Source organism: Eleginops maclovinus, chromosome 15 (genome assembly GCF_036324505.1).
Source record: "Eleginops maclovinus isolate JMC-PN-2008 ecotype Puerto Natales chromosome 15, JC_Emac_rtc_rv5, whole genome shotgun sequence".
NCBI lineage: Eukaryota > Metazoa > Chordata > Actinopteri > Perciformes > Eleginopidae > Eleginops > Eleginops maclovinus.
Window position 1 is genome coordinate 21,156,744 of NC_086363.1, and position 288,358 is coordinate 21,445,101.

The window sequence follows — 288,358 nt, forward strand, 5'->3', positions numbered from 1 at the left end:
GCTGACAATGCAAATGCTCTTGGTGTCCGTGTTTGAAGGACAGGAGTAGCAGGTTCTTTAGTCCATGTATGTATGAACAATGTAAAGGGTTCGGGTTGGGTGCTTAATAGATATTCAAGCATCCATTGAATGCTACAGAAGGGAAGGCGAGGGACCAAACAGCAAACTTGTAGCACTCAGACACTGGTACAGAAACCCAGTGCTACCCACACCGGGACAGAATGCTAACAGATCCTATAGCAGACAGCAAATCCTGACGAGGTCTACAGCAGAGCGTATCATACAACACTCTGCACTGTGGCTGCACAAATGCTTCAAACAGCCCAGGTTGAAATATCTGTGTACACTTGTTGAATACTTTCACTGACAACATGACAGAAGAACTTCGGAACTTCCTCAATTCTAAGGGTTTGTTTACGCCGTGGTTTTGCTGGCTCCCATTTCTTTCAAATCTGGGTCAAGTGTAAGAAAGAGGATGTGATCATATTGATGCTAGCTTACTGTTCAAAACGTAAAAATAGTGCACGTTATCCTGTGATATGCTGAGGATTCTCTTCACAGTGATCTGCATCTAGACCAGACCCCATCACCATGCATACTTCTGGTATACACAAACACATTAGATAATAAAAATGTTGTTAACCTAGTCCTTTTCGATCATTTTCCATTCCTGAAACCACATCTGCATTGTTATCATTCTGAAAGTTTGAGTTTCCGAGGTGTTTCTCTGTGCCCAGTACATTTGGACTGGTATCTGCCTCCTCTCTTTGTTTCTACGGTGACACAATAGATGAAAAGCGAAGATGAACTCACATGGCCTAACCTTTCCCATCGATCCCATGTGCCAATTTTTAATTATAACCTGCTTCATTTAAATCAGCTCATAAGAAATGAAATTTTTTTCAAAAATTGTGTTGTGTATAATCTTCTTCAAATCTTTGGTAGCAGCAGAGTTATCAGTTTCACTGTTATACCGTTACTGTCAGAGCAATCACTGTTGGTGTGAAAATGCCAGGTGAAGAAGGGCAGAGCTGACGCCTGGAGCAGGAACCGATGCCTGCAGTTAGCTGTGATGTCTGGTGTTTATGCTGCCGCCTCCCCCCCATCCACCTCCATCATCATATCCAGCGCTAGGAGAGCTAGTCCAAAGACCACATCTCCTCATCAATCCAGATCTTCAGCATCCCCTTCCTCCCATGTGCTCATCAAATCCAGATCTTCCACATCACCACCAGTGTTTTGACCCCGGGGGGTTTCTGAAATACTCACGGCTGCACTTCCCCCTTAAGATATACGATATCGTGAGGACTTCTGGTATGAGGTGTGCTGAGTAGACGCATAGGCAGCTGGCTCCCACAGCTTTTAGTTTGCCTTTTAAGCCTCTCCTTTTAAGGATATTTAGTTCGCAAAAGACTAGTATAACTGTACTGACTATTTCTTATGTCTCGACTATGTCTAAAACAAAGGGCAAGCAAGATTTAAGATGCCTCTTCTTTGCCTGCTAGCGTCACGCTAGCGGAACTTAGCTCTCTGTTAGAAGAGCACAGGAAAACCTTATCTGCAGACTTTAAGTCATCTTTCGAGGCGTTTAAGACCACACTGGCTGGCACTCGACTGTTACATATCATGGGCAGCGGATCAGTTCTTTGGAAGACAACTCAAATGAGGTGGACGGTCGTCTCCAAAAACTGGAGGACGCATGTGCTACCCTCCAACAAGACAACGTGTCGCTCAGAACGAAGCTAGCCGACCTGGAGGGATGCACTAGGCGCCAAAAGGGTTATTGGCCTGCCTGAGTCGCTTGAGGGGTCACGACCAACCGCGTTCTTTTCCCAACTACTTGTGGATGTCTTTGGCACGGAGGTCCTCTCTTCACCCACTGAGCATGATCGTGCCCACCAGAGCCTCGCACCCAAGCCTGCTGCAGGAGATAAGCCGCGGCCTGTCATCATACGCCTTCATCGCTTCCAACTTAAGGACCTGCTCGTCTATGAGGCTCGCAGGCGGGCTGACCTGTTCTACACGGAGCACAAGATCCGATTCTACAAAGGCTTCAGCCTGGACTACAGCAACGAACGGAATACAAAAACTCCGTGGCAGAACTTTACAAGCCCGGGTACAAACCAGCCCTCCTGTATCCAGCCAAGCTCCGTATCACCCTCCCCAGCGGCGAGAAGAAATGGATTAGGTTAGGGCGCTGTCCCCTAAATTGGCAGTCGATGATGTTTATAGTAAAACATTGTGATGGGCGATGATATTGTCGTCGGGGGGGAGGGGGGGGCACTTTTTATTGTCTCTTTACATAAATATTTTTTCTACTTAAAAACTATAATTTTGTTATTTTACTAACATAACTAATTAGCCTACACCTTCTCATCCAGGCTTGCACGTAAGGGGGGGGGGGGAAAGAAAACAGTAGCTTCCACAAGAAGAGTTGATACAATGGCGTTGGTTGCTAAAAAGGGTACTACTTCGCCTATATGGCAATTTTTTGGATTTAGGCCTGTTGAGAGTGGACAGCCAAGGGACACGACTGAAGTTGTGTGCAGGATCTGCTCATGCGTGATCCGTGCAAAAGATGGGCAGACGACCAGTCTTCATGACCACTTGCGTGTGCGCCATCCAGCAGAATATGTCACCTTGCCTGCATGTGTTGGGCCTAGTAAAAAAGCTACCCAGGGTCAGCAGACGATAACTGGGGCTTTTGCAACAAAGCACTAAATATAAAACCGAAAGTGACAGATGGAGGCAGTTGACAGATGCGGTAACTCGCTACCTGGCCAAAGAAATGGTGTCGTTCAATACATTGGAGAAGCCCGCGTTCAAGGCCATGTTGCAAACTTTTGATAAACAATACGAGCTGCTAGGTCGGAAATATTTCTCCAAGACGGCTATCCCAAATATTTTCAACGAGGTCAGAAGGAACATCTCGACAGAGCTGGGTGAGGTAGATTATTTGACCCTGACAACGGACATGTGGTCTAGCTGTAATATGATGCCCTACATGTCAGCGACAGTGCATTATGTGAATAAAGAGTGGAAACTGCAGTCCAAATGCTTACAAACTAGCTTCATGCCCGAAAGACATACAGCAGATAATTTAGAAGAAGCACTGCGCGGGACAATTAATGACTGGAAACTACAGGAGAAACAAATTGCCTGTATAACTACCGACAATGGGGCGAATATTGTTGCAGCAATCCGGCAGTTGAAATGATCATGGTTAAGTTGCTTTGGGCACAATTTTAACCTAGCCATAAACAATTTGCCTGCGCGACAGAGTGCCAGCACAGACCGAGCTTTCGGGGTTTGCCGGCCAATCATCACAGCGTTTTCGCAAAGCTGGCTAAGGCGACTTGAGCTGCGGAAAGCGCAAGTGGAAATGAAACTCCCTGAGCACTCATTGATCACGGTAATTTTTTTAACTTATTGTTTAATTGTTATTATTATTATGTATTTTATTATTTATTGTCATCTGCATCTTCGCAAACGAACATTTAACACACTAGGCCTACAGAGAAAGTTTGCGAGACACACAACATGAATAATTTGACTGAAAAACTACAACTGTATAGGTGATTAAATGTATCCTATGGAGCCTATGTTTGTATATTTATGTAAAGCCTACATTTGCAGTTTAGGCTATGGGGCTCATTATCTAGGCAACAACTTAAAGACAGTAATTAATGAATGAATGTGTCTTTAATGACAGGACTGTGCAACATGATGGGGCTCAAAACAACAAATGGTGGAGAGAATGCTGGAGCAGGCGCAAGCCATCAAGCGTGTGTTTGCCCAAGACAAAAGCCGCCGCCCACTTCCCCAGCTGACATGGCAGGACATAAGTGTTCTGGAATCTGTGAAAAACGCGTTGAAGCCAGTAGTGGACTTAGCAGACATTCTCTCTAGAGAAAACTACGTAACGGTGTCCTCACTGCTGCCCATGTTGGCCCATTTAGAAAGTGTGCTGGAGGAGTCAGATGATGATTCCAAACTGACAGCCGACCTGAAGCGTGTCACCCTGGAGCAGATGGAGGGCAGATATGGTGGTGACACCATCCAGAGGCTGATGCGTAAAGCAACACTGCTTGACCCCAGGTACCTTGGGGACCACAGGAAACCTCCCGAACTTCATTCTACAAAATCTGAAGTCATGGAAGAGATTGTGACAGAGATTGCGTCGCTGCCAAGTCCAACACCAGGTCCTGGAGAAGAAGAAGAGGAACGAGATGCCGGCACCACCACCGTGCCTAAGAAAAAAAGTGGTCTTTGGGCAGCCTTCTTGGGAAGAGAGCAGCCTCAGCAGCCACGCTCACTGATGAACAAAAGGTTGACTCAGAATTGAGCATGTGGAAATGGCCATTGATGGGGAAGAGGACCCACTGACTTGGTGGAAAACGAACGAAAAAAGGTTTCCGTTCATGGCAAGATAAGCACGGAAATATCTGTGCATATGTGCTACCAGTACTCCATCAGAGCGGGTCTTCAGCACCGCGGGTAGTGTAGTTACTCCAATCCGCAGTTTATTAAAACCAGAGACAGGTGGGTATGTTGGTATTTCTGGCAAGAAACATCGACATTTAAACACAGTCTTTATGCACTTTTCACAATCATTTACGAAGCTATTCAATTTCGATTTTGCCTATAGCCTAGGCCTATTGTTTTTTAAACGTTCATTCGTGTAGCATATGACCACTTGAAAATATTCCAATGACATCAATTATTTTGTAGCCCATGCACAGTAAAGACTTAATGCCTTAAGTCATTCAATTCTGCTGCTAATTATAAGTGAAATGGAAATCCCAGGTTTCAGTCTCTGGCTGTTCCCATTCTGTTGTTCTTGATTTGTTGTTCTTCTGTGCTTTTGTAAATGTGTGTTAACAAAATCCTTGAGATTATGGCCAAGGCAATTCGGAGCTTTAAGGTTTTTTTTTTTTCATTTCGGTCCATTTGGGCTATACTCTCAAGCTGCGCTCGATGCGCGATTCCCTCCAGCTGATGGGGACGCTGTCAGGTCAGCAACTTCCATCTTCAAATCCCCAAAAGAAATGGGGATTCATGACAGGTGGGTTAGAGGGTTTTTAAGAGGGTGGTGAGCTCACGAAATTCTCTAAAACAGTAGTTTGGATGTGAAGCTGCTGGAGATCAATGCGTGTGCGATTTTTATGAAACGTCGGGTGCACATTAAATTAACGTGAGAAGTTGCGGATCTGACTGAGGTTAAATTACCCTATTAAATCAAGTTATATGACTAATTTAGAAATGCATTTGACATCATGCCATGAATTGACACAATAATTCGTTTTATAGGCTAGCTTTAGGAAGGTGAGCTAATTTGTAAAGATCTCAGCAAAGTTTTTAGGTTAACTATAGAAGAGACTAGGATTAGTTTGTGTCTGATGGGGGGGCGTGGCATCACGATGGTGGCTCTCCATCGTGATGTCGGTCAGCCAATCAAGATGGACGATGACATCGTCCATCGGCACAACCCTAATGGATCCAGTCTGTTTCGGAGGCTGGCAAGTTTGTCCAGAACTCGGACCAAAATGTGTAAGCTAGTGAACACATATACAAATGCAAAATAAACGGTATCGTTAATGCCTTAAATATGTGCGAAGGCAAGGTGTGCTCTTCCCAGTTTAATCCTGTTATCTGACATCAATGTTAGCTATGCGCTTGCCCTTGGTGCAGCTAAACGTGATGCTATAGCCATTTGAAGTTGTTTGCAGGGTAGTCGTTATCGTTACGGAAACGTTATCTGTAGCCTATTGTAAGACATTCATGTTCCACTGTTTAGTCGTATTTTCAATAGGTTTTCAATAGCAGACATGTGTTCCAATAATATCTAATGCCTAATGCACTAGTTGATGTTTTACTTGAGGTTTTTAAGATCCAATGTTTTCCTTGAAGTTAACTACGTCGTGGGATCAGCGCGATAGCTTTGAGGAAGTATCAATAGATGCTGATCAGTGAATCAGTGAGTTTCATGCTGCTGCTGGTTCCTGTAGCAGCAACTGGAGTCAGGGGTTGTTGCGTGGGGGGAGAGTGGTATGTTTTTGTCACTGTTTTGTAAGCTTTCTTTTATTGTACGTTTATTTGTATTTTTCTATTGTATCTGTGCTACTGCTACTATAATCCGCAATGTTAGACCCAGACAAGTGCTTTATTCCCCCTCTTTGGCATTGAGCTGAGAGCGGCGATGGGAGGGGACACTCATAGAGGCAACATTTCCACTCACACAGTCAATCCCATCATATGATGACTAGTGCAGTCTCCTTCTCTGCACCAAGTGGTGCTGTTCGATTTACTAGTTTGAATGTTAGAGGCCTGAACTCTCCTGCTAAGCACAACAGAGTGATTAACCATCAACTGCTGTCTCGACCCCTCGCTTGATCGTTCATCTAGCAGGCCTTGTGTTCCATCTAAATCATCTCAAGTTATCCAGCTATTCATGGAACAGTATGCCGTCTCAGACGCTTGGCGCTTCTTTAACCCTAGCACCAAGCAGTTCTCATTTTTCTCACCTGTTCATGGAACGTTCTCACGAATAGATTTCTTTCTCATTGATAATAAGCTCCTCTCCTCTGTCACATCGTATTCCTACTATCCCATGGTAATTTCAGATCATGCAACCGTGGTCATGGATGTCTCCTTCCCAGGCAGATCTCTTTCCCGCTCTCCCTGGCGTTTTAATTCGCTGTTACCTTCTGACACCAACTTTATTAGCACAATTAACAGTCATATTGATCTTTTCATATCTACTAATGTCAATCCAGATGTATCTGCAGCAGCTATATGGGAGTCATGTAAAGCTTACTTAAAAGGTGAAATAATATCTTACTCCGCCTATAAAACAAAGATTGCTGGGAAAAGAAGATCTCTCTCTCCAAGGGCATAGCAGAGCTGCAGTCAAAGTGTATAGACACACCTGATGCTGATGTTTTCAAAGAACTCACAAAGAAAGCAGAATATGACATTCTGGCCTCCAATGAAACGTCAGAGTCCCTTTTAAAAACACGTCATACTCACTATGAGTTTGGAGATAGACCAAGTAAATTGCTTGCTCACCAAATACGGCAGTCCTCCTCATCAATGCACATCAACCAGATTGAGACAGATATTGGAATAACTATTAACCCTCAATCCATAATAATCAGTTCAGAAATTGTTATGCTTCATTATATTCCTCTGAGTGTCTAAATAGCGAAACGCAATACAAACACTTTTTTAGTTCCTTAGATATCCCTTCCATCAACTTTGAAGTGGCATCTAGTCTGGACGCACCGTTCACAATAACCAACCTTAGGAGTGCTTTAATGCTTATGCAGAATGGGAAATGCCCTGGCCCTGACGGTTTCCCTAACGATTTTTAAAAAAACATTTGCAGATACACTGTCCCCACTGCTACTCAACATGTTTAATGAATCTCTGCAAAGACGCACACTCCCTCTCACGCTACATCAGGCTACTATGTCTCTTATCTTGAAAAAGGATAAAGACCCTCTATCCTGTAGTAATTATCGCCCTATCTCTCTTCTTTGTACAGATGTCAAAATACTGGCTAAAATGCTGGCTAGACGTCTAGAGTGTGTCCTTCCAAATATCATCGCCTCAGACAAACAGGGTTTGTAAAGAACAGATATTTCACAATATCAGGCGACTGTTTGATATTGTGTATTCACCCACAACCTCTGACAACCCTGAGCTGGTCATTTCAATGGATGCTGAAAAGGCATTTGACCGTGTGGTGTGGCCCTACTTGTTTTGCACCTTGAAACGTTTTGGCTTTGGCAATACATTTATATCATGGATTAAGCTTTTGTATACATCCCCTCTTGCTTGTGTCCGCACAAATAATTACTATTCTGATTATTTCTCCCTCAAACGTGGTACCCAACAGGGCTGCCCACTCTCTCCATTACTGTTTGCCATTGCCATTGAACCTCTAGCAGTGGCCCTCAGGTCCAGTCAGATGCAGGGCATCTCAAGAGGTGGCATAGAACATAAGGTATCCCTGTACACCGATGACCTCTTGGTCTTTATTTCTTGTCCAGACAAATCTATCCCCCTCGTACTTACTGTGTTGAAAGACTTTGGGCATATCTCAGGCTATAAATTAAATCTGCATAAAAGCAAATTTATGCCAGTTAATGCGGCTGCCACAGCTTATCCCCTCTCAAAGTTACCATTCAGAACGTCTCTGGAGCACTTTAAATATTTGGGTGTCTGTGTAACAAAAAACTATTCAGAACTATTTAAGTGGTCACTCTTGCCTCTGTCTCTTGCTGGTCGGATAAATTGTATGAAATGAATGTACTCCCCAAGTTCTTGTATCTTTTCCAGTGCATACCTATTTTCCTCCCTAAACCCTGTTTCCACTCTCTTGATAGCTTAACCTCACAGTGTATTTGGAACAAAAGCACCCCTAGAATCAAAAAAATAATTCTACAAAAACCTAAACAGTTCGGCGGCCTAGCTCTACCCAACTTCCTGCTTTATTATGGGCTGCAAACATTAGAAATATATTGCACTGGCGCCAAACCAACAACCAATCTTCATCATGGCTGCAGATTGAGGAAGCCTCATGTAGTACCTCCTCTCTGATGTCCCTGTTGTGCCTCCCCCTGACTTTGTCACCATCTGCACACTCCAGTAGTGTTGTAGTGAAAAACTGCCTTAGAATCTGGAATCAGTTCAGGTGGCACTTTAGGCTACAGGTAATACCTGTCTTGGCCCCAGTACATTCTAACCCTCTGTTCACTCCGTCAGTTAGTGTCAATAAAACAGCTTTACATTAGTGGCATATTTGCTTCCTTCGACCAACTCACTCAGGTTTTCAATTTGCAGCCCACTCATTTCTTTAGATACTTGCAAGTCAGAGATTTTGTTCACAAACATTTTCCTTGCCTCCCTGCCCTCCCTTTCCCTACTCTCACTGATGCCATACTTGATGTTAACCCGAGTCTCAAAGGTTTGATTTCAATACTGTACAATACACTTCTCAAAAGTCAGACAACAACCCCTGACGCTTTGCGCATTGCTTGGTCTGCAGAGCTTGGTGAGGATAAAGGTCCTGCTGCCTGGAAGCATGCCCTGAGTTGGGTCCACTTGTCGTCCGTCTTTGCTCGCCATGGAGTTTTACAGTGCAAAGTGATTCATAGAGTTCACTGGTCTAAAAGCAAGCTTGCTCGTATCTACCCCGACATTGATCCAAACTGTGACAAATGTCACCAAGGACCTGCCAATCTCAGTCACATGTTTGGTTCTGCCATACCCTTGTTCCCTTCTGGACATGTGTTTTTGACTCCCTCTCAGCCATCACATCTCCCAACAAACAACCTTCACCATTGCTTGCCCTGTTTGGTGTCCTACCCATTGACCTCTCACTGCCATCCTATTTTACTGAGCTTGTTGCCTTTCTCACACTGCTAGCAAGAAGTGCGATTCTCTTGTGGTGGAAAAGCCCTTGCCCCCCCTCTTACTCTGGGGCTAAACTGTCTCTTTGATTGTACTTTGTTTCACAGAATGAATCTTTGTATTAATGCCGCATCATGCATGAGGTGTAATATGTATCTGTTATGCTCAAAATCCCACAAATAAATCATTACAAAATAATTTTAAAAAAGATATACGATATCAGGTATTGGGCGCAAAATCTCAATATCGCCTAGGGCAGCCAATGGGCTAGAACCGGCCCTGGTATAACCATCATGGCCACTGGTAGACCCCACACATATAACAACACTGACTATAGCACCCCCTTCTTGTGTTAATAACTGTGCAATACATACCGGGCTGCCATAATCAGAACCGTTTCTGAGGTCTATTTTTGTGTATTTTGTAAATTGTGTGCTTCTTGTATACATTTTTGTATCTTGGGTGTAATATTAAGCTGTCTTTGGCTCTTTCTACTCCACAAATGAAAATGTCTCCTCTGTGGGACGAATAAAGGTATTCTGATTCTACATCCATGGGACCCATAGAGCAGTGGTCCTCAAAGTGGGGTCCATGGCACTCTGCCAAGGGGTCCGTGAAGTTTTCAGATTCATTCATTTAAATTATCATGATATCATTTTTTATTTTAAAAAAGGCTTCATAGTTCAACAAATAATATATATATTTTAAATCTAAAATAGTTCATAGATTACGTTCTAATCTAACAAATCTATACATTTAAAAATCAAGCGCGTCACCCGTTACCGTGGAAACAACAATAACTGGCATGTCAGAGAGCTCCGCTGCTAGCATCATAGAGATATAACACGGCTAGCATAGATTTCTAAAACGACCGGTTACGGCTACAAATGAAGTAAATGAAAAACAAAAAACAAAACTAAGGAAATACAATGAGGAGTAGCCTACACTACAATATGGATTTATTGAAGTGGAAGGGAAACCGAAATGTCTGATATGCCTGCAGTGTCTTGCCAATGAGGCGATGAAGCCTGCCAAACTGAAGAGGCACCTCGAGACCAAGCATCCAGATTATGTAAAAAAAAGACCGGGCTATTTTTGAGAGGAAGGGCGAGGACTACCGCCAGCAACAACAACGGATGGTTAATGTTACGTATGTTTCTGCTAAAGCACAGCGGGCCTCCTACCTGGTAGCACAGAGGATTGCTAAGGCGCGAAAGCCCCACACAATAGCGGAGGAACTGCTGCTTCCTGCTGCGGTGGATCTGTGTGAGGTGATGGTGGGGAAAGATGCAGCTGCCAAATGGAGAACCTCTGTCAAATGACACCATCAGACAACGAATTGAGGACATGTCTGCTGATATCAAATCACAACTGCTGGAAAGACTGAGAGGGTCTAAATTTGCGGTTCAATTGGATGAGTCCACTGATGTGTCCGGCTCTGCGCAGTTCATCGCACTGGTTCGCTACCCGTGGGAAGGAAGGATTCAGGCAGATTTGTTTTATTTTGTCAAGAATTGACGGGGCGAGCAACAGGTGAGGAGATTTTCAATGTTATAGATATGTTCATGAAGACTGGCAATGTGAGTTGGGAGAATTGCATTGCAATTTGCACGGATGGGGCAGCTGCCATGACCGGACGCACGAGTCGCCAAGGAGCGCAATCCAATGACGATAGCTACCCACTACATGCTGCAAAGGCAGGCTCTGGCGTCAAAATCATTGAGTCCTGAGCTACACTCTCAGCACGGTGGTATCTGTGGTCAACCACATCAAGTTTAAGCCACTGCAGTCCCGTTTATTCGGCCAGTTCTGCAGGGAGATGGGCGCAGGACAGGACACCCTGCTGTTCCATTCAGAGGTGCGTTGGCTCTCCCGTGGAAAAGTGCTACAGTGGGTGTAGGAACTGCGCTCAGAGCTGTGTGAGTTCATCCAGAATGACAAGCCAACCACTGCAGCGCTCTTCTCTGACCCCGAATGGATCGCACAGCTCGCCTACCTCGCAGATGTATTCGACTTATTGAATATCAGTTTGTCCTTTCAAGGCCTCTATCCTTTAGGTAAGCGACAAAATCAAGGCATTCCGTGCCAAAGCAGCGATCTGGAGAAGGCAGGTGCAACATGGCATTACAGACATGTTCCCCCAACTCACAGAGTTTTTGGACACAAACCAAATACCAGCTGAGATTGTGAAAAATACAATCGGTTCGCATCTTGCCTCCCTTGGTGACTATTTCAATGACTATTTCACTGACGTTGACACCGATGCCTGGGACTGGGTGCGCGACCCCTTCGTTGCCCATACATCAGCGCGGGTCTCAGTGGAAAAGCAGAGGAGGAGCTGCTGGACCTGGCATGCGACGGGACACTGAGAATCCGGTTCGGCCAAGGGAGGCATGTGGACTTTTGGCCTTCGGTTGAACAGGAGTATGCAAATCGCTGTTGCTGCCATGCGGGTGTTGCTCCCCTTTCCAACCACATACCTGTGCGAGTCATCATTCTCAGCGCTGACCTCCATGAAGACCAAGTATCTACAGGGCTCGGATGGAAGTGCAGAACGACCCACGTGTATGCTGGTGCGCATGGTGCGAGAGGAGAGGGAGAGACGCAGAAGTGAGACTGACTGAGATTACTTTGAGCAACGTGCAATAGTGTCCTCTTTTCGCGCCATGACATTATCAGTTATGAATTTGTTTTTCACTGCTTGACAAAATGGGCTTGTGGCTGAGAGCGTGTGGAAAATGTCAATTGTGTGAGAGTTGGCAGCCCTGTGAACTCGCTTGACATTATTATGTATGAAACTGCCTATCAGATTCATTTACTTACTAAAGGTGTCGGAACGCTGTTCTGGATCGTTCCAGCCCACTTTAACCCCTGTGTGTGTGTGTGTGTGTGTGTGTGTGTGTGTGTGTGTGTGTGTGTGTGTGTGTGTGTGTGTGTGTGTGTGTGTGTGTGTGTGTGTGTGTGTGTAGGTTCTGAAATGATCACTTTTCCCTTGATTTTCCTTTGATATTTTGTTTAGGTACAGTGTTACTTGCAGCTAAATGATTGATTGTTTTATGGGTATTCTGTGTTGAGATGGTGCAACTATTTTTAATATATATCTAATATCTTTCTAATACATTTCTCTTGTGTTGTTCTTTCACATTACTAAGGCTATAGAAGTGTAAATAATAGGCTACTTCAGATTATTCCAAGGGGCATACATGTCATGTCAAGTCAAGTCTATTTTTATTTATATAGCCCAACATCACAAATCAGAATGGGGGTTCCTTGGTGTATTCTCTATCTTGTAAGGGGTCCTTGGCCGTAAAACAATTGAGAACATCTGCCATAGAGCAAGACGTGTTTGTGTAGCTCTTCAGGAAACTACGGCTAAACTATTACTTTCAGAGGTAACCTCTTTAAACAGCACTTTAAACAAAGTAGTTTTTGCTTTGTGCAACTGTTAAACACGCACGATGTCGAACGAACCTGGCAAATCACGACAAACAATTCTATCTGCGTAAAAGCCTTCTTCAACGAGTCACATCACATGCGAAAAACAGACGGCGGATGAAGGCACTTCAGCTATGCCTCTCGATTTTGAAGGATTTAAACGTGAACTACGTGATGACCTAGTTGGTGCAACGAAAAAGGAGGTTTGATCTGTACCTGAAAGCGAACTGGGATTTTTCAAATCGGAAGTTTTGGCTCTAAAATCAGGTTTGGAGGAACAACACAACTAAATCAGAAATAGCTTTGCTACGCAGCACGCTAGCTAGCGCAGAGCACAGTCTGTCCACATGTAGTGACGATGTGACTATATTGCTAGTCGGAGTTCCTGAATCCCCTGGCAGTTGTTCCACTTCAGCGATTTCAGCTTTGCTCAAAGATGCGTTCAACTTGGATAAAGCGCCCCTGGTCGACAGATCGCACCGACCACCACAGCCAGCCCCACAAGGAGGAGGACCAGCCAATGCGGTCATAGCGCTACAAGGACTGCAACGATATCATGCGCCTAGCAAGAACCAAACAGAGGATCCAAGTTGACGACATGACCATCTCTGTCTACCCGGATTTCACTGTGAGAGTGTCCAAAGCGCAAGCGGCGTTTAACGACGTCAGACGGATGTTAAAGGACGTTCCAGGAGTTAAGTTTGGAATTCTTTTCCCAGCCCGGCTCCGCATTACATTCAACGGGACCGGGTCGTTTCTTACTGACCCGGAAGCTGCCCGTGCATACGTCTCCCAGAACATTGTTCGCCATCAATAGGGCTGACTGTTGTAGCAGAGAACTTTTAATATTGACGAGAACGTTCACTCTCAAAACCGTTCCGGTATGGTACTGCACCTGGGGGGCGCTGGTGGGCCAGTGCAGAATGAATGTGGTCCTATGGAGCCCCACCCATAGATTCCTACATTTCTTTGGATATAATTTTTTTTTAAATCACTGCTATAGTTTTTTAAACATGGAATGGATAATCCTCACAAACGACACATAGCTAGTATTTTATATTCGCTTGATTTTGACTAAAATTAGGTTTTTGTAAATCGGATGACGTCATGCGTGATAAATTGCTTTACGGCACCTTGTGTCTCTCCTTCCCTTTCCTTTCCCTCGCAGCAACAGCTGCATACGATCGCAGCTGATTTGGCTCCGTGGGACTGATTTGAACTCGGCTCTACATGTTTTGAAAAGGTGTGACATTATTTGATACTCATAATTTACAAATCTTAACAAACAATTAAGTGTTAATGAAGACTTTCTGATGTGAATATGTCGTTTTTGAAAAAATACGTTATTTGGTTGCTTCAGTTGGCTATATTAGCACTGTGAGTACTATTACCAGAGGGAACTTTGCTAACGTTAGATATGGTCAGCAGAAAAAAAAAGCTTTGACAATAAAAGTGTGTGGTTAACTGGTGAAAGTATGATGCTGACGAGTTAATACAAGCGTGTATGAAAACAGTTTGTCGATTATATAATGTTAACATATTGTTTTAGTCATCCATCCAAAGTTGTAAGTGAGATCAGAAATGGGAGCTAGGCTAAAGCTAAACGATATTTGACGAGATGCATAGATCTTCGTGCTCCCGGCGCCATGTGACCTTATCATTTTATCTCTGTCACATTCACATATCATTCATGTACATGCTCATAGTTCTGTGTAACTTACACCAGTCATAGACATGACGAGCTACTGTTATCAAAGCAGTTAAAACAAAAAAACCTTCAAGAGAAAAGACACAGAAAGGTTGATATGGTTTGTTGCAGACTAGTCAAAAACAAGCCTGCATTCATTTATTTATACTGTATTAATTAACTTGTAAATGTAGATACTTTTTTTTCTGCCACCTTTTTCTCGTTGATGGCAGAGAGGCCCCTGTTTCTTATCCGGATCTCTGCCCCCAGCCTACACATTGTACATTTTTTAATCGAGATTTCCTCGATTAAAAGGGCATGTTCCGGGTGGTCTCTGTGGAACTCTTTGAAGGCCTCTGTTCCCTCCAGTGTCTTCTCAAGGTTCTGTCGTACCCCACTCTTTGGCCAGAAGGTATTGATGTTTCTTCCAAATGCCTCCTCCAGATCCCTCACCGCATTAAAGAACCTGGTTGAAGGCCTCATCAAATTCGCGTTGGGAGTGAAGCGTTTGGCTTCCAGAAATGGGTGCTCCTGTGGAGACGCGTAACTGTGATCATGCAGTGTGGAGCCCAGCAGCAGCACTTCACAGTGATGACAGACCTGGATGGCTTGATCCTTCTGCAGCATCCTGACCAACCAGCCGGCAACATAAAATAGCCCCTCTTCGAGGATACAGTCACCAATGGTCTATGGAGGTAAGCGGAAAAAATCTTAGTTTACATGTAAGAGCATATATAGGATGTATTGCATATTGTAGCTTGTCAATTTGCATTTATATTTTAATAATATATCAGTGTATTGATAATGTAGTTAGTTAGGATTTTATGCAAGTGAAATGCAGTGACTGTGTGTTGGTTGTATAATCAGATGACCTGGTCCTCCACAATATCCTGCGCCACCATTTCCTCAGTGGTCCCCTCTGTAGGCAGTGTTTTGGGCTGGAGAGTGAGGGTGGCTGGATTGTGGTCCCCGGGGGATGGAGTGGTGGGCTGAGGTAACATTTCACTCTATGGAGGTAAGTGGAAGTAATGTTAATTCACACGCAAGACATGCAAGGGCATATTTAGGTTGTATTGCACATTGTAGCCTGTGCATTTATATTTTAGTTATATATCAGTGTAGTTTGTATCATTATATTTGTATTTTACTTTGTATTATTCCTGACCCATAGTTATTGTTATCATAATAACAATGTTGTCTACAATGACCTGCACCTCCATATCCTCATTGGTCCTGGAAGGTGGAGCGGCGAGTTGAAGGTTGGCCAGAAGAGGAAATCCGGCATCTTCCTCACAGTTGGAGGTGTTCGACAGTGATGTCATGATATGCGACACACTCAGCCCCCTTAATGCTGCCGTGAATTCCATGGCGCTTGGATTGTATTTGTGCCCTCCTTTGCCACGGATCAGAGAGAAAAGGTTCTACTCACAACAGAAGGAGAAGGTTGTTAGTGATTGAATGGCTCCCCTGATGGTGTCTGCAATCTCCTCCGACAGCATGGAGCTGGAGGAAAAGAAGTATCCAATTGGCTGGAAGACATTGGGAAAGTGCTTGTTAGGTATGTTTCTCACATAATGAATGATTCCATTCTCAGTAATGGAATAGAATATAAATTGTTGTAGCTTACCTGCTTCCACTTCCCCAGGATTCCCCTGGTCATCAGGACCATTGCCTGCTTGGCGGCATTTCCGTTAGCGGACACCCCATAAATAGTGTCCGTTTTTCTGTTGTAATCGAACTGCCTTTTTATGGCCATTTCGTCAAAAATTAGTGTACATAGCCTCTCGGCAGATGTCATAGAAGAGACCTTCAGTTTCATCTGGGCGAGAATCCCATGGAGGTAACCTGGCTGTTGGGGATGTAATCAGAGTTGGAGATCAATGTGTAAGTTCTTCATTTACTTTGAAAAAAGCCAAAATCTAAATTGGATACCGATCAGAGGAGAGGAAGATGAATTGAACTGAAAATCTATCCATCCATCTCCCACAGAACATCACTAGTTTCTCACACTGTTCTGATTTGATATAGGTCTATAATAAGGTGTATTATTGTTGTAGCCTAGAAATCTAGATGCATCCTTGCAATATTTATATAATATATAGATTATCTACAGTACAGGGTTTAGATCTAGTCAGTGTGCAAGTGCGCCATATCAGACAAAACCTTGTATTCTTGAAATCTTCATTGGGATTGTCTGTTTTATACATTTTTCTAAATTTGGTCTCTACAATGATAATGTCTCACATGACTTATTGCAAAATGTTTATTGAAATAACATCTTTCTTACAGAGAAGTATCCGACTCGTGCCGTAACGAATCTGTGAAGAGTTGTAGGTGAGGGCAGTGCAAAAATACTGCGCAAATATCTGTAATTCTTAGGGCTGCTGTGTAGAATTTGCAGCCCCATTTCCTTCAGAGTCCTTCCAAATCTCCTCCCTCTACCCTTTTTCCCTGCCTCTGACAGCTGGGCCCGGATGAAATCACGGCACTTTTCTGAGCAGTTGGGCAGGATCTCTTTAAGGCTACATGGGGAGAAAATGTTAAGTCCAAAAAACAAGTGTGTACAGCTACATTATACTATTTCCAAAAGTCAAAACCTTTATGCTGTTGTAGACCTTTGGTAATACATTTTGTGTATATGACATATACAGGAAAAAGTAATAGAAATTCAGATCAGGAAAAGGAATGGAAAAGTTAGGGCATTTTTAAGTTTGACTTCAAGTGGGTACTCTGTAATTGTACACCTTATTCTGTGACTGTGTTTTACTTACACTAATGAAACCTCATCTTATTAACTTAGGGCAGAATTTTCCGATGTGCTTACCTGCACACCTTTTAGGTCAAGTTAGTCTGTGACTAAAATGTCATAAGGCCAGTTGTGTATTCTTGCAACAGACTTAGGACTTTTGCAAAATGCGTGCAGGCTGAAAAGCACACAGCTATGCACTTTTGAACTTTTGCAAATGGAAGAATTCTGCCCTTATTGTTTTGTTGGCCTTACTTTGACTGTTTAGCCTTTCGTCCCTTCGACTTTTTACGCTTTGCCTTTGCCTTTTGACCTGCACCCTTTCTTTTAAGCAGCGCCACCTCAGCCTCCAGTTCTTTAATTCTCTATAAAAGACACAAAGGCATAACTTCATAACTGAATAGTGAAATGCTACGTCATTGAACAATTCAACCTCATTGTTCTTGTTTTTCTTCCAGAATCTGCTCACTGAGATGGTTACCTGTCTTAACTGCTCCTCCTCTGGTCCTTTCTCTCTCTTTTCATCTGTCCCTTTTTGTGTATTTGCCCTTTCCTCTGTTCTTTCTCCTTCAGTGCCTTCTTCTGTCCCTTGTACTTCAAGAGCTCCTTCAAGAGCTACAATTTCCCTTTCCTGCACCTTATTCTTTTCATCTTTTGAAAGTTTATAAATGTTAATATTAGTCAGTCTGTCATGATAATTTATGAACTCTGTTAACTCATCGTTTATTGTCATCTTACCTCTGTTGATTCTCTGCCTTTTCAGAGGAGAGGCAAGCAGTGGTGGGTTTCCACAGTTCACCAATGTGGGGATGGCTTCTTGTGTGAGTGCTTTTCTTCCATTAGACTAGTACAGAACATGAAGGACATCGTCAAGGACAGTAATGTCACTGTTGACTAAAAATGTTTCACTAATGTTACACACCAGCACAACTCACTTTTCGAAGAAAGCGCTCCTCAAAATGTAGCTCACACACCACATATCCTCCCTGCATCATTTCTGCATGGGACAGACTAAGTCTGAGGTCAGCCCTTCTGATATTAATGAGCCATCTTTTCCTCCTGAAAGTGAAATCTGATTAAATGTAGTCTTTTTGGACCTGTGTTCTGTTGTAGGTGTCTTGGTTTTCATTCCGTTTCTGTTCAGCCACAACTTTGTTTGCTGTATTGTTTTGTTTACTTGTGTGTGTGTGTGTGTGTGTGTGTGTGTGTGTGTGTGTGTGTGTGTGTGTGTGTGTGTGTGTGTGTGTGTGTGTGTGTGTGTGTGTGTGTGCTCTCTTCTCTGTGTTCTCTTGTTAAATTGCTCTCTCCTATTTTAGACCGCTCACATCATCCCCTTCATTTAAGTTTTTAGCTGTATAGGTGTTTTTGCACGTTTCAATTGGGTACAATGAATTGGGTATTACTTTCTTCTGTTCTGTTCTTGTAATCTCTCATTCACGAAGGCTTTGAAGTCTGCAGTTGTATGTATTTATCTATGTATCTATCTATATATATATATGTATTTATGTTATCTATGTATGGAGTAATGACATCCATGAAGACCATGTGTTGAGCTCCTAAATGCTGACATTTTTTTTTCTCTGCCACCTTTTTCATGGAGAGGCCCCCGTCCCTGTTCCATATTCTGATCTCGGCCCTTAGCCTGCACATTGTAAATTATGTAATTGAGATCGCCTCATTTAGCTGGCATGCAAAGTACAATCAGTGATGTCTCTAGTCACATTTGTCAACTTCCTTCAGGCATTGACAATTGCGCAGATTTTCCCTCCAAATGTTTTAAATACCGGCTTTCTTGCGAAGCCGAGCGCAGATAGGCTGCATATAGTACAGATATAACTGAATATAGAAGGAAAACATGTTACCTTTCATCATCCTTGGGGAAGCTGAAATAGGACAGTCCTTTTTGAGAATTTTTGCAATTAATTGCAGCACACTGACGCGGCATCTTTATCTAAATCAACTTTTTTTTACGGAATGTTTAATGTTTAATGTTCTAGAAAGCGGGATTTATCCTTAAGGTAGCAATAGCAATATCGAACATACGCTCAAGGTAAGAAAACAAACACATGCTCGTAATCAGTTAACTTTCAAATTTATTTTTACAATACAATGTATGTGTGTGGTAGGATCAGTACATCCAAAGTTGACCATAATCAAATAAAAAAGTTCGATTGTAATGTCCTTTCAGAGTCCTCCTTAAGAGCTTTCTTCTTCTTCTCTTTTAACGGCGGTTGGCACCTTAAGAGCGTTGTTGATGTTCTGTGGACAGGTACCACAAAGCGTATTCTTCGGTCGTAACCAGTCGTGAGTTCTTCATTGACCAATCGGCTTTCATTAGCCAGATGCTAGCAGAACCTGGGTCGCAACTGCCCAACCTGTAAGAAAACAAAAGGCTATGACCCCCAGATTATTCCACTTTTGACGAAAAATCCCTGTCGACCTCTCGGAAACCACAGTAGTATTTTGGATTTTGTAGACGATATGCTAGGAGAATGATGTAGCTAGCCGCCTAGCTCCAGTGGTGTAGTGGGGATTTTTTAAGTGAGGGTACGCTATTTGTGACGTCACCCCCCAAACACACACACACACACACACACACTCCCACCCAAAAAGCCATACATATATTCAGCTTAACATGCAGAAATACACACAGGTGTCATATAGCCCAGTTTCCCGTCCTTTGCGTCGATCCAGGGATAGGCCTCCTTTTTTCTCTTCCACATCTCCTCAGTCCAGATAGCGAACGGTGAGCTGTCGGAGCTCCCCATAGAAATATGGGAGCTCCCCACCACCTCCGCGCTAGCATTAGCAGAAGATGTGGGAACTTCGGTGGTGGTGCTGGCTTGTGGCTCAGTCAACGTCTCTGGCTCCTGAATTTCATTGCTGACATCTTTCCGAAAATAAAAATCAATACTTTTCTGTCGATTTGACATTTTAATAACTACACTAACCACACTGAAATCAAAATAGGCTACACATCACATCCACGTTCTCGTTGTTTTTTTTGTCTTGTTTTAAGTCTCAGGTTGATGACAATTATCGAATGTTCATGTTATGTTCATGTCGTAGCCAATATAGGTCACGGACAGATACTGGGGATGTCTTATGTAGCCTATGTAGGTTGTTCTCACCATTGCCAATATCTCCGGATTGACATTTGAGTTGTAAGCTATTTTTTTTAATTTTTTTTTTAGTTGTAGCCTAAGCTATTTTATATTTATTATTTTTTTATATATCACGTCGGGAGAAGTGGGTGGACGGCGTACCCCCGCGTCCAACGCCCACTACACCCCTGCCTAGCTCCATAGGGGTCCATGTATTCTGCACTCGCCCGCGATCGCCCCCTAGGTGAACTGCAGCCAAATTCGGTACAATGGGGGTGAATAGAGAGTGAAGGGGCTTTCCGTAGACGGGCTTTGGTTGTAGTCACAACTGTCATTCATGGGAACTTTTTCAAGCTGATATTTGTTCTTCTTCCTCCCCGTGTTGCAGTATGTTTGATCTTAATATAAGGTAATTAGTTAATAATGACTGCCAAAGCCACAACATGTTTGTGTGGATTGTCAAGGTGACATTATTTCTCTTTATTCACTGTTCTACAGAAGGCTATGTCTGATCTCAATATAAGCTAACTATAAGGACTGTCAAAGCCACAATAGTCATTTGTGAGGATTGTGAAGGCGATAGGCCTACTTTTTATTTTCTTATTATTATTCTCCTCACTGGTTTGCATTATGTTTGGTTTTGCCAGTATAAACTTGGTTATTTTAGGATGGCTATATGATAAATGGTTGGTCTAATATGGCAGCTTGCCATTCTTGTTAAGTTTTCTCAACTTCATGTGTTATCAATGTTTGGATTATGGAACCTACCTCTGTTTATCTTTTCTAATTCCCTGCAGACTGCATGCTAGTTTAGTAGTTAGGCTACCTGTAAAGCGTTGTGCTATTACTTCTGTTTAGGGGTTGTTTATGCCATCTCCAGTTTAGGGGGATGTCGGCATAGGGGTATAGGGTACATATTTACCTGTTTGTTTGTTTTTTTCTTTTCTACACTGCACACTTTGTACATTTTTGAATGTATGTTTTTTGTCTGCTCACCACTGGGACCTTTTAATACTAAATCACCCAACTGTTCTCTTAAAATACTGTATGACTTCACAAAGTAGCGGTGCACCCGGCGCCATACGTTTCATCAGCTGGAATGTAAAGGGGATGAACCACCCAATTAAACGTAACCGTGTGTTTTTGCCCTTAAAATCCTCAGTACTGGACTGGAGGGGCGCTGGGTGCAGTACAATTGCATTACTTGATCAGTCATTCACTAACAAAACTTAGCCTACAGGGTACGTAGGAAAGACACTTCTTTTTTTTTTGTACTATGTATACCATTGGTGGGTGGGATCAGTGTTGTTTGTATAATTGTACTGTGAAATCTTTGAAAAATAAAGTTATTTAAAAAATAAAAAAAGAACCTGATCAAGCGTCGCTGTTTGAAGCGCAGGGAGTGAGACTGTAGTGGGTTCTCAAGGCAAAAATGTGGACACTTCAGTAAGAGGATATAAAACATGAAACCATAATTTCATTACTTATCATTTTTATGCTGGTCCCTTGGTTTAGGGCGCAACAGAGATGGGTAGAAGTGGAAGTACTCAGGTCTTGTACTTGAGTAAAAGTAGAAGTACTCAGATCTTGTACTTGAGTAAAGTAGAAGTACTCAGATCTTGTACTTGAGTAAAAGTAGAAGTACCAGAGTGTAGGAATACTCTGTCACAGTAAAAGTATTCAAAATGTTCCTCCAGTGAAAGTAGAAAGTACTCTCATCTAAATGTACTTAAAGTAGCGACAGTAAAAGTAGTCATTGTTTGATTGGTCCATTTCAGAATAATATATCTGATATGTTTTATAATTATTGATCATTAAAGTATTCTCAGAGCTGGTAAAGGTGCAGCTAGTTTTAATGGCTTTGTATACTGCAGAGTAGCATAAAATGGAAATACTCAAGTAAAGAACAACTTAAGTACAGTACTTGAGTAAATGTACTTAGTTCCTGAGGTGCTTTGAAAACAGATGATGCCTTTTGTTCTGATTGCTTATTCCTAACAAAGACGAGCACACAATGACTGTGCTGCTCTCCTGTTCCCAGTCGTGGTGGAGATATCCTTGAGGTCATCTTCATCATCTCTGTGCGGTCTCTGTCATCAAGGGAGATACTCTTTCCAATTATCATAAAGGCAGTGTTTGGAGTGTGGACCATTGCTCATTCCAGCTGTGCTTCCACTGTGAATCAGAATCACAATTTCTTTATTAGTCCCACAGCGGGTCCATTTACAGTGTTACAGCAAAAAGTGGCATAGCAGGTAAAAATAATAAAAATAAGCTAACTAATTTAATATAGAATATGGCAAACATTCTCTTTTCAAACCTCGGACATGCAGTAAATACTCATGGATAAAATATACTGAACCCTTAAATCAGACTTTAGTTCACCTGGAGTAAATCCAGCAGCTACCCTGCAGTATACAAAGCCATTCAAACTAGCTGCACCTTTACCAGCTCTGAGAACACTTTAATGATCAATAATTATAAAACATATCAGAGATATTATTCTGAAATGGACCAATCAAACAATGACTACTTTTACTGTCGCTACTTTAAGTACATTTAGATGAGAATACTTTCTACTTTCACTGGAGGAACATTTAGAATACTTTTACTGTAACAGAGTATTCCTACACTCTGGTACTTCTACTTTTACTGTAACAGAGTATTCCTACACTCTGGTACTTCTACTTTTACTCAAGTACAAGACCTGAGTACTTCTACTTTTACTCAAGTACAAGACCTGAGTACTTCTACTTTTACTCAAGTACAAGATCTGAGTACTTCTACTTTTACTCAAGTAAAAGATCTGAGTACTTCTACTTTACTCAAGTACAAGACCTGAGTACTTCTACTTTACTCAAGTACAAGATCTGAGTACTTCTACTTTTACTCAAGTACGAAATCTGAGTACTTCTACTTTAATCAACACCTGAGTACTTCTACTTTTACTCAAGTACAAGATCTGAGTACTTCTACTTTACTCAAGTACAAGATCTGAGTACTTCTACTTTTACTCAAGTACGAAATCTGAGTACTTCTACTTTAATCAACACCTGAGTACTTCTACTTTTACTCAAGTAAAAGATCTGAGTACTTCTACTTTACTCAAGTACAAGATCTGAGTACTTCTACTTTACTCAAGTACAAGATCTGAGTACTTCTACTTTTACTCAAGTACGAAATCTGAGTACTTCTACTTTAATCAACACCTGAGTACTTCTACTTTTACTCAAGTACAAGATCTGAGTACTTCTACTTTTACTCAAGTACAAGATATGAGTACGTCTACTTTACTCAAGATCTGAGTACTTCTACTTTTACTCAAGTACAAGATCTGAGTACTTCTACTTTTACTCAAGTACAAGATCTGAGTACTTCTACTTTACTCAAGTACAAGACCTGAGTACTTCTACTTTTACTCAAGTACAAGATCTGAGTACTTCTACTTTACTCAAGTACAAGATCTGAGTACTTCTACTTTTACTCAAGTACAAAATCTGAGTACTTCTACTTTACTCAACACCTGAGTGCTTCTACTTTTACTCAAGTACAAGATCTGAGTACTTCCACTTTTACTCAAGTACAAGATATGAGTACTTCTACTTTACTCAAGATCTGAGTATTTCCACTTTACTCAAGTACAAGATTTGAGTACTTCTACTTTTACTCAAGTACAAGATCTGAGTACTTCTACTTTACTCAAGATCTGAGTACTTCTACTTTTACTCAAGTACAAGATCTGAGTACTTCTACTTTACTCAAGATCTGAGTACTTCTACTTTTACTCAAGTACAAGATCTGAGTACTTCTACTTTTACTCAAGATCTGAGTATTTCTACTTTACTCAAGTACAAGATCTGAGTACTTCTACTTTTACTCAAGTACAAGATCTGAGTACTTCTACTTTACTCAAGATCTGAGTACTTCTACTTTTACTCAAGTACAAGACCTGAGTACTTCTACTTTTACTCAAGTACAAGATCTGAGTACTTCCCACCCTCTGGAAGTGGTTTGGGCATCTAATCACTATTTACAGCTGAGATGAGACCTAGGGGAATACCCAATAGGTACTGGAGGGAAAACAAGTTGTTGAACTCCCCAGAAGGAGCTGAAGGATGTTTAGAGAGAATGGCTAGCAACCAACATGACCAGAACCAGGTGAGCAGCTCTGAATGAATGGAGGGATGTTGGTTCAAACTGGAAACAGCTACATGTAAACCTGGAAACAGTTTAGTTCCTTCATGTCTTAAAGCTGCTGAGTCATATATTGACCTCAAACAACAAATAAATCCAGAGTTACGGCTTCTTTACTTCCTCTGCAGAAAAAAGGAGGGTAAAAGAAACAATCTAGTTCAGAAATTTCAGTTTCAGTGTCAGTCTGCTGCCTGCCACTCGTCCACCGGCATACCCACCGGACATCCATTCCATATTTGTTTGAATTAAACCCTTAATAGATGGCAATCGTCGATCTCCAATAACATTGTTTAATTGTTTGCCTGTCCGACCGTCATAGTTGGGTTCCTTGTACTGTAGATAAAAAAGGCGTGGTATTAAAGATCTTTTGATGTGATTGCAAAAAACTTCAGAATCTGTAATTACTGCAAGACAAATGACAGTGAGTGTTTTCACCCAAAAAGGGGCGTGGCCTTGAGTACCCAAATGTGTTACTCTCCTCTACTGATGATCCCACAGGGAGTTCAAATACAACCCAACGTTTTTAATAAATGCTGCATTATTGTTATATGATTTCTCTACATGCCAATGAGGTGCAAATAATGAACTGAGAGCAGGCCCTTAAAGCCCACAGCTGACGCTCGGATGCCGCAGGAATGTTGAGATGGCCGAGGCTTCGGGGGCTTCACAGTTCAGATCCTGGTCCAGTTCCTGTTGCTCGTAAATTCTTGCTTTAACACTGCTGATCTGAGGCAGCACACACAGCGGCACTCCTGTTTACTGAAGCCAGGGGTCAGGGATTCTGGCCATGTGCTTGTCATTAATTGGGAGCACCTGGCCGAAAGACGATCAAAGGAGCTCTCAGCAGAGGAGCAAGGTGAGGACCATCACATACTACAGGACTCATATGCACTCAACGATTTAAGAAGAGTTCGTAGAGTCCTTTGGTTGTGTCATCTGTAGTTCCTACATGTTAATGAAGTGATTCTGTAGCTCAGTGGAATGTCAACAGCATCCATTGTATGTAAGTCACTTTGTATGAAAGTGTCAGCTTAATCATATTTATTATTATTATTATTACTAATAATAATAATAAATAAGTTGGTTATCGTAGTTTACAATAAAACATCAATGAAAAACCACTTCCTAGTTTTGCAGCTGCACCTCGAAAGATGGAATCCACACATACCCCTTTCCCGACAAACTGGTTCCTGTTCTAGCTCATTCCTGTTGACGGCGCCAACAAACTCCCCCCACACCAGAAAACATCCAGGGAGCAGTCATTGACTGGACTGATCACTCTGCTGCCCCCCTTCAAGAAGGAAACACAGTAGAATGTTTCTGCTGGGGAGACTGAGGTCTTTCGGGGTGCAGGGGGCCCTCCTGCAGACCTTCTATGACTATGGTATGGCCTGCTGGGGCTGCAGCATCTCGGCTGCTGACAGGAAGAGACTGAACAGACTGGTAATAAGGCTAACTCTGTCCTGGGGAGTCCTCTGGACACTGTGGAGGTGGTGGGTGGTGTCCACCCCCCAGGACACCCTGTCTGCACTGTTCAGCTCCTTCAGGGACAGGCTGTTGCACCCGCGGTGTCTCACAGAGAGATACCACAGGTCCTTCTTCCTGCAGTGGTCAGGCTGTACATCAATCATAATTCCTATAATCTCTCAACACCTTACATCACATATGTCCCTGAGTTCTGAAGTTGCTGCTCTTCATTTTTTAGCCATGGATGTGTATTAACTTATCTACTTTGTTCTAGTAATGTGTGCTTTTCTTTTATATACTAATATGTTAACTTACTCTGTGTTATTGCATGCCTTTTTCTACCTGCTGTGCCACGTTTGCTGTAACAAATGTAAATGTCCCCGCTCTGGTACTAATAAAGGATTTCTGATTCTGATTCATTCCATTACCGGTTGGTTAATGCCGCTGCAGTGATACACTGCTCATTCACCGGCGTTTGGCCTACGGTTACTAACAGCAGCATCCACTGTAAAGCAATACCTCACTGTCTGACTGTCACACAACGTCCACTAAGAAATATCCCCCTTCCCCACAAGTGGTCGCGCTACTGCTTGTAACACCTTTTTTCTCTTCCTCATACTCACCATGACCTGTTATTGCTCAGGGTAATCTGACCCGGCCTCTGATGTAAGCCTGATGTATTTGGTTCTGGTTGTTGATGAGCCATTTTTTTTCTTTTTTCGATGCGTGATAAGAACCGGTTTTCAGGGGCAAGAGCCGGCCACACTGCGGTGGTAACAGGAAGAACTAGTGCTCATTCGGGCACTAGCTCCGAACTGGCCCTGGAATCTCTCTGGTAGGAAAGGGGCATCAGTTGTGCAGGATTTTGGTCCTTTTTATTGTGAGGAATACTGAGCTAGCCCCGTGACATGAGTTATCTCTATCCAGGCCATATAAAGTGGTGGAAAACACCTGAAAAATACAGTTAATGGAACTTGCTACAGCTGCTGGCGTGGCCTTCAGAGTTTAGAAAATTACCTGTGATTCATGTGACTGTTGGATAAAGAAGATAACTATTCCTTCAAATGATAATGTCTGTTGCATTATTTGCTTTAAACAATCAACAGAATAAAATAACAACAAGATAAAATAAAATCACCCGCCAGCAGACTTTATTTTGCAGTGTGTGAGCTCAGCATGTGGCAGACTAAACATCCACTCTGCGGGACACACTCCGATCCCTGTGGCCTGTGCTGAGGCAGCAATCTGCACAGACAAAAGTCTTATCAACAGGCCCAACAATAGTCTGACCCCCATCCCACCCCCCTGAAAACAAAATTCAGAACACACACACACTCACACACACGCACACACACACACACACACACACACACACACACACACACACACACACACACACACACACACACACACACACACACACACACACACACACACTCACACACACACATACACACACAAACACTTTCATACAAAATCCTCAGTGACAGCACAGTCTTGGTAAATTATAAATAAATATATGTATCAATAATGTGTCTTTTCACTGAAGTAACGTATAACTAAAGTCTATAAGCTCCTCAGAAGCAAAACTAAAATCAACACAACGTTCAGAGAACAATGATTTGGGATCCCTCGTGTATTATTTAGCCCACCCCAAAAACATAATCACTTCCTCATTTAACAGCTTCAGTTTAGGTTTTTAATTAGACCCCAACTACAGCTGTATCTCAGCTGACTACAGGTGGGAAGTAGTGGAGTACAAATACTTTGTTACTGTACTTACAGTGTCTCAAACATTTTTGTAAATATGTTATTGTATCTTTTCATGGGACAACACTGAAGATATGACACTTTGACACAATGTAAAGTAGTCAGTGTACAGCTTGTATAACAGTGTACATTTGCTGTGCCCTAAAAATAACTCAACACACAGCCATTAATGTCTCAACCGCTGGTGAAAATGGCAAAATTGTGCCCAAAATGTCAATATTTTGTGTGGCCACCGTTATTTTCCAGAACTGCCTTAACTCTCTTGGGCATAGAGTTCACTAGAGCTCCACAGGTTGTCACTGGAACCCTCTTCCACTCCTCCATGACGACATCACGGAGCTGGTGGATGTTAGAGACCTTGCGCTCCTCCACCTTCCGTTTGAGGATGCCCCACAGATGCTCAATAGGGTTTAGGTCTGGAGTTTCATGGAATGAAATGGATTCATGGAATGGCTAATTGGGCACAATTTGGCCATTTTCATTTAGGGGTGTACTCAATTTGTTGCCAGCGGTTGAGACATTAATGGCTGTGTGTTGAGTTATTTTGAGGGCACAGCAAATGTACACTGTTATACAAGCTGTACACTGACTACTTTACATTGTATCAAAGTGTCATATCTTCAGTGTTGTCCCATGAAAAGATACAATAAAATATTTACAAAAATGTGAGGGGTGTACTCACTTTTGTGAGATACTGTAAGAACATTTTTCTGGTATCAGTACTTTACTCCACTACTTATTTTTCCAATTGCTTTTACTTCTTACATTTTTAACACAAATACCTGTACTTTCTACTTACATTTTCTAAACAGGCTCATTCCTTTAGCTTGAATCTGCGTTTTGTGGCCTGATGATTATTATTTAGATTCTTTAGTGTATAGAGTGAGGTCCATTTATTAGTTACTCTATAAAACTGTTGGTAGTTATTGGTACGTTTACGTTTTACTTGAGTAAAGAAGTTTAGTCAGTACTTCTACTTTTACCAGAGTATCTGTACTTTTACTTGAGTGAAGGATGTGTGTGCTTCTCTAAAGCTGACACCGGGAAACATTACATTACTTTTACACAGAGCGCTGGCCACAGAGGGTCTTTATTCAGCAGACACATTAGTGAAACGTAAACATCGGAAAGTGCAATGTTTGGCTAACTTGAGGTGTAAGCGCTAACGTTAGCAGCCCCTTTGTTAAAACAGTCAAACATGCTGCTCTGCTTCAAAGTATGTTGGATGTGTGAGTTTTCAGGTTGCTGATGTAGCTCCGGTGGCTGTGACTGTGGGGGTCACAGAATGACACAGAGCACTGAGAGATGAGGCTCAGTATTTGAAACAGTTCAAACACCTTAATCACTCAAGCTGCACGTTTCTCACCAACCGGAACGTAACATAACACAAATACCAAGAGCCGCACATTTGTCCCGCAGCTTATCGGTATCCCAGTACTGTTAACAATTTAGCACCGTTTCTCGATACCCATCCTTCCCAAGATTTTTTTGGGGTGAAACAGTTCTCACTGCGAGAAATAAACATTGAGAGTGGACTGACTTTTTCAGTCTACAGATGTGATTGCTTTCAGGGACAGATATGGGGAGAACTGGTTGGTTGGGCACAGTTTTCAGAGGCTGCTTGCTAACTGCTTATTCATCAGGGAACAAACTCAGCAGAGAGCAGGAAGAGAAACCCTCCTTTGCTTATCAGATTCCCCCACTGGCAAACGGCCCCTGTTTTGTTCAAACATGTAGTATATGCAAACAAAAGCCTGTTGGTAGAGGATGAAGTCACTGGCAGTGAAGTCACTACTAGCGATAAGCCCGGCGTGGTGTTTGACATGCAGCGTGCATAAATGGCCATCTGTGTGGGTACACAGGCACACCCAAAACAGAAGGAGATATTCCCTGAACGCTTCCAGCCAGGGCGGGGGACCTGTGCCCAGGAAGAAACAAAGCAACAGGAGCAGGAACCGGGGCCAGGTCCACAGTGGGGAGTGGAGACCTGCAATTATACAAGCCAGCGGAAGCACCTACTTCTCCATCTCACACAAAACGCAGCCCTAAAACAGACGATCACGTTTCTGCAGCCTTTGTGTGGGCCTGAGTGTTCAGTTCCTTTACCTTTTGTATAGGAAGTACGTAGACAAATCTCCAGTTTTAGCTCCCAGGTTGAGTCAGGCTATTCCCACAAGGCACAATAGGCCTAGCTAATAGCATTCCTGTAATGGCAGCAGAAAAGCTGTGGATAAACATTTACGGTTGGCCAGATTGAGATTTAAAGAGTCTCTTTTCTGCTCCTGTCCTTCTTCCATTCAGACAGGTCAGTGGGCTCCTCCCTGGTGTTTTGTGCGCTGCCATTCACAGCCCCTTCATCACTCAATGCCTCCACCTCTTCCCCCTGTCAGAAAACACTGACCCTAGCCAAAGGAACCACGGCATTCCTCAGCAAGCAAAAGTGTTTCATACCATGCTTTAAAAACAAATGGAGGAAACACTCTAAGGCAAAAATGAAAAATGTAATTTACAACTAAATTAACATCTTCTTCCAACCTTCATTTAGCATTAAATATATGTGCTGACCATTCCCCTGATTCTGTTTTTATGCAGAATGTTAAGGGATCATTTGTATCAATATGCAAGGCAACATGTTTCTGTTAAATATATGTCTAAATGTTCCCAGGTTTTGGCTAACTAATTGGAAAGATGCATTGCTTTAAGAAAGAAATGTGACAACAAAAAATACAAACTCTTGCCATTGGTTACAGAGCTTTGTAATAGCTCAGGAAGAGCACTGAAGTTCCATTCATGTAAGTCCTGTTCGGTGTCATTGTTCTACTATGTTGACTACCGGCTAAGTCGTAAAAACAAATAAAATGCACAAATAAATGAGGGGAACATCGGGATGTCACATGAAGCGGTCAATGAGAAAATTCTGAAAACATGACCAAACTTTTTTTCTACAGTACTCTAGTTGATGTAGGTAACATTGGGGGCGTTGGGACTAATGGCATCTAATCAACGTAAGAAATTGTACATTGAAAATAACTGTATGGATGAAAAAATCTGACTTTTCTGTGTGAATCAAAGGAACAAAATACTGGACAAAAAATGCACTTCCTCACAGATCATGCTATAGCTCATCACACTGCCTAACCATTCTTGTTTCTGAAATTTGGTGGAATGTATATCATCAGAGGAAGACAGTTATCTAACCTATGGTATATTCTCCTCTCAGCACGGTTTGCCATTTCCCCTCACAGAGCGTGGTGAGCAGCTCACTAGCAGAGAATATCCTCTCCATCTGAAACTTAATATCCTGTATTTAGCACAACAATAAATCATTACCCATGTATTCCCTTTCAAAACTGCACCACCCTCACATGTGTAGCAAGACTCACTTTTAAGAGCTCTGAAACTCAGACTCAGCACAGTGTTGTGTTTGACTTGTGAAGAGAACTGAGAGCCAAAAAAGTCCACAAACACACACCCTGGGGCCCTGCCCTCCAGGGCCGTTTGTACCAGCTGGGGGTTGAAGCCCTGTCTGTTATAATGTGTTCCTCCAACAATGGCAACATGGAAGAAAAAGCAGACAGACATAAAATAGCCATTTATAAAGAACACTAAATCATTTGACGTATCACCACATAGCTATTTATAGAGAAAGAGTAAAAATACCGCTCCCAAAGTTCCCAGGGCCCACAGTGATGGCTGTTTTAAGACAGTGAAAAGACACATCATTGATAATTATATTTATGTATAATTTGCCAAGACTGTGCTGTCACTAAGGATTTTATATGAAAGTACATCCTTGACATGTACTGCCTTCTTCAGTGTTTCAAACATGTTGTGAGAGAGTGCGTAAACTGGTGTTTCACATATTTGCTCTGAATCATCGTGGAGGCATGGAGGAATTTGCGTAATAAATACACAAATAATCATTTTCTAGGTTAAGGATTCTTTAAATCCAATTATAGTGTCCTGTCGACGTACACCGGCCATTTACGGACACTGGATCAAGTTTGGTTCTCTGATCCAGGTGAGAATGGCTCAGGGCGGCTGCTTTGCATTGCACCAGATTTACATCAAAGAGCAGCAGACTGAAACTACTCCGGGAAGCCCCCAACCCCCACACCCCAGGGTCTGCTCTGTGCAGGGGAGCAGAGGACTGTACACTCTGCCAGTGGGATGGATTTACATTGTAAATGAGGCTGGGAGACCTCTTGGTATACTCACCACCCACACACACATACACACTCACTCACTCACTCACTCACTCACTCACTCACTCACTCACTCACTCACTCACTCACTCACTCACTCACTCACTCACTCACTCACTCACTCACTCACTCACTCACAAGCTCACAAGCTCACACACACACACACACACACACACACACACACACACACACACACTTTTCCACAGTTTGTATCAGTTATGAGTGTGCTTCTGTTGGCTTCGTAAAGTTTTCTTCATCAGATGTTAATATAAGTGATGAAAAGTGCAGAGGCCCTGCAACACCGAGCGTGGACCCCCCTTTGGCCCACCTGCCAAAGAAAACTCTATGAAGATAGCATTTGTGAGAGTGCAATGTGTTTTGTTTTAAAATTGTGTTGTTATGGGTTATTTGGGCTATTTGACTTTGTACTGTATCATTATTTCGTCCCACAATTCTGATTCTGAATAAATCCCCCCCAGTAAAATTGGTATAGAGCCGCCACTGAGTACAGCCATTCATGTTGATGTATGGTTTATGAAGCCAAACATTTGATTCTACAATATTCAGTGCAGACTCACTTATAAAATGGTTAAATAAAAAAGTTCCCACTTGGAATGTCAGTGACTAATGACTTCAGACAGTCTTGCATACTGCTGATTTCTGATTTAAGAGCGGAAAAATTGATGATCTCATCACTAGGACATTTGTGTCCCATAGCATTCATGGATCATGAACAAAAGGTTGACATATTATCACTGTTAAACATAAACTGCTATGTGGTCTGGAGATCTTTCTAAGAAGCATCAATCAGGCTCAGCTCTGATCATGTGATGCATCACGGTTCTGATGGGGTTCATTGCATTTTGGATCTGTTTTAATTATGTTCAAATCTGTTCTGACAGTCCTTGGGCAACGATTGCTTCTCTCCTTTCTTCTGAATTTAAGTGAATTAAGTAAATGAAAATATTACAAAAAGTAAGGAACTCTGACAAAGCTATACACAACTATATATATATATATATATATATATATATATATATATTTTGGCCCCAGCAAAAGTTGTAAAGGTTGATTCAAGTGCACAAGACCCACGTGTGAAATATAACTCTAGAACGCTAGTCAGTAGACTATGAGAGAACATTGATATTATAACTTATTAGTGCAAAAAGATGAAATAGAAAACACCTGTAAGTTTAGTTTTCAAAGCTTTCATACTTGCTCATCCTGGCTGGGTATTTGACATTTACATTCAAGACAATGGGTCAGGTAGTTTGGAAACATATCGTTGCATTAATGAAGTTTATGTTTCCGATTATTTAGAGATTCATGATCCCAACGTACCCTGAACGCAGCGCTACAATCCATTGTTCGCTCCCCTTCCCAAACCCCGCCCCCGCTGTGAGCGGCGGCTGTGATTGGCTGAATCTGAGAGCAGTGCCGTCATCGCTCGGAGCGCCCATTCATCTCTTCACTTGGGCGTTGGACTCCGCATCTTATTAGCAACAAGGGAAATTTCTCCATTTTGCAGCCTGTCTACAGCGACACGGCCACCGATCCTGGATTTTATCACCGCTGCTACCTGTCAGCTTTCTCCTCATTTAAAAAAACCCTCATCGCTCTGACTGGACTTGGCCTTACATTTTCTCTTTGAACTTTTTCTTTTTGCAGAAAGGGAAACAGCATCGAAGAGCTTAACGTTTCAACAAAGAGGCTTGTGGGTCTTTGTTCGTTTTTTTTGGATCAGTTGAGTTTCTTTGTTGGAGCCAAAAAAGCATGGGAGCGCAATTGACCAAGACAGCTGTAAAGGCTGAAACCGCGTCTGAAAAGCCCGGAGAGGTTGCTGCTTCACCCACCAAGGCCAATGGACAGGTAAATGATATTTTATCAGCCGCCTCTTCTCATCCATGAGGGAGAATCTGGCCCTTCTGTAGGGATGCACTCTGAGGGTGCAATCCGTGCGTAATTGTGGATAAAATGAATGGAGACCTGTGGTGGGAGTTTGAACTAAATGGAAATACTTGTTCATAATTCCGAATAGTTTGGAGTTAATGAGCAGCAGACATCATTGAAAGCGTTTTAGAGAGCGGTTATTCAAAGGAAATTTGAAACAAGTGGTTCATGCTGAGCAGGAAGACTAGTTGGTTTGATCTTTTGTGAATAAAATCACTTTGATTTTCAATTGTGATAAAACCATGTGTTGAATGATTGCCTGGTAAATGCAGTCAAACTAATATTTCAGGATTAAAATCTACAGCGTCGCTTTAAATCAGTCTCCTCGGTCGAAATGTAAAAACTGCTGAATAAGACAAGATGCACGAGCGCAACAAAGGCTGTGCGCCAAGAGCACCGAGCTTTTGTTACAGATGCTCGACTGGACAGTCGAGATGGCAGCCTGCTATCACACAGGGGGGGTTAGGGTTGGGAGCCAGCGGTGCACCCCAGAGAGGGAGGGAGAGGGAGAGAGAGAGGGGGAGAGAGAGAGAGGTGTCTAATCTCTTCTTTCTTTTTTAGCGATTTTTATATTTGAGAAAACGTACAACTCAGAACCCCGTTTAGGTTTAATACATGTTTAGGAAATATGTCTGAAGTGTGCTCTGCACTAATGAGCAGCTGCTGTTTTAATGAGCAGCTGCTTTGCTTGGCGCACGCTGCTGGAGCTTGCAGGCACTGACTCCTGGCGATCCATCCGGGCACTGCGCTCTCTGCTCAGGGTGATATAAGTCCAGGCCCAGAAGATGAGAGAAACATGTTGCATTCTTTAATCAAGTGCGTTACTGTGAACTAGGGTTAGATTTTTTTCCAACTGTCAAGAGCCAAGTCTCCAGAAGCTCCAGAGTAGAAAGTGGGCATATAGAGAGACTGCTTCTGTCCCTGCTCTGTGCTGGTGTCTGTTGCCCATGCTGTTCGGCAGTGGCACTGTCCGGCTCCAGTCTTGACCATGCCGGCTCCTAACATGGCACTAACAGCCCCTGTTTCTCTCTGTAGGAAAACGGCCATGTGAAAGTGAACGGAGACGCCTCTCCTACAGTGGCTGAGAACGGCAAAGAGGAGGCTGTCCAGGCCAACGGCAGCGCCGCGGCCGAGGAGAGCCCCAAGGAGGACAAGGCAGAGGCTGCCCCTGCTGAGAAGGAGACTGCAGATGGGGAGAAAGTAGAGGCAGCGTCTCCTGCTCCAGCTGAAGGAGAAGCAGAAGCAAAGACAGAGGACGGCGCCACACCTTCCACCAGCAACGAAACCCCCAAGAAGAAAAAGAACAAGCGCTTCTCCTTCAAAAAGTCCTTCAAGCTCAGTGGCTTCTCTTTCAAGAAGACCAAAAAGGAGACAGAAGAGGAAGCAGAGGCCGAGGAGGCAACCGCAGAGGAGGCCAAGGCCGAGGGAACAGAGGAAGCAGCAGCAACCAGTGAGGAGGCCAAGCCTGCTGAGGGGGGGGCCACTCCTGATGCTGAGCCTGCCAAGGAGGAGGCATCGGCCGCGGCGCCAGAGGTAGCAGCAGAGAAACCAGCTGAGGAGACCGCGCCCGCCGAGGAGCCCAAAGCTGAGGAGCCCACGGCCGAGGACAAACCAGCCGAGGAAGCACCCAAATCAGAAGAGGCTGCCCCCCCCACACAGGAAGCAGCGTCAGAGGAGGCTCCGGCTGCCGCTGCAGAACCGGCTGAATAAATTCCAAGAGAGGGAGAAATTAGAACAAAGAAGATAATCAAAGAACATTTCCCTGTTTGTATGTTGGAGGGACGCCAGCCTGGCTTTAAAGAACATTTCTACAGCAGGGATACTTTAAGGCTTTTCTTTATTTTTATTTTCGGTTTACATTCCCCATTTCACAAAACCCATTTGGGCCCTTTGTTACTTCCACTCCAGCGGGCCAGGGAGGGTGGCTTCAGTACAACACATTAAAACAACCACTCTGCCATATATTTTATCATCAGTATTACAGTTTCTTTCTTTTTGAATTTTTATACAAAATGTTAACAAAATGGTATGGAGCAGACCGGGTGGGGATGTAAGTGAAGGGGGGGGGGCTAGATCTGCCACAGACTATCATTGAAAGAATAGTCTAAAAAGTGAGACCAACATCCACAGACTCCATACGGTTAACAACACTATCATTTTTACAACAGGAATCCCCAGGGTTATGTTTTAGGAAGAATAGGAGCTTTCACTTCTCATTAGCTGTCAGTGATTCAGTAGGAATACAAGTTGTATAGGCTTTATTGTTTATTGTTGGTTTTATGACCTTAATACAAATGTAAGTATGTATAGGCGGGGTGTTTTTAACTGTGATTATTGTACAAAATTAAATCTTGATCTCAAGAGGAAGCACATGAAGTTTTCAGCTCTTTTTCCACCCGCTCATTTTTGTAAGATAACACAAAGACCTGGAAGACCTTCTGAAGCAATTTTGAACTCGAAATCAAGCTGTGATGAATGGGATGGTTAACTGTTTATACTGTGCTATGTTTTTGATGACAGCCAGCAATGCTTTTTCAGTGGTCTCTGACAAAATGTAAGGAATCTATCAGATGCAAATGTTTGTGAAGCATCTTGTCTCTCTATTTCTCTTTGTTTCCTTTTGTAAATACTGGAGAATCTTTGACCAGTTTGACTTAGAGACGGAATGTAACTTTGCTTACAAAAAAATTGCTATTAAACTCCTCTGCTTAAGGTGTTCTAATTTTCTGTGAGCACACTAAAAGCAAACATAAATGTGAATAAAATTTGAGCTGCATCTGTCGTTATTTGGGTAAGACACTGTACTGCACTTATTGGATGAATGTACTGCAGCTGCTCTGAGCCAGATCCTTCCAGATAAACAATCAGGAGTATAAAGGTGCTTTAATGAGTGTAACCACATAGCCAAAAGTTAGTGCACACCCACGATTACACCAACACTGCTGAACACGCTATCCCACCATACTGGGCAAGAGCTCCCGTCAGGACAGGCTTTGTGTCATGGACATGCTAAACAGGAGGAGAGACAGAGTTACAGGAAGAACCTGTTGGAATGTTACAGTATGAAGATTTCCCCTTCCCTCATTTAAGCAGAGGTGGGAGAAGTACTCAGATCTTGTACTTGAGTAAAAGTAGAAGTACTCAGATTTTGTACTTAAGTAAAAGTAGAAGTACTCAGATCTTGTAATTGAGTAGAAGTAGAAGTACTCAGATCTTGTACTTGAGTAGAAATAGAAGTACTCCGATCCTGTGCTTGAGTAAAGTAGAAGTACTCAGATCTTGTGCTTGAGTAAAGTAGAAGTACTCAGATCTTTTAATTGAGTAAAGCAGAAGTACTAGGATCTTGTAATTGAGTAGAAGTACTCAGATCTTGTACTTGAGTAGAAATAGAAGTACTCAGATCTTGTGCTTGAGTAAAGTAGAAGTACTCAGATCTTGTAATTGAGTAAAAGTAGAAGTACTCAGATCTTGTAATTGAGTAAAAGTAGAAATACTCAGATCTTGTACTTGAGTAAAAGTAGAAGTACTCCGATCTTGTGCTTGAGTAAAGTAGAAGTACTCAGATTTTGTACTTGAGTAAAAGTAGAAGTACTCCAATCTTGTGCTTGAGTAAAGTAGAAGTACTCAGATCTTGTAATTGAGTAAAAGTAGAAGTACTCAGATCTTGTAATTGAGTAAAAGTAGAAATACTCAGATCTTGTACTTGAGTAAAAGTAGAAGTACTCCGATCTTGTGCTTGAGTAAAGTAGAAGTACTCAGATTTTGTACTTGAGTAAAAGTAGAAGTACTCCGATCTTGTGCTTGAGTAAAGTAGAAGTACTCAGATGTTGTAATTGAGTAAAAGTAGAAGTACTCAGATGTTGAGTAAAGTAGAAGTACTCAGATTTTGTACTTGAGTAAAAGTACAAGTACTCAGATGTTGAGTAAAGTAGAAGTACTCAGATTTCGTAATTGAGTAGAAGTACTCAGATCTTGAGTAAAGTAGAAGTACTCAGATCTTGTAATTGAGTAGAAATAGAAGTACTCAGATCTTGTGCTTGAGTAAAGTAGAAGTACTCAGATCTTGTAATTGAGTAAAAGTAGAAGTACTCAGATCTTGTAATTGAGTAAAAGTAGAAGTACTCAGATCTTGTAATTGAGTAAAAGTAGAAATACTCAGATCTTGTACTTGAGTAAAAGTAGAAGTACTCCGATCTTGTGCTTGAGTAAAGTAGAAGTACTCAGATCTTGTAATTGAGTAAAAGTAGAAGTACTCAGATCTTGTAATTGAGTAAAAGTAGAAATACTCAGATCTTGTACTTGAGTAAAAGTAGAAGTACTCCGATCTTGTGCTTGAGTAAAGTAGAAGTACTCAGATTTTGTACTTGAGTAAAAGTAGAAGTACTCCGATCTTGTGCTTGAGTAAAGTAGAAGTACTCAGATGTTGTAATTGAGTAAAAGTAGAAGTACTCAGATGTTGAGTAAAGTAGAAGTACTCAGATTTTGTACTTGAGTAAAAGTAAAAGTACTCAGATGTTGAGTAAAGTAGAAGTACTCAGATTTTGTAATTGAGTAGAAGTACTCAGATCTTGTAATTGAGTAAAAGTAGAAGTACTCCGATCCTGTGCTTGAGTAAAGTAGAAGTACTCAGATCTTGTGTTTGAGTAAAGTAGAAGTACTCAGATCTTTTAATTGAGTAAAGTAGAAGTACTAGGATCTTGTAATTGAGTAGAAGTACTCAGATCTTGTACTTGAGTAGAAATAGAAGTACTCAGATCTTGTGCTTGAGTAAAGTAGAAGTACTCAGATCTTGTAATTGAGTAAAAGTAGAAGTACTCAGATCTTGTAATTGAGTAAAAGTAGAAATACTCAGATCTTGTACTTGAGTAAAAGTAGAAGTACTCCGATCTTGTGCTTGAGTAAAGTAGAAGTACTCAGATTTTGTACTTGAGTAAAAGTAGAAGTACTCCGATCTTGTGCTTGAGTAAAGTAGAAGTACTCAGATCTTGTAATTGAGTAAAAGTAGAAGTACTCAGATCTTGTAATTGAGTAAAAGTAGAAATACTCAGATCTTGTACTTGAGTAAAAGTAGAAGTACTCCGATCTTGTGCTTGAGTAAAGTAGAAGTACTCAGATTTTGTACTTGAGTAAAAGTAGAAGTACTCCGATCTTGTGCTTGAGTAAAGTAGAAGTACTCAGATTTTGTACTTGAGTAAAAGTACAAGTACTCAGATGTTGAGTAAAGTAGAAGTACTCAGATTTTGTAATTGAGTAGAAGTACTCAGATCTTGAGTAAAGTAGAAGTACTCAGATCTTGTAATTGAGTAAAAGTAGAAGTACTCCGATCCTGTGCTTGAGTAAAGTAGAAGTACTCAGATCTTGTGCTTGAGTAAAGTAGAAGTACTCAGATCTTTTAATTGAGTAAAGTGGAAGTACTCAGATCTTGTAATTGAGTAAAAGTAGAAATACTCAGATCTTGTACTTGAGTAAAAGTAGAACTACTCCAATCTTGTGCTTGAGTAAAGTAGAAGTACTCAGATTTTGTACTTGAGTAAAAGTAGAAGTACTCCGATCTTGTGCTTGAGTAAAGTAGAAGTACTCAGATCTTGTACTTGAGTAAAAGTAGAAGTACTCCGATCTTGTGCTTGAGTAAAGTAGAAATACTCAGATCTTGTACTTGAGTAAAAGTAGAAGTACTCCGATCTTGTGCTTGAGTAAAGTAGAAGTACTCAGATTTTGTACTTGAGTAAAAGTAGAAGTACTCCGATCTTGTGCTTGAGTAAAGTAGAAGTACTCAGATTTTGTACTTGAGTAAAAGTACAAGTACTCAGATGTTGAGTAAAGTAGAAGTACTCAGATTTTGTAATTGAGTAGAAGTACTCAGATCTTGAGTAAAGTAGAAGTACTCAGATCTTGTAATTGAGTAAAAGTAGAAGTACTCCGATCCTGTGCTTGAGTAAAGTAGAAGTACTCAGATCTTGTGCTTGAGTAAAGTAGAAGTACTCAGATCTTTTAATTGAGTAAAGTAGAAGTACTCAGATGTTGTAATTGAGTAAAAGTAGAAGTACCCTCTCCCACCTCTGCTGGCTGATTACCTCCCACATTATGCTGTAGCTCTTGCTTCCTCCAGTCAACCTGTGCCTCACTTGTTATGCTATCTTCTGGTTTAGCCTGCTCCCTTGTGGCTGTACATCATCATTACACACATGGCAAAAGTGAAATACCGTCATTCCTTTAATACAGAGGCTCTCCAACCAAAAGTAAAGGCTTCCTACTATGTGCACCTTCAGCCATTGTGAAGACAACTAAAGTTTGGATTACTAATTAAGATATATACTTTTTAAAATCTCACAGGATAAGATTCAGTGTTCCCTCTCTGCTATACAGTCTCGTCATGCATTAGAAAACTCTGCCCTTCAAACAACAAAAACTGACAGGACAGCAGTCAAGAGGCAGGGAGAGGAAATCTTAGCATTTAAAAAAAATCTATTAGCCTACAAATAAAGAAAAATGTATCTCTTGTGCAATACAATGGAAATAATCTGCTCAAAATGAATCCAAATAACTGGCTTAACACAAACTGTACAGTTGATATCTATGAAAAGTCACTTAGGGTCATCATTTTACTAAGGTACAGAAAAAGCCTCCCTAAAGGATAAGGGAGGAACCAGACCGAGATGATCAGAGATTCTATTGGTCCAAAGCTTCTGTGGGTGGGAGCAATGGGAATAGTATTCTAGTTTTATATTGACATGCCGTTTACAGCAAATTTGAGTTAAAGGGTATTTTGGAAATATATTTTAGAAACAAATACAAAACAAAAAGATGTAAACATTAATTCATGTAGTTTCCGGCTCAAACACAGTTTCCTTAAACAGTTAGGTCAGCGTTCCCTTCAGAAGATAAAGCACAGTGAAATAAACCATTCAAAGAATACTTAAAAGACTGTGCTGCAATACATGTTGCACATTTAAGTGAGGTATTCAAGAAATACACTGAGAGACACAAACTGTTGGTAGAAACAGACACAATTTAAATTGGCCAATTTAAACATTTGAAATGCAAATGCTTCTTCTAATACTTTTATTTTCATCCACTTTAGAGACGTAACCATCTGTCTTATTTCATCTGTCATAACACACATTTCAGAATGTCTCAGAGCTGTGGTCCCACAACATGTCTGTCTTTATTACAAACTCATCAAGAGCTGAGCATTGCACTAAACTCCATTTAATACGATAAAACATTATTGTTAAGTTTGAAATGTTACTTGCATCACAGCAGCTCCATTTTGCAACATCAGCAAAGACAGATTAAGACATGAGACAAAGAAACTGCTATTTAACAAAACATTACAATCACTGAAAAAGGAGTTCTATCCTCTATCCTACATTTGATGGGATTAGCTTTGTATTTAATCTTACGGTTGACTGGTGCACAAAGGACTGCTTCAGTCTAACTTTATTAACTGACTGGATCCTGTAAGATGTAGAAATTAACTGTCAGTATCTTAGATAATAAAAACCTGAAAGTTAGTGCCCACATACTTCTGGCCTTGCAGTGTTGCACACTTGGAGATAAAAGGGACTTCCAGCAGCATAGTTTAAAACTAAATCCTTTACTTCGGTCGTTCAACCTGGAACATACCTGGAACATACAACACACTGGTCATCCCTGCAGGATGCTGCATACACCCGGCTCTGTCTAATGAGGGATGTCTGTAAATGTTCATGTTTCTCCTGAAGTACCCCTGAGCTGCCCTCTCTGCCTTTCTGAGCTTTACTCCTATTGAATGTAACTTGACCTACTAATTATTAAATTTGCAGTGCACATGAATACATCAGAGAATTACAGATTAATAAAAAAAAACAAACACAAAAACCAATAAATAAATTGCATTTACAATACAACCAGACCCAATATTATAAAATCAAGAAAATGTCAAGATAACCCATATCTGTCTCTAAGTCATGATAAGAAAAAACCTTTAATCTGTAGTTTGACCACCAGAAAACTAAAGTATAATATAGGCCATGTCGGAGCGCAAAAAGCAACAAAAAAGCAACTTCAACATTATAGTCACAAGGTTTAGAATCCACTGCAGCTACAACAACAAATAATTATGATTAAAAAGGACTGCACATAATTGACCTGCTCCATGTTCTCGTGTGTTCTGGAGTGTTCTGCTGCAGCCTGAAGTCAGAATGCCTGAATAAGGAGAATCCTTAACGCCTGAGCTCTGTTCAGTGCCTCCATAACCTAAAGCATCATCTGCTCCATTTTACATTTTATTTATCTTAATATTTATCACTACATTAAAGAGTATTTTATTTTTATTTCACTGTACAATATTACATTTTATATTCTATCCTGTCTGTTCCTGTCCTATTGACATGTTTATAGACTCCTGCATTTACATGTACTTGGACACACTGAACAAACTGAACTTTAATTATGTCAACAGATTTCACATAACTGTATTTGGTTAGTTTAAAGGTCCCCAAATATGCATTATATACTTTTTGATGTCTTTTATACATAAATATGTGTCCCCGGTGTGTAAGTAGACTCACAAAGTGTCAGAAAATACAACCCTCTCTCTTTTCCTGCTTACCCACATCTCTAAAAACGGGGGTACAAACGAGCTGATCCGGATTTGCTGTCCTTATGAAGTCATATCGGAACTGTCGGCTGGCTTTACATTGAACTCCTGGCAACGTCCCACCTATCGTCCTCCATATACAGTCGGCAAGCTGAACCCCCTCCTCAGCTGTGTCTGTGTATTCAGCAGGCATAAGCGGCGCCAGGGTAGGCAACCAAGAATTGTGTTAGCCCTACTGTTAGCCCTACCATAAAACCAACTAATATTCAATGAGTCATGCCCACTTGAAGGAAATTAAACAACACGAAGGGAGACCAAATTGATATAGATTTCAAATAAATAATTAATTAATTAAAATATAAGTCAGTAGATGTTTGCCTGCTGCGAACACGACTGGTCTTGCTTGGGGTGAAGTCGTCCCGCCATACTCTTACCATCCATAGTTAAGCTCAGGTCAAACTTTATCATGGATACATTTGTTTTTAAACGTCGTCGGACGGAACAACAGATGGCGGGCGTGTTGGATAAGGACACACCTTTGATACCACCAGGGTGCGATTTGACAAAAAAACAGAGGGGGGGATGTTTTTATTTATTTATTCATAGACAAGAACATTGGACTTTTAACTTGCATAACTAGGGAGAAAAAAACGCTAAAAGTAGACAGGCCCTTTTTTCGGGTCCGTGGATTAGTCCCCATCACAACATGGCAAAACTTTTAATAACCCATACATGGATATCTATTCAACGTCACAAAAACATGCGTACGCACTAACAGGCAGAAAGCACCATAGAACAGCATCAATGCTCTCCATGAAAAGACCCTCCAATTAACTTAAATCAAACACTCAAAATAATTCACTAAATAGCACAACGTGCTGTCAACACTCAGGGACAGGTCTGGAAAACTAGACAAAGTAAACAGTCGGCTCTGGTGACAAATTTGTGGTGGCTTTTTCGTTTTTCCTATCGGGGCATTGTCTGCAGCATTTCGGCCCTCTTCTATCCACAATTCTGCAAATGGGTCCTGTAAAGTAAGATGATATGCTGCTCTGAACGCGTTTCATGTTTGGTTCAGCGCTGTTTTTCCTGCGAAGTTCCCGCACAAAAATGTTACAATGTTTTTGTGTTCGATGACGTTCAGAAATATGCACCGTCTGCCAGAAGGCTGCTGAATAGCCTACTCTGATGTAAAGACACTGAAGATCGTTAGATTTCAAGAGTTTAAGTAGGCTAGCAGTTAAGTTGCATTCATCGCTATCAAGGGGGGGAAATCCTTGTCCCCACCGGAGATAAAAATAATTTAGCAGAGGTAGGGATAGGAAAACCAGAGGGGGGGAAATCCTCACCATCCCCCCCTACAAATCGCACCCTGGATACCACTACGGAACAGCAGCAGTGATACCCGAAACAGCAAGTTGGCGCTGTTGTCCATCATTAAACAAAGCACAAAGACTTTGGATGTTCAGCGCATCATCGACATCTTTGCCTCGAATCACAAAAACCGGTGGATTGTACTCATTTGAAAATCTCATCCTGGTGAGTTTTAATATCGTTTTTATTGTTTTTGAAAACGTTGCTGACTTTGTTATTGCATTTTGCGTGTTGCCTGTTTCAGGCTCTTCCTTGCTGCGGAATTGTTGCCTAATTAGCATACTTAATTTGTTGGAGATGTGTTTTGACTCGTGGCTGTTGGTGGATTATATGGCTTAAGGACAATTTAACTATTAACTATACCGTCTCTCTCTGTCTGTCTGTCCGTCCGTGTGTGTGTGTGTGTGTGTGTGTGTGTGTGTGTGTGTGTGTGTGTGTGTGTGTGTGTGCGTGTGCGTGTGCGTGTGCTTGTTTCTAGCTGTGGGAGGGTGTTGTTTTATTGAATATATATTCACATGGAAATTATGGCATTGATTTGAGCTCCACCGCTGTATGGGTTAGCCCCACCGTAGTTGAACCAGAAAAAATACATAGAGTAAAGTTGTTATTTATATAATACATATTGTCACTGTTCTAGTGGTAAACACTGGAGAAAGAACAAGCTATGTGCTGTATCAGAAACAGTGCACCACTTGTTCTGGAAGTATTATGGTCTGTGTTTACATTAGCGAGCAGTGCTAACACTCAGAGCTAACACTGCGCTGGAGAGACTATGTGTAAAGGTCCTGTCCTTATGGTAAACCGAGAGAGAGAAACGTTTGAGCTCCAAACTGTTTCAGAAATAATGCTGGATATGGTTTGAAACAAGCCTTTCCGAGAACCAGCACCTTATCGTGGTGGAGAGGCTTGTGTGCCCTGATGAACCTGGGGGCTGTGTTGTCTGGAGCCTTGTATTCCTGGTAGGGTCTCCCATGGCAAATTGGTCTCAGGTAAGGGGCCAGACTAAGATTGGTTCAAAAGACCTCATGAAAAACAGACTTGAAAGCGACGATACCCGGCCCGGAGGAAGCCCGGGGTCCCCTTCTGGAGCCAGGCCCAGAAGGAGGACTCGTCAGCGAGCGTCTAGTGGCCGGGCTTGCCACGGAGCCCGGCCGGGCACAGCCCGTAAAAGCAACGTGGGCAACACCTCCGCTTCCCCGTCCCGCGGGCCCACCACCTACGGGAAACAGCGATGGGGTCGGGTGCGCTGCCAGAAGGGTGGCGGTGAAAGCAAAGGGTCTCGACGGACCAGACTCAGGCGACAGAAGCTGGGTTTGTGGACGTGGAATGTCACCTCTCTGGGGGGGAAGGAGTTGGAGCTTGTGCGGGAGGTGGAACGTTACCAGTTGGATCTGGTGGGGCTCACCTCTACGCACAGCGTTGGCTCTGGAACCTTACTTCTGGATAGGGGTTGGACTCTATTCTTCTCCGGAGTTGCCTAAGGTGTGAGGCGTCGAGCGGGTGTGGGGATACTCACAACCCTCCCGGTCGAGTGCCGCTTTGTTGGAGTTTACCCCAGTGGACGAGAGGGTGGCCTCCCTACGCCTGCGGGTCATGGGGGGGGAAAACTCTGACTGTTGTGTGTGCTTATGCACCAAACAGCAGTTCAGAGTATTCTGCCTTCTTGGAGACCCTGAAAGAAGTCCTGTATGGGGCTCCTGAAGGGGACTCCTTAGTGATTGGGAGGAACGGCTCCCCTGATCTGAACCAGAGTGGTGGTTTGTTACTGGACTTCTGTGCTAGTCATGGATTGGCCATAATAAACACCTTGTTCGAACATAAGGATGCTCATACGTGTACGTGGTACCAGAGCACCCTAGGCAGAAGGTCCATGATCGATTTCGTTATCGTATAATTGGACCTGAGGCCGCATGTTTTGGACACTCGGGTGAAGAGAGGGGCGGAGTTGTCAACTGATCACCAGTTCACCTCATAGGCCCTGCTGTGGTGCCTTTGAGCAAGGCACCGGACACCTCCAATCCCCCCTCCCCATTGCTCCCCGAGCGCTGCACAATAGCTGCCAACTGCTCCTAGTACTAGGATGGGTTAAATGCAGAGGACCAATTTCACTGTGTGTGCTCTGCTGTGTGCATGTATGTGACAAATAAAGAGGGCTTCTTTCTCCGATTCTATCTATCTATCTATCTATCTATCTGGTGGTGAGTTGGGCCGAGTGGCAGGGGAAGCCTCTGGACAGACCTCGTAAGCCCAAACGTGTAGTGCGTGTGAACTGGGAACGTCTGGAGGAGTCCCAAGTCCAGGAGGCCTTCAACTCACACCTCCGGCGGAGCTTTTCAGGCATCCCTGTGGAGGCTGGGGACATTGAACCAGAGTGGGTGGTGTTCAAAGCCTCCATTGCCGAAGCTGCGGCGGGGAGCTGTGGTCGTAAGGTCTTAGGTGCCTCAAGGGGCGGTAACCCTTGAACCTCCTGGTGGACACCGGTGGTCAGGGAAGCCGTCCGACTGAAGAAGGAGGCCTTTCGGGATATGTTATCCCTGGGTACTCCTGACGCAGTTGCAAGGTATCGACAGGCCCGAAGGGCAGCTGCCTCAGCCGTGACCGAGGCAAAGCAGCGGGACGCTGTTGACCTCAACTGATAGTGTGTTAGGGCGGTGGAAGGAACACTTTGAGGAACTCCTGAATCCGACAACTCCGCCCTCTATGTTAGAGGCGGAGCTGGGGTATGAAGTGGGATCAACTCCAATCTCAAGGGGGGAAGTCACTGAGGTAGTTAAACAGTTAGTTAATACTGTGGGACGTGCTGCGGGAGTATGGGGTGAGGGGGTCTCAACTCAGGGCCATCCAATCGCTGTACTCTCAAAGCGAGAGCTTTGTCCGGGTCCTCGGCAGCACATCGGACCGATTTCCGGTGAGGTTTGGCCTCCGCCAGGACTGCGCTTTGTCACCAATCCTGCGCTTTGTCACCAATCCTGTTTGTGATATTCATGGACAGGATTTCGAGGCGTAGTCGTGGGGGAGGGGGTCTACAGTTCGGTGGGCTAAGGATTGCACCACTGCTTTTTGCAGATGATGTGGTCCTAATGGCTTCATCGGTCTGTGACCTTCAGCACTCACTGGATCGGTTCGCGGCCGAGTGTGAAGCGGCTGGGATGAGAATCAGCACCTCCAAATCTGAGGCCATGGTTCTCAGCAGGAAACCGATGGACTGTCCACTCAGGTAGGGAATGAAGCCTTACCTCAATTGAAGGAGTTCAAGTATCTCAGGGTCTTGTTCTCGAGTGAGGGAACAATGGACCATGAGATGGGCCGGAGATTCGGAGCAGCGGGAGCGGTACTGCAGTCGCTGTACCGCACCGTTGTGACGAAAGGAGAGCTGAGCCAGAAGGCAAAGCTCTCTGTCTACCGGGCCATTTTCGTTCCTACCCTCACCTATGGTCATGAAGGATAGGTCATGACCGAAAGAACGAGATCGCGGATACTAGTGGCCGAAATGGGATTTCTGGATGGATTTCTGGATGGATGGATTTCTGGATGGATTTCTGGATGGATGGAAGATTGAATGAAACATAATATGGTGTTTAATTACGGCAGCGTTTAGTTGAGTTTCTCCCGGTAGAAAACTCTCTTCAGAGGAGAGATCATGACGCTCCAAAGGGGCGTGGCCAGCAGCAGCTAGTTCATTTAAAGGTGCCACAGAATGTCAATCTATCTGGTATTTTAAATTGTTCTCTGATATTTACAAAGAAGGTATATAACTTTGGTTGATCCAAAAAATTTACAGATGCGGTTTTACAGGCCCATTTACAACTCTATGATTTGGTCCTAGAATGAAACAAGCTGAATTGCCTTATTTGGGGGCTCATTTAAATAATTATGATGAGCTCTGCTCTGATTGGCTGGTTTACAAGGAGCAATCCATGGCTGCCTCAGAGCCCACAGAAGTAAGTGAAGTTCCGCAAAACTGTGAGAGATGAACCACGGAGGCTATTGGCATCCAACATGTTGGAGCCTTTGAGATTGGTGAGCAACGTTACAGAGTGGGAAGTGTTAGCGTTAGTGTTTCCAGCAGCTGTGTATGCAAATGTTGGGGCTGGACTACCGTGTGTGACGTCACACACAGGGATTGTTGTAATTCTCCCGTTTTACCGCTGTGATATGCATATTCATGATTTGCACGTGAAGGAGGAAACAATGGTGTTTGAGGTTCACGGTATGTCAGTTCAGTGTACCGAACTCTCCTTATTCAACTATGCCAAGGTAAATACAGTTTTCCATTCTATGACACCTTTGAAGCTACAGTCACAGAATCAGCACTTCAGAAACAGGGCTGAAATAGAGAGGGGTGAGGCCTGCTACAATGGAGGATCTGTTTGGTATTTTGAGTAAAACGCTTCACAGACATGATTAGTATAGATATGGCCCAACAATATACAGACAATTTGGTTAAACGTAATATTATGCTTTCAACTAACCTACTAGTTATGTGAAATTTGTTGAGATCATACATTTAATTAAAGTCAACGTTTCAGATTCTTCAGTGCTCTTACAACATTCTCTGCATTATTTAGCTTATTGTGTTAATGTATTCTTCTGACATGTAGTTTAATTCATCTGCATTACTTGCATTTGTTTTCAGCATAATCTGCACTATTTAATTGTAATCTATTCTACAACTTTGTTTTATGTCCTAAATACATTATGTTGCATTGTTGGAGGAGCTTGGGACTTAAGATTTACATTGCCATATACAGTATACACTGTAGCGTGTGTATATGACAATAAACCCTTGAGCCTCTGAACTTGAATGGTGGTACATAATTGAAACATCAATGGTAAGCATACAGAGTCATGATGAACAGCAGGAAAACACTTAGACATTGCAGATAAAAAAGAACTGTCAAACTATGATTTCCTCAGTGGTTTGGAATAAAGATTCAGGGATGACACACCTGCTCACCTGATCCACCGAGGCGGTATAACCTGGTACACTGATCCTCAGAGGGGGGAAGATGGACTGAAGTATTACTTCCTCTCTGAGCTCGTTGTGATGACTCCCTTTGTAAATGAAACCTAATTTAATTTCCCAAAAGAGTCAATTATATCAGATCCACACATGCCCTGTGCTTTTCTTAGCTTGTGGTTGATTGAATATTGAGCAATAATAACTCTTTCAAGTTATTTTTTTGTGATTTCAATACAGTTTTATCATTCCGCGAACACCAAAAGCTATGAAACATGGAGCGGGCAGCAGGGCTGGAGTTACAGGGGGCTCTTCTCCCATCAGTGAGGACCATCATAATACAACATTTCTTACTTCATATTGATATTGAAAAGGATATTTTATCATTTTAATTTGTAATTCTATCCTCTTTCAAAACTCCACTGCATGATTTTTCAGCAAGTTTACGTCACAAATATTACTGTGTAGCATATTGTCGTGCAAAAACACATTTTACTTATCATAGACACGCTGCTTGAATATAACTTAAACAAAATAAATGACTATTCATTTGTGTACCTTTTTTTTTCTCTCCATGACGCCTGCCAGACAAGAGAGACTAAAAAAAAAGAAAGTCAGTGTCTGAACAGCAGAGGTCATGTTAGTCAAGCTCCAAACGTGCTCAATCCTACACTTCCCATAATGCAATGTCTTAGGGTCTTCCATTAGATCCATTCTGTCTTCAAATGGCCATAGCATTGTCCTACTTTGTGCTGGATTGGACAGCATTTTAATCATTTGTCCCGTGTCCCACAAATTGAGACAATGTCCCTCATTTGATTGACAGTCTCTCAGAAAGTTGAAACTTGGCTTTTATCCATTGGCTGTTCCGAAAGCAAAATAAGACTTTTAACATTAGCTAAGTCAGATGTCAATCAATAAAGGAATCTAGGAACGTTATGGATGCAATTCCCAGAGAGTTTTTGCGAAACTTGAGATTTTTTTAGCAAGCTCCATATGTAGCCGCTCTGGCCTGACCCTGCTACCGAACTCTGCGTTATGTTTGAATGGTTGAAGGAGACGTGGACAACTGCTCACTTTGCCAGTCCTGGGAATTTATTCTCTGTGTGAAACATCAAATATCAGTACAGCAAGCAACTTCACAAGCCAGGTTGATCCCATGCACATCTCTCCTCTGGGAGAGCAACGCTGACTGCATGTCATTACAATTCTGTTTCTAAAACAACATAAAATACCACAAAATATAAAATACAAATGAAATCATCTTTAAATGTCAAGGTTTCAAGGTGTTATTGGTCATATGCACAACATATACAACGTATATCTTATCTTATATCCCATGCTCCTCCAACAACTCAACATACAGTGGGGCAAAAAAGTATTTAGTCAGCCACCAATTGTGCAAGTTCTCCCATTTAAAAAGATGAGAGAGGCCTGTAATTTTCATCATAGGTACACTTCAACTATGAGAGACAAAATGAGAAAAAAAATAATCCAGGAAATCACATTGTAGGATTTTTAATGAATTAATTGGTAAATTCCTCGGTAAAATAAGTATTTGGTCACCTACAAACAAGCAAGATTTCTGGCTCTCACAGACCTGTAACTTCTTCTTTAAGAGGCTCCTCTGTCCTCCACTCGTTACCTGTATTAATGGCACCTTTTTGAACTCGTTATCAGTATAAAAGACACCTGTCCACAACCTCAAACAGTCATACTCCAAACTCCACTATGGCCAAGACCAAAGAGCTGTCAAAGGAGACCAGAGACAAAATTGTAGACCTGCACCAGGCTGGGAAAACTGAATGTGCAATAGGTAAGCAGCTTGGTGTGAAGAAATCAACTGTGGGAGCAATTATTAGAAAATGGAAGACATACAAGACCACTGCTAATCTCCCTCGATCTGGGGCTATATATATATATATATATCTATATATATATATATATAGATATATATATATATATATATATATCTATATATATATATATATATATATAGATATCTATATATATATATATATATATATATATATATAGATATCTATATATATATATATATCTATATATATATATATATATATATATATAGAGATATATATTTTCTCTCAACTTCTGGAAAATCACTTGGAGCCTGCTAAGGGCTTCCTCTTCAGTGGGAGCGAAGACAAGGAGGTCGTCTAAGTAGCAGAGCAGACTGGTGAAGTTGAAATCGCCAAAGATGTTCAACATCATCCGCATAAAAGAAACTGGACTGTTGAAGAGTCCTTGGGGCATTCGATTGTACTCGTAGAGACCAGCGGGTGTCGTGAAGGCAGAGTACCTCTTGTCTTCCTCGCACATGGGGACGTTGTAAAACCCAGAGGTTAGGTCTACCATGCTGAAGAAGGCATTGCCTCTGAGTGCTGCAAGACAGTCTGCTTGGTGAGGGAGCGGATGGGCATCCTTCAGTGTCCGAGCATTCAGCCATCTGAAGTCCCTACAAATCCTCAGTCCACCGTCCTTCTTCCAAACTAAGACGAGAGGTGACGCATAATCGCTGATGGATTTGCGGATGATCCCCATCTTCCTCCATCTCTGTGAGTACTTGCCGGAGCTGTTGGTAGTGGGCAGGGGGCACTCACCTGTACGGCATGCGGATGCGATGTGCGAACCCTTCCGCTTTGCCACAGTCAAGCGAGTGTCTGGGTAACATGTCTTCATACTCTTCAATAAGATCAGCAAGCTCTTTCTTAGAGCTGAATCTGGCAGACTGAGCTGCTGAGACCCGGGTTGGAGAGCCTGTCTTTGATGTCTGCATCCGTGGCGACTGGCCTACTGACCTCTACTGGCTTCCTGTCCTCCATCCTACAGGAACCATGCTGAATGTTGAAATCTTCCACTGCAAGACAAGGGGATAGATCCACAACCTTAGAATTGCGCTTCAGAGTGATTGGTTTTGAAGAGAGATTAGTCCTCTTCATGGGCACCCACCGATCTCCCCACATTGGTGTGATGACCCGTCCAAGAAGGACATCTCTCGGTCTGGACTTGGAGGTGGTAGGCTACACGATGACTGTACTGCCTGAAGACACCGGCACAGTGCGGGGCAGCCTGCCCCACACTAGGTGTTCACGCTGAGGGAGCAGTGTAACAGCACAAGGCAGCCTCACAGTGCAAATCCGGTTGGGGACCTCGTCTCCCCTCCATCTGGTGGTGCATGACATCATATCCAAAAAAAGGCTCATAATCAAGAAGTGAATGCTTGCTCCCTGCAGATATGAGCCTCCAATAATCATCACTGCCTTTCATGACACGCATCAAGTGTTTGAGGACATTTGAGCCAATGATGAGCTCATCGCGCTGACCTGATACTACTAAAACAGGAACAATGCATTTCTCTTTATAGACAGTCAGTGTCAAGTCATACATACATTTGGGGTTTGTCTGTTTTCCTCCACAGCCAAGAAGTATGATTCGTTCCGCTGATTGGGCTTTCCCCACAAGAGCTCCAGCTTCTCTCAGTTTACATTCCACCTCTTCATTTAGAGTGCAAGCCATGGATCCTGAATCTATCATGTCCTTCAGTTCCACCCTGTCATTCACTGTAACCGGGGTGTAGAACAACTCACTAAAGGCGAGCACCTTTGCTGATCCTTGAACCACGACTTGGTATCCTGGCATGGCCGAACAGGTGTTAACATAGAGAAGCTCAAGATTTGACTTGTCTTCACTGAGGGTTTTTTGTTCACCTCCCACACTGCCCCTCTTCAAATGTACATAAACAAACGTAATGGAGTAGCTCACATACCTGTGTGAAACATCAAATATCATTACAGCAAGCAACTTCCCAAGCCAGGTTGATCCCATGCACATCTTTTAAGGGGAAAAGCAGACAACAGCAGACTGCATGAGAAACCTTACCATGCTCTTAGCATAGCTTGAGAATGGGAGCCTAGCCTGGTGCACAAAAGTGCTGTACTCGATAAATAATGACATACACACTCTAATATATATCATGAAAGTAAAGGACATCATTTGTGAACTGTTACAACAAAAAACTGCGACTGTCTAGCATTTCATCCCATTTTAACAAATTATTGACAAGCCACTATAACCCTACCCCTCCTCTGGGAGTGCAACGCTGACTGACAGGAATGCCGCGAACTCCCTAGGAAGTGAGGTCACGTAATTTCAAAATAAAAGGCCCTTCAAGAGAAATGAATACAAAACAGGTGAAAACAACAAAACATGAACAGAAAAGGATTATTGGTGAAATATATACCTGATACATTAGTACACCAGTTACACATACTTATATATATTTATATAATATATATCGTGGATATGTTTTGTTGGGGGAAAAAATCCATTCAAACCCAATATATGCAAGTCTTTTACATCCAAAGGTTGTTCAAACAAATTATCCTACAGTAAAGCATTGTAACTAATACTCATAATATTATAGTTTCTACTCATAAGCTTATAGTATGAATAGAAATGTTTATTCTTCAGATTAAATGGACATTATGGAAATCTAAACTACGTCTTAGCATCGCAGTAACATGGCCCGCATTGTACCGCACACACGCACTCTTTGCCCCACATGAAACTTATTTACCGTTAACACTAACTTCCAGGGATGCCTCTGTCCAAAGGGACAGCAGTCTCTTATGTCCAGCGGTGAGAGAGTGATCCTCCGCAGCCCAGCATGAGCAGTGGGGGGTTGAAGGACTCCATGTACTCCACACACTTGGCATGGCCAAGTAAAAATGGGAAGCCAAATATAACTCTTCCAGCAGGGTTTGTGACTCCCATTCATCATACACTTGGCATTATGTACTGAGGATCTGCACCACGAATAGTGAGGTCAAAGCAGCCGAGGCGCTCTCCTGAGAGAGAGTCATGAACCAAAGCACTGTGCCGGAAAATTCTCCATCACCTTCACCTGCAGGGCCACAGGAACATCACACTCAGTGTGGAAAGACAGTGTGCTTACCCTCCGTTTACACACTAACATCGCACTATCCTGACCTGGCCCGCTGTGCCATGGAGAGAGGTATATTCAGAGTTATATTCAAGTTTGCAGTGTTGAGTCTGATCATAGTCATTCAGGTGGAAAAATGTTCCTGCTGTAGAAATAAAATACTTTTTCAGAGTATGGCAAAATTGAGTTTTCCGATGAAGGGCAGTCAAAAAAAGATTTCCAAGGAGTGTAAAAGGAAGCGCAGTATAATAATATCACAGTTTTGCAGATTTGCTGGTATGACTCATCATTAATGCCAAGACACAGGGGGAAGATGACGGCCTAATATTTGCCTTTTACTGCTCCAACATCCTATGTTAGGATAAACTACAACAGAGTAGAATATGGAGACAGGTAAGCATCATTATATTATCTGGATTAAAGGTTTCGGTGTGTCTACAGCCAAAGATCAAAACTATTATGTTTTTTAAAACACAATTACATTATTGTAAATAAAAAAATCATTTTTGAATTCCCAAAAAATCAACTTCAAAATCAAGTTAAAGAATAATAAGTGTTTCCACTTGTAATAAGTACACAAATAAATAAATATCTGCCAATAGAAAAATGGAACATTTGATTGGAAAGATTTCTTGAAATAAGATGGTGTATTTTGTCATAATCTTAGTTTTGTATTTATAGTTTCCTGTTTTATTTTGACCACACCCTACCCACTCCTACTCCGTGATGCTGAAAGAGGATCCCTTCTTTCCGGTGGAGGTGTGTGAATACAGCGGCAAGCTTTGGGACAAACTCCCCTCTATCCGGCAGAAACAGGAATTACCATAACCTTTCAAAACAACGGTTTCTAATCAGCATCTCTCGGTCCAAAAATAAAATAATAACTAAAATAAAGATCCAAAATCTTTAATGTAATTTCTTCAGAGGCAGAGCATGGGCGGAGAGATGATGGGCTTGGATTCTTTCCTCAACTTGTCTAAGATATAAGGTCGTACTTCATCAAGTTAAAGGAACAGTTGAACATTTGGAGAAACATACATATTTGCTTTCTCTCTGAGGTTGAGATGAGGGGAATGATGCTCGTCAGTCCATTCCCCATGTTGGGTTTGGATCTCTGAGGTCCAGGAGGTTAGGCCTCTGCGCTCCTCTCCTGCCTGTCTCTATTGTGTTCTTGTTTATTCTCCTATGTGTGTGAAGCTTCAGTTCTGCTTCCTGTGTGATTGTGTAGCCTGTGGTCCTCCATGGCGAAGAGGAGGTCATGTGATTCTTAGTGTTGGAGGTGCTTGACCTCCTCCTGGATCTGTATTCTCCACAAATGCTAACATTCTGTCCTCCTGATTATCCACACTGTATTTTATACTGCATGACATCCATTTCCTGTCCATCCATCCAGGACTTTACTCAAGGACAGGCCGTGACAAATTCTGTACAGACTGTAAAGGAATTTTGCATTTTTTAAAATTCATATTGGGCTGTATAAATAAAATTGTGTTGATTTGAAATGACCTACTCTTAGGGCTGTGTGTCCCCCCTGCTTCCAGTCTTTATTATAAGCTAGGCTAATAAACTCAAATCATTTTATCTATCTTTAAAACCCCAGCTACAGTTAACACACACATCTGATGAGATACAAAAGTGAACAATAAAGGTTTACACTTTTTTTATTTAACCTTTTTTAACAACACACTTATGATACAGAATGAATATTTGTAGAGAATCAGACACAATTTGCTAATCGTTATAGAATTAACAGTTGGTTCGACAACAATCATCAGGACAACCATGTTTTTTCTCACTATGGCTTTTTTTACGCCAGCTGTTTTGCAAACCAAGGAAAAGGCTCTATGGAAAAGGAACCAACATGTTAAAACACAAGATTGATTCTAAATGCTTTGAGGGTCGTGGTTTGAGTCTATTCTGATGGGCCTGTTCTGATCTTCACCATGTTTATAATGAGAATAAAAAGTCCATCTTGCCTGGATTAACCACAGCATAAATTCAACAGAATATGTGGTTAGAACAAGCAAATCAGACAACAGAAGACAACTTTTATAAAAGTCATAAATGTTAAAATGGCATTGTGATTGCACATGCAGTTGTGATTAAAAAACAACAACCAAAAAGTGAAGAATTATGTTGTTTATCAAACGTCGTTTAGTTATCTTTAAGGTGTTTTAACATGAGGAACTCAACAGACTTAAAGCTTATGTTAACATTTATGCCTATGTTTGATAGCCTCTTCATGGGGATCGATGACAGACAGGTGAGGATATTTGCATCATCATGGAACTATTTTTCTTTTTCACACAGGGAAAAAAACCTCACATCAAGTCCCTTTGATATTTGGTCACACTGTCATTATTGTATTGAACTCAATCAAAGTGCTATTATTAGTTTTAGCGATCTGATAACTTTGAAAAACCCCCAAAGAATCTCACTGGACGAGGCCAGAGTTGTCATGGCCAGTTGAAAGTCCGCCCAGTGATCTGGTAAAACTTCTGATTGAAGGGGTGAAAGAAGTTCTGCAGTTTAGTCACCACTGAGGGGTCCACCTCTGGGTGGGTGCGGCCCTTGCTGCCTGCCAGGCACTTGTTGAAGACGATGTTGAATCGCAGACAGTAAAACCCCCTGGTGGCATTGAAGTACAAGTTGTACTGGCTGATCCTTGAGGGCAGGTTGAGGAAGCGCTCGACGAGCTGCAGCTCAGGCAGCGGGTCCGTGATGAGGCGGTCCCCATCCACGATGTGGAACTGCTCTACAGGAAAGTATTTGAGCCAGCGCTCCAGGTGCTTGGTGTAGATGCTAGTCCGCACGGCTTTGTACTTGGTGTTCACCTCGCAGGTGTTGGAGTCCACGGCCAGCTTCTCAAACTTGTGGTACGTCTTGTTTTTGCGCTCCTTGCCCTCCAGAACCTGCGTGTAGTCGGACACAGCCCTGGTGGTGGGCTCGCGGACGATGATCAGCAGCTTGATGGAGGAGTTCATCTTGAAGATGCGTTCAGGGACCTCCTCCGTGATGAAGTAGGCAGGGCTCTTCTCAATGGTAATCTGATGAGGGAAGGAGAAGGGCATTTTCTCTCGGTACCAGTCAATGCCCCGTGCGTAATTCTGGTCGTTGTCAAAGAAGTGGATCTCCTGCGAGGCCTTGACCACTGCCGGGTGCAGGTTGAGCATCTCCAGCAGGGCGCGGGTGCCCCCCTTGCGCACCCCAATGATGATGGCCCGAGGCAGCTGCTGGATCAGGTGGTGCAGTCGGATCTGCTCTTTGGTGGCATTGCCCTTGCGTAGTTCATGGAGCAGGCCACGCTTAAACTGCAGGGTGCGGAGAGGGATCTGCTCTGGCTCACGGGGGGGCAGTCTGCTTTCAATAGGGCAAATGGGCTGTAGCCTGAATAAGAAACAAGAAAATACATCCTCAGTCAACATTATCATAAATTACTCATTACTCGTGTCCTCATTGTCTGATAAAAAATGTCCATATTTTTTTTGTAGAATTTGATTCAAATTAATTTTTTAGGTTTTGAGAAACTTTGAAGCCATATTAAAGTATGACATCTAGCTCTCTTTATAATCTAACTGCTGATGCTGCTGATCCCCTGGGTGAGTTCTGACCCTGAGCCAGTTCTCTCAGTAAGCGTTTTCTCATTCACTAAAACATTTTAAACTGGCAGCATCAAGAACAGCCAAGGGGAGACAACTGTCCTGACTTCTTTAACAGAGTATAGGTATTTTTGTCTTAAGAAGTTCAAACTTGCGTGAATTAGCACATTCAAACTACTTCAGGAAGTGGATCAGGGGCTGCACTGAATAATATCAGTCAGTGATATAGAGTGTAAACCTTCTTACTTTTATTTAAATAACTGTGTATAAAAGTAATGTATTGTCACAGTGATGACCTACCTATCCAAGGTCCCGACCCTGGCCACCAGATAGAGGACACTTCCGATCGCGAGGCTGCCCAGGACGAAGAGCTTCTGTCTCAGCAGCGCCTGCTGTTTGAATAGCATGGCCCTCCATCAATCTTCAGGACTGCAATTCCAGCCTGCAGAGAGCCGAATACATAAACCACTAATCACCAGGGAGCAGAGACAGCCTAATGTTTAATAACACACACTAAATCAAGTCTTACAAGTGATTAGGCCACACTCACACAGCTGGAAAGTGCTGCAGTGCCATTAGAGGAAATGCTCCGGCACTTTGTTACACTTATTTATTTATTCCTGCCAACTGGAAACTCACAATATATCTAATGAGCAGGTGAGATGTGAGGGCCCCGCTCTGAGAGATGAATGTGCAGTATGAAGTTTGGCTGTAAATAAAGAAAAGATGAACAAAAAATTAAATAAAAAAAAAAATTAAAACAATGAAAACGTATTATTATTATTATTATTATTATTATTATTATTATTATTATTATTATTATTTATTTATGTATTAATAACAACAACTTTTTTTATGTACAGTCATCAAAAGCAATGGTTTACAGAAGGCTCACCCCCATCTGTCATTTGGTTTAGGACCCTTGGAGCATTCTTTATATTTTTTGTGATTTTAATTAAATGTTAGACTTCAATATATTTATCTTGAAACATTTCCAGACGGTCGACACGGACAGGGCTTTAAGTCTATGAATGATCATATTATATTGATGTTTATGCCTATTTTTGACCTTCAAAAAGAGAATGATCTGTTTATCCAAGAGAGGGCCCTGCACGCTTTCATACAGAGGAGCACAGAAGTGTTTGCCTAGCTGTATTTAAAGGAAAGAGTTTTTTCCATTTTTTGCTGATCAATAACTGAGCCCTTTCTGCATCTGCAAGTGTACCACTGTGACTAAATGACATTATGGAATAACAGATCTATACAGAAGTCGTAGCACTATAACAAAAGGGTCAGCCAGCTTCTGATCCAGCTTTTAAACAGCCTGCCATTACAGAGAACATTCTGCAGAGCGTCTCATAAACCAGAGGAGTGGGTCCTGACCCCCCAGTGACTGAAAGCATTTCACTCATATTGCCTTTTGGAGACTTCTGAAAGGAGACCAGCAGAGCAAGTGCAATTTCATCAGTAAGCCAAGGGGGAGGGGGGCTTTGGGTGTTTTGGAGTCTAAATAATGTTTGTCATTACAGCCTATATCTCTGAAAGAGGTTGGAGCTCTAAATTAAAAATGTTTCCGATTGAAATAAATGTTGTTCAGTTTTTGTAATAAACTACACTCTGATAAGAAGGTAAGACATTTGCTCCGAGTGAATCTTCCAAACAGCAACTGTGACCCTGGAAAACACACAATTATATCACACAGCATGTTTACCTCTTTAACCACTTTTTCTCAAATAAAAAAAAAGTCAGAAGACTTTTTTCTCCAAAATAAAATATTATTTTTAGTTATAAGAAAAAAGTCAGAATTCTGAGATTAAGGTCAGAATTCTGACTTGTTCTCAGAACAAAAAAAAAGCATATTTATTTCACATCCCCAAATTGTTGTTTTCATGTGGCCCTAATCCTCTTCTGTACATAACTAATGTGTTTAATTCTAAAAATAATAATTAGTTACATGTAACTAATTACGTAATTAAATTACAAAATAAATGTAATCTGTTACAGTTCCTAAGAAAACAAGTGTAATTTCAATACACTTAGTTATCAAAATATTGGTGATTGCAAAGGGATTACATACAGGGGTGTAGTGCTATTTAAGTACCGGAGCGCACCCAAGTGTCGCTCATCCATGCTCTTGACCAAACCGTTTGAGAGCCACTGAGATAACTTAGAATAAAGTGAACTATCTAAACCAGCGGTCCCCAACCACCAGGTTGCGACCCGGTACCTAATGGCCTAATTGATTATCAGTCTAAATATGTTTTATTTTGAAAAGTGACTTCTGGCGGAATGGCGCATGCGTCTGTGCCTCTTGACAGATCTCCTGGCGATGCGTCATTAACGATTATCCAGCAAATGTAGGCCGGAGAAAATGAAGGCCGGTCCGTGAAACTATTGTCTTAGATGAAACCGGTCCGTGGCGCAAAAAAGGTTGGGGACCGCTGATCTAAACCATCAGAGAGTCCTGTACACAGGGGCGTTGCAATGGGGTAGGCAAACTAAACAATTGACCAAGGGCCCCGAGCTGGAAGGGGGCCCCCAAAGAAGGTTGATTACATTGGTCCACAGCAACGAAAACATTGAAATGGCTATGTAAAACTCAAAGAACTGGCGGCCTGAAGATGAGGAGAAATTACCCTTCAGGGCACAACAAAAGAAAACAGATGCAAGAGGAAGAGGAAAAGAAGAAACGTGACCGTGGTAAGTGAGAATATGTTACACTGAATACATTTGTTATGCCAATGTTTTAATTTATCCCATTAAGCATCAGAACAGTTGGTTCTCATTACATTGTTAACAGCAGCTAGCTAACCAGTAAACTAGTTTACTGTGTCTAAAAGCATGCTGTATCTCTCAGAATGTGTTGGTACAGGTTTATAAAAGTTAAACAAAAGCTATATTGTTGCAGCCAGTGGCGGCAAAGAATAAGTCAGTTAATGTAAAGTGTTTCCTTTCACCGATTAGCAGAATAATCAATTGCTAACAATACAACAACAACAACAACAACAACAACAACAACAACAACAACAACAACAACAGTTAGGCTACTCCGTCAGTAGACTAGCTTGTTCGGTCCAACCTGTTACTAAAACAGTTGAAAGATATTATATATCTCCTTGAATTTGCTTGTGAAAGTGTTACAGTATACACAATCTTAACATAAGCAGGAGTGATGTCAACGGCTGTGAATGATTTCATATAGATCTTAACTATTGGGTGTTTGTATGGCCCCAAGAGTGTCTTGAAACGCCCCTGCATGTACCTCACCTGCGCTGAGGTTATCAGAGCCTCTCAGTCTGAAAGGAGAGTACTCTCCCGCCACCTTGTTGTGGAAACAGCTCCTTATATCCATTAGCGCAGCTAGCACCAGATGCTAACAACAAAAATCTCCGGTACCGGTGGGCTCGCTCTCGCTTGGCACTCACAATGCGCTAGAGCCAAACACACACACACACACACACACACACACACACACACACACACACACACACACACACACACACACACACACACACACACACACACAAGCTTGAATGACACAGAGAGACCCAGAAGTATTCGTACTGTAGTGTATCATATTATTTTCGATAGCTTTATTGTATGATCAGTATGACAGATGAACAGATCGCCACTGAGCTTTCAACTTAAGACACAGCCACCCAGAAAATGTGTGTACGGCTCCTGATGCACACTGACCACTACACCTCTGAATAGTATTCACTGCTGAAAGTCATTTTCTGACCGTCATTTTTTCTTTGTTAAAATAAATATATTTCTTAACAAGCTGTGCAAAGATTTTTGTTATTTTAAAGGTCCCCTATTATGCAAAATGCACTTTTTGCTGTCTTCTATACATACATATGTGTCCCCAGTGTGTAGGCTAAGTAGACTCACAAATTGTCAGAAAATACAACCCTCTCTCTTTTCCTCCTTACCCACATCTCTAAAAACGGGGGTGAAAGTGAGCTGTTCCAGATTTGCTTCAATTATGATGTCATAACCGAAATGTGGGCTGGCTTTACATTGAACTCCTGGTAACGTCCCGCCCACGTGACACGTCCCAACCTATCCTCCCCCATATACAGTCGCGAGCTGAATCCCCTCCGCAGCGCCTCTTTATCTCTGTGTGTTCAGCAGGATGTCTGCAGGAGGGACTTAAGAGTTGTTGTATATATAATACATATAATGTCTCTGTTCTAGTGGTAAACCCTGAGAAGTGTTTCAGAGAAATCATCATATCATATTTTCCGAGGAAGCTAAGATCCTTCAACATGTGCAGCAAGATGTTGGAGATCTTTTACCAGTCTGTTGTGGCCAGTGCTCTCTTCTCTGCAGCCGTCTGCTGGGGGGGCAGCATCAGAGCGGTGACACTAGCAGAATCAATAAACTGATCAGGAAAGCTGGCTCTGTCATCGGCATCAAACTGGATAATTTTGAGGCTGTGGTGGAGAGGAGGACTCTGAACAAACTGTTATCCATCATGGATAACCCCACCCACCCTCTCCACCTGCAGCTGGACAAACAGCGGAGCTCCTTCTCCAACAGACTGCTCCAGCTCCGCTGTCACAAGGACAGATTCAGGAGAACATTCCTGTCCACTGCAATAAGACTTTTCAATATTTCACATCTGTCTGGCAGATAACTCTCTGCTCCATAGCCTCTCTGTAAACTGGACTTAAACTATACTGTAGATTCTATATTTATTCTGCTTAATATTCCACACCTTCACACTGATTGTACATATTATATTCTGCTTTATATGTTGTTGTTTTTTATATATTTTCTGTACATTTGTTGTCCAAATTGTATATTGTTTACTTTCTTTTCAAATGCAATTTTATTTTATTTATTGTAATTACATTGTCTTGTTTTCCTTTTATTTTTATTGTTCTGCTGCAACGAAAAAAAATTTCTGCATGCACTCTAAAGGGAGCTAGTTCATTTAAAGCTACAGTCACAGAATCAGAATCAGAATACCTTTATTCGTCCCACAGAGCGGAAATTTGCATTGTTACTGCAGAAAGAGCCAAAGACAGCTTAATGTTACACCAAGATACAAAACATATATATTTACAAGAATCACACAATTGCAAATTACACAAAAATAAAAGCATAGCAGCCAGATATATATTGCACAGTTATTAACAAAATGGGGTGCTACACTCAGGGATGTTATATGTGAGGGGGTCTACCGGGGGCCATGATGGTTATAGAGTCTGACCGCTGCAGGAAGGAAGGACCTACGGTATTTCTCCATGAGACACCGTGGAATCATCAGCCTGTCGCCGAAGGAACTGCACAGTGCGGACAGGGTGTCCTGGTGGGGGTGGGACACATTGTCCAGCAGGGAGGACAGCTTGGCTGCCATTCTCCTGTCTCCCACCACCACCACAGTGTCCAGAGGACTCCCCAGGACAGAGCTGGCCTTCTTTATCAGTCTGTTCAGTCGCTTCCAGTCAGCAGCCGTGATGCTGCTGCCCCAGCAGAACTAACCATAGAAGATGGCTGATACCACCACAGAGTCAAAGAAAAAAATCAGCACTACAGGAACAGGGCTGAACTAGAGGGGGGTGAGGCATGCTACAATGGGGAATCTGTTTGGTATTTTGAGCAAAACACTTCAGAGACAGGTTTTTTATAGATATGGCCCTACAATATATTGTTCAAATATAGCATAATAGGAGACCTTTAAGTCTGTATACAACCTCAGAATTGTAGGTAAATCAAAAATACACTTTGAAAAAGAACCATTCAGTGACCAAGTTAAAACAAATATGAACAGTACCCAGCCTTATTTATAGTTCTGTCACCACTCAGCAGTGAGTGACCTGAATGTGACTTGGTTTGAGGTTACATTTTTCCTTTACTGCAATCAGTGTTTGTTTTTTGGGATCTGCATACTTGGTCAATGTACTTCATTGTTGATTGTAAATCAAAACATTCCAATCTTAATTCAAGTTATATTGAAGAACTTTTGATACTAGTTGGAAAGTAATCAGTGTTGAGAATCGTTTAGGAGTTTTCAGCTTTATTGCTTTATTTAAAACATTTGTTTGAAAAGGTAATCAAATGTAATAAGTTCCATTACATTAATGAAGTAATCAGAAAGTTACATTGCTTATTACATTTTTAACAGGGTAACTAGTAATCTGTAATGTATTACATTTTAAAAGTAACCTTCCCAAGACTGCCTACAATAATGCAAAACACAAAATCAATTCTGGAATCACTTTTTTTAACTTCATCTGATTGATGACGGGGGCAAGGGGGACAGTGAATCAGGGAAGACACAAACAGGCAACGCAGAGTGTAACAGGCAACAGGCTCTGTCTAGAAGACTAGATAGTCGAACACTTTTTGAAAATAGAAACTCTCCTAATATTAGTCCAGTCTCCAGCTCAAAGAGACCTTCCTACCCGTGAATGTTGAGAACCCCAAAGTGTTATGATAGAAATGTACGGTTCCCAAGCAAAAAGGGACTGTCCAAACTACTTGTTGGACAATTGTGGAGTGGTTTTGGAGGTCGTTCTGCCCTTAATATTTCTAATATATGTCATATATGTGTCCACCTGGCTGTGTTTTAGCGGCACCTAGCGGTGGTTAAGTAGCCCTACTGCATTGTTTGTCAATTGCTGCTGCTGCCGGTCCATGCTTGTTTCATTCTGAGTGTAGTTCAAGTCTAAGCTAGGTTGTTTTGTTAACGGACGTTCTCCTCTGCAGAAGTTGTGCTTTATATTTCCTGCTGTCTCACGTGTCGTCTGTGAGTATAAGTGTCAGACAAACTGTGGTGTCATAAGGAACATATTGTTTGCTAGGTGTTGATGTTTGTATAAATACAATGACAATTCCGAGTGGCTAAGCTAATTAGCGGCTAGGCTAATTAGCATATCGGTTTTATATGCCGTAGCTCATTGTGTAGAGTATTTTGTTTATTCAGCTCGTCAGCCGGGCAGTTAATAACAGTTTGCTATTTCTGTATTCTGTTTTCAGTTTCACCAATTCATTAAACTTCAGTGTGAAATGTAAGGAAATGGGGCATGTGACTGTCAACACATATTGCACATTTCTTAAGGTGGACAGACTTTACTGGCACCAGAGCATCAGAAATCAGATCATAAATCCTGGTACCACTTTACAATAAGACTACCCCTATAAAGGTTTCCGAATAGTTTGTAATTAATTTATTAATTAGGTTATGAACACTTTATAAATCATTAATAAGCTTTTATAAGACAAGAGATGCCAAGAAACATCAAGTTAGAACTGGTTTATAAGTGGTTCTTAATGATTAATAAAGTGTTTACAACCTAATTAATAACCCAATTATAAACCCTTTGTTGTGAGTGGTCAGAAAAATCAATACGCATCCACATTAATAATCGCCTTTATTTAAAGAAAAAACGGACAAAACGCTTAACAAAACTTTAAACTTTTAAACAAAAGATTAAAAGTAATACAGCGAATCTTGGGTACTCTTGCTCATTTCCCATGCGGTTTCTATCATGCGGTTAATACATTGTTTGCCTTCCGCTCCACACCTGTTACCTGTTGTCTTTTAAAGGGCTACAGCCACGCCTATGTGACATCATTACATTGGTAGTCGGCATCGATCAAAACAATAATAGGTATAAATAATAAAACATCCAAACCTTCATAATATTTTATTTTAAATGTAAATGAGATAGAAAGGCAAACTGGCTTCAACACCCTTTATGAATCCTTTATAAGGGTAGTCTCATTGTAAAGTGGTACCGAAATCCTTTATTAGTCACACAGCGGGGAAATGTTAAAGTTCAGTGGCTTAAGACAGGCATTTCATCTTAGCTCAGCAACTTGGATGTCTAGCTTTCTAACTATCACAATCACAGTTGCAAAGCTTTGACATCAGAGGCATTAAATTAAAAGACTGAGTTGCTTTGAAAATATCATGTGATTGCATTAACAAATATGATTACGGTAATTGTAGACCCAAACTGGGAGTTTTAACTTAAAGGTTATGGCAGAGAAAATCTCAAAAGTTCTTGAAACTCAAAAGCCAAAATGAACTAAGTTCATCTTCTGAGGACCATGAATTTGCACAGTGGATATTGCAGCAGTTAGAGTTTAATATTGTGGTATGATCAGGAGGAATATCTTCTGGGGAACATGCACATAGCACAGAGATCACTCTCCTTCTATATTTCTACTTCCTCTCATCTCCCCCTCTGCCTGGGATGATATGAAAAGCATTTACTTTACACAGTTTTGACCGACATGTGTCTTGAGTGATCAATCATACCATAGCTCTCAGCCCTCTAACTAATAGGCTGAGCAAGCAGACACACTGAGGGATTAGTGGAATGCTGACTGGCCTTTTGGGTGTAATTAAAACACTGAAAAACGTTGCTGTTTACAGGCCTGATAGCAACCTTAATTGGTTTCCAAATAGTGTAGCGTGGAATATATGAGCTTGATAAAAAGTGGCTATTTGCAGACACACTGCACAAAACTTGACTAAACTTGCTTTGCTGTGGTAATAATGTGCACTCCTCAGTTCTCCTTTTCAGAGGAGTACACGAGGGCACTGGTAATAATAAACAACTGCAGCTGAGCTCTCATTCGGGTCTGATAATGAATTGTGTTACTGAAAACACTGTGGTTGCAATAGCAAAGAGGAGCAGCAGTCCCTATGGAATACATGTGTACATACTCTGTCTGCAGAGCTCCCTGTCCATAGCCTGTAAAGTGTCTCCTTTCTATAACCCGCAACAATTTGCACAACAGCTACTTTGCACAATTGTAATGTACAGTATTTATAATCCAATGTGTCTGTAGTATATTTCTACACATTTCTGTAGCTTAGTGGGACTGTATATTAGTGTTGTAGTACTCAAGACCGGTCTTGAGGCGAGTTTTGAAAGGTCTTGGTCTTGTCTCGGAATCAACTGCATTGTACTCGGTCTTGTCTCGGTCTCGGACCTATAAGGCTCGCAATTTTATGTCAAGACCGATTAGGACCACAGCTGTGGCTGGGGATGTGATTGGATGTAAAACTCCCTGTTTCAAATGCAACCAATAAAGTGACTTCACTGACATACTTTGAAGCACTCACGAGACTCCCAATCTTTGCCCTCATGCGCCGCAATGTTTGGAAACCTGGGACTGGTCCATACCGGCTGCTGCCCCTCACCTCTGCCCACCCCGATCACACGCACTCAAACGGTCTTGAAGGGAAGAAGTCGGGAAACTCAATGATAACGAGAAAATGCATTTCCTGCTGTAAATGCGTGTGAATGCTGTAAGCTGCTGCAAATGTGTTGCTGAGCTTTGCAGGAAATGCAGGAAAGGCTGAATATTTGAATAGCTGAATGGTGACTATAGCTGTATAAACAACCAAATGTATAGCTTTGATGTCCTGAAATAGCTGAATCATTTTATAGTTGAATCGTTTCTGTAGCTGAAAGTAGGCTGAAGAAGTTAGATATTAAATATAAGTAGTATCAGTTTGTCTGTTGGTGTCTTCTCTGATTATGTGATGTCAGTCAGCTGTGTCTGCCCAAATCTGTCCAGTAACTCGGTTACCATGGTCACCTGCAGCAGCAGAGGGCAGCTCATTCAGAGTGCATTGAGGTTTACTTCTGACAGTTTTGCTTCCAGTTCAAAAACTACGAGTCTTATCAACAAATGACCTGACTGTGACCATCATTGAGCCCTGACGAACACATCTGTGTGCTTTTATTGTGTTTAGTGTGTAAAATGTGGACATGACTGCAGTTTCTCTAAAGTGTACTTATTTCTGGACTGAAGAAAGATCTGGACAAATCTAACACTGGAGTGTATTTGGAAGCTGGATGGAGTTTTTGTCACTCAGATCACTATTGGGCCAGAACGGCCCGATTAATTTTGCTACTAAAATCTTTGGAAATGATTTCAATAGAGTGTATATTTGGGGTCTGACAGCAGTTTTAAAATATTTTATCTGAAGATTTTAAAGACCCTCTACACTCTAGCTCTGACATCACGCAATCTAACCCTTAACGAGCTGCGCAATACACACTAATGTTAAAATCTGAAGATGGCCTATTTACCAAGCTCCAAACTAAGTTAAAAATCTCAAAAAGTGTCAAAAATGTCAAAAATCTGAATACAAGTTTAATAGCTGAAGGTCTTGTGACCGTTTTAAAGTTTGAATCATGCCTCTAGCTGAAGTATGTGGAAGGAGTAGCATTTGGCGCATAGTGTAGGTAAAAGAGGATTTGAAGGTGCTGGCCATTGACATTGAAAAAGTATAACATATTTTTAAAAAGTTGAAGGTTTCCAATCATGTGCTGAAAAGGCTGAATATGTTTATATTTGAATGGTTTCTGTATCTGTAAGTATGCTGAAGTTATTGAGAGTCATAAGTAGACGGATTAAAGAAACAGAAAAACAATAGTGGAATGCTATATATATACTAGGGCTGTCAGTTAAACGCGTTATTAACGGCGTTAACGCACCTTCCTTTTAACGGAACTATTTTTTTCAACGCGCGTTAACGCGTGTGCGTTCTGTGACCCTCGGCCCGCTCCGTAGTTTAAGAAAATACCAAGAAACCATGGTAACGTTGTGGATCACAGCAGAAACACACTACAAATGGAGAAAGAAAAGTCACGTTTGAATGGAAAATTGAGCTATAAAGCCTGCCGGGTGCTTTTCTCGAAATACCGAGGTAATATGTACGTGCTGCAAAGTGAAATTAGTTTCCTCCGGAGTACCCAGAGTTTAGAATATCACTCGCTGACCAAGCATAGCGCTGATTCAGAGACCCCACAGAGGACAACATAATAGCTAAATGGTGGCTACAGACTGTAGGTCAGTGAACACTGTGGAGGATGAGGCTCTGCTAGAGTCAAAACGACCTTCTTAGGAGCCTTGGAGAGACGCCACTGTAAAAGAGATTCATAACTTCGTCGCAGATTGTTGCAATAACAATGATGTTTACTGTCTTGAATAAATATAATTACATTATTAATTATTAATAATAATTATAACATTATAACTCACAATAATGAAACATTGTTTATTTATTATAAACAAAATGTACGATTAATTATAAAGCAATCATATTTATCCACCTACAAAAACTAGAAAAATATCCTTTTTAAGGAACATTTAGAACAGATAAATAATGTGTGATTAACTATGGCAATCATGCGATTAATCGCGATTAAATATTTTAATCGACTGACAGCCCTAATATATATATGTTGATAGATATACTATGAATATATACATACATATACGTATATATTTATATCTATATGGGGGGGACAGCAGCAGCAGGGCAGAACACTTTGAAGGGGGACAAACCCACTAGTGATAACAGGATGGGCCACCAACTGACCAGAAGAGCTCCCAGTTCCTGTCCTGATTGACATCATTATCCCTACATCGGAGTTTGTGTTTACAATCTTATCATGACCCAAACATATGATGGATAAAATGCTGAATAAATCCCAAGACCCTTACACCTCTTTATTTCTTTTTAACCATATGAATTCCACACTTGTGGACAGTGCCTTTAGTGAACAGATTGACTATAAAAATATGTTTTGTGCTCTTTGGAAGTGAAAAATCAGCAGAGAGCAGCAGCAGCGTACTGGGGCCTGGGACAATGCGGAGGGAGAGGAGGCAGAGAGCCTTGATGAATAATTCACCACGATGAGCTTTATATTGTCATTGATCTTTGCGTATGCACGAGGGGATGAAGCTGCCGTTCAGCGTAGAGCCTCCACTGACCTCTGAGCCAGGCTTCCATTCTGTGATATTACATCTACATTATTTACAACTGCAGATACCTTTTGTTTGGACTCTGTATGTTAGAAGAAGCCTCTATACTCAGTCCCATTTAGACTCGTACATCTCCTATATGTACGCTTGTATACTCCAGATAATATAATTAACCTGCAGTGGATATACACTATTTGCACTGTTCATTGTCATATATTCATTTGTTTTATTGTTGTGCCTTTTTTTGATTTTATTTTTATATTTTGTATGTACAGTGGGGCAAAAAAGTATTTAGTTACCACCAATTTTGCAAGTTCTCCCATTTAAAAAGATGAGAGGGGCCTGTAATTTTTATCATAGGTATACCTCAACTATGAGAGACAGAATGAGAAAAAGAAATCCAGAAATCAAATTGTAGGATTTTTAATGAATTAATTTTCAAATGATTGTGGAAAATAAGTATTTGGTCAATAACAAAAGTTCATCTCAATACTTTGTTATATACCCTTTGTTGGCAATAACAGAGGTCAAATGTTTTCTGTAAGTCTTCACAAGGTTTTCACACTGTTGCTGGTATTTTGGCCCATTCCTCCATGCAGATCTCCTCTAAAGCAGTGATGTTTTGGGGCTGTCGCTGGGCAACACGGACTTTCAACTCCCTCCAAAGATTTTCTATTGGGTTGAGATCTGGAGACTGGCTAGGCCACTCCAGGACCTTGAAATGCTTCTTACGAAGCCACTCCTTCATTGCCCTGGCGGTGTGTTTGGGATCATTGTCATGCTGAAAGACCCAGCCACGCTTCATCTTCAGTGCCCTTGCTGATGGAAGGAGGTTTTCACTCAAAATCTCACGATACATGGCCCCATTCATTCTTTCCTTTACACGGATCAGTCGTCCTGGTCCCTTTGCAGAAAAACAGCCCCAAAGCATGATGTTTCCACCCCCATGCTTCACAGTAGGTATGGTGTTCTTTGGATGCAACTCTGCATTCTTTCTCCTCCAAACACCACGAGTTGAGTTTTTACCAAAAAGTTCTATTTTGGTTTCATCTGACCATATGACATTCTCCCAATCCTCTTCTGGATCATCCAAATGCCCTCTAGCAAACTTCAGACGGGCCTGGACATGTACTGGCTTAAGCAGGGGACACGTCTGGAACTGCAGGATTTAAGTCCCTGGCGGCGTAGTGTGTTACTGATGGTAGCCTCTGTTACTTTGGTCCCAGCTCTCTGCAGGTCATTCACTAGGTCCCCCCGTGTGGTTCTGGGATTTTTGCTCACCGTTCTTGTGATCATTTTGACCCCACGGGGTGAGATCTTGCATGGAGCCCCAGATCGAGGGAGATTAGCAGTGGTCTTGTTTGTCTTCCATTTTCTAATAATTGCTCCCACAGTTGATTTCTTCACACCAAGCTGCTTACCTATTGCAGATTCAGTTTTCCCAGCCTGGTGCAGGTCTACAATTTTGTCTCTGGTCTTCTTTGACAGCTCTTTGGTCTTGGCCATAGTGGAGTTTGGAGTATGACTGTTTGAGGTTGTGGACAGGTGTCTTTTATACTGATAACGAGTTCAAAAAGGTGCCATTAATACAGGTAACGAGTGAAGGACAGAGGAGCCTCTTAAAGAAGAAGTTACAGGTCTGTGAGAGCCAGAAATCTTGCTTGTTTGTAGGTGACCAAATACTTATTTTACCGAGGAATTTACCAATTAATTCATTAAAAATCCTACAATGTGATTTCCTGGATTGTTTTTCTCATTTTGTCTCTCATAGTTGAGGTATACCTATGATAAAAATTACAGGCCTCTCTCATCTTTTTAAATGGGAGAACTTGCACAATTGGTGGCTGACTAAATACTTTTTTGCCCCACTGTATGTATTTGTATATATTTTAATCTTTGGGATGAGATGGTGGGAATTTCTGTCTTCTTGGTTGTACCACACACTCAGAGATGTTGATAATAAAGTTGACTTTGACTTGACACCTTTCTCTAAAGCAGGCTTTTTTATATCAGGGTATAAATAACTTTATTTGTTGTTGATGGGTCCACGCATAAGTTGAACTTCGGGAACACACACTGTTCCAATACAAGGCTGTCAAACAACTATTCTACTTTCAAGTGCAGCAAACTGCCTCTCCATGTCTCACAGCATTCAGAGCCACAGCTCCTCGGTTCACACTGCCTGGTTAGAAATCCCAGACCTGATCAGCATCTGGGTCTGGAGCTATGAGAGCCGCTGACCTCTCATGTAACAACAATCTAACACTGAGCCTGTGAGTGTCTCTTGCTCTGTTCACAAGGAACATGAAGATGGAATGGTGAGTAGTGTCTGGATTCACTCATGATGCTGTGTGAACTTCAAAGACCACATCAGACAACAACCGTAAACTTTGAGCTGGGAGATAGACAGGAAGAGAGCCCCTTCAGAGTTTTACTTTCTGTTCCTCCCAGGGCCCTTTGTGTATTTGAACAATCAACTCCTACACAAAGATGCACACCCATTAATGCATCATGCTCACAAAGACCATCACAAAGGAGCTCCTCCGTGAGCATCAGGTGACTGACAAGATGTGTCCTATCAAGAGGAGATCTGCTGAGAACGCATCGCTTCAAACACTGTCAACATGATCTGCTCTCTTTTTACTTTGTGCTTTGAGGACAAACCAAACGAGTATAATAACATCCTCAAAATAATCTGAGTAGTAAGAATACACCCACTTTAAGCATCATAGAGTGTGGTAATCAAACAAAAAGAGTATATTTGAATGCCTGGTCCATCTGTGGCAATCCTTCTCAGAAATGTCTAGACATCCAGCATGCATTGTGTCCAAGAGGGACATCTGCTCATGTGGCTGTTCGTCACAAAAGTTCACATTTATGAAAATAGCATCAGAGCCGGTGACACCAGCAGAGTTAAAAAAAAACAGATTAAGAAAGCTGGCTCTGTCATCGGCATCAAACTGGACAATTTTGAAGCTGTGGTGGAGAGCAGGATACTCTGTTGAGACTGTTGTCCATCATAAATAAAGAACTTCTGATTCTGATAAAGTTGATTACTTGTTGATTGAAGACCAGTTATCCCATGGTTTGGACTTTCTACAAGATGAAGATTCAAGATTCAACTTTATTGTCATTGCACAGAGTACAAGTACTAGGACAATGAAATGCGGTCTCTGCATTTGACCCATCCTAGTGTTAGGAGCAGTGGGCTGCCATTATGTACGGCGCCCGGGGAGCAGTGTAGGTAACCAGTGTCTTGCTCAGGGACACCACGGTGGCACTTTGTCTTTCGGGGACTTGAACTGGTGACCTTCCAGTTCCCAGGCCAAGCCCCTATGGACTTCGCCACCACCGCCCATCCACAAGAGGATCTAGAAGAGATAAGTATGACTTTGAGAACTGTTTTGTACTGTAACTAATTGTTAAAGTGTGTAAAAACGATCTCTAATGCTATTAGCCATTAGCATAGCCAATTAGTCATCAGCTTCCATACTGTTAGCTTTGATAGTGAATGTGTCCAAGTTTAAGGCAATTTTCTGTGTATTCGTCATGAGATAGCATATGGACTTGTGGCTTAGCTGATTTATGTGGTATAGGACCAGTGGCGACTCGTCATTAGGGGCAGGTGGGGCACAGTCCCACCTACGATCAACAGAAATTAATTAAAATAATTCCCAAAATATGTTTAAAATATATGTTTCAATATATTAAAAGATCATGTTTAGTCGTCTCTACATTGCTGCTTCGGACTGCAAATTAGTGTCCAAAGTGCGCCTATTGACCCGGGCTGAGCGATGTGGGGCGAGCTCCGAGCTGCCCTTCCGTATAGAAATGAACGTGTGCTTAAACTAAACTGCGCATGCTCAGAGTAGTTTTTCATTCAATGTATGCCCCGCCAAAAAAAATCACAATTGGGGCAAAGTGCTCGCAGACCCACTAAAAACGTCATCTCATAAATCAGAGCTGATTGGCTGAAGTGTGTGTGCTGCGAAAAGTGTGCGATATGTTTCCACTATAGACTATAAGCGGTGTCCCAATCTTTTATATTATTATTATTGTTGTTTCCACCACCCAGAGTCTGACTGGTGCTGCGCCATGACCGTTTACGTGCCCTCTTATGACCCACATAGCGTTTTACATCGCTGATATTCTCCCCAACGCCGCTCACAACAACATCAATAGAGGACTGCGTCGGGTCGATGATTAAAAAATCATACAAAGCCAGGTTAAATTAAAGAAGTGCTTCTCAAACCTTATACATTTCTCCAGAGTGCCGTGGTTCATCTTTTATTAATATGGTTGCAGCTGAGAGTGGAGGTGTCCTGAGAGTGGCGCCTATACCGGAGCTGTCAGTAACTGTAGAGAGTGGAGGCCTGCAGACCCCTTTCACTGTTTTGGGGTTACCTTCCGATGTTGGTGTGTGTGTGTGTGTGTGTGTGTGTGTGTGTGTGTGTGTGTGTGTGTGTGTGTGTGTGTGTGTGTGTGTGTGTGTGTGTGTGTGTTTTTAAGTTTGTGAATTCAGGTAACAGATGATATGCACTTGTGATATGTGAGTCTATTAGAAGACATTCAAAGGGAATTGTTGATACTGTGTGTAGCTACACCGGTCCAATGAATAAAGCCACGAACATCATTTCAAGTTTTATTCTCTCCCTCTGGCTCTCTTTATCCAAAGACACCATGTAAACTAAAATAAATTAACAATTGAAAGTGTACATTAAGTCGTTTCAGTCTCTTATGCCCATTGATACCGTAGTAATTCTGATTCTGATAAACAGCTAACACTTTAGCAAAATCTAAACTATTTGTGTTCTAGGAGGGACTATGGTGTGTAGTTTCACAATAAACCAGGGTTTCCAAAGTTAGTATAACCTTATGTTATTTACCATGAAAACCGTGTGTGATACAAACATAATATACATTTTATTAAGTGAGTTTGAGAGGTTTCTGGTATGATTATTAGTGAACTTTGGAACAGAGTCATGTTATAGGTGTTGCCAAGAGCCTAGTTTTCATGCTAAGCAACAAGCTAGCACCATATTTTCAGTATGCACCCACATACACACCCAGCAGGATAAACAACACATTCATCCCTTCAAGGCTGAAGCCACACTGGGAAGCCTTCTCATTTCATAGCTGGACTGGGGGGGGGCAGAGGTAGAAAAGTGGCAGGCAGAGATTAAAGCTGAGTAATGTGTAAGTGATGAGACTGAGTCATGAAATAGCTGCAGGGATTGCTGAGGTATCTCTGCTCACCGCAGTCCCTTCGTGGTTGGTCAGCGCAGCCTCTGATCAGCTGCTCTTTCTGTATATTAATGCAACAACCTTGGGCCATCCTTGCTGCGCAGCGTCAGTCAAAGATTCAGACATGGATTTTTTATGTGTACGTCCTTCGAAAACCGAATCAGGAGCCGGAGAGTGTCTATCCACCGTGCTCAACTGTAAGTGACACTGACGCAGATATATTAGCGGGGGTTTGACAGCATGTTGATGTCCTGAGGATTAGTGGAAACGGGGAAGCTTAAGGTTCAGGGCAGCCCTCAGCAGGAGTTGACATATGCACCGAGCTAATTAGCCACGCGGCGCATTTGAAAAAATCTTTTAACTGTTTCCAGGCATCAAGGACCTTGTGATTCCCTCTGACAGGCCTTCCTCACTGCTGCGCATAAAGATACCAGTGTGGGTGTTTAATATGTCATCCACCAGAGGCAGTATCTTACTGCATCACTATCATTTCTCCGTCATACTGTCAGCAGGACAAATTACCATCTGTGCTTCCCCTCACAGACTGAACACTGGCTGATACCTTTTTCTTGGGAGCGTTTACAAATCAATATCAACATTGACTGAAGTATGTCATGGGAATGAAGATTTGTATCACATTTCTATCTGATGAAAGCTCCTTGGATGTTGACCAGTTGGTATGTGTTAGTCTCCAGTGATGTCATGACTAACCACCTGTGTGCTGCATGGCATACTGCTTTGTTTTCTAACGGCAATACATTGTCTGACAACAGAGCGATGAGGATGTCAACAATCCAACAACGCCTGAACGTTCATGATAAGTATTTATTACTGAAGTAAGATGCCCCTCTTTCTGCAGTTCAGCCTCTCATATATGAGGATATGCTGATTACCTTACAGTTCATTTGTACTTTATTTTTCCAATAAAAATGTAATGGCATCAGTTTAATGTGTGCTGGCAAATTAATGTTTCCAATGTCCTATTTCCGTTTTGCCATTATTACACAGATGAGGGTGAGAGTGATCGTATGCAGAGTAGACACAAACAAATGTTAGTGAGAAGGTTGGGATAAGACTCCTGTGGGATTAGCATCATAACCCCCCCCCCCACACACACACACACACACAAACACACGTCTTTCCTCTGTCTATACAAGTCCTCATCCAGATGTGCTCTACACGGTGGAAAACTCACTGCCAGTTTTCCCAGTGGATGTTTGTGTGTGTGTGTGTGTGTGTGAGTTCATTCTCTGCATCAATGAATAGAAAATGTATCTCAGAGTTTCATTTGAATGGATACATTCTCTAGAATATACCACAGGGGGGTTATTTAATATGGGTACACACTGCTTTGTGTTGTCCGTGAAGCTCCTACAGATGTCCCTGAAAGATGAGGTGAAACGTAAGAAATAAAAGACTCCTCAGACAGACACAAAGACTTCAGTGCTGTAGGAGTGGAGACACTGTCCATCACCTGCTCTCAGACAGTCAACTGTGGCCCCTCTCTGCTTGGTGAGGCACAGAGGTCCAATACACGGTCTCCCTCCAGATCCTCAGTCTGGCGGCACTGAAGTATAAACTGACATGTCTAGAGGAGAGGCAACACCAAGGGCAGGATTTATTAAATGATAAAGATATTTGTGTGAGGTTTAAAGCTGCACTAATAAATATTGTTTCTATAATCCCTCATAGTAGAAAACAAGCTCTAAAAAACCCTATTCGCTGGCTCCCCAGCACCAACTATCAGACAGACACGACTGTAAGGAGGAACTGGGGGGGTCCATGATGTGTTTGTATCTCACGGACACAAGGTTCAACATGCATTCACACGAGCGTGCAGCGTGTACATGTGTACACAATACACTTTCCCAACAACAGTTTCAGGCTTAATCTCCTTTGTTAGGCCTGAGAGATACATATACATTGAGTCAAGGGGAAACACTGAACGTTGACCTCAACTGATCTGTTCAGAAGAACACTTCAGGTTGCCAGAAACACAACTTCCAAATAATTTAGGAATGCTAATGTTGAGTTCACATCCAAGCAACCCAACCAAACGTGTTACCAGAGATACTTCTCTATGTTGAATGATGATGCTCCTCTCCTCTGTTCTGTTCTACCCTCTTCTACTCAGCTGGTGAATAGGCCATCTGGCACATGCAAGTTTAGCGTTGGTGTTAGCATTAGCCTTTAAGTGCTTAATGTTTCTGGATTCTCCTTTCAAAACAAGTGAAGCAGCAACACAAGTACAAGTACAGCTCACAGAGTTAAAGTTAGCTAATCAGCTAAAGCTGCTATGCAATTAAAGAAACGGATTTCAATTCAAGCTGAAATGATAAGCCTGCTTTACTCCGTATGACACATTGTTTCCGGTGCTCTTCAACTGTTCATCGTAAACGGCACATTTGCAGTGCTAGAATAGGAAGATTGCCTGGTTTGATAGCAGTATAAAAAAAGTTGTCAGAGCTCGGAGAGGAATGATTGTTGCAACAACCCCATACAGGTTTAATGTCACACATGTTCAAGGTTCAAGGGTTTTTATTATCATGTGCACTGTCTCTACAGTGTAGTTACGAAATTGAACATTTTAGGTCTGGGGCTCCTCCAACAGTGCAACATATTATAAAATACTATTGATTAGTATATAATATTATTCACTACAGTGAAGTACAATTAAATACTGTTTGAAATTAAATAAATAGTGCAATGCAACTAGGTACATTTTTGGGTTATGGAGTCACTTTACAGAGCTCAGGTGTTTAACTGTCTTATGGCCTGTGGGATGAAACTGTCTCTGAGCTTGCCAGACGAGTTTGTTGCTGGGGTGATGGGGGTCTTTGATAATCCTGTGGGCTTTCTTCCTGAGTCGCTGGGAGTAGTGGTCCTCCATGGATGGCAGCTCTGTCCTGGTGGTGTGCTGTGCAGTTTTCACCACCCTCTGCAGAGCCTTACGGCTGAGGGCAGTGCAGCTGCCATACCAGGCTGTGATGCAGCCAGTCAGGATGCTCTCTATGGTGCACCTGTAGAGGGTCAGGATGCTCTCTATGGTGCACCTGTAGAGGGTCAGGATGCTCTCTATGGTGCACCTGTAGAAGGTGCAAAGTATGCTGTGGTCCATGTCAGGTCCTCAGTGATGTGGACACCGAGAAACCTGAAGCTGCTGACTCTCTCGTGTCTCCTCAGTAGTCAAGCAGTCGTGTGTGAACAGGGAGTAGAGGTGGAGGATGTGATGTTTCCCATCCGCACTGCCTGGGGTCTACCCGTCAGGAAGCTCAGGATCCAGTCACAGAGGGCGCTGTTGAGTTCAAGGTCCCTGAGCTTGATGATGAGCTTGGAGGGCACAATGGTGTTGAATGCTGAACTGTAGTCAATGAACAGCATTCTCACAGGTGTGTTCCTCTGGTCCAGGTGTGAGAGGGCAGTGTGGGGGTTGTGAGCGATGGCCTCCTCTGTGGACCTGTTTGCTCTGAAGTTAAACTGCAGGGGGTCCAGAGAGTCAGGGAGGGAGGAGGTGATGAATGACTAACCTCTTAAAGCACTCCATTATGATGGAGGTGAGGGCCACTGTGCGGAAGTCATTGAGGCTGGTGGTTTTTTACTTTTTTAGAACAGGAACGATGGTGGAGTGTTTGAAACATGTTGGGACTACGGAGTGCAGCAGTGACCTGTTGAAGATGTTTGTGAACACGTCTGCCAGCTGAACTGCCCACACTCTCAGAACACGGCCAGGGATGCCATCAGGTCCAGGAGCCCTGTGTGGATTAACACTTTTGAAGGATTTGCACACGTCTGCCCTGATTAAAACAAAGGGGTAGGGCTCCTGGGCCTTCTGCACCTCGACAGCCTGGCTGCTCTCAAAGCATGAATAAAAAGTGTTGAGCTCATCTGGCAGAGACGCACACACAGACATTCCTCCGGCTGCTCCCGCTGGCCCTTTGTTTGTGCTTTCACTTGGTCTGCTCCTCTGTTACAATCAACTGCATATCTCGCAGCTGATCACCTGTCAATCAAACATGTCCTCCAGATGTTTTCAGAGTACAGATGGAGTGTTGTACATTATACTGAAGGAGCAGTGGAATCATGGTAACTCCTGCATATCATCATCATCACTCATCATCTATTAAATGAGAATTTGTGTGGATTTAAAAAAAATTTGAACTGGGCGTCTCCATGATCTTTAAACAGGAAACAAAAAGGACATATTCTGTATTCAACAAATGCTGAAGTGCACTACATGCTTTAAGGTATTGTCCTAAGTATTTAATGTTACTGTTTAATAAGTAACATGTAATATCAAGTAATGTAAAGCATCGTTGAGCTCTTAGAAAAAACTGTCAATAAATACAATGTACTATCATCATTATTGTTGTTATTATTATTATTATTATTATTATTATTATTATTATTATTATTATTATTATTATTATTATGCCAATTCTTTATACATTTTGTTTTCTAAATCTAGATACTCAGGAAAGCTCAAATATTTATTCATCCTGCCAAAAGGCCAGACTTACTGTCTGCCTGACCCTGAGACAGTATCATGTGTTTTAGGAAATACTAGATTATATTGGCTTGAAGAGACTTTAGCATGCAAGAGCTGATTCAGTAGGAGAGGGTAATACATCACGGGGTGTCTTTAGTTAGCTGGACATGAGCTGCAGGTTCCCTCTTAATTAGAATTTCTTATGAGAGCATTTATCTAGCTAGGAAGGAGAGGAAGAATCTATGAAAACACCTGGCCTGCTAAAAGGTGCTCTCTAAAAGACAGAGTTGGTGAAATCATATTTGCACTGAAGTCACACACACTCCACTTTATTTGCTGTCTCTAACCTTTATACTCTTTTTGCCATTAAATAAACAATTCTGAAGAGTATAATGCAGGGGTCGGGGAGGAATCCATTAAGGTGAGTCAGATCTCAAAGCCAGACGTAGGAAGCCTTATTGAAGGCGAGAGATGTCTGCAGCCTCAGAGGAAACACAGCTGTTATTAAAGATCTCACTATGTCTCACACACATTTACTATATATGTAATGTCCCAGAGCAGTGAAGGGGGACACAATAACACAGAGCCTGGAACTTATAACAAATAATAATTCATTTGACTGCATTAACTAGGAGAAATCCAAAATATCACATGCCAGGCATGGAGAGAGAGAGTGTGTGTGTGTGTGTGTGTGTGTGTGTGTGTGTGTGTGTGTGTGTGTGTGTGTGTGTGTGTGTGTGTGTGTGTGTGTGTGTGTGTGTGTGTGTGTGTGTGAACCAGCTGTACAGACACTTAAGCTACAGACACTGTTTAACTACACTATTATTCTGTTGACTGACTGTTCTATTCCTCTGCTTTCCTCCAAACTTTCCTCCCTCTGCTCACACCTGTCCAACTCTTGCTTCGGCAGCACTCCTCATACACATGCACCCGCACAACTCCAAATCCCACAACACCTTGCAGCTGCCTTCCTTAAAGGAACAGGCCAGGCCTGCAACACCAAGTTGCGAAGCAATATTGGTTGCACGAACAAAGGCTGCTGTAACAAGAAAATGTCCCAGTTTGGGACGAATAAAGTAATTCTGATTCTGATACCTAGCAACATATGGAGTGACAGGCTAATAGCCAATCATGGAGCAGTATCACGTTTGGTTGCGCCATCTCGTTGTCTCATGTTTGTGTTTCTTGAAAAATAGAACCAGTGTGGTGTGAGTAGTGAAGGATGAGTGCCGCAGTGAGTGAGGAAATTGTCGACAAAAAAAGGAAAGGTCAGCTCGCCAGTATGGCAGTTTTTGGGATTTTATCAGTCAGACCGTAGTCAGACCAATGTTGTCTGCAAATTATGAAAGACCGTCGTCCACACCAAGACCATCACCAACTTGTTTTACCACCTTAGCCGCTCTCGCCCTTTGGAGCACAGTCGTATTTGACAACGGCCAACAACATCTGACGCTGTAACAACGTAAAAGCAGCAGCAGACCACTATGGAGAGGTACTCGGCATCAGTGCCTTATGACAAAGCATCCAAAGCCTACAAAGACATAAACCAGGCAGTGGCATAACATATAGCCAAGGACAGGGGTGCCCAACCTTTTTTGAACCAAGATCTACTTTTAAAGTTGATAGTGTGTCGAGATCTACCAAGCCATATCGAAAGCCATAGCGTAGCCACAATTAATTGTGCACCTAAGTTTGTATCGTAGCTCTTGTGGACCGTCTTCAAATGCTGCTCCAAATTCCCTTTCTTTGGTAAAGCCACATTTGCATTGCAGATAAGACAGATGGACTTGGCATTGGAATACACGACAAAATAATCCTCCTCCCACTCTGAATGAAAATGATACGTTTTAGATGTTTTAGCTTCTGCCGCCATGGTAGTTTCCACTCGCTCTAGTCAAGCTTCTCGCGCCCTTCCGAGTCCTTAGTTAGAACCTAGCAACCATACCCTGCGTGCAGATAGAAAGAAGCGCGTGAGATTTTTTCTTTGATTATGACTGATCTACTTTACTATAGCTGTACAAATCTACACACTGCTTCACGCGATCAGCAGTTCATTGTGCCTATTTAAGATGTTTTAAGTTGGAAGTTTTAATGTAGGCCTATTTTACACAACAGTAGGAGGATAGCCTACACACAACATTTTCTCACGATCGACTGGAACTCAGCCCGTGATCGACTGGTAGACGGTGATCGACTGGTTGGGCACCCCTGGCCAAGGACATGCTTCTACTCAGTACTGTCGAGAAGCCTGGTTATAAAAATCTCCTTCACGTGCTTGACCCACACTATGTTCTGCCAGGCCAATAATAATTCTCTAGATTGCCATTCCCAAACTGTATCAGATGTGCAAAGAATCTGTGCAACAGGAAATCTTTTCAGCCAGGTACTTTGCCACAACCTCTGACCTATGGTCAAGCCGAACCTCTGAGCCATACATTAACTTGACCATTCACTGTATAGACAACGAATGGAATCTGAAAACCAGATGCCTCGAGACGGCATATTTCCGTGAAGATCACACAGGAGAAGTTATCGCAGAAGGCTTGAAGGAGGCAATGTTGTCCTGGACTCTAATTGAGGACAAAATTGTGTGCATCACTACAGACAGTGGGGCAAATGTAGTGAAGCCGACGTCACTAAATGACTCGACACGGCTGCAGTGTTTTGGCCATCGTTTGTCATTTGGATGGTCGTCATACATGTTGGTTCCTGTGTTGATCTAATTGGCCAATACATTGAGATTATATTATTATTATTATCTATGAAAGCAGCTTTTGACACTGACTGACAGACTGACTCAAATGTATCTATTATCAGTTATTTACGCTGCTGTTGTTTTTCTGCGGGTGCCGCAGGAAAGGATAGAAGAGTGGACAGGGCTGTAGGTGTGTGCAAGAAAGTGGTCTCTGCCTTTTCTTACTGATGGAAGAAAAAGAGTGCGCTCTCCAGAGCACAGCAACGTCTCCATCTTCCCAAACACCAGCTGGTCACAGAGTCACTAACCAGGTGGGGCTCAACACAAAAGATGGTGGCAAGGGTCCTAGAGCAACAAAAACCCATCACTGAAGTTTCTCTTCTGACAAAAACAACAGGCACCTGATCCCAATGTGGCAGGACATTGATTACCTTGAGTCAAATAATGCAGCCTTAACTCCTCTCTTGGAGTTCACAGACTCCCTTTCTGGGGAGTCATATGTGACGGTCTCTTATGTGAAGCCTGTGCTCCACCTGTTCCACTCCAATTTCCTTTAAGTACATGAGGGGGACACTCAGCTCAGCTGTCAACCTCCTTGACATGGCTAGCTTGATGGACCCCAGGTTTAAAGTCCAATACATAAGACCAGAGAAGGTAGGGGCCATTAGAAAGTGAGCAGGAAAGGTACCTGATGTGTCCTGATGCAGACAGTCAGTCTGAATCCCTGGACTGGTGGAGGCTCCATGAACACAACTTCCCCAGATTGTCTCAGCTGGTGAAAAAGAACTTGTGCATCCCAGCCACCAGTACCCCCTCTGAACGATGTTTTATTACTGGGGGTAATATTGTTACATGCACCAGGGCAGCTTTAAAACCAGAGAAGGTCAACCAGCTGAGGTTCCTAGCACAAAACGTATGTTTAGAGTAAGAATAACTTCGAGTTACTTTTTCATATTTCTATACTGGTTTTATATTTCAATCAATGTTACTGTTCTGGCTTTCAGGTTTGTTTTTTTATGTTACAGATGTAAAGTTTACCTCAGTTTTACTTTCAATTCTTGTAAACACTGCACACATTATAAAACATTTTATAAACCAGAAAATGAATCAGCTAGTGAACTTCCTAGCACTAAAGTTGCAGTAAAAGAAATACATGTCTCAGGTTTCTCTGATTACATTTAACCTTTTGCACATGTTTTTGTAACACTTTATTATCCAGTGTTAAGCGTGTGTTACGTATTCTTTATTTTGGCACCTTAATGTTAAGAGATAATTGTTAAGTGTTCATTGTGATTTTAAACTTATGTTAATACTTATTTATTTGAGTGTTTTCTATGGTTGTGTTGACATTTCTTTTCCCTGTCTGCCTTGATAACTGAGGTTGATTAAAATCAGAGGAAGGTTAAGTTTAAAATAGAAACGTTTAAATTTAGTATATTTTTCTCCTGGTCCGTGTTTTAAATACGTCATAAAAATGATCAGTAATTGTTGATGTCGACCGATATGAAACACTTATTTCATGATACAATTTTCAGCCATATCGCCCAGCCCTACGCCTGCCTCATAGCGAAAACATCAATATGTGGATTTATCCTTCCTGAAACCAAAAGAGGATTACCAAACAGATGAGGTACTAGCAGCTGATTTAATAAACGTTTACCACACTGTGCAGGTACATTTTTAGGCTTAGATAGACATTATATTTCAATCTAAATGACTCCAAATGTACAGTATATATGCTGACATCATTTCTTTTATTTTCTGCTCTAACAGTTTGTTTAACACCATTATCTCTATATACTTTTTATTTCATATCTTTGTGTGAATCTGTTCTGTTTTTTCTTATATCTACCTGTTGCTGCATAAACGCTTGAATTTCCCCACTGGGATTAATAAACATACATCTTATCTTATCTTAAACTAGCTCTTAGCAACGCAGTAACACGTCCCGCATTGTCCCGCACAAACTGCCACCTGGTCACCCTAGCTCCGGTCCCAGTGTTGTGTTTTGAGCATCTCTCAGCGTTTTGTATTTCCATTGTTTGGTTTCTGCAGCTTTTGGTAAACGCTGCTCATGTTTCCTCAGGTTGCTGAATGTTTTCTAAATGCTGCATGATGCTGAAGATGTTTTTTCATGAGTTTTGGAATATTTATGTTTTTATATTTGTATTGTTTTTGAAAGTGCAGCGTTTCTCCTGATGGAATTATTTTGGGACATTGTAGCAGGTTTGCAGGTGTTGGCCATGGTGAATGTGAGCACACTGAAACCAATTCAAACTGCACAGCAAAAGCTCTGACCTCAAAGTCAGCAGGAGGAAAAAAAACATGATTGGATGGCGGGTGACTTAAAATAATGGCTGTGCTCATCACAAAGAAATAAAGCAGACTTGCTAAAGAAGAGTAGCATTGTAACGCATTAAATCATTCAGAATGCTTCTGCTTTGACATTTTCAACAGTGCTGTTGGTTAGAAAAAGAAGAAGAAGATATACTTTATTAATCCCTTGAAGGAAAAAAAATGTCCCCACTCTGGTGTTTACATACACATTACACACACGGAGGGAATGCATGCTCAAGCAGCGATGGAGGATATACATACACGGAGGGTATGCATGCTCAAGCAGCGATGATATACATGCACAAACAACCACACACATGCAGGAGAGGTGGCCATCGAGCAGATTCAGGGTTTGGTGCCTTGCTCAAGGGCACGTCAGCAGTGGCTCAGGAGGAGAACTGGCACCTCTCCAGTTACCAGCTCACTCCTTTTTTCCGTTACCGTAATGGAACCTCCACACAGATGTTTCCATAAAAAGCAGAGAAACTTAAAAAACATGGTTGCACACACACAACAGAGTTTCTGAAATTACACTTCATAAGAAGTTTTGATGATAAGCCTTCCATCTCCATTCCCCTTGAGGTAATATAAGGCTTTCAGTGTAAACCTCTGTGCAGGATGTGCTGACTTTCAATCACAGCATTGTAATAACAGGAAAATAATCAGTTTACAATAACTATTGAATCATACAGTATTTCTGTGTGGAAAATATACCAAGCAGCAGAGTGGTACGTTATTGTATAGAAGGAAGAAGTGTTGATCAGGAAGAGGCTGTTTTGAGAAAACTAGTTTCAATCATTCAATACAGAAAACATATTATTTGTGAGCCCGCTATGACAGGTTACAAAGCAGCAGCTGCTCCTCACAGCGCGTGATCAGAGAAACAGTCTCAGAGCTGATGGACCCTGTCCTGGGGCTCACTCCTGCTTCAGACCACGGTTTCGGTGGAATAGTCAGTATATCTTAGGAAGGTTCCTAACAGAGTGAAATGACCCGAAAGTACCTCAGTGGCCGCCATGATAAGAGCAGTTCCAATTATCTAGATCAGCGGTTTTCAATAGGTGAGGCACGCCTCTCCTGGGGGGCGCCAAAGAGCCACAAGGGAGGCGCGACGCAGGAAGAAAAAATAACGTACACATCTGTATGCAGCTCTATTGAGATCGGTAATTGTTTGTGTATTAGCTGTAAAATCCATTGTTTCCTTGTCCCAAGTCAACAGAAGTCAGCAGTTAAGGGAGGAGACAGGACCCAACCAAAAACGTAGTAAATATGATCCTGAGTACTTAAAGTTAGGTTTCACCTGGTCGGGCTCCGAGGCTGCCCCTCTGCGGCAGTGTGTGGTCTGCAAGGAGGTGCTAGCACAGCATGAGACCAAACTTCGGCGTCACATTGAAACTAAGCACACAAATTTAGTGAACAAGCCAGTGGAGTTTTTTGAGAGGAAGCGTGATGATTTTCAGTCAAAAAAATGCATAATACAGTCGTTTGGCACTATTAACATGAAGGCGACAGAAGCATCTTATCGTGTCGCGCTACGTATAGCGAAGGCAAGCAAACCCCATAACATTGGCGAAACATTGCTACTCCCTGCAGCTAGAGATATGTGTTCAGTGATACTGGGAGAAGCAGCTGCTGCTAAACTTGACGTGATCCCTATCTCTGACAATACCATCCAGCGACGAATATCAGACCTGGCTTGTGATGTCAAAGAGCAGGTCCTGGACGGTGTTCGTGAAAGCCCCTCTCACGCTTTTCAACTAGATGAGTCCACTGATGTCGCACACTGTGCTCAATTGATGGTGTACGTTCGGTTTATGAAAGAGCTCAGGGTGCAGGAAGAGTTTTTGTTTTGTGTTCCTCTACCCGCCCGCACAAAAGTTGACAAACTTTTCAAGGCCTTGAATCATTTTTACCAGGCTAACTGCCTTGACTGGGGCTGGTGTTGTGGCATATGTACTGATGGGGCAAGATCAATGACTGGCCGTCACAGCGGTCTCATTAAACAGGTACAGGCAGTTGCCCCTGCTGCTGTCTGGAAGCACTGCATCATCCATCGCCAGGCGTTAGCAACAAAACAGATGCCCCAAGAATTGCGTGCAGTTCTTGATGAGGCCGTCAGGATTGTGAACTTGATTAAATCGCGTGCCTTAAACGCCCGTCTGTTCTCGATCGTCTGCAATGAGATGGGCACTCACTTCCAGCAGCTGCTCCTGCACTCTTGAGGTCAGATGGCTGTCTCGGGGCAAAGTCCTCACCAGGCTGTGCGATTTGCGCGAGGAAGTCCTCCTCTTCCTCACCGAGATTAACTCCCCACTCGCAAAACATCTGGCAGACATGAACTGGCTTGCTATGTTGACCTATCTCTCCGACATCTTCGATAGGATCAACTCCCTCAACACTTCTCTCCAGGGCAACGAGTGCCACGTCTTTTCAGCACACGACCAAGTGTCTGAGTTCAGGAAAAAGCTGGACTTGTGTCTGTGGAGAGCGAGTTTCCCCAGATCTCCACAAAGGCTATGAAAGTCCTAATCCCCTTCACCTCCACCTACTAATGTGAGTGTGGGTTTTCCGCACTGACCCTGATTAAAAACAAATACAGATCAAGGCTGCAGGTGGAGGACGGCTTGCGTTTATTTCTCTCGGCAGTGCAGCCCCGCATCGAACACCTCTGCGCATCAAAAGCGCGGCCTCATTGTTCCCGCTGATATGGACGATTAAATTGAAACTCAAAGTTGTGTTGTCTTGAATGCATAAATAGGTTGGGCAATAGGGTTGATTTCGCTCTTGTAGCACAAATGACGTAAATGGCGTGATTTTGTTTGTTGGTTAAATCCAGTGGCGGCTGGTGGAGTTTTCTCCAGGGGGGGCTATAACTCCAAAATGTATTAAAAAAAAAAAAAAAGCATGCATACATGTACTAAGGTATCAAACGAGTGTATTTACATAAATGAAAACAACAAAAACAACATTATAGATAGATAGATAGAAGTGCAAAGAGAAACAAGTGCGATATATAGAGTATGTACAGTATATGCAGTTAAGAGTGATTATGTAAAGATAAGGGCAGTATAAAGAGGTGGGAATTTTTATTTTATTATTTCATTTTTATTTCATTTTTTTTATGTCTTATTCAAGGAAATGTGGTGAGAGGTGAGTGGTGGGGCGGCGCCCTAGCGCCCTCTATTGGCCAGCCGCCACTGGTTAAATCTGAGGTTTTATTTATGTGGCTGAAAACGTAAAAAAATGTGAAGAAAATATGTGAATCTGCTCGATCTGATAACATGCCCTCAATGCCGTTGACTGTTAAATGTTATGTGTTCCGTGAACAACCAGCGTTGTCGTTCATTGATCAGAGAGCTTTTAATTGTGCTGATTTTGTTCGAGACGATGTGCATCTCCTTCAAATGTGCGCTTAAGGCCCAGACACAGTGTGCCGATTGTTTGACTTGTGGATAGGCCTACTGATGTTCAGTGTTTTAAACGTAGCCTCAATTAGGCCTGCATGAAGTTTGAAAGTATTTGCTGTTGCAAAGATCGTTTATGAATGCACTTTTTAAAAAGTTGTGAAAATGAAATGTCTTCAAATACAATATTAAAAAATATTTACATTTTATCAGTTGTTAATGAAACTCATCATTGCCTGAAACAGACAAAAGGTGGCATTTACTGCAGAGGTGTGTGTGGGTTAGGGCAGGCGGACGGGATTTTGGGGAAGGGGGGCCTCGGCTGTCCTTTCCTAGTCTAAGGGGAGGCTCACATTCACCCAAATTGAAAACCCCTGATCTAGATGATAGGAAAGGAGATTTGAAACTTCCTGTATAACCTCCTTTATCTTAGGAAACACTGGACCTTCTTTTAGAAAGGAAAGGAGAAAATACTGTCCCACAATGCCTTGCGGCATCGACTTTTACAGTGACACAACATTCACGGAAACAGCCGATCGTAACGACAAATGCGTATCATGAAAGTTACGGTGCTGTAAAACTTTGCCAGAGTGCTTTGTTTTTAACATTCAGCTCTGTATTAATCAAGAGGAGAAATATTAACATTACTTTTTTACTGAAATGATCAAATAAAGTCCACATTTCTCAGTGTTTACTGAGCTGTGTGGAGTTCCCTAAACGTTTTAAAACATGTTTTAATCGTGATATACAAAGTGATAGGTTAAGGCATAACTAGTTTATAATAAATACATTTATATTTATTTTGAAATATTGTAATGTTCCACAAAGAGGCAGAGGCAGGACTGAAGTGTTAGGTTATTTTAATTAACCTGTTGTCACCAACAGACCCTTTCTCAACTCCAGGACACAGGTTTCAATGACCAACGTCATTACCCAAAAACACACACACACAGGGTCAACGTCACACACTACAGCCATCCCCACCTGCTCAGCCAATCACAGCCCCGCACACCACCAACCTTAGTGTGCAGCTCTGTGATTGGCTGAGAGACAGGGGACGGCTGACTGACCCACACAGCAACCTACAACCACATCGATACACTAACCCCCCCCACCACCACAACGTTTCTCGCCCACGAGGAACAAATAAAACTGACAACTAAACACAACATCAAAGCAGAACTAAATGCTTCAAACCGCTTCTTTCTTCTTAATTTTTTTTTAACATAAATAAATGTTAGACTAGGAAGATCTGGGTGGACTACCATCACTTCCAGTGAGACCAGGGCACATTCTTGCCCTCTACAGGAACCGAGGTGTCTTACTACTACTACTAACTTTTAACCTAACACACAGAGTCTCTGAACCGACTCGGGGGTTTCTTCTGCCTTCTCGGCAGAGGGGGCAGGGGTCAAATGGACAGGGGGCACCAGATCTGATACGGGCAGGTCAATGGGGAATAAATGAGGAAGGACTCAGTCACTAATGGGGGGCAGCTGCACTGGCCACCTGGGGTCCTGGGAGAAGGTGTCGAGGAGGGGGCTGTAGACATGTGGGGAAGCGACTCCTCTGTAAGGGGCCAACCTGTCTCTGTGGAGCACAACTTTTCTCTCCTTGGGTGGCAGCTGCAACCTGTAGAAAAACTTCCCCCACCCTCTCCAGTACTCTGCAGGGACAAATCCACTGTCTTTCAAGCTTTGGGCACCGGCCCTTTTTCCGTTGGGGGCTGTAAACCCAGACCAGCTCCCCAGCCTTGAAGTGCTGCCTTTTTGTCCTGGTGTCGTAGTTCCGTTTCTGTCTCATGCCAGCACTTAGCTGCTGGCCTCGGGCAAAAGCTTGAGCTAAATCAAGGCGTTCCTGAAGTCTCAAACTGTTGAAGAGGCTCATGGGAACGACCAGGGGGGCCTTACGAGCCATACAGGGGTCACAGCGGCGACAATAGTCGTCAACATACCTCCTGCACTGCCCCCAGTAGCAACTCTGGCAAAGGCGGCGAAGAGTCATTGTGACGCCAAAGGGTCCAGAACCTGCCGTTCCACTTCTCCCCCGTTGCTGGCTCCTTCCATGCACGCTGCAGTACGCCCTGGGACAGACGCAGAGCCTCAAACTGAGACCACAGCCCCTTGATTGCTTTGGAGAACACTGCCACTTCCTCCCACGGTGGTCGCTGCTGCGCATCCACCCACTGCAGTGCAGTCTGTAGGTCTGTGTCCAGCACTTGCTGTTGCTTCCACTCTGCCAAGTCCACTGTTTGGAGCTCCTGGCAAATGAGCTCTTCCACATGTCAAATTGCAGCACAGACAGTGTCCTCCTCCAGCAGCTCTTTCAAACGCTCCTTGACATTGTTCAGTCCAAACAAAGTCACTGTCCTTCTGTAGCAGCTGGAACAGGGGTGAAGCAGTGCAAGCGAAACAACGTACAAACCTCCTATAGTACGAGGCCAGGCCCAAGAAACTCTTCAGCTGCTTCTGGTTCAGAGGATTGGGCCAGTCCGCGACCGCCTACACCTTCTCTTGCAGGGTGCCGATGCCTTCGCCCCCCACTTTGTGCCCCAGGAAAATGACCTCTCTCACTTGGCACTTCTCTGGGTGTAGCTTCAAGCCAGCGGCTCTGATCCTTTCCAGCACCACTCGTAGAGGCCAGGGCCACCTTTAAACGAGCTGCCATGCACCAGGATGTCGTCTAGGTAGTCCAAACATCGCTGACGGGGAATACCAGACAGCACCCTGTCCATCAACCACACAAAGGTGGCAGGGGCATTACGAAGGCCACAGCTGAGGACCTTAAACTGCCACAACCCCTGCCCGGTGCAGAAAGCTGTTTTTGGTCTGGCTTCAGGGGCAAGAGGGACCTGATAATACCCGCTGTGTAGGTCCAAGGACGAGAACCAAGATGAACCCGAGACCAGGTCCAGGGACTCGTCAATGCGGGGGAGGGGGTATGAATCTTTCTTGGTGAACCCGTTCACCGGCCTGTAGTCGGAACACAGCCGCCAGCCACCGGTCTTCCTTGGGACCATGACTACAGCTGAAGCCCACGGGCTGTCTGAGGGCTCGATGATGTCTGCCTTCAGCATGCTCTGCACTGCATCGTCACAACCCTGCTGACGGGCCAGGGGGAGGCGGCGAGGACGACACTTGATGGGGCGCCTGTCCCCTGTATCGATTTTGTGTTTGACTAGATGAGTTCGGTCAATCTCCTCCTCACTCATGGCAAAACTGCCGTGGAACTCTAGCAGCAGCTGCCGCAATTTCTCCTGTTGCTCTGGATAAAGGCCGCCACAGTTCTTTCTCCACACCTCCAATACTGCAGACTGTGTCTCAACCACCCCTGTCCAGAGAAACTGTTGAAGAGCTGGGGCTGGGTTGGGAGGAGCTGGGGCTGGGTGGGGGAGAGCTGGGACAGGGAGAGCCGGGACTGGGTTGAAAAAAAGTCACTTCTGACGCCAATGTAATGTTCCACAAAGAGGCAGAGGCAAGACTGAAGTGTCGGGTTATTTTAATTAACCTGTTGTCACCAACAGACCCTTTCTCAACTCCAGGACACGGGTTTCAATGACCAACGTCATTACCCAAAAACACACACACACAGGCTCAACGTCAAACACTACAGCCACCCCCCCCCCCTCCTAGCCAATCACAGCCCCGCACACCACCAACCTTACTGTGCAGTTCTGTGATTGGCTGAGAGACAGGGGACGACTGACTGACCCACACAGCAACATACAACCAGATCGCTACAATATTTTCATATAACCATACGTATTCATGTGGGTTCCTGTAGAATCCTGTTGTCAGCACACTGCAGGCTGAAATTAGCATGACCAAAACGACTGTTGCTGACAAATGATGAGTGAGGCCAATAAAGCATCCCCTGCATGCAGGTGTTTCAGTTCTGCAGCCGTTACCCTTCACCTCGCATAAAAACAGCTCCTGGTGATTTTACTTCCTCCGTCAGTTCGTTGTCCTGAGTACATATCGGTGACATACCATAATGCAAAATCACTGAAGGCAAGGGCTGGTGTGAAGGGCAGTGGTTTATGTTTTTCTTGAAGCACTTTGTCATGTAGCTATACAGGGAAGGTGACTGCAGTTAAGGGGCCGTGTCATTGGGCGGAGATGACCCTGCTGCGCTCCTCTCATGACTTACGCCTCGCTCCTGTCTTTTAATATCAACTTCAATTATGGCCCAATATCAGCATTGTGTCTTCAGTTGCCACAAAGCCTGAGGCAACTGCTGCATATTGCTTTTTCATCACAATACTCCCCAATATGAATAAATGATCGGAAAAAACATATTCATATTCTAGTCCACATATGGGACAGTATGACCATACCTCTTCTGTTGGTTAAAACCAAACAAAAGTTTAAATGGGCAAACATGTTTGTTTGTTTGTTTGTTTACCAATTCAAATGTTATTGTTGTAGTAAATATGTGATTTCTTTCAACACCCCTCCTTTCCAACACCATTATCTGTAGATTGCTAAGGCATGTTCACACTGTCAGTGTAACAGCCAACATGCTCCCCAACATAAACACCTTGCACTTCAACATCGCTTAAGTCTTCAACCACAGGGAAGGCTCTCGTCCTGTTATTACAGCCAACAAAGCCCGCCCACACACTGCAGACTCAAAGCCCCTCACAGCTGATGGAAGTAGGAGGGAGAAAAACAAACCTAACCTGAATTCAGAAAAACTCTGCAAAACATCTCTCCTGTTCTGCAACTTTTAACCAGCCGGCCATTCTACTCAGTGAAACACATTTAATTACTGCGCTCCTCTCCTCATTGCATGGTTCTGAGCAGCTATTGATTTCAGGTTCCTTCATTAGACCGAGGCAGAGCTCTGCCCTGCAAACTAATAAGGAACAGTGTGAATCTTAAATAAGCCAACTACGCAATATCTCCCATTGTGATGGGGGGGAAACAAAAGATTTTTTAAAAAACTATACAATACTCCAAACTAAGATGAGATGTCTTCAGGGTCAGCGGGGTGGAGCAGATTGGGAAAGAAATACATTTCAGCTCCATTATAAGAAAAAAAGGTTTCTTCTTGGTTCCAAACAGGATTGGCTCAGTTTTATACATAAAATCCTACGTTTGTTATCCTTGAGCCACACTCCTAAACTTTCTTAAAAAAAAAGAGTGGTTTCAATCTTACTGACATCATACCTCTCACACTTATTGTACATATTATATCCTGATTAAAATGTAGTTTTTGTTAATATTTTCTGTACATTTTTTGTCACAAAAGTATATTTTTTATTTTGTTGTATTGTAACTGTGCCTTGTTTTTATGCTGCTGCAATGTAAACACTTCCAAATTTGGGATCAATAAAGTAATTCTATTCTAATCTATCATTCCCAGATACCATGCAGATTATAACAAAAGCTAGAATTTCTCACTTACAGAACTACAAACTGAAATAGCCCTAAGAATAGAACCTTGTGGTACCCCACATGTAATATCTTTCTGAGGTCCTGATGTGTCCCCTTCTAAATAATATTATAAGTCTTTAACATCGGGGCAGGCCAATTTTAAGTCCAATATGAGCCACACTCTAGGTTCAGTGATCAGCTGTTTCAAACCAAACACTTTCCATAAGCTTTAAACATCTTAACAACTCCTATAAGGAAATAACAAATCTTTATAGAATCACCCAATATAACACAATGCTTCTCCATTCTTATGTTACTCTTTATAAAAGATACATCTGAATAAAATAAATAAATGGAGGTCTGTAGCAGACCCAAAGGAACCCTTACTGGTCTCACGGAGGAGAAATGTACATTCTGCATTTGACCCATCCTAAGTGTTAGGAGCAGTGGGCTGCACCCGGGGAGCATTGTAGAGAACAGTGCCTTGCTCAGGGACACCACGGTAGCACTTGGTCTTTTGGGGACTTGAAACGGTGACCTTCAGGTTCCCAAGCCAAGTCCCTTCACCACAACTGCCCTGTTTCCAAACCATCCTCCTGAGTCATTTCCCAGACACTACATAAACTCATAAACACTACAGCTCCATATCTATTTGTAGGATTATAAAATCGATGTAGTACTTGTGAAAAGAACACTCTTTATTCCTCCTGTCATTCACCTTTATTTTATAGGAGGATTAAAGTTTGGAATGAAGTGGAAAATAAACACAATACTCTACTCCTCAGTATGCAGCACTGCCTGGACTCAATCCTGTGATGTTAAAAAGGGGGCGGGGGGTTACGGCAGATCTGCAAATTTGAGTCCCAACCCCTTCGTACGCAGGCTATATTTGTGCTGACAGGTGATAATTTAAACAGAGTGGAACAGCTGGATTCCCTGCTGCGTTACATCTGATGTGACTGAACACGTGCTGCTGTTGTTAAAGTCAAATTAAAATGTCAAAGAAACGTATCAGTGAGTAAACATTGGAAGCATTTATACTGGGTGCTTATGTTCATTTTGTGTCCTTGGATGGTAAAACCAAAATTACTTTTTGGTTCCGACTGTCTTTCAATCTGTTGGTGGAATATCTATGTGGGTGTACAGGCAATTATCATTATTTGATAATTCAAAAAATATTTATTTGACTAACCAATGTAGAATGTAATGTGAAGGCCAGGACACCTCTGTAACATGACAACATTGCATTTAAAATGTGTATTTTAACAAACACTTTACCTTTCATGTTGATAACATTTCTTAATATATAAAAGTTAACCAGCCTCAGAAATATGAGGTGAGATCGGTCTCATAATACACGAATGCACACAGAAGCATTCACACTTGTATTTTCAATGCACACACAAATGTGTTCCGTTTCACATGCATGTAAATAAAATCCAAAAACAGAAAAAGGTTTTACATGTGTATTTTTGATCCACACATATTTGTTTTCCGTGTCAAACCGCTGAACCTGCAAACACAAACCGCTCTCTGTGCATGGATCGCTGTGCATTCGTGTGTGGGTTTTTTGAGACTCCCCTGACGGTCACCCGATTCGTACTTGTAATGTTTTCTGTCTACAGCCAATCAGATGTCTCCTCCATTCTAAGTCAATCACATGAGCGCACCCCCACGAGGGTATGATTTCTTGCGTTTATGACGTAGCGCTTCATATACATTTTGCACTGTCCGGAGCTGAAAGGTCAACTTCAACATGGCGTCTACCAAAAGTGTAAGTGATACTGCGAGTATTGCAACACTACTGACTGACTGACTGACTGACTGACTGTCTGTCACTTATAAAGGCATATGTGATATATGAATAAAAATGTTCAAGAAGTCGTACACACAGCTTCACAAATATCATCAATAAAGGATAGTCAGCTGAAAAGCAAAAAACAACCTTTCAATAAAAAGGGTCAACAAAGTTTAATAGCAGAAACTCAGCTAAACGCTGCCATGATTAAACGCCATATTATGTTCAAACCACATCAAGCATTATTTCTGAAACACTTCTCAGTGTTTACCACTAGAACAGAGACATTATATGTATTATATAAACAACAACTCTAAGTCAGACATCCTGCTGAATACACACACACAGATACAGAGGCGCTGCGGAGGGGATTCAGCTCGTGACTGTATATAGGGGACGATAGGTTGGGATGTGTCACGTGGGTGGGACGTTCCCAGGAGTTCAGACTCACTCTGAATGACTGACTCCCTATTCCACCAACACCCGGGTTTTATTTTCATGTCTTATGCGTCTTAGAAAGACAGCAGACACTCGCCCAGCATAGCAGACAATAGGAACTGCATCTAACACTTGTCACCTACATGGCATTACATTGATATGCGGCCTGATTAAAGTGTCAGGGATTTACATACAGATTAATTCTGCATGTTGGTTTTCTTCTTCGAGAAATGTGATTACCCATAATTCTAAGAATTCCGAGAAGTTACGAAAACTTCACGAACATTCCACGAGCATTCGGAATTGAAGATCGGTCGCTCGGATATGGCATCAACCATTCAAAATGGCAACGACCGTTCTGAAAGGCAACGACCGTTTACGAGACGGAAATTTGCGCGGCGCCAGAGTATTTTTTCTGGTTCAACTACGGTGGGGCTAACCCATACAGCGGAGGGGCTCAAATCAATGCCATAATTTGAATGTGAATATATATTCAATAAAACAACACCCTCCCACAGCTAGAAACAAGCACACGCACACACACACACACACACGGACGGACAGACAGACAGAGAGACAGACAGACAGAGAGAGACGGTATAGTTAATAGTTACGTTGTCCTAAAGCCATATATAGTCTACCACACAACAGCCACGAGTCAAAACACATCTCCAACAAATTAAGTATGCTAATTAGGCAACAAGACCGCAGCAAGGAAGAGCCTGAAACAGGCAACACGCAAAATGCAATAACAAAGTCAGCAACGTTTTCAAAAACAATAAAAACGATATTAAAACTCACCAGGATGAGATTTTCAAATGAGTACACTCCACCGGTTTTTGTGATTCGAGGCAAAGATGTCGATGATGCGCTGAACATCCAAAGTCTTTGTCCTTTGTTTATTGATGGACAACAGCGCCAAGTTGCTGTTTCGGGTATCACTGCTGCTGTTTCGTAGTGGTGTCAAAGGTGTGTCCTTATCCAACACGCCCGCCATCTGTTGTTCCGTCCGACGACGTTTAAAAACAAATGTATCCATGATAAAGTTTGACCTGAGCTTAATATACTACGAGCACAATAGAACTTCCGGTTAACTTCAGCGTGTTGAGGGTACGCTCGACTACTACCGGTAGGTTGTGTTGTTGTGGAGATTGGAGATGCTAGTTTAGAGTAGCTGCTAATAATTTGATTGACAAAGTTTAAATATGAGTGGATTTCGGGTGAAAGTGAGGCAGTTGGCGTATCAACGCGTGAAAAAGACGGCACTCCATTGTTGTGTACCACTTTGTACGAATTTGTCGAGGTACAATAGTACTATAAGCTTCCATAGCTTTCCAGTGGATGTGTCGGTGAGAGCTGAATGGATGGTAAGAGTACGGCAGGACGAAATCCAGTTAAACTGGAACACCGTCACAAACACTCACAACATTAGATTCCCCAAAACTACTGGTAGAGGTGATATACTGACCCCCATTTATTTGAAGCAGGTGGCTCTTTACTACACATTGCACCTTTAAGGTAAATAAAATCAAGGTGAATGTTCACAGTCTTTGCCAACTTACATCAGTCTGACATATCCTGCATTAAAGGAGGACCACATATTTATATGTGGTCCTCCTATATGGTTTATATATTTATATCTTGGGTTCAGGGGAACTAGTTATTTTACTAATTTAGTTAGTGTTACTATTGTGTTCTGTGGCTGCATGAAAGATAGGCTTGTCCTGGTTTAAGGTTATCAGTTATAAGTGAAGCCCTGTATGAGAAAGTTCAATACTGTAACTCTAAATCCCTTACTGCTCTGACATGCTAAATCATTATGTGTGACCGTGCAGTGTAATTATTGCTGTTATACAAATGATTGGTATGTGCTTTGTAACTATTTGTTCAATGACTCAGTTATTTAACTGTTCAGTGTACTCTATATTGCACCTTTTAAATCAGATAAAGTGGGTTTATTTTCACTTGGTGAGATGTGGTGTGAATAAGAGACATACCCTCTGTTCCTCATGACTGCTGAGGCGGGGTTTTGCACCTCGATCCTTCCTTAAGCACACACGCGGATCCTGTGTCTGGAATAAAGAAAGTCCTAATTCAGTATAAAGCAAATGGACAGTCAATACTTTTAACATGGTTAAACAATGATAAAAAAAAAACATTAAGTACATAGAGAGGAAAATAATCTCAAATCTCTCTGTCTTCTGCTCTAGCCATTTTTAACCATCACACCATGGACATGTGGGAACAAACTGCCTGATCTGAAGCTCCTAGCCTAGGAAAAGGCTCTTCCAGTTTACAGTTTAAATGTAAACATTGTAGGCAGCTTCTGGCATCCCGATGGGAGGCTGCGTGGTTAGATAAAATGTTCCCACACATGAGAATAAAACATAACTCATTGGTGTACAACTGTGTCTCCCCTCAGTTAATTCAGAGCAGCTAGGTGTGTGGACGCTCTGGATACAGTAGAGTTTTTTCAAATATATCACCCAAACAGTCACACGCTCAGCGACAGACCTACAGAGATACATGTTCAAGCTTAGCGTCTCTATTATGTACTGTAGCCACACACAAGTTACACTACCTTTAACTTGTCAAAATTCTTAAGCGTATAACTTCAAATAAAGATTTTATTTTTAAATGATAGAACCCATATTGTCCATTAGGAAAACAATATTGCTTATTAGCGCATGCTAGCATGTTAACACATTATGAACATTGTAGAAATGTATATAACGTTGTTGTTTGTTTGTTTGGTTGGTTGTTTGCTCATCTACCTCATACCCTCTCTGTGCCTGGAGGCTAAGTACAGCGACAGCTAGCTTGGCTGCAACTTCTGTGGAAAAAGGAAACCCCCAGTGTGACGTAGTGGACACGGCTCACACTTGTGACGCCCCCTTGATAATTGATATGGATAGAAACTGCAATGGTTCATCGCTCCACCAGGTGGCGCATTGATGGATGCTGCCACCATGGAACTCATGAACTAAACAGCTGATTCCTCCGAGGCTGTTGACAGACACAGCAGCCTGTTACTTTTATGCGTAAAATAGTGAGAAAACATGCCTCTGGTTATAATTATATAACTTATTTTCTCCATAAAAGCTGGTGGGTTGAAAGCGTATCGGGAGGTGAAAATAATTATACTGTAGAATACAGAAGTTGATGCCTGGGCTTTATCTGAAAACTGACGGCATAATTAGGCTACATTTATGGCCCGGGACACACATATGTATTTAGATATGTTCTTAAAAAGTTTACATAAAAGGCTGGGGGGGTTTTGCTCTGCCAGGAACAACATTACTTTTGTAAGAGCCAATTAAGCACACAGTCATATTTGGGGAAAATGTTTATGTTGGCTTGACATATTACATGGTGCTAAATATTATTTCATTTATACTATTATTTTTGCATAGTTTTGTATAGCTACAGTGATATAAGTGGATTATGCTAAGGTTATGTTTTCTTCTTTTTCATATAAAATGCTAGGTGTTCCTATTTCCAACATGGAATTAGGGCCTTAACGCAACTTTCAAGGCCGAGTTTTATGAGCTATGCTAGGCTAGTTACATGCTGGAAGTCTGCAAGATTGGATCGCTATACGTTTTTGACCGTGTTAGGTGTTACGTGTTTACTGTAAAGTGTTTACTGTTACGTGTTATATCAAAACTTCAAGTCGGTATTGGACCGGATGAGATGTATTGTGGATGAAAATCACCTGCGGTAACCTAGTACTTTTTTTGAATAAACCCTCGTTCAAGTTTTTACCTGCCACCTGTGACTACAATGGGTCTTCACCAAAGGTTTGGAATTAATTGGAACACGAGTCAGAACCAAGATACATTGCAGACTAAGTGGCCTAGGAACTTTGGACATTATTAAAACAGCCACTACAACTATAGCATATCGTTTTTTAAATTCCCACTGTCACGGATAGAATCATATTGTGCATTAAATAAGATAAATGTAATCATTTAAAAACAATTACTTTATTCATCCCAAACTGGGATTTTTGTTTTGTTTTGTTAGAGCAGCGAAGTACAATAAGAAGCAAAACAAATAGTTAGAAATAGAAATAAGAAAAACACAAATAAAATAGTGAAATGAAATGGAATATTAAATAAAACAAAAATAAATGTGGTTTAATCCACGTATTACAACTACAGAAATAATCAGTTTGTTTTTGTATCACATCAGTGACGCTGGAAGTCATTCAGAGTTGGGGGTGCTGAGTGACGTCACCCGGTGACGATGACGTCACACGACACGCAGCACAACGGAGCAAAAAATGAGCTAGATTCAATATTATGCTACAGGAAACAAAAATATCACGATCATGTAAAAGTAGAAAAATAATGTTTTTATTTTGAAAAGTAAAAAGTTGAAAATAAAAATTATTAATTTACTACGTCAGTGTTGCAGTGTTGCAATAGTCCTTCACCAGGGGGTGCCGCAGCACCCTCAGCACCCCTACTTCCAGCGTCCCTGTATCACATCCAACGGGATGAAATGCAGGATTTTTAATCGTCATTTAATCATCATCATAACGATGTATTACAGTGTCCATTGTTTACTGTATTATTGTTGAACTATTACTGTATGTATTTGTGTGTTTATCGTCGATTTTCAACAAGCAGGGAAGTTGAAAATCGACGGTAGACGATTTGAGAGGGCGGAGAAATGCTCTCCGCCGACCCGGTCTCACGGCTATTATTCAACTTTATTCTTACTCAATATCAAGCCACAATTATTCTTTTTACTTCTTTATTTTTATTGTATACTGTCAGACTTTTTCGCCATCATTTTTCCCTTCTAATTTGTTATTCTTTTCTGAACCACACACTGTTATTTACTCAACAATATTCCACAATTATCCTTGTTTTTATTTATTTGCTTGATTGTATAATGTCAAGACAGAAAGTCTGATCAGCTCAGGAACACGGGAAACTGTATTTACTGGTTCCTTTTCATTTCAAAATAAGAGTTTACCAGAGCACTGGGTCATAAATCAGCATCTTTTCTGTGCTGTTATGGGACCCTGCAAGTTAAAGGTCGATGCTAAAACTTCCCAGTGTGTTTGAATGTAACGCCAAGGGATCCTGACATCACGTCAACATAGGACGAGTTGGGAGTGAAAAGGCGTTGGATCAGCAGTGCTGTGACTCTCCAGGGCAGGGGTGTCCAAACATTTTTCAAGGAGGGCCAAATACAGAAAAATATACGAAGGTCTGGGCCCCTTACTGAGTTGAAATATATTGCCTCTTAAGTTAGGTTATAAGTTAGCAAAATCAATCAAATGTAGGTAAGTTATGCTTGATACTTGAATATGCTTTACGAAAAAAACAGCCTACACCACAGGTCTCCATAGGGCTCGCTCAGAGTGCTTATACTAAGGGGTAAATGAAGGGCATATTTCAAGCTTGTTATGTAAATCAGTTATTGGGCTGTTTTTTTTATCAACTTAGATTTGTTAAAAACGGTTTTCAACTTTAATTGCCTGAATTTATTTGAAAAGTGGTGCTCTTTAACTCATGAAAACAGTGTAATATATGTTTACATATTTTCTTGAGCTTGACTAATATTTAAGTACAATATAAGACAAGCACAAGTTTCATTTGTGGGCCATATGACATCATCCTTTTGAATTAGCTGAGGGCCAATTTAAAATAGCCTGTGGGCCGCATTTGGCCCTCGGGCCGCAGTTTGGACACCCCTGCTCTAGGGAATATTGCATTACAATATAGCAAGTGAACAAATGGAATGTTGTTCTTATTTACTCTCTTTAAGTTTCACAGCTAATGGGCCATCGGAAAGTGCCACAGCTCTCCCACCCACCCCTGATGAAAAAAAGCAGATAAATACGTGAGTGGACCACGAATATATTGACAAGTAACGCCACCCAAGAACCTATATGAGCGTGTCGTCGAAAACAAAGAGAAAAAAATATAAGACCGTGAGACCAAGGATGAGTGTGCATTGCCCTGTCAAGCATTGTGACTATGTAGCTACACATGCAGAGGCAGCAGTGGTGGTGGCCATGCTGAACATACAGGCGACCACACACACTGCAGTCCCCAGGGAGCCCCACGCAAATGCTAAAATGGAGAAACTCAGGTGCCCCTCCATAGCATTGGCCGGAATTCCAAGACCTGGTCATACTTCCTAACCCGCTGGGGTGAGTACAAGAGGGGCACTAAACTTGTTGGGTCCGACGTTGTCACACACCTGCTAGAGTGCTGTGAGGAGGATCTGAGAAAAGACCTCACCCGCGCAGCAGGCAAGAGCCTAGTGGACAATGATGAAAAGGATGTCCTCGCCGCCATGAGAGCACTCGCCCTTTGTGCGGAGAACACCATGGTAGCCCGGGTGGCCCTATCTAACATGCGACAGGGACACGAGGGGTCTGCCTGGGTGGCCGATCACCTAGGCCCCCGCCCGAGGAGACCGAGGGGGTGTGCAACGAACAGCAGACTGCCGCCTTCGTCGAGCTAGGCACACTCACCATGACCAGTGCGGACGACAAGCTATGTACACTCCCCCTCGCTCACCACCTGTACGACGACATGTGTGACAAGTGGACGAAGCGCCCGTCCAACCCACAGCCGTACGTCTACCTCACACTCACCATTGAACATGATGATTACAAAGCACTGGGCCTCGACCTTCGGAAACGCACCCGCGCTGTGACTCTGCCTGCCATGACTGACACAGGGTGCCAGAGCTGCCTGATGGGCGTCAGGGTCGCGCAACAGATGGGCCTAAGTACAGAGGACCTTATTCTGTATCCATGACCATGAAGGCCGCGAACAATGAGGGAATACGGATTCTCGGGGCCGCAGTCGTCAGGTTCGCCGGTAACAGCAACGACGCCCGAAGGATGGAGACACGTCAGATCGCGTATGTGACGGACACTTCAGACCCTATATTCCTTTCGCGCACAGCCTGCGTGGACCTGGGCATGATCTCAGACAAATTCCCAAAACTCGGGGAGGTAAACCTGGCGGCCTCGGACTCATGCGACTGCCCGCGGTGTGCGGAGCCTCCGACCAGGCCAACGACGCTCCCCATGCCGGCCACGGAGGCTAACAGGGAAGCTCTATGGAAATTCTTGCTTGGAATATACACTCAGAGCACATTCAATACATGCCCCCACCAGCCCCTGCCGAGGATGTCCGGTGCAACGCCAGTTGCCAGCCACACCCCTATTCCCGTGGCCATACACTGGCAAAGTGAAGGGAAAACAGGCCTCAACCGGGACGTGCGTCTTGGCGTGTTGGAAGAAGTGCCCATTGGCACGCCGGTGACGTGGTGTCACCGCATGGTGATCTGTGCAAAGAAGAACGGCAAGCCACGAAGCACTGTTGACTTCCAAACCCTGAACAAGTATGTGCTCCGCGAGACCCACCACATGCAATCCCCGTTCCACCAGGCGAGACAGGTACCCAGTGGAAAACGCAAGACTGTGTTCGACGCCTGGAACGGCTACCACAGCATCCCACTGCATGAAGATGACCGCCGCAAGACGACCTTCATCACCCCATGGGGGCGCTACCGGTACCTTTCGGCCCCACAAGGGTACGTGGCGTCAGGGGATGGTTACTCACGACGATACGACGAGTTGGTCGCGTACATCGGCAACAAAACCAAGTGTGTGGACGACACACTGATGTTGGCTGATACATTTGAAGGGAGCTACTTCCAGGCGATACAATGGCTGGACGTTTGTGGCAGGAACGGCATCCTCTTCAACCCGGATAAGTTTGTCTTTGCCGCACCCACTGTGGACTTTGCAGGCGTCACAATCACCATGACTGACGTACGACCATGCAGCCGTTACCTGGAGGCAATCCGAGACTTCCTGGTTCGGACTGGTCAACCAGGTGCAGAGTGGGGTACGCTTTGAGTGGTCTCCGGAGTTGGAGGACGTTTTCCGTGAGTCGAAAGAGGCAATTGTCCAGGAGATCGAGCGCGGTGTCCGCATCTTTGACAAGTCCAAGTCAACGTGCCTCGCCATGGACTGGTCGAAGGAGGGCGTCGGTTTTTGGCTGTTCCAGAAGCACTGTCGATGCACACCGGTCAGGCCCTTCTGCTGCGCTGATGGATGGAAGGTGACCCTGGTTGGCAGCGGGTTCACACATGCAGCCGAATCCAGATACGCGCCCGTAGAGGGCGAGGCGCTCGCAGTCGCGGACGCCTTGGACAAAGCACGCTACTTTGTGTTGGGCTGCATGGACCTGATTGTGGCAGTCAACCACAAGCCGCTGCTGAAACTCTTTGGCGACAGAGCACTTGACGACATACCCAACCCCCGTCTCAGCGACCTCAAGGAGAAGATCCTGCGCTATTGTTTCCGCATCATTACATGTCCCGGTCATGAAGAACAGGGCCGCAGATGCCATGTCGTGCAGGCCGGTCGGCACCCTGTGCCCATCGCCCATGGATCTCACAGACGACAATGCCGCCGTGGTGAACCACCTCTCACCCAGCGCACACGCTGATGTCCTGTCTCTCAAACGGCGAACCGATTCGCGATGACCTGCCAGTACCTCGATCAATCTACGACTATCTGGCCTCTCTCGTCGCCATGCCAGCACCTGTTGCGACGCGACGGCTGCCTGATATTGTGTACCGCCCAGTGATGCCTGTGACGGGGTCAGGGCCCACTCCGACTCCAGCGCTGACATCGGAAGGCTCTCCCTGGTGCGGGACGCAGCCTACTTCCGTCGTGCCGGTGGTGCCGGGCCAGGATGTCCTTTGTGCACCACTGCCGGCCTCTGCAACCCCTGTGGCTTCTCCCCCATCGGTGCCTGACGTGACGCCGCCGCCGGCAACTGACTTGCGCCGGTCCACCAGGATGGCCTGTGTGCCTGCCTGGCACAAGCACTATGCTGTGGGTTAGTCTTGGATGGGTTCTGCGGGCATTGTGTTGATGTTGTGGACTATACCGTTGTGTTTGTTATGCCTACGACCATTTGTTCAATTCTGTTTTTCTTTCAGCCTTTTTTTAGAGTGTTAAAGGCTCAGGGGGAGATAGGGAATATTGCACTACGGTCATTTATGCTGTTGCGCGTAGTGAAACAGGAAGCGGAAGACCTCTGTTTAGATGTACACATACCAGCACTTTCAGCTGCTCATGACATATTCGATTATTGTCATTTCACTGCAATCGTCCATTAAAGCAAGTGAACAAATGGAATGTTGTTCTTATTTACTCTCTTTAAGTTTCACTGTGTTGTCTTCACTGCAGTGTAACAACTGAAGCTATCCAACAAGTTAAACTCTGATGCAATAACCAGGAGTCTGTGTCGTAGTTAACATTTCACTGTTGTTTACTGAAGATTCCAGCATTACATGGCAGAGTGAAAACTGCAACAAAACAAAGTTTGACATTTTTTAACATAAAGTTCAGCTTCACATGAAGTCTTATGAAATATCCTTGTAAATACATGTAAATAAAAACGATCTTTTAAGACTATTATTACCTTCTCTTTCAACTTTAAACTTAACTTAATCTATCAATTATTTAACTTAACAATGAGTTTTACTTACGACTTTGCTTCTAGCATCTTTCACGGTCAGGAATTCTTAAGTATTAACTGTTTCCAACAGATAGGAACTGAGTAGGAAGTAACTGATGACAAGGCAGGAAGTGGTAAGGAAGTTACAGGAAATTGTATCAAAGTAAAAGTTTGTATTCTTTCTCAATGTGTCAAAATAAAAGTCAAAATATATCGCCCTAATGGCGACACACTCCCCGCTGTGACCACTGTGAGGTCACTATACTAGCATGAACATTACATTCAACTAAGATCTACAACTGAAACATCAGTTCTTATGAAGAAGCAAAACCGTTTCCGTCACTGGTCTAAGGTAAGTCTTTGGTTGGCCTTGGTTTGCTGTCTTTAGTTCCACCTTACGGACTCTTCCATCTGTTCCTGGAATAGCCTTTGTGACCACTGCCAAAGGCCAGTTGTTGCGGGCAGCTTGGTTGTCTTTGAGGAGGACGATGTCACCGTCTTGCAGGTTCTGGTGGGACCTTGTCCATTTCTTGCGGCTTTGTAAGGTTGACAGGTACACTTGTCTCCAACGGTTCCAGAACAAGTTGGATAATGCTTGTACTTGTCTCCACTGCTTCGTGAGGAGGTCTCTGCCTGTGAAGTCACCTGGAGGTGGTGGGACGCCCACTTTCTGCGTTAACAGCATCGATGGTGTGAGGATGAATGGATTCTCGGGATCATTCGATACTGGAACTAGTGGTCTTGCGTTCAGAATTGCTGTCACTTCTGCCATTAGTGTGCACAGAACATCATGAGTTAGGCGAGTGCTGTGTTCGCGGAGCGTCGAATCCAGGATTCTTCGGGCTAACCCAATGAGGCGCTCCCATGAACCCCCCATGTGTGAGGCATGAGGCGGGTTAAACACCCAGGAGCATCCTTGATGTTGCAGATACCTCTGCACTGTGCTGTCTGGTTGATCTGCACTCAGCCCAAGTTCTTTGCAAGCCCCAATGAAATTTGTGCCGCAGTCTGACCTCAGTTGTTTGGCTGGTCCTCTTATGGCAAAGAAACGCCTCAATGCGTTTATGCAGCTTGAGGTGTCCATTGAGGTAATCACCTCGATGTGAACTGCCCTGGAGCTCATGCAGCAGAATAGTATGGCCCAGCACTTGCTCTGAGGTTGTGTCCCTCTGGTGCGTCTGGTGGAGACGTGCCAGGGTCCGAAGACATCCAGTCCCACATACGTGAAGGGAGGGCAGGTTGTAAGGCGTTCTGTGGGCAAATCTGCCATTTTTTGTTCCTGCATCCGTCCTCTAAGTCTGCGACAGGTGATGCACTTGTGAATAGTTGAGTTAACGAGCCGCTTGCCTCCCAGGATCCAGAGCCCAGCAGCTCGTACAGCACCTTCTGTTAACTGGCGACCCTGATGCTTTACTTGGGCATGGTGGTATCTGGTGAGAAGCAAGGACACATGGTGTTCTTTTGGGAGAATGACAGGGTTCTTTTGTTCAATGGACACATCTGCATTCTTCAGTCTGCCTCCAAGGCAGAGGAGGTCATCCTGTAAGACTGGGTTGAGAGAGCGTAGGCAGCTGCTTAACGGAACTTGCTTTCCTCTCTCCAGAGCTTCAAATTCCTTCACAAAGGTATTCCTCTGAACAGCTCTGATGATGACTTCTCTTGCTTGGGAAAGCTCATCCACTGAACGAGGTAAGTCACAGTGATGCCATCCCTTGCACTTGCCTGTCGGAGTGCTGAAGGATCTCCCTATATGAATAAGGAGTGCGATGGCTCGTTGGAGAGTGTCGAATGTGGAGAACCTTTCAAAGCGCTCTGTGCTGAGAACTTTCCCTTGTAGATCAGTAATGTAGCTCTTCACCGCTGGACGGACCTCTGCATCTGACTCTGGTGAGACTATGCTGAATGACTGAGGTATGACTGAGGCAGGGTCTGGCTGAACAGAGGGCTTGCGCAGGAAGGTTGGTCCGTTGAACCACATTGTCTTTGTGAGGTGTGCTGCTGGGACCGACCGCGACGCCAGGTCGGCCGGATTGTCTTCGGTGTTCACGTAGTGCCATTGTTCAGGGATGGTAGACTGGCGTATACGCTGGACCCGATTATGGACGTACACATAGAACCGTCTGGACTGGTTGTAAATGTATCTAAGGACAACTTTGCTATCAGTGTAGAACTTTGTGGCATCCAGCTTTAGATCCAGTTCATCCTGAATCAGCTCAGCTATTTCCACTGCTAAGACTGCTGCACACAGTTCAAGTCTGGGAATGGTCGGGTCTGATTGAGGGGCAAGTTTGGCTTTTGCCATGACAAATCCCACGTCTACTGTGTCTTCTTGGATGGCTTTCAGGTAGGCTACGGCACCAATGGCCTTCACAGATGCATCGCTAAAGACGTGGAGTTCTACTCGCTCAGCCTTGGCTGGGCAGATGCCTGTGTACATCCTAGGTATATGAAAGTGCCTCAAGTCTTGAAGCGAGTTTCTCCAAGCTTCCCACTTGCCTAACTTATCTTCAGGCAATGGGGTGTCCCACTCCGATGTCTCAGAATTCAACTCTCTGAGAAGGCCCCTGCCTTGGATCGTAACAGGAGCCAGAAACCCTAAAGGGTCGAAGACACTGTTCACCATTGAAAGAACCCCTCGACGGGTGAATGGTTTGGTGTCGGTTGACACAGAGAAGGTGAATGTGTCACTTGCTATTTCCCACAGGAGCCCCAAGCTGCGTTGGGTGGGTGACTCATCTCCACTGAGGTCTACATCCCTTTTGGCTTGTACGCAGTCCTCACTTGGGAAGGCTTCCAAGACAGCCTGACTGTTTGAGACAAATTTGTGGAGCCTCAAGTTAGACTCAGCAAGTGAGGCTTGAGTCCTATGAAGCAGCCCAATAGCCTCTGCATCGGTTGGGACAGAACAGAGGCCGTCATCAACATAAAAGTGCCGTTCGACGAAGTTGACTGTGTCTGTTCCATATTTTTCTGCGCCATCTCTGATGGCTCTTCTGAGCCCATAGATCGACACTGCAGGAGATGGGCTGTTCCCGAAAACATGAACTTTCATTCTGTAGTCAATGACCTCGTTGGCTACGTTGTTGTCCTTGAACCATAAGAATCGCAGGTAGTTTCTGTGCTTTTCGTCCACAAGGAAGCAGTAAAACATTTGTTGAATGTCTGCCATCACAGCGACCTTGTCCTTTCGGAACCGCATGAGCACTCCTAGAAGGGTGTTGTTCAGATCCGGTCCAGTCAAGAGCACGTTATTCAAGGAGATCCCAGACTGTTGGGCACTTGAATCAAACACTACCCTGATTTGATCGGGTTTCTGTGGGTGATACACGGCAAAGCTTGGTAAATACCAGCACTCTTCTTCTCTTAGCTCTGGTGCCACCTCAGCATGGTTGTTTTTCAGCAGTTTACCCATAAATTCCACGTATTGCTGTTGCATTTCTGGCTTTCTTTTGAATTGGCGTTGGAGTGAGCCAAACCGCTTGAGTGCTTGCTCGCGGTTGTTGGGAAGCTGTTGCCTAGGTAGTCTGAACGGCAATGGAGCAACCCAGCTGTGTGAATCGTTTCTGTAGACGTCTTTGTCCATCATTTTGAGGAAAGTTTCATCTTCGATTGAAGGTGCTAGCTTATTGTCCTGTTCCGTGCAGTCAAACACATTTTGACCCAGACTGTGTTCCTTAGCTCTGGGTGGTAAGGCACTGTTTCCTGGCAGTCTGTCGTGAAGTTCCTCTTTAATGTGCAAAAGGCTTGTGCATGGCTGGAAGAGTGAGGGCCGATGACAGTCGACCATGGCCGTCCGGAAGGAACTGACGTTCGGCTTGTGTGTGCTCCCTAGACAGACTTCTCCGACCAGCACCCAGCCTAAGTCAAGGCGTTGTGCGAAGGGTGCATTGGCGGGGCCATTTATTTGTTCCCTTACTTTGTGTGCTCTGATTGCGTCTCTCCCTAGCAGCAGGAGGATTTCAGCAGTGGGGTCCAGCTTTGGGATGTGTTCTGCTACCTTTGACAGGTGAGGCTGATGCAGAGCGGCATTTGGTGTGGGAATTTCAGACCGATTATCAGGTAAGTCATTACACTCAGTGAGTGGTGGTAAGGGAATCCTAACTTTTCCATTGAGGGACTCCACGATAAAATCTGATGCCCTTCTGCCGAAAGTGTCTACTATACCAGAACATGTTTTCAGTTGGTAAGGATATGGCTTAGTGTGGATGTCAAACTTGTCAAAGAAACTGGACTTGGCCAACGATCGGTTGCTTTGGTCGTCTAACACGACGTAGGCCTTGATGGCTTCCTCTGGGTGGTCTTTCTGGTACACTCTTGCCAGGCATATCTTGGAGCATGACCGTCCGACTTGTCCTGTACCACATACTGCTGTGCAGCTTGCGCTAACCTCACTGGTGTCGTTTACCTCTTCTCCCTCCCCGCCATGCTGTGGCGAGGTCAGAGGAGTCGTGAGGTGCGGTGCTGGTCCTGGGTGCATAGCTGAGATATGTCGGGTGCTGTCACACTCAAAACACTTAACAATTGTAGTGCAGTCCTTTGCCATATGGTTGGTTGAGCTACAGCACTTAAAGCAGATTCCGTTTTCTTTCAGAAATACCTTTCTGTCATCAAGAGTTTCGGCTCTGAAGGCTTTGCACTTCTTCAGTGGGTGGGGTTTTGCATGTATTGGGCAGATCTTACTCGGATCACTAGAGACATTTGACTCTGTGGGAGTGACATTGATCTTGTGAACTGCAATGGGTTTCTTGAAGGTTTTAGGAAAGGCACCTTCAGCTCTGACAGATGACATTGTGGTGGTATTTAAAAAGGCAAAGCTAGGGTCATTTCTCTTCTTGGCCTCATAGCATATGAGTTTCGTGAAGTAATCAAACGGTGGGAACCGTCCTCCATTTGCTTCTTTATACTTAGAACCGGCCGAGATCCATTTTTCCTGGAGTCCATAAGGCAGCTTGGTCACTATGGGTTCAATTCCGCGTGTCGTGTCCAGGTAAGACAGGCCTGGTAAGTAGCCATCTTCTTTAGCACACTGCACTTCCATAAGCAGGTCAGCTAGCTCTCGTAGCTTCAGATTTTCCTTGGCTGAGACTCTGGGAAATGCATCCAGTCGGGTAAAGAGGGCCTTTTCAATCACCTCTGGGGCTGCATAACACTCCTGAAGACGTTCCCAAGCTTTCCCCAGTGCTATTTGTGGACTTGCTATGTGCACTGCACGGAGACGTTTCACCTGGTTGCTGGACTCTTTTCCAAGCCATCGCGTCATCAAGTCCAATTCCTCAGTGGCTGTGAGACCAAGTCCTTGAGTGGCATTTTTGTATGATGACAGCCAAGCACGATAATTTTCAGGTTTATCATCAAACTCGTACAAACTTGTATTCACTAGGTCACGCCGAGCTAAATATTGTGCCAGGTGTTCAGTTGCAGGCATACTTTGAGTATTTGTTGGCTGGGGGTTGAAGGATGGAGCTCCAATATTCAAGTCACTGATCTGCGAGGTAAGAGTCTTGGGAATAACCCGCGGACCTTCTCGGGTAAATGGATTCTGGCTGACTGACTCTTTGGCTGCTGGTGGCGCATAGTCTAAGTCATAGTCTGTAAAATCCACATTGTTTGTGCTGTCGTATGAAAAAACAGGCGGCTGATGGCGTGAAACAAAGGGGTTGTTCGGGCTATAACTGAGAGTGGCATAGGTAATTGGTTGAGTTGGTGGCGAACTAGCCTTCATGGCTGTTTGTTGGACGGAGTTAGTGGAATGGAAGTGAGTTTGGATGTATTCACTTGTCCGTTCAAGTTTGCTTTGTTCTGTTGAATTTGTTTCATCCAGCACAATATAATTGTTGCTTCCTGAAACTGCTGATTCCCAGACAGCTGCTACGGCTTCAGCTTCTGCTGCTTCACGGCAGATGGCTAGTGTTTCAGCCTCAGTCTCTTTTTTCACTTTTTCTATCCTAGCTTTGGCTTCTTGCTCAGCATATTCGGCACGCACTTTAGTAGCTGCTGCTTTTGCTCGTGCACGAAGTAAAGCATTGGTTGATGAGGCAGATGAATGAAAGCTGCTTCCACTTTTTCTTGATTTATTAGATGTAGTTTCCATCTTGACTCGTTATTCAATGCTAACTTCTCAGTCTTTTCACTGTGTTGTCTTCACTGCAGTGTAACAACTGAAGCTATCCAACAAGTTAAACTCTGATGCAATAACCAGGAGTCTGTGTCGTAGTTAACATTTCACTGTTGTTTACTGAAGATTCCAGCATTACATGGCAGAGTGAAAACTGCAACAAAACAAAGTTTGACATTTTTTAACATAAAGTTCAGCTTCACATGAAGTCTTATGAAATATCCTTGTAAATACATGTAAATAAAAACGATCTTTTAAGACTATTATTACCTTCTCTTTCAACTTTAAACTTAACTTAATCTATCAATTATTTAACTTAACAATGAGTTTTACTTACGACTTTGCTTCTAGCATCTTTCACGGTCAGGAATTCTTAAGTATTAACTGTTTCCAACAGATAGGAACTGAGTAGGAAGTAACTGATGACAAGGCAGGAAGTGGTAAGGAAGTTACAGGAAATTGTATCAAAGTAAAAGTTTGTATTCTTTCTCAATGTGTCAAAATAAAAGTCAAAATATATCGCCCTAATGGCGACACATTCACACCTAATGGGCCATCGGAAAGTGCCACAGCTCTCCCACCCCCCTCTGATCTCCAGCAGTAGTTTTAGCTGTAGGCTCGGGTTTGCATATTTATGCTGTTGCAGTTCCTGTTGCTTCTGTGTCGTAATGCTGTTAATAAACGTCCGTGGAAATATCGAGTATTTAATAAAAGTCAAAAACAATGCACAGGATTTAACTTGGTAATAATAATGACTTATGTTTATTCTGTTTTGGATGTGTACGATTTTTGACTTCAGGGTGTAAAGCAGGGGTTTTCAATTTGGGTGAATGTGAGCCTCCACTTAGAGTAGGAAAGGACAGCCGAGGCCCCCCTTCCCCAAAATCCCGTCCGCCTGTCCTAACCCACACAAACCTCTGAAGTAAATGCCACCTTTTGTCTGTTTCAGGCAATGATGAGTTTCATTAACAACTGATAAAATGTAAATATTGTTTAATATTGTATTTGAAGACATTTCATTTTCACAACTTTTTAAAAAGTGCATTCATAAACGATCTTTGCAACAGCAAATACTTTCAAACTTCATGCAGGCCTAATTGAGGCTACTTTTAAAATCACTGAACATCAGTAGGCCTATCCACAAGTCAACAAATCGGCTCGGTGTGTCTGGGCCTTAAGAACACATTTGAAGGAGATGCACATCGTCTCGAACAAAATCAGCACAATTGACAGCTCTCTGATCAGTGAACGACAACACTGGTTGTTCACGGAACACATCACATTTAACAGTCAACGGCATTGAGGGCATGTTATCAGATCGAGCAGATTCACATATTTTCTTCACATTTTTTTACGTTTTCAGCCACATAAATAAAACCTCAGATTTAACCAACAAACAAAATGACGCCGTTCACGTCATTTGCGCTACAAGAGCGAAATCAACCCTATTGCCCAACCTATTTATGCATTCAAGACAATACAACTTTTGAGTTTCAATTTAATCGTCCATATCAGTGGGAACAATGAGGCCGCGCTTTTGATGCGCAGAGGTGTTCAATGCGAGGCTGCACTGCCGAGAGAAATAAAGCAAGTCGTCCTCCACCTGCAGCCTTGATCTGTATTTGTTTTTAATCAGGGTCAGTGCGGAAAACCAGTGCGGAGGTGAAGGGGATTAGGACTTTCATAGCCTTTGTGGAGATCTGGGGAAACTCGCTCTCCACAGACAACCAGAAACGCGTTATCGGCATTTCTCCCAGTCTCTCCTTCAAGTCCATATTCGAGCTGAGCTCAACCAGGGCCTCCTCCTCCTGCAGGCTCAGACCATCATGGGGTGTGGGGGGGAAAGAGAACGGATTTCTCACCCACTGATTTCCAATTGCGTCCTCTCCAAAATACTGGCCAAACTGGTCACGCAACCCATTCAAATGCGCAGTGATGACCGGTTGGACAGACTTGAGAGGCAGCCCTGTCTTCTCTGCAACATTTTCCAGGGTTGGGAACATTTCCACCGAACCTCGTTCAACACGAGCACACCACAAGTCCAGCTTTTTCCTGAATTCAGACACTTGGTCTTGTGCCGAAAAGACGTGGCACTCTTTGCCCTGGAGAGAGGTGTTGAGGGAGTTGATCCTATCGAAGATGTCGGAGAGATAGGTCAACATAGCAAGCCAGTTCATGTCTGCCAAATGTTTTGCGAACGGGGAGTTAATCTTGGTGAGGAACAGGAGGACTTCCTCGCGCAAATCGCACAGCCTGGTGAGGACTTTGCCCCGAGACAGCCTTCTGACCTCGGAGTTCAGGAGCAGCTGCTGGAAGTGAGTGCCCATCTCATTGCAGAGGATCGAGAACAGACGGGCGTTTAAGGCACGCGATTTAATCAAGTTCACAATCCTGACGGCCTCATCAAGAACTGAACACAATTCTTGGGGCATCCCCTTTTGTTGCTAATGCCTGGCGATGGATGATGCAGGGCTTCCAGACAGCAGCAGGGGCAACTGCCTGTACCTGTGACGGCCAGTCATTGATCTTGCCCCATCAGTACATATGCCACAACACCGGCCCCAGTCAAGGCAATTAGCCTGGTAAAAATGATTCAAGGCCTTGAAAAGTTTGTCAACTTTTGTGCGGGCGGAAAAATCTTCCTGCACACTGAGCTCTTTGATAAACCGAACGTACACCATCAATTGAGCACAGTGTGTGACGTCAGTCGACTCATATAGTTGAAAAGCGTGAAAGGGGCTTTCACGAACACCGTCCAACACCTGCTCTTTGACATCACAAGCCATGTCTGATATTCGTCGCTGGATGGTATTGTCAGAGATAGGGATCACGCCAAGTTTAGCAGGAGCTGCTTCTCCCAGTATCACTGAACACATATCTCTAGCTGCAGGGAGTAGCAATGTTTCGCCAATGTTATGGGGTTTGCTTGCCTTCGCTATACGTAGCGCGACACGATAAGATGCTTCTGTCGCCTTCATGTTAATAGTGCCAAACGACTGTATTATGCTTTTTTTGACTGAAAATCATCACGCTTCCTCTCAAAAAACTCCACTGGCTTGTTCACTAAATTCATGTGCTTAGTTTCAATGTGACGCCAAAGTTTGCATGATGTCATGCTGTGCTAGCACCTCCTTGCAGACCACACACTGCCGCAGAGGTGCAGCCTCGGACCCCGACCAGGTGAAACCTAACTTTAAGGACTTCTGTTGACTTGGGACAAGGAAACGATGGATTTTACAGCTAATACACAAACAATTACCGATCTCAATAGAGCTGCATACAGATTTGTATGTTATTTTTTCTTCGTGCGTCGCGCCTCCCTTGTGGATCTTTGGCACCCCCCAGGGGAGGCGCGCCTCACCTATTGAAAACCACTGGTTTAGAGCACTGATCTATCTCTTTGTCTGCTCTCTGCTGCAGACAGCCGACCTGTGCTCTGTCAGACCGGACCCTTACCCGTTCTTGGACAGGGGAGAAACTAGTGCCCCCTTGACACATAGACTGATCCTGTGTTCTATCCATGCCTGATTGGCTTAGTGCTTCCGTGACTGTTTTTTTTCATTCAATGGAGGTGTTTTCTGAAGTATTTCAGCGGTCCAGTCCCTGAGTGGGATCCTTCACATGGCCCAACCAGTTAATTAGCATTACAATAGGTCCTAGACATCAACAGTTCTCTCCCTGAGTGAGAAGCTGGTGAAAAGCCAACGTTGTACTTAAAAAGCTAAACGCAGAAAACTGCTGTACTGTGTAAAAACACCAAAACAAGATTCAATTAATTGTCCTGCATACAATTTATTGAATCTTGTTTTGGTAGTTTGATTAATCAAACTATTGTAAAAGTAAAAGTATGAGCAGCAACAATAAAGAAGTGTAAACAGTTTTATTATTATTATTATTATTATTATTATTATTATTATTATTATTATTATTATTATTATTATTATTATTATTTAATATACAAAGAATATATATTATTGAATTACAATTAATATAATAGGATGAGATCAACTTTATTTAATCTCAAATCTGGATGTGTTATCGTTAAAGTAAAAAACAAGGAATTGCACATCATTCGAAATTCAAAAGAGTAGAAAATAAACATTATATAGCTTGAATGTGTGTAATAGTATAAATAAATAAAAAGTGTAAAACTAATGTGTTACATTTCCCTGTGAAAGTAAGTGATACAAAATATGTGAATGATGCTCAGGAAACACAACTGCAGAACTGCAAACATTAAGGTTCTGTTAGTCAAGGAAACAAACTGTGTGAATCAAGGCTAAACAAAGGCCAAAGTTCACCCAGTTAGCTGTCTCTGTGTATTTGTGGAGGAAGCACCATCTCAAGGTAAAACCCTGCTATTGAACAAATGGGTAAATCTGGCAACGCCCCTCTCAGAACACAGGAGGAGGGCTTTAGAGTTCCAGCTGCTGGAATACGGTAAGTGTGTGGCAGGAATCGGGTAGGGGGAGGGCGTTCTAGCATGCTCTATCTGTAGGAGCAGTGGGCTGCCATTATATACGGCGCCCGGGGAGCAGTGTAGGGAACGGTGCCTTGCTCAGGGACACCCCGGTAGGACTTGGTCTCAGCAGAAAATAAACACATTTGTTCCTTACATGAAGGTGTTTGATAGGTATGAAGCCTGTAGGACTAGGTCAGGGGGAATTTATGTTGTATGATTTGATAAGATTTTTAATTGTTTATATGTTGGCGTTGGTCTTTCTTTATAATATTATTACGTATTAATTCTTGTTCAATTATGGCTGGATTAGTTGGGTCACATGGGGATAGGTGGCACTTATAGTAATATTAAATCACCTGTTCACCTGTGTTAGGTGTGTGAGAGTTTGTGTGGAAGAGAGGGTGAGAGGTTCGCTGTGTTTGTGATAGCTGAATTAATTGGATTGTTAGTTTTTGCCGGTTATATTAAATTGATCACTTTAATTAAAGTAAGATTTTGTTCAAATCATTTTTGGATCTCAGCATATATTTGTGGCAAACGCAACCAGGCCTCAGCCTCTCAGCGACTTTGTTTGTTCCTGAAGTCATTACACCTATAAAAAAAAGAAAGACACATTGTTGGCGGGGTCTCAAGTGAGCTGAGGTGCAGGAAGACTACAGCACTTTAATCCCATAAAGTATGAGTGACTTGGTAGGAAACCCAGTGAATCACACATGATGGGGCAGCTGTGGAGATAACCCTCCCCCCTCATTTTAATTATTCAGATGAGACAGCTCTGTGTGCAACAGGTTGTTCTGCTGGTGACTTGGCTTACACATCCTCTCTAATTATTAACAGAAACATCGTACTTGTTCTCAATGAAACAGAAGAGCACTGGGGGTGAGCAGATTCCCAGGAGCTGGCACACAATGTGAGTCTTAAGCAGAATACACACTGTTTCACCTTCATAATAGATTTCTGGTCTCTTTTCCCCATCACACTGTCTGTTTCTACAACTCACCTTGGTACACATCTACTTTTTTATCTCTTGGCTTTTTGTCCCCTAGTTTTTGCAATTGTTTCTGTTGGTTGAGTTATCACTACACACCCGTATTCATCTATCTATTAAGCATATAAGCACTGTAAATCAATTAGAAGTTACAATTGTGAGACAGGCCGTGGGGGGATGAGCTCTGCAACAGGGGGTTACATTAGCTAGCATTAGCATATGATATCATCTAACCTATAAGCATTTTTATAGAAAAACATTTTACAGATGAAAAATCAAAAAAACTATTCAACTCAAGTCGTCTGCTGAGAACCAAACATAGGTGGGCCATAGGCTATATGCTAATGCTACAAATGGCTAATATAGGAGGAAATGACAACCTGCATATTTTGCTGTGGAGCTTGGATGACTGGCTAATGGCATTTCTCAGTTATGACCTGCACCAGCCCTCTGTTATTTATCTTTTAGTGTCGGTGGCTCTGGCTAAAAACTGAAGAAGTGGACTGAGGGAGAGAGAATAATAACAATAATAATAATAATAATTGTATTACTGCATTATAGATGAATGCTGAGAGAAGACCCCTCCCCCAACCCACACACACACACACACACACACACACACACACACACACACACACACACACACACACACACACACACACACACACACACACACACACACACACACACACTGCTGGTGAAAAGAACATGCTTACTTCTACATTGTAAAAATAAGTTGTCCATGCCTGCTATTATTATAAGTAGCATTAGGCAGATGAATGTCAGACTCGTTCCCGGCTGCAAATAGGAGTTTAATGGATGCTTTTGTTTGATGTGCTGGTATGATCTTGTATAATAAAACTCCTTATGGTGTAAATGTAAATTTGTATTACTTGTTATCAAATGAAGCTTTGGGGAAACTGTCCTGGGAATGCGGCTGACACAATTATTAAGTGCTTTACATTAAAAGAACCAAAGCTTCTATATGAATTACCATCCTTTTTTTGTTGAAGCCCATGCTAAAAATAATTCAGACAGAATGTAAATAAGTTATTTCTTTGTACTGTATATGAGTCAGCATGTGTATATTGAAGGATATTATTGAATTATTATTGCTTGCTCATAAAGACATGTTTATGTATAAATGCTACCAGAGAGGGTTTTAAACTGTGAAGAGAAGTGAGCCTCATGACAGAATGAATGGTGAGCTAAAAACACAAGAAAGGAACTGCCTTTTGCTTCTCTGTTCACAGAAAATATTAACTGCACATTCCTTTGTGAAGAGAAGGCAGAGGGGCCCAAGAGAGGGACAGTAGAAGTTAGTGAAGAGAGGCCTCTGGGTGCTTCACAAATGATAGGAGAGTTATGGCAAGAGTAGAGAAGGATTAGATAACAGGCTGCAGACCCGGAAGTCGTGGATCCAAGAGGGGAGGACTCTGGCTGTCCCTCCAACAAGAAACCAACACACTCAAAAATATACATTTAACATGTCATAAGGGACAGCCCCTTTTCTCTTTCACAAAGTATAAATATTGTGTGATGTCACATGTCAAGGCTCTGGGTGGAAGGAAAGACAGAACCTGCTTGCAATCTGTGGCTCACTAAACCCAGAGACCTCAATATTGAGAATGTATATCTTCATCACAACTGAAAATAAATCAGCTTTATTATAACCTTACTACTTCGTCTGGACTCCTTGCCTCGTAGAGAAATACACAGAACACAACAATATCACAGTGTAACTTTGCGCATAACGGTCAATCTTTGCTTTGCTTTATTTTAATTGGAATGTACTAAACTGGTCAGCCAATACGATTTCATTTCAGGTAGAGGGGCGGGGCTTAGTCATGCCCTTCCAGGCCTCAGCTCTGAGAGGAGCGCAGACATGAGCATTACAGTTGAGTAAGCATCACATGCCCTTTCCCACCAGTTCTTCCTGTTTCCACCGCAGGAGGGCTGGCTCTCTTCTGGCCCAACTCGACTGCCCGTCAAGAACCAAATACGTAATGCTTTCATCGGAGACTGGGGCAGGGCCACTGAGAAAAGTGACTAGAATGCGACCACACACTTATAAAAACCTTACTTTTACCTTACTTTAATGACAATCTGTTCTCTGTTATTTCCTGTTTTGAAGAGCAGCACACTGCCTCATATGTTTTCCTGTTGTAATTTATTATAGCAGCTACTGGATGGAATCAGTACATGGGCTACACAAGTTAAATCATAATGAAAAATATGCAGGTAAAATATGCCTGTACTGTAGGAAAACGGCTTATGATATAATAATTATTTGCTTACCGCTGCTCTGATCAAACTACCTTCTTTTTTTTCAATAGATTACTGTACGTTTTGTTGTTGAGTGTGTCCCAATATCAAATAATTAAATAGCTTAACAAATAGCTTTCGTGTCCACCAGTGCTTATCCCACCTCCCCAGGTGGGGGACCTCGCTCTTCTGCAACCTGGTTTATCAGGGCACAGTAGCCAAACCAAAACCTGCTAATGCGTTCATTTATAACATGACCTGGCATCAGGCCCAGACAGCCGAGAGAGGAAGATACAGAGAGAGGTTGGCAGTGTGAAAAACTGCAGTGTCACCACGAGTCCACTTTTAGCCCTTTGCATCAGGTTACTGTGTAAGCGCTGATACAGCCCCAGGAAACAGATGTGTGTGTGCCTGATTGTAATTATTAATGGGTAAGACTTGTTGCTTTCATCAAAGAGGGGCGCATCATGCAGGCTTGATGTTTCTGTGACAGACAGGTGGATTTCACAGTAGCAGTCAGCCAATCACAGCTCGTAAGGGGTCTCAGGGGAGAACAGGTAGAGACCGGACACATTGGGTTGAAGAGAAAGAGACAAAGGGATGATGTGCTGAAGAAAGTCATTGAAGGTCTCATCTAACTGAACCATGAGAAGTATTTTACAATGCATTTATTTTAAAGATCTATCAAATTCAAATAGCTACCACAGACACATCTACACATTCAGCATACCATTTAGGTCAATCAAACTTATGGTAAACTACAAAAACTCAAAATCTTGACAAGTATATTCGTCTAATATCTAGTTAAAATATGTCTTTACATTTGATATGAGACCATAACACCCAAGAAATAACAAGCAGTGAGATATAAGCTCCTGTTTTTAGACAATGCATCTTAAGTATCGTGTTAAGTCAAAGACTTAGGAAAACATCTTATTTTATTTAGTACTTTTTGGGGGGAACCTGTGTTGAGGACGATGGATGATGATGTGGCGTTGCTAATCCTTACAGACTGGCGTCTGTTGGTCAAGAGGTCTGAGTTCCAGTTGCAGAGTGATGGGGCTAGTCCAAGTGCCAACAGTTTGTTGACAAGTGTCTGTGAGATGATGGTATTGAAGGCAGAACTCAAATCCAAGAAGAGCAGCCTTACATATGAGTTCTTGTTCTCCAGATGCGTCAGGGAGTGGTGGACCACAGCAGCGATGGCATCAGCTGTGGAGCGGTTCTGTCTGTAGGCATACTGGTGAGGGTCAGCTGTGATGTCAATGGACTTTTTTATGTGTGCCATTGCCAGCCTCTCATAGCACTTCATTGGTATTGGTTAGAGAGCGATTGGGCGGTAGTCATTTAGACAGGACACTGTAGAGGCCTTTGTCACAGGGACGATGGTGGACGTCTTGAGACATGTTGGTACAATGGCCTGGGACAGTGAGGTGTTAAAGATGTCCGTCATTGAAGGCTGAGAGCTGATGCGCGCATTCCTTCAGGACCCTGCCTGGGATCCTATCGGGGCCTGCCGCTTTCCGAGGGTCTATTTTCTGTAGTGATAACCTTACCTCAGCTTCTGTCAGCCTGAGAGCGAGGTCATCTGTTGGCGGTGTGAACCTAGAAGTGGTGGTGTTGTTGGTTGCCTCGAAGCGGGCGTAGAAGGAGTTGAGGGTATAAGGTAGTTTTGGGTCTGGTTGGCAATGTGTGTTTTGTTTTTTCTTACTGTAATCCGTTATGCATTTGATGCCCTTCCACATGCTCCGCGGATCATTTGAGGAAAAGTGACCTTGGATTTTCCGGACATAGCTTAGCTTTGCCCTCTTTATGGCTGTTACAAGGCCTCGTCGGGCTACCCTCAGTGCATCCCTGTATCCTTCCTTAAATGCAGCGTCCCGCTCTCTCAGGAGGCGGCGTACTTCTGCATTCAGCCATGGTTTCAGGTTGTGAGGGACTACGATAGTCTTTGTAGTTGTGACATCCTCAACGCACTTTTTGATGTAGCCCAGGACTGATGTGGTGTATTCCTCTAGGTGCACTGTGTCCCCCTCATCTCAAGAGATGTGAAGCACAACCTCCAATGACTCCTTAAAGGTCTCCTATTATGCTATATTTGAACAATATTGTAGGGCCAAATCTATACAAAACTTGTCTGTTTAGTGTTTTGCTCAAAAAACCAAACAGATCCCCCATTGTAGCATGCCTCATCCCCCTCTATTTCAGCCCTGTTCCTGAAGTGCTGATTATGTGACTGTAGCTTTAAATGAACTAGACCAGGGGTGCCCAACCAGTCGATCGCGGTCTACCAGTCGATCGCGGGCTGAGTTCCAGTTGATCGTGAGAAAATGTTGTGTGTAGGCTATCCTCCTACTGTTGTGTAAAATAGGGCTACATTAAAACTTCCAACTTAAAACATCTTAAATAGGCACAATGAACTGCTGATCGCGTGAAGCAGTGTGTAGATTTGTACAGCTATAGTAAAGTAGATCAGTCATAATCAAAGAAAAAATCTCACGCGCTTCTTTCTATCTGCTTGTGCAGGGTATGGTTGCTAGGTTGTAACTAAGGACTCGGAAGGGCGTGAAAAGCTTGACTAGAGGAGGATTATTTTTTTGTGTATTCGAATGCCAAGTGCATCTATCTTATCTGCAATGCAAATGTGGCTTTAACAAAGAAAGGGAATTTAGAGCAGCATTTCAAGACGGTCCAAAAGAGCTACGATACAAACTTCCCAGCTAAATCACCACTGCGCGCCCGATGTTGTGTAGTTTTAAGCTTCTAATGATGATCAAACGTTTTCTTTGAACGGAACTTTACTTCCAAATGCACTATTACAGTATTACAAAGAAGTAGTATTTATTTAAACTAAGGCAGGTTGCGACTTGCGACTTCATCTCTGGAATCCTTCATACAACGAATACGCATTACACATTACTTCCTGTTCATCAAAATAAAGGTCTCACATTATCACATTCAAACTAATAATTTTACCATCAGGAAGTAACATTCTCCAAATATCTACTGTAAATAATGTAAATACTTTTCTCCTAACTGTTTTTAAACTAAACAATATAATCATGTCAATTTTACTATTGGATTCAAATAATAATTCACAACATTCCCGCCCAATGAACAATTGTTCATTACTATTCAGTCCACTTAATTAATCTCCAAAGGATATATCAGCTGAACAGGTCTTCTTAACACACTGCCCGTAGAAGTACGAACAGTACAGGAACGAATGAGTCCATCTCTTCCTGGAAACAGTTCTGTTATTCTGCCTATTTTCCAGGTCTGCCGGGGTGCATTGTCTTCTCCGATCAGGATGACATCTCCCACCTTCAGCACAGTGGGTGTAGGTGTCTCACACTTGTGAGCTGATTTCAAGTCTCTGATTTTCGAATCTCTCTTGATGTCTTGACCTGATGTCAGCTGACAAATTTCTTGGCTGAAGCTCTGCTCTTGTGTCATCTTCACCCAGTACACTTCTGCTGCAGTGAGCTCCTCAGAAGTTAGCTCTCCCTGCGTTTTCAGACTGGAGCGGGCATTAGCTATGAACCTTTTCACCCATGCAGTTATTCTTAACACTGTCTTTAACCTGCTGTACTTGTGTAAGTCTAACAGTGGTTCAACTTGTTCAGTGCTAGCGAGCTGTACTGCTGTCTGGAACTTGGATCTGAGCTCAGTGCTCACCTCATCCGCAACACGGTCCTCATCAATGTTCTCTGCCTCATCAGTTGGTGATAGTGACGGAGGGCCGCTCCACCACAGCCGGCTTTGGATGAGGTTCTCGACGCTCTGGCCTCTGGTGGGTAAATCAGCTGGATTGGTTTTACCCTGGCAGTGAGACCACTGTTCTGGATTGGTGAGACCTTGTATCTCAGTCACTCGGTTTGACACAAACGGCTTCCATTTTTGTGCTGCACTGCGTATCCAATGGAAAACAATCATCGAATCTGTTCTCATACTCAGCTGATTTTTCTCCATGTTCAGAGGCTTGAGAAGATTATTTCCTAACCTTGCTCCAATCAGTGCACCCATAAGCTCTAAGCGTGGTAAAGTCAATTTCTTTAATGGGGCTACCTTTGCCTTGGATGCCACAAAACTTGTCACAATCTCCCCTTCCTTGTTCGGTCCTTGTAGATAGGCAACAGCACCGTATGCCTTCTCACTGGCGTCGCAGAAGACGTGCAGTTTCAGTGTCTGTGAGTTTGGCTGAATGTCAATGTGGTACCATCTCGGAATGGCTAGAAGGTGTAGCTTCGGCAGCTCCGCACACCACTGATTCCATTTTTCAGCCAAATCTGTGGGCAACTGTTCATCCCAACTGATTCCCCTCTCCCACAGCTCTTGAAACAGGCACTTTACCCGTATGGTGAATGGAGTAAGGAAACCAATAGGGTCAAAGATACGAGCTGATGTCTGTAGCACACTTCTCTTTGTGTTCTCTTTGCCCTTTAAAATGTTCAACAGTCCCTTTAAATCAAACACAAACTCATCTTTCTCTAATCTCCATACTAACCCCAACACTTTCAGCACATTTCCACAGGTGTCTGTTTCTGTCGCGTGCTCCACTCCACTCTCTGCCCACTTGGCTCTCAGATGTGGTGAGTTGGTTACCCATTTGCACAGGTTCATGCCGGCATGGGACAGGATCTCCTTTGCTGTTGAGGAAACTGAAAGGGCTTCATTCACATTACTTGAGCTGTAGATCAGATCATCCACGTAGAGAGACTCTCTCAGTGCCTCCACTGCCCTGGGCTGCTCACTGTCATACTGCTTGATGTGGTTTCTTATGGTGGCAGCTAACAGGAATGGGCTGGGCGACACTCCGAAAACTACTCTACTCATCCTCATAATCCGCAGCTCACCTTCAGCATCTTTGGTCAGAGGTCCATGTAGCCACAGGAACCTAACAGCATCTTTGTCCTTCTCTGCTAGAGCTATCTGCAGGAAAGCCTTGGTAATGTCTGCAGTAAAGGCTATCTCATGTAATCTGAATTTGATTAGCACATCTAACAGGTTTGGATTAAGGTTTGGCCCGGTCAGTAAACAGTCATTTAGGGAGGGGCAACCTTCCTCATGTGATGATGCATCAAATACAATTCTCAGTTTAGTTGTTACCTTATCTTCTCGAAGAACAGCATGATGTGGCATGTAGTATCTCACAGCCTCTGGCTGCTCTGCCGCTGACACATCCTCAGGTACATCCTCACAGATGCCTTGCTGCAGATAATCCTGTATGACATCATTGTACCTTGAGTACAGGGTTGCATCCATTTTGAGTCTCCTCTTGAGGCCTTCGAACCGTCCTTTAGCCACTCGGAAGTTGTCTGGGAGTGTCGGTTTGTCAGGTCGCCATGGTAACTCAACTTGGTAGCGGTCATCTTTGTGTGTCACAGTCTGTTCAAAGTTCTGTAGAGCGTCAGTTTCCACTGCACTCTGGGCCTTCTCATTAACAATGCCCAGTGACTCCACCTCCCAAAAGGCATGTAGCTGTTTTGAGATCTGTGTGTCCTCTTCTAGGCTGATGTGCATACAAGTAGCATCAGTTACACTGGATGTTGAAACTGGCCCCTGCAAAGCCCACCCGAAGCTGCTTTCTACGGCCACTAGTGATTCTGTTATTCTCTGGACTTTGCCTGACACCACTTTCCAGTAATAGTCTGCCCCTATGAGCATCGACAGTTCTGGGTCATCAGGGCCGTCCAGTGGAAAATCAGCAAGCTGCAGACCTTTTCTCCTGAGCTCCTCTTGGATGGGTTCACTGGGGACCTTTATCACTGCCGAGCACACTTGAGGGGTTTCCACAGCTTCAATCTCAATCCTTTGCTGTGTGTTCCACACATTTTCCAGAGAGACCTTCACAATGTTACGCTGTGCCTTCACAGGAGCTGTAGATCCAAAGGTGTGTAGATGCAGCGTTTCTTGTCTTACCACTGGTAATCTTAAGGCTTTCACCACACCCTCATGAATGAAGCTTCTCTGGCTGCCTCCATCTAACAGACAGCGTACGATTTTTCTCCCTGCTGGGCCCTCTGTCCATGCTTTCACTGTCTGGAGCAACACTGTGTTCTGTGAATTAGCTTTCTGTTTCGCTGTGCTGGACACAGAGGACACAACAGCCTCTGTGCTGCCACTGTCCACATCTGCCTTTGCTTCACCTTGCTCACAAACTGACTGGTGATGTCTGCGACCACACAGAGGGCATGAAACACCTTTAACTTTGCAGAATTTTGCTATGTGTTTTGGGCCAAGGCACACGTAGCATCTTCCAAGCTTTCTTAATTTTTCTTTGCGAGTAGACACAGAATTCTCAGTACAATGTTCTGGTTTATGGTTAGCACTGTCACAATATATGCAGATCTGTGGTGCATTACTTGCTGTGTGCAACGCAGTAGCTGAGGGCACGTTCCATTTTTTAGGTTTGTTTTCATAAGGGGGTGCTGGCCTACTGAATGGTGTATTACTTGGTGGAATGTCTCTTTGAGTGTTACCTGGTCTGGTAAGCTGAAGTGCTCTCTCTCTGCTTTGGACCTCTTTTTGCAGGAACTGGATGAGCTCTGGCACCTTCCATTCGTCATTGGGGTCTGACTTGCGCGTGTAGACTAGTGCTATGTCTTCCGGCAGAAGCTGGAGCAGTACTGGACATAGCAGGCAGCCATATGTGTCACTGTGAACTCCCATGGACTCTAGACTGCGAATCTGTATTTCACATTCGTCGTACAGGTGCCTGAGTGCTGCAACATCTGATGACCTTTTCACAGGGGTTAAGCTCAGTAGTTTGGACATGTGTGCACTAATTACAATGTCTTTCCTTCCAAAACGATTGCGGAGCAATTCAACTGCAGCGTCATAATTGCTATCATTCAAAGTAAGCCCTGCAACAGCTCTTGCTGCTGCTCCAGCCAAATAGGATCTCAGATAGGTAAATTTCTCCCTCTTACACAGTGCATCATTCTCATGAATAGCCGTTTCATACTGAGACCAGAATTCTTGCCACTGGCTAATTTCTCCACTGTATTTCTCTATCACCAGCTTCGGTAGTTTAACAGTCTGTCTACTCACTGGTCTCACGGAGTTCGAACTTGCATTGCTCACCCGCACACTCACGTTATCACGTGCAGGCTGAATGAGCCTCGTGGCACGAGCCTTCAGCGTGGTAATGCGGTCCTGGTATTCCTGAGTACTAGCAATCTCCGTCTCAAGGTCGTCTGTCGACGTTTCATCTTCAATGCCTTTGTTTAAGTCCATTAAAATATCTTCCTTGGTCGACAATACTGACAGCATTTCACGAAGTTTATCACAGTCGGGCACCTCATTGATCACCTCCTCATCTAAGCGATTCAACAACTTCGTTGTAGATGTGCGTACCGTCTTTCTCTTCTTCTTCATCCGTTCAAAACGCTCGGCCATCTCTGCTGCCAATGTAGCTAGCGTTAGCTTCCAACTTCGACACAGTCAATTCAATCTTCAATTCCCTGGTTTCGGCACCAAAATGTTGTGTAGTTTTAAGCTTCTAATGATGAGCAAACGTTTTCTTTGAACGGAACTTTACTTCCAAATGCACTATTACAGTATTACAAAGAAGTAGTATTTATTTAAACTAAGGCAGGTTGCGACTTGCGACTTCATCTCTGGAATCCTTCATACAACGAATACGCATTACACATTACTTCCTGTTCATCAAAATAAAGGTCTCACATTATCACATTCAAACTAATAATTTTACCATCAGGAAGTAACATTCTCCAAATATCTACTGTAAATAATGTAAATACTTTTCTCCTAACTGTTTTTAAACTAAACAATATAATCATGTCAATTTTACTATTGGATTCAAATAATAATTCACAACACCCGAAAAGTCAAGGAATTGAAAAGTCAGCTAGCAGCACAACAATCCATTTTTACCAGGCCCAATGCCACGAGTAAGGCTGCAACCATAGCTTGTTATCGTGTCTGTCGTGTTCTTGCAAAAGGAAATAAAACTTTCAAGGATGGTGAGATTGTGAAAGAAGCATTCATGGAAGCCACAGATGCGCTTTTTGCCGATTAAAAAAAATCGAAAGGAGATTGTGTCTGCTATTCAGGATGTTTCAAGGTTTCAAGGTTTTATTGGTCATATGCACAGCATATACAACGTATATGTTGGCAATGAAAATCTTATATCCCATGCTCTTCCAACAACTCAACATACATGGTGCAAATAGGATGTGCAGCTATCAAGAAATTCTGTTACACGGCGATAAGAGGGAATGGAGGAGGATGTTGAACAGCAATTGAGGAATGATATTGACACATGTTTTTCTCTGCAATTCGATGAATCCACTGATGCTGTGGATGTGGCTCAGCTATGTGTGTTCATTAGAATGGTTTGCAACAATATGAGTGTAAAAGAAGAGCTGCTGACCATTTTGCATTTGAAAGGGCACACAAGAGGCACAGATATTTTTCAGGTTTTTATGGAATTTGTTCGTAAGAGCAAGTTGCCCCTCTTCAAACTCACCTCCATTACAACCGATGGGGCTCCAGCAATGATTGGACGTACTGCTGGGTTCATTGGATTGTGCAAACAGTCTGAATCTTTCCCGGATTTCCTGAATTACCATTGTATAATATATAACGGTTTTCTGAATTGTTGCCCGAAATTAAAGAATTTCTGAAACGTTCAAACATGCTGAATATGCACAGCTAGAAGACAGTCAGTGGCTCTTGGATTCAGCCTTTCTTACTGATATGACTGACAAGCTCAATAACTTGAATCTAGAGCTGCAGGGTAAGAACAAACCCATCATCAACATGATCAGCTCCGTGAACACCTTTAAAAGCAAGTTACCGCTGCTATCAAGCAGGTTGCAACAGTGTGATCTGCGGAACTTTCCACACATGGACACAGAACTTAAGCATCAGGGCAAAGAAGTTGCCAGGAGTTCAATGTAAAGCCAGCCCACATTTGCCTTATTATGTCATACGGAAAGCAAATCTGGATCAGCTCGTCTGTACCCCCGTTTTTAGAGATGTGGGTAAGGAGGGAAAGAGAGAGGGGTGTAATTTCTGACACTTTGTGAGTCTACTTACACACCGGGGACACATACTTATGTATAAAAGACATGCATTTTTCATAATAGGGGACCTTTAAGTAGAAGAAAGCAGTTCTATTGTGAGCTCCTCATCCTCTCTCAAGAGCAACACTATCTGCTATGAAGAATTCAAAACTCTTGCTGCCAATATTTTCAATGTAAACCACAATTGCAACTGTCCTATTTCTCATCATGAACACTCCCCATATTAGTCTGTTTGCCAGCTCATAGAGTTCTATGGTGAACACGGAGATGTTGAGTACCCCAAAGTTTTATGTTAGAAATGTATAGTAGGGTCCCCTAGCACATAGAATCTGTCAGGGTGCTAACATGCATGCGTTGGCCAATTTGCTCAGTTAGCATAACGTGTGTTCATTAGCATTAATTAGCATTATAGCCATGTGGACAATCCTTAGAGAACAGCGTGGCTGATTGGGATAATTTTGAATGATTTTGGGGGTTATTGAGGATGCTGAAAGTATTTCTGACAAAAAATGGCAGTTTTAACCATAAAGTGGCCATATTTGTACTCAATGTGGGCTGACTTGGGTCTATTTGGAAGTTTTAATGGACTCTGTAAGAAATAATAATCAATATTATTTGTAACTACAACACTGTCTTATTTTGAAACCGTTTATTTTGTAACCGGATGTTGGTTTTAGCCCCAGATAGCATGTAGCTAATATTGTATTGTATATATGAGTAGAGGGAGAAGGACGCGTGGAGTTACATACTAAATACACCGCCTCTACCTCTCACTCATTGAAGCTGCAATAATACTATTATGTGTTTAATAACTGATAAACCTCAGAAGGATTGCATAATAAAATATCGTAGGGGGAATCTTTATGACTACGCTAACAAGATGGTGACGGTGACGTCATAAGAGGACGCGCCTCCGACAACGTCAGCCAATAGAAGAGACCGGGAAACACCCATGTGACGACAAGGGGCCAACAGGATCCAGCCCCCGCTACCAACCAATGAGAGAAGACGAGACCGAAGCTCGTCTTATTTTTAAGTTGTTTATTTTTATGGCCGGAAAGGGATAGTAGCATAAAAGATGATTGTATTGTAAAATCGCTCTCTTTGTTCCCGACCGCCAGACAGATACGGTAACTGCTTTTGAGTCTCTACTCTTACGTGGCCTGTGGAAGCGTGTCCCGAACTATTGAGCCACAGCTGTGAAACTTTTGTAAAACCTACTGCCGCACCATTTTATTAAATACTCCTTTTAAAACGTATATGAGGAGCTTCACTTTGTTTTCTTTTAAACCTACTCTTGGACTTCGAATAAACGAACACTTCAACAACTCTCGATCATTTGGATTGAACAGATTGCTTATTTATTCAAAAGGAATTGTCCACATTAGGGATAATCATTTTCCTCTTGTGCTCTCTATATCCAATGGTTGCAACACTACTCATGGTATTGAAAATCAGCCCACAGAGAGTATAAATTTGGCCACCTTCCGGTTAAAACTACCATTTTTTATGCTGAAAATGTCAGTAATGAATTCAGCATCCCAAATGACCCCAAAAACTCAAGCGTTGTCCAAATCGACCAAATCATGCTAATTAACTCATATTATGCTAATTGTGCAAACATATTTGAGTTAGCATCCAGCAGTTTCTATGTGCTGGGAACCCGTACTTTATATTTGAACATACAACTTTAGGGTACTCAACGTCTCTGGGTTCCCAATGCTGGCAACTGCCTCCCTCTGGACCCCCACACACTGACAGACAGTAAGTCAGACTGTGGCGGAGCGGATCACGGAGTGACTGACTCTGCCACTGACAGTGGGCGGCACACACACACACACACACACACACACACACACACACACACACACACACACACACACACACACACACACACACACACACACACACACACACACACACAAATCATGGCTGCAACTCCACTAAACATCCCTTTTTTCCTCACGTTTAGCGCGACCATGAGTGCACACTTGTTCGTCTACACTTATATAAACATACATTCACACTATGATTCGCTACTTACAAGGACAGGTGGCGAGCGGCGGTTTTCGCCGTCTCCCCAATGAGGGTGTATTTTGAAAAGACGGAGGCGCATCACTTCCGTTGTTTACATATGATTTAACGATGCATGCAATCATCCTTTCTTTGAAGTTGAATAATGATGTTTGATTTGAATCTCAGTGATAATTAACCTGTTTATCTAGGAGGTTAAAATATGGCATATATTTTAGGTTCTAGAAGAAAGTCAACAAATAGATAATGCCCTATTCTGTTGAAATGATTGACTAATTGAATGACAAGCCTACTGGGAGGGGCAATGTGTGTATATAAGGGACTGTCTAGGGACTGAAGGGAAGTCTGATTTTGTTTGCAGAGAAGGCAGCTCCAGATTATGGACATTATTAGACAACGCGGTTTAATTATTTGTCAACATTGTTTTTCAAACCGGTATATGTTTGTTTTTGACTTTGTAAATAAAGCAGCTGAGCTCAATTTTTCGACTACGCCAATGTTTGTGGAGGGCTAAGAGAGAACCCCGTCACACAGAAACTGATCACAGAGATGTTTGTGTATTATCAGAAACACCAGCTACAGTCAGCTGAGCTAACCTGAGATGGGACCATGACACAATCCTGCATATTGCTGGCAGTCAGACGGTGGGAGATTGGAATACTGAGTTAGTATTTCATCAGTTAACTGCCATCCTGGCGCCCACACACCAAGTAATGAGACCTCAAGTCAGGAATGTGTGAATGTCTGAATGTGTCTGTGGAACAGATAACATAAATTGCAATAACTCCAATAAAGAACTAGCAGCTTTTTAAAATATTAATTCCCTCTTCACATAATTGGAAAGGACACCAAGGAGGTTGGCAGTATTTTTTATGGGACTACCCTGTCAGGAATGCAGATTGTCTTTTGAGGCAGAGTGATGGTTGAGTGCAAAGTGATAGTGAACCTTGGAAATGGGCCTCCTTAGAACATTATTTTCCATAAATTACTGTGAGAATCTCTGCTCAAGGTCAGCTGTTAAAGTGACAGCCTTCATGCAGTGCCCAGCTCCTCCCCATCAGACAGGCTTCACCAGTCTGTCTGTCTGCTCCGGACCCAGTCCCAGTGAAGACCTTTTAGATTTGCTCCAATAAAACATGGTTGTCTCCAGCCTACGGAGGACAGCCAATCACTTGGCAGCTTCCATAAAAAGTAAAAGGGTGAACTTGAGTATTTATATGCTGGTGTGTGGCGCCTGGTGAAATATGTCGCTGGGTTAGCTGATCCCTCAAGAGCTCCCACTCCGTCCTTTGTAAGCATCCAAAACCAAATCAATTTTACTGATGTTGATTCAGTACGTTTTGTGAGGAACATTTGCAAAGGCTTGTGGGGCAATGAAAAATGTAAGCGGCTGCTGCATCACCAAATACTGAATGTCAACCTTATTTTAATTTATTAGTTGAAATCAGAGCACTGCTGTTAAAAAGCTACAGATTCAATCAGCAAAGATCAGCTGGAGTTCTATAAACGCCCTGTAACTGAGGCCAATGGCTGCAATCTTTCTTACAAGCTGTTCCTATCAGGTATATTAGCGACTGGGATCATGCAATGTGATTTATGGAGCAGAAATTATGAGCAGTAGTTTACCACAAAGCTGAGTGTTGCTCCTGTCTTGTGCTGCTGAACAACAGTGAAGCTGCTGCAGCATGTAACCGTCATCCTGCTGAAGGACAGGATGCTTTGGTCTGTGTGAGAATAAATCAATATGTTGCAAACGGAAATTTAAAGGACTGAATTCACTGTTTCCGGAAGGACCAGACCTTGAAATATCCGGTCACCGAATGTTTTTGTTTTTAGCCTCAAGTAGCATGTAGCTAATGGTATATTAGATAGGGTGACCAGATTTGAGTTTGTGAAAAAGAGGACACTTCAGCGGGGGTGGGGGTTGGGTCACATATGTACCTATGAACATGTGAATTCATATAAATGTGTCAACAGACATGGTGACTTGTATGATAATGAACTTTATTGGCCGGCCCAACGCTAACAGAAAAACACTGCCTCAAAAGGCTATTTTGAACACTTGAAAGTTTTAAATGTGCAAAAACAAATTATACATTTGTCTACAATGTAAAGTATAGTCACAACAATGGTAAAACAAAAATAATAAAAATAATAAACCTTATTGCACAAAATAAGACATTTTTAAAGTTGAAAAGTTGTACAATGGCTGATACTTTTCAGTCCTCCTGCTCACGTGGGGCATATTTCTCAGAGGACTGAATCTTTCCCAACAGTCTACGATTACTCATTAAGTAAGAATGGAAGTCTTTGCAGGTCATGTTCTTGTAATTGTACTGGGTGCACAGAATCCCCTTCAGTGAATCAACAGACAAGCGATTCCTCTCCTTGGTCCATTGGGCTTGCATCAGGGAAAAGATACGCTCAACATTTGCATTGTGAGCAGGTATGGCAAAAAAAAACTGTACCATCTTAAGCAGCTCTGAATGAAAATCAACACTTTTGGATCTTTCAAAGAATTTGGTCCACCTCTGGTGTGCTTGTAGACCACAGAAGTCCGCATCACTGTTACTTCTCTCAATGAAATTCTCAATGAAATTGGTGACCTGATCAAAGCTCTTTGAATCATCAATGTCCACCCTTTTCCCAGCTAGGTGCCTGATACAGCCCTCTACGTCATTCCAGTCAGGAATCTCACTCAGATCCATCCACATAAAAGTGGAAAACTCCTCCATGGGTGCCATCCATGTCTCTAGATAGTCCAAGCATGTACTGTACAGGCCCTGTACTTGAGCAGAGAAATGCTCACACCTCTGACCATGCCCATCCTTCTGACTTTGTGCCAGCATACTCTTGACTTTAAGAGGCATGAAGTTGTTCATCTTGCGTTCAAGAAGCATGCTATGGACCCTGTTTAGAATCCTCTTTACTTCCACAACTGAATTGTTCTCTCTCGCCATCTCTTGAATTTTCGACTGAAAAACACACATGAGTGAATGCATCTGCCAGAGGTAAATCTCACTGAACTCATCTTCAAAAAACTTCCTGATCTGCATTGGTGGTTTTTCCTGTGACAAAAAGAATGATTTCACAGCTGGATACATCTGTAGCAATCTCTCAATTCCTGGGAATAATGACAGCCATCGTGTCTTGCTGTGAGAGAGAAGAGCTCTAAATTCAACATCAGCAAACTCACAGTACTCCTTCAGACTCTCTGTGCGCACAGTGTAGATGTGGAAGTGCTGATACATTTTGAAAATGATGTGCTCAATGTCAACATCCAGTGTGTCTGCTCCGTGGTGAACACAATTGTTCAGAATATGTGCTGGGCAGCCTACACCAATAAGAGCTGTGTTCTGCAAGGACTTTTTCAAATTTGCAAAAACATTCTTCCCATCCTCATTACGCCGGATTCCTCCAAAATTTGTGTTTCAGTTGTCACCAGTGAATGCAATGCATTTCAAAAATATCCCTTTCCTTTCCAGTGTGTCTTTTATGTACTGTGACATCGTTTCAGCTGATTCATTTGGGGTGTTTTTAATTTCAAGTAACTTACTTTGCACACCACCGTTTTTCCAATCAAAATATTGAATGAGCAGAGGGAATATTTTCACTGCTCCATGATTGCTGCCATCAGTAGAAACGCCACAGTAGGGGATATCTTGAAGTGCTTCTAGCGCAACTTCAACGGAATGTGGGGCTATCACGGCATTTACAATTGCTTCTGTCTTTGTTCGAGCGCATGAGAACTTTTGAGCAGTTGGAGAATCTGTGAACACCTTTTTTAACAAGCCAGATGTGCAGTCCATTGACCTGTAGCTTTCGTGGTGCTTAACCGTGTGGAAAGCAAAAGCACCCTCAGCAGCAGTGACAGCTGCACTCTCGTTTTTACTTACGAAAAAATCTGTCACTTTAGCTGATGAGCTCTCGCCCCTCGCTGCCGTTCGATGCTTTGCTGAACATATGTGTGCCTGTAGGTCGTTGGCACCTTTATTTGCGACCGACACGTAAGTGCCTGCTTTGCAGGTCAGGCACTCAGCTTCGTGTTGATCGCGACCAAGACGAAAACATGGAAACGTATGTTTTAATTCGTCAGTGAACTTGCACTTACGTTTCGGCATGGCTGAAGATGCCGGGTAGCCATGCGCGTTGCCAGTGGTAAACACGGAAGTTTGCGCTAATGAGGTGAGTGACCAATTAAATGTTTAGGCCGAGAATATCGACCAATGACGGTAGCGCTAAGGTCAGGCTCTACACCCTGCACTTCAACCTAATGCAAAGCGAACTGTAGGGGGAGGGCGTGACTAGTATGTGAATGAAAGAGAGAGCAATGCAAATTCGCTGTAAACACGTTTGAGGCTAGAATAACAAAATCCCGGACGATTTTCAAATTCCGCCCGGACACATTTTTAGGTTTCAAAAAGAGGACATGTCCGGGCAAAAGAGGACGTCTGGTCACCCTAATATTAGAGTATGTGAGTATAAGGACAATGACGTGTGGTTACATACTAAACACACCGTCTCCAACTCCCACTCATTGACGCTACAATATCAACTATTATTATGTGTTTAATTATGTAACATTCCCAACAAATATTAGATGAATTGTGTAACAAGGATACTATACGAGACATGATATGGTTACGTTATAAGATTCAAGATATTTATTGTTATATGCACAGTAAAACTGACAGTTACACTGTATAATGAAAATGTTACTTTGCTAGTCCACCCTACACATAAACAGATATATATGTTCCGTCCCCGATATGTCTACTGTAATATCCTGACGGCCAGCTAAACTTTTTCCCAACATCAAGACTCTGAGAGTTACTTATTCCTTCCACAGGTTTATTGACGTTTACAAAGAAAAGGTGAAACTGCAACAAACAAGAACAAGGACAAATAAGCACACACGCAAGACGTAGCATTCACAAACCGTAGTATGAGACCATACTTTACAAAACCCAACATTATGGTCCAAAATAATGATAAAACTCTACAGACAATCTCAACAATACATACCAACGATGCTATGACAGACACAAGACGTCGACAGATTGTTCAGAACTAAAATAGATCGCTGAAATGCGCTTGACGTGAATGACTTTACTTCTGAACTACTGAACTACACGACATAGTGGTACGTGATTGGACACTTAGAACCATGTGATCTTTAAAGTGAACACGACCTAAATAGATACTAGGGATGCAAATGATTAATCGACTTTAGATTAATTGTCGATCAAGAGGTTGCTCGAACAAAATGTATTAATCACGATTAATCGCTAGAGGGCGCTACTGTAGGGCGAAAAGAAGTGCGGTGTGGGACCATTTCAATGTTGTTAATTCAGGCAAAGAAGTCAAATGTTCTCTGTGTAATGCGGAGTGGAGATTTACTTTAAGGACCCTCCTGCACTTCTTGAGTCGAACCCCACATGCTGGTGGAAAGTGAATGAAGGGAGGTTTCCGACGCTGGCAAAACTAGCAAAACGGTATTTGTGTACGCCAGGCACATCAGTCCCATCTGAGCGTGTATTTTCAGCAGCTGGCCTCACTGTAAATAGACTGCGCACACGCCTTACCCCTGACCACGTTAACATGCTCATTTTCATGAACAAAAATATATAGGTCCAGTTGTGATATGAGCTGTATAGCCATTTGCCACATTTCAGACAGGAAAGGGTAACATGATTTGATCATTACTTTATTTGATTTGAGGTTTGAGGCCCTGTAATGTTTTATGTTGTGTCCAGGGACCCTGTGAACGTTTCATTCTATTTTGCTGTAAACCTATACAAATTAAGGCAGAAAATGTTGTGGATGTTTCAGTTGAGGATTTCCTAATTAATAGCCTAGATGCAGTTTCTTCATAATCTATAGGCTCAATAATATTCTGTTTGGCTCTCTATTTAATTTCCTCTATTCTTTTTTACATTTTTAAAATATGTCTAATGTTTCAAATGCAAGAACTCAGCCAGTCATTAAAGAATGTATTTTGTTATACCATAAAAAACATGTCTGCTTTCTTTTCCTAATGCATAATTACTTGAGGAATATATAATATAATATAATTATCAAAATATAATATAATATAATATATACTTTTTGAACTCAGTGTTTTAACTAGGCCTAGCTGATATTTTTAAAGGCCCTATTGAAACACGCCGCTTATTAATTAATCGAAAGTCGATCGATAAGATCAGTCAACTAATGATTAATGAATTAATCAATAATTTGCATCCCTAATAGATACACATAGGGAAATGTGTATTCCATGAATACATTATATTTATGTAATGCTAACAAGAAATAAGAACATGTATTATATCTTCCAAAACATTAAACTTAATGCTTTTTTCAAACTCATAACAGAACAATTTATATGAAAATTGAAATATAAAACAGCCAAAACATAAATATTAGAAACTAAACTAACAAATTATTTGTGCTAAGTAAAATACAAGAATATGAAAATAAGCATGTTCACAAGCCTGATGGCCTGTGGGTAGAAGCTGTTTGTCAGTCTCACGGTCCTGGATTTCAGACTCCTGTAGCGCCTGCCTGATGGCAGGAGAGTAAAGAGTCTGTGCTGGGGGTGTGTACTGTCCCTGATGATGTTGGTGGTGTAAATGTCCTGAAATTAGGGGAAGGCTGCTCCTGAGATGTACTGTGCAGTTTTTATCACATGCTGGAGTGCCTTCTTGTCCTGAGTAGTGCCGTTACCATACCAGACTCTGGTGGATCTGGTAAGGACGCTCTCAACTGTACATCTGCAGAAGTTGCTGAGAATTTTGGATGGCATACCAAATTTTCTCAGCCTCCTTAGGAAGTACAGTCGCTGCTGGGATTTTTTAATGTTCTGTGGTGTATTGTGAGACCAGGTGAGATCCTCGCTGATGTGGATTCCAATTAATTTAAATGTTTTCACCCTGTCCACCTCTGTCTCACCTAGTGGTGTGTGGAGCACCTTCTTCCTCCGTGGATCAATAGTCATCTCCTTGATCTTGTCCGCATTCAGGGAGGGACTATTATCCTGATACCAGGTCACCAGGTCCGTCACCTCTCTTCTGTATGCTGCCTCAGTCCCACTGGTGATCAGCCCAATGACTGTCATGCCATCCGTGAACTTAATGATACAGGTGTCGCTCTGGGAGGCCACACAGTCGTGTGTGAAGAAGGTGTAAAGCAGGGGACTCAGCAGGCAACTGACTGGGGTCTGTCAGAGAAAAAGTTCAAGGTTGTTAAAGGCTGCACGGAAGGCAAAGAAGAGTAGTCTTGCATATGTATCCTTGCTCTCTAAGTGTGTGAGGGTGGTGTGGATGACAGTGTTGATTGCGTCGTCAGTAGACCGGTTCTGATGGTACGTAAACTGCAGAGGGTCCAAGGTGTCCGGAATGTTCTTCCTGATGTGGGTCATGACTATCTTCTCAAAACACTTCATCACTATTGGGGTGAGTGCAACAGGCTGATAGTCATTCACGCAGGTAACAAGTGTTTTTCTTTGGGAGGGGCACTATGGTGGTTGTCATGAAGCAGGTGGGGACAAAAGCTTGTGCTAATGACAGGTTGAAAATGTCAGCAAGCACATCAGCCAGTTCTGATGAGCAGACCCTGAGGGCAAGGCTGGAGATGTTGTATGGGCCGGCTGCCATCCGTGGGTTTGTTCTCCTCAGAACCGTACGCACCTCTGCTGATGTCACAGTGAGCGGTGAGTCCTGTGTGCGCTCTGTGGCCACAATCCCTCTCTGTTGGTTGGTGTTGGGGGCCTCAAAGCGGGCATAGAACTCATTTAACTCATCTGGCAGTGTGGGTTGGCTGGTTGTGACCCACCCCGCTTCTCTGCTGGTAGCCTGATGTGTTGCAGGCCTTGCCTCATGCGTCGGGAATCTGCGGTGGAGTAGAATCCCTCCAGCTTCAGTCTGTATTGCCTCTTGGCCTCCCTGATGGATCTACGCAGGTCATATCTGGCCTTCTTGTAATCCTCAGCATTGTCTGAGGCAAATGCAGTTCAGCGAGCATATTGCATGGACCGAAGTTCACAGTTAATCCAGGGTTTCTGATTAAGATATGTCCTGCATCGTTTTGTGGGCACAATGTTTTCTACGCATGTGCTGATGTAGCCAGTTACACTAGAAGCATATTCCTAAAAAATGCACAGTATCATCAGAGTCAGAGTCATCCCTCGGAGCAGCAGTTTTAAACACATCCCAGTTTGTGCCCTCAAAGCAGTCCTGAAGCACCAGTTCAGTTTCTTCAGTCCACACTTTAACAGTTTTACTCACTTTGGGGGCTTGCTTGAGGCGTTGTCTGTACGTTGGATAGAGGAACGCTGAAATATGGTCGGACTGTCCGAAGTGTGGCCGGGGCACAGCCTTGTAGGCTCCTCTCACGTTGCTGTAAACGTGGTCGAGAGTATTATTCTCCCTCATCGGAAAGCTCACTTGCTGGTGGAATTTTGGGAGGACACTTTTGAGGTTGCGATGGTTGAAATCTCCAGCCACAGTTAAAACAGCATCCGTGTGTGCGGTCTCGTGTTTGGTGATGATGTCAGTCAGCAGCCCCAGTGCAGTGGTGGAGTCCGCTTGTGGCAGGATGTAAACAGTCAAAATAAAAACTGCACTGAACTCCCTGGGCAGGTAGAAGGGTCTGCATTTCACCATCATCAGTTCAACTCTAGCCGAACAGTGTCTTTCAAGAACCTGTACGTCGGAGCACCATCTGTTGTTCACGTAGACACAGACGCCGCCGTCTCTGGTCTTCCCCGAGGCCTCTGTGCGGTTCCCCGCGGTAGACGGAGTGTGTTCCAAGCTGGATGGTAGAGTCTGGAGTGCTGTCCGAAAGCCAGGTTTCCGTAATAATGAGAGCACAGCACTCTCTCATCTCATACTGGGTTGTAATCCTGGTTCTCAGCTCGTCCATCTTGCCTACGAGCGAGCGGACATTAGCTAGCAGCAGGTTGGGTAGCGTTGGTCGTGTAGCCCTAGCCTTTAGCATAGCATGTAGCCCACCCCTCTTGCCATGCATCCGCCTTGACCGCTCTCTCCGCCGGCCTTCCCGGCTGAAGTGAGCGGGGTCCCAACGTAGTAGGAAGTCAAAGTCCGTTAGGCTATAAGTGAGCTCATGGTGAGCTCTACCCATGTCTAGAAGTCTATCTCTGTTGTATCTCACTGTTGCATGCAAAATCAGGATTAACAATACAAACTAAGACCATAATAAATAACAAACAACGTTGCTGTCAGGAGGACCACGCAAAGACGACAGCCACGTAGGGCGCCATAAGAGAGCAACAGAAGAAGATGAGGAAGTAAGATGTGCCAAAGACCCGCCCCGTTGCCACTAACCAATGAGAGACGACGAGACCGGAGAGACCTTAGAGTAGAAAACAACTTCAAACATCTTAGAACAGCCCTCTTTCCCACGCCGCTGAAAACAGCTAACCACTCGAAAGTGGACTGTGGACCAGTTAAATAGGAGAAGACCTTGGCTGAGTGTCCTTTGTAGACTTATCATATCATTGTATTAATAAATGCTGTTAAACTTAGATAAGAAGACTTTTGGATTCTTTCCGCCTATTCCTACCACAAAATTTAGAACCCTACATCAGTCAGCATGCTCGACTCAATGACACATGGATGGGAGGAACAAACTTCTTTAAAAAAGGTTTTACTTCATGCTGTTACCTGCACGTAACAGGGCTTCACACCCTGGTACACTTCATTTCAGTACACTTTAAGAGTTAGCTTGATAAAGGTAATAGCCTACAGCATAAGTGGGTTTTTCTAATCCACTCTAATTTTTTGTTGCAAGCTGACCTTTTTTGAGCATTCGACATTTCCCCTTGAGCAACAATGTTGACTGATGCAATCTTGTGCAATAAATTTGCAATGTGCAATTTAAACACTTATTTGTAATTACGGCGCTATTATAACTTTATGTCTTTAGTTTTACTTAGATTGCTGCTTCTAATATTTCAGTCATAGTTTCGTACTTATTTGTATTTCTTTTTATTTTATTACTAATGTGTGCTTTTCTTATTTATTATTTCATGCGTTTTTTTACCTGCTGATGCCACTTTTGCAATAACAGTGTACATTTCCCCACAGTGGGACTAATAAAGGAATTCTGATTCAAAGGGGTCGAACTCCGGTGCAGCAAACTGAAACCAATGCAGAAGTGCTAAAAAGCCCAGTTTATTCAAATGCTCAACTTTACAGCAGAGAAAGACACGTTAACAACCTGGTACAATAAACAGTTTTGGTCTTTATAGCTGATTTCCCCTTCATGATACCATATAAAGTGACCTCTTGATGTGCAGAGCTTGCCAATTTCCAAGGCTGCCACATACAGCTTCATTAGATAAAAGTAGTCCCTCATTATCTCAGACTCACTGCTGCATCTGTCCAAACAGTCACTCAGACTCTGTGATGTGCCTACAGTATTCCTCAGCACAGGGGACGCTGTCATGTGATAGCACCGGGCTTATTCTGCTTTATTCCCCAGCCCACTGTGATATCTTCCACAGGCCGTGCAGTCAATCACGCTGCACCGCCCTGTCACCAGCAGCAGCCTGCATGGAGAATAAACCCCAACGCTCTCCGTCTCCTCTCCGTCTCAATACCATCCACACACTCCTCAGCTGACTGGCAACAGTTCATCTTGTGACAGTGTGCTGTGCAGCGGCGGGTGTGTGTGCCAGAGATTCTCTGAGATTCTATTTAATCATCCTCTGATCATTTTGCTGTGTCAGGACTCCACACTGATTCATGCCAATGATCTCAGCTGATGCAGTTTAAGTAGGGTGACCAGATTTAAGGTGGCGAAAAAGAGGACACTTGCGATTGTTGGGGGGTGGGGGGAAGCGCCAGTCAATTTAAGTACACGCTTAATGGTCCCAACAGTGAAAACCGGGCGTTTTCATGAATTTATAAAACCCCCCACTTGCGATTGTTGGGGGGTGGGGGGAAGCGCCAGTCAATTTTTAATGGTCCCAACAGTGAAAACCGGGCGTTTTCATGAATTTATAAAACCCCCCCGGACGCTCCGGACAGGACGTAAAAAGAGGACATGTCCGGGCAAAAGAGGACGTTTGGTCACCCTAGTTTAAGGCACATAGATGTGAGCCGTTAAATCAGAGTTATGTAGATGTGTTTTCCAGTGGCGGCTGGTGAACATTTTTTTTGGGGGGGCGCAGTTGGGCGGCACGGTTTAAATAGCACTTTTTTAGAGGTTTAGCTTAAGACAGTTGGTTAGGTGGCTGCGGCCACATTCGTGCTTCTTACATTTTTGTGTGAAGTGCTTTAGATCCTTCATCCCGGTTGTAGTCCAAAGTGTTTCAGTCCCAGGACTTTGAAATAACAGACAAGGGAAACAAAAAAAGGCATTGCTCACTGTACAACCAGCTAACCAATTCCGCTTAGCATACAAGTTTGAGGAGAAAGTCTGAGTGTAGGTTCTCCCGCGATCAGTGGTCGTCTGTTGAATGTTTAAATCCGGACGCTCGGGTCCCAAGTCTTTCAATTTCTTCTTTTCGACATCTGATAGTCGATGAAACGGTGTTTTAAGTAGAGCTTGCACGGAGTTCTCAGCCATCGATGTCGCCATATTCACTCAATCTAAGTTTCAGCTAGCTACGGTGCTGCTCTTTACGCTTGTGGTTAGGGAATGATAACGATGCTGATTCGCCGAAATAGTCCAATCGCGTATCTAAGAATGTCACATTGAACTAAGAAACAATGCCATTGGCTGTGGGCGCAAAGATTTGCGCACACAGATCTAAGTTTCATCCCCCAATGAAAAGCTATCCTTGCTAAAATGACTGAGAAAAGTATAAGCTCTCCTATAGACTCCCATGTTATCGGCGCCCACGGACGGTAGCCGACCTGCCTATTCTCAGAAAAGGCGAATGGCAATATATTATGTCCGGACACATTTTAGCGGTTCTTGACAGTGGTCTCCCATACACATTTAACCCATAAACACGGTACATTTCTTATTTCAATTATGTTGTATATATAACGTTTTTTAACTCAAAAAGTCAGGGTGGGCGGCGCCCAAGCGCCCACTATTGACGCACCGCCACTGGTGTTTTCTCTTTCCTTTCTGTTGAGTGTCTCATCTCGCCAGTGCTGGATGCTGACAGGCCTGACGAGTTTTGTTAGCAACCATGCAAGCAAAGTTAAGCTTAATTAATACCTAGAATGCACAATTGGCGCTGTGCTATGTGGCAGCCTATTGCAGCAGCTCCCTGTGTCTTATTGATATATTGTCTTTTTTTTCTACTTTTAATCTTTTATTCAGCTTTTTTTCTTCACATACTTATTTAGGCTTTGAACAGCCATGGCAACGTTGTTTTTCGAACATTCTTTGGTAATTTTTCTGTTACTCTCGGCACTTTTTGTAACAGAGAGCCACGCACAAAGGACAGACGGCATTGTTTTCAGCCGTAACCAGCTGATCACTCTGTGCATACCGGTGCTGCTGCCCGGAGCCAGGCATGACATCCCGGAGGAACTACGGAGGCACCGGCGGGGCTGCAGGGCTGGAGCCAAGCAGAAGAGAAAAGAGGAGATAACAAGCCTTCCATACCGACAATTGTAATGGGGAATGTGAGATCTTTGGCAAATAAGATGGACGAGCTCGGTGTGCTGACAAAGACCCAGTGGGAGTACCATGAGTGTAGCGTAATGTGTTTTACGGAGACGTGGCTGCACTCGCATATCCCGGACAACAACACAGCTCTCTCCGGCTTCACAATGAAACCCTGGGGGGGGGGCGCTTGCTCTTGTGCTTGACTCAGAGCGCGGATCTCGAAAACACTATTTTAGAGACCCCCCAACATTTCCCAAATCATGTTTTCGGGGTATCTCGTGTCAGTTTCAGGGGGTCTTGGATCCCCCGAGTCCCCCCGTAGTTCGGACACTGCTAGGAGCAGTGGGCAGCTATTGTGCAGCGCCCGGGGAGCAATGGGGAGGGGGGATTGGAGGTGTCCGGTGCCTTGCTCAAGGACACCACAGCAGGGCCTAGGAGGTGAACTGGGACCTCTCCAAGTAGCAGTCCACTTTCCATATGTCATGTCTGTTTGGGGACTTGAACCGGCAACCCTACGATTCCCAGTCCAAGCCCCTACTGACTGAGCCACTGCTGGACGCCCATCACGAGCGTTCGGGTGGACAGGGACCCTATTCTTAGCAGTAAGAAGAAAGGAGGAGGGATTGCTCTGTATGTGAATGAACGATGGTGTAATCCTGGACATGTTACCGTGAAGGAGCGTTTCTGTAGCCCGGACATTGAACTGCTAGCTGTTGGATTACTTCCTTTCTACCTGCCCCGTGAGTTTCACTACGCCATTGTAGTTGCTGTTTACGTTCCTCCATCAGCTGATCCGGAGGTGGCTGGTGACGTCATCCACTCCACTGTGGCAAAACTCCAAACATTACACCCAAATGCTTTCATCGCCATTACCGGGGACTTTAACCATGCAAAACTGGACAAAACTCTACCTACATTCACTCAGTATGTAAAATGCCCCGCCACGAAAGACAACAACACTCTGGACCTTTTGTATGCTAATACCAAGAATGCATACTGAGCTACTGCCCTCCCCCCTGGGCAGATCAGAACACAACCTCGTCGTTCTGGCACCAAAATATGTCCCCCTTGTTCAGAGGCAGCCTGTATCCACTAGGACAGTTAGGAAGTGGACCCCTGAGGCCAATGAGGCTTTATCATTGGACAAATCATTGTTGAGGAGCTTCCGGCACGACCTGAGGGACAAGCTGAGGCTGAGCAAGGATGCACACAGGAAGAAGCTGTAGGCCAAGCTCCAGCAGAACAATAGCAAGGATGTGTGGACTGGAATGAAGGTCATCACAGGGTTCAAGGGGAGAGACAGATTGACTGTGGGCACCCTGGAGAGGGCTAACGAGCTGAACACCTTCTTCAATAGGTTCAGCTCCCCGCCCCCTGCTGCTGTCTCCTCCAGTTCACACCTCTCCCTCAACACTCACCCTGGCTTCAACACCACCACCCCCACCCCCCCCACCCCCCGTACCACAGGCCCTGACAGCATCAGCCAGCTGTCTCCTGCTCTTCAACACCTGTTCAACCTAAGCCTGCACCTGGAGACCATCCTGGTGCTGTGGAAGACGTCCTGCGTTGTTCCTGTCCCTAAAAAGATGACTCCTTCTGGGCTCAATGACTATCGGCCAGTAGCTCTCACATCTCATGTGATGAAGGTGCTAGAGAGACTGGTCTTGTCCCTTCTCAGACCGCAGGTGAGATCATTTCTAGACCTTCCGCAATTTGCCTACCAGCCTCACCTGGGGGTGCACGATGCCATTATCTACCTGGTGCAGCGTGCTCACTCGTACCTGGATGGGTCGGGATGCAGTGTGAGAATCACCTTTTTTGATTTCTCCAGTGCATTCAACGCAATCCAGCCATGGCTACTGACTGACAAGCTGGAGGCTATGAGGGTAGACGCGTCCACCATCTCCTGTATTACCAACTACCTCACAGACAGGCTACAGTATGTCCGGCAGGGCAGTGTCCTGTCTGACGTGGTGGTTGGTAGTACAGGAGCCCCACAGGGGACTGTGCTGTCTCCTTTCTGTTCACCTTATACACCACTAACTTTCAATACAATTCAGAGTCATGCCACCTGCAGACATTTTCGGATGACTCTGCAGTGGTAGGGTGTATAAGGGATGAACGGGAGGAGGAGTACAGAGCGATGGTGGAGGATTTTGTGGAGCGGACTGGAAGAAACCATCCGCTTCTGAATGTGGCCAAGATCAGAGAGATAGTCATTGACTTCAGGAGGAAGAGGACTTCTCCACAGCCCCTGTGCATCCTGGGAGAGGATGTTGCTGTTGTGGAGGATTACAAGTACCTGGGAGTGCACCTTGACAACTGAACTGGAGGGCCAACACTGACGCTGTGTACAAGAAGGGGATGGGCCGACTCTATTTCCTGAGGAAGCTGAGATCTTTCAACGTGTGCGGCAAGATTTTGGAGATCTTCTACCAGTCTGTTGTTGCTAGTGCTCTCTTCTTTGTTGCCATCTGGTGGGGGGGCAGCATCAGGGGCCAGTGACACCAGCAGACTTTAAAAAACTGATTAAGAATGCTGGCTCTGTCATCGGCATCAAACTGGACCCTTTTGAAGCTGTGGTGGAGAGGAGGACCCTGAACAAACTGCAATCTATCATGGATAACTCCACCCACCCTCTCCACCTGCAGCTGGACAGACAGCAGAGCTCTTTCTTTAACAGACTGCTCCAGCTCTGCTGTCACACAGACAGATACAGGAGAACATTCCTGCCCACTGCAATAACACTGTACAATAATTCCCCTCTGGCTGGCAGAGAACTCACTGCTCCATAGCCTCTCTGTAAACTGGACTTAACATGCACACTTTACACTTAACATTGTACATTTATATTATATTTTATTTACTATTCCATTTAATTTCACTATTTTATCTGTATATTTCCTATTTTTATTTTTAAAAAATGTGTTTTGCTCCATATTGTATTTTGCTTCTGTAACAAAAAATGTTTCCCAGTTTGGGATGAATAAAGTAATACTGATTCTGATTCTGATTCTAATACCTCACCCAATATCCAGCCAGCAACACGACTACCTTGCAAATATCTGTTAATTACAGATAGTTTTTTCAGGTGTCAGTTCATCTAAATTAAGTGAGAACACATTTGCTCAGTGATCTTGAGTGGTGCATGCTCTGGCAGATTTGCTGCATTGATAGCTGTGTTTCTGCTCAGTATTAATCTAATTTTTACCCACATCTTCCATAGACAACGAACACTGCTGAAGCACCTGTCCTTTCTGGATATGCACTCTGCTCACATGGTCACTTTTAGAGGTAACAGAAAGATGTGAGGAAATTCCTCATCACATCAGTTAGCTGTGTGTTTGTGATTGATGGATATTAAGGCAAAACAAGGCTTATAACATTGATTGAACACCTTTAACATGGCAGAAAGTTATTTTATGTCCTGGGTCTGACTAAAATAAATACAAAAGGTATACGAAGTGAAAAATAATAAAAGTAATCAGTCGACACAGCCTTCAGTTCCACTGCTACGCTGATGACATTTAACTACATCTCTACAAAAACCAGTACCACCAGAACCCACTCCACTCTCACTGACTGTGTCTCAGAAATCAAATCCTGGTGGCCCTAACAACCAAGCTGCTCTGGGTTGATGATAAGAAGTGAAGTATCAGCTGGGCTCATGTTGGCGGGCAGTGGGCCCATTTGGCATGACTCAATAGTGAGGTGGTGATAGCTTTGGATGCTGATGTCATCAGCTGTGCAGCTCTGTAAATGGACGTCAACAGGAAAGATAAATGGTTATAAGAGGTCTGATGGATGCAAACACACATTCTACTGTCAGGCCGGATGTGGACAAGCACGTCCATCCTATAAAGTTTAATTTTCCTCCAGGCGAAGGTGTGCCATGACGAGTAAGCAAAGTGAAGTAAATATGGCAAATAAAAAATGTTAGCTTTAACTTTAATATAATTCTTTTTACTATTGGGAGGACGAGTGAACCCCAAAGAACAAAGAAGTGTTAAAGGAGCCATATTATGCTTTTGGGGGTTTTCCCTTTCCTGTAGTGTGTTATTTATGTTTGTGTACATGTAATAGGTCTGCAAAAGCTAAAATCCCAAAGTTCAGGCCAGAGGGAGATTCTCTCCCACATCCCTCCCCCCTGCCTGAAACGCCTCGTTGAGATTCCTTTCTTTAATTCCTGGTTCAGTTCCATATCACACTGACGTCAATGTGATATGGAACTGAACTCAGTCAATAGCAGCACGAGCCGCTCCAACTCCACTAAGGTAAAGCCGACCCGAGGAACCATGGCGAGAAGATGTTGCCACTTTCGCTGCGGACCAAAACCTTCTGTGTTTGCCATACCAAAGGAAGAAGTGGCTTGCATTTAAGAAAAGGTTCAAGGTTCAAAGGTTTTATTGGTCATATGCACAGCATATACAACGTATATGTTCGCAATGAAAATCTCATATCCCATGCTCCTCCAACAACTCAACATACATGGTGCAAATAAATAAAATAGTGCAAAAAGAGAGAAGAATATTTACAATAACAACAATAAAGATTTAAGGATGTGAAATATATACATATGTGGAATACATTGAAAGTATTTAAATACTTTACACTGTTGAATGAGGAGGTATGGACAGATGCATATATTATAACAGATGTATATGGCAGATATATATATATATATATATATATATGTGTACTATAAACAGATGTGAGTAGACATTCACAGAGCTCAGGAGTTCAGTAGTCTTATAGCCTGTGGTATAAAACTGTCTCTGAGTCTGGTGGTCTTGGTTCGGATGCTGCGGTACCGTCTGCCAGACGGCAGCAGACAGAACAGATTGTTGCTGGGGTGATGGGGGTCCTTTAATATCCTACCGGCCTTCTTCCTACACCGCTGGGTGTAGAAGTCCTCCATGGATGGCAGCTCCGTCCTGGTGATGTGCTGAGCAGTTTTCACCACCCTCTGTAGAGTCTTACGGTTGAGGGCAGAGCAACTGCCATACCAGGCGGTGATGCAGCCAGTCAGGATACTCTCGATGGTGCACCTGTAGAAGTTGCAGAGTATCCTGGAGTCCATGTTGAACTTCCGCAGCCTGCGGAGGAAGAAGAGCCGCTGTCGAGCCGTCTTGGATATGACCCTTGTGTGATGTGTCCATGTCAGGTCCTCACTGATGTTAACCCCGAGGAACCTGAAGCTGCTGACTCTCCACAGGAGTCCCGTCGATGGTGATGGGAGTGTGTGCCTCTCTCTGCCTCTTCCTGTAGTCCACAATCAGCTCCTTTGTTTTGCTGACGTTGAGATGGAGGTTGTTGTCCTGGCACCAAGATGTCAGGGCTCTGACCTCCTCTCTGTACGCCATCTCTTCGCCGTCTGTGATCAGGCCGATGGCGGTTGTGTCGTCAGCAAACTTGATGATGGTGTTGGAGCTGTGTGTGGCCACGCAGTCGTGCGTGAACAGGGAGTAGAGGAGAGGGCTGAGCACACAACCCTGAGGGGCTCCGGTGTTGAGGGTCAAGGTGGAAGATGTGATGTTCCCCATCTGCACTGCCTGGGATCTGCCCGTCAGGAAGCACAGGATCCAGTCACAGAGGGCGCTGTTGAGCCCGAGGTCCCTGAGCTTAATGATGAGCTTGGAGGGCACAATGGTGTTGAATGCTGAACTGTAGTCAATGAACAGCATTCTCACATAAGTGTTCCTCCGGTCCAGGTGGGAAAGGGCAGTGTGGAAGGTGAGGGAGATGGCATCATCCATGGACCTGTTTGCCCTGTAGGCAAACTGCAAGGGGTCCAGTGAGTGAGGAAGGGAGGAGGTGATAAAAGTTTTGACTATCCGCTCAAAGCACTTGATGATGATGGAGGTGAGTGCAACGTGGCGGTAGTCATTGAGGCAGATGGGTTTTGTCTTTTTGGGGACAGGGACAATAATGGACTCTTTAAAACATGTGGGGATTACAGACTGGAGCAGTGACCTATTGAAAATGTCTGTGAACACATCTGCCAGCTGAACTGCACACACCTTGAGAGCACGGCCAGGGATGCCATCAGGTCCAGGAGCCCTGTGTGTGTTGATCCTTTTCAGAGATCTACACACATCTGCACTGGTTAAAACCAGTGAGCAGGGATCCTGGGCCTTCTGTGCCTCCACAGCCGGGGGCTTCTCAAAGCGTGCATAAAATGTGTTCAGTTCATCTGGGAGAGATGTAGACACTTCCTCAGCACCACTCGTTGTCTTTTTGTAGTGTGTTATTGTTTTCAGTCCAGACCACATGCTTCTGTCGTTGGAGCCCTTGTAGTTCGACTCCACCTTGTCCCTGTATTGTCTTTTTGCACTGCTAATAGCTCTCCGGAGTGCATACCTGGAATTCCTGTACTCATCAAAATCACTGCCGCTGTGCGCGATGGCCCGTGCTTTAAGTTTAGCTCGGACCTCGCCGTTTATCCAGGGCTACTCATTTGGGCATGTCCATACAGTAATCCGCAGCACGACGTCATCGATGCATTTGCAGATGTAGCAAATGACCGCGTCAGTGTGTGTGTTTATGTCGTCCTCCTCAAACACACACCACTCCGTGATGCCAAAGCAGTGGCGGAGAGCAGAGTCAGACTGCTCCGACCAACGCTGCACTGTCCTCGTCACAGGTCGGTCCCTCTTCAGTCTCTGCCGGTAAACGGGGAGCAGAAGAAGAGATATGTGGTCTGACTTGCCGAAGGGGGGGGGGGGCTTTATATCCATGCCGGAAAGGAGTGTAAACATGGTCCAGTGTATTTCCACCGCGCGTGGGGCAGCTGACATGCTGATAGTATTTCGGCAGGACTTTCTTCATGTTGGCTCTGTTAAAATCCCCGGCCACAATAAATGCGGCCTCTGGCCGAGAAATCTCTGTCCTGTCGATAATCCCATACAGCTCCTCCAGCGCTGTGTTTTTGTCAGCGTGCGGCGGAACATACACTGCTGTTAAAACAACCGATGTGAACTCCCTCTGCAGATAAAAAGGCCCGGCATCCGATCATGATGTGCTCTAGGCTGGGAGAACGGTCCGAAAATATTATCTCCACGTCTGAGCACCACTTGTTGTTAATCATGAAGCACAGACCTCCTCCCTTGCTCTTCCCTGAGTTTATTGTCTGGTCCTGGCGATGAATGGAGAATCCGTGTGGAGCAATGGCGGCGTCTGGTATCGTGGGGTCGAGCCAAGTCTCTGTGAAAACCAAAACATTACAGTTCTTAATGTCCCGTTGAAATGCCATCCTGCTACGGAGTTCGTCCAGCTTATTATCCAGGGATTGGACATTTGCCAGAAGTAAACTCGGTAGATGAGGCCTGTTTTCACGTTTCCTCAGCCTGATCAGGACCCCAGCCCGGGATCCTCGCCGTCTCTTCCTCCTGCGCTCCACAGGTAGAGCTCCAGCAGGTAAACACTGAGACTCTCCATTGTTTGCAGGTCGTGGTGGATTATTGCTGTCCACCAGCGACCTGATGTGGAAAAGTTGTTCTCTATCATATTGGATGATGGGGCTCGCTTGGGCGGTTTGCATGTTGCAAAAAAAAGTTAAAAACAAACAACAAAGTAAAACAATAAAAACACTAAGATGTGGAGTTGGTGAGGAGCTCGAGACACGGCAGCCATCTTTGGCGCCATCTTGCTTCTTTTTTTGAAAAACTGCTTCACTTCACAGAGCCATAGCTATAAACCGTCTTGCCTTTGCTTTTTGTGATCAAAGTTGTGTTTAAGGACATTATAATGCTGCCGAAGGTTAATCCAATGTCTCTGTGTCAGTTTGAAATGATTACTGATAATCAGTCATCACAGTTGTTTTTAGGGGCGGGACATGTTCGACACATCTCCAGGTGATTGACCGATCACAGCAGAGTCCCCAGCTAACCAATCAAAGCAGTGTGCGCTTTTGCAAAGGTGGGGGCATCTCTTCAGAGCGTTTTCAGATGGAGTGAAAAGTGGTAATTTATACACAGGCAGTGTGAGGAAAATAAAGCGCTTTATGAACATTAAAGTATGAAAACATGTCATAGTGGAGCAACAAAATACATATATGGACCTGAAAAGTAGCATGATATGACCCCTGTAAAAATAATGCTGGGGGCCACATGGCCAGGAGTGAGTCCGGAGTGATTTAAGCCTGTTACACACACCACACATGCTCCAATACCAAGTGTTTTTTTAAAGGGAATGTGGTTTGTAACCAGCTCACCTAACCCTAAAGTGAAACAACATGCCAACCACCTCCTCTGATATATTGTCAAAATGAGTTACTGCACAGTAGGGGTCTTGAAATTAATCATTTCTACGATGCTTCGGGATGCGGACGTCAACGATTTTGCATCGATGCAGTGACAGGACATAATCAATTATAGTGCAGTAATGTTGCTTCTTCATTATCCGGCAGCGGCCGGACAATAACGTTTTTTTTACTTTATTGAACAATTATATCAATACATTATAACAGGGCACATAAACATCAAGGTCCATTCCCAAGTGGACCTCTGGGCAGTGGGCACATTATGGAGTTTATGAACTAAACGGGAAGCACGCAAGCTTAAAGTCTGTCACTCTGTGATGCTGACGCAGAGATCAAGGAACAGAAGTGACAGCCACACAGCGACACCAAACACGGAGCAGTCTGCTTTATCCATTTATCCATAGACATAGAGATTGTGAAATCCTACAAGTCCCTGGGTGTTCATCTGAACAATAAACTGGACTGGTCTGATAACTCTGCTGCTCTCTACAAGAAGGGACAGAGCAGACTCTTTCTGCTGAGGAGACTGAGGTCTTTTGGGGTGTAGGGGGCACTCAGTCAGACCTTCTATGACTCTGTGGTGGCATCAGCCATCCTTTATGGTATGGCCTGCTGGGGCAGCAGCATCACGGCTGCAGACAGGAAGAGACTGAACAGACTAATAAAGAAGGCCAGCTCTGTCATGGGGAGTCCTCTGGACACTGTGGTGGTGGTGGTGGGAGACAGGAGAATGGCAGCCATGCTGTCCTCCCTGATGGACAATGTGTCCCACCCCCTCCAGGACACCCTGACTGTGCAGCTCCTTCAGTGACACACTGCTGCACCCGCGGTGTCTCACGGAGAGATACTGCAGGTCCATCCTTCCTGCAGCGGTCAGACTTTACAACCAGCATGGCCCCCGGTAGACCCCTGATACACACCACAACAAAACTAGTTGTGCAATAACAATTTATGTGCAATATATAAACATAAATATGCCATTATCAATAACTGTGCAATACTTACCTGGCTGCCATATCTCACTACAGGATGTGTATTTTGTAAATTGTGTGTTTTTCTTTATCTTCATATTTTCTTTTGTAAAGCTTCTTTGGTTCTGTTGCTGCTGTTGCAAATTTAGATTTCTCCTCTGTGGGACAAATAAAGGGATTCTGATTCTGATTCTGATCCACCAACAAAAGCAACACAGTCTCAGAATCATCAGGCACAATGAACTGCTCTGAATCAGTCCGTTTCGCTGCAGCTCAGAGACACACATAGATTTATGTTTTTTAAACTTGCGTTACCGTCATGTCAGGTTTTCGGTGGATTTAACCAACTCTTTGATTTCAGAGTATCAACGTCTTCTCGCGATCTTCAGACGATAAATACTTGTGTAAACTTTGTGAAGGCAGGAGGAAAACTTCCGCGACTACGGTCTCCTCTCATTTGGACTCAAAATCAACTCCCCAACCTACTGCTGTCAGGCCCTCTGCTCCTTCCTAGCAAGGAATCTCTCTTCCCCCTCCCCCCTCTGTGTCTGTTAGTCTGTGCTTGATTACAGGAGTGGGATCTGATGTGCAGGTGCCAGGCTGTTGTCAATCCCAATCAGCTTGGCTTTAAATATTGGGCTCCAACTCCACCATAGTTTCTACTACACAGTTAATTGGTCACGGTCCTGCCTGATTATTGATACTCCAGTTGTATATCCAAGTTTCTAATTCCTGTTTCTTGTTTCTGCAGTCATCCTGCCTGACTCCTGCCTCCAACTCCTCCTGGAAAGCTCTCTCGATTCCTGCCCCCCTACTTCACCTGGAGCATATTCGGGAAGAAGGATCCCCCTCCCTGTGGACTCACTCTGCCTGGCTCTGCTGGACCCCTTTGCTTGAACCTTTTTTAAGTATTCTAAATAAATTATTTTGAAACTGATCCCTATCTCAGTGCTTTGTGTTCTGCATTTGGGTCACATTGGTTATCTAGCCTGACAACTGCCACTTTTTAGAATAACCTTTGTTCTAGGGCTGCCCCCTATTAGTCAACTAATCGTTGGTCGGCGTAAAAAATATTTGTGGACTAATTTTTCATTAGCCATTTGGTCAAAAAAAAAAAAAAAGTCCATCTGCGCCCTGCATGTGCTTTGATGTGTCAGCCGGAAACACCCTCAGACTTCATTCAGAGCTGTGCCTGGTCACTAAGTTCATTTTGTCGGGCAGGATATCCAAAGTGTGAGATCATTCTGAGCGAGTAAAGGACGAGCCCCAAAAGGTGACCTGCAAACACCGCTGGAAAAAAGGTGCCTCTGTATCCACGCCATCATAACAAAACACAGAGCTTTATTTTCCCGACAACGTGTGTTCCTTCCTCAGACTCAAAGGAAAACAGCAGCAGTGAGTCAGGCAGTAGCCTAGCTTTGTATCAACATATATAAAACTGTAATATATAATCATCCTGAGCTCAGAAAACGATCAATTCAAGCTTTCATCCAGTATCCTTTGTAGTATTTATGGGGTTGTTATATTCGGATATGGATTATAGAAACTAGAACTCAATGCTCAGTATGTGTCCTTGCTGCTTGTTCACACACACATTAAGAATTCTTACCGGAGCTTCTGCTGTTTGTACCGCTGCCGGGCGAACCACTCCGTTGGCTAGAAAAATCTTTAGTCCAGGGCAGCCCTACTTTCTTCCATCAGTGGTACAGGAAGAAGTCTGCATCTCTGAAGAAGACCAGGATCTTCTGCAGGATAACGCATTTGCATCTGCATGGCTAGCCAGTAAGGCCAGATAGATGAAAGAAAAAGGACATGGCCCCCATCCTCACCTAACCTAACCGCTACTGAGAACGTGTGGGCCCTTCTTAAACGATTTAGGATGAAGGGAGACTCCTCTCTGAACAGAGTCTGGGAGGCTGTTGTTGATGGTCAACAGATCCAGAACTGCCAGACTCCAGGGACTGTCAGTGAAGAGAAGGGAGGCTATATTGTTATCTGTTTTGTTTTTTTTATGTCTGGAATGTTTATTTGTGATAGAAAAATATTTGTTTTCCTTTAGTTGCATAATAATTCTGCTCACTAATGGTACTAATAACCTCACTTATACTTTCTTAAATATTCAGGTTTGATGTTTATTAACATTTTGGATTAAATGAGAGCACTGCAGTTGTTCAATAATAAAATGAACCCTCGAAAATACAACTTACACGGTGTACATCAAGCTATTGCTATACTGAGCTGAGGTTGCGAATAGTATTTTTAGCCACGAAGCAGCCTTAAGTTTGCTAGGTCAACACAGCGCCTCAGTGATAGGGTTGGTGAACAAACATTTGTTTAATAGACCTCTCGCACCCAGCTGATGTTCGCCAGGAGATATGTTCCACCATGCAACTCCTCCTAAGACAATATTTGTGTTAGCGTACAGATTACTTCACCCTGACAGGCTAGCTCTTTCTAAGTGCTTCCATTCTGTATTTCCAACTGTAACCACACACCGTTTCTAGCTCTTTCAAACAATACCACCAATCACTACCATGCTCATTTTGAGGTGTATATCAGTATGTAGTGTCTCTACTTTAAAGAGTCCTCTCCTGCTGATGTTCAGGTGTATATCAGTATGTAGTGTCTCTACTTTAAAAAGTCCTCTCCTGCTGATGTTCAGGTGTATATCAGTATGTAGCGTCTCTACTTTAAAGAGTCCTCTCCTGCTGATGTTCAGGTGTATATCAGTATGTAGTGTCTCTACTTTAAAGAGTCCTCTCCTGCTGATGTTCAGGTGTATATCAGTATGTAGAGTCTCTACTTTAAAGAGTACTCTCCTGCTGATGTTCAGGTGTATATCAGTATGTAGTGTCTCTACTTTAAAGAGTCCTCTCCTGCTGATGTTCAGGTGTATATCAGTATGTAGTGTCTCTACTTTAAAGAGTCCTCTCCTGCTGATGTTCAGGTGTATATCAGTATGTAGTGTCTCTACTTTAAAGAGTCCTCTCCTGCTGATGTTCAGGTGTATATCAGTATGTAGTGTCTCTACTTTAAAGAGTCCTCTTCTGCTGATGTTCAGGTGTATATCAGTATGTAGTGTCTCTACTTTAAAGAGTCCTCTTCTGCTGATGTTCAGGTGTATATCAGTATGTAGTGTCTCTACTTTAAAGAGTCCTCTCCTGCTGATGTTCAGGTGTACATCAGTATGTAGTGTCTCTACTTTAAAGAGTCCTCTTCTGCTGATGTTCAGGTGTATATCAGTATGTAGTGTCTCTACTTTAAAGAGTCCTCTCCTGCTGGTGTTCAGGTGTATATCAGTATGTAGTGTCTCTACGTTAAAGAGTCCTCTCCTGCTGATGTTCAGGTGTATATCAGTATGTAGAGTCTCTACTTTAAAGAGTCCTCTCCTGCTGATGTTCAGGTGTATATCAGTATGTAGTGTCTCTACTTTAAAGAGTCCTCTCCTGCTGATGTTCAGGTGTTTATCAGTATGTAGCGTCTCTACTTTAAAGAGTCCTCTCCTGCTGATGTTCAGGTGTATATCAGTATGTAGTGTCTCTACTTTAAAGAGTCCTCTCCTGCTGATGTTCAGGTGTATATCAGTATGTAGTGTCTCTACTTTAAAGAGTCCTCTCCCGCTGATGTTCAGGTGTTTATAAGTATGTAGTGTCTCTACTTTAAAGAGTCCTCTCCTGCTGATGTTCAGGTGTATATCAGTATGTAGTGTCTCTACTTTAAAGAGTCCTCTCCTGCTGATGTTCAGGTGTACATCAGTATGTAGAGTCTCTACTTTGAAGAGTCCTCTCCTGCTGATGTTCAGGTGTACATCAGTATGTAGAGTCTCTACTTTGAAGAGTCCTCTCCTGGTGATGTTCAGGTGTATATCAGTATGTAGTGTCTCTCCTGGGACATGTGTCCATGCTTTAATGTTCAGAAAGCTCTTTATTTTTCTCATACAACCTGTGCTGCAGCATCTGTTTTCACCTTCTGTCTGAAACCAGAGCCCAGTCTGCTCTGATTGGTTAGTTGGCCGGTTCTGTTATGATTGGTCAACCACTTAAAGATGCTGCACCCCTTAACCTATCTAACAAAGTGTTGGAGCGCTAACGAATACAAGTGATGTCATTATGTTACACAAGTAAACAAATTAGTCAAATTGAGTCGTTTTAGGCCTGTGCTACACAGGGATCATCTGAGTCCACATCCCAATGCTCAGCCCTACAAACACAAAATAATATGATTTGAAGCAGTACCCCAACCGCCTTCATCACAAAGTACATAACTTTACCAACTTCATTACAGTAAATAGATGAATGACATGCTAGGTCATTGCTAGCTACTTTCTGATAAATAAAGCAGGCAGCTGTAGCTACAGGTTCAGCACATTGAGAGTTATTAGCAGACAACTCACCATGTTAATGAGCTAAACCTTTTGGGTTGAGAATATAGTTCTTTCAAAGTACAAATACCTTTCTGTCATGGAAGATAAGCAGAGAATCATAACATTAATTTTGTTAAATAGTCAGACCCATTATGGTGACAAAAAGCCTATACACAGCCTCCGCTCCTCTCATTGTGTCAGTGCAGGATAATCCTGAAGAGGCTGAGTCAGCACTGTGGGCCGCAGCCATGGCCTCAACACTTCCTCTGTTCAGTATATTTGACCTGCAGTCACTTCTGCATATACAGGGCTTACACAAAGCCTCATTCACATGTTTAATTATGTCAAGAGTCAATGAGACTGATTCAGAAATAAATCTTAAAGAGTGATTCTTATTTATTATAACTTGGATTTGATTTAATAATTTTGACCATTATTTTGTAATGACAACTCTGTGCTAGAAGTCAATGTAGAGATCTGTGAACATTGCTACAACGATGTTATATGGGGCTTTTAATGTAAGGTCCACCTTTGTCATCTGACAGCCTTCCTCAGTCGGGTGTGTCTTTCATGGTTTCACGCTCAGTCGTGTTTAGAGCGCACACTTTGAGCAGCATTTGCAATCTTCTTCTTTGGTTTCTTTTCCTGATGAGTGTGGGTTAGCTCATGTCTGTTACCCTGCAGGACATTTTGAGTGGTGTTGAACATCTCCACAATGAACTCGGTGGACAAGAGCGTATGTTTTACAAGTGTTTTTTTGGTATGAAAATATAAATTCTTTCAAATATTATACTGCTAATACACAAACCTGTTTTAGATTATTTAAATGTCCTTATTGTAAATAACAATAAAGACCTCAGACCACATGCTGTAAAAGTAGAAACCATTATTTCCAGCCTTGAGTGTCTGCAGTCTTCCTCTCAGGATTCATAATGCCCCAACAAACTCCAACCACAGTATGCACACAGTCCTTTATTGTGTGACTCAGATGAGCATAAATGATGGTTTAACCATAAAAAGAATACTTTCAGAATCATGTTTGTAACTACATAAATTGTGAACTTTTTACTTCCTGTAGATCACTCACAAATTATTACATCTTTATAGGGGTTTGGCCTAACTGACAAATGGTGGATTGGTATCAAAGGAAGACCCCTCTGTCACCTAACAGAGTGTAATCCAAATATACACAGACTTCAGGCATAGACAGAAACAGAAAGGTTGAAGGAAAGTCATACAAAAACCAACTTAGAGTCACCCTTCAGGATTTATACCTCAGAAGGTAAACATCCCTGCTCTAATGGCTGTTTTAAAAGGAACAAAGTAATTACATCCTAAAATGCACAGCCAGCATGGTGCAATCAACGGAGATGATGCAGGGCAGCGTTACACATTTCTCACATAAAGACTGAGAGCGCATAGGTTAGCAGAGTCACAGGTGTGTTCATTATGTGGAGCATGAAGGCGTCAGCCTCATTAAACCCAAGTCAGATCAGTGGAGTGGAAAATGATCACCCCAGTGGGACATTCACTGTGCCGCATATTTATCATGGCACAACAAAAAAGAAGATGCTCCTCAGCTTTAGAGAAGACCAAATACTCTGCAAACATGAAGTCTACTGCTATGAATATGAACAAGGATTCAGTTTATGTTCAATAAAAGTTGTTTCCTGGCTTCCACTCAGAAACAGAAGTCTGAAGGTTAAGTATGAGTTTGTTTTGCTAAATGCTAATGTTAGCATGCTAACATACTGACAATGACACAGTGGGTGATGCATATGTTATTTACCATGTTTATCCTCTTAGGCTATCCTGTTAGCGTGCTAACATTTAATAAGAAGACGTCCTGTGTTGTTCCTGCCCCTAAAAAGATGACTCCTTCTAGGCTCAATGACTATCGGCCAGTAGCTCTTACTCACATCTCATGTGATGAAGGTGCTGGAGAGACTGGTCTTGTCCCATCTCAGACCGCAGGTGAGATCATTTCTAGACCCTCTGCAATTTGCCTACCAGCCTCACCTGGGGGTGGACGATGTCATTATCTACCTGCTGCAGCATGCTCACTTGTACCTGGATGGGTCGGGATGCAGTGTGAGGATCACCTTCTTTGATTTCTTCAGTGCATTCAATGCAATCCAGCCACATCTACTGAGTGACAAGCTGCAGGCTATGAGGGTAGACGTGTCCACCATCTCCTGGATTACCAGCTACCTCACAGACAGGCCACAGTATGTCCGGCTGGGCAGTGTCCTGTCTGGCATGGTGGTTGGTAGTACAGGAGCCCCACAGGGGACTGTGCTGTCTCCTTTCTGTTCACCTTATACACCACTGACTTTAAATACAATTCAGAGTCATGCCACCTGCAGAAATTTTGGGATGACTCTGCAGTGGTAGGGTGTATAAGGGATGAACGGGAGGAGGAGTACAGAGCGATGGTGGAGGATTTTGTGGAGCGGACTGGAAGAAACCATCCGCTTCTGAATGTGGCCAAGATCAGAGAGATAGTCATTGACTTCAGGAGGAAGAGGACGTCTCCACTGCCCCTGTGCATCCTGGGAGAGGATGTGGGTGTTGTGGAGGATTACAAGTACCTGGGAGTGCACCTTGACAACTGAACTGGAGGGCCAACACTGACGCTGTGTACAAGAAGGGGATGGGCCGACTCTATTTCCTGAGGAAGCTGAGATCTTTCAACGTGTGCGGCAAGATCTTGGAGATCTTCTACCAGTCTGTTGTTGCTAGTGCTCTCTTCTTTGTTGCCATCTGGTGGGGGGGTAGCATCAGGGCCAGTGACACCAGCAGACTTTAAAAAACTGATTAAGAATGCTGGCTCTGTCATCGGCATCAAACTGGATAATTTTGAGGCTGTGGTGGAGAGGAGGACCCTGAACAACCTGTTGTCCATCATGGATAACCCCACCCACCCTCTCCACCTGCAGCTGGACAGACAGCGGAGCTACTTCTTCAACAGACTGCTCCAGCTCTGCTGTCACAAGGACAGATTCAGGAGAACATTTCTGCCCACTGCAATAACACTGTAAAACAGTTAACCTCTGGCTGGCAGAGAACTCTCTGCTCTTTAGCCTCTCTGTTAACTGGATATATATTTTTACAATACTGGTTTATTTGTATTCATATTTCTTCTTTCTGTTCATACTTTAGAATTGATTATTTCTGATTTTTATTTTATGTTCTACTTGTGCAATGACTTGTAGCCTATTGTATTATGATGCTGCAACACCAAAATTCTTATCTTATCTTGTCTTGATGTCACTAAACATAGAGTACAGTTGAGGCTGATGGGAATGTTATTCAGGAGCTTAGTCATTAACTCTAATATATTGGATATTTCAAACAGTGACCCAACGATGGTGCAAGAGAAAAAAAAAAGATTTTAGCGAGAAACAAAAGTCTGCATAACATTTCCTGGATATCATCCATCCATCCATCCATCTTCTCCCGCTTTTCCGTCAGGGTCGCGGAGGTAACAGCTCCAGCAGAGAGCCCCAAACTTTCCTTTCCCTGGCCACATCAACCAGCTCTGACTGGGGGATTCCAAGGCGCTCCCAGGCCAGTGAAGAGATATAATCCCTCCACCTGGTCCTAGGTCTACCCCTCGGTCTCTTCCCAGCTGGACGTGCCTGGAACACCTCCCTAAGGAGGCGCCCAGGTGGCATCCTCACTAGGTGCCCGAACCACCTCAACTGGCTCCTTTCAACGCGAAGGAGCAGCGGTTCTACTCCGAGTCCCTCCCGGATGACTGAACTTCTCACCTTATCCCTAAGGGAGATGCCAGCCACCCTGCGGAGAAATCCCATTTCGACCGCTTGTATCCGCGATCTCGTTCTTTCGGTCATGACCGATCCTTCATGACCATAGGTGAGGGTAGGAACGAAGATGGCCCGGTAGACAGAGAGCTTTGCCTTCTGGCTCAGCTCTCTTTTCGTCACAACGGTGCGGTAAAGCGACTGCAGTACCGCTCCCGCTGCTCCGATTCTCCGGTTCATCTCACGCTCCATTGTTCCCTCACTCGAGAACAAGACCCCGAGATACTTGAACTCCTTCACTTGGGGTAAGGCTTCATTCCCTACCTGGAGTGGACAGTCCATCGGTTTCCTGCTGAGAACCATGGCCTCAGATTTGGAGGTGCTGATCCTCATCCCAGCCTCTTCACACTCGGCCGCGAACCGATCCAGTGAGTGCTGAAGGTCACAGACCGATGAAGCCATTAGGACCACATCATCTGCAAAAAGCAGTAGTGCAATCCTTAGCCCACCGAACTGCAGACCCCCTCCCCCACGACTATGCCTCGAAATCCTGTTCATGAATATCACAAACAGGATTGGTGACAAAGCGCAGCCCTGCCGGAGTCCAACCCTCACCGGAAATCGGTCCGACGTGCTACCGAGGACCCGGACACATCTCTCGCTTTGAGAGTACAGAGATTGGATGGCCCTGAGTAGAGACCCCCTCACCCCATACTCCCGCAGAACCTCCCACAGTATCTCCCTGGGAACCCGGTTATACGCCTTCTCCAAATCCACAAAGTACATGTAGACCGGATGAGCATACTCCCAGGCCCCCTCCAGGATCCTTGCGAGAGTGTAAAGCTGGTCCGTCGTTCCACGACCAGGACGAAAACCGCATTGTTCCTCTTCAATCTGAGGTTCGACAATCGGCCAGACCCTCCTTTCCAGCACCTTAGAGTAAACTTTCCCGGGGAGGCTGAGTAATGTGATGCCTCTGTAATTGGCACACACCCTCTGATCCCCCTTTTTAAAAAGAGGAACCACCCCCCGGTCTGCCACTCCTTCGGTACTGTTTCTGACTTCCACGCAATGTTGATGAGACGTGTCAACCATGACAGTCCCTCAACACCCAGAGCCTTCAGCATTTATGGGCGGATCTCATCTACCCCCGGGGCTTTGCCACTGTGGAGCTGTTTAACTACCTCAGTGACTTCCCCCCGTGAGATTGGAATTGATCCCCCTTCATACTCTTACATAGAGGGCGGAGTTGTCGGATTCAGGAGTTCCTCAAAGTGTTTCTCAAAGTGTGGAATTTCCACCACAGTTTTAAAGTCACAACACCTGTTTTTAATGTTGAATTGTGTTTTGTGTTGGATTTCATTTGTGTAGTACTGTGTTTGATTCAGAATAATGCCATACTAGTAACTAGTATATAGCAGGGTTTCCGTTAGCCGGTAATTTCCGGTTTTTAGCTGGTAAAATGTATAAAAAACTGGTCAATTCAAAACCTGCCGGTCAAAATGTCTGTTAATAATGCTCATACAACACTTAGATAACGTAGGCTTTCCCTAGACATTTGTGTTTTGGCGGGGGGGGGGGGGGGGGGGTGCGGGGAAAAAATGTGTAAACATTATAGTTGCTTTTGTAACATCTGTTACTGAAACATGGCCGGTGAGTTTCAAATTTGTCCGGTAAAATTAATTATTTCCGGACACTTGACCGGCAAGAATAAAATCATTCCGGAAACCCTGGTATATAGTACTTTAGTATATATAATATACTGCCGCCTCTGCTAATATCACACCATCAGTCATGGTTTAGATCACTAGTAATGGTTAATGAAGCTTGAAAAAAACACACTCACTTCTGTTTAACTATACTCACTTACGATGGATGGTGAAGTTTTCCAGAGACTGAAACACAGAATGTTGTTTGGGACATTAGGGTAAATACAGAGCCATTTCTTTTCATTTTTGATTATTCTTTGTAGCAGTATTTATTTTGACCTAAGCATTTTGTCTAGTGCGGCTTCAAGCACATTTAGTGAGAGCACTGTGCGGTCAGTGATCTCTACTGATGATAACCACTGAAGGTCGGGACATCCATTCACATATTGGATGTACTGATCCGGGCACTGGTTGGCGTTTCAGAATAGATGGCCCTGCTGCATTAATGTCCCATCCAATCCCCGCTTCACACTCCACACCCTTACACCCCCCCTCTCTCATCTCCATTGTGCTTGTGAGGCAGTAGTAACACCTTATTATGGGAAATGCCTGTGTGTCCTCAGCTGAATGGAGGTAACCGGGGAGATGGAGCTCACTTCTGGCCTGTGGATCTGTTAACCCCGAGGTCAGCTGCTTCTCACAAAGTGTTATTTTAAAGAGCTGGCCCCCGTCTTTTCCCGGTTTTCCACTTCTATTCCATTTTCATCCAAACATCTTTTACACTTCCTGTAAAGGCTGGATACCTTTTTTACTTAATTCTTTAGTTTGTTTTTAATATATATGACAGGGCTCTGCAGCCGTCACTGAGGGCAGCATCAGTCTGGAAACCTCTGAGAGAATCCCATGGGGCCGCTATGGCTTTAGGTCTGTGACAATAACTTCTTTATTGGAAGTTATATTTTTCAAGACATAATGTGATAAACTATTTTGTTGTCATTTATCTTAAATTGTCGGATGACGTTTGGAAATGCATTCATTGGAATACATTTTAAATGATTTATTTCAAATATGATGTGCATGCCCTTTATAAAAAAGTGTTTAATTTTGTGTCTATCTTTTGGTGGAACAATGTAAATGTCCCCTGTGGGACGAATAAAGGTATTCTGATTCTGATTTTCTTTTTTTTTTTTTTTTTCCTCAATGTATGGTTATGAGAAACTCAAATTCTGGAAAAAGAATAGAAAATTAAACAAATGTGTATAAAAAATATATAATATATATTTACCAGTAAATTAAAGCAAAGTGATCATACAGCTCTGAAACTCTGAAACTCTGAAGCTCTATCTATGGCAGCCATCCCAGTGTCTGTTGAATTCCAACACAGAAAATGTTGTCCGTAGTTTATAGAATACAATAAAAACATTTTTTAAATCCTTTAACTTAAAGACATACCTATAAATAGTAAAACCGGAGAAACTGATAATGCTGCAGTGGTCTTATAATTTTTTCCTGCTGTATGTAATGTGTGCTGAAGGAGCAAACTGTCATTGCTGAACTTTGTGCAGCTGAGGGAAAGTGAAAGAGGCGACTCAGCAGAACAGCTCTGGAGAACTCTGCCCGCGGTGTTTCTCTCAGCTCTTATAATTGCAGCCTCAGAGATTTTATAACATCTATCACTGCAGTTCCACGAGAGGCACATACTCCGGTCAGAGTGTGTCCAGGTGCTCGTGTAAATGTCCCCCCCATGTGTGAACAAATACAACCTGAAACAAACTCTGAGTTTCTGAGATTACAGGCTAATATATTTTCTATCTTCCTTTGTTTCCCCCAAGGTCAACAGAGCAGGAGCACTGAGTCAGAGATATGGCAGGCATGGCAGCGGATCTGTGCAGATAAAACATCTAGGTTACATCCCAGCGGATGCTCTGTACCCTGACTTGAAAAGTATCTCCCCCCCATTCTATCATGTGACAGAAACTCTTGATGTATCGTATGAGGTTCTGAGCAGAAACAGGTCCTGAGGGGTCAGGGCAATATTTCACACCTGGTTTTTCTTTAAAAATTGTAAAAGCTTGCATAATGTTGGTTTTCTCACACCTGAAGGTTTTTTTGGCGTTGGATTATCCATGTTTCAGTCAGTTAAGGAGTCTCCTTTGTTGGTAATGTTTAGAATTTCTGGTAGAAGTTAATAATTAACTAGCATAATACAATATAAATAGGAAAAGCTAAATGCTTTGTAGCATTATGTCAAATGTGCATCCATAACAATGGAAGAAGCAGCTGTAACTGGTAACAACAAACCCTTTATTACTTATGTATAATATTGCCTTGTTCAGCCCTACATAATTTCTTAACTTTTTGAGGAAATTATCTAATTGCAATATTTCTCATCAATAGTGCATGTGATTTAAAAAATATTGTTTTGAACAAAATAAATAACTATTTAAGACAATATATTACTTAGTTGTTTTTTTTGTATATCCCTTTTTACCCCCCCTATTTTTTTCTAGGCTCTTATCTTTTTATGTTATATGTTCTTGTTTATGTTCGCACTGTGGGACTGCCAGAAATGGTATTTCAATTTTCTGTATGTATAACACATGTGGAAACTTTGACAATAAAGTGGACTTTGACTTTGACTTGTACGGGAGAGTGGGGTAAGTTGAGCCAGTGGGTCAGTTGACCCATCCCCTGTATCTAGGGAACTGTGCACATATGTTGTCATGTGACCATAAATTCAGGAAGCACCATAATTTCTCTTTTGCTGTGATGGAGAGACGCACATGGTAAAGTGGTAAATGGGTTTTATTCTCAATAAGCCGTGGTCTGCTTCTAGTAAATGTTCAACATGTCAGGTAAAATTACTGTCCTGTCAAAGCAAATGTATCCAGCTCTGAACACGTGTTGGTTATTCAGCAAGGTTTAAATCATGTGAATCACTTAGCTAAAGATTAGATGAAGGACTCAACTAGACAGTTTCTTTTCAAAAAAGTGGCTGTGGGGCAAACTGAGCCAATGGTTCAACGTAACCCCCCATGAGGCACTGAAGTTAAGTTAAGTCTCTGTAGTATACAATGGTAATTCAATGTAGTTTTACACAACTTGTTTTTTAAGTTTTAAACATTTTAGAAAAAAGCTATCAAGCCAAGAAAATCCCAGAGAAAGACTGAGGAGATGGAGAGAGCAGACACTGAGGGCGAGGGAGGGAGCTCCATCAGAGCAGTGGCTAAGGACAGAGATACTGATCGGTGAACCCTGCGTAGAGACATAAAGAGGAAGGAGGACAGGAAGTGGAAACAGTAGTGGAGCAGCAGAGGCAGAGAGGGTCTTCCCTCAGGAGAGAGAAGGAGCTTCAGACCAGATCAAAAAATGCTGACCAGTTTCATAGACTCACTACAGAGAAATCTGTGAACTGGCTTTGCCAAACAATCAATTGGTCAATATACTCCCAGATCGCTCAATGTACCCCTCGGATCAACAAACCCCTTAGATGTGACAAGTTAAGCCACAAGAACACTTTTCTTTGAGGACTCATATTCTCATGGCCCTTTGTGATAGATGCACTATTCTCAGAAGACTTCCTGAAGTAAAGATTGTTGTTATCAATTGAATTCTATTTAGTTTTTCAAATAGAAAAACTGGCTCATCTTTCCACACTTTCCCCTAAAGCATGATGATAATACATCCACAATTTAAATGAATTGTTTCCATATTTATAAAATCACCTTAAACCATTCTCATTAGCAGGTACAGTATATCCTCGTATTGCGTGTTCTGGAGTAAGGCAAACAGCTTTATATCTGTTGGACAAATATTTCCATGGGAAATAACTTAGCTCTGATGTTATAAAGGTAAAACGAAGGTGGTCTCAACACTGCAGTTCATCCAGTGAACCTTTGGGGTGATCCACACGATCCCCATGTAAAAATGCCTGCAGAAATAAACATGTTTGCAGGCTGATGCAAAAAAACAGGTTTTGGACCAATTAGCTAACTTTACTGCTCATGGCAACTTAAGAGGTTTACATTTTTATGTTACTCACACGTTGAAATTATATTAAGGCTTAAAGTTATGCTTGTTAAAAGTTTGTTTGCTTGGGTGACAGGACACTATCTGAGGTCGATGGCTGCTGCTGTGCTGCATCACCCATGCTCACTTCAGCTTCCCCGACAATCCACATCTTTGCTCATTTTTGGATTAGCCAGGAGTAACATGGGGGCACCACTGCCAGGGTGCCAGAAACCCACTGGTGACGTTATTGAAACTATTTCCATATTTTCTCAGAAGGTCGAGAGGTGCCTCAGCCTAACAAATTCAGCCATCGTCAAACTTTACTCCAGACACGTCCAGAGCTATCCAAAAAAAAAGTAGTGTATGATGCATTATACTGTATGGTATTTAAGGCAAAGCACTGTACGGCAACTCATTGATATAAAACTCTCCTATGAGCAGCACGACGCAGTGATGTCCCCGCTGCACTCTATCCAAGGGATTCACTGACCTTTGGCATCAAGCTGATAAAAGTCTACTCTTTCGCAATTCTTCACACTTTTGACAGATTAACAACAGACAGCTAATAGCACAGTGAACGCCTTTTAATAACTCCACAGTCACATCTTGCTTTGTCACAATACATTATTGTTGAGGGTAAAACCCTTTGGCCTAAGCAGCCCCCCTGCATTACACCTTCCACCACACATATCCTGCAGACTCCGTAAAAAAATTACGACAGTATAAATTAAAAGGCTGGCACTGACTGTTAATTTCACTAAATGATTATCCTGCCACTGCAGCAGTATTTTATCTCACAGCATCAGTTTAAGAACACACTCACAGGCAACCGAAACCAACAAAGTGATACAACTTTAGACTTACTTTCCTTCACTTTTTCTGAACAGGTTGTTTGCTGTACTGCACAGATAGGAATATGAGGACTACCTAAGAGTAAAAATGGTATTATGTGATCAATTTCTTCTTAGATGGTGTGCGCGCTAGGACTATTTTTCATTGATTTTTGGCTAAAACTCCTTCTCCTACTGCATCTACTTAAAGCTTAATTACAGGGGGCTGCAGTGCGAGAAAGCAAGGTAATAGAATACGGCCATAGGTCATCACATTTAATAGGATGACTCATCATTAACACTTGGCAACAGCGATCGATGGGACATAAGTGAAAAGAATACTTGACAACAAGGGTGGCTGGAGACTAAGTGCTTCATCAGATAATAGGGAGCCATAACTCACAGATGTTTACCTCAGTGTGATGAAGGCTCACATTACAGACCATCAGCATCTCTACACAGGCGTCCTTCTTCTAACAGGATCCCCTCTCTTTATCTGCTCATCCTTCATGGAGCCAGAGACAGGATTTAAGACACCAAAATAATTTCTAACTGATTTAAGGGTTGATTATATTTCACATCAGTAATCCAAATCTGCAAAGTAACTGAAGGGATTAAATAAATGTAATGCAGTAAAAGCACACCATTTACCTCTGAACTGTGGTGGGGTAAAAGTAAAAGGTAGCAACATTTCAAATACTCAAGTCATGTTCAAGTCCCTAAAATTTTACTCAAGTGCAGTACTTGAGTAAATGTACTTAGTTACTTAACACCAGTGAAGTGTAGTGAGCTGGTTTTACTTCTATTGAAGCAGTAGTTTTCAGTGTTGGGCAAGTTACTTCCAAAATGTAATACAGCACATATTACTTATTACGGTCTTTTTAAAGTAATAAGTTACATTTCATTATTTCTGTCTCTGAACTGTAATGCGTTACACTACTTTTGAGTTACTTTCACCAAAATAACTGCTAAAGTATGGCTAGGCATTTTAAATGCTTTATTAAACTCTTTGGCAAATGTCTATCTATCTGGCAGTACATGCTGAACATTAGGAAAAGAGGCTGACAAGCTTTCTAAAAGCTGGCGATTCCACAGAGGACAGAGGCTGCAGATCTTCAACACTCTGCCACGAGTCTCTGAACTTCTCGGGGTTCAAGCAGCAGACCAGAGAAAGTTACCTTCTGTTGCTTCGGCCTGCGCGCACTCCTGTCTGTTTCTTTTCTCGGAGCCTGCAGCTCTGCATTGTGAGTCTGTTTCTGCAGCCCTCTTAACCAATAGTAAACAGGCTCACTGAGTTACTATTCTACCTGCACAATTATTTCTCTGGTGTCAGAATGTCTCGCGATGTTTGTGAATTCTTAGAAACAAAACACCACATCATTTCGGGTTAAAATTAGTTGTAACTGCGTTACTGAGAATTGTAACGGGTATTATATTACCCAAACTTCAGAAGTAATGCGTTATATTACTGCGTTACAGCAAAAAGTAATACATTACTTTAACTTTGTTACTTTTGTAATAACTTACACACAACACTGGTAGTTTGCATGATGTGGCTGAAGCTGCAGTCTCCAGTCTGCTGTCATATGAACTGGACCTGAGCACAGATAGACAGATGGAAGATGGTTTGCGTCCTGCAGCCATCTGCATCTCTGTGCGATGCTTTGCTCTACTTTCCTTCTGCTCAAATGTAGAATGGCTCAAAGAAACATTGTTTCTCTTTTTACTCAGCATTGTTGAGCACAAACACATTTTGATGAATCCTCCTCACTGGAATTGTCACAGAGAAAAACTAAAAAATAGAGAGCCCTGAGTTTCACTGTGTGATTCACTGTGAGATAGTAAACATTATTTTTCTGGGCCTAAAGATATTCAAATTGAAATATAAAGACTCCAAATATACAGAAGCCTTCGGATAAACACTCATCACGTCTAAGTCCTAATGGTAGAACATAAACTCTGAGACTGACACAGAAGGACCCCCGCATCTGATCACTGAGAGCATCTCCTGATGGTAAAACTCTCCACTACGTCCAAATATCTACAGAAACCAGATAATGACTGCTCATAAAGGGTGTTATAGAAGCATGATAAGTTGACTTTTTCATTTGACAGATCCTGAAGCAGCTTGTAAAGGTTGGAGTACATGACTCATGGCTGGCCTCCAGTAAATTACTACTATGCCCTGCTGTACAATTTTTCAACTCCCCTCAAATAGTCAAAGCTATCCGTAAACATTTGAAATAGGCAGAGCAGCAGCCCATACCGAGGCAAGAACCTGAGGAGGAACTGTATTTCTGCCTCAGTGTTTCTATCCCCAGGGGCTGGAGATTTTGAATCGTTCAAATATTCGGTGCAGTAATACTTGCGAGGGCTCCATCCACAGACCTGCAGGGGATGCTAGTCACTGCCAAAGGCATTGGTTGCCATGGTTACTCTAACAGCACCTCCCCGTAAAAGCTCTAATTGATAGCAGCATACGGCTGCAGAGAATGAGCATCATGCCGGTATCCCTGGTGATGCGTGCAGACCGGCCTCAGATAACCCACCAATTGGATTCACTGTCAAAACAACTGCTACTTTTCATAGCTATTTATTTGTTTTTTATTTGTTTGTGATGAACCTGCCTCTCAGTTTGTTAGAGAAGACATTACGCTCCTGAAATCATCAGAGTAAGTCAGCTTGCTACTAGAAATAAACTGAAGATAGTTTTTGCATTTAGTATGGCAGCGTTATGTCCACGCTGTGTTTCAGCAAGTATCGAGCCATGATCAGCAACCCCCCCCCCCCGTGTGTGTGTTTGCAGACAGGAGAGCCCAGTTTAGAATTATTTAGTGGCTGTGGTTGCTTGTTTCTAAAAGACACGGGCTTAACAGACAGACGTAGCAGCCGGAATGAAAGAGTTAAATGCAGAATTCTTTATCCAAATGGTGATGAAACTTTAATACCATGAGGTTCAGGCCCACAGTGATCTCTCATGTGCTGCTGGCAGGATGCACATGGTCACATTATGTAAAGTTCACTGAGTTTGGTTCTATCAGAAATCTGCTATTAATACAATGAAGGAATCTTTAATATCAACTACAATATCGTCACCAGGGAATGTGTTTAAGTCTATCTTTAAGAACTCATTTTGTTTACATGGAAGTGACCTGATTACTTTTAACAGTTTTGCTATTGGTGTTTAATGTAAAATGTTCAGCTAATCAATCTGCAACCAACTGTGGTCATCATAAAGTGTCCTGCTGTGCACACATTGTGCTCAGGGCTCCCACAATATCATTTAAAAGTACGTAATTTCCTCTTTCAGCAGTTGAAGCTAGAAGTTTAAAGCATGGACGAAAGAAGAACTTGCATTAAATTTACATATATGCGAGTCACACGTGAGATACACAAATGATGTTTCACCTACATAAACATTAGAGCCATTGTTGGAGCAGTCAGGAGGGTTCCTGAATAGGGGACTTCTATGAAGCGTCAGATGTTTCCACATTACGATTTAAAGCTCATGAACGCACCAAATTCAGAGATATGACAGAGATCCAACTCTCTGAGGGAGCATGTGAATGCACCACCAGCCTTGGCTGAGGTCTGCAATCTATGTAACAGTACCTCTCTGTTCGTCTTTTGCTTGTGTTTATGATTTCAAAATAACTCTTAAAAATGTTAATACCAACCTCAAAAGTCTAGGCTGTAAACACTGACACTTCCTCAGTGATTTCCTGTTGCATAGAGACCCTCTGATACCTGAGTGCTAACATGTTGAGCCTGATTGACCCCAGGAGTTAAACCCGCCCCACCCGGGACACACTGACTCTTTCCTCAGTGCACTGAGCAACAAAGGCTCAGAAACAATCCTCACACTTAGATTACTTTACTTCCAGACACCTGGTCCACCCGGATTGGGCCGTGTTTGCTCCATGTTTAAGACATATTGCTCTTTGCAGGGCTCAGTGACGGGGGGTGGAGCTGAGACCAGGGCTGGGAGGGTTATAATCTGTTACTACCATGTAAAGAAATGTAATCAGTAACCTAATCTGAGTATCAAAATGTAAAAGTCTTGTAATGTGATTACTTTCCAATACTTTGGGATTTTTCTCAATATCAAATGCAATGCAAATCAATAAAAGAGAAAATAAACACAAAGGTGGCTTTTATTTCTAAATGTTTTATGTCAACATATTTCGCATAACTGTATGAGATTAGATGGAAGCTATAATTTTAAGTTTAAATAAACAATATTATTGCTTACAGCTAACCTGATAAAGCTATGTGAAATTTGTTGACAAACATTGAATGAAAGTCAACCTTTCAATTTGTTCAGTGAACACACCATCGATGAAACACATGAGCACATAGTTTGAATAAAATAACACAGAATGCTCCGTTTTAGAAACATTGTAATCCTGCAAGTAATGCCCTATCTTTAGAAATGTAACAGTAATCTGATTACGTCTTTTTTAAATTTAACAGTAGCCTACAGTAATACAGTTTCATTTCTTTTGTATCCTGATTATGTAATCATGTTACATGTAATCTGTTACTTCCTTAACCTGGATGAGACGGAGGAGCAGATAGACGGTCAGAGAGGAATACTGCGGTCGGGGGGAGAAGGGGAAGGCATTCCATAACAGCGGTCATTATTTATGTGTTCAGAAGTCAATTACACAGCAAAAACAGCAGCAGTAATAAATATGGATCCATGCAAATCACCGGCCAGCTTCACTCTCAGGCTTCACCGTGAAGCGCTGCAGAGCGAGCGTCACATGGTTCAGCCCGTACAGCCAGGCAGCTGACAGGCTGCTGGGCTGGGACAGCTTCAACACCGCAGACATCAAGTCTTTACCTCTGTGGAGAAATCGGTTTACTCAAGAATTTGAGAAAAATAAATTACCTTGCAACTTGTTCAAAGTTTCCCCCTGAAATATTCTCTTGGTGTATGCATGTGGTAGCTATATTAGCTTCCCATCAAGAGTTTTCTCCCTTATTGTCCAGCTAAATCTAAACATGATGCTTTTTTTTCAGGCTAACGACTATATCCATAGGCAAGAAGAAAACGTAGTAATTTAATCAGGTCCACTAAAAACTTTGATAATCAAATAATGATTTAATGAAGATATACAAAGATTCTCTGGTTACAGTCTCTAAAATAGGTGCCATTTCCCTCTGTTTTATGTGAATGGGAATTAAATATGGCACTTTTCCGGACCGTTGGTTGGTTAAAAAAAAACATTTTCAGAATTTGTAATGGTCCTGTTTCATTTTTGAAATTTTACTAATCCAAAAAATAACCATGGGAAGGATTCTAAATGTAGAGAATTCTGAGTTAAGGCTTTTAAGGGAAGTATTACAGGTAATTAAGCTGGTAGGAGCATCATGCAGGAGCCAGAGGGCTTCACTCCGGCTCCCCTGGGGGGGGGGGACCCAAATTGCATCAAGCAAATCTGAGGGTGGAGCACATATGGCTAATGGATGTGGCTTATTATTTGTTTTGGAAGGCAACAAGCTGTCCTTCAGATGCAACAACACCACAGACCTCAACAAATCACTACTGCAGGATAACAGAACACTCTTGATTAGATGCAGGAGTGGGGCAGGAAGACCAGGACCAGTCAGTGAGTAATGAGTCCGGTCACCTTACTCATATATCACCATCCTGAGGAGATGACTTGGATAAGGGTGTCAGCGTGAAGGGCTGACAAATATCTGCACCATCCTCAGATTTCAGAACCCCCCCCCCCCCTCTCTGCTTCCTCCTGCCTGCATGATTGCTTGCTAAACCAGAAATTAATCTAAGTTGCAGCTCCCCAAACACGTCCCTGTTAATTGGACACAGCAGGTTGACCATCATGATGCCGCAGGGCCTCACTTCAGATACCAGGAACCAAGGTCATGTTGGTACAGTAGGTAGCTCTCTCTGAAGAGTGGATACATTCAATTAGCGCTTCTGCAAAGGTATATGTGGCTTATTATGATAAGTGTCCCGGGGAGGGATTAGCCGGAGTGAAGGCGGCTGTAAAGTCAGAGTGATAGACTAACTCTCTCCTGCTCTCCTCAGCACAGTTTTACTGGAGTTGGCAGCCTACCGGGCAGGGTGCGCTCGTTTCATCTGCGCTTCATTTGTATAGCAGAAGGTCGTTGGAGGGCATGTGCAGGCTCATCCTCCATGTTCACTGCCCTGCCCACAGGAGCCGTTCACATCAACAGCACTTATTCTTTTGTAATTATTGTATCATTAATAACGTGTGCATACTTAGCCTCACTTTACCTGCACTATCTGCTGTTGTAATAATGTTAATCCCCCCCGTTGAGGGACATATTTGTGATTCTGAATACAGGGTCCTGCTGTTCCCCAGGTCTGTGCTGCGTGGGGGTCATTGTGAGATGTTGAAGTTACCTTCAGGATGAGATGACAGATTTCTAAGGGGATAAACACTGACTACTTTCTCATTTTTGCTGATATTCTTGGGCACGGGACTTTTATCCACTCTGTTTGTGTTCCATGTTAAACCAAAGTTCTGCTATTTTCACCAACAGCGTCATGTGGTATCTGAGGCTGTCATGTGACTTTCAGCAAGCGTGTGAAAGGAAAGGAACGAACAACGGCAACAGTTGCGCTTTTTGAGAGATCACGACACTACTATCCAAAAAATAATAATCCACTGTCTGCAACACATCTCTGCAATCAACTGAAGATGAATATGTATCAATACAGTATCACAGTTTTCAAGTGTCTTATATTCCTAAAATATAGCATTAGAAAGAATTCAATGTAGAAACATTAAGCAGAAAAGACAGTTGTAATCATTTCTTGCACAAACAAACAGATATTTAAAACAGATGTCTGTTTTGATCTTTTTGATATCTATCAATATAATGAGTAACATTAAGTAAGTGACTCGATTGAATCTGCAAATACAGATCAAAGAACAGAACGTCTGTCCTGCGTGTCGGTGGGAGAGTTCTGCTCTCTGCTTAGGGCACTGAGTTTCATTTCATTCTAAACAAAATGCAGCAAACTTTTTTTTAATGAAATGATTTGCGCGTTTGATTGGTACAGGGCCCAGAGGATATTAAAGCTCGGGTGTGTAACATTAAAGAGAGGGTGTTAAAAAGCAGAGTGCAGGTGGGTAGCATCAAACCTTTAGATAAAACTTCAGGAACCGAAAATGATTTTCAGATTCAGGGAAAGATCCTATTCACTGAGATTGGACACTAGTCTACAATAACGGTGCATTACTTTATTGCTATTGCTTCTCAGATACATGCTGCCATTTTATGGAGCAGGAAGAACAGTCTCAGATTACAGAGTAGGTGCAAGAACCACTGCTTTCATAGAAACTGCTGCTATGGGTCGTCTCCAAGCCTTTGTTCCCAGTAGATCACAGAGCTCTTCACTGGGGAGTCCAGTGGTTCGAGCCATGCATGTTCAGACCTGGATGATGCTATCAGAACTGTGTGGATAACCCAGTATCTGCAGGAGCTGACATTATTAGCACATAATGCTGCTGCTGTTATTAAGGCAAAGCATTGTAATATCCTAGTATTGCTTATTAATCCAGCCTGTTGCTCTTCAGCTCCCATTAGAGCTTGGATGCAGATTAATGATGACAAGCAGCAGCACTAATAATAGCACCTGTCACACGGATGGTGCACAGACTCAAACACACGTGAGGAGGTAAGAACTGTGAAGCAGTGAAGGGGACCACAAGGTTTCAACTAAACCTCTTCACCTTCTGCACCGCCTGTACATACTCTCAGACTAAACAAACAGAAAGCTGTGTTTACCTGTCCGGCATCCTCCTCCCGATACTACCGCTCCAGCAGGACGCGCGCAAGGCAGAGGCGGGAAGCAGAGGTCAGAGTGCCTCTCCAAATGTCCCGGGGAGGCGCGAGGCGTCAGGTTAAACAGGACAAATAGCGGCAAGTGGGGGGGTGGTCCAAACTCGGACACGGATGTTCCGCTCAGAATGCAGCGCGAGCTCTTAAGCAGCCAGCTGCGCAAAGAGCGCGCCGACAGAAGGATGCGTCCTCTCGGGACGAGGTTGTTACGTTTACTTTGGTTTCCCGGGATCCTGACGGGAAACAGAAAGCCTTCCTTAAGTCCACTCAGACCGGGCTACCCTCCTTCAGCTCCCCGCGGATCGGTGTGCGGTGCAGACGCGCGGAGCTCTGTGAGACTGCTGCTGCTGCTGCTGGAGGGGGGGGGGGGGGTGAATGGGCGTTTTCCTGACGGGGGAGGAGTATTAGGACGAGTAAGAGGGTGGATGAACAGAGATGCTGAGCGCAAAGTTCCTTTCCTATGGGTCGTCTTCCCCGTTTTTTCCTGGTTCTACCGTTTACCCCATACATCTTTGTTACACATTTAAAGCCAACTTCAATCGAACTCATTCTCCAAAGTTTCACTTGTCTTTTTGACATTTTGTGTCAATGGACCTCATTTACACAAAATTAAACTCTTTTTTTTTTAAACTCAGGGCAAGTGTAATTTATTGTGCTATAGTTAAATACAGATAAGATCACAGGGACAAATATTGATCTATTATCACAGCCTGCTCATAGTTTAAGATAGACTCTGTTTTAAAACCATTTAAAATAATAAATAATGGCAGTACATAATGCCCCCTGATGCTATACATTTAAATGAAAACACATAATTCAATCAGAGTAGTGGTTTTATTAATTTTCTTGTGAAGAACGTTGTATGAAACCATCCATGTTGTTGTTGTTGTTGTTGTTGTTGCAACAACATAAAATATCAGGTCAAATTAACCGGAAGACAACAGCGAGGTTAAAGTAGATCATTCACAAAAGAGCAATAGGTTGTACATTATGAAGAAAGGTTTGAACAAATATCTTAAAGTCTGTTCCTATCAGGGATTCTTAGTTAAAGCCTAGATTAAGATAAGGCTGAGTTATAAAACAAAACAGGGACAAATGAAAGAATGCATAACTAAGGCCATGGATGCTTTTTAAATGATGTTATAGGTTTGGCCTGTCCCTCTAAGGATGGAAGCCGCACGGGGTTGTGGGACAGAGAGTTGTTGTTCATGTGATGTGATGGCCACGGCGAGGCGTAAATGATAGGAGAAGAGAGACAAAAGTTAGAGAAATTAGATAGAGAGGGGAAAAAGTCCAGTTTAGAAGGTTTCAATGTGTCTGTTAACTTTCGGTGTAAGAAGCAGAAATAAACTTGAGAATTCCACCGGCATCCGAACGCCTCCTTCATCTTTTCGCTAGTGTAATAAATAGTCCGGATGGCTGGTTGCCGGCCTGACAACAAACCAAAGTCAGAAATTGCAGGTGAGTATCCAAACCAGGGTTCAGAGCCAAGATACTGTACTGGCCAAAGAACGCAACTATTAGCTGGCTCAGTCGGGTCCTCACCAAGCGACGCCCGCAGCAACCCACAGAAACCTCTGACGTCCCAGAGACGACATCCATACAACGCTCTTAACCTGTCATTGTCAAACTGTCCAATAAATATGTTTTTATTTATGTAATAATGTTCAAAATAAATCAAGTAGCTTTGGTGATAATCTCTGTGGGTTTGCTGACACACAGCTAATATAAAGGTATTGATGACGGCAACTTTAAATTGGTCTCCATGAACCAGAGAATCATTTTCAGTCTATTGTCTGTCATCAGTTACTTTGACTTGTATATGCACAACAGTGTGTGTGTGTGTGTGTGTGTGTGTGTGTGTGTGTGTGTGTGTGTGTGTGTGTGTGTGTGTGTGTGTGTGTGTGTGTGTGCGTGTGCGTGCGTGTGCGTGTGTGTGTGTGATGTGTCTCTGAGCTCCCTCTTTATATCCTCCTGTAAGCCCTCAGTGTGACGCAGCACATTTCATTTCCTTCTGCTTCAACCCAAACTCACTTTACAAACGCCATCAGAGGAAGGCTGGTGTCTCACGCCTGCTTTGGGCTGCCAGATGGTACTGTGAAGAACTTTGAATTATTCAGCCGTCCCTCAGCAGATTGAAGCTGTCGTGCGTAAGGCAACTTGGCTGGCATCTTCCTGTGCAGAGAGCCCCCGTAGAGGAACATGTTCAGCAACTGCACACATCAGGTTATGCAACTCCACATTCAAATTTCACTCATTCACAATTGAGGCCTGGCTCTCACTTCACTGCAGCGACGGAATGTTTTTCATTTTCATTTTCCAGATCAGACTGAGGGTGCAATGCTCTCACGGGAGAGATGAGGATCATAAATTATTCACCTGATCCGACTTTTATGTGTGAATGCTGGGCTTACCGCGCGCTGGCACATCAAGGAACAAGCAGTTAAGCTTTTAAATAGATACACAGTATCTGTTTGTGCCGTTCTCTAATGCATCACATTAGGCAGAGTTTGTCAGACACAATTATGGAAATTACCAAAGTTGGATGTGTGAGAAGTAATAAACCAAAACATTGTCATACATTTTCTGAAAGACATCATGTGGGTCCTAAGTAATTTAATGTGCTACAATTACCATACTGGCCATTAGTGATATTAGAGTGAGGCTTTACTGATGCCAAGGATCATGATTAGAGCCATAACTTAGCCGGATAACTCCTGTCACTTTAACAGAGCCATTGACACTATGAATACACGCCATTACAAAATACTGCTGTATAATATAGCACCACATTAGGGATAATATATGTTCCATATTTCACTTCCTCAGTCCTCTCTCGTTTGGCTCAGAATAAAACCACCCGCACTTTGTCAAGGTTGAGATGATCTGAATGAAACGGTCCCTGTCCGTATTTTTGTTTGCTGTCTAAGTGTAGGTGGGGGGGCTAATCCTTTCACAACAAGATGAAGAAATCCACTTCACATGGAGGGAGCTGTGTGTACCTGAGTGTGTGTGCTGTAATCACTATAAGAGCCGGTGGGGTTGGCGCTTTGATCTCGGGCTGAGTGGCTCTACAGCGACGCTCTGGAGATTACCTCCTACACTAAGAATCACTCAGAATTAGAAAGGAGCCTTCTCATGTGAAATGGGTTAATAGCACTTCTTCAGTGGAGAAGCCTGTTTTACACACTGCTGACACCTGAGGCTCTCTTCCAATAAGTGGTGCAATTTCAGATGAGGGCCTCTTGACAACAAGGTAGTTATGTACTGGAAAAAGGAGGCAATCTGATACACGGTAATTACACAAGGTCATTACAGCAAGAATCTGCTACTTACCTGATGTATATATGCACATTTTCCATCAAGTGACTCTGCTGCTGTTAAAACGCTGTTGAGTGAAAACATTGTTTGATACGTCACTTCTTCTTGTGGAAACTAGAAGCGTAGGGCTGAAGAAACATAATGGTGAATCTTTAGTTTGCTTGATATGTGGTTCTGAGCACCACAGCTTCTTCAGTTGTTTTTATTGAGAAGGGAGTGCATACGGCTGCACCCAGCGTTCATATTTTAGTTTTGTGCAGCCTCTTTGAGCGCTTCAGATAAGTGCTGGTGAAGACACCGTTGAAATTGGAAGAGAAGCTCATATTTGGCCATGTTTTCAGACCGAAACAAAGGTTTTTTTTAAAGCCTGATGTTGCTGAGCGTTGTACTTTTATCTCTTTACGCACATCGTCCTCCTCGCTGCAGTCAGATTGAGCACATTCAGACAAAAAGTTACAGGAAGCAGCTCTGGTTAATGCGCACGTTAAAAAACATTGTGCAGAAGCAAAAATAGAAAGTAAAAAGCAAAGAGGTCACTGTTAGTCTATCATACAGTGATACATTGTAGAAATATCGATGTCATCAAATCTTGTCATAGAAACTTTCAAATCAGGCGTTGGGAGGAGTTTTCTTGCCAGAGAAAGATGAGCCTGACGATGCAGACACTCAGCGTTTTTTTCCCCAGATTTTATTAGACTTGATTAGGAGGCAAGACTGCAAGACATATACAAATTAGCGAGAAGAAATATTTTTCCAAGGTGGGTGCTATAGTTTCTTTCCTCAGGCTGCAAGAGCAAAATGCCTGACATGAGCTGCCAGAAGATGGTGCTGTAGTGGTGAAGTCCTTGGGTGTGACTTCCCCACTCCTGATTAAATGACGTCACCTTTTTTTCCCATCTTATATCAACTTTCAACCACGTTTTTGTCATGTACATTTTCCTTAAATCCAAAGTGGTCAAAACTACCTTGTTTGTAAAAGTGTAAAAATGAGTGTGGCAGCGGGGTGTGGTTAGGACGCCGGCTGCTGGAGTGGTGAGAGTGGCTCAGCCGGAGTTCAATGCTCAGGAAAGTTGGTGACCTGGCCCTGGTTGTGGATGGCTGCTCCATTTCCCCATTTCCGGAGGTGCGCAACCTGGGCGTCATCCTGGACTCCACTCTCTCCTTCCGGTCCCACATCAACAACATCACCAAGTCTGCCTGCTACCACCTCAGAAACATCTCACGACTCCGGCCTTCACTCACGCATTCAGTCACAGAGACAATCATCCATGCCTTCATCACCTCCCGTCTGGACTACTGCTACGGTGTCCTGTCTGGACTCGCCCACCAAGGCCCTTAGCAGACTCCAGTATGTCCAGAACTTAGCTGCCAGGGTTCTAACCCACACAAAGCCCTGGCAGCATATCACTCCCATCCTCCAACAGCTCCACTGGTTGCCAGTCAAGTCACGCATCACCTACAAGATCCTCCTGCTCACCTACAAATCTCTCCATGGACTCTCACCACAATACCTCACAGATCTCCTCCACCCTTACACTCAGTCACGTTCCCTGCGGTCCTCTGACAAGGACCTGCTGGCCAGTCCCCGCACCAGATTGCAAACTTTTGGGGACAGCGCCTTCTCTGCCAATGCTCCCACACTCTGGAACAGTCTACCACTCCACGTCTGCTCTGCTCAATCCCTGCCCATGTTCAAAAAGCACCTCAAAACATTTCTCTGCACTAAGTCCTTTGATCCCTAAACCCCACTCCCCTTTTCCCCTCCCTATTTGTAAAGCGACCTTGGGTACCATGAAAGGCACTATATAAGTTGAAGTTATTATTAATTTTAATCGAGTGATAGTCCTTATAAAAACATGTTTCCAACAAGCTATCTGATGTTGCAGTATCCTTCAGCTTGTCTTGGCGGCAGTGTTATAAACGTTGTCCTGTAAAGTGCTTCTGTTGTCTAACCAGAACTGCAGGACTCTCCATCCTCCATAACCTCCTCCTTTCTCCTTACATAGACCCGTCTTAATGCCAGCAGTGATTTCATATCATGCTATAGAAACATAATGACAAATGCAGCTTAAACCTTGGGTTCTTTCATCTGTGAGTTGATACTTTCTGCAAAAGTGACATAGCTTTGCCAGAAAAAGGTACTATTTTGGATCTTGTTATTGCACTCTGTTCCAAAAATACATCCCATCTCTAATGTGAGGGAGGCGAGCTGAGACTGCACGGCACTGCAGTCTGCAGAAATCTCCTTTTCATAATGTTTATCAGATGAGGAACATGACATATTGGAGATGAAAATGCTATAGGGTTATTATGATTATTATGTTTTGGGGCTTTTATGGTTTTGTTCATCGGTAACATGGAAATACATGAATTTAAATACATAAGCAGTCCATTGTTTAAACCTATTGGTTATACACACGTCTTTGGACATAAGAGGTTGCATGTTTCCCCTCACAGAGGATGGGGTGGCCGTAGACTTAGGAAGGCGAGGGTGTAAATATTCATGGCGGCACTGACAGTGTGGCTCGGATGGCTGTAATGCCATCAGTATGTTTTGCAACAATAAGGTTGCGAAGGTCTTGAGAGCTCTTTGCTTTTACCCATGAGATCTTTCTTGTGTGACACCTTGGTAATGAGAGACCTTTTTATAGGCCATCAATTGGGACTGAACCAGCTGATATTAATTTGCACTGAGGGGCAGGATTGCTTTCTAATTACGGGTAGGTTTCAGCTGCTGTCTTGGCTTTCCATGCCTTTTTGCACCTCCCTTTCTTCATGTGTTCAATACTTTTTCCCTGTGTCATTCCATTTGAATACACATAACTTAATTTATGGACATCTATGGTTTGATTTCTTTGCATGTGTGGATTGCATGGGTTGTTACCGACATCTGATGACAATTTCATGTCAATAGCCCCTTTAGAAATATATTTACTGAGAAAAATGTTGACGTGTTCCATACTTATTTATACTTATTATTAATTACCCACTGTATACAACACATATAATGTCACTGTTCTAGTGGTAAACACCGAAGAAAGAACCAGCTATATGCTGTATCTGAAACAATGCGCCACGGGTTGGGAAGTATTATTGTCTGTGTTTACATTAGCAAGCATAGCTAACGCTGTAATGGAGAGACTATGTGTAATACAAAAGGTCCTGTCCTTGTGGTAAACCGAGAGAGAGAAATGTTTGAGCTCCATACTGTTTCAGAAATAATGCTGGATGTGGTTTGAAACATAATATGGCCTAGAGTTGCATTTTGGGTAATGTAGGCTACTAGAAATGTGCGGATTAAAGTGATGCAAGAATGAGTCCTAAAACCCACAAATGAGTTACCATTTCACTTTCCTTTGAGGTTAAAACGTTTTAAAGTGTTTTGATCTGAAGCGTGTAATAACACCTGTGGTTAACACGATCTAAAGAGATGTTCACGTTTTGTTCTACGATGTTAAATCAGTCAGAAGATACCCCCCTTGTAATAGTGCGACGCTTTTATGTGTCATAAAAAGCAGCAGTTGCTAACTCATGACTAAATGACAATACTAAAACATTAGCACCAAACATTAGCCGCCTTTAGCTTTGCCATGGTGATGGACAGCCATGTGAGCATGTTGTAGTTTTAACTAGTTGGATATTATCATGTGACAGAAGTTCAACAATACATCAGTGCAAAAAGTCCTTCAAAGGAAAGACTATGGTATGAAACAATTTTCGCTTGTGATGTTTGACTTGTTTTAAGAAATGTAACAATGTGATTTAAAAACAAAACCCAACATAACTCTGCCTTTATATTTTACTTCTCTGATAGCACTGCAGTACAAGTTGAGGCAATAAAGTTGTATCATGTCTAATTCCAGTTTTACACAAATTACATTATCTGTTTAATCTTGTACTGTAAGAAAAGAGACAAATGGTGTTCCTGAGGGGAAAACAGGAGACTATGATCAAGATGTAATCCAGAACCAGTCCAGGTGTTTCATGTCTCTGTTTACAGACCCCGGAGGTTCCTCTGAGTGCTTCCCTTTTCACAGAGTTCTTGCTGGTTTATACTTTAATAAAACACAGCTTAGACTATAATATCTATTCTGTATGTCACTACATATGAGTGCTAATGATTATTGACATCCTGCCCAGTTAATTACTCAATGTTGACCAGGTCTACAGGATTGCTTTCATAAGACATTCCCGTCTAATGTGTCTTCAGTTGAACAATCAATACATTGATATGAGAGAATTTGTATTTACTGTTGCCAAAGATATTAAGACTCACACATTGCTGTACCTCTTAGCATTCAGAGTGCAGGAGCAGAGCCTGAGACACTCTGAACATCTTAATGTCCCTCCACCGGCCCCACTGGCCCCTTTCCTGGTTCATGCTTCATGAGCCCTGGCTGATGTACAGGTAGATCTCAGAGACGGTGGTCCGGGTGGACAGGGGCCATGATCTGTTTGCTGAGAGAATGAAGAATTGTGTCATTATCCTCTGCAAGCCATTCCTCTCATGCTGCCTCAGACCTGGCTGTTAATTGCCTGGAGAATTGGTCAGAACTGAGACACAGAGGAGACATCAGAGACAGGCTGAGGCTTAGAAAGAATCTCCTTTTCTTAATAAAATGAATGGTAAAGCATGATTTCCCACTAGATGTTGTCATTTTAGAGAAGAAGGTAACTTAGTGTTATACTATGCAATAAGTCCATTAGTATTCTATCCTGCTCTATGTCTACACCTACTAATCTAACTCAGAGCTACAAAGTTTCAATGGGTGACTGACTGTCTGAATTATTTCTTTGGTGGTTTTGAAATATACCCACATTCTGAACAGTTTGTAGACTCTTTCGTTGATGATAAGGAACCAGATATATCAGGCTGTGATGAACACACACTTACTTTACTGTTGCTCTGCACATGGGATTTGTAGGACGGAAAAAAATATAACACAATATTAAGTGTTACCTACGGAGCCCCCTAGGTGACATGAAATAAAAAAAAGAAAAAAGCATTGGTTGAAAAAAAAAGAGAAGTTTTGCGAGATCTCGCAAAGTCAATGTACTTCTGGGGCAGTTAGGCAACCTACTGCAGTACTCTGAGGCAGCTTGTAACAGATGGAAGAGTCGAGGAGGAGGATTTGGCAAGGTTTCTTTGCTCGAGAGAGGTCCCACAAGAGGACATCATGAAAATGCAAAGTGACAAGGTGGGCAGAACATTCAGTCAATTCACGCAATAAGTTACCGTAACAACACAGAGTCCGGAAAAGTCAAACACTTTATAAGTAATACGGAGCTAGCATGGCAGCTTAGTTAACCTTAATACAAACGTGACACAGTATAAACTGTGTGTTTTTCTCATCATGTACCGTGCAGTTTAAAAAAAAGACTTCAATAAAACATTTAAATTTCGGAATTTGGGAAACTAGTGTTAGGTGGGGAACGTTAGTACTAGTGTGTAGTTACTAGCTGGCTACCTAGCTAAACATGCTGATTTGTGGTGAAAAATAATGGTTGTTGGTAATATATTAGCGATTTTATTTTTGCAGGTTGACAAGGCAGTGCTAACCATCATGACTGATGAACAAATGGCAAAATATATCACTTCATATGGTGACCGAGTAACTGTCCTCTCCTTCTGTCAACAAACAAAGTGTAGCACAGATAAAGAGACTCTTCTACAGAAATTAAGAGATAAAATATGAGCACGGAAAAGCAGATCAAAGACAAAAGGAGCATCGTGTGGTGCATCAGGTGTGTTCCAAAAGGAAGGTGAAGGCATGTCAAGACAAAGAAATAATGCAGCAGAAAAGACTTCCAGGAAGATTGAAATTGGATGGCTTCATTTTAACAATAAGAAATACAAACAAGTGAGGACCAGCAATGGAGGAGGAACAAGACATGCAACGGTGGAAAAAACAACAACTGTTGCTCAGCTTTTGGAAATGGGAGAGAAGCTATTTTTCTCAGACAAACAAAAGGGCCAGTTGAAGACTTCACCTTTGATGTCTGTGATTTTAAAAGAAACCAGATCCCTTTAAATGACACTGTTGGCAGACTTTATGAACAAACCAAACTGACACACAAACAGAGCCTGAAACTGTTGAAGATGTTCCAGAATCAGACGATACAGTTACATTGGATCCGGAAGATGATCTTTGCGGAGCAGATGGTGATGAGACAGTTGTGATAACATGGAATTACGTCAAAAATGAGGATGTCACTCAGGTAATGTGATCAGGAACGTTTTTGGGTAAGGGGGTAGAAATGCAAATATATGTATTAAAACCAGTGAACACAAAAAACATTGAGAAATGTATTGCTACTTCGATTCAATAAATTACATACTGTAGTTGTTGTTAGATTTCAATAGTCAGTAAATTCGTTTAAATTAATTACAAAAGTCAAATGTGCATTCCTACTTTGACATTTTTTTTCCATGTCCTTTTATTTTTATGGCATTTGTATTCTGTTACCCCATTATTCTTTGGACACACAAATGAAATAACCTACAGTTCTATGAAACGCTTACTGTACTTACTGAAATGTTAGGTCACCTCTTGTATATTTAGAGCTTAATTTTGCCACAGCATATTGATTAACATTTAATTATGTATGCTGCTTTAGAACCTTTTTCAATTTCAACAAACCAAACAAGACCTGATGAAAACCTGTGGAATTCCACAAAGATTTTCATTTTGCACTCATAAGCCATACACGGTGGCATGCACAACTTCACAATTCTCTCTTTTTACAATAATGTGTATATCAAACTACCATTTGTAGTGTATAGTGGTTAAAGAAAGTCATGCACAACTTGTATTTGAAAAAATAGTGCAGTTTAGCAAGCTGCAGTAGAAGTGGAAGGCAACAGAGTCCTTTTGACTTGTGATTGTGCAGTAGTTTTTTATAAACACTGATTTGTGACTTTATTATACTCCGTCTCTGAAATTTAAGGTTTGTCTTTTTTCCATTTTCTCAAAATCTAAGTGTACATTTTTACAGAGGTTTTAAATAGAAGATGTAGAAGACTACTGCAGAAAACATTTGTAAATTACGGTCTGCAATAACGTCTAAGACTTCAAAGTGTCTGAAAGATGAATTAAGTATGTTATTAATTGACAGCAAAGTGCGGAGATGAATGGAGTACCAATGCAGGATTTACAGCTCCCCTCATCTTCAGATTATGGCCTGCCTTCGGCACATGTACAGTCCATACATGAGGAAGCAGTGCAAACTGCACGGGTAAGATGCATCACGGCAAGAAACCCTGAACACATCCTTTAAACTAGCGGTCCTGTAAGATTTCACATAACTGTGGCCTGTAAAACATTTGTATAATGTCCTGAGAGGCTCTGGAGGAGCTCAACAGGTATAAAAATAGTAACTTTGATGATGTCATACTGTTGACTGTTGTTGGCTTTAAATTGGAGACGAATTTGAGACAACTGTCTGTGTTATCAACTGGAGGTGTGGTGGAGTTTGAAAGAAGGTCTTATAAAGAGATGCTTTTGAGTTGCATTATGGGAAAATCATAGAATCCAATATTATATGGCCCTTGATTCACACTCAACATAAACATTTTTGGGACATTTTAGCCTCTGCTTAATTCATTGACTGCCCTTACTCAGTGTGTGTGTGTGTGTGTGTGTGTGTGTGTGTGTGTGTGTGTGTGTGTGTGTGTGTGTGTGTGTGTGTGTGTGTGTGTGTGTGTGTGTGTGTGTGTGTGTGTTTTGTTCTTCTACTGCAGGATTTGCTTTTAAATTTGATCAGCCAACTGTCCCCATCAACCTCAGCTGACAGCTCAGGAAATCCAGAGAGCACGCGACATGCATCAATTCACAGGACAAAGTAGCATCGGAATTTGACTCTAAAGATGGACTTTGTAAATGAAAAAGCTATTGATGATGCGGGGGTGTCAAGGGAGGGTTACATTGCATTCTTGGAGCAATTTCTTGAAACGTTTGAAGGGGAAGCAGAGCGAGTTCCAAGGCTGAGGTCAGATTTCTGTGAGGCTGAATGGCAAGCAGTTGGACGGATCTGGGTGAAAGGATTACTGGACCATGGTGTCATGCCAGTGTGGCTATCAAAGGCTTTCATTTTAGCCTGCATTCATGGAGTCGATTCCGTTGATGCAGGAATCTTGATGGCATTGTTTCTGAACTACCTCTCTCCTGTTGAGAGATCAGCCGTTGAGAAGGCTCTCCAGGGCACAATGGAGGAGAGTGATAAAGAGGACTTGCTCGACCTTTTCACAAGGATGGGTTCCCATTTTGTACCTGCAAAGAACAACATGGAGCCTGCCATCGAAACAATGGCTCATAAAGCCATTCTCCAAGAGCCAAAGTATATCGTCAATGCTTCTTGACACCCATGGCACTTGTACAGCTGAAACTGCCAGACAAGGATAGTGTGTTGTCTCTGTATGAGAAGAAGAAGGCCACAGGCTGAAGAGTGTTCCAACTGTTTGAAACAACCAACAAGGTGCTGTCTCAGAGAGAACAGACAACTTTCACCCATCTTCACGATATGTGAAAAATGCTGACCAAGACAAAGCTGAAAAAATCCTGCCTTTCTGCACTGGTTCTTCTGTCATATGTGTTGACAAAATTGGGTTGTGCTCTAATGCTGAAACTGGGCTCAACAGAAGGCCTATTGCTCATACCTGTGGAGCTACCCTTGAAGTGCCATGTACCTACAGTTCTTTCCCTGAATTTCACACTGAATTTGACAATATCCTGTCCAGCAACTACTTAGAAATGGATATCCTTTGAACTTGAGTGCACTCCTTATCAGGCCTAATAGTAACAGTATGGAATTTTACTGGTAGAATTGTTAATTGTTGATGTTATGGTGATAAAGTCAGACCTTTTCTGATAAAGCGTGTGCATATGAGTGTGCATATGAAGTGACTTATACATGATGTGCAATGTTTAATTTTTTTTTATTTCTCAATTGGTCTTAATAATTTGACAAACCAAACTGATTAGGCACATTTTAAATTTAATCAGGGTTGCAGGCCAGGATTTCACACTAGATAACAATACAGAATAATTATTAATATTTCCACACTGTTAAAAGATCAGCTGTTATGTTCTACCCCTGTCTGACATTACAGTGCTTGGCAACACAGGCATCACTGTGTTTTCTGTCAATTACATGTAACTTGATGTTCGTACTACTTGGTTCTAGCATTAGTAAAATCCTATACATTTTCACACAGACTATTTTTGTTTCACAGTTCGAAAACACATGCCATCACATGTATATAAAAGGGAGGAGTGATGTTGACGAGGCAGTATTTGATCTTAAAGATCATAAAACCTTAACAGGACTGGTGTCTACAGAAACTAAAATATTCAACAGCTTAGACTTTACTTACAGATTCTAGATTGTTAGTCAATTTAAAGATTACAATTCAAATAAATTATATGAACTATGCACACACATGACCTACGTTTATTAAACAAACAGTGCGGTGACAGTAAGTTCCAATGTCATGGTGTATGTTTGTAAAAGGAAATATGGACATTTAATTGTGTACAAAATGCAGTTGGGACAAGGGGAGGCGCACTGCAGGTGAGTCCGTAGGATCAGGGGGAGGCACACTGCAGTTGAATAAATATTGTACTAGAGAGATGCACTGATGGCCTCTCTTAGGTGCATATAGACGTTCACAGCCTGATATGGCTCTGTTGGTGGAGTCAGATGGGACTCGTCCATAAAGATGTGGCATAGTTCGTATACATCTAGATCACATGGTATGGCCAGCCGAAAGACACATTCATTTTTGCACAGTTGAACGTGTTCGTCTTCAACAGGGGAAAGGTAGTCTCTTGTCCGGTAAAGGTCAGGCACAGCATACATCACATTCGGCCGACTGCTGGGGACGTTCGGGTTTCTCGACGGCCTGATGGTGTGCATGTTCCAAACCTGTGCAGTGTCATTCAACTTATCCTGCTATGTGTCTGTCTCCTTCACACGCTTCTGCTCTGTGTCTGTCTCCTTTACACTCTTCTGCTCTGTGTCTGTCTCCTTCACACTCTCCTGTCTGTCTCCTTCACACTCTCCCCTCTGTCTCTACCGCAGTTTCTCCTCTCTTTCTTTCTCTTGCTTTTTGTTTGTCATCCTACCTCTATCTGAACTCACACGAACAGGACACAATTGTGAAAACATAATTAATTAACTCACCTGTATGTCCCGTGTAACAAAATTGAAGGAGGCTTTTGTCTAGAAACCCATCATCAAAAGCCTGTTGTCTCTGAGTTCTGCAAACAAGCACAACCAAAACTCTGCACACTCTCTGCGAAGAAAACCCCACCAATATTCGATTTGTTGATTGTCAAGGGTGCCGTCTGGGCTAGTAGGGACGAGGAAACGCTGAATGCCTCGAACATAGCCATTTTCTGTTCCAAGATCGCCTCTCACCACTCTAGGGCAGCTCCCTAAACGCTGCACCGCTTCCATGTAGTACCCCCTAATTAACTATGGGTCACTACTTGTTGTGTAGGCATTAAGCCAGATTATTTTTCTTGAAAACCCATCGATACATCCATTTACACAAATGCCATATGGCTTCAGTTTATCATAGGAATCCAGGTGCCATATGAAGTTTGGCCCTTTTGAAAAATAACGCCTTCGTCTGAGTTGTCCTGCTTTCCTTAATGCCTCTCCTCTGGGACTCCTTCAGTTCCTTCAGCACCAAGCGCACATCCTCTTTCCTTACAAGCAGTCCATGCTCTCTGCATTTTGCGTACATCCAGCGGTACCCATGAAGCTGCCCAAAGTACTGCAACTGATTGTGAATGAAATCCACCAGGACCGCCAGCTCAGAGTAAGCTTTGCGACGTGCATGTCCCCTCGCGCTGAGTATTCTCTTGAGGTGTCTTTCACATACAGTGGGGAGAAGTATTTGATACACTGCCGATTTTGCAGGTTTCCCCACTTACAAAGCATGTAGAAGTCTGTAATTTTTATCATAGGTACTCTTCAACTGTGAGAAAATCACATTGTATGATTTTTAAATAATTAATTTGCATTTTATTGCATGACATAAGTATTTGATACATCAGAAAAACAGAACTTAATATTTGGTACAGAAACCTTTGTTTGCAATTACAGAGATCAGACGTTTCCTGTAGTTCTTGACCAGGTTTGCACACACTGCAGCAAGGATTTTGGCCCACTCAGGTCTGGAGACTGGCTAGGCCACTCCAGGACCTTGAGATGCTTCTTACGGAGCCACCCCTTAGTTGCCCTGGCTGTGTGTTTTGGGTCGTTGTCATGCTCGAAGACCCTGCCACGACCCATCTTCAATGCTCTTACTGAGGGAAGGAGGTTGTTGGTCAAGATCTCGCGATACATAGCCCCATCCATCCTCCCCTCAATACGGTGCAGTCGTCCTGTCCCCTTTGCAGAAAAGCATCCCCAAAGAATGATGTGTCCACCTCCATGCTTCACGGTTGGGATGGTGTTCTTGGGGTTGTACTCATCCTTGTTCTTCCTCCAAACACGGCGAGTGGAGTTTAGGCCAAAAAGCCAAATTTTTGTCTCATCAGACCACATGGCCTTCTCCCATTCCTCCTCTGGATCATCCAGATGGTCATTGGCAAACTTCAGACGGGCCAGGACAAGCGCTGCAGGATTTTAATCCATGACGGCGTAGTGTGTTACTAATGGTTTTCTTTGAGACTGTGGTCCCAGCTCTCTTCAGGTCATTGACCAGGTCCTGCCGTGTACTTCTGGGCTGATCCCTCACCTTCCTCATGATCATTGATGCCCCACGAGGTGAGATCTTGCATGGAGCCCAAGACCGAGGGAGATTGACCATCATCTTGAACTTGTTCCATTTTCTAATAATTGCGCCAACAGTTGTTGCCTTCTCACCGAGCTGCTTGCCTATTGTCCTGTAGCCCATCCCAGCCTTGTGCAGGTCTACAATTTTATCCCTGATGTCCTTACACAGCTCTCTGGTCTTGGCCATTGTGGAAAGGTTGGAGTCTGTTTGATTGAGTGTGTGGACAGGTCTCTTTTATACAGGTAACGAGTTCAAACAGGTGCAGTTAATACAAGTAATGAGTGGAGAACAGGAGGGCTTCTTATAGAAACACTAACAGGTCTGTGAGAGCCGGAATTCTTACTGGTTGGTAGGTGATCAAATACTTATGTCATGCAATAAAATGCTAATTATTTAAAAATCATACAATGGGATTTTCTGGATTTTTGTTTTAGATTCCGTCTCTCACAGTTGAAGTGTACCTATGATAAAAATTACAGACCTCTACATGCTTTGTAAGTGGGAAAACCTGCAAAATCGGCAGTGTATCAAATACTTGTTCTCCCCACTGTATGTGAAACCCGTGCCTATTGCCAAGCACTGATGTTATGTCTTTATATTTTAGGCCAAGCTCAAAGTAAAAATCGATGAACTGCTCCATTGTTGTGGTTTCTGTGTCGCCGAACTGACCCGGAAATACATTGAATCAAATGATTTTTTTTCTCAACCAATTTCTTTCCATGTCCCCTAGAGGGCTCCGTAGTTACCAGACTTGTCTTTTAAATAAAAACAAAAAAAACAAACAATATCCATTTATTGCTAACCATTTTCCCCCCATCAAATCATCCTTCCTTCCCTATAACACAGTCACAATATATTATTAAATCCTGAGAAAGTTGATGCTATTCCTCTGTTCCTCCAGTCTTCCTTTTCGTCCTTCATTCCTTTCATCCCATCTTCCTTCCTCTTAATTTTCCTCTTTCATTTCATCTTTCCTTCCTTCTTTCCTATTTTCCATCTTTCATTCTTTCCCCCCTTTCTTTCTTCCTGCCTTCAGTCCATCCTTTCTTCCTTCCTCTAATTTTTTCCTTCCCTCCTTAATTTCTTCCTTTGTTCCATTGTTCTATTTCATCCCTACTGACCGCCAGAGGCGGTGCTTTAAGCACTTGATATGTCCATCTTGCGCATGCGCAGGTCGAGTACCAATACCAACAAAGTCACCTGTGACCCCACGTGACACCAGGCTATATGTGCCGGTGTCATCAGAGGATCTGTTCCTTTTCATCTTCTCGCTACGCGGGTACAGTGGGTACAGGTTGTAGCCTACAGCGTTCGGCTTGAATTAAGGAGCGTTGTACTCATAGCTGGCTGCGTGCAGCTTCGCGACTGATCCAGTCGGAGCCGTGAGTTGCTACTCGTCCTCCAGAGGCTGTGGCCGGCTGTGCAAAACTTCGACGGACAGGTTTGTGTCGACTTTGTTGGTGATGGCAGTGTCCCCGCTCCCGCTCCCAGTTTAAGTTGTCGTCATTGCTGTCTTGTCTGTGATTTGGCTCAGCCATCATTAGCCTCGAGCTTCCAGCTGTAGCTGGGCTTCTCTTTAATTTAGTTAGCAGTAGCGTGGCTCAGCCTAACTACTCCGTTCTTTATTATTGATAAGCACTGGGTTTGTTTCCGTGTCGTTTTTTCTTTAGAAGCCAATTATCTGATTGTTTTCTATCAACTGGTGAAGGCAGTGCTCTAGCTCCCGCTCCCGGTAATGTATTGCTTTGACTGTTTAACTCAGCTGGTGAAGGCAGTGTTCTCGCTCCCGCTCCCACGGCTGGTAACGTGGGTGTAGAACATTTGTGTCTGCATCCCTCTTTACCTTCTGCGACTAGTAGCAGTATTTCGGGCTACTCTTTCCGTTCAGCAGTTAACTGGTGAAGGCTGTGCCCTCGCTCCCGCTCCCGGTTACCTTGCACCTGGCTACATGATGGCCCATTCATGTAGCGCCTGTATGGCTTCCCTTGAGCCCGAGGACGGCCATGACCGCTGCCCCTCTTGCCTCGGTCTAGAGCATTTGAGGGAGGGTGTCACACAAGACGCCTGAATGAACTGTAGTTTCATGCCTCGGGCGCTCAGGGCAGCTAGAGTCGCAGAGGTGGAGCGCCTGGCAGCAGCCAACGCACAACTCTCCCTGTCACAGCTCCCTCCAGCTCAGTCTGGCTGTTCCCAGCGACTTGACAGAGCGAGGGCTATGGGTGCACCCCCCAATAAGAGGGCTAGAGAAAGTAGGCTCTCTTCCAAAGTGGACCAGTTAGCCGCTGACATGGAGCAGATGAAGTCGCTCCTCTTGGCCCTTCAGCCAGGGGCAGGTGTGGGGGCTACTAGTTTGCCCCCTGGCCCCCCAGTTGCTGCACCTCTGCTTGCTGCTCTGAGGATGTACTTCCGACCCTAGGGTCGTTTCCACCTTAACCCATGGGTACGAATGCAGTTCCGACGCCGGCCCCTAGCCTTTGGCCGGGTCAAAATGACAGTTGTCAGCGATCCGGCAAAGGCCTTGGCTCTGGCCCAAGAGTTGTCCGTCCTCTTTACCAAGGGTGCAATCGAGCCAGTAGACCCTCTCCTTCAGCCCGGGGGGGTTCTACTCGGTGTACTTTCTTGTGAGCAAGAAAGTTGGCGTATTTCGTCCGATATTGGACCTCAGAGGGATCAACAGATTCCTGAAAGTGTTGCCATTCCGTATGCTGACCACAGCAGACACCCTTCGGGTTGTTGCACAGGGGGAGTGGTTCGCAACCGTGGACCTGAGGGATGCCTACTTCCACGTGCCAATTGCATCTCACCACCGGAAGTCCCTGAGGTTTGCCTTTCAGGGCCGACACTCTCAGTTCCGGGTGCTTCCCTTTGGTCTCTCCCTTTCTCCAAGGGTGTTCACCAGAGTCATAGCAGCAGCTCTCGCCCCCTGCAGGCGCAGGGCTTGAAGGTCCTGCCATACTTGGACGATTGGCTGGTTTGCGCACCGTCCACATTTCAAGTGGCTCAGGATACGGCCCGCCTTTTATCCCACGTAGCCCAGTTGGGGCTAACGGTAAACACCGGGAAGAGTTGCCTGGACCCTTCCCAGCAGGTCACCTTTTTGGGGATGGTCCTGGATTCGGTCGCCATGAGAGCCTACCTGTCACCTTGCCGTGTGGACGACATTTTGCACCTTCTTCCATCTTCAGGCTTGGCAAGATGGTGCCTTACATCCAGTTCCTCCAGCTATTGGGCAGACTGACGGCTGCCTCAGCCGTCGTGCCCTTAGGCCTGCTGTCACTGCGCCCCATGCAAATGTGGCTGAACAGCCTCCACTTGGACGCCAAATGGCACAGGCACAGAAGAGTCAGGGTGTCCTAGTAGTGGCTCCACTCTCTGTCCCGCTGGAGAGACAGGGACTATCTTTTGATGGGCGTGCCCATGGGTCTCATCCCATCCCACCGGGAGACGGTCACTACGGATGCATGTCTCTCAGGATGGGGTGCCGTGTGGCAGGGCAGGACTTTCCAGGGTCAGTGGTCTGCCCTGGAAAGTGCACATCATGTAAATGTGCTGTGCAGCTTGCACTCACGCACTTTTTACCCCATCTAGGGGGCAAGCATGTGCTTGTCTGCTCTGAAAACATGTCCACTGTTGCCCAGATCAACCATCAGGGGGGCACCAGGTCCACACAGCTACTCCGGGTATCACAGAGCCTTTTGACTTGGGCGTCTCCCCGCCTGGCCAGTTTCCGGGCCGTCTTTCTACCGGGGGTTCAGAACCAGGTCGCAGACTTCCTCTCCCGGCACAAGCCTCCACCGGGGGAGTGGAGGCTTCACCCGGAGGTAGTAGAGACAATCTGGGGCCTTTTCGGCAGGGCCGAGGTGGACCTCTTTGCCTCGGAGGAGTCGAGGCACTGCCCCCTCCGGTTCTCCTGGACGGAGGTGAGCAGCCCGATGGGGCAGGACGCTCTGGCCCACGATTGGCCAGACAGTCTCCTTTATGCCTTCCCGCCGCTGCCTCTGATTTTACAGACGCTTCAGAGGGTCCTTACACGGGGACACAGGCTCCTTCTGGTGGCCCCCCTCTGGCCGGGGAGGGTGTGGTTCCCACTGCTGCGCAGTCTCTGCTGCAGCCCACCATGGCGTCTACCTAACAGGAAGGACCTGCTGTCACAGCTCAGGGGTCAGGTCTGGCATCCCGACCCTCATCGTCTTCAGCTCTGGGCTTGGCCTCTGCAGGGCCCAACCCACCACTGAGTGATCTCACGACGGCTGTAAGGGGAACTATCCTGCATGCCAGAGCACCGTCCACTCGGGTGCAGTACGAGTGCAAGTGGAAGCTGTTCTCCCACTGGTGTATAGGCAAGGCTGAGAATCCAGAGCATTGCTCTGTGGCCTCCATTTTAGAGTTTCTGCAGTCTCTTCTAGATCGTGGACGTTCTCACTCCACTTTGAGGGTTTATGTTGCTGCTATCTCTGCCCGACATGCCGGAGTCGAAGGCGCCACAGGTTGGTGTCCCTCTTCCTGAGAGCGGCCTTAAGGCAGCGTCCCCCTAGCACCCTGAGGGCTCCTGCTTGGGACCTACCCCTGGTGCTGGATGCCCTATCGTCTCCTCCCTTCGAGCCCCTGGCCCAGGTGGGGCTTAAGTGGCTTTCTATGAAGGCAGCATTTCTGCTTGCCATAACCTCAAGTAAGCGAGTTGGGGAGTTGCATGCCCTCTCTGTGAGCGGGTGCTCCACGAGCCCACTTCAATCAGCCTATCCAGCTCGCACGCCTTGGTAGTCATCAGGAGGATGGCACATCTGAGTTGCTGTGCCCTAAGGGCGTACATTGATGCTACCGCCTGTATACGGCAGTCAGAGCAGCTCTTCGTTTGCCATGGCGGCACTAAAACGGGTTGTGCTCTCTCTAAACAGCGGCTGTCCCACTGGGTTGTAGACACCATCTCACATGCCTATGGGGCCAGTGGCCGCCCCCTGCCATCAGGGATTAGATGCCACTCTACAAGGAGCATCTCAACATCTTGGGCTGCCCTGAGAGGGGTGCCCCTGGAGACCATCTGCGCCGCGGCATCGTGGGCGTCTTCTGGTACATTCTCCAGGTTTTATCGGGTCAATGTCGCCACTCCCCATCCTTTGGGCGTGGTCCTGTTGCCAAGCTCTGCTGCTTCCAATTAGGGTATGTGCTTGGATTCTTCATGACATTGTTGGTATAAGTCATCCAGTGCTTAAAGCACCGCCTCTGGCAGTCAGTAGGGATGAAATAGAACGTAAGTTACAGCTGTAACTATGGTTCTATGAATCCCAGATGACTGCCAGAGTATCCGGTCACTCAGAATCCTCGTTTTTTCGCGAGAAGGTTCTGGGAACAGATCCTCTGATGACACCGGCAGATATAGCCTGGTGTCACAGGTGACTTTGTTGGTATTGGTACTCGACCTGCGCATGCGCAAGATGGACATATCCAGTGCTTAAAGCACCGCCTCTGGCGGTCATCCGGGATTCATAGAACCATAGTTACAGCTGTAACTTATGTTTCTTCCCTCCATCCCTCCTTCCTTTTTATTTTTTCATTGCCTCCTTCCTACCTTTATTTTTTTTCCTTCCTTCCTTCCTCCCTCTCTTAATTTTCTTCCTTCCTTCCTTCCTCCCTCCCTCCCTTCTTTCTTTCCTCTGTCAGGCTTCTGAACTGAACCCAAGAGCAGACACTGGGAAAGGCAGATGGTGGAAAGGTAAGTGGTTTTATTGAACAAAAATGGTAGGCTGAGGCAAGTTGTAGGGAGGGGAAAAATGAAATCCGGGGAGAAGCGGGAAGGCTGGCTGGAGAAGTAGAACGGGCTGTCAGATTCCCCTGGAAAACACAAAGAGCTGGTGTTAGAAAAGACGGCAGACAGGCAAAAGGCAACAGGCAAAACGGACTAGTAACAGACTGGCAAAATCCTAGTTTGCAAAGCTTGGGGGGCAAATGACTTGAACATTTTCTTCAATAGAGTTGATCAGTCAGGCACCCCTCCCCCAACCCATTCCCCCCTGCTGCACCCCCCATTGTCCCCACTGCCTGGAAATGGCCCTGTAACCTCTCACACCTCCTGGTGCCAGAGAAACCGCCTCCAACTCAACGCAGGGAAGACCAAGGAGCTGGTGGTGGATTTGAGACGGCGCCAACACTTCCCCCCCCCCCAACACCTGTGAAAATCCAGGGAGTGGACATAGAGATTGTGAAATCCTACAAGTCCCTGGGTGTTCATCTGAACAATAAACTGGACTGGTCCAACAACTCTGCTGCTCTCTACAAGAAGGGACAGAGCAGACTCTTTCTGCTGAGGAGACTTAGGTCTTTTGGGGTTTAGGGGGCACTCAGTCAGACCTTCTATGACTCTGTGGTGGCATCAGCCATCCTTTATGGTATGGCCTGCTGGGGCAGCAGCATCACGGCTGCTGACAGGAAGAGACTGAACAGACTAATAAAGAAGGCCAGCTCTGTCCTGGGGAGTCCTCTGGACACTGTGGTGGTGGTGGGAGACAGGAGAATGGCAGCCAAGCTGTCCTCCCTGCTGGACAATGTGTCCTAACCCCTCCAGGACACCCTGTCCGCACTGTGCAGCTCCTTCAGTGACACACTGCTGAACCTGCGGTGTCTCACGGAGAGATACTGCAGGTCCATCCTTCCTGCAGCGGTCAGATTTTACAACCAGCATGGCCCCCGGTAGACCCCTGATACACACCACAACAAAACAAGTTGTGCAATAACAATTTATGTGCAATATATAAACATAAATATGCCATTATCAATAACTGTGCAATACTTACCTGGCTGCCATATCTCACTACAGGATGTGTATTTTGTAAATTGTGTGTTTTTCTTAATCTTCATATTTTCTTTTGTAAAGCTTCTTTGGCTCTGTTGCTGCTGTTGCAAATTTAAATTTCCCCTCTGTGGGACGAATAAAGGGATTCTGATTCTGATTCTTGAAGCGTGGCACACAACAAACCATGTATGGCAAAGATCCGGCAGGGACTGGCTGTGGCGGCAGGCTTAAATACTGGAGCTGGCTTGATTGCTGGGCAGGTGTGCTGATTGTTGATTAGGACCAGGTGAGTGCAAGCTGAAGGGAAGACTGGAGGAGAAAACCAAAAAACACACCAAGCACCCATCATTCATACTGAAAGCAGAAAAATAAATAAAAAACACAAACTAGGCATACATGATTCAAGGGTGAGGACCCATGATGTCCATCCTTCCTACTTACCTTCATTTTCTTGCTGCATTCTTCCACTCTTTCTTCCTCTCTTTATATTTGTCCTTCGGTTATTTACTTTCCTCCTTTCATTCCTTCCATTCTTTTTGTCCTTCCTTCCTTCCTCTCTTAATTTGTTCCTTTCTTTCTTACTCCCTCTCTTCACCCTACTGCTTTTGGGTCCAATATCCTGACAGCATATCTCCTCAGCCATGTTTACATCCTTCTGCTCTTCTCCCCTCTGCAAAGCCTCCATACAGCATAAAGGAGCACATCCTCAGTCTCTGGTTCCTCAACATCTGCTTTTACCTGTGATAATGTGCCATCACTTATAGGATATGCATCGATGCTCTGTCTCAGCAGTCCTAATTAGACCCTGTAGTGTGATCAGCCTTTTTTTGTTAACTTGTAGTGTGTGCATGTTTGAGATTAGAGAGCATAAGTGAATGTTCTGTTGATGTACATTTTAAAACCCTGTAGTCTGCTCCCAGATTTAGCTTCATTTGTAGTAGCTCTTTAGTTTGATCCTATGTTTCTCCACCTTGTGTTTTCCATTTCAGAAGTCAATCCTATGGAATAAAACCCGTTAAAGTTGATCTTATTACATGTTGCCATTGTGTAAATGTGGACTAAATAGAAACAACAGTAACTGTGAAGCACTTCAATCACTTTTGTCCCTTAATGAAATAATGGTGACACGGAGAAGCTCAGCGTGACTGAAAGGATATTTGCTTTAGATGTCATATAAGGGCTTTAGCAGGGTGTCATTTTGATGTATGGATGTCAAATAGACGTTAATAAGTTACCGAGTTGCCAAGATCCCAGCTTCCATATCCTGTGTCTGTCCACGGGGAATTTCAGCTCAATGGTTTTAATAACATGCATGAATGGATAAACTTCTTTTTTGGAGAAATACATCTGTTGCGGAGATTCTTTCTCTCCCTGCTCTTTAAGCTATTAGCAAGCAATCAATAGCCAATTCTCTTTCAATGCCACCTCCAGAATCCTGTGGAAAGTCAGACACACTTCAAGCTGGCCCTTTATTTCTGCTCAGAAGACGGTACAAATATTGAAGATAATGTTCCTAATGAGTAATGATTTCCCATTTCTCCTTACTTACACCCTGTTATTAGTTAGAGCAGTATGGCAGTGAAATTCAATTTTCTTTTCACTAAGAGGGGACATTACCCTGATTAATATCAGCATGGAGTGGAGGAAACTGGAAGATTGCTGCAATATGAGGATTGAAATCAATTTACTCTGATGTGAGAAGAGTTGGGGAATGTGGGGTATAAACAAGTATGAAATGACTCTCTCTGTCTTATCCTGAAATAGGAAGAGAGCATCATTTGCCAAGGGTCTTTTGTGCTGGAAATGTGACCCTATTTGGCCTTCATTGGGATGAAAGGAACTTGAAAATTGAAATTATCTATGGGCTAATATATTAATTTCACACACACCAATGGCTGGCAACTGGAAAATCATTTTTTAGGCAGGGAAAAAAAGAGGCATTAACATGCATATATCAAACATGTTAGGTTTAACAGTGAATATGGAGGGCCCGTTGCCCCTTTGGTATTTCTGCCATATACAAACGATTTAGTTCAAAACTACTTCAACTCATGTGTCACTAAACTTTAACTGTGTGTAGTGTATGGAAGCTAAAGATATCCTAAATGCAATGTTGCTGTGCATTTATATATTTTTATACTGAAATAACCAGATGTTTAGTTTGATGTAGGCCTACTGTACACTTTGTTTGGGGAAGCATGTGTAACCGTGGCCGTGCACGCAGCCTGAAGTTAGCTGTTCTACTGATCAAACTTGCCCTTTTTTTCCTCAAATGTATGAAACAGCCAAACTTCTCAGATTCAATTAAACACGATACAGTTGGCAGTCACATAAAGGATCAAGACAAGGATTTACTCCCAAGAGTATGATATTTATAAATATCAGACACATTTAATACATCATAAACATTACTTTAACCAGTAAAAGCAACAATTTATGAGGAATCAACAACAAGAATATTATTTAAAATGGTATCCAGCCTAGAAAAACTGACTAAACGAGCACAGACAATTACTGTTGAGTGGGGGGCGCACACACACACACACACACACACACACACACACACACACACACACACACACACACACACACACACACACACACACACACACACACACACACACACACACACACACACACACACACACACACACACACACACACACGGCAGATTAGAAATTGGAACAATAATGCAAACAAAAGCATCAAAAACGAACTACTTCGACAAATCAAAACCAGGGAAACAAACAGCAATGGCGGGCAATCTATAAAAGAACAAAGCACACGTTATGGAAATGCCGCCATAAACCTTAACTTTATAGAAACTATGAGAGCTCCTACCTTATGTATCTCGGACAGCGCAGCCCCTCACTAACCCACACAGTACCGCTGGTCTTGTTACCATCACAGACAAAGCTAGTCTGCTGGAGTAAGGTATAAAAGTCAACAACCAGAGCCTAACGTGCCACTACCTCGATGATTGTGGAGACTTACCGGAAACGTCTCGCTCGAACCGGACAGAACTATCAGGTATCAGCTGTTTAAATATTGTTTACCAAGTGAATGGAATGCGGAAGTGGGCGGTACCATTGTAGCGCAATTCTACGGTGGCCAAAAGGTAGTTTACGGTTATGGTTGGCTACATGCATCAAATTACAGCTGATAAACTGCTGTAATCTTCCCATGTGGCCCCTCAAGCAACTTTCTTTCAATATGTTGTAGGAAATGTTCTTTTATTCGAAGCCCAGGAGTCGATTTAAAAGAAAACGAAGTGAAGCTCCTCATGAAAGTTTAAAAGGAGTAGCCTATTTAATAAAAGGATGCAGCAGTAGGTTTTACAAAAATTTCACAGCTGTGGCTCAATAGCCCGGGACACGCGTCCACAGGCCACTGACTGAGTGGAGCTCATCAGTAGTTACTGTCTGGCGGTCCGGAACAAAAGAGAGCTCGATTTCACGATACAAACATGTTTTATAGAACCATCCCTTTCCGGCCATACAATAAACAACTTCAAAATAAGACCTGCTCCGGTCTGGTGTTCTCATTGGTTGGTAGCGGGGATCTGGATCCTGTTGGCCACTTGTCACATGGGGTTCTCCGGATTCTTCTATAGGCTGATCTTATCGGGGGCGGGTCCTCTTGTGACGTCACCGTCGCCATCTTGCTAGTGATGTCCTGAAGCTCTCACCTACGATATCCTATTATGCAATTCCTCTGAGGTTTATCAGTTATTAAACAGGCAACTGTATCATTGCAGCATCAATGAGTGAGAGGTAGAGGCGGTGTGTTTAGTATGTAACTCCACGCGTCCTTCTCCCTTTACGCATATATACAATACAATATTAGCTATATGCTAACTGAGGCTAAAAACAACATCCGGTAATACTACCGGAATTGGACAAATATGATCCGTCCTGAAACAGTGAATTATGTTTTAATGTTCCGTTTCAATATATTGATTATTTCTAACAATAGCAATACATCAATCCAGTGTTAGATCAGCACATCTGGTCAGAGATCAGTTGTGTTGTTTGTGCACCCATAATGACAGGAATGGCTTGTGTTTAGAGAGGTACAGTGCGTGTGCGTGTTTGTCTGTTTTGGATGCATCCCTTTGCATACAGGCACGCGTGCATGGGGCTGATTTTTTGTTTTCATTTTAAATTTCCCTTTTCTTTCTTTATCACATGATATTGTGCTGTGTTAGTTTTGTTTTGGTTAGATTGGTTTGGGTGGGTTGGGTGGGGGGTCATTATTTTTCTTTGCGTCACAAAGTTGTGGTATTTTTGGATGGATATTTTTGTGACAAATGGCTGACCTTACACTTTTCATGCCCACTCAATATTGTATTGTATTTTTGTATTTTGATGTGCAATTGCTTAATAAAAATGTGGTCACAAAAAAAAAGAAGAGAGGTACAGCGTCTTGTAGTATAAATGTGGAATATCTTAACTTTAGATCGTGTTCTGTGGAGATTCAATAAACGGAGCCACAAAGCTTCATTTGAGGTGTGATGCATAAAATTGTGTGTTGTTTCATGTTCTTTGTTAACATCAGCAGGGAGCTACACATGTCCAATATACAGTAAACCAGCAGCGCAAGCTTCATATATAAAGTTAGAGACAAAAAGTAACATCCATCCGTGCACCAGAAACACCGTACTATTTTGCTACATCACACCTTATTACAAACCTTGGACCTGACAAAGGAAGAGCTGTTGTCCACATGGCAAAGTATATGTCCTGAGATCGGACATCAAGGCTGCTCTGAGAGATTGAAGTCATCACTCACAGAGAGGAGGCTCCGTCCTTGGTTAGCAGCTGGTACAGCCGGACACTGAGAGCCATCTCCTCTGACAGATAAAGATAGGCTGAAATCTTCATCTTATCTTGGCATGCTGAGGATCTCTACTGCAACACTGGTTTTGGAGACACTAAGTACCATTCCTCTAGTGGGCATAGGCCGGCGGACCGTCAGGTTGGAAGGGATGAAGTTCTTGCTGCTGGGGCATCTTGAGCTCTGCTTCAAAAATAGATAAGTGCCAGCATAGTGAACCTGGAAAGGTTAGTACCCTTAAGTATTATGTTAGAAGTGTAAAGTAGTGTCCCCAGCACATTGAAACTACTGGACGCTAACTTGCATCCTATTCAGATGGAGAAATGCACGTTTTTGACTGCCATAGCTGGTAGATATTTTGCCCCAATTCGAGTAACGTTTCCACGTCAGGTGTGCATAGAGGGGAGAAGTACTCAGATCTTGTACTTGGATAAAGTAGAATTACCAGAGTGTAGGAATACTCTGTTTCAGTAAAAGTCCTGCATTCAAAATGTTCCTCCAGTAAAAAATGTGTCAGCATCAAAATGTAATTAAAGTAGCGACAGTAAAAGTAGTCATTGTGTAGATTGGTCCATTTCAGAATAATATCTCTGATATGTTTTATGTTATATGTTGTTATGTATATGTACACTGAAGATATGACACTTTGATACAATGTAAAGTAGTCAGTGCACAGCTTGTATGCTGTGTACATTTGCTGTGCCCTCAAAATAACTCAACACACAGCCATTAATGTCTCAACCGCTGGCAACAGAAGTGAGTACACCCCTAAGTGAAAATGACCAAATTGTGCCCAAAATGTCAATATTTTGTGTGGCCACTGTTATTTTCCAGAACTGCCTTAACTCTCTTGGGCATAGAGTTCACTAGAGCTCCACAGGTTGCCACTGGAACCCTCTTCCACTCCTCCATGACGACATCACGGAGCTGGTGGATGTTAGAGACCTTGCGCTCCTCCACCTTCCGTTTGAGGATGCCCCACAGATGCTCAATAGGGTTTAGGTCTGGAGACATGCTTGGCCAGTCCATCAACTTTACCCTCAGTCTCTTTAGCAAGGCAGTGGTCATCTTGGAGGTGTGTTTGGGGTCATTATCATGTTGGAATACTGCCCTGCGGCCCAGTTTTCAAAGGGAGGGGATCATGCTCTGCTTCAGTATGTCACAGTACATGTTGGCATTCATGGTTCCCTAGCTCCCGACATATAGAAGATGTATGTATTTTATTTTCATATAAACAATTGAACAAGCTTGTGGGGAAGGCTAGCTCTGTAGTTGGAGTTAAACTTGACAATCTGGATGACGTGGCTGAGGGGAGGACGAGGAGGAAACTGGACAGTATCCTGGATAACCCCTCCCACCCCCTCCATGCAGAGCTAGTGATGGTGAGGAGTATGTTCAGCCACAGACTCATCCCACCTCGGCACAGCACTAAGCGCCTGGGAAACTCCTTTGTGCCAGTAGCCATCAGGCTGCATAACGAGGGGGTAACCATGTGACTCACTGACAATAACCCAGACTGCACATAAAGCATGCACTCTTGCACAGTAACTTTTACCCGTATCAATCAATGTAAATATATTTAACAATCCAGATACAAAATGTATATATGTTCATTGAAGTCCTTAATTCTGTTTTTTTGTTTTAACAGATACTTACCTGTACATCATTTTAATCATTGTATTTTTTGTTTTATTATCCTGTGTGAACCACACTGTCCTGTTTTTCACTGTTTTCATTCTGTTGCTGCTTTAACTACTGAATTTCCCCACAGCGATTAATAAAGGTACATCTTATCTTATCTTAAAATGTCCATCCATTTAGATTACATAGTTCTTACATAATTTGACTAATAAACTTTACCTATTGCAAATACACAATAACTATATCTTGAAGCATATTGTTGAATTATTATTGCTTGCTCAAAAAGACATGTTTATGTATCAGTGCTACCAAAGGGGGTTTTAAACTATGAAGAGAAGTGAGCTTAATCACAGAGTTAATGGTAGGCTAAAACATCAGAAAGGAACTGACCACAGCTTTGTTTCCCTTGTAGACTTATCATATCAATGTAGACTTATCATATCATTTGTGTTAATAAATCCTATTGAATTTAGATGAGAAATTTCTTGGATTATTTTTACAATCTTACTATAGAAATTAGAACCGTAAAACACCAACATGCAGACACATTCAAAAAATACACATATGACTTGTCATAAGGGGACCGCCCTCTTCATCAATGAGTATAAATATTGTGTGATGTCAAATGTCGAGGCTTTGGGTGGGAATGAAACCCAGGGACCTCAATATTGAGATGTCCCTGTGATATCCCTATCACAACTGGAAATAAATCAGCTTTATTATACTTTGTTTGGACTCCTTGCCTCATAGAGAAATTCTAGAACACAACTAGGCTTATGCATTCAATATAAAGTATATGCATTCAAAATTCATAACATAAGATAAAAGCTTTATGTATATAAAATAAATATAGCTTAATTGTTGTATTTAGCAAGTTAATGCATTTGATATGAATAAAGCCTATCTGTTTGATATTCATAAAATAAGTTATAAGCAATGCTTAATGAAATACATGCAATAAAGTATGTATATTTTCAAATGCATTAAATGTATTCGGGTTTTTTTACTACATTAATAATACATAACCACGTTCCCCACACAAACAACCCTTACAAAAACATTTGTCATGCCATCTTGTTTCACATGTTAATGCAACAAGAAATCATAGTACCAACCAACAATAAGTTGAGTACACATAACATGTTTTGCTCAACGTAATAGGTAAACAAATTCTTATGCAGACTTAAATAAACAACCATAATTGCCGGTAAAGTACACAAACATTGGTGCATGGCTTACTTTGGAAAAAACGCTAAATTAAATTGTGCTTAATAACGTGAAATGGAGAAAGAATTTGTAACCATTATAACTTAAAGTTCCCCAAAATTATTTCATGGCAGACTTTTAAAAAATATCGTCTTTCTGCCTTGAGACAATTGCTTAATAATTGGCGTACTTTAAATAACAATATCCTGCCAAAATAGGAGACATACCTTCAAAAGAAGTACTTAACAGCGATTCAAAGTTGAGGAAGATTTGTTACAAACAATGTAACTAAAAGTAGTCAAACATTGAAACATTGCATATTCTAAATAAAAAAACAGATTACAGATGCTTGCTGAAAAGTGCTTAACAATTTGAAAATCGAGACAGATTTTTTAATGAACAGTTATAGCTGAAAGCACACACACATTCTTAAATTGCACATTTTAAACAAAGAACAACCTTTTGCCCAAATAAAAGATTCCTTCAAAATAAGTAATTAACAGGCATTCAAAAATAAGGATTTCAACCATTTCATAATGCAGTACACCAACATTGAAACATTGCATACTATGAATATAAACAATCTTTTTTTCAGGGGGGGGCGAAGCAGGCAGGACCCAAGAGCAGCACAAGGAGGTGGAATACCAATTTCAACAAAAGGCTGTCATGTCTTTGTGTTGTGTTTTTTATTTTGAAATGTTTTCCCCACGTTTCATGTTAAGCTTCACTTCCTGTCTGCGTTTCCCTCCTGTGCCTGATTGTGTCATTGTGTTCACCTGTTGCCGCTGTGTTTCTCCTCTCCCTTCCAGCTGTCTCTTGTCTTGTGATTACCCATGTGTATTTAGTCCATCTCCCGTTTGTCTGTTGTTCGGTCGACGTCATTTCTCATCTGATCTAGTCCATGATACCTGCCTGTTCCTGTCCGTCCTTCTTATCTCAAGGTACGTGTTTTTCATGTCCTGTGTTCCCTTTGCTTAGTGTTTTTGTTAACAGCTTTTGAATAAAGCTTGCCTTTTGTTTCGACCCCTACCTGCCTCCCTTTGTTACTGCACTTGGGTCCTGTTTCCCCAACCCTGACAAGGCAAGCTTTTATTATACTTTTTTTTTTTTTTTAAAGCTGTTAACAAAAATACGAGGCTAGGGAAATCCAGGACATGAAAAATATTTGACTTGATACGTGAAGAACGACAATGAACACAATGGAGAGCAGGTCTAAATACAAAGGGACTAATCACAAGACAAGACACAGCTGGGGAGGGGAGGCAGAAACAGGAGGGCAACAAGTGACAACAATGAGACAATCAGACACGAGGAAAAACCAAAGACAGGAAGTAAAACTAGACCAGACACACAGAGGTAAGACATTTCAAAATAAAACAGGAAACTACAAACATAAAACAAGGATCATGACATCCTTCTGCCACATAAGAAAAGATGAGAAGTGTTTATCAAGTCTTTGAATCTTTGAAGCATGTGAACCCCTTTGCAATCGATTTCCAGAGTGTATGGCCAATCCCAATTACTTGAGCATCTTTATTTTCAGTGCTTGGACCTTTCGGGACAGCTTTGTTGAGTCCAGTTCCATTAGAATTGTTTGGATCACTTCGAATGTGCACTTGAGTTCCTTAGGGTAACCGAGGTTAAGAGCATAAATCAGTCCAAGAAGCAGTACGCATCCAAATGTCACACTTTTTAGGTTACGCAAGACCTCCACACCTTCAAGTACAACCCCAATGTCTTGAGGTTTGCATCACCGAATGGCACCCTCTGTCTGAATGATGTAGATGCCCATCCTGGTTTGTGCAATGCCTGATTCTCTTTATACAAAGTTGCAGTCCTGGAAAATAAAGAGAATATGAGTTATGTCCGACATTGTGAAATTCAGCATTTTCAAGAAAGTTTTGGACATAACAGATGTGTATTCTTAAATGCAACAGTTTTCTGATTCTAAACTCAAACTGCTCTTAGAATAAGAATTATCCTGATTGAACTTGACACAACCAAGGTTATACAAGCATTTCATAATTTACATACGTTACCCAGGTCTTATACAGCTTACACGTTTTATAACTGGCTTATATCAAGCCTCACACTGATCTCTGAAAAAATCAGTGCACATCTCAATCAAATAAAACAAGACTAAACTGTTATGCCTGAGATAAAAAGTATAACTGTCCATGTAAATACATCCCTTGAACATGAGTTGTGAAGAGTCAGTTGACATACCCTGAATTCTTTGGCGAGTGTCTCCATGTCTTCATTGAGGTAGACACTGAGGCTCCTTAGGACGCAGGCATGTTTGGTATTTATGTCTTTGTTTGGAAACGACAAATCCCAAAGAAAATGTGTTACTTGTAATGAAATCATATGCTTAACTATAAGAAAAGGAAGCTTGAGAAGAGGATGAGGGAGGATATGAATGACACATTTCTAAGAGTTCTAGCAGCTTGTAGCTTGACACCTTAAACAATACAAAGAAAAAAAAACACTTACTATTGCTGTCAGTTCCATTATAGTGCAGATTTTTTGACCAGCAGATCCTCCTCTCACACGGAATACCTTCGTGAGATCATCAGTGTATCTGTCCAGTTGGCCAATGATTTTGATATCAATGGAACAGTTGTTATCAGCATTAACTCTGAGTTGACCTGAAATAGACAAGAGAATAAAGCATGTTTTTGAACATTGAATGAAATATGCATCATCTACATTTCAAAAAGAGTGTATTATGACTTACTTCCCCAACTTCAAATAGAACTGGCCATCTGCTTCAGACCTCCCTAATCATTGGCTCACCAAGGACTTCTTGTCATCTGTATGAGAAGGTACGATGAATCATCTCCCTGATCACTGTTGTTTCTTTTTTTTACCTCGGTCAGTAGCAAAACCCTTTCCTACTCCAGGCTCTCCAGGAGCTATGTAGGTTTCTAATTTCTATGGTAAGATGGTCTAAAAGAAACCAAGAGACTTCTCATCTAACTTTAACAGCATTTATTAACACAATGATATGATAAGTTGTGCTGCCTTCAGGCAGATATAAAACATTTTGGGACTTTTATTTAATGTGAAATTCATTTAGCAGGGATACTTTTATTTTGACATAACGTCACAGTGTTAGAAACAGGAAGTAGGGAGTTGGAAGTTAGTTGGAGCAAGGTTAGCTAATGTTAACATGCTGTGAAAGGGCTCCTTCTCACGAAACGCGGACTCATTTGCCCCAGCAGAGGCATCACTTGTATGTATTCCTTTCTTAATGTTGTTAAACTTTGTTGTAATTTATAATTTCATAGTTTATGTCGAATTCATGTTGTTAAAAAGCAGTTATAAAAGTAAATGGTTTAAAAACGATTTTTTGAAGATGTTAGCTAAATGTTAGCTACAGGTCAGTTTAGGCACTGCAGTCAACAGTGAATGTCAAGGTCATTAGCTTAGCTTGTCTAGTTGATGTATGTTAACTTTCCAACCAAGTAGAACCTAATTATATTTCTCATTGTTTTATTTTTAGTTTCACTTTCCTGACTTTGTGATTTTGTGAAGAATTTCAATAAAGACTGCATCACGGATAAAGGAAAGTTTAGCTCACTGTCTAGCTGGGTTCCCACACCTTAGTGAGGACAGTACAGTGAAAAAGTGTGATTCAGCTGGAACGCAACATCTCAAGTAGCAAAAAGGAAAATCTAACAAGGAAAATGGCAGAAAGAATGAGTGAGAAGGCTGAGAATGTATCACACAAGTCAAGGACCTCTCGCTTATCTTCATCCAGCGCCGCAGTCAAGGCGCGCGCAGCAGCACAAGCTGCAAAGGTACGGGCTGAGTTTGCAGTGAAAGAAGCAAGGCTTAAAGTTGAAAAGGCTGAAAAAGAGGCAGAGCTACAGTTGGGAAAGGCAAAGCTGGAAGCTGAATTAAGCGCACTTGAACAACAAAAAGAGGCAGCCGCAGCTGAAGCACAAGCTGAAGCATTAGAAGCGGCTGAATATCGAGAGAATTCAGCTAAGTCTGGTTCATCTTCACATGAGGTCCTCCAAGAGGAAATTGTAACACGCACAAAAGAGTATGTTGCAGCACAACCTGAACTGCACCGAGCAAGCATTCCAGTGTCCCACCCTGACCCAGCACATGATGCAGCAATGTCTGAAGAGAGTTACATTACATGGCATCCTTTGTCAGCGATAGGCCCGAACGAGGATGATGTACACGAACAGGGCGAGGCCCCTAGCAGACCACCTGGCCACAGCAAGCCATTGAGTCAGAGTGCGCCTCATACTGGAAACCAAACAATTCCAAATCAAGATAGTGGACGCCCCGAAGTGCCCAAGAAAGCGCATTTCCCTCAGAAACCAGCACTTAACGCAATGACGCCGCCATATTTTCCCAGTTATGTCCCACCAACCTCACGCGTGGCACCTGAAACAGAACACCTGGCACGCTACCTGGCTCGCCGCGATCTAGTGAGTACCAGCCTCTACCAATTCGATGACAAACCCGAAAATTACATGGCGTGGCAGTCATCATTCGATAATGCCACTGCAGGCCTGGGGCTCACATACACTGAATCATTGGATCTGCTCATTAAGTGGCTTGGGCCAGAGTCTGTCAAGCACATTAAACGCATACGCTCTGTGCATGTAAGGCACCCAGATGTAGCACTACAAAAGGCCTGGGAGCGCCTCCAGCAATGTTATGCTGCGCCTGAAGTCATGGAGAGGTCTCTGTTTAAACGACTGGACGAATTCCCAAAAATATCTACAAAAGATTACGAGAAACTGAGAGACCTAGGTGATCTCCTAATGGAACTGCAAGGTGCTAGAGAAGAAGGTTACCTCACAGGACTGGCATACTTGGATACAGCCAGGGGAATAGGGCCCATCGTTGAAAAACTCCCCTATGGGCTTCAGGAGAAATGGCTCGCAATTGGATCAAAGTTTAAAGAAAAGAACAAAGGCTATTTCCCTCCATTTGATGTCTTTTCTGATTTCATCTGTCACGAAGCACGAAGAAGGAACGATCCCAGCTTCGTCCTACCATCTAGCAACAGCACCAGCTGGAAATCAGACAAAACAACTTCACGCAACTTTGGAAGCAAGATATCCGTTCAGAAGACAGGGGTTTCTTCAGGTAAAGATCCGTCTACAGATATACCTGAGAAAAAAGCCGAAGGGCCAGAGAAAAATTGCCCCATTCACAACAAACCACACGCGCTGTGGAAATGCAGAACATTCAGAGGAAAGCTGCTTGAGGAGAGGAAGAGCATTCTCAAAGACAATGGGATGTGTTTCAAATGCTGCATGTCCTCTAGTCATCTCGCTAGAGACTGTAAGACAATTCTGAGGTGCGCAGAGTGTGGCAGTGACCGTCACCATGCCGCCATGCACCCAGGTCCTCCACCTCAAGCTGCGAAATGGCCTCGTCCGGCACCAGACAATGGCGGGGAGGAAGACGTACCAACTGGTGACAGCACAGTCATCAGTTCCAGCTGCACTCAGGTTTGTGGTCCAGGCCGAACAGCAAGATCCTGCTCAAAGATCTGTCTAGTTCGAGTATATCCCCAAGGTCAACGTGAGAAAGCAACTAACATGTACGTAATTCTGGACGACCAAAGTAATCGTTCATTGGTCAGATCCGACTTCTTTGAACTTTTCCACATCAAAGGCCAGTCTTTCCCTTACTCACTGAAGACCTGTGCAGGGCTGGTGGAGACGTCGGGCCGGAAGGCTGAAGGGTTCCAAGTCGAATCTCTGGATGGGCAAACCAAGCTACCACTTCCGCCTCTAATTGAGTGTAATGAAATACTCAATGATCGCTCCGAAATACCGACACCCGATGCAGCCCGCCACCATCCACACCTCAAGAGCGTAGCACCATACATACCTGAGCTTGACCACAAAGCGGAAATACTCATCCTGCTTGGCAGAGATCTCGTCAGAGTCCATAAAGTCCGGCAGCAAGTGAGCGGACCTCCAGACGCTCCTTTCGCACAAAAATTGGAACTAGGATGGGTGCTTGTCGGGGATGTGTGTTTAGGCAGTGCACATAGACCAGTCGTGGGGACATTCAAGACAAATGTGCTGGAGAATGGCCGTCCCTCTCTCCTCACACCCTGTAAAAGCTCCATAAAGCTGACTCAGACCGTGTCTCATGTCGGGGAGCAGAACAGTAAGTCCACAAAACCATCACTGGACGCCCTTGGACAGAAAGTGTTCAACGAGACCGAGTATGACAACAGACCTGCCCCGTCCATCGAGGACACAATCTTCCTGGAGATCATGGACCGAGAAGTCTACAGAGACAAGTCAAACAACTGGGTCGCTCCGTTACCTTTTAGGGTCCCTCGACAGCGTTTATCCAACAACCGCGAACAAGTATACCCTCGCTTCGCTGCGCTGGAGAAGACACTACGAAGGAAACCGGAGATGAAAGACCAGTTTCTGGAATTCATGAAGAAAATATTTGAAAAGAAACACGCAGAAGTGGCTCCGCCACTAGAAGACAAGGAAGAGTGTTGGTATCTGCCAACCTTCGGAGTCTACCACCCACAAAAGCCTGGGAACATTCGCGTGGTCTTCGATTCAAGCGCCAAGTATTCAGGAACATCTCTGAACGACGTTCTTCTCACAGGACCGGACCTCAATAACTCACTCATTGGGGTGCTGATCCGCTTTCGGAAGGAACAGGTTGCAGTGATCGCCGACATACAGCAGATGTTCCACTGCTTCCTTGTTCGTAGCGACCATAGGAACTATCTGCGGTTCTTGTGGTACAGGGACAATGACATGTCCAAGGACATCATCGACTATAGGATGAGGGTCCATGTTTTCGCAACAGTCCGTCCCCATCTGTGGCCATCTACGGTCTCAGGAGGGCCATCCAAGAAGGTGCGCACAGACACGGAGCAGACACAGCCCAGTTCGTGGAACGTCATTTCTACGTTGATGACGGGCTCATTAGCCTACCCACCGATGCTGAAGCCATCAGCCTCCTGCGTAGAACACAGGCGTCCCTCAGTGAATCAAACCTGAGGCTGCACAAGTTCGCTTCAAACAGCGACGTCGTCCTGCAAGCCTTCGCTCCAGAAGACAGGGCAGTCGTGAAGGACCTTGACTTCAGCGGCGAAGCTACGCCTGTGCAACGCAGCTTGGGACTATTGTGGGAGACCACAACAGACACGTTCACATTTGCCGTCTCACCAGAGAAGAAGGCCTTCACTCGCAGAGGAGTGTTGTCTACGGTGAACAGCATCTTTGATCCGCTGGGCATGGTTGCACCCGTGACCATTGAAGGAAAAAGTCTCCTGAGAGAACTTAGTGTCGACATGTGTGACTGGGATGCACCGCTCCCAGAACAAAAGCTGAAACAATGGGAATCATGGCGAGAGTCGTTGCATGATTTAAGCAAGCTGCACATCCCACGTGCTTACACTGCGACATCACTCTCCAAGGCTGAGCACACAGAGCTATGTGTGTTCTCTGACGCAAGCACTAAGGCCATTAGAGCGGTGGCGTATCTGAAGATCACACAAGCTGATGGAGACATCCAAGTAGGATTCATCTTAGGGAAAGCTAAGCTGGCTCCACAGTCAGAACCAACTATCCCTCGGCTAGAGCTGTGTGCCGCAGTGTTAGCCGTAGAAGTCGCTGAGCTCATACTAGACGAGCTGGACATGAAGTCGAATGCGGTGAAGTTCTACTGTGACAGCAAGGTAGTGCTGGGATATATTCACAATCAGACCAAACGCTTCTATGTTTACGTTCACAACCGAGTTCGCAGAATACGTCAGTTCACAACACCTGAACAGTGGCACTATGTCAGTACGGAAAATAACCCCGCAGACCACGCATCGCGGGCAGTTCCTGCGTCGTGACTGGCACAGACCACATGGTTCACAGGACCAGACTTTCTGTATAAAACGAGTCCACCTGATGAAGACTCAAAGGAAGTCTTTGAACTTCTAAACCCAGAATCGGACCTCTTGACTCAGAGTCAAATCACAGGACTCAATGCCGTACGATTCCAGCGGTTCTCATCTATGCGCTCTCTCACTAGGGCAATTGCTCTACTCATCCACATCGCCAGATCTTACAAGAACAAGTCCAGTCAGTGCAACGGATGGCACTACTGCAACCTCCCGCGTACTCCGGAGGAGTTGTCTCAAGCCAGACACATCATCATCAGAGCAGCGCAGGAAGATGCCTACTCTAAGGAATTCTCAATACTTAAGAGTGGAAAGGCTGTAACCGAACACAGTTCTCTTCAGAAGGTCAGACCTGTTCTTGAAGGAGATCTGATTCGCGTTGGTGGCAGACTAAAACATGCTGACTTGAGCAGTCCGGAAAAGAATCCCATCATCTTGCCCAAGAACAGTCATGTTTCCCTGCTGCTAGTGCGACAGTGTCATGAAGATGTTAAGCATCAAGGACGACATTTCACAGAAGGGGCCCTGAGAGCTGCAGGCTTTTGGGTCATAGGCGGAAAACGGCTCATTGTTTCTGAGCTATACAAGTGCATTGTGTGCCGGAAGTTACGCTGCAGAACAGAGGAACAACTTATGGCTGACTTACCTCCGGAACGACTACACACATGCCCACCCTTCACCTATGTAGGAGTGGATGTGTTCGGACCTTGGCCAGTCGTCTCAAGGCGTACCCGAGGTGGACAGGCCCAAAGCAAGAGATGGGCGATGCTTTTCTGCTGCATGAGCTCGCGAGCTGTGCATATTGAGATCATCGACTGCTTGGACACCTCCAGTTGTGTCAATGCACTTCGACGATTCTTCGCGATAAGGGGACCTGCTAAGCAAATCAGATCGGACTGCGGAATGAACTTCGTTGCTGCTGCGAAGGAACTGGGACTCAGTCAGAACACCTCAGTCCAGCAGTTCTTGAGCCAGCGAGGATGTTCATGGGTGTTCAACCCACCTCACTCATCCCACATGGGAGGATCATGGGAACGTTTAATAGGCCTCTCAAGAAGGATCCTGGATGCCATCCTGCTGCAGGAGAATGTCCAGCTCACCCACGACATCTTAAACACTCTCATGGCAGAGGTAGTTGCAATACTCAACGCCAGACCCCTCGTTCCAGTCTCTACTGATCCAGAGTCACCCTTCGTGCTGTCCCCTGCTATGATTCTCACCCAGAAGGTGGGAGTTCCGCCACCACACGGGGACTTCACGGGAAAGGATCTTCTCAGCAGACAATGGAGACAGGTGCAAGCCCTTGCAGATTGTTTCTGGCGTCGCTGGCGGCAGGAGTACCTTCCCACTCTGCAACCCCAGCGGAAGTGGAGGGAGACACGACGGGATGTGAGGGAAGGGGACATTGTGCTCCTGAAGGACAGTCAAGTCGCACGCAATGCGTGGCCCATGGCAAGGATTACAGCGGTCGACCCTGGCAGGGACGGCAGAGTAAGGAAGGTCGAGCTGAAGACAGCAGGCAAAGAAACCAAGCTGTTCCAAAGGCCGGCGTCAGAATTAGTTCTTCTGCTGCCGAAAGACTGAAACTTTAGGCCAGTGACATTTATTGGTTAATAGTGACCTTTAAGGTCAGACGGGGAGTGTGCTGCCTTCAGGCAGATATAAAACATTTTGGGACTTTTATTTAATGTGAAATTCATTTAGCAGGAATACTTTTATTTTGACATAATGTCACAGTGTTAGAAACAGGAAGTAGGGAGTTGGAAGTTAGTTGGAGCAAGGTTAGCTAATGTTTACATGCTGTGAAAGGGCTCCTTCTCACGAAACGCGGACTCATTTGCCCCAGCAGAGGCATCACTTGTATGTATTCCTTTCTTAATGTTGTTAAACTTTGTTGTAATTTATAATTTCATAGTTTATGTCGAATTCATGTTGTTAAAAAGCAGTTATAAAAGTAAATGGTTTAAAAACGATTTTTTGAAGATGTTAGCTAAATGTTAGCTACAGGTCAGTTTAGGCACTGCAGTCAACAGTGAATGTCAAGGTCATTAGCTTAGCTTGTCTAGTTGATGTATGTTAACTTTCCAACCAAGTAGAACCTAATTATATTTCTCATTGTTTTATTTTTAGTTTCACTTTCCTGACTTTGTGATTTTGTGAAGAATTTCAATAAAGACTGCATCACGGATAAAGGAAAGTTTAGCTCACTGTCTAGCTGGGTTCCCACACCTTAGTGAGGACAGTACATAAGTGTACAATGGACGCTCGGCCGAGGTCTTCTCCTATTTAACTGGTCCACAGTCCACTTTCGAGTGGTTAGCTTCGTAGGAAGAAGGGCGATCTCAAACTTTTCAAGTTGTTTTCTACTCTAGGTCCTTCCGGTCCAGTCTTTTCTTATTGGTTAGTAGCAATGGGGCGGGTCTTCGACACATCTGACTTGGTCATCTTCTTCTGTCTTCTTCTATTGGCTGGCATCGTCGGAGGCGGGTCCATGGCACGTTCTGCTTAGCCTCTCATGAAGTCACCGTCGTCATCTGTTGATGTAATCATAGGCATCTTATATCATAGACAGAGCATCCAATGCTACTGCCTACTGGCGCTGACGAGACGCATGGCCGCCATCTTGGAATGGTGATCCGCTCCACTCAGTGTAATTTGTTTGGCAGGAACAATGAACTGTCAGCGCATTTAATTAATCATACCTCACTGAATACCACTGATTTTCTTGCTGTTTTTTGTCATACGTGTAGCTATGATAAAGGACACATGTTTTGGCGTGTTTTATTATTCATAGTTGGCTTAACAGTAATAGAATATTCTGATATGCTATAAGTGACCAGACGTCCGAGATCAAAACTGGGAACATAATCCCCGAGAAGGGGACATTTAAAAAAAAATGTTTTAGGTATTTTTAAGTTGAAGAAACAATATACGATTACGTTATATATACATGTATATCCTACATAAACAATGTATGAATACATTAGATATCTATATACAGTATCTTAGGGACCTTATAGACTGTATCTCTTGACTGTTGCTGCAGCAGCAGAGTTTATTCTGTCTTGACACTTTGTATTGATATTTTGTATTAACAACATTCTTTCCTTCAATGATTATAAAGTTTACAGTGATTGTTGTTTATGTAATTTTTATGTATGTCACTTTGGATAAAAGTGTCTGCCAAATACTTAAACATAAACATATATAAACACTTGAACGTTTTTATATCAGCTAAAACCACCAATCTGTTTCACTGGATTCAGAATAAAACCAAATTCTGTCTTACCCAACAATGTTAGTATTTGAATATTGTTACTTGAACGGTTACAATTATACTGTTAAGAAAGTATTGTCTTATACTTTGCCTAAAATGAGAATGCATTATAATCAGTGGCAGCTGGTGAATTTTGTTTTTGTGGGGCTGAAAGTTTGTAAATCAAACCCCTGTAGGGGGGGTCTTGGGTCATCCTCCCCCAGAAGATTTTGTTGTGATTTTCACATACAAATGAAACATTCTGGTGCATTCTGACAAAATAATAAAGACAAAATAGAACATTTCCTTACAAAGACGAATGGGGCAGGGCATTTATTTGCCTTGTAGAATTCAGCAAGATTAAAAGTGCAAACACAACAATACAAATTGGGAATTATACACAAGTTAACATTCTCTCTCTGTGTGTGTCTCTATGTGTGTTTGTGAGAAAGTGAGTGAGTGAGTGAGTGAGAGAGAGAGAGAGAGAGAGAGAGAGAGAGAGAGAGAGAATGTTATTCTAAAATGGGTGAGTGTGTTACAGCCAATCTATTGTGTTGGTAACTTCACTCATAAATCTATCTACAGTCAAGTATGCATTTATACAAATACGATAAAATATGCATTCCACCAAATTCATATAAATGTGTAACCTTTGTGTGGTTGTTCAAGACACACTGAAGGCATGATGCCACCATAGGTTTGCAGAGAACTATATACAATATGCACACTGAAGGCATGATGCCTTATGATGATATACCTACTTTTTGGAGGTGAACCGGGAAGCTGAGGAGGGATGGAATAACACCATCACATAGTCGGACAATCTGAGTCGTCCTATCAAAATCGGCCTGCTTAAAATGTTGACTGCAGACCATTGAATAATCACTTGCAGTGAATCCTTCTCTCCTCAAAGCCACTTCCCACTTCTTCTTCACATCTTGTTTTTGGGAAACCTTCAAAAGTGTCAGATGTAAATCTAGGTCAGTGCTTATGGAATATGATTTATCAAATCTCAGTTCATAGCCGGGTGAATATATAGCCTATTTCAACAGTAATCCCAAGATTACCCCATTCCAGGTGTCAGGTAAGAGTGGCAGGGCCTTTTCCTGTTTATCACACATTTTGTCCCACACATTTCATGAAGGTGGGCTACACAAGCTACACTGTATAGCCACTGTCCATCTGATTGTCTAGTTAGCTAACATATATTACCCCCCCCTACACAATCTGGACTGTGGTCCTAACTTTTACCCCTGTTGGCTTTTACAGTCTTTATTGTTAGAAATAATCAATATATTGAAATGGAACATTAAAAGAGAATTCACTGTTTCTGGACGGAGCATATTTGTCCACTTCCGGTAGTATTACCGGATGTTGTTCTTAGCCTCAGTTAGCATGTAGCTAATATTGTATTGTATATATGAGTAGAGGGAGAAGGACGTGTGGAGTTACATACTAAACACACCGCCTCTACCTCTCACTCACTGATGCTGCAATGATACTATTGCCTGTTTAATAACTGATAAACCTCAGAAGAATTGCATAATAGAATATCGTAGGTGAGAGCTTCAGGACATCACTAATAAGATGGCAACGGTGACATCATGGGAGGACCCGCCCCCGACAACGTCAGCCAATAGAAGAATCCGGAGAACCCCATGTGACAAGCGACCAACAGGATCCAGCCCCCCGCTACCAACCAATGAGAACATGAGACCAGAGCTCGTCTTATTTTGAAGTTGTTTATTGTATGGTCGGAAAGGGGTGGTTCCAGTGGCGGCTCCTGACAAATTTCTCAGGGGGGGCAAAAGTTGTGATGATGGCTAAGATGACCCATTCAATGGGTAAAATAATAATAAATAAAAGTCAGATAGCCAGCTTTACAGTGTCACATCTCATTGTTTAATTTGGTTTTCAACCACTAGATGCAACCCCAGACATAAAATATACAATACATTTGGTTCCACAATAAAACACACATTAACAGATAGTTTGTCATCTAATAGTTTGCCCTTGAAATCACTTTTAGCACAGTCTACAATTTATAGCCATCATGGATGCCATAGCAATAATCAAATCAAATTATACTATAATCAAAACTGTAATTAATCAAAATTTTCCAGAACATATTCCATTTACCACTATACAGTTTACAGGTTTAGTAAAGGTATAGAAAACCAACAGACCCAACAGGCATGACGTGCATGCTGCTGATTCTGTGAAACTGAATCATTTACTGAAAGGGGCGTGTTCAAAAAAATCACGCATCAGTGCGTAACTGCGTATGACGAAATCACGTTAGGGCAAGCCCCCCCGGAGCCCATAGAAATGCATTGTATCGTTCGATTTTTGAAAAAACGAGTCTCAACATGTAAGTCTATGAGAGCGCCTGGGGCGATTTTCAATCTGACTGATATCGCCCCAAGGGGGCGGGGCTACTGGTTGGACAGTGACATCCAGGCTGCTGATTGTCGCAGCGATATTCAGGCTGCTGTTTGGACTATACTATTAAGACTTAGACCGGCAAAATAAACTCTTTTCTCTCTTTTTTTTTTTTTTTTTTTTTTTTCGTTTGGCTTAAGGAGGGCGGTGCACTATCGCCCCCTATTGGCCAGCCGCCCCTGGGTGGTTCTATAAAACATGTTTGTATTGTAGACTCGAGCTCTCTTTTGTTCCGGACTGCCAGACAGTAACTACTGATGAGCTCCACTCAGTCAGCGGCCTGTGGACGCGTGTACCGGGCTATTGAGCCACAGCTGTGAAACTTTTGTAAAACCTACCGCTGCATCCATTATTAAACACTCCTTTTAAACTTATATGAGAAGCTCCACTTCGTTTCTTTTGAATCGACTCCTGGGCTTCGAATAAAAGAACATTTCCTACAATTTGGTGACCCTGGACGTGATTTGAAGTGCCAGGACAAGACGGGGATTTCGCGGAGTTTCGGCATAACCCCAGACACTCAGATTGGATCCCATTTAAGCAGTGGCGGGCCGTGCATTTCACACCTAGGCCTTCAGTGATATCCTACACAGTCCTACCTGAATTAACTTGAATTTGAACGCCATGGCTCTAGAAACTATACATTTAGACAGAAACGCAGTATAACCGGGCGTTGCATCACATTAACATAGTCAAGTACAACAGAGTTATATTAATATTTCTGAAGCATTTATAATCAATACATCAGCATTTACAGTTAACTTAATTAATCAGATTATCTGACAAACCGCTCCTTGACACCTGTGTCTGTCACATAACGCAGGACAAGTGCCAGCTGTGCTACATTACCCACATCTGACGTCTCGTCCACCATAACAGCGACAAAGGGTGCTTTTTTAATCTTCATTTTGATCTCTTCTCCCATCACTTCAGCAATAGCATAAATCAGGTCGTTTTGTATTTTGCCTGACGTCCCAGTAAACATGTTGTTTGTGTACAGGTGGTAATGCAAATCTGTGTTGTTCTCAGCAAGAAAAGAAAGAAGCTCCACGTAGTTTCCTCTGTTTCTAGACTCGGCGCTTTCATCGTGTCCCATAAATGAAAGTTCCTGTTTACCGATCAGTTGCAAATACCAGGCATTCCCGGCAGTACAATTTGCAGTGCCTCTCGGAGGCTGTGAGCCAGGGGTACCGCTAGTAGTTTCCCTGCTGTGCTAGGCTCGCTAGCGTCGGAGTTGGTCGTTCCCTTTTCAAGATGTGTAGCTTTACTTGAAAAGTTCGTTTGGAAAATGGCGTAGTAATTATATCTTCTACCAAATTGATCTCTTCTCCTCCTTCAGCCATTGTGGGTTGAAAAAAATAGCTTGTAGAAATCTACACAAATTAGCTCGCTCAAGTTCTAGTTCTGTTTGCTAGCTTTGCCCATAGACTGTATGGCTCTGCCTACTGCCTAGCTCTGCCTCTCAATAGTGCGTATCCAATCAGAAGATGTGCACGTGCTAACGTTAGCGTACGCCTGCTAGCTGGCCCGTTGTCGCCACCTCGAAATCTGATTGGTTAACGCCACAGTTTTGTTTGCGTTCACTTTAAGCTACAGGCGCCCGCACTGTTGATTCTGAAGGCCTAAGGGCAGATTTCTTTGACCCTAGCAACACATTATGGCTGAAATATGATTGGATAAAAGCTCTAACATAAAGGCCAGCCCTCCAAATCTCGTTCTGAGGCTGGAAGCAGCGCAGCCAAGACGAACGCTATAAAATGAAGAGAATAGACTATGGGGAATAATTTAATACGTATTTGTGGAAAAAATATATCAACATTTAATTTATATTCTGATGATGTTTAGGCCAGCAGAGAAGGCCTTGCTGGCCCTGACGGCCCACCACTGCATTTAAGAAGGTAAGCAGAGCCAGTTAATTTCAAAGTCTGCATAGCTTATATGGCATTTTTATATGTGAGTGTCTGGAGGTGAGTCGTTAATCGTGAACTGTCTATTTAAAGTTAAGAAGTGAATATATTGAAATTAACTGGGGTGCGGTCCTGGGTTTTGCAAAGGTATGTGTGTTTGTTTGTTTTGTTTGTTTAGTGTTTTTACCAGCGAAAGCTGGTGAAGTGTCTGTCCTTTTTAAGCCGGAAATAGTAAAAGAGCTTTTAGGTTAATTAATACGTAAATGGTGATTGAAGTTTGGCAGCGTAGCGTGCCGATTAAAGTTCGGCAGCGTAGCGACATTGATTATAATTATAATTTTGATGAGAAAGTAAGTTAAAAAAAACCTAATAGGTTAAGGCCAGGTCCATAGAGTGATCAGTGATTGGGTCAGTGAACGTAATCTTTGCGACAGAATTACGTTGAGAGTTGTGACGACATTCCAATAGTCTCTGATTAGCATGTTGCCATATTGAACAATCATAGTTGGTAATAGTGTTAATATTAAAAGGAAGACCACTCGGCCAAAAGAGGCGTGGTACTCGGGGTTAAAGTCCCTGAGACTACTGTCTGTTTAAGGGAGGAAATCAGTGAGAGAGAGAGGTTGAAGTCCCGTTTCCTGCACTGATTCTGGAATTTAACAAAGCATAGTTCATAGACAGATGAGGTCAACTTAAATAAATGATACCGGAAGTAATGGTCAGAGAGGCTAAATCAGGAAGTAGCCTATAAAGACGTGGTCAGAGATAAAACAGCGCACCTGCTGGACGAATTAATATGTGTCTCCAGCATCATTTTAGAAATAAAATAGAACCCTCTGTTGGAGGTATTAAATAGTATACATTGGACATCATAGGAACGAAATAGCATCCTCTAGTTCAGGGGTGCCCAAATGCTTCCCGATGGAGGGCCAACATTGAACGTGAGGGGAGGGCCGAGGGCCAAAATGATAATTTTGCAGTACATTAAGTGTGCGGTAAATGTATGAGTGCAGTACATTACGTGTGTAAGTTAAGCATACGTGTGCAAAATAAACACTATATCACAAAGTCATTTTGAAAAATGAATTGCACTGTTTATTGTGCTTCACATTTAGGTCAATAACATTTCATAACATCGATCTGGCTTCTTTAAATTCAAAAAATAACTGAAGCACTATGAAATATTTGTGGACAGGTGTGGAACATTACCAGTCCTTGGGCCTACCATACTCCCAGGTGACACAATGGGGGCCTAGGGCAGGCCTACATATTCTGCCTGTAGTAGTCCAATCAGTGGGAAACATGAAGCCTGTTCTTGGTTTTTAAAAGCCTCTCAATATCAGGTTCAAGCTGACTAACTGACAAAGTGAGAATGTCATGTAGGTGAGAGTCAGATAAAGCATTCCTCAGTTTGGACTTGTTAAGATTCATAAGGCTGAAAGCCTGCTCACAGACATAAGTACTTCCAAAGAGGGATAACATAACCTGGGCATGTTTGCGGATCTTGCCATATCTGTGTGCGGGAATAGACCTGTAAAAATCTTGTAAGGAAAGCTCTCTGAACCTGCTATGGAGGTCTGAATCAGACTGAAGTTCCAAAAGTTCCATTTGAAGCTCCTTACTGACTGCATCCACATTCACAGAAAAGGTTGAGCAAACAGCTCAAATGCTGTTGTATTTCCACGAAAATCTTCAAAGCGATGGTCGAACTCCACCTCAAGATTGTTGAAAATGTGGAGGTATTTTGGTGTGTCTTCCTCCATCAACCCAACTTCTCTGAGGCTGGGGAAATGTGCCAAATTTCCTGAAAATACAGACACAAAGACAAAAGCAGCAATGTAAGATGCAAGGTTGTTCATGAAATAAAATGAAATACCAATCATCAATCAAATGGTGGGCAGGGGATATATTTTGTTTTGTTTATGGCTGCAGTAGACTATGAAAAGCAATACAACTACTGTTTTGGATTTATGCCTGGTTTAGTGGTTTTAAAAAGAACATCTATTTTCCACCAGCACAAAGTATACATGCATCACAAACAATATATCTATGATAGCATGGTTGTGACAACAAGCGTAATACATTGTTTTATGTTCAATAAAATATTAAAGTTAGATCTCACCTGTTGAAAGATGTCTGCTAAGCAGCTGGAGCTTTTGCTTGAAGGCTTTGACATGGTCATACATCTGCGTGATCATCTGGTCTCTCCCTTGGAGCTGAAGATTGAGGATATTCAGCAGCTCTGTGATGTCCACAAGAAAAGCCAGGTCTGCAAGCCAGTGACTGTCCGTGGGCACTTGGATGTTGTTCGTCTTCGTGGCTTGAAACTCTCTTATTTCCTCGCGCAGATCAAAGAAACGCCGCAAAACTTTCCCACGGCTCAACCACCGCACCTCCTGATGGTACAATACATCACCATACTGGGCATCCATCTCATCAAGCAGAGCTTTGAATTGACGGTGTGAGAGGGCCTTTGAGCGAATATTGTTGACAATGGCGACGACATCCTGCATTACGTTTTTCAAGCCCATGTTTTTAGCGCACAGTTGCTCCTGATGCAAAATACAATAGTACTTTAAAATCGAGCCACCAAACTCGGAGACCTTGTCCGACACAAGTGCAGTTAGCCCTGCTCGCTTACCGACCATGGCGGGGGCTCCATCAGTCGTGATGCCAGATAGGGTTTCCCACTTCAAACCGTTCTTGTCCAGAACTCGCTCCACTGCCATAAAAATATCCACACCTTTTGTTGTCCCTTTCAATGTTTCAAGGCCCGCTAGTTCTTGACACACTTCAAAGTCCTCATTGACGCCTCGCAAAAACACCAGCAACTGTGCTGAGTCGGACATGTCGGTGCTTTCATCGCACGCAATGGAGAAGGCAGAAAAGTGACTTGCTCTTTGGGCTATCTGACCTCGAACGTCTTCGGCCATGTCCTCAACGCGGCGGGTGACAGTGTTCCGTGAGAAAATACACGCATCTGATTTGGACACACATCTTGGGCAGCAATTGTCAAACACTCCTTGACGAAATCACCCGCTGCAAAAGCTCTCCCACTTCTCACGATTGCATTGCTAATGCGATAATTAGCCCGAGTGGCATTTTCTTGTGCAGTCGACGGCTGAAGTAGAGTTCGCTGCTGGGTGGTTAGCTTTGTTAGCAGGTCTGCTAACTTGACCTTGCAATGTTCTCCAGTGTACTTTGCGAACTCAGCCGCATGCTTAGTTAGATAGTGACGGCGAATGTTGTATTCCTTTGAAACAGCGACCCTCTGCTTACAAACCAGACACACTGCATTGGAATCTACCTCGGTAAAAAAATAGTCCTGTTCCCAAGTTTTTAAATTTTCGTTTGTCTGTGTGCCACAGCCTACTACGCTCCATCCTTGAATCCTCTCACTCACTGGTCTTGGGCGTTATCGGGTAGCTAGGAGCTGACTGGAGCTCAACAGCGCCATCCTATGGCATTATTTGGTAGTGCGCCAATAAATAATTTTCAACGAGAGCTTCCGATCGTTTATGGTGGGACAGTGCGGGAAGGCACGGGCCAAATATAATCGGTCGCATGGCTGCCCAAATTGGGCATACTTCAACGTTTAAGAACTATTATTGTTCTGCCCTCCTTAAGCATTTGGTAGCTTGCGTATTATATGTGGGGAAATACTGCCACCTAGCGGACAATACTATTTACAAAGTCGCGCAGGTTTAGTTCTTTTTCATTGTCGAGTTGACTTGAGTTAGGAGAACATACGGATACAGTTTCTGCCGGATTCCTCTTCAAAGACATACCTTTAACGCGCGAGCTTTGGACATTATTAGTCTGTAAGTGCCTATTCTTTGTTACCACATTCAATGCCATGTAGATAATTAAGAGTTTATGTTGAATTTGTGTCTCTACATCTCTAGGATAATTTGTCACTTAGCCATGCTAGCTCTCGTGGTATCATGCTACCTGCTATGTACTGTAATATTATCTTCGTGAAATTGATGTATCCTTTGTTTCTGTTTGTTTTCAGTTTTACAAAAAAAACGAATGTCCTGTATAAATACTTGCTTGGTGAACAAAGTAAACGGAAGAAAAACCAACATTTCTTGCCTCGCTTGAGTTCATCAACTTTATTTAATAGACGACAAATTGTTAGCTAGCTGTCTAGTTCTGCAAGCTAGAGAACGCAGCACGAGGACAGCATAATTATAATTAGACTATAAACATTTACATTTACACAAACATTTTTCATGAGTATATTACAAATACCACTACACTTTTTTAGTTTTTATTAATATTTTTATGAAATTGTCATCTTACAAACAAAGGTAATATTTCCTATAGAAATATTAGTTGGTGGACGACAAATCCCAGGATTACGGCGATCCCAGAGCCAGGCTCAATGGCAGATGTAAAGAAAAGAGGAAATATAAGATCCGATGATATAACAGAGCCAAATGAAGGGAAGAAAAGGAGAAAAGTAACAAAGAAGATGGGACAAATGTCAGAGAGGGCCATTCTAGCAGAACAAGCTGGATGGACACCTCCCCCCATCCAAGAATCATCAGGGAACCAAAATTCTCAAAGGAACAGAGGAAGAGGAAATGATAGATCAAGAGGACAAGGAAACAGGAATAATGGATGTTACAGATGTGGTCAGACTACAGACTGGTCCAGAGAGTGTCCACTATCTCAGCAACAGTATCAGCAAAGATATATCCCAGAAAATTATACTCCACAATATCAGCAACAACCACCAGTATACGCTCCCATACAGTACCAACAAAGGGGAGGTCCAAATGGTAATGACAGAGATCATGGAAGAGAACACACAAACCATCCAGGCAACATGCGGTTATATGTGCCAACTACCGGGAACTCTCTTAGAGTTTTGCAAGATGTGTCTCTGTTATTATTGTAGTGATTTTATATTGTTCGGTGGATCCGGTATATCTGGACCAATTGGTTAATCTCACAAGAGACGAAAGAACCAGAGAGATAATGGGTACGAATAACAATAGAGCTAAGTTTGATGATGATCTTCAATCCAACACCAGTCTTCCCATATGGGAGTTACAGTTAAGAACAGATACATTGAAATTAAGAATGAGAAAAACAGAGAAAGCACAAATGGCAAGAAGACAACTACATTTTAAAAGAGTGAATTCCGTACAAACAAGAAGCAGATGGTGGGGGGTTGCCAGAGGTTAAAGGATGAAAGGTTACTAAGATCACAGAGAAGAGAGGCAGCTCGCTGATAAGACAGAGAACAGAACAGGGGGTGAAGCTGTGTTGAGTAATAACCATAAAGATAAAGCCTATTTAAGTAAGAGAGGGGGTTAAGACAATTAAGGGGGGTGCAGGCAACACCCAAATTGTCCTGTGTGAGTTGTGTGAATGGGGAGACATCTTGTAAGCCCAAATGGTGTTATCATGAAATTAACTTTGATGTTTCTCACACAGAGAGAGGAGATTCAGGAGTCTTCTGTCTGTAAGCATTAAAGAAGAGAAGAGAAACAGTTTAAAGAACAGGGATTACTTATAAGAAAGTGCTGTTTAAAGAAGTTTAGCGATATTTAATATATATAAAAGTGTTAACACTAGTAATTATGAAAATAAATACAGGAGTGAATCATATGACTACACTTGAATCATTTACATCTTAGTGATCTGTTAATATGTTCTGCTGGGTTTTACAGGTTAAGTTACAGGGATTTCAACCGTTTGAAGAAAACATTGGAATGTTTTTATTGTAGAAGAAAAGAAAGTGCCAGAAGACAGAGGCCGTACAAAGATAATGTGTGGGAATATGGTTTCTGGATGTGAATATTTTAATTTATGGGAGAACATAGTTCCCTAAAGGAGTTAAGTCAAATGCATTTGAGAGATATGTTATTAGAAGACAATAAATTAGTTGAATACAGTAGATGGCATTTAATACACAAGACAGAAGACATGTTTAGTTGAAAAAGTGAAAATTAAGTGGATTTATTTAACCAGTGTGTTGAGATTCATAAGTTAAAGTGAGCTGCAGCCTCTGCAATCTGGTGACAGACCCCCACCCTCCTGAATAATGCGAAAGACCATCCCCCACGGTGATTTCCTAACTATTCAACAGAGAAGGAAGGCAAAAGCAGGGCTTTGTCTAGAACTGTATCCGTCTGCATCTCCACCTGGGTCAGCTACAAACATGCATCATGCTGACTGACAGAGATCTGCTCATCACCAGTCCCTCTGATAAGAGCACAGAGGTCCAGAGCAACAAGGGTTGATTCAGAGCACAGATTCTGATGGACAATAGGCTACGTGCACGTAACTAAGGAGTTCTACTTCCGGCGCCTTGAGTGTACGCGTACCCATTTCCAGTTCACTGCAGTTTTTGGTTTTGATCGTGAAAAGATGGCATATTTCACCCGGTGTCTACAAGGTCTCCCAAAGATTGACGTGAATGACGTCCACAGGATTGTCGACCACTGTTCACCTGCACCCGGTTGTAAGCGTGAAAAGGGATTTAAACTGTACATATCAAGTTACATCCACAACTTTGAAGGTAAGTCAAGCTGTTTGCGTTACCTAACGTCTCAGCTGTCAGCTCAGCTGTTAACGTTAGCGAGCTACATTGAATATCTAGCAGCTAAATACTTCTAAATCAAATCGTGTAAATGTACTAAATACTTTAAGTGTTATTCAATACGTTGTTATGTTGATACGATTAGCAACTGGTTGTGTGTATTTTAATTTCGGTGTTGTATTTCCCCTCAGTGTCCAGGAAAGATCCAGTGACAGGAGTAGTGTGTGTGAGGGCGTTATGTCATCCGTCAATGGACAAGTCAAAACCACCTCACAGTTTGAGTGTAGGATGAATGTAGCGTTAAGATAGTTACCCATGTTCCTGGGTTAACCGTGTTATTTTGGTTCTTTGCTCTCTAGGTTAACCAATTCACGTTATAATCTACCGGTGTATGCTGACGTTACTACTGTGTTTTCACTGATAGCAACCAGTGGTGTAGTATAGTTTGCTTTCCCATGTATGCTGAACATCCCAGCTAAGTAAAATACATAAGATATGTCTAAAAGTTTATTTGAACCTGTGGAGTCTAGCTAGGTATACTGCAATTTTTAAGTGGGGATAATAATTTTACATCTTGCTACAGGTGGGGATGAAGGATTCAATTCCTGTAGAGCTGGTCCATCACAGCTGTACATGTGTAGCTGGATCAGTGTTGTGTAACCATTGTGTGGCTCTACTTTTCCAGTCTGCACATTATTCACAGCTTGACATTCCAGTTGTTCCACCAGTGCTGAGCTGTACGGAGAGTGAACAACAGTGGCACAAGCCAAGAACCATGGCAAGTCTCGGAATAATGTAACTATAATTACAATACTACATCTACCCACCGACATCATAAGCTCATCCCTGCTATTTGTGACCTATATTCACAGGGTATTAAACCAGGTCCCATCGAAAAGATGGCTGTGATGTCTGCCAAACCAAAGCAGAGGACCATGGCCGAGGGAGTAAGGTGAGAATTTGTTTTCTAGTTAGTAGCCTTTTAATTAATTTGTTAGGCCTACTTTTGTCAACCAATCCAGAAAACTGTAGTTTTGTTATGTTTAGTTATTACATGATGTATCTTACTGATGTTTATCCAATTTTCATATAGGTCCACACTGTACAAAGCCACCAGTGGAGAGTTGCTGGACCTGTCTGTTCTCAAAGTGTCAGAGATCTACAAAGAGTTCACCCCTGTTTCTGCACCAACCATTTGTACAATGGGTATCACCTGTGAGGTGCCACTGGTGAACTGTGCACTGGGTTTGGTACAAGTAGGTAGTCCTCTTTCATATCAACAACCCATGGCAAGAAGTCGCTCTGTTGCTCACCCTGACGCTCCACCACGTCCAGATTTGCCATTGGCTGGCTGCAGACTGGAAACATCGTGCTTTATGTCTGTTTTCTCTGAGCATCAACAGCTGCACTTCAAGTCACTTGAGGTTACCTGGGAAATGGCTAAGAACATAGAGGGTGCAACTAGGGGCCAAAGTGCATCTACAGACTGGCATAGACTGAGAAAACCTAGACTCACCTCATCACATTTTGGGGAAATATGCCATGCAAAACCTTGCACCTTAGAAAAGATGGCTGACCGGTTGCTCAAAGGGGTCCGTCAGACAGCAGCAATGAAGAGGGGCCTCGAAATGGAAGATGATGCCATCGAGGAGTATTGCCAGCTCAAGAGGGTGAACCACTACCCTTGTGGTTTTGTTATACACCCTGACACACCCTGGTTAGGCACATCCCCAGATGGGGTTGTCTTTGACCCAACAGAGTGTTCTGAATTCGGCCTTGTGGAAATAAAATGTCCAAACATTAAAAGCTATGTGGATTATTCACATCTGAAAATGAAAGACGGCAACCTGGAATTGAAGCCAGGTCATGGCTACTACTGGCAGGTGCAGGGTCAGCTGCTCCTAACGGGGATGGAGTGGTGCGATTTTGTGGTGTTTGCGGAGGAAGACACCCTGATTCAAAGAATATACAGGGACAGTGATGTGATACAAAAATAGGAGAGAGAGCAGACTTCTTTTTTTTCTACACATACCTACATAAATGTGTTGTATGATCAGTAAACAATGAATCCTTAGAAATGTCTTGTTCTGGTTGATTTCTCATTATAATGTGAGGCCTTCAAGTGGGTTGTTTTAAGTTTATTTATGGAGTTGTAAAATGTTTAGGATTGACCACTTCACTTAAAGTGTACACACCAATGTATTGCTAGATTTTAAACCAATATTCAATATGTGTGAGGACCACTTGAGGGAAATGAAGGGAAATAAAGTTGATATAGATTTCAAATAAATAATTTAATTAAAATACAAGTCAGTATATGTAAGGCAAAACAAAATTGTGGTGTGAATCAGTATATTGTTTGTCAAATAAATAAAAGAGGAGCATGAAGCAAACAGTCAAATTTCTACCTGGCAATTATGTTTTCTCCATTCTTTAACCAGAGGTCCATTTTGGTAATGCTGCCACAAATCGACAAAGGGATTACAGTATCAAAAAGTTTGTTTTCTTTGACCCGCCTTATTAGCCTCTCGACGTGAACTCGTGTCTCCAGGACGTCCTGTGCTGCCATTTGCTCCTTGTTGGAGCGGAAGGCAGGCCTGTGCAGTTTTCCTGCCACAAGATTGTCCACCCTGAAGCCCTTGTCCACCATCACAGCCATGTCAGGGGAGAGGAGAGGTATGATGCCTGACAGTCTAAAGAGCTCACGATCACTGATAGAGCCCCCATAGAGCGCAGAAACAAATGTCAGAGGACCATGTGGTGCCATGCCAATCATGGCCTTGAAGGTACAGTGCGATTTGTAATGTGAATACACCTCACTCTGTAGCACAAGTGAGGATGGAGTTTGGCACCGCAGCTCTGTGCAGTCAACAATGACCTGAGTGTCTGCATATTCCTTGAACTCAGGAGGTAAGTTGGCTTTTATCTCCTCAGGGGTCATCCAGATACACACAGCTCCCAGTATGCAGTATAGAAAGTTGGCTCAGGTTGTGATGATCCTGCTGGCTGTTGTTCGATGGATGTGAAATTGGTGGCCAAGCTCTCTCTGTGTGCATCCAGTTGATAAATAATTTAGAAAAAGAAATAGCTCATCTATTGGCAGCAACTTGGTTGATTTGTGGGATGTTTTCTTCTCTGCCACACAGACCAATGTTTCTTTGGCACTTGTCACACAGATCATCCTTGATGTTGCTGGCTCGATGAGCCTCCAGAATGCCATCAGGTGGTCATAAGAATGGAATCTTTCAAACAAAATACAAAAAAATAACATTGTTAGTCATGGTGGACTAATTTAGTTACACAAGGTCAATTATCTTACTTTTTACTACTACTAATTTACATGAAGAGAAGACTTAACGAATGGTTGTGCCTAAACATCTGACTGAGTGCTGTAGGTAGTACATTTTCCGGCCTAATCATATCATTAATCATAAATGACAGTAATTTTACTTTTGATATTTGACACTTGAAGAAAAATACTCTTGTGGCACTGTGGTTAAATTAAAATACTCTTGTAAGGTGGTCTACCGGAGACATATTTAACCATGTGTAGCCCATCTTTACTTTCACTCAAGTATAGGACTTGTGTGATTTTTAGTCTATCAATGTTAAAATGTAGGCTACCATCTAGTAGCATCTACCAGCTACATGATTCAAAGAGTCTGGTATTAGCAGGCTAGTTAATATGGTACAAGACATGTATTTAAGTGCTGTGTCATATGATAATATCAGTATCAGCTTTCTGCAATCCAAAACAACCTTAATTACGATTTACCTGGTATAAAATCGGATGTCCTCGTCCGACCCAGCATATCGCCTCAATCCGAAACAACTCCGCAGCTGGAGAGCCTCAATTTGCAGCTCCATCTCCTTCATTTTCTGGCGAAGACTTTCATTCTCCTCGGCCAACTGATCCGCGATCATAGCTGTTGTTTGAGTTAAACAATAATCATGATCCGGTGCGAGGGGAGCCACCTCCATCTCTTCTTCTGGGTCGACAAGAGGAGGGCTCTCAGCTCTGGGTCTCCGCTCCCACACGCTCGCCCTCGGTGTTGGTACTTGAAAGTTATTCCAAGCAAAAAGAGCAGGGACGGTCCCTTTCTTCAACCTCCTCAATTTCCCCGGATTGACAACAAAATCGTCCTTTATGAAATGCCTGCTGCAAACACGAGTAACCTTGCTTGGTATGAAGTCGTCCCGCCGTACCTTCACCATCCATTCGGCTCGCACAGACACATCAACCGGAAAGCTATGGAAGCTAATAGTACTATTGTACCGAGACGAATTTGTACAAAGGGGTACACAACAATGTAGGGCCGACTTTTTGACTCGTTGATACGACATCCTTCTCTCTTTTATCCGAAATCCGCTCATTGTACTACATTTTACTCTATTACTCACCAACTTGAAACTAGCATCTCCGGGAAATCACCACAACAACACGACCTACCGGAAGTTGTCGAGCGTACACTCAACACACGGAAGTTGGCCGGAATTTCCATTGTGCTCGTAGCCTATAGTAACACGCAGGCGGGCTGGGTAGAGTAAGCCGAAGCGTATTCCCTCCTTGTAGAGCTGCGACTTGACTTTGTTGAAGGCGGCCCGCTTCTTGGCGAGTGTGGTGCTGAAATTTTTGAAGATCCTGATGGGATGCCCTTGGTACAAAACATCCCCGGGATTTCCTAGCCCACAGCAGCACACGTTCCTTCTGGACATAGTTATGGAAGCGGACAATGAAGGGCCAGGATCCTTGCTGCGGTTTCGGAGCCAGGCTGCAATGCACACGGTCTAGCTCCAAGGTATCCAGCTGAGGGTCTCCGACCACCTACTTGAACATTGTAGTCATGAAGAGACGTGCATCATCCCCCCTCCATTCCTTCTGGAATGCCAATCACACTGAGTTTCTGTCGTTTGGAATGTGAAATCAGGTCTTCCACAGCCAGCTGCAATTGTCATTCACCTGATTAGTTGTATCCAACTTAGATTTCAATACGGCCACCTCTCGCTCCAGGGTAGTAATTCCATCTGAATGTGCGCTGAGAGCCGTTTCCATTCCGGTGATGGTGGCAGTATGTGTGGCCACGGTGTCAGTGATATTTTGGAGAGAGGCTTGGATTGGGGCCGGGGCGGTGTTCACGGTAAGTTCCCTTGTTACGTCTTTACGCAGTTTCTCAAGTTCTCCGACCAGCATAACGAGTGTTAACGGCTGCTCGCTAGCTTCCGAAGCACTGGTAGCCATCTTGTTAGCATCTTTATCTTGCCAGCTAAAGTGTTGAGTCAGATGTTGCTGACTTTTGACGCGACTGCTGTGAGTTTTACTCATTTTGACCACAATAAAGTTACTGATGCACTCCTAGTGACTTATCAGGTAAGAAAAGTAACAGACGTCTGGGTGTATATGTTTCAAAGCGAAAACAAAGATTAGGGAGCAAACGCCAATGCGACCGATCACTCCAACGCCATAGCCGGTGTTCCAGTTTAACTGGATTCCGGGACAACTGGTTGAGTTTGTTTACCTTTTCCACTCCTTGAGCGTCATATGACCAACACGGGCCGAATCATACGTGGTTGCCAGGTTCGTCATTTTCACCTTACTTGTGTGTCTGAAGTGTGACCAGACAATATAAAAATAAAGAAACGTAAGCATCACCAGTTGTAAATGCGCATGTGGCGATCACCTACAGACAACACAAAATATGCTAGCCAAGAAATAGAAAACATATATACAATATTCCAACTCCACTGACGTCTCAGCCATGATCGTTTCTCATTACACCACCGACCGGCTCAAGCAACGCCCTGTTTGACTCATATACATCTTGTCTGTTCTTGTCAGCTGTTTACAAATCACCGTTTGACATGGATGAAATAAACCCCACCATGTTAACTGGTGATATTCACAATATGACACAGGCAGACGCTGCCAACGTAAGCCTCAAAAACGAACGCAAAAGCCACGTGTTACGGACAATAGACAAGCATGGCCATCTGAAAGGATATTGCTTTGTTTTTTAGCCTAAAAAATGCATATAGTGACCATTACAAAGCACATATCAAACGCTATGAAAATAGCTGCTGTGAGATGCGAACCCAGTCATGCTTTCAAAAGGTATTAATCCACTGCCTTACCGCTTATGGCCTGAGCTACCGTTCAGACGTTGAAAGAACAAGCTGAATATTTCATATTGACAAATTGCTTGTACCTGTTCCTAATTGAGAAACACTGTCATAATTGGCTACAACTTCATCACTGCATTCAAATAGAGGCATGGTTTGGCAAGGGACTTTAGTTTTTGGCTGTCAAATACATGCAGGACAGTAATCTTTGTCTACAGGTGGTTCCCCCACACAAAGGCTGTGATACCAGCTTTTACAAAGCGTGCACTCCGTCTGGAAGAAAAGGGCAAAAAAAAGATATGCTTTAGTACAGTTGTATAATAAAAACATTACAGTAATCAACTTCAAGTGCTCCAAACTTGCCTTACCCATTCGTCATTGGTGTCATGTTCGCCACACACCCGACATAGCTCTGACAAATCATCTGTTGATTACAGATAGCCATGTTATTGGCTGGAATAAATAGCACTTGCATAACAACTGAAAACAAATTAGAAACCAACCCGTTTCCGTGATGAGCTGTTGGGCTATGTCCATTCGCATATGGCTGATCCCCTGCTCATCAAAGGTACCAGCCACCAGTTTCTGTTTTAAAATCATGTCTGCCAACTGTAACAAGAAATACTTTGAGGATACATGGAAGCTTAACAATCCAGTGATGCATTTCTCTGAATTGATGGAAGATGAAAGGCCAATTCGCTTACTTTACACACAATAACGATGCTGTAGCATCTTGCTGGAGTGGGTGCATGATGCTTTCACAGGACCTGCGGGAGACGTTAAGGCCACGCTGCCTCATGAAAGCCCTGTGTAGTAGAGGGCTCATGAATGACTAAACACCCAAAGTGACTAACCCCTCACCCAAAATAAATGGACCCTCCCCACACCGTGTCCCTCACGTATACCTGCTGACTCCTGTGCATCTCTTCAGTGCCTGAGACTGAACCCCAAATGGATCAACATAGAGGGAGCATTTCTCTTGCGGATAAATGGCCTAGACAACAGGAACAGATACATAAGGAACAATTACATCAACATGAGTTATGTGTAATCTAATCTAAATATAGCCAAGGCCCTTACTGTGAGTGTCCAGTGGTTCTCATCACAAATCGCTCCCACCATGACATCATAATCCATGGGGTCCACCTGCAATTACGCAATATAGTGCAATGACACTGACTACCTCCTTATTGTCCACAGTGTGATTACATTTATTATCACTTACCCTCCTCAGGCCTTTGTATTTTCTTTGCCAAATGGCACTCATTTGGAATGAGTCTATTAAATATGCCCATTTGTCTGATCTGTTCAAATCCCTCACTGTTGTGGTGAAGTACGCATTTATGATCTGTAATGAAATTTAATGTTAAATGTTCAATATGGGAAATGCCAATTTCCAAACACCAAACTTTTGCTCACCTCACTTTCCACAAGGGTCCCAGGACCAAGGTGCTCCCGCAGGTTTCGGGAGAACAATTTATATGGGCCTATCTTGCTCCACAAAATGTCCTCCTTTTCCCCAGTCCAAATTTTATGAACCACTGTGGTGAGAAATGTTGGCAAATGACTTGCAGTAATAGACAACATCATCAATCGACACAATAAGTTCATCATTACCAGTTTCCAGAGTGTCTGCTTGTATTTCTTGTATTTGTGGAAATGTAGGGCTGGACTGATGTGGGGACGGGGACTGAGGTGGGGACGGGGACTGAGGTGGGAATGGGGACTGAGGTGGGGATTGGTCAGTAATTGTGGATGGGGAACCAGTTTGCCATTTGTGCGGCACACGTGGTGTTGGCTCTATGTATCGGACGAGTTGGTCTATATTTACTTTATGCAAGGTCTTGCCCTTCTTTGACATTATGTCAGCACTTTTTCTATCCATGCTGACGATTATAAACGGCCCAAGCATTGACGACTCCATCTTCCCGCCCTTTCGTTGTTCCTGCCTTATATTTTGCCGCAACACTTTATCGCCAACTTTGAAGTAGTCATCATGGCCCTGCTCCTCTCTCTTCCACTTCACTTTCGCCCTTACCTTTTCTGTGTTCTCCCGGGCAGTAGTGAAGTGCCCAGGTAGGTTTTGAACACCTGGTGACAGGGGATTCCTGACCAGCAAGGTGTTCCAAATGCTCATCAGTTATCTGTGGCAACAACGAATACACATGGCAAAATTTCAGCACATCAGATGGGCATCCATGCAGTCAAACTTCATAATCTCATACAGACAACACATATATGGAGCACTTTACTACACACCTCGTACACTTTGGGAACCTCAGTGGGATACCTGGCCTCCTGACCAAACATCAGAAAGTAAGGTGAGAACCTTGTAGTCAGCTGCTTTTTGGTTTTGCGTGCAAAGAGTGTGGCCGGGAGGTGGCTGTCCCAACTATTAGGTTTTTCCGCCACCAACTTTGTCAAGGTCCTGCAAGGTCATACATACACAACAAAGTCACTTATAGGATTGGAAAGTGTATAAAAAAAACAAAACATATACATTTACAATACCTTTGAATAGTCCCATTCATCTTCTCGACCAAACCATTCGTCTGGGGATGGTAGGGCGAGCACAAACTCCTTTTGATCCACAGTTTGTCACATATTTGATAGTTGATCTGACAGAAAAGGTTGAAACGTGAATATAGACCCCATGAGAATGAAGACACAGATGGCATGAAAAGGTGTGCTTACCTGATTGACAAATTCTCGTCCATTGTCGGTCAAAATCCTTTTGGGTACACCGAATTTGTAAAAAAAGTCTAGAATACATTCAGTGACCTCATTGGCATTTTTACTCTGCAGTGGATAAGCCTCTGTCCACTTCGTAAAATAATCAATCATCACGCAGATGTACTGGTGGCCCTTTGCTGTTGGGGTCAGTTTGCCCACCAAATCCATCACCACAAGCTCTAGTGGCTCATTGATCTAAGGAAAGAGGGCACGTTATATGGAAATATGTCCTCACTCTTGGGCGAAAAAAATAATATTTTATTCAGTCACCTCAATTGGGTCACTCGGGACACTCAGATATCTAAACGAAGGAGTCAACAGTGAATATGAAGATGCATAATCGTTATGAAAGTAAATCATGCACCTGGTTCTTTCAACGTCTGAACAGTAGCTCAGGCCATTAGCGGCAGTGGATTAATACCTTTTGAAAGCATGACTGGGTTTGTATCTCACAGCGGCTTTTTTCATAGCGTTTGATATGTGCTTTGTAATGGTCACTATATGCATTTTTTAGGCGAAAAAACAAAGCAATATCCTTTCAGATGGTCATGCTAGTGTTTTGTCCGTAACACGTGGCTTTTGAAGTCGTTTTTTAGGCTTGCGTTGGCAGCGTCTGCCTGTGTCATATTGTGAATATCACCAGTTAACATGGGGGGGTTTATTTCATCCATTTTAAACGGTGATTGTAAACAGCTGACAAGAGTTGACAACACTTATGTGGTTCAAGCAGGACATTGTTTGAGCCGGTCGGTGGCGTAATGAGTAACATTCATGGTTGACATTCATATTGCCCAAATGTACGGGTTTGAATCCTGTCGCTAGAGTATGAAGATTTTTTATTTTCATTTTTATTTTTAGGCCAGCATATTTTCTGTTGTTGTCTGTAGGTGATCTCGACATGTGCATTTTACATGAACTGGTGATGTTAACGTTTTTTCGCCAAGGTTTTTTCTACATTGTCTGGTCACACTTCAGACACACAAGTTACGTGAAAATGACGAACCTGGCAACCACAACATCTGGCGGAAAAGGTAAACAAACTCAACCAGTTAACCTGGAACACCGGAACTGACAGGTGCACTTTTGAAGAGGATTTATATGAAATGATTTTCATTTCCATTTGTATTTGAATGCTTCTTCCAGGTCATGGATGAGCTGCAAAGAATCATTCAACCAAAAAACTCCCATTACATCTTGGAGGTGAAGGACAGATGGAAATGTTCTACTCAAAGGTCCAGTGTTATGGTGTGATTAAGAAAGCCATGAAGCCTCCAAAAACTTTGAGTGGAAGTAAAGGTATCATGATTAACTGATATTCATACTGCCTTATTGTGCCTTTTCTGTCAAACTAGTGGAGCATGCCACAGCTGAGTTCAGAGCCCTAACACTTCTCTTCCCATCCAACACTGTGCCACCAAGGAACCTGGGCACCAGCAGCGAAGCTCTCTTCCATATCCTGACGGTGAGACTTACTGTACGGAAGTATTTTTTGTTGTTGTATAGTATGTTGCAGTTATTCATGCTTGTATCTTTGCTCAGGTAAAGGTGTTTGTTTCTTGTGATGCTTCTAATCTTCTACATCAACTTTCTTTTTTACCCAGGCTTCAGAAGACCCAGAAACGTTCCTGCGCCAGCGGTCCCTGTCGAGTCCAGTTGTGCTGGTCTCTGAGGAGAACTGCATGATGGCCGTAGGAAGCACACCTCTGACCACCTTCCAAAAAGAGCACTTTGATGAAGGACTTCTCTACCTAATGGCTTATTATTATTATGCCATGCACCTTACCTACCCAAAGTGCAAATCCACACTGCTGTTTGTTCTCCAAACAGAAATCCCCAAAGATCTCATCCATGAACGCGACACAACCCAAAGCTACAAAAAAGCAATAGGCGAGTGGAAGGCCTTTATTGAGTGAGTCTCTCTTTCCTTCACTTTCTCTGTTTTCTCTGTTTTTCTCTCTTTCATTCTCCACCGCTCTATGTTTCTCTTTCACTCCCTCTTGACCTCAGCAGTTCCTCCACACTGTTGGCATACACTGCTCTTTTGGCAGCCATGTTTTCTTGTATCTGACAGTTTCTAGCACTTTGTCAAAATGTTTCTCAGTTGAACATCAGTCACTGTGGTCAGGTAGGTTGTCACAGTGTAGGGTCTTTTTAGGGCCAGATAGCATTGCATTTTGGTTTGTGTGTGGGATTCAGTGTTCCAATAAGTAAGGTAGTTTTTAAAAATAATTTGGTTAACTAATAGTTGTGGTCTCAGACTGGTCCTGAGGCAGAACACCGTTTGACCCAGTTTGTGAACAGAGTGTCAGGTGACTCTTTTCTCTGCTGATCTCTTGACACTGCGGGGCTCTGTGGTGGTAGGAGTGGGGGGTCACTTTCTTTTAGATGTAGCCAATATTTAATTGATCGTTTCTGGATTTGTATTGATAATAGAAATGTGCCTAATTCTGCTCTGCAGGCGTTGTTAGATGTTTTCCTATGTAACTGTAGGATGCTGCTAAATTCATTGTGAGCAATTTCAATTGGATGGTTTTCCCAGTTGTCGAGGTTTAGGTTTGTTTGTGGGCCCCATACTTTGTTTCCATAGAGTAGAATGGGTTCTATTATTGATTGGAGTAATTTAAATGTGAATTTGTCTTTTTATCGCATAAAATGCCCTGCGGGCTTTCCTCTCTCTCTGTCTTTTTTTTTCTCGTCTCTCTTTCATTCTTTCTCTCTTTTTCATTCAATTCAATTCAATGGGGCTTTATTGGCATGAAAGTTAAAAGAAACAATGCTGCCAAAGCATCAAAATACAAACAACATTAAAATACATTTTAAATTAGTATATATTAATGATGTATATACAGTAATATAGTAACACTTCAACACACGTGTGTGTTCAGACTCACAAGAGTGTCCATAGCAATAATAAAAAAGAAAAGAAATCAAGACGTGTGGGTGTGTGTGTGTGTGTGTGTGTGTGTCTCATTCATTGTCCTTCAGGTTGTGGCATGTGTATACATATTGGGCAGCAAGGTGTGCCTGGTCTCCTTCTCCTAGGAGTATCTTTAACTTTGAGAGGTCATTCACTTCTTTGAAATCTGGGATCACAGAGTTCAACTTGTTAAAGTAAATGTCCCTCATTTCATTGAATGTTCCACACTTTAGGAGGAAGTGCGTCTCTGTCTCGGTCTCACCTGTCGTACAGTGACCACAGATTCTGTCTTCTTTTGGTTGCCAGGATCTTTTGTGTCTTCCTGTTTTGATTGCCAGTGTGTGGTCACAGAGCCTGTACCTGGTTAGGATCTGTCTCTGCTTTCTATCTCTGACAGTAGAGAGATATTCTGCCAGTTCATAATCTCTGTTTAGTGCCAGGTAGCAACCTAATCTACTCTGGCTTTTAATTTCTTCTTTCCAATACTGTAAATAGTGTTCTTTACATTGTATTATAATGAGTTTGACTGTGATGTGAAGAATGTGAGTGCTCTCTCTTGAGTGTTAATGATCAGTGGGTATCTTCCTAATTCTGCTCTGCATGCATTTGTTGGTGTTTTTCTCTGTACACGTAGAATGTATCTGCAGAATTCTGCATGTAGAGATTCTGTTGGATGTTTGTCCCAGAGGGTATAGCTCTGGTGACTGAGTGGACCCCATACTTCACTACCGTACGGCGCAATGGGCCGGATGACACTATCAAATATTTTAAGCCAGATTTTAATTGGGATTTGGAAATGATAAAATGTTCTCTTAATTGCATTTAGAGCTCTTCTGGCTTTTTCTTTGAGTGCATTCACTGCCATGTTGAAACTTCCTGATGCTGTTATGGTTAAACCAAGATAGGTATAACTCATTCTGTGTTCAATGATATGATTATTTATGGTAAACTGGTATTTGTTCTCCTGACATCTGGGGCGTTTTTGGAAAACCATGACATTAGTTTTCTTCATATTGACTGCCAGACCCTGTTCTTACAGTACTGGTCTACCATGCCCAGCTGTTGTTGTAGTCCTTGTTCAGTAGGAGACAGTAGAACAAGGTCATCAGCATATAGCAGACACTTCACCTCTCTATCTAGGAGGGAGAGGCCAGGAGCTGCACATTGATCCAGCTGAAGAGCAAGTTCATTTATATATACATTAAATAAAGTCGGACTTAAATTGAAACCCTGACGAACACCTCTTTTCTGGGTGAAGAATTCAGTTTGCTTGTCTCCAATTTTAACAGCGCACTTATTTTCTTAATACATTGATTTAACCGGATCATACATTTTGCCCCCTATACCACAATGTAGGAGTCTATAATAGAGCCCTTCATGCCAAATAGAGTCGCAAGCTTTCTTGAAATCAATTAAACAAGTGAATATCTTACCTTTTTTTGTTTGGTGTACATGTTTGTTAATTAAAGTGTGAAGGGTATATATACATGGTTGGTGGTGCGGTGTTTTGGAAGGAAGCCAATTAGATTTTTACTCAAGATGGAGTGTTGGTTAAGGAAATCTTGTATTCTTTTATTTAGAATACTACAGAATAATTTACCCTGACAGTTGCTGACACAGGTGCCACGGTAGTTATTAGGGTCTGATTTATCCCCACTCTTATTAATGGGGGAAACGAGCCCTTTGCACCAGATGTCAGGAAAACATCCTGACTGCAGTACGATATTGAACAGCTTTAACACTGTGCCCTGCATCTCTGGGGTGCTGCATCTGAGTATTTCGTTTTTTGTTAGTTTTTTCAGAAGTATTTTTATTGGGCCATCAATCTTAAACATACAAACTGTTGACGTAAGATCACCCGATTTTAAATTGTCTATACAACGAACATGGCATATTGGCCATCCCCCCACCCCCCTACAAAACCAAACCGAAAAGTGTCACAATATGATATAAAAGAGGGGGAAAAAAAGTAAATTTAAAAAAATACAAGGGGATATCATAAAAACACAGAAATACAAAGAGACACTGTGTTACACAATACACATTGGGCTGCATGACCATTCACACGCCAACGGAGACAATCAAGACAATCACTCATCGTTGCATTATAGTCTCAAAATAGTAGCCTACAGCGTGCATTAATGAATAATAGGGTTATCTAATCCCCTACAGAAGGAATAGAATTAACAAAAGAGATAATAGGATCCCAGGTTTTGTTACATTTATCAGAGCAGCCCCTTATATTACACTTAATATTCTCTAAGTATAAGAAAGACATTAAGTCTCTCAACCACGACTGAGAAGATGGAGGTTACTGGTCCTTCCACTGCAGTAAAATGGTCTGCGGGCCACAGGTGAAGCAAAAGCAATAACGCTGCTGTCCTTGTTAGAGAAACTAGAAAAATCCTCAGGGACACCAAAGATAGAGATTGAAGGACCAGGAACCACCGACTTATTGAGGGCCTTCGAGAGTGTATCATAAATAGAGGACCAGAATGAACCCAGCTTTGGACAGGAGAAAAACACGTGTGTATGGTTGGCCGGAGAAAGAGAGAGTATCTGTCACACATGTCACTTGTGTCAAACAGTTTGCTAAGTCTAACTTTGGTCAGGTGTGATCTGTGTAGGACCTTAACCTGTATCAGTGTCAGTCTGGCGCAAGATGAAGTAGAATTGACTCTACCTAGAGCCCCCTGCCACCATTCATCTGAAAAGGTAACCCCAAGCTCCTTTTCCCTGGTGTTCCTAGTGGCTAAAGGAGATGATAATGCTGATAAGATTAACTTCCCCACGACTGAAATGACTCCACGGACTACAGGGGACAATAAGATTGTATCAATGAGAGGGTCAGGTGGTGGATGCGGAAAATTGGGGAAGTTACAACGAGCAAAGTCTCTGATTTGAAAATATCTAAATAACTGAGAGTTTTTGAAAGAAGTATTCAATTTCCCGCATTCTGGTGCATTTTACATTCAAAATGATCTCCCTCTTTCATTGTTTTTCCTTGGAGCTGGCATGGTCTGCAATTACTGACTACTATTATGTTTTGGTGTAATACACAGGACTGACACTGACAACTTTTTTGGCACTTTATTTTCTTTTAATGAGAGCAAAATATGAGGATTTAAAAAATCAAAGAGTGAATTAGAAAAGAATGAGGTAAATTTGAGGCAACATATACAGTGGGGCAAAAATGTATTTAGTCAGCCACCAATTGTGAAAGTTCTCCCATTTAAAAAGATGAGAGAGGCCTGTAATTTTCATCATAGGTATACCTCAACCATGAGAAAAAAATACTTTTTAAATAAATACTTTTTTTGCCCCACTGTAGCCCTATTTTAATGTCATGCAACAAAAGATCTCTTGAAAAAAAAGTTATGAGGAAACATCAAATGCGTACCTAGGCTACTCAGAGCCTATTACAATCAAACTCTAGCCCTCTTCAGTGCCCTGCAGAACATAAAACTATAACTCAATACAACCTTACAACCTGTTAAAGACTTGCTTTTACTATCTCCATCCTTTCCCCAAAATTGTTGATTTCCCTTTTTGTTGTCCTTTCATTAAATGTTCTATATCTTCTCCTATAATCATATTTCTCCCCTATTATCTGTATCATGCCTACAGCAGGATTTTTACAGTTAGAACAAAAGTAAGAGATCATACAAAGGCTCCAAAAGTGTGACCTCTTTTGTCATTTGCAGACACAAATGACTGGCAAATCTCCCCTAAGTCAAGTTTGTCAAGATGCTCCTGGTGGATGTGGCAAACAGCCACATTGTTCACGCGCTTTTGAGACATTGAAGAGCGCAGCCACGTCTTAAGCCTTCTCAAGGCACTAAAACTTCTCTCAGCTTCTGCTGAGGAGCATGGCACAACAAGAAGAAGCCTGACCAACACTTCTACTTGAGTGAACAAACCTCGAACCTCTGGCAGCATAGCTCTCAGGGTATCCACCACTTCACTGACCGTGCTGCAGGGATACTGAAGTTTGAACATTGCCAGCTGTACCTCCAAAGAATGCTGGTCTAGTTCTGGGTAAGAACTGACCACATCCACATCCTCCACCTTTCCAGTTATTAACACCCTTTCCAGTATGTTGAGTGTTTGGAAGCTGCTCTGGTCAAAGCGCTTTGTCAACTGGACCTCAACTACATCCAACATTTTAAAGAATTCTATTCTGTAGAACTCCTCAGGGGAAGTAGGTCTAAATGCAGGTGCATTTCCTGTGAAGCGCTTTGGGGGTCTCCGGATATGAGGAGTCTGGATAGCCTCAATGTCCAACTCCTGGATCATATCACAGGCTTGGGTATATATACGATGAAATGTTTCATCAGATCTCTTTACTTGAATTGTGTTTTTCACACAATCAACCGCAGCCAGCATCCCTGAGACACTCACTGTCTTGCTCTGAAGGGAGCGGTTGAGACATTCAAGTTCTTTTAGAACTTCAAGGGCCATAATCAGGCTGAGCAAAATGTGCCCCTTCTGAAAAAGTCCTCATGAGGGAGCAAATCACTATCTACATAGCGTAGGCATATGGCCTCTTGTTCATTCCCAGACAAATCTTGTACTCCATCAATTATGATGGAGTACATGAGTGTGGACACCTCATGTATTGCCTTTGATATTTTTCGCACAACGGAGTTGCCCATAATATTTAGCATCTCATTCTGCACTTCTGGACTTGTGTAATGGTTACAGAACATCATCCTCTGCTCTAAGCTTTAGTAGCTGAACAAAGTGTATATATATATATATATATATATATAGCTGATCTAGCTCAGATTCCAACGTGCAGTGGGTGGGCGCTGCGCTGAAGGATCTTTGTGACTGACTAGCTAGTATGCTAATTATATTGCTAATATTGCTAGCTAGTATGCTAATTATATTGCTAATATAGACAGAGAATGTCTCATAATGGTGCTAACATTCTTATTAGAAAAGCTGGCTGTGTTTGACCATGGAAGAATGCAATTTAGCTGTTTGGCCACTCAAGGGAAAACTCAGACTTACTTTCCGTATGTCCATCTCGTGATCCGATTCTCAACAGTGAATGTTTTGAATATGCGCATCACGCAGCGTGCTGCGCGCGTGATGCTGCTGCTGCTGTGTGTAAAAAAAAAAAACCGCGGAGTGGATTTCTGTTGATATGGGTAATCCCCTACTGATAAAGTGGAACGGATTTGTTTGTGAAGCAATGGAAAGAACGCTGGACTAGTAGAGCAGTCATGCACTCATATTTTTGATGGCAAATGTGGGGGGGTCCAAACGACTTTTTTTCAAGGGTGAAATACTAATACCAATACTATTGTGGCGACGCGCATGCCCGTTGGAACTCTGTTTATTTGATGCTCGATCGCTTGATCGAACAGAAGGGGCCAGTTTCAGCCGTGCTCACAGATGACAGTGTGAGCAAACGGTCGGATCGTGACCTGGAGCTATCCACATCACAGTGGCGCACAGCAGAGGACATTGTCGCTGTTCTTAAACCAATGATCACTCTGACAGAGCTTTTGTCCCAAGAAAATAATGCATCCCTGTCTGCCACTGTCCCCATGCTTATGAATATTAAAAAAGACATTTGGTGGTGCATGCAGACGACAGTCGAACCACAAAGATCACGCTGTCCGAGGAGATGGACAGGCGATGGGAGCTTAAAGGGCCAGGGCTGGAAAGAAGTGTTATGTCATTTTGCACTAGTTCCAGGCTGTTGCGATAAGTTTAATTATTTATTTATTTTATCTCGATTCCCGAGTGTAAACTGTGAATTAAAAGCCAAGAAATAGGTTCTTAACTGAGCGATAATGGCATGTTTTGGCACGTTGTTGTTTTTGAAGCCATTTTGTTCCGATTTTATGTGAACTGTTGTGATGTTTAATATGCCCAGTTTCGTTCATCTGGCTTTAAATAAATAAAGATATTTGTTTCACACCTACCATGTTTTTTGAGCTCTTTTGTTTGAAACAGAAAAATATAAAGATCTAGCTGCTATCTGAAAAAAAAAAAGGTTCGACTATCAGTCGGCTACGGCCAAATCTGACGAATCAGATTCGACTATGAAAATCCTTAGTCGAAAACAGCCCTAGTTGTATCTAATGCGTAAGGTTGGGTTGTTTGGTTGCCGATGTTTTTCATTTGCTATTTTTCTCAGGTCTTTTCTGAGGGTCTTGCATTCTTGGTCAAATCATTTGTCAGCGTTTTGCCTTTTAACAGGCTTCCGCTTTTGTTTTATAAGGTCAGCTTTAATAGCTGCCTTATGAAACATCATATTGATATCATCAATGGCCATGTTTACACCATTTCTGGTAGGCACATATTGATTTCGGTCAAATAGTGACATTTCATTCATCAGGTGAGGTGAGTTCAAGGCCATTGTGAATTTGTCTCCACTGTCTGGGGCCCATCTGTAAGAAGGATTTAATTTATACAGCTTACTGGGTTCCCTGCTTGTGTCACTCATTTGACCTGAGAGTTTAAAGAACACATTTATTTGGTTGTGGTCTGAAAGGGGGGATTGCTGTCTGACAGTGAATGCACTGATAGTGGAGGGGTCCATGTCAGTGATTGCATAGTCTGCTACACTCGACCCTAGAGCTGAGGAGTATGTGAATCCCCCTCTGAACCTATCATTAACTACGCACATGCCTAAGGCCCAACAGAGATGCACTATCTCCTTGCCACTTTGATTTATTTCAGATTCAAGGTTGTTCCGATGGGTGACGGCTGGTGTGGTAAACAGGGGGAGCTCACCAAATACATGATGGTTGCCCTCTGGGTCTACGACATCAGGTTCAATTCCTGTTCGTCTGTTCAGATCTCCAGTTAGAAGCACCTTTCCCTGGGCCTGGAAGTAGGCGATTTCTGAATGGAGAGTTTCAAAAATGTCTTCTTCAAAATAAGGAGAATCTACTGGGGGTATATAAATACCACATATATATAGATTCCTGTCAGTTATGCCCAGGGTTTGATCTAACCTTAACCAAAGGTGTGATTGACCTTGTTTTACGACTGAGATCTGACGGCAAAGATATCCTCTATACCACACCAAGATCCCCCCCCGATGTTTTTGATTTTATAGAGTGCACCATGACTTCATTATAACCTGGAGGACAGTGAGTGAGCAGATCATTTTGACACCATGTTTCTGTAATATAATAAGATCAACATCTTTGATAGATTCTAAGAACTCTGGACTTTCACCCTTACGCCGTGGCTACACTGGACATCAAAATCAAAGTCCACTTTATTGTCAAAGTTTCCACATGTGTTATACATAGAGAAAATTGAAATACCGTTTCTGGCAGTCCCACAGTGCAAATATAAACAAGAACATATAACATAAAGAGATAAGGGCGTAGTAAAAAAGGGGGGGGGGATAAAAAAGGGTATACATAAAAAAGAAACTAAGTAATGTATACATATGTTCGACACAATCAACACAGTTTGACGGTAGTGCAAGTAGTGCTTTAATGCAAAAAAATACATTTTCAGTAGCAGCGGAGAATAGAAAGTGACTGGTGCTGGATGAGGGAAGGGTGTGTGAGGGAGGGGGATTAGTGTCCTGGTACATTTCCATTGAGGCTGTGGGGAAAGGTGGGTGGGACGGAGGATGGAGAGGTCAGGGGAGAGATGGGAGCGGGGGTAGAGGGAGATGAGAGAAGGGGAAAGAGAGGGAGGGACAGAGATAGGGGGAGCGAGAGGAGAGAGGGAGGGAGAGGGGTAGGGAGGGAGGAGAGAGACAGGATTGATGGAGGGATGGAGGATAGAGAGAAAGCGAGAGATGGAGGGAAGGAGGGAGGGAGAGAGTGAGAGGAGAGAGGGAGGGAGGGAGGGAGGGAGGGAGGGAGAGAGTTCAGTATCCTGACCGCCTGGTGGAAGAAGCTGTTCCTCAGCCTGGTGGAGCTCGAGCGGAGGCTGCGGAAGAGGCTGAAGAGGCTGTTGGAGGGGTGGGTGGGGTCCCCGGGTGGGGTCCCCCGCAATGCCGAGTGCTTTGCGGTAGAGTCGGGTGCTGTAGATGTCCTGTAGTGTAGGGAGTGAGACCCCGATGATCCTCTGGGCAGAGTTCACGATGCGCTGCAGGCTCTTGCGGTTGGAGGCGGTGCAGCTTCCAAATCACAGTGTGATGCTGCTGCTGAGGATGCTCTCAGTGGCGCCTCGGTAGAATGAGAGCATGACGGGGGGGGGGGGGCTCCTGCTCGCTTGAGCTTCCTGATGAAGTAGAGGCGTTGCTGGGCCTTCTTTGCCAGTGCAGTGGTGTTGTTGTTCCAGGTGAGGTCATCTGTGATGGTCACACCCAGGAATTTGGTGCTGCTCACCTGCTCCACAGCAGCACCATTGATGGTCAGAGGGAGGGGGGGTTTGGAGTGGGTTTTCCTGAAGTCAACAACAATCTTCTTTGTTTTCCCCACATTGAGAGATTGTTATTTTGGCACCAACGGGCCAGCTGGTTCACTTCCTTCCTGTAGTTAGTCTCATCGTTGTGGCTGATGAGACCCACCACGGTAGTGTCGTCAGCGAACTTCACGATGTGGTTGGAGCTGTAGTTGGGTTTGCAGTCATGGGTCAGCAGGGTGAAGAGAAGGGGGCTGAGCACACAGCCTTGGGGGGCCCCCGTGCTCAGTGTTAGTGTGTTCGATGTGTTGTTGTTGACCCGGACAGCTTGTGGTCTCTCTGTGAGGAAGTCCAGCAACCAGTTGCAGAGAGAGGGGCTGAGGCCCCGGTCTGTACGTTTACGCACAAGCTGCTGGGGGATGATGGTGTTGAATGCTGAGCTGAAGTCTATGAATAGCATTCTGACGTAGGACTGCAACTGAAGCGCAGCGCATGTTGAGCGCACATTCTGCAGAATGTATCATTTTACTGGCTACACTGGCAGCACACGCACGGCGCAACGTACAGGCAAAACAAGACTTTTGTTGTCCCCAGTTTTTGGATCCAGCAAGACAACAGTGAAACTGCAACACCAACTTTGTCATGGATTAAAGTATTCCGGCCCCGGGCCGGATTTCCGGCCTGCAGCACTTGGAGTGGAAAAAAAAAATTTTTTTTTTTTTTTTTTAAACCCAAAACGCGATAACTCCACGGCTTTCGAGTCTGTTCGTTCTCTGCCAATGGTAGGAAAGAAGCGCCGCTGTCCAGTTCTGATGTTAAACAGTGTTAGCCAATCAGAAGCAAAACGGGGCGGGCCTTAACACAACGCGCCTCGATCAACTAAACTGTAGCACAGATAGGCCTACTCTCTTACTACGAAGGCTGTGACTGTAGTTAATGGAGAGAGGGGCATAGGAGCAGGCGCGATGCAGTACATGAAACCAGGGGAAAATACCCTCGAGATAGATAAAGGTCTGAAAAATAAATGGCGCTGGGTATGGCTGGAGGAGATTGGACGAGATGGCAAACCATTTAGCAGTTGGTGTAAGAAGTTGAGTGAGACAGGCGCTTGCTTCTGCACGCTGTGCTCCAGGAGGCTAATATATGCATCCAGCGGCAAAAAGGTTCTTCGTAAACACGAATCAGACCCTCGTCACCTAGCTGCTGTTCGTGCTGTCCCACACACGACGCGTTTACCAGGAGCAACAACAACATCTGATGTAGCTACCGGCTTCCATAACTGACCGTGTGTGTGAGTTAAAAATACGGGTGTGTGCATTTCTCGCAGAACACGACCTCTCCTTCACGCTATCACAACCCCTGGTCGAGCTGTGTAAAAAAGTAGCGGAAGATAAAATTGCACTAAGTAAAATGTCCATTTCAAATCAGCTGGCCAGCTATTTCAACACTCACGGGATAACACCTGAGTTTAAAAGGCAAATTTCCACCAAACTGAAAAACAACATGTTTTCCCTGAACGTCGACGAGGCCACCAATAATAACATGGATAAAGTCCTCAATGTTCTTGTTCGTTTTTTTGACAATGAGGAAAATGCTGTTAAAACGCAACACCTCGCTAGTCGAAAAATGAACATAGCCAATGCTGCAGCACTTACCCAGGAATTGAAGGATGTGCTGCAGTCCTATGGTTTAGGGCTGCAGCAGGTGACCAGTATTTTACTGGACAATTGTGCGGTTATGCGGGGAAAGAAGTCCGGTCTCGAGACACAGTTGCGCAGGGAGAACCCGCACCTGCTGGATATATCTGGCGACACAGTCCATATGGTTTCTAACGGTGCAAAAGCCATGATGAGCCCTTTCAAGGCAGAGGTGGAAGATTTCTGCTCGGATGTGTTTTATGACATAGAGAAGTCTCCGAAACAGAAAGAAATATTTTCGGAATTCCAGAGATTACTCCATCTTACACCGAAGAGCTTGATCAGGCCCATCAGTAACAGGTTCCTGCAGATGTTGGAGGTGTGCAATAGGGTGAGAGAACTCCTGGATGTCCTGATTGTGCACTACTACAACCTACTGGATCCGGGCGAAGAGCATAAATACAGGTAGGTACAAAGCATTTAAAAATGTGTGTGAATTAAATCGTATTTGTCACAGTATAGCCTCTCAGCCTGGCTCAAAATACGCGACTATAGTGTCCGATTCTCGGCTGAGACCCCCCCTTACGACAATTGCGATTGTCTTTGTGTGCGGCGAAACCCAATGTAAAAGTCGGACACAAAGTCGGGACTTGTGTAGTTTTAGCCTAGTCGTTTCTATGAGCACTCTTCACAAAATAACACAGAGTACACAGCAGAGGTCCTCTTTATTTGCTCACCCGTGCGGTTACCTGGCATACATGCGTGCTTTTAAATGTTGACAACATCCGAAACCTACACCTACGAGCCGCGTCTTATCCCTTGCGCTGTCATTCAGCAGCACCCCGTTGGGATTGATAGTTGATATATAACTATTTTGTCTTGCGCGAAAATAAAACGACCTTCCTTTTTAAGGAGCTTTTTTCTTTTCTTTTTTTGAACATGTGTTATATTCTGGCCTATAGCCTTCCCTTATGAGAAAATGTGTTGTAGTGCAGAATCAAGCTGTTTTTTTTAATAGTGGCTATAACGGCTTTATAGTATTGCTGTAGTTAATGCAACACATGAAACTGCCAGCTATATGCTGTATGATGATATGATAAAAATATTGCATTACTGACAGTTTTTTTTTTCATTAAAAAAATAAAATAGGGATGTATTAGTGTATTGTCTATAATGCTGTATGTTATAACATGCAGCCTTAATCCCCATATGGTTTTATAAGAGGGAGCATAACGTGGGTGTGTGTGTGTGTGCACTCCAGAAAGTTACTCAAACAAGTCCTTGAAAGGCACGAGGTCTCGCCTCAGGAAAGGGCCAGAATAGAGGTTCTGCAAGGAGAACAGGCCACAGCATCCAGGACCCAAACAAACCAGAGCCGGAAGGAACGCATCTCTGTGCTATTCACAGATTTTGATAGGCTCACAGTCTTGATTGACCTGTTCAGAGGTATCTTGAATGAGTAGGAAAATCCATGGCTAGTTTACATACATTTATTTATTACTTGGTGGTAATGGCCCAGCTCTCCTGGATGGCATAGCTTTTTAGTTAAGACAAGGTGCAAATGGAACAGTTAGGTCTATTTTTCAACAAAAGTAATCCACCTCAAGAGAATTCCTTACAGCATTGTATAGTTAGTAACTGTACTGTAATTACCTAGTTGCATAGTAGTAACTGATGTCTTGTTCTAAGTTTTAATTACAACTAATGGAAACATGCCTAAATGTTTTTTGTATGTTTACAGGTGTCCTTCCAACATTTCAGGCATTTCTGAAAAAACTGCAACATGAGAAACCAATGGTGCACTTGTTGCATGTTGAAATGTTGGCACTGGTAAGAGAGCTGCTAAGCAAATTCATGAAGCCAGGAGCTATCCCCCTGAGTGTCAAAGAGATCCTCAAGATCAATGTACGGGATGCAGCGTTACAGCTGCCTAACAAATCCCTGTGTGTTGGAAAATATGGATACTCTGCCATGACCAAGGCCCGTGTGGCGAAGACACTGTGGGTTGGAAACTTGTACATCTCCCTCAGAGAGGGCTACATGAAGGCAGCAGAGTTTCTACTCAAAAACCTTCCCCTCGACAACCACATGGTCACCTCACTCTCGGCTCTGACCCCATCCCTCATACAGTGTGACTCCTTAGGTTCAGCATTCATGGCATTAGGGAAGGCCTTGCCTAATGTGGTTCCACCTGAAGCACTCGGCCCACTGCGGGAGGAGGTTCGTGCATACCAAATAGATGCTGACCTGGTACCTCTGGCCAATACCTATGTTGAAGAAAACAGCCGAGTGGATGTGGACTGGTGGAGTCAGGTGGCACTTCTAAGAAATTCAGAAAGAGGTGTGAGATACCCAACCCTGATCAAACTTGTGAAAGCCCTTCTTTCAATTTTCACAGGCCCGCTGGTGGAGGGGTCTTTCAACATAATGGATGACATACTGGAGGCAGACAGGTGCAGGATGAATGTGGAAACGTATGAGAGCCTCGCCATAATTAAGTCAACAATGAAAGCCAGGAAGTGGACGGCCTCAACAATGTTAATTGACCAGCCTTTAAGGAATTCTTGCCTTTCCTCCTATAAAACATACCAACTCCACCTAGAGAAAAAGAAGGCAAGAGAACAGGGAATGAGGGAGAAAAGGATGAGTGAGGCCATGAGGGTGAGGTCTACAGCGGTGGCAAACAGAATAGTGACCCAGGCGAAGAAATCAAAAGGGCCATCCTCTTCCTCCACTAGGCCAGCTGCCTCACCTAGACCAACCAGACCTTCACCAAAGACCATCTCCTCTGCAAAAACAAGACCTTTTCGACCCACTGGGCCCTCCACCACCTCCTCTGGGGCAGCTAAAAAGCCATCCAGCTCCTCCTCTGGGCCCTCTGCCTCCTCGTCTGGGGCAACTAATAAGCCTTCCGCCTCCTCATCTGGGCCCTCTGCCTCCTCATCTGGGCCCTCTGCCTCCTCATCTGGGCCCTCTGCCTTCTCATCTGGGCCCTCTGCTTCCTCATCTGGGCCCTCTGCCTCCTCCTCTGGGCCATCCACTGCATCCTCTGGGCAACCAAAGTTATTTTCTCTGTTTCATGGTCCAGCCAAGAAATCCTCTTCAATAGCCTCAACTACCTCTGGAAAAAGGAAGAGTTCGGATGACTCAGAACCCGGAAAAAAGAGGAAAAAATAGAGCACTTTGTTTCATTTTTTGAATCTAGTTTTGATAACTTAAACCCCACTAAAAAGTACTTTGGAGATACAAATGCACTTTGTTTATTTCTTTCTATTTGATTTAAGTTATCATTTCATGTAGGACTTAATGTTTTTGATTACTTGTTTTGATATTACTTGATATAACTTTCTATTGGTTTTATTAACATCTGTGTATTTAATTTGCCATTTTATTTCTGATGAACAAAGTTCAAAGTTATTGAAATGTTGAAATTGTTGAATTATTTGATTTATTAAAACTGTTTGAAAAGTAAATCAGTCCTTTTAATGTACCCTAAATTTCAGAGTGCATTTACTACAGCATGCTCAAAATTCACTATTTAAGAGTGTTTTTATCAAAAGGGGGGCACCAGGGGGGTCACGGCCACGGAAGGGGGCCATGGCCCCCAGTTTGGGAACCATTGTGAACACTATACAATAATCTGCATACATGTATATAGTTGTTTGCATGAGTCTAAAAAGTTCAGGCTCAGGATTTTTTTTTGCTTTAATCCCTGCTTTGTGTTTCATCCATCGATCGTCTGTCATTATCTTATCTGTAGGAGTCATTTGCCTAATGAATTTTGACGACAACAGATATCTCCATGGCAACTTGTCTATCAGAGTCTCCGGTGCAAGGAAACATTTATTAATTTCCTGTATACCGGTAGTTGAATTAAAAAAAACATACAGACATATGTTATGACACCCCGCGCAAAAAAATATAAATAGAAGACTGGTCTATTTTAGCAAATCTGCTCGGCGCACTTGCACTTGCGCGCTGCTCTCACGTCTGGTGTAGCCACTTTCATTGATTACAATGGAATCGATTGTTGCAACGTGCGCTCAACATGCACTGCGCTTCAGTTGCGCGTCCAGTGTAGCCACGGCTTTAACCTCAGAGGTTGAGGAGTGGAGTCCCTGAATATTCCAACAGCTTAAATGGAATGAAAGCATTTCTTTTTTTAAAACAAACAATCAGAATGAACCTGTATAGCGAGACAAATAGATAGCTGTAGTTTGTTTTTATATTTATACTACTTATAACACAAAAATCTAATGTCTTAGCTGGACAGAAGTCGGTTGCACAGGGTGTGCAGCATCCCCCTGATGTCTCGCAGTTCAAAGGTAGCAGGGGGAGGGAGTGGCAGCAGGCTGGGCTACAACTGCAGCATATCTCTGCTGCTGATGTTGTGAAGGGGGTTGGTGGGCAGAGGGTGAGATGGTTGAAAGTGGCCTCCTCTGGTTGTGTTGGGGGCGTTGGGAGTGGGAGGTCCAGGCTAAACTGTTGTGTCTCCTCACAGCAGGGGTGTCGATCCTGGGGTGGTGATGGGGAGGAAGGGGTCTGGGAGGCTCTGTAAAGCCTCTAGCAGTGGAGGGGGTGGGAGGACTGCGTCCCAGGGCCGTATCTTTGAGGGTCTTTGCAAATATCCCCACCCTCTCTCTGTTGGTGGAGTCCATCATGGAGTTCCCAGGGGCCAATTGTTGATTGGAGGGCCAGGTGGACATTTGGTAAGGTGGCGCATCCTGTTCTGATCTCCATATTAATGTCAGGGATGACATGAGGAGGGGTGTCTGTCTTAGGCAGCAGGGTGGAGACCACAATGCGGGTGTCGGGGAATTCTTTACTGGCCTGCTCCGCCATTTTCCTCACTGCCTCAGCAGTGTCCCTACGGAGACTGTGCAGGTCATTTGCCCCCGTGTGGATCACAAAGTACTGAGGCTCCTGAGGGTCTCCTTTTTTAACAGCTTCATTGCCTGGCCTGTGGTGCTGCAGCATTTAGACAGCAGTTTTTTATCAGGACTTCCCATTTGAGTCAGCCAGCAGGACCACTTGTGGGTCTTGTTCTTCAGGCTGAGTAGAGGGAAGTTGGGATGGGCAAAGCTGGCTGTTGGCAGCTGGCTGTGTGGGTGTATCAGGAGGTGCCAGGGTGTTGTTGGGCTGGGTGCAGAGCACCAGGGAGAGTCTGTGTCTCTGTACTTGTCATTGTGAGGACTGATGAGAGTTTCTCTGTCAGGTCTTGGACTTGCCTGGTGAAGCTCTTCTCTCTATACTCAGCATCCTCCTTCTCTTTGGCTAACTGAGCACAGAACACACTGCTCTCCTGTTTGATTGCCTCAACACTTCCTCTGAGGTCAGATGCCAAGGCCTTGTTGTCTCTATTGAGCTGCTGGAGGTCCTCTTTTAGCTGCTGCAGAGTGTTGTCTGGGGGACCAAACAGCCTGGCCTGGGTCCACTCTTTGAACACAGCAACGTCCAGCTCCAGCAGGGCCATACTCTCCTTCAGCTGATTGTTGGAGCTGGCAGGTGTGGGAGGGGCAGAGATGGACAGGGTGGTGGGGTTCGCTATTGGGCTCTCATCACCTTCGTTGTCAGAGGGGACATTGATCCTCTTGGTGTCAACCTGGCTATCAAAAGAGGGAATGCCTCTTCGAATGACTCCAGGTTGGCTCCATTCCCTTGGACCATGACTTTTCCTTTGGTGTAGTATGTGATGGTAAGCAGAGGGTCATCTTTGTCAAGGTGTTCATCTTAACAGATTTTTGATTTGCCTCCTGAGTCGATGCCCTCTCTGGATACGTATGCATAATGACTGCACAGAATATTTTTCCAGATGTAGATGGAATCAGTGAAGAATATGAGGTTGTTCTTCTTCCCTCCTTCTTTTTGTTGGGCATAGTCAGTGAAGAGGACCTCTGGGTTTCCACACAGTGTCTTCTCCTTGTGTTTCTCCTTCACAGTAACACATATTCAATCTCCCTTCTCTCTGCTCTGAGCTGTATTCTTTTCTGCCTGCTGACCAGTTTCCATGGCGACCACTTGTTTTGTTCTAGGCTAGGCTAGGCTAATTGTTAGCTTTTCTAGCTTATAAACACTTTTTCTTTTCTTTTCTTCTTATCTTCATGAAATAATTCACAGATAGTAATGTTCCGCTACCTTCCTTAGTGCAGCTCCTTCCCCGGGATGCCAGCAACAGTGGCAGGTAGCAGCTAGCAGCCCACAGCTAGCTAGGCTTGTGAGTTGGTAGTTGAAAGCTAGTTAGCAGTTTCAACTCAAAAATACATCCAAAAATTGCATTTCTTCCTCTATTTCTGTGGATCAATGTCGTTAACTCCTCTTTAGAGTTGATTCTGAAGAATAATTTTAGATCTTCTCATAAAATGTCCCACTTTTTAGGTCAAATTTCAATTTTTAGTTCAGGAGCTCATTTCTGATGCAGCTGCTTCTCTCATTCTCTTTCTCATTCATTCTCTTTCTCTCTCTCTCTCATTCATTCTCTCTCTCTCATTCTCTTTCTCTCTCTCTCTCTCTCTCATTCCTTCTCTCTCTCTCTCTCTCTCATTCTCTTTCTCTCTCTCTCTCATTCATTTTCTCTCTCTCTCATTCATTTTCTCTCTCTCATTCATTTTCTCTCCGCACCTCTCTCTGTTTTTCTCATTCTTTGATAGAGTCCTTTTATCTTTTCGATGTTAAGTGTTCCTGGACTCAATGTTGTTAAATATGTAATTGTTTAAATAAATAAAAAGTTGTGTATAAGCATACTTATGCTGGCTTAATTTAAGACAAATTCACGTATGCCAATAAAATAATTTAATTCTTATTGTAAGCTTTTTTCTTTTGCTGATTTTTCAACTTAATTTAAGATACACATTCTAAGTTTAAGACAAAGTCACTAATATAGTGTGTCAATTAAAGCCAATGATCCTTATTGTAAGCTTTCTTTGCTAATTATAAATCGTAATCGAAGAAATACATTCTTACAGTCACCTCAACCAAAACACCAAAATACTAATTTGAAGTTATTCTTTCTTAAATAATGCAAGAATCATTGCTTGTAATAAGCATCTTTGTCAAGTTTCAAGGCCCATTACGGTCTTTCAGTAGCTAGATTCTAATTCTAGTTTTAAGAATTCTAGCCAAGCAAATTTGGACTACCCCATTGGCAGATTTTCGTTGTTAGATACAGGAAAATCGGACATGATTCAAGAATAATTTGCTTCTTTTTGGAGGGGCTGTTTTATCAGTGTATGCACTGACCATAGTAATACAGGTCTGACTTGGCTGGCTAACTGCTTGTTTAATACCAATAATCAACACTTTTAACGATGAATACCAACAACTTTCTAACTAGCCAAGTAGTGACAGTGAGTGCTAACGCTAACCGCTAGCGCCAGTCAATTTCCATAGCATAAACGCACACCGGACCCCTGGTATTGAAATCCTCATTTTATCTGACAGACCATTGTCTTCGTGTCATTAATGTGATACGATATCAACTGCACAAATAAAACATCTAGGCTAGATACAGTGATAAATGGCAAAAATACATAAAATGATGGGAGATTAAATGTATATGTCACAAGTTCCTGGAAAAAAGTCTTTTGCCAGTGATTGCCAGAGAAAACTCTGACGTCATATCCGGTTCCAAAAATATCCCTTTATGCATATGTAAACCATTGTCCTACATTTAATGTAATTGAATAATGCTTCTTTTACAGCTAGTTTTATTTAAACCGTCTTTATTCATTTTATTTGATCACATTTAATAATTTTCATTATTAATTGAATTTAAGCTATTTTCTAGGTATTTTCAATAAATACATTTTAAAAAATTGATTATTTAAATACAATTAAATTGGTGCAAACACTTAATCATAAACTATGCCAATATTTATTTTTTTGAGTGCATCTGGAACACTTTCCAGCAGACTGAAGCACAGACTCCTCAGCACTGAGCTGCCTCTATTCTTTTCTTTTAAATGTTGCTTTTGAATACATTTTTTTAACCCAACATGCCCCAGGTTTAACCCCAAGTTTCAGACAACATCTAGGGTTTATTGATGGTGAACACTCCATTCTCTTATTATACAGTATATTTGACAGTGTGGTGAAAGATTCTCTATGAAACTTTTAATACAAGACTACTTATTTCAATAATATCTTCCTTGTTTGTTTTTTTAAATACAATTTTAACTGAGGTTATTCTCTGCTTTTTGCATTTTTAAACCACTTCTTTGCAACAAATGAAGCACTTTGAACAGAGTCCATGACTTCTTTCTGCTTTAGTCCGTTTCAGAGGTTATTTCATATTATGCTGCCAAAAAAGCTGCGACCTTTTTATCTTAAGAGTCGAGGGGCCCAAAACACAAGGCTACCAGCATGAGAAGACAGATGGGTTTCAGCAAGTTTAATTAATACAATAAGTTCTGTTGTTGTTGTTGTTGTTGTTGTTGTTGTATGATCCTTGTATGTCATTTATAGAAGTGTTCTGTTTCATGTGTTGGAGAATTTTCTTGCTTTTGTTTTGACTTGCCTTGCTTAGCTGTTTTACCTGGAATTAAATGTATTTTGTTCTTCAAACCTGTCCCGCAATTGGGTCGACCGTGCTCTGCTCTCAACCGTAACACACCTCCGTTTGAATATTGTATAGAAACTCAGATATTCTAGCATGACAGTTATTACATGAACATTATTCAGAGAGTTGATAACCAGTTAATGTGGCACTTGTATTCTGGTATTACTGATACATTAGCTGCCTCAGGATTTCTAAACTACACTGGTCCAGATGAAAGGCATATAGGGATAGGAATCCTCACTGTTTTCACCGATGATGGTTCACCTACGATGGGTCACCTACCTCGTTTCCGGTGTTCAACAGTCTTGTTGTTCTTTTGGAAGGGGCCATCGTCCTCTCAGATCTGCCAGACCTCTCTACTGCCTTTGCCTATCCTTCTTGTCTACGCTATGCTCTAGATATCACGTTTCCCAGAACACCACACTATCCATCACATCTTCATGGGACTTTTCAAAGGTTGCTCACAGTTGGCTGGAGTTGAAAGACTAAGCTCTAACTCTAATTAAGAAGCTGGAAATAGTCCTCCCAGATCTACAAGACCTCCCCATTTGATTTGCCTGACTGCTTGCACCTTGAACATTCAGTTCCAAAACCATAAGTCTGGCTTTCGGCCTACTCTTTAAAACTTTTATAAAATCTTAGAGAAACCTGCAAACCAGGTTCCACTCGAAGTCAGAAGCTTATTTTTTCTTCTACCTTGTTTTACTTTTTTTTTTAATGCACGCTGGCCTACAGCCCTTGAAACATTTCAAGGACTCAGAACTGTAGCATAGCCACCATCGAGGCTGTCCCAATTGTCATTTTTTAAGATTTGCCTATTTTTTTCTGTAAAGCCGTGTGAGCTTTTACTGTATAGTAGAAGTGTTGAAACTGTTGTGATCCCTCAGAGTTGTGTAAAGAGAAGCTATTGGTTTTTCACATATCTTGAACAATTACACAACTCATGTGTGAAAACCTTTAGAAAGACGGCTTTTACCGAAAGTTAATTTTACAACATCATTACTGTGAATTACATTCTTTTAAATCATTTAAAGATTTTTTTGTATTTCATTTAACAGATAGCTTTGAGCAACACCTGTAAACGAACAGCCTGTCCCTGATGGCATCGCCCCGGCTCCATCAGACCAGAAGCAATCTTGCTTGCCTTTTCTAGAACTGCACAGACCAGCAGATCTCAGCTGCTCCTCAAAACTTTCAAGAACAAACCACCACCTTCATGGCTCAAGTCTCAGCAACCTTTGCTGCCTATACACACAAACTTTGCTCAGTACCAGATGATGCTTCCAAATATGCCTGGGTCTTTAAGGATGGAAGTCAGCATGTGTGTGACGTGTACAGCACAAGGTTGTGAAGTCTTGTTCTTGTATATGATGTGATGGCCGAGGTGAGGCGTGAACTTGAGTGCAGAGAGAAAGTTAGAGAAGTTAGAGAGGAAAACTATTAAATTCAGCTCAGGGTTAAGAATGTCTGTTTGCTGCCATTGCAGGAAGCCAAAATAAATCAGAGAGTGTTTTAACTGCACCCAAACGTCTCTTCATCATTCTCCGGTGAATTAGTCCAGACGGCTGGCCCTGACAACGACCCAAACGTCAGACAAATTTCCAGTGAGTTTCCCAACCATGGTTCAGAGCCGAAATACTGGCTGGTGAAGCCAAAGAAGGTAACACCTGGGTCGCTGCTTTCTGACCGCTCACTCACTGCTCACTCACTGCTGCACATGAACTTCTAACCTGGCAAAGCACACTTGACTCTTGACACAGAGAGCATGAAAACAGTGCAGCTCTGAGCATCAGCAAACCATTTCAACTTGCTGACTTGTAACATTTTTACTGTGATGTCGTGAAGGGCCCTAATAAATCAATTAGATTAAATGAAACATATCTCTCATGTTCATTTAATAGCATATTGGACACGGTTAGTGTTCGGCGAGGGTGTCATAACATGGATTGATAGAGCTGAAACACATTCAGAGGGATTGATGGGGTTTTATTTGATTTCATTACTCTGCATCAGTGTTCAAAGGGCCAAATGATGTGCAAGCACAAATCAGTGAAATTATGTATTTCTAGTCATCTTTCAAGTGCGCTGACTTAATGCCAGCTCATCCTGTCTGTGTGGTGTGGAAGCATGACAGACAATTAACTTGATAAATGTTGAGGCTAGAGGAGGGTTTCTCTGATGGAGTACAGCACTCTGTGAAGATCAGAGCACACAGTGCATACACATGTGACCCCTACATTTAAATGACATCTCTTTATTTAAATCCTTTATATCTTTTCTGCTTCTTCTTTTTCCAAGAGGGTAAAGTAAAGGATGTACACACGTTTTCTACTGCTGAATAGTTGTTCCTGAAGCAATTCCTTCAATGTTGACCTCTGATACTTAAGAGTTGTTGCTGTGCAAACAGTGTTCACATCTGTTTTAGTTTAGCCCTAGAATTGAAATAAGAAGTGAGCTGATCCTCCATGACGTCATCAAGTCAGTTTGAGTAGGATACAGATTGCAACACCTTTATCTTTACGTTTATGACTGACAGATCGCTGCGGTAACACCTGTCAATCAGAAGGTAGACATGCACTAGAACATATGCTAAATAAACATCACACTGTATTAATGAAGACTGAAACAAATTCTATCTTAGGCCATAAACTCATGATGGAAATTTGCTGAGGTAATTAATCAGGTTGGAGGAAGAATTCAATTCAGTCTTCAGTCTTTTTTAGAAACGTGCAGGTTTTAAGCCCTTCTGCCATGAATCAGAATCTTCTTTACATCAGAGAGATGGAGGCTAAGTCAGCTCTTTTATACAGTTTTTGGTTTCACCTCTTAATTTATTGGTTAACACAATCTCGCAGAACTGTTTGTTTCTGTACAACATCGTCTGAATCCTTTTGTACACTGACCAGTCACACATTATTGTATAATAGCTGGTATGTTTCCATATCTCACACAATGGTATCCTTACCAAAATAAATGATTAAAAAGTAACAAAATGAAGATTAAAAAACCTAACCCTATACCATCCCAGAAATGAGCAACAAGACTTTCAAAAGATAATTATAGCACAGTGAAAACGTTGTACATTTCTTTGAAGTTATGTTAGCGCTATTTCCATCACATTTTATGCACATTTTCCAAAATATCATGATAAAAAAGCTGAATGGAAATGGCAACATTTGATCAAATGTAATCCTAAAAGACCAGCAAACACATAACTCATCTTAGGGAAAAGTGAAACAGGACCAATACTATGCAGTGGCGACTCATCATTAGGGGCAGGTGGGGCACAGCCCCTCCTACGATAAGCAGATATGAATTAAAATAATAATTCAAAAGATGCGAATACAATATATGTTTAAATATATGTTAAGATCATGTTTAGTCATATCTACATTGCTGCTTTGGACTGAATTCTTTTGATTATCTGCTGGACAATGTGTCCCACCCCCTCCAGGACACCCTGTCCGCACTGTGCAGCTCCTTCAGTGACAGGCTGCTGCATCCGTGGTGTCTCACGGAGAGATACCGCAGGTCCTTCCTGCAGCGGTCAGACTATAACCATCATGGCCCCCGGTAGAGCCCCACACATATAACATCACTGACTATAACACATCCTTGTTGTGTTAATAACTGTGCAATATATACCATGGCTGCTACACTCAAAAATGGTTTCTGAGGTCTATTGTTGTGTATTTTGTAAATTGTGTGCTTCTTTTTTGTATCTTGGGTGTGATAATATTAAGCTGTGGGACGACTAAAGGTATTTTGATTCTGATTCTAATTAGTGTCCACAGTTTGCCTATTGACCCGGGTGGAGCGATGTGGGGCAAGCTCAGGGCTGCCCTTCCCTCACTGTGAAAATGAACGAATACTGTGAAAACTAAACTGCGCATGCTCAGAGTGGTTTTCTATTCAAAGTGTGCGGCAAAAGAAAAAAACAAGTGGGGCAAAGCGCTCGCAGCCCCACTAAAACGTCATGTCATAAGTCGGAGCTGATTGGCTGTAAGTGGTAGTGTGTGCCGCGTAAAGTGTAGAGGAGGAGACGAGGGAGCTTACACTACATCACAAGCAGTAAATAATACAATCAGAACATGAAAGAAGTTGACCATCTATTGGAGCTTTGGTGAGCGAAAGTATAGTTTATGTTGATCGTCTGTGTTTTGCCTTTATGCAGCGTTCACACGGTTTTGTTGTGGGTCTGGCGCTTGGGGTTAATGCAACCAACAACCAATCATACTGTATATGCCTGCTAGCTGTCCCATTCAATGTTAAAACGAAGTACACTGGATATAAACTCCCCAAACATACCAGTTTCACTCACTGTCTCTGCCACCTCTTTCCATGCCTGGTTCCTCCTGTTTGTGTCCCTGTATGTGTACAGGGGACTGGTCGTACAAGACCGGGTGATTCCCTACAGTTACTATAACTTTTTCGTCCATTTTTTTGAAAATGACAATATGAGCTGCGACTATGGCTTTCCTGGCATATTTACATACACGCGGTTTGATTGGCTAGCACTTGTACTGGCATATTTGCATACACGGGATTTGATTGGCTGGCGCTTCCGTCGACGCTTGAAGAGTTGAACTTTGATGAACTTTCAACGCGAGCAACAGAGCCGAAGCGACGCAACGGAACCACAATGCAGCTCGGCAAAGCTTGACGTCACCCCATTCAAAGTGAATGGGAAGGTGCGTCAAGCGTCAACGCAACGGAACCGTGTGGACGAGCCATTAGTGTGTATTGCGCAGCTCGTTAAGGGTTAGAGTGCGTGATGACATAGCTAGAGTGTAGAGGGTCTTTAAAATCTTCAGAAAAAATATTTTAAAACTGCTCAGTTAGTCGGGACTGCTCAAGAACCTTCATCATATAAAACTGACCCACCGTTCTGGCCCAATAGTGATCTGAGTGACAAAAACTCCATCCAGCTTCCAAATACATTCCCATGTTAAATTTGTCCGATCTTTTTTCAGTCCAGAAATAAGTACACTTTAGAGAAACTGCAGTCATGTCCATATTTTAAACATTCAACACAAAAAAAGCACACAGATTTGTTCGTTAGGGCTGGTAACTCGTAATTTTTGAACTGGAAGCAAAACTGTCAGAAGTAAACCTCAATGCACTCTGAATGAGCCGCCCTCTGCTATATATATATATATATATATATATAAATATAAACATGTAACTCAATGGGTGGAACCTTCACACCCTCTTTTACCTACACTGTGCGCCAAATGCTACTCCTTCCACATACTTTCAGCTAGAGACTTTATTCCAACTGTAAAGGTCCACTATTATGCTTTTCCGGTTATAAGCCGTCCTTTCGTGTGTTATGTAGCTTTTTCTGCATGTTAACGGTCTGCAAGTCACAAACCCTCAAAATACACGCTGTAGCGAGTAAAACTCTAAATCAGAAAAGACGTGTCTATGTTGCCCTCAACACCTCGTTGGAGATTTTTCTTTTTCCATTTTTTTCTTTCGGGGCTATTGATGTCATTAAATCAGACCAATCAACACGTTGGCACACCCATAGCTATAGACAAATAGGCACACCCTCTGCCAACCGACCATTTACTGTTGGAAGGCTGAAATGTCAAGGAAGTACTGTGCCCTGAAATGTGAGGGGAAATGTCATCTGTTTGCCTTACCGAAGGCAGAACCACGAAAAGTGGTTGAAAAGTATTTTTAACACTTTTCCTTCAACGGTTCGACAAAAAGCCTTGTCGGAGTTAGGACAGAGAGTGAATAAAAATACTCTACAGAGATGCTGTATGAGAAAATCAATGTGATTTTGGAACATTGAACAATGTAAATCTATTCTAGTACTCCTCAACAATGGAATTATGATCAGTAAAAACGGCCACAATATGGGACCTTTAAAACAGTCACAAGACATTTAGCTATTAATCTATTTCTGCTATATTTGATATCTCTCACACTTTTTGAGATATTTAACTTTGTTAGGAGCTTAGTAAAGAGGCCTTCTTCAGATTTTACCATTAGTGTTCGACTATAGCAAAACGCTACAATGATGATTGAATGATGCGACGCATGACATGTGAGGTGCGCGTAACCAATCCAAGCTACAAGGACCAATGCGGTTCAGAGCCCAGACCACCGCTCTGATGCTTTTAAAGCCACTTCGAGATTTTAACATTATCAGGGCACAAAGGCCATTGTGGCCGTAAGACGTACAATTATTTTCGGGGCATCACGGCCAGACCGAGGGGCAATGAAGGCCATGGCCGTCATGGCCGTCATGGCCGCCGTGAAATTCCTACCCTGGCAGTTACGGTAATGGCATTATACTTATGGGAAGAGTAATCACTTAAATTACTCGATACTGAAAAAATGAACGCTGTTATTCCCATCACTGGTAACAACAACAGTGGCAAGAGCCACCAGCATGTTGTCGTATGCTTGAAGGACAAACAGTGCAGATAAATGCCTGAGTGTGGGAGGGAGAGCGTGGGGATGCAGGTAAACAGCTTATTTAGAGAGTGAAACCGGGTCCAACAAGTTTAAACGTCTTTGGGACTCAAAACATCATTCACAAAATATCAGTGTTTGGGCAAATAATAAAACACATCAATGCAAAGAGCATGAGCAGGCCCCTGTCAGCGTTGCTGCTGTAAAGCCCTCGGGAAGTGTAATGGCAATGCATAAAAACAAGCATAATGAAGGCTACTTGGAATCCCTTTAGTTTCAGGGAAAAATTAATCAAAAAGAAAAGTATTCATGACATATAATTGGTGATAAATACCAAAGTATATAGACAAATATTTGTTTGTATGTAAAACAGACTTTAAGCATCAAAACATAATCTAAAGTGGTACGTAGTTGCTGTTGTGTCTCGTCAAATGTTAGTCTTATCAGGTTTCTTGTTTCTGTCATCATGGCCCAGGTCTATGGTTGGTCATGTTTTATGTTTTGTTTAGTCATTTTTATCTTGTCTCCCACTTCCTGTTTTATTTTGGTACTCACCTTCTGTGTCTCGTTCCAGGTCTCTTGACACCCTGTCACTGCCCTCTCAGCGTCAGCCCCGCCCCTGATTGTTTCCACCTGTTCCCTGTTACCTCATCTTTAAATAGTCCTGTCTCCCCTTTTCTTGTGCCAGTTCGTCTTGTCCTGTCTGTGGGTCATTAACCAGCGTACCAGCATTTTGTTTATTTATCCTCCATGTGAGCGACTTGAACTCTTGTTTTTGCATTTTTGGAAATAAAGCATTTTTTTATACTTTAACTCTGTCTCATGGGGTCGTGCATTACTGCCTTGTGTTTGAAGTTTGTGACAGTTGATCTGCGGTCATCATTCTTAAGGTCTATGGATAATATCCTGTGTAAAACTTAGCAACATTGAAAACTCTGAAAATACTTCTCTCTTCTCTCTCTTTTCTACTCAGCTGAACATACTAATCCAATGAATGTTGCTTCGTAGTAGGCCCCTCTGCTCAACTGTGATGTTGACACAATGCTTGCTTTGGGTAAGACTAGTAAATGTCGCAAAAATAAAAACTTGGTTTAGGTGAGAGAACAATCATGTTAAGGATTAAAATGTTGAATGTTCAAAGTGGGGGAAAAAATGTTTAATCATAAAAAGTAAAGGGTGGGCTACAGCAGAGACCACTCTGTGTGTCTCTGGCAAGTCCAGGGAAAAAAAGCAAAAGCTAGATAGCAACATAAAAGGGACAGAAACGTTGTTTTTTCCTGCTCATTTCAGATGGAAACATTGTTTAATAATCATGTTCTGGTCGATGTTTGGAATAAAGGTTTTGCAGCTCTTTGAAATGTCAGTGGTACACAAAAAGGGGACTCTGATGGCAGGAAATAGAGCTTGGGGGCCAGTGTCTCACCATAGACAGCCACTCTGTCTGTTTTGCGAGTGTGTACACTCAGCAGGAAGAGATGGATCCACACGGCCTCAGTATCTGAGGAAGCCCTCATCGCCATTGAGCTGAGCCTCCATGAGACACCTGATCTGAATCCAATCACGGCAGCCGTCTATGTGCTGCCCAGGAGACCGGCTGCTGGCCTCTCTGTCCCCATGAATGTAATCCAGATCCATCTCAGCCTGCTGCTGCCAGCCCCCCCCCTCCCCCCTACTATACATGCTACATGATGTGCTCTCTCTGTGTGTTGTCTTGGTTTACTGTTGGTTTGTTTTGTCAGTGGTTAAGATTGTAATATTAAACACTGCTTTTTGTATGTTATCTCCAGGTCTTTGTTGGCTTGTTAAACAACTGTGCGTAGTGATGGCAGCCCTTTTAAATCTTGCTTTATGACATGTTGTCACTTTGAATGTGCTGTTATTGCCTTAAGGAGATGAATGAAACAGGGAAAAATGCCTGAGAGAAAGTAATTAGGTCTCAGTTATCTGTCAGAGGCCAGATGAGATGCACCAAATGAAAACTGAGCACAATATTTCTTTTTGATCTGTGAAGTCCTCGGGTGCACTGCATCTAGCAACTGAGGGATTAATATGTCTGTCGTCATTATCATTAACCGAATTAGAGGGATTGAGATTGCTGGCTGCTAACTTCTTTTTTAGCTTTATTGAATTTGATGAAACAGATGTGATTCTGAACCAGAGCCATGCACACAACAAATAATTATAGTAAGTTCTGGCAAAGAGTGCAAAGGTGACAATAAATATTATTTATTTATAGGTAAAACTTGAAGTTCAGCTAAAAGGCAATGAGCTCATCACACACACAAACACACATCCTCTTTCCCCAGTTCATATAAACTGCACTGAAGACCCAAATGTCCTATATATTTACATAATGCTGAAAACATGAAGAACCCTGATCATTATAGAGTACTGTGTGGGTTTGTTTGCACACCATGAAATAAAATGGTTAAGGGAGATGAATGCAGCACTCCACTTCCTGCCTGCTCACACTTTCTGAATCCAGTTAGTCTCTGCCAGGCAGACACGGTGATGGATAGCTCTGCTGTTTGAATGCAAAATGGAACAAAGTTAACATTTGTTCTGTTTCTAAAAACATGCAGCGTTATTTCCATAAATGCAATCAAACAGTTGCTGAAGTCAGCATGTATGCCGGTTTGGCGCTGACCCATTTCAATACAAGGACACACTCTGTTGCCCGTCACACTCTGGAGTAAAGCCGATGAAGGAGGATGTTTTGCATCCCCCCAGTGGAGAAGCTATCAATGAAAGACGTCTGTCCATGCAGCCTTTTGTTAGACCAAGAGATGATATCAGGACCAGTAGCTGACACAGCTCACAGTTTGAGATGTCACTCATATAAATGTATTCAAAAATTCAAAAGGTTTAATGTCACATCATATACACAACTTACAGTGTAGTTGTTAGTGATAGTGGTATTTCGTCTTTCGGCACAAGACATTACACAAGTATATATCCCCAGAAAGAAGAACAAAAAAAAACATGATAAAAGAAAATACAAGAAATAGAAAAAAGGAATTGAATACATATATATACATAACACATACATACATACATACATACATACATACATACATACATACATACATACATACATACATACATACATACATACATACATACATACATACATACATACATACATACATACATACATACATACATACATACATACAAATGTAGATAAAAAAATCTCTAAACAACATATATGGTTAAAAATAATGTAAGTGGACATGTAATAAATATGAAGAAATAAATATTTAAACACTGATTCTTGAAACTTTGGCAAAAACATGTCCCACTAGGAAAGGTGCTAATTCTGTTGAAAATTAATAAAATTTTCATGAATAGAAAGAATCAAGGTTATAATCAGGGGGCCCTTTGCACATTTGTAAGGTTCTTTCATAGGTTTGTATTTCATTTGTATTAATTTAAAGATTGTATGCTGGCGCATTGCCTACAAAATCAGTTGTCCTCGGATAGGAGATAATAATTTCAACTTGATTAAAAAAAATAAAAGTAATAATTGAATTGAATAATATCTCTACCACATGAAAGAGTACATTGTAATATCTATAAAAAACTACAAACAGTGAGTTTAGAACAGTATTTACTATTATTTTGTGGTAGCTCAAAATGTGTCCCACATATTCGTCACCACCGTCAGATATTTATATAAAGCAATAAAATCTGGCAACTACAAGGTCAACTACATTTCTGAGGACCCCATTGTCAAACCTTGACCTCTACTGCATGCTCCAAGATCACCCAAGCTCCTGTAAGTTTATCATTTTCTCTTAAACTTGTTCATATTTTTTGACACTGCTACTGTCACAACCATAACATGTCACCACCGTTTCTTTTTTATGAATAATATTATATTAGATTATGACATGAATGTATACTTTTCAAGAAGGGGTCTGAGATAGCTAGCAATAGAGGGTAAACAAGATGGCTAATGTGAACAACTCAGGCATATCATGTGAAAGAGTAGGTTTTTGTCACCACCGTCAGATGTCACCACCGTCAGATTTTCTGTCTGACGGTGGTGACATATAGTCTGACGGTGGTGACAAAATCCCCCAAATGGTCCTCAAAGGAGGCTAGAATATAATTGTTGATCACAATAAATACCAATATGACCTGTAATGTTTCATTACTTCCATTATTTCTGTAATACCACCAATATTTCTTCCATACAAGCCTACACTGCATGCTAGTACAATTGATGAACTATACCGTCAGCCTATTGTCCGACCCTAGGGGATGAAGTGTGCCTTCCATCTCTCTCAATTCACTATTATGCCATGTTTATTTTGCTTACATCATTTAGGGTGCACATAGTGCACCTACTACCTACCTACATAGCATATAGTATACAATTCCCCTTGTAGGCTATGCACCTCCAATGACTACTATGTCATGGCATGACAACATTTAACCAAATCTAACATGCACTGTAATTCCCTACAATTTCATAGTCATTACTCTCAACATTGACTTTGTATTTTAGGAAGTTATGGCTAGACAGCAGCTATCAGTTGAGGAGAGAAGGAGAAGAAACAGGGAATATCAGAAGAAGCGGAGAGAAAAAATACACAGTGAGGCAGAGTTAAAGGATGAATACCTCAGAACGGAAAGGCAAAGATGGAAGAAGAGGGTTGTGGAAGGGAAGCTCAAAAATATCAATGAATTGAATGAAAGGGAAAAGAGAAGTCAGAGAAAGGCTTGGAAACGTAGACAACAAGTATCAGGAGAACGTAAGAGAAAGGGCTCAGATCACCCAGAAACTCCCCCAGACAGTCCAGTGGATCAGGCCATACACGAGCCAGCTCGGTGTAGGCAGGCTATAGCAGGAGAAAGGGAAAGAAAGAAAACAAGAGCAAGATACTCTAGAGAGCTGAAAGCTATGAGAAATAAACTTCAGGAGGTAACAAAGGATAGGAACAAAATTAGAAAGCGTTGGGTACGAGAACAAGCTAAGAATAAAAAAACACAAGAATCACCAAGAAAAAAAACAGAGCAGCTGCTGCGGGGAAGCCAACTCAAAAACCCTGCCATCAAGAAAACTCTTCTGTTCCACAACGCACTCATTCATGAATTGAAACAAAACAAGTCTGCCCACAAGAAAAATAACTTGACTCTGTCAGGCAAGGTTCTGAAAAAATATCGACTAATTCACCAGACAAGGCAATTCGGCGTAACATATAACACACTGCGGCAGAGGAGGCTTACTGACAAAAAACCTGCATACATTCAAACTCAGAAGGTTCAGGATTTCTTCCATAATGCAGCACGAATGACAACTGACAAACAGGACACAATCACACGCAAAAAAATAAAGCATCAGAGAATGATCTTGACGGATACAGTATTGAACCTCCACAAGGAGTTCACCAAGAAGGAACCAGGAGTGAAGCTCAGCTATTCATCCTTCTGTGCCTTACGTCCATTCTATGTCACAGCACCAAGACCATCGGATCGTAAGACATGCCAATGTCAGTTCCATGAAAATGCTAAGCTGATGCTTGAAGTCCTAAGAGAAAATGGTGTTGTCAATTCTAGGAAACTGGAGGATAGTTTTGAACTTGTCTGCTGTTCACAGATAAGTGAGGCATGTCTTCTGCGCTCCTGCACCCGGTGTCTCCACAAACATACTCTTCCCACACAACAGCAAGACCAGACCAATGTTGAATGGCAGCAATGGGAAAGAGTTAAAGATCAGACAGCAGATGGGCTCCACTTCAACACAAGACTTGTGATGCACAATGGCACGCTGGGAGAGCTTATCCAACTTTATGAATACAAACTGAAGACAGAAACAACAACACACGTCTGCTCAGTTCAGAACCAGACCAGAGAGTACAGGAGCATGATTGAGAAGTGCAATGAGAGCACAGTAATTGTGCATGTGGACTTTTCTGAGGCATGGAAATGCAAGTATAGTTCTGAGGTACAGTCATGCCATTTTGGTCAGAACCTCCCACAGCTCAACCTGCACACTGGCATGTACTACACAAAAGAACAGAAAACAGGCTTTTGCACAGTATCAGAATCAAAGCGACAAGATGCGTCTGCCATTTGGGCTCACATGGAACCAGTCCTAAAAGATGTTCGTTTAAAGTTTCCAAAGGTTGACACCATTCACTTTTGGTCAGATGGCCCCAGCAAGCAGTACAAAAACAAAAAGAACTTTTCTCTCCTCTGCAGTGTCCCTCCAACTCTAGGTTTCAAGAGACAAACCTGGAACTTCTTCCCCACCTCACATGGGAAGGGAGCCCCAGACGGCATTGGAGGAACTGTGAAACGGACTGCAGACAGCCTTATACTGCGGGGGCATGACATTGTCAATGGGAATTTCTTTCATGAGATGGTTGGCAGAAGTCTTTGCAGCACTAAGCTCTACTTAATTGCTGAAGCTGACGTGCAGCCATACGATGCACTCCTTTCTCAACCACTAAAACCTGTACCTGGAACAAGGAAACTCCATCAGGTCACACCAACACACCGAAACTCTGAGATCCATTGCAGATCACTGTCCTGTTTCTGCACTGAGCCACAGATGTGTGAGTGTTTCAGCCCAACACTATTCCAGCTGACCGACAACACATCCAGGGTACAGGTTGAGGATGATGGTCCTGTACCAATGCGAAAGAGAAAAGGTCCTTTGGCCATGTTGATGGAGGAAATGGAATGGGGGGAAAGTGAGCAGGAGGAAATGGAGCAAGAACCACTGACCAAGAGTGGTCCTGAGGGGACTGTGACAGATCTATCTGCTGATGTAGTTCATTGCGGAGATTGGCTTGCGGTCATTTATGACCAGAATTGGTGGTTGGCAAAGGCTGTCACTGTGGACGCTCATCATCAAGATGTGGAAGTGGAGTTTCTCCACCCTCATGGGCCCAACACACAGTTCCATCCAAAAGGAGGCGGAGCGGATAAGTGCTTCATACCATATGACCATATTCTGGTCAAACTTGTGGAACCATCATCACCAGGTCGTGCAAGCAGGACGAGGGAGTTATACAACCTTTCTGCTGAAGTCATGGACTTCATAGAGGAGAAACATATAAAATGTATAGTTCCTAAAGCTAAATGAGAGGTGGAGTGACTGTAAAATAGTCAGGGAATTCTCACAGGAGTTCACAAATGAATTATTGTTATTTTTGTGCCAGATGTGTTCTGTAGTATTTCTGTATTTTCAAACATCTCAGTTTATGGAAAAGAGACTATAACATGTAGTTATTAATGTATCTGTTCTTCACATCAAATAGTTTATAGTTTAGTTTACAGAAGAATATGATCTATATTATTTTATGAGTTGGGGGCACTGCCTGACAGTTAAATATGAGGTCAGTGATGCTTTCTATCTTATTGCCACTGGTAATGATTCTTTTTTATTTATGATGATTATTAAGGGGAACTTTTATTAATGATAGCCTATTACTAAATCATCTAAATGATGATAAATGATTTTACTATGATGATTTGATATTTGATGATATGGGGATGGGGTACTTTTAAAAAAGATATTGGTTTAATTGAAGCCTACCTTATATTCCTGGAAAAATGTTTATCACAGTTCTCAGGATTGTTACTTTATGGACCTAATAGTTAAATAAATGTGTTAAGCAAGAATCTATTGACTTGAGTGTAATACATTTTGGAATAATATGTTGTAATGAGGCCACTGTCACCACCGTCAGATTAGTGTCACCACCGTCAGTTCTAAGGTCACCACCGTCAGAGGGAGATTTATTTGTTTTAAATGAATATGCTTACGATATATTTCTTCAGTGCTGGTGAGTTATTAAAGTAATAGTCTTGTTTAATACAACAATATGTTTGTTTAATGAAAACACATTATTTTTCCTATTAAGGCTTAAAGTAAACGTTGTATGATGTTGATCTTTTAGAGGAGTACATGTGAAACAGTATAGAAAATTAACAAAACTGAATATTCACATTTAACAGCATATATGTGTACTAAACACATTACCAGATAATGATTTTAAAAACTCTAAATACATATTAGACCAAATAAATAAATACAAAATAGCTTTTTATTGTGTCTGACGGTGTTGACAAAAGCAAAGTAATAATTGGAAAAACGCCTATTTTAAAAAAAAAATACAAAATGAGGAGGTTGCACCGGTACATTGCTGAAGAGCTAAGACCTTGGTCTATAATGATATACCTTTAGATTTTGTAATTTAACTAACTGTTTATTTTCAAAATTAAAACCTGTTTTATCCAAATTCCCAAGAATCAGTGTAAACATTACCAGTTACAAAGCTGGTAGAAAAGAAGCAACTTCACATCCAACCATTATAGAAGGACAAGGTCAAATAGGAGGCAAGTTTCTTCCCAGAAATTCCAAGAACTCCCCCCATATCTGATGGAACGCATCCAGCTTTCCCTTTATGGCAAAGGTCAATTTTTCTAAAGCTAGACAATGAGAGCCAATGATTGATCGAGGGGTTTTATGGGTTTTTCCAAAAGACGGCTATTGTATGTTTGGCTTGGAGAATAGAAAAAACATTCATTTTTTCTTTTTGATATCGAGTGTCGGAGTTACATGGAAAACCCCAAGAATACAGAGTTTTGGGCAATCTGGTAATATGGTTGAAACTATTTTTGATAACGTGCCCAGAACATCTTTCCAAAATGATTTAATATTTGGGCATTCCCATAAGTAGTGGAATAGTGTTCCCTTATCATTGTCACATTTTACACATTGATCTGGAATATTTGGATCAACATGGTGTAGCAGGGATGGAGTTATAAAGGTACTGTTGCACCTATTAAAAGGTTTATATGTTTTCATTGTTTGAAAATGGGGCAAGAACGTTTATAAAGGATCTCCCTGGCACAGGTGAAATTTGATTGTGACTGGAGAGCAATAGTTTTTTGACAGTGACTGTGCACATGCTGGTTATCTTTGAAAATAAACTATATTGAAACCTAAAACCCTTGTCTTGAATAGATGCAGTGCCGGCGCTAAGGGGGGGCATTCGAGGGCCGTGCCCCCCCTAGCGGTCATTGATGCCCCTCCTACCAGCTGTGAAGCATATTCTCGATCTGTCACAATCGACTATAATTGACGCTGAGTTCGAAGTTGCTAAAGAGTTTTTAATGTCACAAAAGCACAATCAGATTTGAACCTTAGAGCATCTTATTCATTATTTGAATGGCAGCAGTTAATGGTGTTATGTTTAAAATCCCAAATCAGCAGTCTTCACATATAAAAAACTGTATCACTCAATAAAGCACATGTAATTAAAAACGTTATTGCGATATTACCTTTATTTATAAATGAAGTCCATCTTAGAAAATTGTTTTAGTTTGGATATGCAATCCTCCATTCTAAAAGTAGGGTCAGGCGAGACGAAAAAATAAGCAAACGACTGCACTTGACTTAACTGTAAATTTTAGCTCGCTGTCACTTATTCTGCAGCGCACGAAGAATCACTGGACTCACTAGCACCCACTGCCATGAGGCAGGAGAACTGCGTGCCTCACCTAGTCTCTCTTCGCAGCGGTTTTGCTCAGCACAAGAGACACGTTACAGACATACAGTTGACAAACAACACTGTATATTATATACACCAGCTAAAGTATGGAAATTAGTTAATATAGCCAGAGTGTTTGAACATTTTAATAGCGACATACAGACAGACAGCAGTTACAGTCTCACTGTATAGCATGTCAGCAGGTTGGTACCTCACCGAGCAGCCGTTCTCAGTGTTTGAACGTGAATATGAAAATTCAGCGATTTTGGATCAAAATAATGTAAAACTGGTGAAATTAAAAGGAAAATAACTTTATAATACAAACAACTGGATAAATATGATCATTAAATTTATTTCTTCATTTTACTTTTCATGATGACAGGTGAGGCACCTCACCTGTCTCCCCTCACCGCACGTCACTGGCGTGGAGAGTTTAGCTTAGCAGCGTCAGCAGGAAGCGATTAGGAAAAGACAACAGTACTTTTTCAATAAAGTAGAAAGGTAGCAAGGCTACATTAGAAAAGGTTTTGACCATTGAAAGATATTATGGAGTTGCCGCCCCGTTTCAACGATGTGGCTAATGAATATCCCGGTGAGTTAGCTGTTAGCACACGCAGTGAATTAGCCACGTGGTTGTTGATAACTTTGAAACATGTTATTACTTGAGACTTTGGATTTGTGATGTAAAAAAAACAGTCGGGATAAACTCATAACCTGCTGATATTGCAAATGGTATTGTTATTTAGAAGAAATGTGTGAATACTGTGGAACGAAGTAATGGTCAGCTAATTCAGCTAACCTGAGCAGACACCGTTAATGTTATGTGGTTAATGCATTGTGTCAATCTGTTCTCTGTAAGCTACTTTATTAAGCTTGGTATATGATGCAAAGTTAAAGTGTCTGCAAGTGAAATGTTATTATGTGTGTATGAGGGATTGTTATAGGATACTGTGTGTAAGTCTGTTGAGACAAGAAAAAACAACACTCAATGTGGACTAGTAATAAGGACAATTAATGATTTCCCTGCACCTTTTGTGCAGGCTGGTTTTTTGTTTGAGCTACAGATTGGATTGAGTTGCGCAAGCTGCCTCCGTCTAGCTGCCTTCTGGTTTCCACCTCATCATTCCCCTTCTTCACTACTCACTGGATCTTCAATCATCATCTCCAATATCTTCAGTCCCCATCCCTCCAACTCACTACAGTCTTCTTCACCTGCCAACCAGGATGGACAGTCTTTCCCATAAAGGGCGGTAGGAAACTTGAGTGCACTCAAGAAAAAAAACTGAAACGTTCACAAACTTGGGTTGAGTAACCAAAGACTGATTAATACTCACCTTGTTAACAGTAGGGCTGTAGCGATACACTAATCTCACGATACGATACACGATATTCAGCTCACAATACGATATATATCACGATATTCAGCCAACGATACGATTCGATATAATTTGATACACTTACATCATTTTCTGAAAGATTTTAAAGGGACAGTGTGATTTTGGTGACATCTTTGGTGAGTGTTCCATTGACTTGGATTGAATTAATTCAACTGAAAACTGAAAGCATCAATTAGACAATATATGGCTCTGACTAGACAGAGAGTCTACAGCTTGCAAATGCTGGACAAAATGAATCAAAATATGTGGTGAGAAAATTAGTTTCATTTATTGAAACAGTGCAAACTGTAGCTTACAAGCCTTTGAAATGTAAGTACATAAAATGCAGTATCACAATGGACAATGGAGAATTAAAAGGTGCAGCAGGTGGCCTGTTCTGAACAGATTATTTTACAGCATTTTTAGCTTAACACAGAATATGAGGTAGCCAATAATTCAAGTCACTAAGAACAACATTTAATGTAAAATGTACCTGCCAATAATTCAAGTCCAAAGGAGTAACATTCAAGCAAAAAACACTAAACAGAAAGGCTCCTCTCTACATAACTGCATCTACATTCTCTTCAGATTTTTGTTCAGGAATAGAATCTGATCAACGTGGTCTGGGAGAAGTGCACTTCTCTGAGCAGTGAGGATATCTCCGGCGGTAGAGAAGACCCTCTCCGAGGAGACACTAGTGCCAGGGATGCACAGGTACCTTTTAGCCAGGTGTGACAAGAGTGGATACTCATACTGGTGCTCCTTCCACCAGACCAGTGGATGTTCTTTCACTTCCAAGAGATCTGCCTCCTTGTAGCGGGTCATCTGCTCCTTGGCCTGGTCCTCTTGGGTATTTGTCTTGGGTTGTGCTCCACCACCGTATCGTTCACCACCAAGAAGGGCAGCCAGTGGATAAGACGGCTTTGGATTCCTGGGTGGAGGAGGCTGACCTTCAAATAAATAAACAATAAAAACAAAAACACATTTATAGTTAATCACATTCCATAATTCCTGCTCAGAGGTTCAGACAACACAGTGTGCTTCACTGGATAACAATGGGTGATACTGATCTTGACTGCTCTCTCCTTCCTTGAATCGCACACCATCATCTACAGTCTCTTCTTCGGATGCCATCCCCTCATCATCAGCGCTACCATTTCCTGTGCCCTCTTCGACCACACTCCAAAGTGACAACTAAATGAAATAGGTCAACATGAGATGAAATTCATGAGCTTTCACTGTAATAAATCTTTTAATAAGTGTATTTAAAATCTATGCCTTTAAAACTGTTAACATTATAGTATTTATGCTTTTTAAACTATTTAATATTTATGCTTTTTTTTTTTTTGTAGGATTTGCCTTTTAAACTTTGAACAATGTATTATTTACGCCTATGCTTGCCCTCACCAGGAGATGTTACATAGGATACAAGGCCAAGGGTTAAACCTAGCAGTACCATCATTGCCTTACCTCTGATGGCATTGGCTGATCCTGAGCCTCTGCAATCAGTCCATCATAAACTTCCTGTCTTTGGTTCTCAGTCAGGAAGGGAAGACTTTTGAATCTTGGATCCATTGCTGAACATGCATGGAGAGTTGCCTTGAGGTCGATGTACCTCTTCTGAAGATCCCCAGACATGGCAGCCTTCATCTCTTTTATGACTGCAGATTCACCTTCGATCGGTTTCAGTCCATTGATCAGTGTGTCCTGGAGGGGTGCGATGACTGACAGCGTGGGGGTCTTCTCCTTGGACATGTACTGTGTAGCCTCCTTCATGGGCTTCAGCGTGCTGACTACTTCTTCAGCTGTTGTCACGTCTGACTCAGTCAGTGTGCACAGATCCTTCTCGGTCTTCCTCACCTCACTCGAGAGCAGGGCTGCACAGATGGCCGGTTGTTGCTCAAGGAATCTTTCTAGCATGTCGTGTGCACTGTTCCACCTGTAGTTAAATAAAAGTAAGAAACTTTATTTATAGACCTATATTGCCCTTCACAGCATGGATGCACAGAATGCTGCTTTACATTAATGACAAAATTAATTAGTAATACAAACAAAATAAACAATTGAAAAGTAACTATGCACAAACCTTGTAACCACGTCCGTCATCAGCTTGTGCTCTGGTAGTTGTAGAAGCCTCTGTTTCTCTTTCAGCATGTGGTTGGCTGTGGTGCTTCGTCTGAAGAAGTTCACAATGCGTCTCACTCTTCCCAACAGGCGTGCGACTGCTGTGATTTTGAGGGCACGTTGTGCAGCCAGATTTAGGGTGTGTGCGTAGCATTTGACGTGAAATGTGAACGCTGCCTCCTCAGCTGCTATTGTCATATTTGACGCGTTGTCAATTGTGACAATTACTGGATCCTTGTCTGTTATTTCCCACTCAGCGAGGGCCTTTCTTAGATGTTCTGCCAGGTTGTGTCCGGTGTGGCTCTCGGGCATGTCCCTGGTTTGTAATACATACGTAACAAGCTTCCATTCCTCATTGATAAAGTCGGCCGTGATGGTGACATATGCTTCAGTTGTTCGCAAGGTCCACCCGTCGCACGTCAGGGCAACTCTCTCCGCGTTGCCCAGGGAGGCTTTGACGTGTGCCTTTGTCTGAGCATTCAGCCTGGGAACGCAAACCTTGGTGAGGTGTTGGCGGGTTGGAACATGATAGCGGGGCTCCATCGCGTTCACCATGCGCCGAAAGCCTATGTTTTCCACCACGGAATAAGGTCTCAAATCCTGACAAATAAAGTAGGCAATGGATTCTGTAATCTTCTGCGACCTTGGTGAAGTAGATGGGAACTTGTGGGAACAACCGCCATCGCTGTCCAGCACGGTTTGTTTTGGGTCACGCCGCGGCCGCAGCTTCTTGAGTTCCTCAGTTAGCATTACCTTGTCCGGGTGGTTTCAAGGTTTCAAGGTTTCAAGGTTTTATTTGTCATATGCACAGCAGATACAGCGTATATGTTGGCAATGAAAATCTTATGTCGCGTGCTCCTCCAACAACTCCACATACATGGTGCAAATAACATAAATAAAATAGTGCAAAAAGAGAGAAGAATATTTACAGTAACAACAATAAAGATTTGAGGATGTGAAATATATACATATGTGGAATACATTGAGAGTATTTAAACACTTTACACTGTGGAATGAGGAGGTATGGACAGATGCATATATTATGTATAGCAGATGTATATGGCAGATATGTATAATATATAGATATGTGTACTATAAACAGATATGTATGGCAGATGTGTATAATCTACAGTGTGTACTATAAACAGATGTGAGTAGACATTCACACAGCTCAGGAGTTCAGTAGTCTTATAGCCTGTGGTATAAAACTGTCTCTGAGTCTGGTGGTCTTGGTCCGGATGCTGCGGTACCGTCTGCCAGACGGCAGCAGACAGAACAGATTGTTGCTGGGGTGATGGGGGTCCTTTAATATCCTACCGGCCTTCTTCCTACACCGCTGGGTGTAGAGGTCCTCCATGGATGGCAGCTCCGTCCTGGTGATGTGCTGAGCAGTTTTCACCACCCTCTGTAGAGTCTTACGGTTGAGGGCGGTGCAACTGCCATACCAGGCGGTGATGCAGCCAGTCAGGATACTCTCGATGGTGCACCTGTAGAAGTTGCAGAGTATCCTGGAGTCCATGTTGAACTTCCGCAGCCTGCGGAGGAAGAAGAGCCGCTGTCGAGCCGTCTTGGATATGACCCTGGTGTGATGTGTCCATGTCAGGTCCTCACTGATGTTTACCCCGAGGAACCTGAAGCTGCTGACTCTCTCCACAGGAGTCCCGTCGATGGTGATGGGTGTGTGTGCCTCTCTCTGCCTCTTCCTGTAGTCCACAATCAGCTCCTTTGTTTTGCTGACGTTGAGATGGAGGTTGTTGTCCTGGCACCAAGATGTCAGGGCTCTGACCTCCTCTCTGTACGCCGTCTCGTCGCCGTCTGTGATCAGGCCGATGACGGTTGTGTCGTCAGCAAACTTGATGATGGTGTTGGAGCTGTGTGTGGCCACGCAGTCGTGCGTGAACAGGGAGTAGAGGAGAGGGCTGAGCACACAACCCTGAGGGGCTCCGGTGTTGAGGGTCAAGGTGGAGGATGTGATGTTCCCCATCCGCACTGTCTGGGATCTGCCCGTCAGGAAGCTCATGATCCAGTCACAGAGGGCGCTGTTGAGCCCAAGGTCCCTGAGCTTAATGATGAGCTTGGAGGGCACAATGGTGTTGAATGCTGAACTGTAGTCAATGAACAGCATTCTCACATAAGTGTTCCTCTGGTCCAGGTGGGAGAGGGCAGTGTGGAGGGTGAGGGAGATGGCATCATCCGTGGACCTGTTTGCTCTGTAGGCAAACTGCAGGGGTGGTCCAGTGAGTCAGGGAGGGAGGAGGTGATAAAAGTTTTGACTAATCGCTCAAAGCACTTCATGATGATGGAGGTGAGTGCAACTGGGCGGTAGTCATTGAGGCAGATGGGTTTTTGTCTTTTTGAGGACAGGGACAATGATGGACTCTTTAAAACATGTGGGGACTACAGACTGGAGCAGTGACCTATTGAAAATGTCTGTGAACACATCTGCCAGCTGAACTGCACACACCTTGAGAGCACGGCCAGGGATGCCATCAGGTCCCGGAGCCCTGTGTGCGTTGATCCTTTTCAGAGATCTACACACATCTGCACTGGTTAAAACCAGTGAGCAGGGATCCTGGGCCTTTTGTGCCTCCACAGCCGGGGGCTTCTCAAAGCGTGCATAAAATGTGTTCAGTTCATCTGGGAGAGATGCAGACACTTCCTCAGCACCACTCGTTGTCCTTTTGTAGTCTGTTATTGTTTTTAGTCCAGACCACATATTTCTGGCGTTGGAGCCCTTGTAGTTCGACTCCACCTTGTCCCTGTATTGTCTTTTCGCACTGCTAATAGCTCTCCGGAGTGCATACCTGGAATTCCTGTACTCATCCAAATCACCGCCGCTGTGCGCGATGGCCCGTGCTTTAAGTTTAGCTCGGACCTCGCCGTTTATCCAGGGCTTCTCCAGGGTGGTGACGTTGTAGGTGGGTTCGTAGTTTAGTGGTATTTCCAGAGTATTTCACGTTTGTGTGACACAGCTTGCAAACCGCAATAGTTTTATCTAAATTGTCACTTTCCTTCTTCTTTTTAAACCCGAAGTGCTCCCACACATCTGCTTTTAAGCACGGAGGTGCTGGGTTAATGTCCGCCGCCATTCTCCTGAACCGCTTCGCACTCACTGCGAGAAGAAGACACACTAGATCTGTGTATCTAGAAATGCTCTACAGCGACACTAGCGGCTGGCTGACGTAATGGGCAGCGAGCAGAGTGACAGGCGGAACACGGGGGATTTGAATGGGACTTAATGTATCGATACTCGCGGCTGAAATATCGATACTTTCTCGGGAAACAAAATATCGATATATATCGCAGGATCGATTAAATTGCACAGCCCTAGTTAACAGTGTATATCTTGATGTTGTTGGTGTGAATTATTACGGGAAGGATTAGAGGTTTTTATGTACTTTACTGCTCTAACTTAATGCCGGTCTCCTCTTAGAGCCTAGATCATAGATATACCTATAGGGTTGGTGAAACGCACACCAGGTGGGTTACATGGGCTTTAGACGAGAGGACGATCAGCGGAAGATTGGGTTCCGGATCGCATTGAGGACGATAAGCGAAACATTGGGTTCCGGATCGAACAGAGGACGATCAGCGGAACATTGGGTTCCGGATCAAACAGAGGATGATCTGCGGAGGATTGGGTTCCGGATTGAACAGAGGACGATCTGTGGAGGATTGGGTTCCGGATTGAACAGAGGACGATCTGTGGAGGATTGGGTTCCGGATTGAACAGAGGACGATCTGCGGAGGATTGGGTTCCGGATCAAACAGAGGATGATCTGCGGAGGATTGGGTTCCGGATTGAACAGAGGACGATCTGTGGAGGATTGGGTTCCGGATTGAACAGAGGACGATCTGTGGAGGATTGGGTTCCGGATTGAACAGAGGACGATCTGCGGAGGATTGGGTTCCGGATTGAACAGAGGACAATCTGCTGAGGATTGTGTTCAGATCGAACTTCATCTTCAGGAACTGTGGGTAAAGGTAGCCAGGTTGGTGGATTATAATTCAGAGATCTCACTGATCTTATTGATGCCTTTGTTGGCCCATATTTTAAACCCTGAGTCATATATTCCTGGTGTAAATCCTCTGTTACCCCATATAGGAGTAAAAGACGATATCTCTGACTTTAAACCTAAGTGGCTTTGTACTTTGAAACAGACATCAACTGTGTTCCTGACTAAAGGGTTTTTGGTATTCTTTTTAAGCTGTTTCGTAGAGTCAGAGAACAAATACAAGTTCAATGGTAGTGTAGTTGTTGTATGACGTTCAATTTCAACCCATGGTATAGTCGTTCCGTCCAAGAACCAACAGATTGCTGCTCTTATTTGGGCTGCCCAGTAATACCAGGAAAGATTTGGTACCTGGAGTCCTCTTCTCTCCTAAGGTAGGTCGTTGGTCTCCGATTGTTCTAGATAAGATTTGTCAAGATTTTTCTCATTTTGGGAACAAATGAGGATGGTGTGTGCAGTGGCAGGGATTGAAATAAATATCTAAATGTAGGTACAACATTCATCTTGATAATATTGATGCGTCTGATCAGGGATAAAGGGAGTGATGTCCATCTGTTAATAGAATCTGTCACAGAAGCTATTATGGGGTCATAGATTGTTGGAACGAGGTCTTCTATTTCAGGTGTAATCTGTATTACTAAATATTTAAAACCTTCCAGGGAATTTTGGAAATCTGTTTTGAAGAGGTGGATTAAGTCTTTCAGATTATTTAAGTAGAAGAATGTTAGATTTTGATCTATTCACCTTGTACCCTGAAAACATACCAAAATCCTTGGTAATCCTATCAGTTTATTGCTGGTAATGATTATTATAAATAAAACAATATCATCAGCGTAAAGGCCCAGGCGATTTTCAATGCCCCCAACTGTTATTCCTGTGATATGAGAATTAGTTCTAACCGCGTTCTAAGCCTATGGCCCCCATTTTATATTAATGACCTCATGTCGGAATGGCAGAATGTTTGAAAAAAATTAAAGTGCCACTACTCCGACAATGGAAAAAATGTTGTCGGAGTAGTGGCACGTTTAAAAAAAAATTGGAAATGCCGCCAATCCGACAATTAGACGTCAATGTCGAAGTAGAGGTATGTCGGAATAGCAGCATGTAACCATAACCGCGATAGCCAGGGGCTCAATTGCCAGTACAAATAGTAATGGAGATAGAGGGCACCCCTGACGTGTACCTCTCGATAGTGCAAATGGTGCAGACACTATGCTATTGGTTAGTACTTCTGTATTTCGAGTGCTATACAACATTTGTATCCGCCTACAGAAAACCCTCCCTAAACCCAAATCTGGATAATATTTCAAAAAGATACGGCCATTCCACCCTGTCAAAAGCCTTTTCAGCATCCAGGGACAGAATGGCCATATCTGGAGACCCCTTTTCTATGTGTAAAATATTGATCAACCTCCTTATATTATGGAAGGCCTGTCTGCCTTTGACAAAGCCATTCTGATTAAGGCCAACCCGTGAAGGCAGGTGATTTTCAAGTCTTAAGGCCAGTGTTTTAGCAATCAATTTGGTGTCTGAGTTAAGCAATGATATAAGGTTGGGGGAAGACAACCCTTTTCATATATCTCCTCGAACATACTCAGGAGCAGTGGCAGCAGTTTATTTTTAAAGGCTTTAATATGTCTTTGGGGGATCCCATCAGGGCCAGCCGCGTTCCCATCCTTCATGTTAGTCATGGCCTCAGACAATTCTAATAGTTCTATTGGTTTATCTAAATTAGCTTTTTGTTCCTCGGATAATCATGGAAAATGTATCCCATCCAAAAAAACTGAATGAGTCTTTGGGTCATCGGGTGGCTGAGACTCATATAGGTGATTGAAAATGTTTTAATGATTTATTAATTTTTTGGGAACTGATGTAATATTTCCAGCATCGCTTTGAATTTCCTTTATCACTCTTTTGCCATGTAATGCCATAATTCGCCAGGCTAGTAACTTACCCACTTCCTCTCCTTTTCCGTAAAATGACTGTTTGAGCCTATTGAGACTTGCAGGGGCTTTATTGGAGGCTAGTTCATTGTAGTGGGCTGGGTCAGTTTGCTTAGTAGGTTAGGTGTATCATTAAGGGCTATGTCCCTTTCTAGTTGTTTTATTTCCTTTTCTAAATCAGACTTTTGACGACAGAACTGGTTCGATTTAGAGCTTGTGTGGCTAATTATCTGATCTCGATTGTACGCCTTAAATGCCTCCCACCTGACAGAGGGAGAGGTCTGTGTAGTGTTAATTTGAAAGTACAAAACTATGTGAGAATCCAGAAATGTTACAAAACTTGGGTCATGCAGCCACTTTGTATGAAATCTCAGTGGTCCTTCAAATGGCTTTACTGCTATGTAGTCCAAGGTGAACGGGGCATGATCCGAGATTACTATGCTGCTGTAGGTACAGTTTTTAACATTTGGCATTAGATTTTTGGACATTAAAAAATAATCTATGTGTGAGTAGGTATGGTAAGTGGAGGAGTAGCAAGAAAATTCCTTCTTGTCGGGGTTTAGGACTCTCCATACATCAGATAAACTCATATCTGTAATGAACTGTGAAATTACCTTTCTTGTCTGTATGTGGGAGGCATCTATGCCTGATCTGTCTACAAGAGGGTCAATGTCAGGGTTGGGGAAACAGGACCCAAGTGCAGTAAATCAAGGGGAAGCAGGTAGGGTTGGGTATCGTTTGAAATTTATCAATTCCGATTCTGCTTATCGATTCCGGTTCTTATCGATTCCCCGTTTCGATTCCAAAATGGTAAAAAAAGAGGTCAAATGTTTAGATAACAAAAATATCTTTATTCTTTTAAGCGTGAACTGAAAATTTCACAAACTAAACAGTATATACTAAATGCATATAATACATATGTGGACAACACAATAGAAAGCAGAAGTGGTTGAACCATTTATGGATAATAATGCTTTGAGCTGCATGTTGTGTGTTTATAGGAAACATACTGACATAAATCATACAATCACATTCGAGAAAAATAAAAGTCCGTCCGAGCAGCAATAGGGGCCAAATGCTAGAACTAAAGTGCATTCAGTGCACAGCACCTAGCTGTCTGCATCCAAATAAACAAAGTCAATAAAACAGAGAGTATGTTAAAGATGTATGCAACTCAACAGTTCTTGTTAAGAAAAATCAGCATATCAGCCTTTTCTGGTAGTATGCGTGATCTTTCTGGGCAAACAGTTTCTCCAGCAGTGGAGAAAACCCTCTCGCTAGGGGTTGAGGAAGCCTGCACGCAAAAATACAGAAAGGCCACCTCTGATAGCAAAGGATATGTGGTTCTTTTGTTCCACCACCAGGCAGCAGGGTCATCAGATGTCATGGTTGGTGGCATCTCTTGGTACATCTTTAGCTCTCTGTCAGTCTGGTGCTGGATGGACATGGTGCTGTTTGATAAGATTTTCATCTTCAGGCTGTCTTCAGCGGCAAAAAGCTCCACAAGCGGTGACATTATAGCCCTCTTGCAGCTCCTGGCTGCTCCTCCTCTTCCTCACTCTCCTCTCCTTCTTCCTCATCATTCTCTCTTTGTTGTCTTTTCTCCCCCTCTGATGGTATTGTTACAACATCTTCACCACGGCCCTGTTCTGTTGGCTGTTCAGACTCAGTCAGCTTTCCTGCCATCATCTTCTCCTTGACCGGTCCCAGACAGTGCTGTCCTCCACATGGTGTTTGAAACGAGGGTCTAATGCAGTTGCCTCTTCAAGAAAGTTTCTGATGCCATCAGTCTGGTACCGCTTGGAAATGTTTACCCAGACAGCCTGCTTAAGGTTGTATGCAAACACTTTTTCCCTCATCAACAGTGAAATGCTTCTCAAGCTTTTGGAGAATTGGAAGGATCTGACCGCAAGTGGGGCTCTTTTCAGAAGAAATACAGAGTATGGATGTGTATAACACTCTCATCAGATGGATGAATTCTTCTGCCTTTCTGATATCGTCATCTGTCAGTCGAGCAAGTCGGACCCTCTCCATTGGCTTTCTCAGACGCTGATCCAAGCTGGCTGCTTGAATTGCAGGATATTGCTCAAGGAATCGTTCCAACATCAAGTAGAGGGAATTCCAACGAGTTCTCACATCAAGAATTAGGGAGTGTTGAGGCAGATCTATAACACAAACAAGACAACCAGATTTAGAAATTAGATTATTTTTTATTTTAGTTTTAACAGTTTTAGTCCTATTCTGTGTGTGTGTGTGTGTGTGTGTGGGTGTTTAAATGCATTTTATATGTGCATTGTTTGTTTTTGAGCCTTGTCAAATATATATTATATATATTTATATTGGTTTGTAGACAATAAAGTTATCGTTATTGTCTTATCTACAGTGGGGCAAAAAAGTATTTAGTCAGCCACCAATTGTGCAAGTTCTCCCATTTAAAAAGATGAGAGGCCTGTAATTTTTATCATAGGTATACCTCAACTATGAGAGACAGAATGAGAAAAAGAATCCAGAAAATCACATTGTAGGATTTTTAAAGAATTTATTTTCAAATGATTGTGGAAAATAAGTATTTGGTCAATAACAAAAGTTCATCTCAATACTTTTTTATATACCCTTTGTTGGCAATGACAGAGGTCAAACGTTTTCTGTAAGTCTTCACAAGGTTTTCACACACTGTTGCTGGTATTTTGGCCCATTCCTCCATGCAGATCTCCTCTAAAGCAGTGATGTTTTGGGGCTGTCGCTGGGCAACACGGACTTTCAACTCCCTCCAAAGATTTTCTATGGGGTTGAGATCTGGAGACTGGCTAGGCCACTCCAGGACCTTGAAATGCTTCTTACAAAGCCACTCCTTCGTTGCCCTGGCGGTGTGTTTGGGATCATGGTCATGCTGAAAGACCCAGCCACGCTTCATCTTCAGTGCCCTTGCTGATGGAAGGAGGTTTTCACTCAAAATCTCACGATACATGGCCCCATTCATTCTTTCCTTTACACGGATCAGTCGTCCTGGTCCCTTTGCAGAAAAACAGCCCCAAAGCATGATGTTTCCACCCCCATGCTTCACAGTAGGTATGGTGTTCTTTGGATGCAACTCTGCATTCTTTCTCCTCCAAACACGACGACTTGAGTTTTTACCAAAAAGTTCTATTTTGGTTTCATCTGACCATATGACATTCTCCCAATCCTCTTCTGGATCATCCAAATGCCCTCTAGCAAACTTCAGACGGGCCTGGACATGTACTGGCTTAAGCAGGGGGACACGTCTGGAACTGCAGGATTTAAGTCCCTGGCTGCGTAGTGTGTTACTGATGGTAGCCTCTGTTACTTTGGTCCCAGCTCTCTGCAGGTCATTCACTAGGTCCCCCCGTGTGATTCTGGGATTTTTGCTCACCGTTCTTGTGATCATTTTGACCCCACGGGGTGAGATCTTGCGTGGAGCCCCTGATCGAGGGAGATTAGCAGTGGTCTTGTATGTCTTCCATTTTCTAATAATTGCTCCCACAGTTGATTTCTTCACACTAAGCTGCTTACCTATTGCAGATTCAGTTTTCCCAGCCTGGTGCAGGTCTACAATTTTGTCTCTGGTCTCCTTTGACAGCTCTTTGGTCTTGGCCATAGTGGAGTTTGGAGTATGACTGTTTGAGGTTGTGGACAGGTGTCTTTTATACTGATAACGAGTTCAAAAAGGTGCCATTAATACAGGTAACGAGTGGAGGACAGAGGAGCCTCTTAAAGAAGAAGTTACAGGTCTGTGAGAGCCAGAAATCTTGCTTGTTTGTAGGTGACCAAATACTTATTTTACCGAGGAATTTACCAATTAATTCATTAAAAATCCTACAATGTGATTTCCTGGATTTTGTTTTCTCATTTTGTCTCTCATAGTTGAAGTGTACCTATGATAAAAATTACAGGCCTCGGAGGATCACGTGACCAACAACCGTGATGGACGCTGAAGACTAGAGCTCCTCACGAACCTCCACTTTTTGCTAAATTATCAGGTCTTTTTATTACATCAGCGGTTGAAAGTGTTTTAACTACCACCACAGTCAGTAAAAAATGCAACGATCAGCGAAGAAAGCGGCATCTATATCGTCTAAATTAGCAGCAGCGAAAGAAAGATCAGCGAACACGGCTAACGACAACGCGGAGCTAAACATGGAAGCCATCATTGCTCAAGTCCTGCAGCAGCAACAGGGTATGCTCGAATCGGTTGTCCAAAATGCAGTGAAAGGAGCATTACAAGAAATTAACACCTCTTTGCAATATATCAGAACTGAACTCGAGAGACAAGACTCCACTGTGCAGGATCTTAAGCAACAAGTTGATGACACTAAGAGAAAAAATAGGGAGATCAACACATCTGTCAAAGCCTGTGTTAGCGGCCAGAAAGAACTTGAGCAGAAGCTAGCTGAGTTGGAAGACCGGTCTCGTCGCAATAATATTCGCATCACAGGGCTCGAGGAGGGTCGAGAGGCAAACGATCCCATCGGATTCCTGCAACAACAGCTACCCGCGTGGATACCCACTCTACAAAACAGACCCATCATTGAACTGGAGAGGGCACATCGAATTTATGCGAAAGGAAAGGGGAGAAACTCGGGGTCTCGCACCATGATTTTCAAATGCCTGAGATACCAAGATCGACAAACAATTCTCAACGGGGCAAGAGAGGCACAGAAAACCGGGCCAATTAAGGACAATACAACGGCAACGATCCGCTTTAAAGCAGACTACAGTGCGTACACCATGCAGAGACGTCAACAGTTTGTGAGGGTACAAAGTAAGCTATATGCGAAAGGGATCGCAAACTTCCTCATCTATCCTGCCACATTAAAAGTGACCCATAAAAGACAACAGCTATTATTCGAGACGGCCAAAGAAGCTGAAGACTTCTGTGTAGACTTGGGCGAGGAGGACTACGCAAGAGACACAGACACGCAGGAGCAACCGTGCCCGGATCATCTGCCGAGTGTGAGCAGACGCCCGGAGGGAGAGACTACCTCATCGGAGATGCTGCAAGAAGATCCGTAGGCCTACGAAACTCGACCAGACTCACCTAATGTGGAATGAGAACTGAACGATTGTGGTGTGGTGTAGTGATTGGAGAGGATATGTAAGTACAGACGCAATAGTAACGTTCCGAGCTGAATGGACAAAATGACAAGTAAACGGTGATCATCAGGCTATGCTTTAATATGGCCTGCAGACTTTATTCACTTCAGTTACTCCCCGTAGAGGGCTTAACACTGTTCTGTAAATGTTAGATCTAGGCTACTTTTGCAACTTAAATAGCCTAAAATGTTACCTAATGTAACTGCTTGTTTAATATGTGGAAACCACAAGACCTGTGTATATATTTTTTTCTTCTTTCTGTTACGTGGTGGAGGGGGGGGGGGGTGGGTGGGCTGGGAATAGCGTTAACTGCGTTTGATGTGGCCACGTATCTTATTCTTGTATGGGGGGTGTTGCGGTCTCGGGGGGAAAGGGGGATTTTATATTTTATGTTTTTGTCACACCTTGCTTATTTTTCTAGCTATACAGTCTGGTATTAAACTCCTTTTAGTAGAAAAGTCAGATAGAGTACATGTCAATCTACAGCACCATTTAGAAAATGGCTGAACTTTCTGTTATGTCAGTTAATATTAGAGGTCTCAATAGCCCAGTCAAACGTCACAAGTTTTTGGATCTTCTAAAAAGAAAGCGTATAGACATAGCGCTCATACAAGAAACACACCTGCGCCAGAAAGATGTGAATCGTCTACAAAATAAATATTACAAAGTAGTGGCTTCATCTAGTGATAATACTAAGACCAAGGGCTCCACTATACTTATATCAAGGAAATGCGGCCTTACCATAGATAAATGTAGCAAAGACACCACTGGAAGAATATCTTATATATGTTCCACCATAGGTGATAGGAAAATTGCTTTTGTGTCTGTATATGCACCAGCCATATTTGATGACACTTTTTTCCCAAGATTAACTAATGAGTTGCTTGCGCTCTCAGTTAGTGAATATTCTTTAATTATAGGAGGAGATATGAATGCAGTGCTGGATTTAAAACAAGACAGATCAGGTGTTACCTACACGAAAGCTCAACAACAGGTGTCAGAGATGTTTAAAACATCATTGGACAGTCTGCACTTGACAGACATTTGGAGACTTCATAACCCAACTAGCAAAGACTACACATTCTTCTCCACGCGTCACCTAACACATTCTCGCATTGATTACATGCTATGCTCTACTGAACTGAGACCAATGTTTCCATCTATAGTTATGGAACCAGCCATTTTATCTGATCACAATCCAATAATATCAACATTTAACTGTAATAGTTCAAGGGAAAAATCTAGAAGATGGCAATTTAATACATCCCTTCTTCAGAATTCAGAATTCGACACAGAGTTCAAAGCAAAAATAGCCGAATTTCTAGTAATTAATACAGCTTCAACTACAGACCCATCATATGTATGGCAAGCCACAAAGGGGTTTATTAGGGATTTTATATCCTCCTTTTCAGCCCATTTAAAAAGGAAAAGACAAGAAAGGATTAAAGAATTGGAGGAACAGTGTCAATCATTGGAGCACAAACTTAAAAACAAATTTTGTAGAACAATGCATAATGCCCTTGTAACAAACCGAGCAGAACTAAATGATTTACTGAGAAGAAGAGCTGAATTTTTAATGCATAGAGTAAGACAAAACTATTATTCCAATGGCTGCAAACCAAGTAAACTACTTGCTCTTAAGCTAAAACAAAATGAATCCAGGGCCTCAATTAATAGCATATTCACAGAGAACGGCATATCAACAAACTACCAGGATATTAACACCACCTTCAAGTCCTTTTATTCAGAATTGTACCGGTGCCCAACCAATTCCAACACAGCGCAAGGTCAAGAATTTCTTAAAAATCTGGAACTACCTTGTCTAAGTCCAGATGAGGCCGAAGAACTGGGCCAACCAATCTTACTAGAGGAACTTAAAACTGCCTTGAAGGATGCTAAGAAGCGCAAAACTCCAGGTTTAGACGGAATCCCATCAGAACTATTATTGCAATACTTTGACATACTTGGACCTACAATTCTACAAGCTTTAACATCAGCTATGGAGAGAGGCGCTTTTCTCCAGCAAGCAAATACTGCACTAATATCAGTCTTACCCAAAAAAGGCAAAGATCCGAAACATTGTGAGAATTACAGACCTATAAGCCTACTGGGGACGGATATTAAGCTGTTTTCCAAGGTGTTGGCACTGCGCTTGGAGCGTGTCATTGAGAAGTTAGTTCATCCCGACCAAACTGGCTTCATACCCAACCGC

The 288,358-nt window shown here is 43.0% G+C and overlaps 6 protein-coding genes and 1 long non-coding RNA gene across 11 annotated transcripts; 4 read left to right on the forward strand and 3 right to left on the reverse strand.

The window, feature by feature from the left end:
• The first annotated feature begins 13,700 nt into the window (after positions 1 to 13,700).
• LOC134876620 (uncharacterized) lies at positions 13,701 to 15,976 on the forward strand. The gene is made up of 3 exons (XR_010167480.1): positions 13,701 to 14,095; positions 14,984 to 15,234; positions 15,407 to 15,976. It is a non-coding gene; the product is annotated as an uncharacterized LOC134876620 (long non-coding RNA).
• LOC134876619 (uncharacterized) lies at positions 13,737 to 15,956 on the reverse strand. 2 transcript variants are annotated; one of them, XM_063901640.1, is made up of 3 exons: positions 15,754 to 15,956; positions 15,412 to 15,546; positions 13,737 to 15,226 (listed from the first exon to the last, which is right to left on the reverse strand). In XM_063901640.1, exons 1-3 carry the CDS (start codon positions 15,904 to 15,906, stop codon positions 14,717 to 14,719), a joined length of 798 nt encoding a protein of 265 aa, XP_063757710.1. In that variant the 5' UTR covers positions 15,907 to 15,956; the 3' UTR covers positions 13,737 to 14,716. The 2 variants fall into 2 exon arrangements, with proteins under 2 accessions (XP_063757710.1, XP_063757709.1); XM_063901639.1 differs by having other exon boundaries at positions 15,748 to 15,956.
• A 17,521-nt stretch (positions 15,977 to 33,497) lies between the features above and the next one.
• On the forward strand, positions 33,498 to 36,745 carry marcksa (myristoylated alanine-rich protein kinase C substrate a). The gene is made up of 2 exons (XM_063902757.1): positions 33,498 to 33,894; positions 35,011 to 36,745. The coding sequence occupies exons 1-2, from the start codon at positions 33,799 to 33,801 to the stop codon at positions 35,683 to 35,685; spliced, it is 771 nt and encodes a 256-aa protein (XP_063758827.1). The 5' UTR covers positions 33,498 to 33,798; the 3' UTR covers positions 35,686 to 36,745.
• An 18,812-nt stretch (positions 36,746 to 55,557) lies between these two features.
• Positions 55,558 to 173,711, reverse strand: LOC134876994 (heparan sulfate glucosamine 3-O-sulfotransferase 5). Of its 4 annotated transcripts, XM_063902320.1 has the most exons (5): positions 173,643 to 173,711; positions 96,978 to 97,052; positions 58,092 to 58,161; positions 57,753 to 57,894; positions 55,558 to 57,240 (listed from the first exon to the last, which is right to left on the reverse strand). In XM_063902320.1, exons 4-5 carry the CDS (start codon positions 57,857 to 57,859, stop codon positions 56,310 to 56,312), a joined length of 1,038 nt encoding a protein of 345 aa, XP_063758390.1. In that variant the 5' UTR covers positions 57,860 to 57,894; positions 58,092 to 58,161; positions 96,978 to 97,052; positions 173,643 to 173,711; the 3' UTR covers positions 55,558 to 56,309. The 4 variants fall into 4 exon arrangements, with proteins under 4 accessions (XP_063758390.1, XP_063758391.1, XP_063758392.1 ...); XM_063902321.1 differs by lacking the exon at positions 58,092 to 58,161 and having other exon boundaries at positions 173,643 to 173,702; XM_063902322.1 differs by lacking the exons at positions 58,092 to 58,161; positions 96,978 to 97,052; positions 173,643 to 173,711 and adding an exon at positions 60,720 to 60,843.
• LOC134876466 (uncharacterized) lies at positions 104,289 to 111,139 on the reverse strand. Its single transcript, XM_063901399.1, has 2 exons — positions 110,948 to 111,139; positions 104,289 to 110,764 (listed from the first exon to the last, which is right to left on the reverse strand). Exon 2 carries the CDS (start codon positions 110,584 to 110,586, stop codon positions 104,803 to 104,805), a length of 5,784 nt encoding a protein of 1,927 aa, XP_063757469.1. The 5' UTR covers positions 110,587 to 110,764; positions 110,948 to 111,139; the 3' UTR covers positions 104,289 to 104,802.
• Positions 173,712 to 225,173: 51,462 nt separating the features above from the next.
• LOC134877254 (uncharacterized) lies at positions 225,174 to 227,342 on the forward strand. Its single transcript, XM_063902687.1, has 4 exons — positions 225,174 to 225,324; positions 225,929 to 226,123; positions 226,218 to 226,297; positions 226,439 to 227,342. Exons 1-4 carry the CDS (start codon positions 225,223 to 225,225, stop codon positions 227,340 to 227,342), a joined length of 1,281 nt encoding a protein of 426 aa, XP_063758757.1. The 5' UTR covers positions 225,174 to 225,222.
• Positions 227,343 to 246,097: 18,755 nt separating this feature from the next.
• LOC134876436 (uncharacterized) lies at positions 246,098 to 250,556 on the forward strand. Its single transcript, XM_063901353.1, has 2 exons — positions 246,098 to 247,548; positions 248,825 to 250,556. Exon 2 carries the CDS (start codon positions 248,878 to 248,880, stop codon positions 250,258 to 250,260), a length of 1,383 nt encoding a protein of 460 aa, XP_063757423.1. The 5' UTR covers positions 246,098 to 247,548; positions 248,825 to 248,877; the 3' UTR covers positions 250,261 to 250,556.
• The last annotated feature ends 37,802 nt before the right edge of the window (positions 250,557 to 288,358 follow it).

Excerpts from the sequence above, each read along its gene's own strand:
- LOC134876466 (XM_063901399.1), bottom strand. The coding sequence starts at position 110,586 with ATGGAAACTACATCTAATAAATCAAGAAAAAGTGGAAGCAGCTTTCAT.
- marcksa (XM_063902757.1), top strand. The coding sequence starts at position 33,799 with ATGGGAGCGCAATTGACCAAGACAGCTGTAAAGGCTGAAACCGCGTCT. Across the intron at positions 33,895-35,010 it reads CCACCAAGGCCAATGGACAG|GAAAACGGCCATGTGAAAGT; the intron begins GTAAATGATATT and ends TTCTCTCTGTAG.
- LOC134876994 (XM_063902320.1), bottom strand. The coding sequence starts at position 57,859 with ATGCTATTCAAACAGCAGGCGCTGCTGAGACAGAAGCTCTTCGTCCTG. Across the intron at positions 57,241-57,752 it reads AGGGTCGGGACCTTGGATAG|GCTACAGCCCATTTGCCCTA; the intron begins GTAGGTCATCAC and ends TTTCTTATTCAG.
- LOC134877254 (XM_063902687.1), top strand. The coding sequence starts at position 225,223 with ATGACGTCCACAGGATTGTCGACCACTGTTCACCTGCACCCGGTTGTA. Across the intron at positions 225,325-225,928 it reads TTACATCCACAACTTTGAAG|GTGGGGATGAAGGATTCAAT; the intron begins GTAAGTCAAGCT and ends ATCTTGCTACAG. Across the intron at positions 226,124-226,217 it reads GGCACAAGCCAAGAACCATG|GGTATTAAACCAGGTCCCAT; the intron begins GCAAGTCTCGGA and ends CTATATTCACAG.
- LOC134876436 (XM_063901353.1), top strand. The coding sequence starts at position 248,878 with ATGGTGCACTTGTTGCATGTTGAAATGTTGGCACTGGTAAGAGAGCTG.
- LOC134876619 (XM_063901639.1), bottom strand. The coding sequence starts at position 15,906 with ATGGAATTCACGGCAGCATTAAGGGGGCTGAGTGTGTCGCATATCATG. Across the intron at positions 15,547-15,747 it reads ATGAGGATATGGAGGTGCAG|AGTGAAATGTTACCTCAGCC; the intron begins GTCATTGTAGAC and ends TTACCTCCATAG. Across the intron at positions 15,227-15,411 it reads AGGATATTGTGGAGGACCAG|ACCATTGGTGACTGTATCCT; the intron begins GTCATCTGATTA and ends TTACCTCCATAG.